We start from the raw sequence: 243,793 nt of genomic DNA, 5'->3' as shown, positions 1-243,793 counted from the left end.
CCCTCCACGTTGCGTGTATGGAGCATTTCATGACAGGGGGTTCTCGTTATTGACTGACTGACTGACTCACTCACGCACTCACTGACTTGACTCACTCACTCACTCAGTGACTGACTGACTCACTCACTCACTCACTCACTCACTGACTTGACTCACTCACTCACTCACACTCACTCACTCACTCACTCACTCACTCACTCACTCACTCACTCACTCACTCACTCACTCACTCACACTCACTCACTCACTCACTCACTCACTCACTCACTCTTTCTCTCTTTCTCCTGGACTAATTGGAGTCGTTCCTAAACCCCACAAACTGGTTTTATTGCTTCCTAGACTTGAGTTTGTAGACTAAGGGATTGGAAACACTGCAGACTCAAAAGTATCAGTTCGGTTCGTCTCGACTTAGCAGACTCACTGGAAATACAGCTGAGTCAAACAGGATGACACGTGCCACTCTCACAATTAGGGGATTTGCAAAATACGAAACCGTCCCTGGGTGGGCTCGAACCACCAACCTTTCGGTTAACAGCCGAACGCGCTAACCGATTGCGCCACAGAGACTTATCTCTGCTGAGTTCGTGCGCTCACCCGGGTGTATCTTGCCTTTTGTGCAAAGGTCTCGAGCTTACCTGCAACACTCATGATGATAGAACATCAATTGAAAATGGAAGGAATGATGAGTTTACTTTTTCAGTCAATTAGTGTAATCTTAAATGTTTCCATTCGTTAAGTCCCCCTCATCTTCCTTCGGGTTGGGGTGCAATGTTCCCTCTAATTTTTTACGTGTCTGAGCAAACACACTAAGGCCGCGAGCACTCCTTTTGACCAACAACATCAGACATGCGCACTGTGGTCAATCAGAGTCATCCATTGAAGTGACACGGCTCATTAAAAGGTTCAGATTACATTCCCATCAGAACATTTTTAACAACAATTTTGTTTTCACAAGCTTACACTGAAAATATCAACAAACAAAAAAATACATTGCTAACCAAACCAAGCCAACTATGAACTACAAATTTGAAATGTCGCTTCCAACTTTGCTTCATTTTTTTTTTTTTTTTAACCCACAATGATATCCCCGTCTGTTTTTCTTGGTGTAAAACTGAATTATTGCTTGCAGAATATCTTACGCAATGCATGTTGAAAGATGAATGATGCTAATGATGATAGTTTTAGGGTTAATGTTATATTGCCTCTTATATGTAAAATACAGAATTAGCTTTTTGGGCAGTATATCGTCTGCGCTTTCATCCTTGATCAGGCTGTGCCAAAGTGGAATTTTAACATTACACACCAATTGTAATTACCCCTTTAAGAGCGGAGGGGGCGGAGTCAAGTAAACCAGGAAGTAGAGTGTGTGGCCCGGTGTGGCCGTGCAGGAGCTCTTTGTGAGAGCCAGTGTGCTGCCTTGATTTAAAATAAAAAAAAAAAATGTCAGACTGCAGTTCACTGCGCTGGATTTTATTTCATCTGCGCTGAGTATGTGCGACAAGTGCGCAAATGCGCAGTTGCGCAGCTGAGAGGGAACATTGGTGGGGCGGTATCCTTGCGGCATGCAGCTGAGCTTTTAAGTTGCCGGCTGATGAATGCGCACTCAGGCCTTCCAGTAATGGGTCTAAAGTGCTCCTTTCATCTGGCCCAGGAGGAGAGCAAGAATGGAAAAGTATGATTATCATTGGTGTGGCGTGTCTTTGCCAGTCGGGCTCTGAGTGTTAAGTGTGAGGCAGAAGCATTACAGTTTTGCCTGATCACTGTTATTATAAAGTTCAGGTCGTATTCATCATCATCACCGTCATCATCAACATCGGCACTAGGGGGTGGCTCATCGCGTGCACAGTGAACCAGTGAGTGATTCATCTGATGAATGTGTGGACAAAAAAAAGTGCTTCTATTAAAAGGTAAAGATATGTTAATGTGGCTCAATATTACAGGCCGCCAGTTTTGAGACCCATGACGAGAACAATAATTGAATGATTGATGTATTTATTTGATGTACTGATTGATTGACTGAATTAAACTTAGCAGGGATAGTCAGAGTTTTTTCCAGTGGGGATGAAGATTGCATCAGTTTGTCAAAAATATTGGGTTCAGAGACCCTGTCTTTGGCCAGGATGTGTTTGTTTGCTGGAGCAGAGGTTAAGGAAGGAGCCATTTATGGCCCACTTACACAGGATGTGATGATCTCACTGGTGGACACGAACACGGAGATAAAAGTGGAGGTAGAGGCAGGCACTTGTCCAGATGCCAAAAATGCTGGAGACTGTTCTGGAGACAGTTTTTTTTTTTTTTTTTTTTTTTTAACCTTTAGCCAAAGCTTAGTAAGAATTTTTGCAATTGATGTGCGAGTAAATTAATCTTGGTCAGGGAGTCTGAAACGTGTCCAGGTGCCATTTTTGGACCGAATGGATGCAAGCCAGCATTTCTTAATGTATACAGTTGCCCCAATTTTACCCGACAACAGTCAAGGGGGATCTTTGACATTCATGTCATTCATTTTGGCTTTATCCTTTGATATATTAATTTATTAATTATTTCTTCTTTTGAGATCGTGGGCTCTATTTTCATTGCAATCCGGTACGATGTAAGACTACTCTGCACAGAAGCAGGTTAGACCTCGTGTTGATAATTTCGTTGAGCACCACACCCAAAGACATCTAAAAAAAAAAAAAAAAGGGTCATATGCGCTGTTGTGGGCATAAGGACAGATGACTTCCATCCTGAATTTTTGTGCGTAACATTGCAGATGTTTTTTAACTATTTAAATCTTTCTTTTCAACGAGTCTTTAAGATTCCTTTACTACCTATGTCTCTATCTATCCATCATTTACGTGACTGACTCGATATGGTGCTAGCGGTGCTGGTCGAGGGCACGCATCCTTCACAGTGAAAAACACACATGCAGGTCACGCCTCGACAACAACGCTGACAAAAAGGCCTCCGAGTCTTCCCAAACATCCTGCTCGGACGCTGCTCCCGTTCCAACCACTGAAGATGGATTCACCGTCGCACTGACAGACAAGAATAGCGAGAAGCAAAAACACCTGCAAAAGGGATAAGCGTCGGCATGACTGTCTTCTCGCCATCTATGATGTTAATCGCGGGAGAAATGCTGGTTTGGTTTCACTTTCATGCACATGTGCAGATAGCACATAGTGAGGACTCACTCGAGTTTATCTGTAAACAAAAGGCCTTTTAAAGTTGTGTTTCCACAACAAAACGAACGAGACATGCTTGCCAAGTTCCACATTCAGGAAAATGTGCAAAGAGGGCAGGAGTTGATTATAATTCAAAAAAGAAAAAGAAAGGATATCGAAATGGTGGCATCTGGACATTGCCGTCCAACGGCAATTTTGGCAGTTACCTAGCCACCGAGCTCCGATATGTTTTGGAGCCTATCGATTATGTTCTTTATTGCGGTCATGTTCCACACGACTGTTAATCTACTATCTGATGTCCTTTATAATGTCTGCATATATTTCAACTGTGTGAGACATTGCTTAGGTTGTTCCAATATTGTTTAAGTCAAGTAAGTGTCAAATAAGGGCCGTTATGACTGAAACTATAAAAATATTTAAATATTTTCATCAATTTTTTTAACTCGTTTTGGTATCAGAAATCAAACATTATGTTTTTTTTTTCAACTATTGTTCCTGTTTGGGAGCATAAAAATGCTTGTAATAACTCAATATTATCATTTATGGTATGTGCCAATTTGAAACTTTGGTACAAATTTTCACGAGAGGGCGGGACAGTGGGTCAGCTGGTAAAGCGTTTTGCTTCACCGTTCTGAGGTCCCGGTCTCGATCCCGGACCCGCCTGTGTGGAGTTTGCATGTTCTCCCTGTGCCTGCGTGGGTTTTCCTCGGCCACTCCGGTTTCCTCCCACATCCCAAAAACATGGAAGATTAATTGGACACTCTATATTGCCCCCAAGTGTGATTGGCAGTGTGACTGTTTTTTCTGTATGTGCCCTGCGATTGGCTGGAAACCAGTTCACGTTGTACCCCGCCTCCTGCTCGTTGACAGCAGGGATAGGCTCCAGCACTCACCGCGACCCTCGTGAGGATAAGCAGCAAAGAAAATGGATGGATGGATTTTCACAAGAATTGTGGCACACTAGGTTTGCCTTTGCGGGCCACATAAAATCATTTGGCGGGCTGGATCCGGCCCCCGGGCCTTGAGTTTGACACCTGTAGCTTAAGCAGTATTTATGCAGTTGGTAGTCTGATTTGTTTTTCAACATTTTCGTTAGCTATGACTCACTCATTTTTTCACTTATAAAATGTTAAAATCTCCCTTCCAGTATCGCCTGCAGAGTTAATCAAGGTGTTATGATAAACGATGACCCATATTTTGCACATTTTGCAGGTCATACAACCCATGAGCAGAGGAATTGGAACACAAGGCTGATAATAACTGGCCTAGTTGGGAACTGGGTGCACCTCTCAAGGTCAGTTGGCCTTCGTGTTTGTTCGCGGTCGCGTGTGTTTGCGCCGTTTTCCACATTGCACTTATCATCGACCTGGTCAGGAAGCAAGCCGTTGACCACTTTAAGTATGTAGTGCGGAGAGAGTGAGAGACAGCATAACTCAGGAAAAAAAAAAAAAGGTTCCAATTTAATTACGTTAAGTGGCTCAGACTCAAAAAGGAGAGCGGGTCTGTTTCAAATTGGGCCTGTTTCAACTCACAAAACGGGTGTGTTGCCCCGCCAAATGTAACGTGAGCTCGCGGGGCAGACTCGCCGAGATGAAGACCTCTTTTACAGACAAAAGGCAGCCGTCGACATTTACAATTTAGATCTCAACGCGCCAGCGTCGCAGCGGGAAAGACAAATGAACACCGACCGTCGGTCGTGAGTCACGTCGCTCAGCTCGTGTCGCTGTCCAGGCTTGTTAAGCCAAATTGGAAGCGTACTGAATGTGTACGTATGACTTTGTTGTGTACCGTGGTACTTTGAAGTTCCAGCACGATGAAGCTTTTTATGAACAAGGAGTGTTTTTTTCCCCCTTGTTTGTTGTATATTATTTTGTGATGGTTCATGCAAAAACTGGGAAAAAAATAAATACAACTAGCCTTTTTTGTTTTCCATCACGCCAAGTTTTATGAGCGTGTGTGGAGACCTCTCCCTGCCCACTCTGAAGCTCAAAAACAAAACCAAAATACATCTTTGAGTTCTTTATTATCGACTTAATCTCATCCTGAAAGGGGAGTGCGTTCACTCCAGATGTGCCCACGACAAAGGACGCAGTTGTGTGGCTGGCGACCAGTTGCTTGGCGTCAAATGAAGGGAAGGAAGGTTGTTTACGGTCTCTTACCGGATGTTTTCATAGGAAGAAGCTGATTGACTACATGACACCCTACCGTGTCCACTCGGTTCACTTGAAATAGTCGTAGGAAATAACGTCTGAAAAGGTAATTTATCCCACAGTCCTTTAATTCATATTATATTTAGCAATACAACCAAATCAAAGTAAAACTACTCACTCACTGTATGGAAGATGCGGGTCATCATAGATTGTATAGAAAAGAATGGTCAAAATATTGAGATACCGTATTTTCCCCACTATAAGGCGCACCTAAGAGCCTTTAATTTTCTCAAAATGGCAGACCGCCTTATAATCAGGTGCGCATTATATATAGATCAACAATGAACCTTTAGCGCAGCCTATTTAGTGGATGTGTAACGTAACCCCAACATCTGCTGTAGCGTCTATGCGGTGCGCCTTGTATATGAAAAAAAGTTTTAAAATGGGCCGTCATTGAAGGTGTGCCTTATAATGCAGTGCGCCTTATAGTGTGGAAAATACGGTTTTGAGTTCTGAGTGCTTATCAAGTTCACTTGCAGGCAGTAAACATAATTTTATAATCTGAGATTTCAAAATTTTCAGGCCCAATAACGACAAGTACAGATACATCTTTTTCCTTTTCAAGTTCTACTCGCTTAAAACTTTCAAGTGACTTTTTCCATACTGAAATGTTCCCATTCGCTATATTTGGATCATTTTAATGGGCTTTACTTAAAAGTATAGTTTACGTATTGCTAAATTTGATCGATATTTAACAGCGAGCGACCGCAGGTAAATTACTGTACATAATGACATGAAGACCGCCAGGGTTTGTGACCCACATTGACAACCATTATGCACTTTGACAAGTCCAAATGAGCACACCGCTCCTTTAATGTGGAACAGGGATGGAGGGTTTTGGACAGGGGGGTTGTTTCGGATACTTCAAGTGTTTGAAATTCGGCACACACCCATGCTTTTCGACCACCACCATGTGGCAGTCTCAAGAGCACTGTGAAAATAAATCCACCCACTTGGACCAGAGGAAAGGAGAAAATGGCCTCCCTCAACGTCAGACAAGCTGGCACTTTTTGCACCCTTATAGTGTACCTCGAAGTTGGAAGGCGCTAATAGTTTTACAATTTGGAGATTTCAGAGAAAACTATGCCTCAATGATAGATTTTTGCACATGATCATACATGCGGTATATCGCACCTCACTGGACCTTATGTTAGTCAATGTCGAAGGATTAGCTCACTCACATCAGCGGTCTTTCTCGGATCAGAGTTTTAGTAGAGCTGAGCTCATTTTTCTCAAGTAACCCAGCCCATAGTGAGTGCTAAAAATACATAAAATGGACCTTGGACTCATTTCGGGGACTTTGATCAGAAGTTGAATTCACAGCATGTAAAACCCAACAGAAATGGACTAATAGAAAGAGTCCTTTTGTCAGGAGCACCTTGGCTTTTAATATTAAAACGTGCAGAGGACACAACAGTTAGCATCTTTCATTCCAATGTAAACATAGGACAGTGGCGCTGTCTCTGATCTGCTGCTGGAAAAGATGTCAGCTAAGTCCTAGCTAACAACTTAAACCATGACGTACGATTAAATGGAGCAAAGATTTGGAATGGAATTGATCATTTTGGAGTATCCCCAAAAGGGGAATGGATACACCCATGCCTCATGTCCATTTGACTTTTTGGGGCTTTTCGTGACACTTATTCTACAAGGCCGTTGCTGGTAAGAGACGAAGTAAAAGTGTGCCAGTTGCATTGTGACAGGCTTTCTATGAAATGGCGGTCTGTCAAAATGCCATGTCCGGTTGGAATGGCCACAACTTGAGGAAAATCTTCTTTTCCTTTCTGCTTATCAGCGTGTCATCTTTTTCCATCTAAGCCTATCTCATGCATCCTCCTCTCAAACACACACAGTCCTCATGTCCTCCCTCACAACATCCATCAACCTTTTCTTTGGTCTTCCTCTCACTCTTTTGCCTTGCGTCTCCATCCTCAGCACCGTTCTACCAACGTACTCACTCTCTCGCCTCTGGACACGCCCAAACCATCGGAGTCTGCTCTCTCGAACCTTGTCTCCAAAACATTCAACTTTGGCTGTCCCGCTAATGAGCTCATTTCTAATCCTATCCAACCTGCTCACTCTGAGCGAGAACTTCAATATCTTCATTTCTGCCACCTCCAGTTCTGCTTCCTGTTGTCTCTTCAGCGCCATTGTCTCTAACCCGTACATCATGGCCGGCCTCACCACTGTTTTATCAACTTTGCCCTTCATCCGAGCGGAGACTCTTCTGTCACATAGAACACCAGACACCTTCCGCCAGCTGTTCCAACCCGCTTGGACCCGTTTCTTCACTTCCTTATCACACTCACCATTCCTCTGGATTGTTGACCCCAAGTATTTGAAGCCGTCCACCCTCGCCATCTCTTCTGCCTGTAGCCTCGCACTTCCCCCTCAACCCCTCTCATTCACGCACATATATTCTGTTTTACTTCGGCTAATCTTCATTCCTCTCCTTTACAGTGCGTGCCTCCATCTTTCTAATTGTTCCTCCACCTGCTCCCTCCTTTCACTGCATATCACTATATCATCTATGAAGGGGATTCCAGTCTAACCTTATCTGTCAGCCTATCCATAAGATGTACCAAGAATTCTTTTAAATCTAATGATGAGTTACAGAGAACAATTTTTTCCGTCTATGAATTTTGTCTTTGTGTGGAACATTTTTGTGTGCCTACACAGTTTATCTGGTCAGAAAATAAAGTAAAACAGTATACAATATCTGAATTATTTTTCAACGTATGACTTCAAACCTTTCGTATTGTCTGCTACTGTCTGCTACTCTGGCAACCCCTTGTCCTGTATCCTTGGTGTGCTGCTACAAAACAGTCGTGGCCGACAAATGGAAATATTAAACCTGTTCCATATTTTCGATTGCAAATCCTTATGTATGTGGTCAACGCTAATATTTGGTCACCTTGTTGCGTGAAACAGAATAATAGCCCATCAGGAAGCTTGAGCTGTTATTGAACAAAATACAATAGAGGAGCTATTGGCGGTGTTGAATGTTTTTATACCGCATCGCATAAGTCATTCACCACAATAAAAATGGCAAGGAAGAAAGTTCTCAGCTGGAATTTAGTTGTCAGATAAAATAACATAGCTTGTAGTTGTTGTTCTCCTCTTTCTTTTTCTCTTTCTCCTGCTACTACTACTCTTTTCTTCTTTTCTTTCACCATACCGCCTCCCACAGGTCAGCTTTGGTACTCCTCACTTTCGTCGGAGAAGACTGGAGATATCGAGTGTGTGATGGGCTGTGTTGGTTATTTGAGGATAGCACACGCTATCAGAGAAGCAAGCCCGCGCTTTAAAAATCATTGAATATGTTAAAAATCGACCTAAATGAACCTCAATTTGTGTAAAAGGGAAATGTAATTTTTATGACCACTTCTTTTTGTCATTAATAATGTCACTTGTGTGTAAACTGATAGGGCCCCATGTCTGTTTTCACCATTTCCCCGTCTCTTGTCTCCCTACGCTGTCAATCTGCCCACTAGGCCAACTCTTCTGGATGGTCGCCATGAGGAGGCCGCTCTAACTGGTTCCACTGACACACACACAGACACGAAACTGAACTCAGCGGACCCTTCTGGCCAGATGATGGAAGGTCGTGAGCAGACTCTCACGGGAGGTCAGTGTAAGCGTTAAACGCTTCATGCAGCCATGACACCAGATCTCAGTCGGTTTATTGTCTTATAAAAAGTCGTGTAATCAGTTGGAATGAAGATGCAAACAGAAGATAGGTGGAGAATGCAGACCGGCTGCCAAGTTTGGACTTTTGGAGGGCAATCAAGTCATTTCTTCTGTTCAAACATGTTTGTTTTTAATATACCCGCACAGGCAAAATTCTCGATAACCTTACGTAAAAGAGAGAAGGAAAAAAAAAATCTACTATGATCACAGAAATGATACTGGTGGCAGGGTTCCCGAGTGGTAAGCACATCTGCCTCACAGTTATGAGGTAGGGGGGTCGAATCTGGGCTTTGACCTTCGTTTGTTGATTTTTGTGTGTTCTGGGTTTTTTCTGGCTTCCTTCCGCATTCCAAAAATCATGCTTGTTAATTTCATTGATGACTTTAAATTGCCATAACTCTGAATCTAATGTAATGAATGGAATGAATAATTGTCTGTATGTGCCCTGCAATTCGCTGGCAACCAGTCCAGGGTGTACCACGCCTCTCACCTGCCTCCTACATGACACATATAGACGAGGAATAGTCACATTCACATTCCCGCCTATGGACAATTTAAAACACAAGGTTCTGTCAAACTCAAAGCCTCTGGGCCAGAGGCACCCCGGCACATACTTTTTGTGGCCATTTTAAGTGTTTCCACTTCATGTTTTTTGATCAATGGACTTGTTATTTTCATTTTGGCAGGAAATCTGGTCACACGTTGTTTGTTGTGACCAAGAGAAAATGATTGGGTATACAAGGGCTAGGAATCAGTTTTCTCTGGCGGGTGTCTGGGCTCCCCCCGAGAAAAAGAGTGAGAAGATCAGTCATCCGGGAGCGACTCATCGTCCAGCCCCTGCTCCTCTGCATCGAGAAGAACTAGATGAGTTTAGTTAGGATGCCTCCCGGAGAGCTCCGTGGTTAGGTTTGCCCCCCAACCCCCCCCGAAAAGCTGGATGGACAAAGTGGCTGGGTAGAGAAAAGTCTTGGTTCTCTGCTTAAGATGCTATCCTCAAGAGCTGATCCTGGATAAGTGGATGAAAATTGATTTTCATACATTTTGGACCCTATTATTTGGTTAAATGCTCACCTCAGAGCACAGAATAATATCACAGGATGCTTTTATGACAAAATAATCTGCCGTTTGTTTTGGGATAGTGAACAATCATGACAAAACAGCCTGATAATCTTTATAAACTTGACTAGACCTTGCAGAACCCTGGATGGCATATCAGTTGCTTTTGCCTTTCATCTTTCATGCAAATTTCTCGGAGAAAGACATCCCGTGGAAGCACAGGGAGAAAATGTAAACTCCCCATAGGAAGGGCGAAGAGAAAATTTGAATTTTTGAACTTCAGAACTGGGTGGCAGAGATGCTAACCAATATGACACCATGCTGTCACCATTTTATTGCTTACTATGTTGAAAATAGTGTTATAAATCAAAGAGTGGTTATGGACTGAGTGCTCACAGGTCACGTGTCACTCATGTCAGAGGAAACCATAAAAACGGTAAAGTGCTTCCGACTGTCCGGTAAGTTCCTCTTTCGTCAGAGCAAGATAGAAAGAGACAACCTGAATAAATCCAGCAGTGAAGCTTTATGAGTTTTTCTCTCCTGTCACAAACAGGCCCCCCTTGTTACTAACTTCTTTCTGGCTGTCTTTTACACTTGCTTTCAAGTACCTTTTGCTGCTTTATCTCCATGTATCTCTTCCTTGTCGTCTCCTCTCATATCTCTTTCGCCCTCTTTCCCCCAAAATAATTTCTGCCAGACTTCCTGGCCAGCTGTTCCTGCAGACTGGGCGTCTCCTCCACGGCACAGCGTAGGTCGCGGAGCGTGCCTGCGGCGACGGGATGCTTCTCAACACCTCTGTCTCCTGTCTTTACTGCAGCCCTCACCCTGGAGTGACCCGGCCGCCTCCGTAAAGCGCCGCCGTGGATTTGGATCCACCCACGTACAGTACGTGCCCGATGTGTGGTGTTAACACGCCTGCGAGACACTTTACACCTCCCAGTCAAGGTGCTCCACTTAAACATAAAAATTATAAAGGCATCATAAACTCAACCAAACATTTTTTGATTTTTTTAGCAGATTATCAAATACATAAGGACATCACATCTGAAGCCAGTTGCCAATACTAACAGGTTTGAAACTCTAATATGAAACTCTAGGTCTGGCTGGAAATCTTAATTTGAAACCCTAAACTTGGCTTTCAAACTCAAATTGTAGCTCGACATTTGAAACCTTAACCAATGTTTAAAACCTGAATTTGAACCCCTAATCCTGGTTTGAGACCATCCATCCATTTTCTTAGCTGCTTATCCTGACAGGGGTCGCGGGGAGTGCTGGAGCCTATCCCAGCTTTCAACGGTACACCCTAAACTGGTTGTCAGGGAATTGCAGGGCACTTAAGAGACAAACAGCCGCACTCACAATCACACCTTGGGGCAATTTGTGTCCAATTAATGCTGCATGTTTTTGGGATGTGGGAGGAAACCGGAGTGCCCGGAGAAAAGCCACGCAAGCACAGGGAGAACATGCAAACTCCACACAGGCGGGCCCGGGATCGAACCCGGGACCTCAGAACTGTGAGGTCAACGGTTTTACCAGCTGAACCACCGTGCCGTGGTTTGAGACCAGAATTTGAAAATCTGAAATGCTTCCCAATATTTGAAAACCCTGCAACGGATAGGTTTCCAACTACGGCATCTTGTGTGTCACCACCACCCTTAGATCAATCAGATAAATTAACGCTCGAAAAAAACTTCACGCTTCACCTATCACCTGTGTTCTTTGACCTCTATGACACACAAGATGGCGTAATTGGAAACGTATCCATTGGCGGGCAACCAGTTCAGGGTGTACCCCGCCCCCTGCTCGATGACAGCTGGGATAGGCTACAGCAACGACCCTTGTGAGGATAAGCGGCTCAGAAAATGGATGAATGGATATATGAAAACCAACATTGGCTTTAAACAAAATTTTAAACCTTACCCCATGCCTTAGTAAAATGTCTTATCCAATAGATTCATGCTCAGGCATTAAAAACAACAAAATCACATCCTTCAAAATCAGTGAGGGTCTCGTGTTGATATAAAACAACAACAACACAAAATCAGCAAACAGTATAAGATTATGAATTGGAAAAACTGGTGTTAAAAACGAACGCGTCTGACCCTGGAACCTCGAATACGGCTTCCATTATGCGTTGAACATCATTTCAAATCGAAGCAACTGTTGGTCTAACGTAGAGCACATAAAATGTCCTATTTTAGAAGTCCAGTGTGAACATTTTATTTCCGAACACGAGGGTAGTATTTTTTTTTTTGTCAGTATTTTCTGGAGTTCTACTTAGTTCGCTGAGTTAAACTCACACGGTGTGTGCCATTTTTCAAAATGATACCCTCTAATAATTCACAATTTCCTTGGTCGCCGTTGCTGGGAAATAATGACCTTCCCTGTTTACTTAGCTGCGTTCCATTTTTTTTTTTTTTTTTTTCCTGCCCAAAATTCCGGGATAATTGTCGAGGCAGGTCAAACGCGACATTCCTACCGGCTTCAGCAAAAGAACCAACAAGAAAATGGCAAAGAGTTATGACTTAGTTATGAGCCGTGTTCAGTGTAAGACATGATAAAAGTAATGAAATACATCGTGGTAACATATTGTGCTCTACCAGTCAGCCTTCAAACCATCCTTACACTAAAAATCTTGAAACCCTTACAACTTTGGTTTAAAATGCCAATCCTTGTTTGAAATCTTAATTAAACTAATTAGAAAGGCCGCGATGTGTCTTGTGTACTGCCCTCCATTAAGAATGAATGAAGATGGCAGTGTTTGCACTCCACTTCCTATGCAACCTCTGCGGACACGTGAGGTCGGGTTGGAACAGCCGCTCGGTGCCGTCACCGCAAGCTAACGAGGTGGTTTTAGCTGCAGCAGCGAGCCCTCAGCTCTACTATGTAATTCAGCATCCGCGTCTTCTCCGGCCAGCTTGCGTCACGAGTGCGTTGGTCCGTATTCGCCATGTCGCCCGCAGCATGTCAAACGGCCGCCGCCGCGAGGTGCGGCGTTCCAAGGGAGCATCAATCAACGGGGCGAGTGCGGTTTGCAAATCGGGGGCTAGAGGAAGCATTTTCGCAAATATGAGTCAGGCTTTTCGTTGTGATAGCGTCAATATATTTTCCTGTGTGTGCAACGAGAAGGCACGGATGAGACTTTGGTTCTCACAGTGATGTTCTTGGCAATACTCCGCTAAGACCAATCTAATGATCCAACATTGTGCCCATGCCATGCTCACAAATGATAGGCTAGCTTTCCAGACTGCCTCGCCAGCACTAGGTACAGCAGCTCTTGGGTGCATCGAGGTCGTATGTGCTACAAAACGATTGGGCAGCAGCTTTCCAATGCAAAGAATATATCCATTTTGTGGAAGAAGACGCTCCAACGTGTGCCGTTAGTTCCATTTCATACCTTTTTGAAAGTGAGACCGACTTCTTGGGAGATACAGAGGGCGACCTGTTGACTACAGGCATCACGTCGCTAACTTTTTTCCACCCCAAAATGTTAAATGCAGATCACTAAAAGTGGTACTATATATTTTTTTAATAATAGCAACAAATTGTACAAACAAATTTTAGCAGTTGCAATAATTTGTACTTGTACTTGTAAAAACAGCAGAAAGTCCTCCCTTGACTTTGCATTTGATTGTATACATTTGACTTCCGACTTTGGGTGAGAGGCAAGGTACGTCCTGGACTTGTCGCCAGTCAATCACAAGGCACATACTACAACAACTCAAACGATCACATTGAAACCATCCATCCATCTTCTTAGCCGCTTATCCTCAGAAGGGGAGTGATGGAGCCTATCCCAGCTGTCAACGAGCAGGATGCTGGGTACACTCTGAACTGGTTCCCAGTCAATCGCAGGCCACATACAGACAGACAACAGACAGACAACAATCGCACTCACAATCACACCTAGGGGCAATTTAGAGTGTCCAATTAATGTTGCATGTTTTTTGGGATGGGGGAGGAAACCGGAGTGCAGGCACGGGGACAACATGAAAACTCCACACAGGCGGATCCGGGATCGAACCCGGGACCTCAGAACTGTGAGGCCAACGCTTTCCAGCTGATCCACCGTGCCACCCCCACATTAAGACTGCTGCGCAATTTAGTCTTGAATGAATCTTCCATGCATGTTTTTGAAACGTGGGAGGAAGCCAGATTATTTAACATTTAAGATGTTGAGGTTCTCGTTTGTAGTGTGCAGGTTGGATAGGATTAGAAATGAACTCATAAGAGGGACAGCCAAAGTTGGAGGTTTTGGAAACAAGGTACGAGACAGCCGATTTCAAGGGTTTGGACATGTTCATAGGCAAGAGAGTGAGTATTTTGGTTGAAGGCTGCTGAGGATGGAGCTGCCGGGCAATAGAGTGAGAGGAAGACCAAAGAAAAGGTTGATGGATGTTGTGAGGGAGGACATGAAGACAGTGGGTGTTAGTTAGGAGGATGCACGAGATGGGATTAGATGGAAAAAGATGACATTCTGCGGCGACCCCTAACGGGACAAGCCGAAAGGAAAAGAAAAATAAGCTGACAGTAATTTCACCATTGAGCCACAAGATGAACATTTTGGCAGAGGATTTCCCATCCTTGCCTTTCCCCTCTTGTCGCCGGCCCATCAGCAGTAAAGAGGAAGAGAGCTTTCATTTGGAAAAAAAGAGCATAAAGTCTTCCCTTGACTTTGCTTTTGTTTTACATGGAAAGTAAACTGCACAGCACATTTTGGATTCCCTCCACTTTGTTTTGATGCTTCCCCAGAGACAGCTAAAATGTAAGAGAATTTCCACCTCGTGAGGCGATGCAGGGGACGGGAGAGGGTGTTGGAGAATTTTATGCACACCGTCCATCATTTCCGCCAGAAGAAGCAAGAATACGTGCACGTGTGTGTGTGTGTAAGGTCTTCTGAAAGTAAGGTATGCATTCACTGCAGTTTATTGTTCTCTGGGATTTAGAAGCCTCCTGACGCACTTTTCCCAGGATCCAGCAGCCCGGATCTGTTTCTGGCCCGCAGGCATACCACTTCTACACTTCCTCAGCAGAAAAAGGTGAAGAGAAGAATGGAGGAATGTGTCTTTTCATCAAGACTGATGCTACATGAATATTTCAAAGCGGCAACATGATTCCCCATAAAAAAAAAGGAAAGACGGGAACGTTGCTTCCAGGCATCACCTGCTTTGCCAAAAAGAAGATCCTGGAAGATGACAGGTGACAGATGTTGATTAAATCCTATCTGGCCATGTCTACAAGATCTCAGTTTACCATGGAAAACCATCAATGCGAGCCCTGGCATGCCTTTGTATTCTGCATGGGGAGAATGGGTGTGGTTGTGGACATACCAGACATTCCAACCCAGGCAATAAAGTCCAATATAAGGTGGTGGTGATGGGGGGTGAAAGATGGGATGTGTTGACTGATACCAGGGGAGCTGGGGTGGGTGGGCTGGGGGCGAGAAAGTGGGACAGTGAAGGTTCAGCCTGGTTCGAGAAGTGCTGACGGCCAAAAAGTTTGAAAGATTAGATGGACTTTGCCCCATTTTGCAGTCAATCCAACACAAAGTAGGTTAAGCTCTAATTCGGACTCAAAAATAGACAATTTTGCCCCGAAAAGTGAAGGGTATTACTCTTGTGGGCAGCAAAACTGATCCAATAAAATGAAGGTTTCCAAGTGTATAGAATAGTTTGGCTAAATTGTTCTTAGTTTTGTGCCAGCACACAGCCGCGGGTATGATATCGCGACGTTTGTTTGAGTTTGGAAGGCTTTCTAACGGGGGCAGGCTCAGCCACTGGCCAAACAAAGCGGCGACAGATCCAGAGCAGATAGCGGGAAAGAAGGCTTAAAAACTTGCAGCAAAATGTTCTTTCATACAACTGAGTGCTGACCGTATATCACACAGACCACCGTCTTCCCATGGTATAGAAATGAAGCCGAAATATACCAAATGTGTGCAGTTTACCACACATTTAGAATGAGTCCAAAGTGATTGGTTTAAAATATAATGTTTTATAAACCACAGAAATGAGAAAGTAATTATGCATTTTTTCCAATGGATAGTATGTATGGATAATAGGTGTTGGCCAGGGGTGCCCAGACTTTTTTACCCCAAGATCTACTTTTCAAGCAGCCAGCCTCTCGCGAATACAGAATTAGCTTTTCGTGCACTGTCTGTGCTTTAATCCGGAATCAGGCTGTGCTAAGGTGGAATTTAAAAATTACACACCATCTCATCCTGCATTTTCTACTTTGGTTTCAGACCAGACCTTTCCCACTCGGAAAAGAGAAAATCTCGTCTAGTTTAACCACTTTTTCTTCGATTATTCACATACTCCGACAGTCATTGTATCTTGAAACAACAGCATTTCTTTTTTAACGTTCTCCATTAATATCGAAAGTAAACATAAGCAGCATGTCTAGCTCGTCTTTGCTCCAAGTTGCCCAGACTGTGTTGCTTACTAAAGCGGCGGTGGTGGACGCTGTCATTATAAAGCACATTGATGGGCTGCGTAAGTACTGTAACATTTGTAATTATGAGCGTACATCTTTAAGAGCGGGGCTGGGGGGGGGGGTGTAAGGTAAACTAGCAAAAAGAGAGTGTGGCGGAGCAGCGGTCGTTGTTAGAGAAAGTTCCGTGTGCTGCCTAAAAGAAACCACCTCTTTTCATTTTTTACAGTAGGTATTTGAATTGTGCCATTGGATGGAACGACCAGTCATCCCTCACTCATTGAATCACATTGCAAAATGCCACAAACTAAAGAGCTATGTTATACTTTCAATTTGCATTGGATTATTTATTTTTTTTTGCACACAACGCAGAATATCTGCGAAGAGACTGCATCAGCGGTGCGCAAGAAGGAACATTGGCTTTTTTTTTTTGGCACACCGTCCCGCGATCGACCAAGACTGCCTTGACCAGTTGATCGCGATCGACGCATTGAGCACCCCCGGTGTTGGGTGTATTAATACCGTGTCTGTGAAATGCCTTTGTCAAATAACTCGATTATCAAGAATTACAGTGCTTTGGACACTATAGCACAATTTTTTTTGGCCCGTTTTAGAGGCCGGCCATGTCTCATGCAAATGAGCCAGCCATAATCCCACCCCACATACTGCTGGGCCAATGTTAAATCTGGCTTGCATTACAATGACGACCATGGGTCTGGATCTCAACGGTAGATTGTACACATTCCAGTCAGTGTTTGGCAAGCTTGTCTTCCACGCTGCCTGTTGCTTTTACATGCGAAGGCAGAGCCCGAAGTGTGACAAAGCTGTGCGCCTTTAAATAGAATAATACTGTAGAACTTTGGACACTATATGGTGTGAATATGGTACATTGACACGTCACCAAACAAATATTGTCGCAGTTGTTTTTTGTGGCGTTAGTGTAGAGTCAAACGGCAGAGGAGCCAAGTGCAGCGAAGCAGGGAGGCAAGGCAGGAATGCAGATGTCTCAAAAAGGTATTTAATTTAAAAAACAATAATTACTTGGATGGGTCAGGAAGGAAACTTTAAATTTACAAAATCCAGAAATCTAATTACAAAATAACAAAGAATCACATGGAAAGAAAATACACACCCATGACAGGACTGAGGAAACATAACATCTGATGACAATGAACCAACACAGACTGAAAGAAAGCAGAGAATCAAAACAACAAGGAGTACCTGGACAAGACCAATGGCTTGTGGTAGCTGATTGGTAGACTCAAGCGACAGGGCTCATGAGAACAGTTGGAAACAAAAACCCAACAAGAAAGACAAGGCTAACATTGACGAGCAACGCAGGGAAAAACATGCCGAACCCTACAAAACTGAAAAAGGAAATCTCATCAAAACAAAGTCAACAAAAACATGGATCATGACAAATACCGCCTGTGAGCAATCAGGTAAGTTCTTTATGAGGAATGACTGACTGTTCATCCAATAAAACTCAGTGCAGTTCGGCTTACCTTCCATTGCGACATGGCCATACACAAAAGTAACATACCACCTCTGATATGGCTCTGATACAAACTCCAAAAGTAGAAAACTGCCAGGTTTTGTAAGCAATCCGTCAATTTTCGGCAGCGCTTATTGTTATAACGCTTGCCGGGTGCTGCCGTCTATTCCAACTGTCTTTGGACAAAATAAGTTATGACCTGGACTGGACGCCAGGAGACGAAGACAGAATCGACCATTCATACTGTCGTACTGTCATTGAACACGTATTGCATGCATGGAGGTCAGGCAGATAAAATACTATCCCAGTATCGGTAGCTACAGTTAAGCCATTCGTACAGTATACAGTATTGTCCATGAACAAACAGTGTACACCTCCAATTTGTTAGACGATTGACTGGTGATTGGCTTATGATGGATGTCAATGACTGTTCAAGGCAACTTCGTAACAATACAGACAACTTGGGCAGTGTTCATTCTTGCAATTAACTCCCTGTGATACATGCATGTATGGATAATAAGTAGGCCTAATCTTAGCTAAAATTTCAAGCTAATAGCAACATTTAATGATGGATAGTACATGTACTGTACATTTTTTTACCTTTAAATGATTCAATTGACTGTGTCTACTAAATGAGGCTACTAACTGAGTACAAATAATGTATTTGGACAGGCCACATCATTGCCAGTAAATCAGACACAAAGCAGCAGATTTTGCGAACGTCTGGTAAAGACTCAGTGAACTTGACTGCACCAGGTGCACATATAAGATTAACAAAAAAATGCATTCTTTTTTTCCCCCTCCAAACAAATGCGCTTTGCAGGTGCCGGGAGTTACATTTTTTGCATTTTATTCAATGGGGCCAGCTGTTTCCGCTTGGTTCCAGCTTTTGGCTAACCGAAGCTAATTAGCTGCCAGCAGTGGCTTTATATGAGAGGCACCACAGGAGTGTCGATCTTCTGATGCATCTCTCAACAGACAGACATATTTCACATCAGTATATTTTGGGGAATATAACTGGGGGTAATATATAATTCAGTGGTTCAACCCGACTAGGGCTGGCACAAAATATGACACGATACCGTAGTATTGATACAACGGTGATGAACATTTTCTACTATATATAGTCGATGACACAACTGGTAAGTCAATTTGTTGACAAAAGAATTTCTACATTGCTGTTGTAAGCAGTGGAAAACATTCCAAGAGGTTTCATCCAAGCGGGATAATAGTTTGCATTGGTTTGAGTTTTTTCTAGGAAGCATCCAGGGGGAAGCGAGGTGTGCCAACTCTGTCAAGGCCTTGAAAGGGGTGTAAAGCTTAAAAAAGCCGAGAAAGGCTGCCTTCAATTCTTTTATTCATCGAGCAACTATGGATTTTTTTTATTCATAGTTATACAGCAAACTTCGGTTTTGCATTTTCCTTGTTCTCCTTCCCAGCTGTCATGCGCTCTGTTGGCTGCGTTTGAGCCTCCACATTTAAGAAGAGATTTCCAAAGCGTAAGTGTAATATTGTACTGTCCTCGGCGACGCTTAAGATGTTTTATGACATCTGGATCGCCTTTAAGAAGAAGAAAAAAAAAAACTGGGCTTTCTGTGTTGCTGCCTAAAAACTAGCTTATAAATTCAAACGCCAAATGGGAGGGACTGATATTGAGGTGGCTTTTACAGTGGCAGCCCCATCATCAGTGGGGCAGGGACCCCACCTCCTCCCAGTTGGTCCCCACCATCCTGTCCCCTCTCCAATGCTGGCGGCTAGCGCTTGACATAGGATGATTGGCTTTTCCTATTGTAGCTGGCTCCTGTGTTGGGCCCCCAACTCCTAGTTGCTCATTGGTCAAGCAGATTCATCTACCCCAAGTTTGTTGTTGTCTCATGACCAGGGATAAGAATTTTCCGCGGAATTCTGAGTTTTTTCCCTCGTTGTGAAATTCGTCAGAGCTGTGATAGCGGAAAACGGCTTTGCGATCTGTTTACGGCATTCCTATCTGTTTGCATTAAATTTGGTGTTTATAATCTCGACAGCATTCCGATTTCCGGCAGCATTTTGGCGGTATTTCGTCGGTATTTTCACGCTGATGTTAACATTTCATAGAGAAGCATTCTGTTTACGTGTGGGCTGCACGTTTGCCCGTATGGCGAAAGTCTTGTAGTGAAAAGATGAAGATCATGCCAGGGAAATTGATAAAAACCACGAGGTAAAAAAACTGTTTCAGATGGGCATGACTTGAAAAAAGTGTAACCGTGCAGATAGGAACAAAAACTGTATTAACATGTCTAACCGAACACATACAAAAAGTGGACGTTCCTGGCAAAGTGCTGTGCACTCTGTGTTCCAATAGGAGCAAAAAACTTTTATATTTCATGATCTCTCTCTCTCTCTCTCTCTCTCTCTCTCTCTCTCTTCCTCTCTCTCTCTCTCTCTCTCTCTCTCTCACAATTAATTAGTTTATATATATATATATATAAACTAATTAATTGTGCACTTATTTCTGAAGTATAACTTGTACGTGCAGTAGTAGCCTATTTGATGTAAATTTCACTGTCTACATTTTTATGTCTGAAGTTTGGAAAAATTATTTTGGTTTGTGTGGATTCATGTTTTAAGTTTTCAAAATATTATGATGGCCCTATATTTACACTGTTAGAAGTAACCAGAGGTCACAATTTAACAGTGTGTTTTATAAAAAAAAATTGTGCCCAAAGGGGGGGGGGGCGCACCCCCCTTTGAACACCCCCCGAAGGCAGACATTTTCAGTGTTTTTCCAAATTGGTCATTCTCATCCCTGCGTGATGTGTTCCATACTGCACGTTTGGGGGAATTTTAAGATCTTTGAAACGATCTTAGAAATTTGTTGGCTTGACATGCAGAGTCCCCACTGTGCTGAAATTGTCTGGTGTCTCGCTGCCATAAGTCTTCTTTCAGACAACATTTGTCTCCATCCATTGTTGCTGTCGGTTAGCGCGTCTCCTGACAATGTGATGTGTTTTTGCAGTTTCCTGCAGTCCCGTTGTTGCTATTTTCTCCCCATTTGTGCTTTTGCTTTCCTTGCGATCATCAGGGACACCCACACTTCTGTTGTTTGACAGACTTCCAGGTAGCCCGTGTCCTTCTCAAAAACTCAGGTCTCTTTCATTCCCCCGGACGGCCCTAATGCGAGCCAGATTGTCAGAGTGCGGTGGTGGGGAGGCGGAGGGGTGGAATATAGATCTCATGATTACCAACAATTGACCAATTCATTTGAGACCTCCTCTGACATGCTATGTGCGCAGCTGCGTTTGAGACTGCGGTTATTGTGTGCGTCTGTGTTTGCATGTGTGTGTTTAGGCTCAATCACTCCCACAATAATAAATCAAACTAAGGCCGGTAGCCTTAGATCACGTCGGGCCCTGGGCTTTTTTTTTGGAGAATGGATTTGCCCTCAACATGAACACTGATTGAGCCACCAAAACGTGGTGTTTGGATTAGAATGAGCTGATACATTACACCGGGCGGATCGCTGGCGCTTAAGTGTGTGTTTATGAGCGACAGTCGTGCTTAAAAAGACATTTTGGTCGTACGGTGCAGTACAGCGCCATTAAGCCTGGCTGAGTTATGGCGAGCTCGTGCGAGCGGTGACTTTTGAAAAACAACAAAGGTAACACGATGAGCACTTTAAGCGGAGGGCCTTTGTAGCTTAAGCCCCGGATAGCGTCGGCCAGGCCACCGTAAAATGTGAAATAGGGAGGACTTTAGCGTCTTGAAATGAATAGCTGGCCTACAAAGGGATTCCGCAAATGCCAGCAGACGCGGAGAAAGCGCCCACGGCCAGGTAGCTCTCCAAAACATCCTCCTTGCTTATCGCACACATGTGCGCAGCTGGCACGCAGCTGCTGCTTGCACCTATGTAGGGTACAAAGAACAAAAGGCTTAAAACTTGCAGTTCTTTAGACTCTGTTGGCCTGATTTACTAAGTTCCTAAATACCAGGTGCTAAATTTGCTGTTCACTCTAACAGATTGGGCACGCTTTTGTTGGGCGTGTTGCTCTTGACTGACTAAATTGCGATCTTTTACTAAGATTCAGCACTGGGCGCTAAACTTTGTGCTTACGCACTCATTATGTGTGCTGTTGGCAAAAGGTGTAAAAGTGGTAGAAACCAAAGTATTTAAAAGGAGGTTTTGCGCTGTTAATGGGTTTACCTCGAAGCATTTGGGAGAGCAACATGTGCAAATTTAGGTTTGCAGTTTTCGTGGAAGGAAAACATTTTACTCAGTTGCAAAAAAATAAGTGGATTATTCCGATAATTTGGGGGAAACCAACAACAGTATAAAATCCATGTTTTGTTTGATTGAACATGTCTCAAGTGGACGCACTGGAATGTCGCGTGACGTCGTGTTGAAAGCTTCTAACTGCTCTTGGAGAACAATTGTCACAATGCGCTGAAATGATACAGAGACATGGAAATGTAGCGTTGAAATGAGTTTGATTGGCACAAGAACTTAGATGATTCAGAAGTCACGAGAATTTTTGTTCTTGGCATTTCAAAAAAGTTTATTATTGTTATTATCAGCCATTCATCCATTTTCTGAGCCGCTTATCCTCACAAGGTTCACTGGAGTGCTGGCGCCTATCCCAGCTGTCATCGGGCAGGAAGGGGGGTACACCCTGAACAGGTTTCCATAGAGACAAACAACAGTCGCACTCACAATCACACCTAGGGGCAATTTGGAGTCTCCAATTAATGCATGTTTTGGGATTTTGGGAGGAAACCGCAGTAAGCGGGCACGGTGGATCAGCTGGTAAAGCGTTGGCCTCGCTGTTCTAAGGTCCCGAGTTCAATCCCGGACCTGCCTGCGTGGAGTTTGCATGTTCTCCCCGTGCCTGCGTGGGCACTCCGGTTTCCTCCCACATCCCAAAAACATGCAACAGTAATTGGACACTCTAAATTGCGCCGAGGTGTGATCGTGAGTGCGGCTGTTTGTCTCTATGTGCCCTGCAATTGGCTGGAAACCAGTTCAGGGTGTATGCCGCCTCCTGCCCGATGACACCTGGGAGAGGCTCCAGCACTCCCCACGATCCTTGTGAGGACAAGCGGCTAAGAAAATTGATGGATTGTTGGATGGATGGATAGTAGTACACTACACACACACACAATAAATTAGGTACATATCCCCATTGCATCATCATGGTCAGCAAGGTAATGGCGACTAAATCCCCCCCCCCCCCCCTTCCGAGTGGAAAAGTATACAAAGTTCAAAGTACAGTTTGGCATTCCTCCGAGCAAAGGTGTACCCACGTAGGTGTTTTTAATGCAGTTTCCATTCACATGATGGCATCTTGGCGCGAGCGCTGCATTAGTATGCACATTAAAAAAAAAAATTGCTCGGTATTTTGGGAAACACGTGCTCTGGCTGTACTTTAGTTTATTAGTCATGTGGAATGCAAGGCTGAGGTGAACGGAGTAAGCATGAGAGTAATTTTGTTGTTTTTTTTTTGCAAAAAATGGGCTTTCAAGCCATTTTAAGTGGCACATTGGGAAAATTCGTCAAATAACGTTTGAAAAGTGAAGTTAGGTGTCATGGCATTCAATGGCGGAACAGAAATATCATTTGATTAATGTAGCATTGAAGATAAACTGAAGCTCAGATTCCTTCCTCCTTTAATGAATCTGTTCCAGGCAGCACAGTGGGTAGCATGTGTACCTCGCAGTAAAAAGGTCCCACGTTTGAGTCTCTGCTTCGAACCTCCCGTATGGAATTTACATGTTTTCTTGTAGGGTTTTTCTCCGCCCACATTACGCCTCTGACTCCAGCTCAGTCCCTTTTGTGGAAAGTTTGGATGTTCTCCCTGTGCTACATTGCTTTTCTCTACTTAGAACTTGTCAGTTGTCAGGCTCCCTTCCTAAATTTCCTGCTCTTTTGCTTCTGCTCAGTTCTTTGTGTGGTGCTAGCATTTTTTTGTCTTTGTTAGCATGACTTTTCTCTTGTTTGCTCTAGCTTGCATTGTAATTCTAAAAACATGCATCTCAGGTTCGTTGAAATTTATAAATTGCCCATAGGTCTGAATGTGAATGTGAATTGTTTATTGAGTAACCAGTCCAGGACCCACCAGGATCTCTTGCCCAAAGTCAGCTGGGTTTACCGTGAATCTAATTCGAATGAAGACAACTATTGAAAATTGATTGATGGATACATCATTGGTCTGTAATACCTAACAGCGCCTAACATCTCGTCCCCCATAACTGAGTGAAGGGATGACTAGGCTTACTCAATTATGAGATGAAAAAGTATTCCATGAAAAAAAAATTCCATTAGAAATAAAACGTGAACTCCCCCCAAGGAAACCAAGCAACTGTTGTCTCACAGTTGGCCGGTTAGCGTGCAATCGCTTGATCCCTCCATAACGCGACGCCGTGCATTGAGAGATGCAGACCACATGGGGAGCTCTGTGTTGTGATTTTTTTTTTCTTTTTTCATAACTGGGAGACGGACATCTAATACATTCCAGACACACTTCCCTGCTACCTATAAGCATCAAACCTCTCCCCTTTCACTGGAACAATAAACCTACTGCCTCCGAGAAAGAACTCATATCAGAACACCTCCTCCGCTCAGTCCATAAACTTCAACCTTACAGTCACCTCCATAACGGCCTGCGAAGGGGCCTTCAACTTACCCCCCCCACCCCCAATCGTGACTCTAAAGGTTGACCTCGTGGTGATTATGTGATACATGACCCCCTGAATGAGCACCTTGTACATCGAGAGGTTTTTCACAGTGTTGCACAGCTGAGATGAGAATCGGGATGCCGTGTTCAATGAAGCGCAGGTGGAAAATGAGAGTTTAGGGAAAGAAAGAAAAGGAAAATGAGTCTTACTTTTCACTCCATTCCCAGACATTCTACAGTTTAGAACATGGGCCTATATGTATGTATACAAAATTGTTGTTGGAAGCTTTGAAAGGGACTCCATAACCCGCAAAGACCTCCCCTATTTTTCAGACTACAAGTCGCAGTTTTTTTTCCTAGTTTGGCCAAGGGTACGACTTTTTCTACAGAGTGACTTTTATGTGAAATTATTACATCCATCCACCCATTTTCCATTTCCATTTTTGTAGAGTGTGGTAAAAAAGTGAAGAAACTGGTCCACGCGGGGTGGAACAGTAGGCGGAATGTGTCTGGTGTTCTATGTGGTAGAAGAGTCTCCGCTAGGATGAAGAGCAAAGGGACCAGGTGGAGGAACAATTAGAAAGATGGAGGCATCCACTGGAGAGGAGAGGAATGAAGATCAGCCGAAGTTAAACAGAATATGTCTGCGTGAATGAGAAAGGTGGAGGGGGAAGAGTGAAGCTACAGGGAGAAGAGATAGCGAGGGTGGAGGACTTCAAATACTTGGGGTCAACAATCCAGAGCAATGGTGAGTGTGGTAAAGAAACTGGTCCAAGCAGGTTTGAGCAGCTTGCAGAAGCTGTCTGGTGTGTTATGTGATGAACGGATGAAGGGCAACGTTTATAAAACAGTGGTGAGGCCGGCCATGATGTACGGATTAGAGACGGTGGAACTGAAGAAGCAACAGGAAGCAGAAATGGAGGTAGCAGAAATGAAGATGTTGAGGTTCTTGCTTGGAGTGAGAAGGATGGATAGGATTAGAAATGAGTTCATTAGAGGAACAGCCAAAGTTGTATGTTCTGGAGACAAGGTTAGAGAGAGCAAACTTAGATGGTTTGGACATGTTCAGAGATGAGAGAGTGAGTATATTGGTAGAAGGGTGGTGAGGATGGAGCTGCCAGGGCGAAAGAGCGAGAGGAAGACCAAAGAAAAGGTTGATGGATGTTGTGAGGGAGGACATGAGGACAGTGGGTGTTAGAGAAGAGGATGCACGAGATAGGCTTAGATGGAATAAGATGGCACGCTGTGGCGACCCCTAACGGGACAAGCCGAGAAAAAAAGAAGATCATCCATTTTACGAGTTGCTTATCAGTTATTTTCACACTGACAACCGTAAGAGGGCAGTCTAAGCCCGTGTATCTGTGGCTGTTACTTCTACACTTCTGAAAATTCAGCATTTCAACATTAGCTGTAACTGATAACAATTGAGAAGGTCTGAACAAAAATGGAATTGAAGAGAAAATCATATTCCGCAGATTAGGGTTAGTAAAAGTAGTGAAATGTGCAACTACACTAAGCGTCTGGATGGCTTCTTTAGAGCACAAAAAGGTCTGCTCATGATGTATCGATAGCATGCGACCGCACATCGCGCCACAGTTCAAAAATAAACCTGTGGGAGCAGTGGATGACAGATGGAGAGCACAGCTTCCGGGTAAATCCGCCGCGCAACTTTCCGGGAAGTCATTGGATGGCTCGACAAAGTACGGGCTTCCGTGACAACTGAAACCATCCTGTCAGGTTTCAGAAAGGCTGGAATATCCTACTTGTAACTTCACCTGACGATGAGTCTGACGTAAGCGATGTGGAAGAGGAAGCGCCGCATCTTCTACCTCCGGAGTTAGCAGAAAAGTGACACAGAGGATGAACATTTCATTGGATTATAGTTACCGGGTATTTGAAGTGACACGGATGGTTTTGGTAAACTTCTTGGTATGTTATTTATGCTATAGTGATTGGAATAACTCTTAATATGTTATGTTAACATACCAGCCACGTTCTCAGTTGTCATGTAAGCATACCGTTCAGCCTGTTGTTGTCTCTATTCTATTTTTATTTCAAAATGTTCATCATTGAAATTTTAAATGAGGTGTGTTTTTGGTGTTAAATTTTACTTATACTCCAGTGTGATTTATATATGTTTTTTCCTTCTTTATCATGCATTTTATGGCTGGGGCGACTTGTACTCCGTAGCGACTTGTAGTCCGAAAAATACCGTAGTTCTTGTTACGAAATTTGGTAAAAATTTACAGGAATATCACATTTAAATAGAACATAAAGAATTAGTTTGTACATATGATTTAGTTTTTTAATGTCCGTTGTTATTGCAAATGCTGTTTCTTCCGTTGTGTGCATCTTGGCAGTAATATTAGTCATTTTCGGGAGGGGATATAAAATATATATCCCTGTAAGTACTGTTGTATTGTCTGTTTACTTATGTTGCTACATTATTTGTGTTCACATACATTTTTTGAAAGGAATGTAACTACTGTGACGACGATGCTTGTTTTTACAGCATTTGGCAGTATTAGTTAGCATCATGCTAGCAGACTTTCAAAAGTTATATACGTGGATTGTGTTTGATACACAATGTGTAATTCATTTGTCATGAGCGAGGCTGGACCACGGCCAAGAGGGGCGTGGCCTGGCCACCGCCCCTCTGGGCGGTGTCACCTTTGACACCTGTCACCAGCCACAGCTGTTTTCCATGTTTACTCTAATTAGACCATGTATTTAAGTTTGGGGTTTTGTAACTGGCGTTGCCAGTTCGTTGCCTTGCGTCAGTGTGTTACGTTCACTGCCAGTTGGATTCTCCACCACTGAGAGTAAGTGTAGCGTTGAGCTATCCTTATCACAGCGATTCTGTGCCCTTTGGTTTATCCCGTCCTGTTAAGCTAGTTAGTTTCCCCCATAGTCTTCGGACCTTGCTGAATGTCTTTTTGGATCCTGCCTAGCATAGCGTTTTTGTGCCTCTGCCTTGTTTTGGACTGCTTTTTGGTATCAACACCCTTCCGAAATAAAACCACGTCTAAAATCATGTCCTCGTCTTGGAGTCCTGCATTTGGGTCCGCCCCCGCACCGTTGGTCCGTGAGACATTTTGCTTTATGTTTAGCTTTACAGGAGACTTAACTGGGAAATGCAAAATTTGCCACTGAGAATTCCTTTTACAACCTCATAAAAAATGTTTTATAGCAATGCATTCCCCTCAGGTATCTACTAGGTTACCGTCACAGTCTCAAGAGTGAAAGCTCCCGAGTAGTTCAAATCTTAATGACTCAAGTTAGCAGCTCTGGTTTCCCTGGGTTTGACCCGCATGGCCGCGTCGGGCATTCACCAGCCCGCATTTGTTCTGACCCCGCAGTAACCCTATATACGTTTCACACAGACATTATTGTGAAGGGGAGCAACACTACACTGCAGAAATGAAATCCCGCTTTATTCCTTTGTGTGGTTTTTGCTCCGATGGCCCCCCGCATACCTTAGAAAAACACCTCCCTAAATCAAACCGAGAGTAAACGCAGCAGTCGTTGCGGAAATCCCTGCGTCGTAACACATCCGTGTCCTTAAGTCTGTGATTGACGGCCTGTGTGACGGGATGTAATTTGACATACCGGAGGTGTCGCTTCGCAATGTATGCTGGTGTGAAAGTTTCATTCAAACCGCTGTGTGCAGTTTCATTCAGGGGGGAAATACTACTAAAAGTACTCGAGTGTTACATTTCTTTCATTACTGCACACATGAATGAATAGTATGACATATGGACGACATGCTGAGCTGAAAAGCCTATATGATACCACAAATACTATAAAAGTATATTACCTAGCATAAAAAGTAAATCCCAAATAAACGTAAATCTTAAACTAATTCACCATATTACGGTACAAGATAATGGTGCATTGCTCTATAAAATTCTAAAGCTGCCTGGGGAGGAACGGAATAAGAACTTCAGATGTGAGCCCAAATAGCAGAGTGTGATTTCAATTCTCCTTTTAGAAAGTATAATGAGTCGAATACATTCATTTCCCAAGCTGCTTATCCTCACTAGTGTCATGAGCAAGGCTGGAACCCGGCCAGGAGGGGCGTGGCCTGGCCACCGCTCCGGGCGGTTTCATCTCAGACACCTGTTAAAGGTCAGAGCTGTGTCACATGCACTGTGATTAGACAATGTATTTAAGTTGAGTATGCGTTCCCGCATCCAAGGTTACTCCGCCACTGCGTCATGATAGCCCAGTCACGCTTTTGGTTATGCTCGTTAGTTGACTCGTAGTTATCGGACATTGTTTCTTGTGTTTTGGATCCCGCCTTCTTGGACCGTGTTGTCATTCACAACTTTTGTTTATAATAAAACCCACTGAGCATCATATCCTCGTCTTGGAGTCCTGCATTTGGATCCGCCCATGCACCGTTGGTTTGTGACAACAAGGGTTGCGCTGGGGCAATTTAGAAGAAACCCACAAAGGCACTTGGAGAACAACCAAATTCCACACAGGCGGCGCCGGGATTTGAACCCCGGTTCTCAGAAATGTGAGGCGAACGGTCTAACCAGTCACACCTCAAGTTTAATTAATTAAAATGGAATAAATGATAAAAATACATTCTTCCTGAGAAGTTTCTAAAACCTTGTCTTACTTTTTATACATAATCCTAGTAAGTTCTTGTGAGACTAAATTGTTGAATTTGTACACAATACTGTACTCCTAAATTCTATCCTGTATTAGTCTCTTGTTGGCCATAGCTAACAAAAACTAAATCTGATTATTTGTTCCATAAATGTACCAGATTTTTTTTGCAAAACGTTGGAGAAAAGGATTTTTTTTTCTTTGTGTATCTTAACAAAATTCCCACTAAATTCTCAAGTAGTTTAGTACAACACCATATATTTGATTGTGGTCTAATTTGTTCAAATGTCACGCAATAAAGCAAACAAATGTTTTGGAGAAGGTTGCCTTGTCATATGAACGGCACTTAGCATTGTTTTTTTTGCCCAAAATACTACTAAATTCTCATGAAAAGTAACCTCTCTAACGTCTAGACCAGATTACAGTATTTTCACCCCAATATCTGCCCGATTACATATTGCGTATGATTTCCCAGCTCGGTAAACGACATGGGAGAACATATTTATGCAGGAACAATGAAACATTGTAGTGAGACGTGATCCACGACCGACGATTTTGTCCTATGACTCCAAAATTCTGTCAAGTATGTTTACATTTTTTTTATCAATATCTTTCTTGTAGTGTGACCTATCAGCGACAATACCAGTGCGTCGCCTCCTGTACTTGTCATTGTTAACGTGATTGGTCGCCATTTTAAACATTTACTCACCAATGTTTTGCGAAGCTTTATAGAGTATTACTCCACAGCATACTGTATGTACAAACCTTGCTAGGCTACACATAGTTTTGTTCCCTGCTTGCCTGCCGTATCGAATTAAAAGTATGTCAACATATCTTCAGCCCATCTTAAATAGTCAACGCAAATTGTCCTCTCCAGAGCATTTTTTTTCCCTTTTTTCTCCAACATTTGTTACGGTGATTCACTTTTTGACAACACCATGTTGTTTCCATAGTAACAGTCGTAGCCAGTTCCAGCTAAATGCGTTTCTTGTTAAAGCCTCCTGAAAGTGTTTCATTTGACAAGATCCAGGCCAGTGATCATAAAAGATGGGATGTGGTGATATCGGAATACTGTACAGGTGTCGTGTTGCCACTGTCTGACCGAGATGCGGCAGTGTAATCATGAAAGACCAAATTTATCTTATAGTCTGATCCGGACACAAGTCCACTCCACATTTGACTGAAAAATTCAATTGTTTCTTCCACTGGTTAAGCAAAATAGCCAATATTTTTACCCCCAAACTAGCCATAATTGTCAAAGAAAATGCCAGATAACATGAACAGCATACCGCCTTTACTTTTTTTACATCGTACTACATTCTCTCCATGAAGACAATCTCATACCTTGTTGAGACCTTCCATCCATCCATCCATTTTTTTAGCCACTTATCCTCACGAGGGTTGCAGGAGTGCTGGAGCCTATCCCAGGTGTCATCAGGCAGGAGGCGGGGTACACTCTGAACTGGTTGCCAGCCAATTGCAGGGCACATCGAGACAAACAGCCGCGCTCAAAATCACACTTAGGGGCAATTTAGAGTGTCCAGTTAATGTTGCATGTTTTTGGGACGTGGGAGGAAATCGGAGTGCCCGGAGAAAACCCACGCAGCCACGGGGAGAACATGCAAACTCCACACAGGCGGGGCCGGGCTTGAAATTTTAACTGACCTAAGCCCAATTTGTTCATTTTCTCCACATGCGTGTCAGGCTGCAAAATAAACAATATTCTTGGGACAGAAGATTGGCTAAAAATAAATAAAAAGTCGCCTCAGAGACCCGTCCTCTTTTTGTGTTCAGAGAATTTACGTCCGAACTTTTTATCAACCTACTAAGGAGGTGGTGCAATGATGATATATGGAACTGGGCTTTGCTAATGTGGTGATTGGGCTAACAGTTGAGGTGGGAGGGGGATTGAAGAATTGCAAACCTCTATGTGTGTATGTGTGTGTAGAAGGAGTAGCCTTTCACCTCTCGGGCTGTGTGCCGCCTTTGTCTATGCAAAGGAGGACATAAATCACAGCCAGTTCTACACCGGAATCAACAGTCAGGCGAGGAAAGGAAGGACAGGAGAATGGCATGTGTGTAAAGGAGCTACTTTATAGAGTTGTTACGAGCGGAGATTTAGGGTACGTTTCCAAAAATGTGAGCATTAAAAAAAAACAATCCATGTTTTTCACTGTGATTTTGAACTCGTGTGGATGAGAAATTTTTAATTTAGCTCCTGTGCAAGATACAAACATTTCAGTCTCTCATTCGAGATGGATCCATTCAACATAATTCCTTGATGCCAATTATTAGTTTCCCATTCACCAGGAGCTTTGGTATTATCTTGTGGCATACAGGGCATTACAGAAAGAGGATAAAACTGTGAAGAAATGAGTTTTTCAGGGAATACCAGAGGATTTGCAGGTTTTGCAGAAAAAGGACAATTTAAGAATATCCATCTGTGACAAGGAGAGGTTCACTGTCCAGCTATGTCATCCTCTAATAATAGTAACCTTACCTTAACCTTAAAATGTAGGAAGTGGCTCTCTGATCTAAATCCATCCATCCATCCATTTTCTTCGCCGCTTATCCTCACGAGAGTCGCCTATCCCAGCTGTCAACGAGCAGGAGGCGGGGGACACCCTGAGCTGGTTGCCAGCCAATCGCAGGGCACATCAAGACAAACAGCCGCGCTCACAATCACATCTACGGGCAATTTAGAGTGTCCAATTAATGTTGCATGTTTTTGATGCATGTGCGAGGAAACCAGAGTGCCTGGAGCAAACCCACGCAGGCACGGGGAGAACGTGCAAACTCTACACAGGCGGGACCGATTGAACCGATCCACCGTGTCGTCTGATTCAAATCACTTCTGTAAAAAGAAAATTTCTTTTGCAATGCCATTTCAGTTTTTCACGAGTGGAGGCAGCAGTTCTGATACCACGCTGGGTCTTTGCAGTGCACGGAGATTTCACTAAGTACAAACAAGTAAGGGTACACAAGTACAGAATGACACAACTCTGACATTTTCAGAATAGTGTGATGTATTTTTCACAATGCCTGGGTATGCACTCCAAACACCCAACTAATTGTAAACAATGAGTTATAAAAAAAGTATTTCCATTGTGTGTTACTTTTATGGTCAAAATGGAGAGCACGTTTGCATGTTTTCTACTTTTTGTGCGACAGACTTCCACACGTACCGTCTAGTTGAGCTAACAGGAAGCTTGCATGCGTACAAAAACAACCTGAAAGTGATTCGAGAAGCAAGTATAAAGTCAGCTAGTTACATCACTTATCAAACTGTCACAATTAGTGTGTGTAATCGCTCCCCTTTTAGCCTCAGCTGTCACTCTCCTGCCAGCGGATTATAAACTCGATGATGCTCATCATCGCTTGCGCAAGGCGGGCGGCCTTACGTGCTCTCAGCGACGAGTCTCGACAGGTGAGGCTCTCCTTGAGGACGAGGCTTGAGATGTTTGTCAACAAGCCATTAATTACGTAAGACGATGGGGCCAAAGCTTTTTTTTGGGTGTGTTCACTAGCGGCGTCCAAAATACGGCGTGGTGCCCATTTGCGGTACGCTGCCTGTTAACGAAAATGAACTATTGACACAGTTTGTCTATTTTGCCTGCATTGCTCTTGTACTGTACTATCAGGTCTCTGCAGCAGGAGCTATGAATAATTGCATCATATAGGAGGACATACAATAAATGTATGTTTGGATATGTGGATGAATGGCGGGAGGTGGTTGATTTCAGCCAAGTAAAGGACTTTGACTTGGATTCTATCTCTGAAAATTGCTGAAAATGTGTAAACTCCATTAGTAACTACTAATACAGACGTTGCTTGTTTTTTTTGAAAAATGCTGTGATTGATTTAATTTTGCGTATCATTCCCCTGCCCATTGCTCGACATTTAACATTAGAGGCGTAATGCAAATGTGCCACCTGGCAAGAACCTTTCCTTTTCCAGATTTCCGTTCTTTGCTGTTCTGCTCCATGGCCATCGCACTGCTACAGTACATACCATCAAGGACAAGTACAGGGAGTCCTCGGTCTACGACTGAGATCTGTTCCAACAGTAGCGACTTAACTTGAATTTTGACTTAAGTCGGATTTCACCGTTAACGTAAATATTTACGATGACCGCTGGTATTGGCTTCGGCATTCCCGTGACTCTTTTGGGGATTAGTGGCTCAGAAATGGATGGGTGTTGGTACTTCATATAGAAAAACTAAAATACATTAAAGTAAAGAATACAAAATGCTTCTTACTATTAGGGAAGGGTGGCTGGGATAGCGAAGAGTGAAGGGATACTGCGCTCAGCTATTGCTAAGGAAGCAAGTGCAGGTAGCCGTGGTTAGCGGTAAATTCCTCCCCGGCATCCTCATCCTTTCTGCTCTTTCAAAGTTAGGAAAATACGCCCTGCCTTTTCCCTTAATGAACACGAGGCTGATATTAACCCTGCCTTGATTCTGATCCTCGATCCATAATGTAGGTAATTTTTCCATCTCGGCAACGATCAAAGAACGTTGCTTAGTTTTTTTTTTTTCTTCACCAAAAAAGTTGCTTCGTGAACAGTGTATTCGTCATAGGGACGAAACCCTTCACGTGTACTGAAATACGGGCTTTGTCCTTAATAATTGCCACGCTCGTCCAGCTGAATCCCAAGTCTTTATGTCCGTCGGTGTTAATCACTTCTTTGATTTTTTTCTTTATGATATTAAAGCGTCATTTCCATGGTCATTGCTTTATTTCGGCTGGACCAGCATTGCTTTAAAAAAAAAAAACAGCTTTCTTCTTTTGGGCCGTAATGTGTAAAAAGGTGTGGGAAAAGGGGCAAATAAACTCCCACCGCACAAACACAGATTAAGTAATATGCGTTGGCTAAGCAGAAACACAAAGGTGCTGGGGCCATCATGGCAGACAAGACTCAGGTGTTGTGAAGTCGAAACGTTTTAGGTCGAGACCGTCTTAACCCGAGAACTCCCTGTATGTAGAAACGGGATCATTACTTGACCAGCCTCTTGGTGCTGGCCTGCTAACTATCTCCACTGGTGAAAAACTGAACCTTTTGCGTAGATGTTTGTTTATTATAATCTTTTTTTACTTGAACCGTTTAGAAAACCAGATGTTCACATGTATGCTATTAAAACAATGACAAATGACTAATCTACATTAGCAAAGTTTAAAAATAGATCAAAATAAAGCACCAGGCAGGTGGGTGCTGGGGTGACTGCAGCACCCGTAATCAGCATGCCAGGGTGCTAATGACAGGGTGCTGCTGTCTGACACACAAACAGCCCCCGTGGCTTGCACGCACGTCTTATCGCCAGCGTTTGCTACTACCTCACACAGGTCAGCACATCCATAAGACACTTAAGAGGAACAGCTGTGCACTTACGTAAGCCTCTCCCATTTGCGACGACAGCCCAAGGTCATACAACACTTGAGGACAAAGAATTCAATGCAATTTTTTTGAAGTCCCGCGCTTCTACGTGTCACTGCATTTGGGATGGTTGGGCAAGTTTTTGCGTTGAAGGACCACACTTGATTTTTAAAATGGACAAATGGGCCAGGTCATTTCTAGATGAGGTTAAAAAATAAATAAACAACAATAATCATTGACGATACACTTACCTACTTTGATGCTGATAGCGTGGATTCAGTCCCTACTCAGCGATGGTGTCGATATGCAACTGACTGGTGACCAATTCAGGGTGTAGTCACCCTTTTGCCCAAAGCCAGCTGGGATAGGCTGCGGCTCTTCCGTGACCCTTTTGAGGATAAGCGGCTTGGATAATGGATGGATGGATATGTACACACACACACACAAGGCAGCACGGTGGAGCAGCTGTAAAGCATTGGCTACACAGTTCTGAGGACCCGGATCCTGTGTGGAGTTTGAATATTCTCACCTGCGTGGGTATTCTCCGGGCACTCCGGTTTCCTCCCACATCCCAAAAAGATGCAACATTAATTGGACACTCTAAATTGCCCCTGAGTGTGACTGTGAGTGCGGCTGTTTGTATCGATGTGCCCTGCGATTGGCTGGCAACTAGTTCAGGGTGTACCCTGCCTTCTGTCTGTTGACAGATGGGATAGGCTGCAGCACTCCTGCGACCCTTGTGAGGATAAGCGGCTAAGAAAATGGCTGGATGGATGTATATATATATATATATATATATACATATACACACACATACAGTATATACTGTATGTATTCCTATGTAGTTATAATGGCCTTCAATTATCCATGAATTTTCACAATTTGTGGTCCGGCGTGGTCTCTATCCCCCACTGTGTTTACCACAAGTACCTCACTTTTTGTCCCTCGTGGAAATGTCAAGACGTGTAATGAGGCAGATCGGGCCTGCAGTCTAGCCAGGATGCCATTAAGAGATACCCGCATCACCCGCATTCTATTTTTAACCCCGCCCCTTCCTGCTCAAACAGCGCCTGCATCATCCAGCGTGTGTGTTTTTCTGTACATCCATTCCTTGGACCTTGTCCGTGAATCTTTTCGTGTGTAAATCACCGATGCATATTTCAACCTTGGCTCCCCCCCAACGCCCTTTCAGAGGCGATTCAAACGTCCCCGAATTTTCAGTTTACAAAGCCGTCAGCCTCTGTGACCCTGCCGACTGCAAAAACTCACTGGGGGCTCCTCAGTAAGCTGCACAGCAAACAGGACCCCTGACTCAGACGCCTCACGCAGGAAATAATGACTCCACCTCAGTAAACACACCAAATAGGTGTGAATCCAAGATGTATGCTACCACGCGCTTCACATGCCTGGTAGTCACAGCAAATTTCCATCAAAAGGCTTGCCATGAGGACCTCCATCCTCTAGGTGGCAGTAATACAGATATTCAGGAGGTTACCAACAAATGCCAACTTTCCAAAGAATAATTCCTTTTTTCTCTGCACCTTTTCCTAAATTTGTAGCACAATGTAATTCTTTCATCCTTTCGTCCAAGTTTTTTTTTTCCCCACAAATTAGTCAATATTGCATAATTATGCAAACCTAGAAAAAAAAAACATTGCCAAAATGTAATTTCCTTGTACGGTAATTGTCGGAATTAACGCACATTACCGCCCGGCCAGGCATGTTGACCAGAGTTCCGCCGCGTCTTATGTAACCTCACATTAAGCCGTCACCAACTCTGCTAGAGAGCAGGCATAAAGAAAGACCCCAAAGAAAACATCTGTCTGCAATGCATTTGTTTTGAATTCTTTTTGTCGATATTAAGCCCAAACAAGGGCAATGGTACATGGCAACTCCGAGGGGGGAAAAAAAAAAGTTGCCAGACAAATGTGTGTGCACTGCTTGGCAACAGGATGTTTTGGGTGGGAAGATGAGAGGATGTGGAAAAGGACAGTTGTGGCTTGGCACAGCAGATCTGCATTGGAGGCTTTTTATTTAGTGAGAGTGAAAGAGACAGAGAGGGATCATTATGGCTCCTGGAATAGCATAATTAGAGAGTAAAGCCTCCCAGTCTCTGAGGATTTTATTTCTTTTTTTAATTTTCTCTTTTTACTCTCACTCTCAGGTATTTGTTCAACATTACTTCTCTCTGTCTTTTTTGTTTTAAACGTTCTAAAATGAGATTAAGAAGGGATTTTTTTTTTAAATATTGGTGTTTTTATACATACGAGTGACCTAGTTTTTGTTCCTTGGCTTTCGTGCAACAAACGGGATGTTTTCCCTTTATATTTTCAAAATCTGTCCATTGTGCAAGTACGGTGCTGTGTGAAAGCACAGTAAATGGTGCACAATCCATATTAGGAGGGTGTTCAACCAATCAATGGATGATTTACAGTGAAGAAAATAAGTATTTGAACACCGTGCTATATTGCAAGTTCTCCCACTTAGAAATCATGGAGAGGTCCTTTAATTTTCATCGTAGGTGCATGTCCAATGTGAGAGAGACAGTCTAAAAAGAAAAATCAGGAAATCACAATGTATGATTTTTTTTAACGATTTATTTGTGTGATACAGCTGCAAATAAGCATTTGAACACCTGTCTAACAGCTAAAATTCTGACCCTCAAAGACCTGACGAATGATGAGTTCCATCCCAAGAACACCATCCCTACTGTGAAGCATGGGGGTGGTAGCATCATGCTTTGGGGGTGTTTTTCTACACATGGGACAGGACGACTGCACCGTATTAAGGAGAGGATGATTGCGGCCAGAGATTTTGGGGAACAACCTCTTTCCCTCAAGTCAGGACATTGAAGATAGGTCGTGGCTGTCGTCTTTCAACAGGAGAATGACCCGAAGCACAAAGCCAGGAAAACCAAGGAGTGGCTCCGTAAGAAGCATATCAAGGTTCTGGCGTGGCCTAGCCAGTCTCCAGACATAAACCCAATAAAAAATCTTTGGCGGGAGCTGAAACTCCGTCTTTCTCAGCGACAGCCCAGAAACCTGTTTGATTTAAAGAAGATCTGTGTGGAGGAGTGGGCCAAAATCCCTTCTGCAGTGTGTGCAAACCTGGTGAACAACTACAGGAAACGTTTGACATCTGTAATTGCAAACAAAGTCTACTGTACCAAATACTAACATTGGTTTCTCAGGTGTTCAAATACTTATTTGCAGCTGTATCACGCAAATAAATCGTTTAAAAATCATTCATTGTGATTTCTGGATTTTTCTTTTTCGATGATCTCTCTCATAGTGCACGATGAACATTTCAGACCCCTCCATGATTTCTAAGTGGGAGAACTTCCAATATAGCAGGGTGTTCAAATACTTATTTTCTTCACTATAGATATCAGCTCCGTTCTTATATAGTGTGGGTGAGGGGACCCTCAAGTTTGTCGTTGGGCACGTTTTTAGCCACACCCAAAAATCAGTTAAATAGAGCCAGAGGTAGGTTAGACCAGTTCCTTAGATGAGTGCAGTCCGGTGGATGTGAGAGTGGCTAGGCTGCCCCACTATGAGAGTTTTTACAGCCCCGCATGAGTGGAACATTGTCATTGCTCTGCCCGCACTAAAGTATCTGATATGTGAGCGGGTCCCCTTATTAAATACAGAATGAGATGGTGATAAATTTTGCCGACTTAATTTTGTCTGCCGAGTTGCGCCTCATCAAATTCATCCAAATCACGTTAGACCAGTGAGTGGTCTGGTCATCTAGCCAAAAGTCATTTGCTGACTTAGTGATGAAGTGCTGCCGCTACAATTGAAACTACAAATCATATTTTGTGGTGAATTTTGCAGATCATACTCACTTCTTTAGATTTGGGGCTCAACGTGTTGCCACGCCTGTCAACACGTCTGGTTGTCATGGTAAGGAAGTGCATACTTGCCATATGGATTTCCATCAGTATATGGGGCAGCTACGCTTTGGTTTAATTTAATGCATGCTAATTTTAAATATGGGTTAAATGCCCTATGTTATTTTGACACAAAAATGTCACTGATGTTTCACTCATATAAAAACATGATGCCATCACATTTTTGAGGGGGTATGTGATATATTTATATATATATATATATATATATTTTTTTTTTTAATTTAGATGGATGTAATCATTGCTTCTTCTTTTTTTTTTTTTTAATTGTAAGACTCTGAATGGTCTTTGATATAATGAAGAGTGATTATTGTGTCCAAACAACATATGTAACAGATCCTTTTGCCGTATTATTTGTGTCTGATTAACAGCCGGAAGCATTTTATCAGCAAGTCAAACAACACTACTTGGAGGGGTCTGGATCGGAATCGCTCCATTAGGCCACGATTAGACGCGGTTGCCAAATCACGAGGGAATCTCAGCGAGGGAATGGTCAAGCGACGGCGCCTTCACAAACTCACATGCACGCAACGTTCAGGAAGGACGAAAGGAAGTACAAATACCATTACTCCACTCCAGAATATTTTTCAGGTACAGCATCTGTACAACATTTTACTTTTACTCCCTACATTTGTAAATGTCGTTTCTGTACTTTCTTTATTGTTGAAAATAGGCGTGTTACATTTTTTTAAACCCCTGGAGGTTATGACAATACTGCATGTGGGGAAAAAAAGAAAAATGTACTATCAGCAATGGCTGAGGTATTGGTTGATTGAGATTTTAAGAAGATGGAAACAAAACATGGACTGTGCCATTGTAATATATATTTGCCAAACATTTTAGTTTTGTATTCAGAGTTTTCACTTTGCGGCACGGTGGGGCAATTGGTTAGAGCATTGGCCTAACATTTCTGAGGACTGTGGTTCAAATTCTGGCCCTGCTTGTGTGGAGCTTGCATGTTCTTCCCGTGCCTGCATGGCTTTTTCCCTGACAGTCCGGTTTCTTCCCACATCCCAAAAACATGCAACATTAATTGGAGACTCTGAATTGCCCATAAGTGTGATTGTGAGTGCGACTGTTATCTGTCTCAACGTGTCCTGCGATTGACTGCCAACCAATTCAGGGTGTACCCTGGCTCTCTGTGACCCTTGTGAGGATAAGTGGCTCAAAAAATGGATGGATAGAGTTTGCACTTTTGTACTTTTACTTTAGTGAAAGAGTTGAATCACTACGCCTATTTTTATTTGTATTTATTAGTATTTCTTAAACCAATATCTGTCCTTCTTAAGTCGAGTGTGAGTAGTTTTGCGGCCTCTTGGAAATCGGAATGAAACTTTTTTGACGTGGCCCCAAAAGGTAAATTCATTCTCTCTGTGGAACTAAAATAAATAAATAAATAAAATAGTTGGGCGATTGTACACAGAGAAAGGTGGAAAGTTAAACATGTTCCGTACTGAGCGTACGTGTTAATAGTCAAAGTACAAATGCTCATTGGTGCACATTTTCACATCTTATATCTGTATCTGACTTTATTGTTTATATTTCTGGCAGCTTTCACTTGGCTTGCCTTACTCCCTTCATTTCTTAAGTAAAATGTATATTTTTACGCCAATACATTTCTCCAAAACCTTTTTATTACTTGTTCCGAGAAATTCAAAAAGGTTTGTTGACGTGTAAGTCCTGAACTACAGAACACATAGCTGGAGAATAGTCCAATCAGTCCAGAGCATGGTATACAATACAAATTGTAGGAATTTAAGATGGAAGTACCTGGTTCTGTCTCTGTAGCTCACACGTCCCCTGCAGCGTAACCAGATGAAGACAGAAACCACTGCAATGGTTAACTCCGTGGTGGTGATAACAAGGATAATGTTACACACGTGGGTGGATTTACGGGAATTTTTTTTTCCGTACATTGGAGAGAAAGATTCTTCATACACCAGATCTTATGCACGTTGTTCATCAGCATGCAATTGGCATACCAAAACTCCTTGTTCAACCACATATTTGAAATGAATTTATATTAATCCATCCATCCATTTTCTACCGCTTCTCTGGGTCGGGTCGCGGGGAAAGTAGCTTCAGGAGCGATACCCAGACTTCCCTTTCCTTAGCCACTTCTTCCAGCTCTTCCGGAGGAATCCCGAGGCATTCCCAAGCCAGCTGAAAGGCATAGTCTCTCCGGCATGTCCTGGGTCGTCCCTGGGGGACGGGAGGCATCCGATGCCCTGGCCACCTCATCTGGCTCCTCTCGATGTGGAGGAGCAGCCACTTGACACTGAGCCCCTCCCGAATGACAGAGCCTCTCTCTAAGGGAGAGCCCGGACACCCCGCAGAGGAAACTCATTCGGCCGTTTGTATCCGGGTTCTTGTTCTTTTGGTCACGACCCACAGCTCGTGCCCATAGGTGAGGTTAAGAACATAGATCGACTGGTAAATTGAGAGCTTCTCCTTTCGACTTAGCTCCCTCTTTACCACAGCGGACCAATACAAAGTCCGCATCACTGCAGACGCTGCACCGATCCGTCTGTCGATCTCCCACTCCATTCTTCCCTCACTCGTAAACAAGAAGATATGAATCCAATGAAGTCAAAATTCCAATTTTCTTTTAGTTATCATGAGATTATTTGTTATCCAGTTTATGTGATAACCAGGCTAAAGTTTGCTTGCTAAGGTCATGAATTAGCTAACCTGCAGATGTTTAACTATGCCAATGAAGTAAAACAATAACAATTCTAAACAGTCACTGTTTGAGAGGGCATTGATGATACTGAAACATTTAAAATTATTTTTGGTACTTAAGTACAGCAAATGTCAGGCTTTTCGTGAAGTATTGATTTTAGTATGCCTGTACTTCACTCAAGTATTGTTTTGCAGTGTACTTTACACAAGTGGTATTAGCGAGCTCACAGCTCGAGCTGCCAGCTTGACTCCATTAGCAGTTGTGGTTGTGCTGATGAAAGACAAGAAGCTGGATGCGTCGCCAGTACAAAGGTCATAGTTTACACAACAATGGAACACCAAATTTGGCCTTCGCTTGACGGATTAGAAGCCTAATCTAAAACATTCAGAGTGCCTGTCGTCCCAAACTCTAAACACCCTCTCCAGGGGGTCCCCCGCTTTTCTTCCCAAGCATAACATCTCAGACTTCAAACGTTCCATCTGTAAACCCAACCTCTGGGTGCAAGCCCCATTTCTGCATGACATGCCTCACCCCTCCCCAATCTGAGGTTGATGGACCCCATGTGAAGGTGCAGCTGTCTGATGACTTAGTGCCGGGTTAATTGTTGGGTGAGAGGCAATTGTTGCCACAGGCCGCCAGGGGATCGGCTGATTACGGGTTCACCTGCTATCAGATTGTAGCATACAGTTCATTAGCTCCTAAATGGGTCACGTGAACAAAGAAGGGTCAGGGGCCAAAGAGAACACATGGTTTGTTCGTCTGGTTTCATAATTAAGTGTCATGTGTCAGTGTATCTTTTGGGGACTTCCTGCTGAGAGGCCGGCTAAATATTGTCTCTCCAAAAGAAGCAGGACGCCTCGAGGGTACAGTTGATTCTCGGTATGGTATCCTGCTTGATTGGGTTTTCTCGGCTGCAACATACAGTATGTTAGGTTAATTGAAGACAGTTTCGGGAGTAAATTTCAGCTCTTTTGCCTCCTTGTTGCTGGTTCTTGGGGGAATGTCCCAGGAACGGTGGGTGTGGACTTCGGTGAAATGCTGTTGTCTGTCTCCATGTCCCCTGGATTGGTTGGGAACCAATTCAGGGTGTACTCGGCCTTCTGCCTGATGACAGCTGGGATTGGCTCTAGCACTCCTGAGTCCGTAGTGTGGATCAGCGGTTCATGAAATGGAAGGATGGATAATAATCATCATCAGCTTTTGCAAGGGACCCAGGATTGGCCAACGTGTCACCACGCGAGTGTCAAACCCTGGGTAAAAGCAGCTACACCACATGGGAATTCATTTTATATAATTATCATGAAGTGAAAAACGTTGGATAGATGATTCACCAATAATTTATTGGTTGTGGAATGAATAATCTTGCCACCAAAAGTCACTAACAAAAGTAAAAGGATTTCAGAAGTCTAGTCAAGTAAAGGTGCACCTTTTCATTGTCGTCGTTATTTGTGCTAAAAACAAAATAAAACAAAACAAACTTTACTGAACTTTAAATGATTTATTTTTTAACTTACACGACAACGTTTAAAATACTCTGACATTATGTAAAAGTGTCTGGATACCAAAGGTTCTACCCTGGTATAATTATTTCCTATGGAGTTCCTTGAATAAATTGTCCTTGAGTTCTGAGGCTCTGTATTTCTGAGAGAAATAATATTTTCAGGACAAACCATGATAAATTTATCATTGTTGACTATTGGGCAGTGAATCATGCCAAAGCGTAACCGCACTGCTCCATCTGTACCATGATTCCCTGTTAAAAACTGTTGATTGTGTGCCCTCGGGGTCAGCCAAATTGACAGGGGACACTCACTTTGCCGCTTCTGAAACATTTCATATTTTTAGTTCTGTTTGGGTTGGCACCGCAGACACACAGCAGAAGTTCATCCAACAATGGTTTCCCTTACCCTTGGTGGCTTTCTCTCCTAAGTCTCGTTCCAGTTTCAAATGGTTCAATTGTTAGTCCGTCTGTGACAGATCATCTAACTGCTGTCAAATGTTGGTCCAACCAGGCCTAACATGCTTGTTGGCCAGGAAAGGGATGTTAGAAACTGTTTGGAAAAGGGTTACTCACTGGGTGAAAGCACAAAGGTTTGTCAGTCAGATCAAATGGAAGAGTCAAGTGTATTACCAAATTGATGAGCTGCCAGTGTCTTGTGTCGAAGTCAATCAGGACGGTCGAGTGAAAACATCCTTTGCATCGTGAAAAGCCTCCTGAGCTGTTCACTTCATTACATCTAGTTAAGATAAATCTGCTGCTATTCCAACATCCATGTGATCAATCATTGCTCGCAAGCCAGATGGGCGCAGTTGTGCCCACTGGAATTTGGAGACAATCCAGCCCCAGAAGCTTCGTGAAATTTGATGGACGTGTTTATCACAAATAGACACAAAAAGAAGTCTGAAAAACATCAGCAGCATTTCTAACTGCTCTAAATTGTTCGAGGACTCACGTAAAATGGTTGGTGTTGACCTACAAAGGCAGGAGTGTTCAAAGAAGACGGGAATGTTCGGAGAAAACTCGTTTTGTGTGACTCGGGAAAAGAACTCTCCCGATGTGAGATGGCGGTAGGAGCATGGAGGCCTGTCAATGACAAGCTGGGATGGATTGAATTTGTGCAATCAGTTGTGGAGCTCAAAATCAAATTGACTTTTATCTTCTGTTTCCTAATATTAACTGCCACCAGCGATCAAACTGCGATCGGGGGAACTTACCCAAACACATTTGAAAACTGAACCTTTCACATCATACGAGCTTTTCTCGAAATGTCTGCCCGTTTCCAAATGTAATTAGATGAACATGTCAGATTTGTGGGTACAGTAAAAACAAATAGACAAATCGCCCACGCTCATCGTGCCAATTAGTCCTAAAAAGGACCGAAAAGAAATCAATGTCAACTCTTATTGCTGTGTTTAATGCATAAAGCTTGGATCCAACCATGGAATTTATAAGTGGGAGACGGAGACGGGGGGAAAATTATCTGCCACAGTCGAATTGGTTCTGGCATAACTTCATCCTGGAACCTTTACTGTTTTATTTCCCATAACATGGCTGCTGGAGGAAGCGCAGTGAAAAAGGTATTCCTCTGAACTATGAAGTAATTGCTCGTATACATCCTACATCCAGACGACACTGGCTGGGCTTCGCCCCAACCTAAAAATACTGCAGCGTGTCGTCTTTTCTTTCATCTTCGCCTCCCTTTTCATGGCGCACGTGAGAGCTTTTCTTGGCCGGCACGATTCCTTAAAGCCTTCTCCTACGAGGTAGCGCTATGCCAAACATGCGCTGATTTACTGCTCGGAACACACGCTATGCCTTTGCTCTTTTGAGCTATAAATGGCAAATTGTTATGTCCAGATCCCACTTGCTATATTAACCTAAATTCTTTCCAAAAGTGGCAGCGTGTACTGACTATAACCACATGGTGAGAGGAGGTAAATGATGGCTTTCTCTGGTGAAGGGCAGCTGCAAGTGGAAGGATGGGTTTGCAGACTGATACGATCTCTAGTTGACCTAGTCTTGTATCCTAGAAGAGCAAGTCACTAACATTCTTTCTCAGATAGATATCATTATCTTTGTGATCTTGTAACCCCCCCAGCCTCCATCCTAGAAAATGTTTCCTTAGGTGGGATAGAAAGTCCAAAAAGGCAGACAGAGATTCAGTGTACGACATGAGTAATCCCATCGGCACACCGGGAACTCTTTCATATGAGAAGATTTTGGAGGGCTTCTCTTTATTGTTGTGGCCCCGAGTTTTTGGTCTGTGTTTGTTTCTTTGCTCACGTGAGCGGCTAACGGGTAGATGTGTTTGTCAGCAGTGTTTGGATGCACTTCAGCAATAAAAGCAACAATAAAGTGGAGTAGCAATATTTGGAGACCAAAATTTTTCTGAGGCTGGCTCAGCTTCACATTGGGTCATGCCTCAAACTGTGCTAGTCAGCCAAGCTACGAATGTTTTTTTTTGGTAATGATGATCCAGATAGAAACAGAACCAGTGCCTACAATCTTGTGGTTAAAAAAATCTGTTGACTAAAGACTTCAGAATTTGTTAATTAATGAACAGACAACCAAGATATTGGTGGATGAAGCTTCTTATTTTGTTTACTTACTGTATGTACCTACCTACCAACCCTACGCTACCCTAGCCTACTCAGAAACAGACTGACTTACCTACCCTAAGTACCACTCAAATGGCCGACAGACCAAATTTATCCATCCATCTTTTTTCTGAGTCGCTTATCCTCACAAGATTTTCGGGAGTCCTGGAGCCTATCTCGGCTATCTTCGGGCAGGAGGCGGAGTACAACCTGAACTGGTGCCAGCCAATCGCAGGGCACATAGAACTAAACGATTATTCACAATCTCATTCACACCTTTGGGCAATCTGGAGACTTCAATTTACCTACCATGCATGTTTTTGAGATGTAGGAGGAAACCGAAGCTTCCGGAGGAAACCCCCACAGGCATAGGGAGAACATGCAAACTCCACACAGGCAGGGCCAGGATATGAACCCCGGACCTCAGAACTGTGTCGCAGACACTGTAACCAGTCATCCACCATTCCGCCCGTTATTGGGCAGAAGAATGTAAATAAGAACATTTTCTGTATGAACTAGTTAGTGAAAGTGCTAATTTTACAACATGGGACACCATTATGTAAATGACTTTTAAAGAGATACACTCAAAACCAAAGAAATGTTCAGTGAGTCTTTTTGTCATCATCACCCTTATGCTCATTTCCAATCAAACCTGCTTTGTTTGATCGCCAGTTAGATGGGATCGAGGCGGATTTGTTTTCTCACCACAACCGAACTGCTTCAGAGTTCATTCTGAACTGGTGAGAAGCTCGGAGCGCTCCAATCCAAAAGCTCATTCTCCTTGAACGCAATAAAGATTAGAAAGAGGGAAATGTTGCATTGGGATCGTAACACTCGCAAGAGGATCCTTCAACTTCCTTCACCTCTAGATTAGCTCTGCTGTGATCGAGCGCCATTCCTCACTGGCCTCTGGAATGCGGCGGATGACGGATCTATTTTCCTACATTGTTTCACCTGCTCTAAATGGAACCACATGCTCCGCAGGACTGAAGTGCCTCTCCTTTGTCTCTAATTAAAAGCACAAGTAGGAAAGCATATCCTACCGCAACCATCATCTTTCTCATAGCCGTCCAGTTTTGAGTGGCAGGCTCCTCACTGTAAACTGGACCTCAATTAGGAACTGCAAGAGTTTGACATAAACAAAGTGACCAAGCGCGATACATTAAGTGCAACGCAGTGAAGCGACGGGATCCAATGTCAAATGACTCTTTCAAGGCTGCAGTCTTAACTTTGAGTGATGGTTATGCATCTACTGAAGAAAAGAGACCTTGACTTCTTGGAATTGACATGCTCTGAAAACATGAATGGTAGTGCACTCTTCTTCGGCTTTGACGTGCAACTGAAAACCATCCGTTCTCTGAAAACACAATGGACTAAATATTGCATCATCGATTTGCCACATTACATAAGTGAGGAATCTATGCGGTTTATCAGCCCCATTGCATGTTAATCACACTTGTCACTTACTACAAATGAGGGATCAGTCAGTTGCATCCAGAGGCAGAGAAAAATGGACACCTCTGCATGGTTTACACAAGGTTCGTCGGTTTTTATCAATGATATCATTGACAAGGGTGAAATGAGGTGTTTCTTTCATGAAAGTAGAAGAGATCCCTGCTCTTTTTCTCAGTGTATGTTTGATCCAGTGGACAACTGTTTCCAGCATTCTACGTAATCCTTTTGGAAGACATTAAAAAGCTGTTTTAATTGGAACTTGACACCAGCTGTAAACTCATCAAGGTAAAGCAGCAGGCGCGTCCAAGCGGCCTCAGTGCTGTGGAATTTTTCTTTTAAAGCCTAATTAGCACCACACTGAACAGGGGTCTCAAACCTATTTTCGTCACGGGCCATGTTGTAGTTGTGGTTGTTCTTAGCTGGGCGGTTCTAATGCCGGTTGTAATGAGCTAGTCCCCAAAAAAAGTCTGTCGTCCAGAGAGAAGGTCCTTGTCCCTAGAGAAGGTCGTAGTCCAAAGTGAAGGATTGAATCCTGATAGGAGATAGTTGTTCTATCTGTCCCCCTATCTCCCAACCAACTGACCTAGCTTACCTAATTGCACTACCAAACTTGCCCACTTACTGGCCACGCTACTTACCTTCCTACTTAACCTAGTACGAAATACACCCTGCTGGATCTCCAAATCTACCCACCTACTGTAGCTTCCCTCCCTACCTACCTACCTACCTACTGACTGATTGGCCAACCGGCATAGCTTAGTGACCGAATGTACCTTCCAACCAATTTACCGTTTAACCTATTTTACCTACTAACTATCACCATCTATCTACAGATTTTTGGCCAGCTGACATAAATAGTTGCTTACCTAGTTAACATAATGTACCTTATTACACAACTCTGCTGAATCACCTACCCTGCCCACCTTCAATACGCTACCTACCTAGCGACCTACAAACCAACCAACCAACGATCTGCTGACTGAGTGACTGGCCGAGTGGCTACGACAAGCTGACCTGCCCACCAACCTATCTTACCTTCCTACCTACCTACCTACCTGTCAACCTGTCAAGCTACTAACTAGTTTGACATTCTGCCAAAAGGATTTTGATAGCCCTGATGTTAGCCAGAATGTAAGCTGGTCTGTGTTTTTTTACGGACTAAATGTTTGGCTAGAGAATGTGGCACTTATACTTCTTATCCCTTACCCAGTGTGTTTTGTGTGGAAATCCAAATGATCAGTCTGTCATATGTGATTTCACCTGGTTATTATTTTTGACAGATAACTAGTTTTGGACAGAAATAAATAAAAACTTCTGACGAGATTTCACAGGTCACATAAAAAGGAAGAGATTTGGCATGCGGGCCTTGAGTGTGACACCGATGTCATTGCTTCTTTGGTGTGTATCCAAACTAGCTGACTCTCACCAGTCTATCACATTGTATCCCTCAAAAGTACTTTGAAAGGCCACGGGGGCAGGAGAAGGACATGCTTCTCACTTTTCATGGACAGGAGTTAAGAAAGAGATGTGTGTCCGCATCCTGATTCAGAACAAAGTCATCTGAGCTAAAGCTTGTGCTGCAGTACCACCTTGAGGTGAGGAGGGTTCATCAGTGAGCTCTCAATTTGGCACAATGCTTACACCCAGCGGCCAAAAATGTAACTGCAGTTTTTATAGAAGTAGACTGTTCCTTGACTGGAAGGCCACATTCATCCAATATGCTTAAAAAGTATGACCATACATAAATACCATGACTTTCATTAAGGCGCCTCACTGACAACAATCTGGAGAGAAAAAAAAGTTCAGTGCAGAAAAAATAGTGTATGAGTGAAATACTGAGATACATGGGCATTTATAATACATAAGGGTGTGTGTATTATATAACAGACTGTGCAACCTCCTCTTCAGCACACACATGCCGCATGCATTTTTGGTGTCCATTGCAAAACAGTGCCATGGAAAAAAATTACCGTTGTTGATGAATAAAGTATCAACCGGTTCATCTATCTATCTATCTGTCTGTCTGTCCGTCCGTCCGTTCGTCCGTCTATCCATCCATCCATCCATCCATCCATACTGAATGCCGCTTAGTAAGATGTCTCAAATAATTTTATATGAATGATCAAGGCCATTTAGAACTTGGCAAACCAACACGAAGATTTTTATAGTTATTCTTTGAATCACTGGAAATCTGGAAAGTGCATAGATTTTAGGGCCAGTGTGATGTGGTCTGGTTTGCTGGTACCATTAAGAACACCAGAAGTGGCAATTCTGGACTAGCAGTCTGACTGATTTTTTTCCAGACCACTTTCCCTCAAATCTTATGAAATATGACAACAATTAGAATTTATGGATAATTAGAAAATTAAGAAAAAAAACAGCAACTTAATCCTGTCTCCAAAAGGATAATTAGTCCCCAATCAGGGAAACACCATCCTGATAAGAGATTAGAGGTGCACAAAGAGCAGCTGGGATGTGGCACTAGAGCAGCTGCACAGATGATGTGATAAAGGATGTGTGCTCCAGCACGTAGCCTTCACGTCAGACACAAAGCATTGCTTGTATTCACCTGAGATAAGATTGCTCACAAGAAATGGACGGGACCAAAACAAAAGATGCGCAACAATGTGTCAATTCTCGAAAGAATACTCAAGAAAAAGGAAATGGCTTTATAAAATACAATAGAACGGGTACATTCTGTGAAACACTCGGTGGGGTATTTTATGGTTAGTGTTTATGAAAAAAAAAAAAATGAAATTTCCGCAGTCAATTTTATCTATAGGGAAGGAAGGTACTTATTGTGTTCCAAGAAAGTAGTAGAGGAGACATTACTCTACCCCAATTTATGGAATCTTGCTCCTGAATGCATCACTTGCATCCAAAAACAATGATAAACTATTTTAAATTACATCTTCAAAGTCACGTGCCTGCTTAAGCACGTGCCATTTTTAGAAAGTAATATCATACAACCCGCCATACCTATTGATGATGAACATTGCACACACAGAGTACGTTCAAAAATAATGTTTTAAGATTTTATGTCAGGAAATTGCTTGGTCCAACATTGTTTTGTCATATCAAAAAGACACAAAATGCAAACACATCACATGTGTGGTAAAGTTACAGCTGCCTGTGATTATGCACATGGCTAGCAGGTGGTTTCGTGCATACGCGCAGCATCAAGAAATTAAACTTTTCTCCAATGAAGCATGAAGAGTGTAACCAAACTAGTAAAGCGATGACAACAAGCAATGTACGATTTTGCCGCAGTTTTCTCTTGCGTCTCCGATGCTTAAATTCACGCCTGATGACGAATCGCCTGGAGCTGGGTTGCAAGAGACCGGTACCGAGGACAAAAAAAAAAACGATAATTCCACACAAGAAACGAGCACACACAAAACAGGATATGACACGGATTGTCTTTGGTGTTTACAAATACGTATCTTTGCTCGTTGAAGACTTAAAAGTCATTCACTGCCATTGACGGCTGTTGAGTTCAAATATCAGTGTTAACATGAAGTCCTGGCAGTGAATGAGTTTTAAAACTCAGTACCATTAAAAAAATCTCTTGCAAATCTTCATTGGTGACTAAATTGTCTACGATGTTTACAAAAACAAGTAGGTTACTTTCTTTTGATACTAGAGTATAGTTAAACATGTACGTTAGCTTTTCTTGAGTGTCTTGAGTCTGCTTCCGGTTCTCGAACTGGATCCAACCTGCTCACTCCGAGCGAGAACCTCAACATCTTCATTTCTGCCACCTCCGGTTCTGCTTCCTGTTGGTTCTTCAGCGCCACCGTCTCTGATCCGTCCATCATGGCCGGCCTCACCGCTGTTTTATAAACTTTGCCCTTCATCCTAGCGGAGACTCTTTTGTCACATAGAACACCAGACACCTTCCCCCAACTGTTCTACCCCGCTTGGACCCGTTTCTTCACTTCCTTACCACACTTCCTATTGCTCTGTATTGTTGACCCCAGGCATTTGAAGTCGTCCACCCTCGCTATCTCTTCACCCTGGAGCTTCACTCTTCCCCCTCCGCCCCTCTCATTCTTGCACATATATTCTGTTTTACTTCGGATAGGATTATAAATGAGTTCATTAGAGGGACAACCAAAGTTGGATGTTTTGGAGACGAGGTTAGGGAGAGCAGACCTCGATGGTTTGGACATGTCCAGAGGCGAGAGAGTGAGTATATTGGTAGAAGGGTGCTGAGGATGGAGCTGCCAGGCATAAGAGCGAGAGGAAGACCAAAGAAAAGGTTGCTGGATGTTGTGAGGGAGAACATGAGGACTGTGGGTGTTAGAGAGGAAGATGCATGAGATAGGCTTAGATGGAAAAAGATGACGCGCTGCGGCGACCCCTAACAGGACAAGCCGAAAGGAAAAGAAGAACAAGACGTACGTTAGCCTCTTTCTCTTACAAAAACACGGAATGAGAACGGAACTGAACCAACCGCCAGTTTTTATGTATGGCACATATTCAGAACTGACTTTTCCTGGTGCTGCTTGTCCCGTGGTAGCTTGTTAAGGAGGCTTGCACAGCCGGCAAGTTTGCCATAATACGGTTCCGGGCAGGCTCATCAGAGACGCTTACCGCTGTGCATTGAAAGAGTTGCCCTTTCATGCTTTGATTGTCACATCCACCGGCCCCTCGTCTAAGAACATAGTTAATTTCCTCCACTGTCAGGATTGTGATTGATGGCACACTGAGACTCCCGCATCCGTCATGACAAACTTTCTCCAGAGACAATTCTTGCTTGATTTTGGGTCTTTATAATGCATCAGCAAGCTCTCATATTCCCATCAAGCGTCGAGGATATTGGTAGATGGCACCGCACTGATACGTTTGAAAAAACCCTTGATCAATAACCACCAAAAACCACAGACAATAGAAAAGTCTTTAATCATAAATAATTGATTCCAGGTCATTGCGAGTGGGTCGACATTGTCGAGGAGTTTGTTGTTCCGTCGCCATCAACAGTGATTGGTGTGCGGCAAGTTGGTTCTCGTGAGAATTTTGTCAGAAATCATACGAAAAGTACTGTGTTGCGCTAGAATATTCATAAAAAGCTCCGTCTTCTTCCCAGAACACATTGCAGAAACATTGCTGGAAAAGGGAAATCGTAAAAATCATGAGAATTTGTGACAAAATGATGACCTACATGCTACACAAGAAACTCTTTGTTTTCAATCATGCATGAAGATCTTCTACACATTTTTATGCGTAACCGTTACCACAAAGTCCTACTTAATTTTGTACAGACAGCCTGTTACACAAATGACCGCACAAATTCACAACTTAAAAAAAAGAAACGTAACCAGACAGTGTGATATAAAAACAATGTTTCTAGGCTATCTCACTATGTAAATGAGTCATAAAAATAACCACAAGGAAAACCTCTGAAGACGTCAGACTGTGACTCGCATTGCGCGTTGTGCTCCCCTGTGTTCAGGCCAGTGGTGGTGACATTCATCATAGACAGCACGAGACATCCTAAAGGGCAAAGCGATGCGCTTGATGGAACTGGGAGAGACAGAAGCCCAAAGCAGGTAACAGACTAGAAAGGCACTCAAGTCGAGCACGGATCGCCAACAATTCGGAGAGTCCCATATTTGTGTTTTGTCTGTTTGACAGTCTCTTACTTAACCTAGTACGGGCAGTGCCATTCCATTGATTTCGATCAAATCTAATGGAGAGAAAAGACAATTCAACTCTCAAAGAGAAGATGAAGTGTTAGGAGCGCTGCATGTAGTTAGCAGGCTAATTCCCGAAATGACAATTTTACGTAAAGGGGAAATCCAATGGTTTGCATGTACAATGTATCCAATCGGTCATGTAATATGTACTCTATCTTGACAATGTGATGTTAAATCCTCTCTCGTTTAATGGTGTTTTGAGAAGATTTTTATCGAAAATTACGAATTTTCAGGGACGCTGCCATTTTCGTGAGTCACATGACCTACGTGGGCGTATGTGACGTGTTACGTGCTCTTCCAAACGTTCGATTACATCAACCGATACTGCTATTTCTTCATCAGATCAGGATAAATCCGAGAAATCAACGCTGGGCATAATGGTGTCCCATGTAATCGAGCGTTTGGAACGGCACGTAACACGTCACATACGGCCACGTAGGTCATGTGACTCACGAAAATGGCAGCGCCCCTGAAAATTCGTAACTTTTGATAAAAATCTTCCCAAAACACTATTAAATGAGAGAGGATTAAACATGACATTGTCAAGCTCGAGTACAAATCACATGATCTATTGGATACATTGTTAATACAAACCACTGGATTTCCCTTCTAAATGGCAGGAAGTGAAAACATTACTCAAGCCAAAAGTGACAACAAAAAGTAAATAGTGAAATGTCTGTACGGGCAAATTGGCTACCTCTACACAGGATCACATAAAACGACAGGACTGTACCATTTTGGATTCTGGGGCAGGACCAAGCGTATAGTTCAGATTCAAACAAAGAGGGGAAAAAAGTTGTTGTTTTTTTAAATCGCAATATTTGTTATACAGTTGCCTCATTACATATAATGGAGGATGCCATGGGAAATGATGCCAGGTCATTATTTCCTTCACATTATCGTTTATCATGTGTCAATGCCGATCCGGGTTTGAGTTTTCGACTCCCTCCACGGGATCGTGACGGGCAGAACAGTTGAAGGCTCTTCCACTAAATCAGGGGTGTCAAACTCATTTTTCTCACGGGGCACATTGTTGTTCCGTTTCCCTCAGAGGGCCATTATGACTGTGAAACAAAAATATTTATTCATCTCATCATATTTACATCATCAATTTATGAACTAGTTTTGGAATCAGAAATAAGGGGTAATGTGTTTTTCAACTATTCACATTTGGTAACACAAAAATGCTTGTCATATCTCAACTTCATCAATATGACAATTTGATCAGAGGAAGAAAAGGTAGGAAAGACAGCCCGGTACCATTTCATATTCAGGAGCAAAGCCAAAATAAAAAAAAAAAAAAATCCCATTTGCGTTGGTTGTTTTACGTTTTTTAGCTTGTACAGCTGTCTGTTCTATTAATATCTACGATTGTGCAATTTGATCATTCACATTATTACAATATCAAACAACCGACAAACCGGCAAGCAAATGATCAAGACAGCACCTCTTGCCCGATTGCCGTTTCCCGTTTGGCGGCGTTAATGAATCAGCAAGCGAGCGGTGAAGGGAACCATTTCAAGTCTGCGTCTGCTAACCGAGTACTTGCTCCCACACTGCGAGCCAGATGATTGCTCGTGTTAGCGCTCATCACTTGACTTATGACCGAGAGGACAAAGGCTGGCCAGTGGCTGATTTTCCAGCAAACTGGTTGGGCTTTGTGTAGTGTCACTTAAATCTCGAGTGTTTAATGTTGGCCTAATTCCACCCTCCTCCTCCTCCTCCTCCTGTTGAGTGCTTGACGGTGCATTCAATTAGAGGTGGGCCGTCGACAGCTTGGCTGACGATAATCTTGACCTTGAAATATAGTTTGGTGTGTATTTCGGAGGCAAAAGAAGGGTGACTTTTATTGTTTTGCAGTGTACGTTCAGGGGCAGCTGGGCCTTTTCTATGCTGACCTACACCGACCACGTAAATTATTACGATATGCTCCTTGAAATTGTATCAATTTATTCCTTAAAAATGTATTCCGTTAACTCCCAAATTGTGTGCCATCAGATTTGTTTAGTTTTTCTTGTCCTATCAGATTTCAGCCTCTGTGTACTGTTATGTCATTCTAACTTGACCCCCCCGGGTCTTGAAAATCAGTACCGATGGCTGATGTAATTTAAATTCGATTAGCATCGGAAGTGTTTCCTTCACCGATCGGATTTAAACTCCAGCTAGCTAGCACGCGTTAGCATCAGCATTTTCCCATCCTCCAATTGGTAAAACATTACTCCAGCGATCTGCAGACATGAATACATTTAATAAGCTGTATCTTTGGTATGATGTAATTTATCAATTGGTTTTAAACTGGGCGGCACGGTGTTCAGCTGGTAAAGCGTTGGCCTCACAGTTCTGAGGACATTGGTTCGATCCCGGCCCCTGCCTGTGTGGAATTTGCATGTTCTCCCAATGCCTGCGTGGGTTTTCTCCGGGCAATCTGGTTTCCTCCCACATCCCAAAAACATGCAACATTAATTGGGCCCTCTAAATTGCCCCTAGGTGTGATTGTGAGTGCGGCTGTTTGTCTCTATGTGCCCTGAAATTGGCTGTCAACCAGTTCAGGGTGTACCCCACCTCCTGCCCGTTGACGGCTGGGATAGGCTCCGGCACTCTCCGCGTCCCTCGTGAGGATAAGCAGCAAAGAAAATGGATGGACAGATTTTAAATTGGCCCTGCGATTGGCTGGCAACCAGTTCAGGGTGTACCCCACTTCCTACCCTTTGACCGCTGGGATAGGATCCAGCTCTCCCGCAATCCTTGTGAGGATAAGCGGCCAAGAAAATGGATGGATGGATGTTTTAAAATGTTTGCCACGGAAATCAATGAATCTTGATTCTTAACTGCCCCAGGTAATGTTTTTGGGCACATTTGCATGCTGTTATGTGTGTTATTGATAACGATAATTGTGATGCAAAATCGGCGGTATTAAAAAGTGGATTAAGTCAGGTAGGTCCCCCTCATTGAAGTCCTTGGGACCAAATCCACAGCCCGCCACTCTTTTCCTCGACAGTTTGCCCAAAAGATGCTGACCACAAAGCACGTTATAGGCCAAGGATTCATATTCCTTAAATGGCCACCATATGATTTCTCTCATGAAGATGAAGATCGGTACTGCTGCCATACATCCTTTTATATGCTTTATATGAAGCTTTTATATGTGTGTATATATATATATATTTTTTTTTTTTACCACTATGTCACTAATGAAAAAAATGAAATATAAAAAGGCCAATGTTTGCAGAATCATATAATTAAAACCTATTTCAAATGTGCTTGAGCCTCACCATTAAAAATTATTTTTTAAATGTTGAGACACATAGGTGAGTGAAGGCTGCTGTTTTTTTGGGGGGTTCTTTGTTACCAATAAGACGACTCTTGATCCCGTGAGGATGACAGCTATCATGAAGTGAAAATGATAAACCGTTGGTGTTTATCGCAGCCACCAGATTGCAGTTTTCTCACGTCCGCGTGACGTGATGAGAACATATTACAAGGTCAGTGCATTTTTTTTTTTGGTGGGGGAGAGGAGATGGGACTATTTATGCAAAGGTAGTAGGAGGTAGAGAGAACCATCACAGGGACATTCAGAAATGTCGTATACAATGGCTTTGATTTGCCTCTTGAGTATTCACTCGTTAGCCACAACATTAGGTACACGAGGTCAAAGAAATGAGATCTTGCTTAGGTACTATGGTGGACGGCACGGTGGATCAGCTAGTAAAGCGTTGACTTCACAGATCTGAGGGCCCGGGTTCGATCCCGACCAAGCCTGTGTGTAGTTTGCATGTTCTCCCTGTGCCTGCGTGGGTTTTCTCTGGGCACTCCGGTTTCCTCCCACATTCCAAAAACGTGCAACATTAATTGGACACTCTAAATTGCCCCAAGGTCTGATAGTGAAGTGCGGCCGTTTGTCTCTATGTGCCCTGCGATTGGCTGGCAACCAGTTCAGGGTTTACCCCGCCTCCTGCCCGTTGACAGCTGGGATCGGCTCCAGCACTCCCTGCGACCCTAGTGAGGATAAGCGGCAAAGAAAATGGATGGATAGCACTGTGGTGCTTGCAATTGCATGCGTGATCTTCGTGATATTTTCCTTACCCCAACAAAACAACCAAAAATGTCTTGCGTATCAGATGTTGGCAGGTACGTCCAAACAGATTCATAAATACGCCTCGTACGTAAATATGCAAATGTAAAACTGCAGATATGCAGGGTGGGGGTCACAGAGTTCCAAATAATTGAATTTATTTGATGACTTTTTGTTGATATTGGTCATTTTTCGCCACTCGTTGGAGAATGCGCAGGTGTACCTAATATTGTGGCCCGTGAGTGTAGCGGGAAAGACCTCCTGATGTTTCTCTGACATTCTCGGTTTCTCCAAAGGCGCACACTGAGTCACTAATGTGGTGATTTGCTATTTGTGGTGTGCTAATAAGGAGAGAGAGAAAAAATTAATTGGCCAGTGACATTTCATAACAGCGACTGCCACGGCAAGATGGCCGTCACGAAAGCCCCCCCCCCCCGGAACTTTGCCGTCCCCAAGGGGGCGTTTGTCCACTTCCATTCGCTTCTCTTTATGTTTGAAGGATAATCAAAGATGGCGTCCACAGAGTCCCACGGTGTCTGGCAGCCCCTCCTGCGATGAGTAGCGTGTTCGGAGACCCGAAAAAATGGCGGCATCTCGTCTCATGCGGCGCGTTAAGAGGGTTGACCCTTCAGTCGGTGAGGTCGCGGCGCATCCGAGGGGTTTCCGTGGGGGTCGCCTCAAGGTGAGTATTCAGGTTGCCTGTCGAGACGAGCAATACAAGTTGTTGGAAGTCTCCCAGCCTTGCATTTCTATGGACAATCTCTCCAAATGAAAAATGATCCATAATTTACCATTCTGCATTGAACTGCAGTTGACTACTTCTTTTTACTCTGGTAGCTGTGATTATGAAATTAATACGTTCCGGAAGTCGTTTTGTAATGTGAATCTTTTGTTAGTAGAGGTACCACTGTATCGCCTAATCACTATAATAACTATATAGGTGTATCTAATCTAATTTACACTACAAGTGTGCTCTTTGTCCTCTATTAAAACAATTCAGCACACTAGTATAATGGCAACATATGAAATGTCTTCAGTTATTGTCATAAGAAATAATGAATTTGAACCATATCGGACACAGGATGAACTGAGTATCTGAGCCAATCCATCCATCCATTATCCAAGCCGCTCATCCTCACAAGGGTCACGGGAGAGCCAGAGCCTATGCCAGCTAGCTTTGGGCGAAAGGGATACTACACCCTGAACTGGTCGCCAGGCAGATATCGACAACATCACTGAGCGGGAATCGACCCCACGCCGCCCACACCAAAGTCAGCCGTGTGTACCACGACACAATCAGTGAGTATCTGAGTCAAATTGTTTTGATTTATTTACTTTTTAGGTTATTGGTCATAGTGCTCTTGCAGGATTTTGAATGACGTGCTTGAAGATGTTGCACATACCTCTTTTGTGTCCACTTCACTGACCGCACTAGTCTGCAAGGACACAGACGATCAATCACTAGACAAATACGGGCACAATATTCGGTTAACTCGATAAACATTTTTAAAAAAGAGGTCGTTGTTGCCGGACAGAAAAACAAATTAGTATATGTAAGAACAAATACGGTGCTCTCAAATAACTTGGTAAAAAAAAAAAAAAAAAACAATGCCGCCACACTTAACAACCAAAAAGGGAGGAAAGCAAATTGATGTTGTGATAAAGTCACGGAAAAACAACATTAGAGTCAAGACTTCGTTGAGACAAACACGCAGAAGATCTGGTGACTTAGCACACGCTCTTAGCTAGCTGTCCTCATGAGGCCTCATTTTTTTTTCATCCATCCATCCATTTTCTTAGCCGCTTATCCTGACGAGGGTCGTGGGAGTGCTAGAGCCTATCCCAGCTGTCAATGGGCAGGAGGCAGGGTACACCCCAAACTGGTGGCCATAGAGACAAACAGACGCACTCACAATCACACCAAGGGGCAATTTAGAGGGTCCAATTAATGTTGCATGTTTTTGGGATGTGGGAGGAAACCGCAGTGCCCGGAGAAAACCCATGCAAACTCCACGCAGGCGGGTCCGGGATCGAACCGGGGACCTCAGAACTGTGAGGCCAAAGCTTTCCAGCTGATCCCCCATGCCACCTTTTGTTTTTCAATTTAATTCATCAATATTGTTATTATTTCTCACATAGGCGGTTACCTTTTCGGGTTGGTTTGGAATGAGTGGCCGCCACCGTGGTCAAGTCTGCCGGGAGACCCACGTACACGCCGCCATAGTTTCTGAGTGGAGAGCAGATGAGTATTTTCATGATTATATAAAGTGTGAACATTATCAAGAGTCCTGTAGCAATGTTTGCATTCATCTAACAATTTTTGCCCTTTAAAACAGGTTGATGAAAATGTGTTTATTTTGCTGTTTTGTAGTCACTGATCTAAATTTAAATAATTGGTGAAAAGATTTATTGCAAACAAACGTACAAATAATAAGCAGAGTTATTACATGAATTCAAATGTTACGTAGACTTTTTACATTTGTTAATTTATTTGATTAAATATGTTGTTCATTAATTGTGGTGAATTATAAATATTAGAATTGGACATTTACAGTATTCTTAAAGTATTTGACATATTTAGCCACGCATTTTATTTTACCTAACTTTTTTTTTTTTTTTTTTTTACTTCCTCCACAAATGACCCGATTCATCTGTCCATTTTAAGAACCAAATGTAGCCCGTTAGCGCCAACGTTTCCCCTCCCGCGGTGTAATCATCTTTAACATACTGCTATGTTCCCACCAAGCAGTACCGTTATAGAGAAAACAGAACCGTAACCGTCCAACCCTACATTCTGGGACACCGCTCTAAACTTAGTAGCATGGGGTTGCCATCATAAAATGTTCACCAGAATCCATCCGTCCATTATCTGAGCCGCTCATCCTCACAAGGGTCATATGAATGCTGGAGGCTATCCGAGCTTTCAACGGGCAGGAGGCAGGGTACACCCTGAACTGGTTGCCAGCCAATTGCAGGGCACATAGAGACAGACAACAGTCGCACTCACAATCACACCTAGGGGCAATTTAAAGTGTCCATATAATCCATGTTTTGGGGATGTGTGAGGAAACCGGAGTCCCTGGAGAAAACCTACGGAGGCACGGGGAGAACATGCAAACTGCACACAGGTGGTGCTGAATTTGAACCCTGTTCCTCAGAACTGTGAGGCCAACGCTCACTAACGTTACATATGCAATGTTTTAAGTAATATCTTAGCATTTATAACGGGTAATGTGAAATGGAGTGTTTTTTAAATATTCTTAACGTATACATGTGCATAATGAATTTAAAATTGAAAATTAGGTAAGTTTTGTGGGTAGCACAATGGACGAATGGTCGGCACATCTGCCTCACAGTTCTAAGAACTAGGGTTCAAGTCCTGGCCTCACTTGTTTGGAGTTTGCATGTTGTCCCCGTGCCTGCGTGGGTTTTCTCTGGGAACTCCAGTTTCCTCCCACACCCCAAAAATAATGCATGATAGATTAATGGAAGACTTTAAATTGTCTATAGGTGCGAATATGAGTGCGAGTGGTTGTTTGCTAATATGTGGTCGTGCTTGTGAGGATAAACTGTACGTAAAAATGAATGAATGCGTCGTCTGTGTATACTCATATTATCTTCTCACCCTCTTCTTCTCTTAGCAACCATTTTTTTTTTTTTACATTAAAAGTTGCGCAATCACCCAATCTTTCAAGTTTAGGGGTTCCGCCGTAAGCGACGACAGCGTACCGGAAGGGTGGACCCAGACTGTCGATTAATCGAGAGAGGAGTATTGAAAACAACATTTTGGTTGAAACGTGGCTCAAATCCCAGTTGTAGAACATTGTAAAATATATGTGAGTTATTACTTCAAGTGATAAAAAGTTTAAATAATGTGAGACGAGACCACGTTTAATTGTGTTAGAAGCAATAAAAAAAAGTACCTTCTTTTCTCATCGTCTGCCAAGGGATCTTCTGTCCTGATTGAGAGAAGACGCACATGTCAGCTTAAAGTACACCCAACCACCCCCGCCCCACCCCTCATCCACACGAGTGCACTTGTGAGATTTGCGCCAGCGTTAGCAACAAATAGCCTTGATCATCGGATTAAGCGGCCTGTTGTGATTGCGGGTGTCTTATTTACCAGCGTATTTATTAATTGATAAATGTCTCCTTCTCTGTCTCTGTGGAATAAAAAAAAAAAAATGGACATGCCCTGCCTAATGTCACTTTTACTGCCGTGTAATGACATCAAATAATTCATTGCGGGGATGTACTATTCTTTTTAATCTCGTATTTCATACAGTGTGTGTGTTTGTGTGTGTGTGTTAGGTGATATTTTGCTGTGCAGCGCGGTCTTAACATGCTGCTGTCAGCTCTCATGAGTGTTGTGCAGCTCTGATGTTTATCAAGGAACACACACACTGCACAACGTAGTACTGTACTGTATATACAAACAAATCAGCAAACACGCACACAGACACAAACATACATATATGTGCGCACAAATTGATTCCGGGAAACACAAAGCCCATCCCCAGGCTTTGATAAACGGCGCCTATTAAAAGCAAAAGGACAGTCCGCCCTCTGTAAGATAGGAGAAAGAATCTGCTTTCATGCTCACATATCCTTAATTTATTTTCACTGGTCATTTTAGCCGCATTTGTGAAGCGAGCATGTGACTGTGCGCGATTGAGGGTCAGGGCGGACGCTTTTCCTTGCGTTACAAAAAAATGATTTAAAGTTGATTATGTGAGAAATATTGTTTTCCAGTGATCAGTCCCATGAGAACGACGTGGTTATCGATGTACTCACACATCCCTGGAGGCTTCGGCTGGCCCTGCAAGTGAAGGAAGAGAGACACTTCATCATTGTTGATTAACTATTGAAGACCTCGTAAACAATTCATTGTTTACTAAAGGACCCTCTAAGGTATTTGACTGGTGTTTGGAGAAAATCGGTGGTTTTAAAAGTGTCAATAGAGTGGTGCCCTGGGGTATGACTGGCAGGATTTTCAACTCTTTCAAGATTTGCAAGAGGTCAATCTGATTATTTTTTTATTTGACTAGTGGGCACAAATTGCAGGAACTCAACTCACTTCACAAAACGCATCAGTTGGAAGGATACTACACGTAACAATCACTTAAAGCAAAGCAAATTTATTTGTATAGCGCAATTCATACACCAGGTAACTCAATGTGCTTTACATGATTAAAGGCATTTGAAAACAAAGATAAAACATTTCAAATGGGATAAAAACAATAAAAATGATAAACAAAATATATATAAAAAAAGACAATTAAAACCGCATACAGTGCGAGTATTGTGATCAAAAAGTGGATATATTCTAAAAAGCATGAGAAAAAAGAAGAACCTGGATTTAAAAACATTGACACTTGGGGCTGACGTCACCTCTGTTGGCAACTTATTCCATTGCTGTGCAGCATAATAGCTAAATGCTGCTTCACCATGTTTGCTTTGGAGTCTGTGCTCCACTATTTGACCCGAGTCGGTCGATCTCATAGCTCGACTGGGTTTGTATTCCGTAACCATTTCTTTCATGTATTCGGGAACTAAATCATTTAGTGATTTATAGTCCAGCAGCAGAACTTTAAAATCTATTCTAAAGCTGACTGGAAGCCAGAAAACAAAAAGAGGCTTTAAGCTGTTTCTTGCCTTTCCCAGTTGAAGTTTACAGTCAAACTAAAGATAAAAGAAAAATATTTTTATGCCGTGCATTTTACACAACCGCATAGCCTTGCTTTCAGATAGCTTAATGCTAACAGTGCAAAACGCTGCAGATGGGCAAACAGATAGTGTGTAGTGTGTTGGAAAACGACACCCCGGTACCTCTCCAAGATGGAAAATTGTCAAGACTGTTTTCGACCACGTGACTACATCCGGGGTACCTGGCCACGTTGGATGGGTTCACTCTACTGACGCGCCGTTCACTCTATGGCTTTTGCATACAGACCGGAGTTACACAAATGTTCGTACGACTGTTAAAAGTGACCCATGATGACTAAAAAGACTTTGGAAAGTTATCGGAGCTCATTAGATGTTGTTTCAAGAAAACGTTACAACAAGGAGTGCGCTTTGATCGACAATATCGACCCGTATGCCTCGGAGAAACACAAATGGAGCACACAAATGTGGGCGTCGCTAACCTATCCAGACATCGTCAACTATCTTCTCTTCTCGACAAGCGCTTATACCGTGGACCAACCAAAGAATTACAAAGGTCTGGAGCCCTACAACCGATTCATTAATGGCTGAGTTCGTCATGCGGCGGTATCCATTGCAAGCAACCTGTGTCTCCACTCTGCTAAGGTTAGTATATCGCACAATGCAATTTAAATATGTACAGCGTTGTGCTAAATTATGTTGCTTATACCAACAAAAGAGGTGTAGATTATTAATTTCGTTTTTGTTACCGAGAGGGGGAGAGAGGTTCGACCGGGACGAGTGGAGCCCATACCTCTTTCTCCACTTCCACAGCTACATTTTTAACTCAACTCACGAAACAGCTAACGGTGCGGTAACTCGTTTTTGCAAACTTATTATAATAAAACGGAAAATACAGATTTTGGAGACGTGCATTGCATTCACACACGAGTATTATGTAGGCCCTTGGCCCGAAAGAATACTTCTCCATCACAGAACTTAGTTATTGCTAAGTAAGTGTGACATTCTAAAAGGTATCCAATGCTTACCAAGAACCAAATGCTCCGCTCAAACTCGCAAGTAAAGGAATGACTTTGCCGCTAGATCGGCTCTGCTGATACGAGACAGCCACAATTGTCGCCGTTTGGTTGCTAACTGCTCCGCTTTCTCGCACTGGTTCTTGATCACAGCTGGCAGTCGAAAGAAAGACGCTTGACAACGCCCACTTTCATTTGAGCAACCGATAACATAGCAGTGCGCCCCCATTCGTGCGCCTTTCTGAAATTATTCCTGCTTAGTTACGGTTTGTTTATGCGAATTCACCAAACCAAAATGACGGCCGCGTTCTAAATCGGACAGTGTGTGACGTCATTCGAAAGCAATCTATAGCAAACATAACTAAGCACGCTCAAATGTGCACGTCCGACTGTGCTGACAGCCTTGCACACTTTCCCTAACTTTAGGAGCTTCTACGGTAATGTGTGGAAATTCGTCCGCCTGGCAGCTGATTCAGTTTGCTTTTGAAAAGGAGGTCATGATACGGTTGTGCCACAAACATGTGCGGCAGCACTGAGCATTTCAATCTGAGACGCCACCTGACGCGATACTGACGGATACTTAAATCAGGTTTGAAGTGTGTTTCAGTGTCTGTGTTGTCTAATGGTTGTGCCTGTGTGCAGCGCTGAAACTGCATAAACGGTGGTTCCATTTCATTAGTTGAACACTCCATTCTTTTATGGATATTGATATGTTAAATGATGAGAACTGGTGTCGTAGCTGGTCATACTTGCTTTTGGTGAGTTGATAATTACGCGCATCAGTGCTTTGCGACTACGGCAGGCAACAGGGTGCTCAAAAATATGTATGCTTGTATCTGGAGGGTAATAATAATTTTGCCTTCTCGTGAACGTTATGTGCCCCTCTTAAGCGTTAGGTACGGCAATGGATCTGCGGGTCTATGCAGGTTATTATAACGATAAAAAGAAAGCACATAATGTAACAGGAAGCGCAACCAGGCGACGATTTAGGAACATTTGGACAGGGCAATTGGTTTCACCGCAGTTCCGCATCAACCTTGCGTTTCAGCACAAAGGCTCCAACTGCGGCACTTTGTTCTGCGCAATGTTGGAGGCCCTTTTAAAAGGAGACAATTTTCTTCAAATTACTTCAAGGATCAAGACCCACAACACGCTTGCCATCCTCTTGAAACAGCAAAAGTTTGGATGTATTGTTTTTTTTTTTGCCACATCACGTTTAAAATATATGAAAAGGTTTTTAAAAACACATTTACCACTAGATAGCAGAGTTTTTTTTTTTTTTAAAAATGAGGTGACATTAACAAATACAGAGCTTGCGAACCTACGTCATAAAATCACGTGACTTTTGTTTACGTCGCCATATTGCCGGTCTAACAAAACGTTCAACGCTAAGTCGGTTGGAGATAACACGTAAATACGTCTGATAGCACGACGCTGAGAGTCTTGTCCGATACCGTCGGACATTTAGAAGGTGAAAATAAACGACGGTATGTGGAAAAATGAGATAAACTCGGCATAGAGGATCCGTATTTAATGTCAAAGTCGATGTTTTCGCCAATAAGAAATTGGACTGTTAATTCACTTCCGCTTGTCTTGGACAACCTGATCTACACATGGATCTGGTGAGTAAGTCGTCGAGATTTACACAGAAAAGTTTGAAAGCATATAAAAGTCTGGACGCATACGAATACTTAGTTGCTGGATCTGTTCTCAATCAGGAATAAATCCCACATAGTGACGGGTTGACGGCTCGTGAACGCGCAAGTGTGTTCGGCCACACGTTAACCTTTGCCGGAATCCATCGATCTTTTCAGCTAGTATTCATTCCAAATACTAATATTTAAATAAATGAACCCTGGTTTTACACAAACTCTCATTCATTAACTATGATTGAAACAAAAAGAGGATGGAGTCCTCTCTACGGATTGTTTGCAAAAGCAATTGCGGCCACACTTAACCTCCGTAAACCTCTGTCAGATTTTTTTTTTAACACGGATTGTTCTCAAATGAGCCAACTTGGCATTATAAATACTTCTTGGGAATTTGAGGTTGAGAAGAATAATTCCTACCTGAAATGAAGCGATCGCTACACAGGCGTGCATGTATTTTTTTTGGGCACCATCCATCACGTTTAATTGCCGAAATCCATTGATATTTTCTGGTCTTTTCAGCTGGTATTCCATAGAATGATCTGAATATCTGTCTTGTTTGTTGTGACAACCTGTTGGCACAACAGGTCTCGAGTATTGTAAATATTCTCAGCCGGTTCAATGTCTCCCACAATACTGAGCAGCTCTGTTTGACCGGCAATATGGCGCCGTGAAAATGGTGACGTCACATGCACGAGTTCTATTGAAGATGTACTTCTCCATCTACCCTGTATGTGGGTCTGATCCCAAGAGATAAACGTTTTGGGTGAGAGTTCATTCATGGCTCAGGCTGCGTTCAACCGCTAGAACCATCCAGTCTATTGAAGTTCAAGATAAAACTGCATAACCTACACTACGGCATACAGCCTACAAGGAAAACACCCCACAAGAACTGTATCTCATATTACTACAAATCCAAAGTGCTTGCGTATGTGGGAAAACAGTGAATTTCCCTTACAGCTGTCAGAAAAAAAAGAAGTCTGCTGACATGACACAGCAGCCCATTCAGAGGCCAAACAAAAGCTCATTCATATCTCAGGAGTCGCATCTTTTGTAAATAAGGCGAAGGATGAGCCAGCGCAGTGCGCGCCGGGGCGGTCGCTGGAGCCCACGGAGAACCGTGGCTTGAAATTGAAAAGATTGACACGCGTGACTCAGCCGCCGCGCTTCCGGAATGACGTACGATTAGATTAGTAGGCTGAAAAACACGAGTGTAAGAATATGGTGGCAAACGTGCTGCTCCAACGACAAGGCATTTGGTCAGGCTCTGATTGTGATGAAAGTGAGTTCAAGGGATTTCCATGTTTGTTTTTGGCAAGTCATAAAACTTTTCTGTCATGTTCCATGAATGTTAATATGACGATAACCCATCTATGGTTCATTTAACAATTGGATAAACTCTCAAAAACATGTTTTTTTTTTTCCAAGAACCCCAACAGCTTAAATTAAAGTAATCGGGGCAAGTCCTGAATATTTTTGTTTTTAAATCAAAGCCCCTGCTGGTTGAACAGTGGACAACTGATTAGCACATCAGCATCACAGTTCTGAGGATCTGCGTTGAAATCTGGGCTCACCCATGTGGAGTTTGCATGTTTTCCCTGTGCCTTGTGTGGGTTTTCTGTGGGTACTCAGGTTTTCTCCCACATCACAAAAACATGTGTGGTAGGTTAATTAAAGACTCTAAATTGCCCGTAGGTGCCAATGCTCATTTGTTTATATCTGCCCTGCGATTGGCTAGCGACCAGTTGAGGGTGTACCCTGCCTCTCACCCTGAGTCAGCTCGGATAGGCTCCAGTACTCTCGCGACCCTTATGAGGATAAGCGATACGGAAGACAAATAACTGACCAACACCCCCTCTGAAAATATTCATATTTGCCTGTATATATAGTTTATTCCAAAAATATACCAAAGCTACGATCCCAAAATAGATTATTGGGCAACATTACCATTACAAATAAATGTTTTACAGATTGTTTGATTAAAAACAAAAATGCACACCAAATATTGCGAAGACTGTCACAGAACTTCTTCGAGCAACAACTACAAACTTAGCTTAGCTCCTCCACAAAATGCAAAGCTTATTTCTCAGTCAAGATGGTCGCACTTTAACAAGCAATGTACTACTTTACTACCAACGGGGTTTTGGTGGAATCTTGTGAAATCCAATGCCGAAAATGCGAGTACGAATGCACCCTAAAATGTGCACTTTGAACCAAAATGGTGGACTTTTTGCGGGTACCAAATTTCATGTTGCAAATTGCCTTCAGGACTTTATTTTATACCATATCTGGTCTGAGAATACGGTGAAGTTTGGAGTACAAGAAAGCCATCAAAATTGCCATCCATCCATTTTCTTTGCCGCTTATTCACACGAGGATCGCGGGGAGTGCTGGAGTCTATTCCAACTGTCAACGGGCAGGAGGTAGGGTACACCCTCAACTGGTCGTTCGAATAGTTGTCATTTGGTTGGCCTTCATGTTCTTTGTTACACTTTATGGAACAGCATCATTTGGTGGAAATGTGGCTTTATTATGATTATTTTTTGCATCTATAACACGTTTATGCCAAGGCGGACGTCTAATTTCGGACAGGATTATACATCAAAAGTATTTGACACACATGCACAAAAGACTGGTGAGTTAGTGGCAGTTCTGGAACTACCTGGAAAGTATTGGCTCCCTTTGGTATTCCACCTCCAGGAAATCAAAAAGTTCGGCCCAAGTTCATCCCAAAGGTGTTTGATGGGCATTTTCTCACAGCAAACTCCTCCAAGCATGTCCATTGTGGACTGTGGAGACCGTGTGGACTTTGCAAAACTGTTCCCGCAAAGTTGGATACAAAATATAGCCGGATATTTTGAGAAGATTAATGGTCCAACTTCTGTAAAATCTAAAGACAGATTTTGAGATTGAATAAAATCGATGCAGCTGATAAAGGCATTTGGGTCTCAAAAACATCAACACACTATTTTTATGAATGAAAGCTGGTTTTGAATTATGTTTCCCGAAAGAACACGGCTAAAGACATCAAATGTGCAGTTTAACTCCATAATTTTGCTCACCACAAGTCAAAGTGGGCACATCCAACATGCAAATGTTTTTTTTTTTCTTTTCGTTCATTCATCAGTGACTGCGAGCCCCACGCACTTCATTTAAATTCTAATCATCTGCCAGCTTTGGTGCAGACACACTGACAACTCTGCCTTATGATCGTGTCTCACATTCCCATAAAAAAAAAAAAAAAAACACTCACCCTCTCCTGAGGTGCTGGCGGCTGACGAATTCCCACAGCCCATTTTTGTTTTTGTTTTTTGCATGGACGCAGCCGTCGTCCAAACGTGAGCGTCAGACGCCCGGCGATGAGGTGGAGGAGGTGAAGAATGAGCAACACATCAGGAGAAGAAGGAGAGGGAAGGTCAGGGAAGCGTCTCCCACGGTTACGCTGAGAGTAAGCCGGGAAGCACAGAGTGAGGGGCTTTTATACGTATGCTGGGGAGGGGAGTGTGTGTGTGGAGGGGGGGGGGTGGCACAGTGGATAAGAGGGAAGAGAGAAAGATGCTTTGCCTCAATGTGATTTGCTCGTCTGTTACACCATGACACTGTTGCCCTGGAAACCAGAAGGGGGGGGCGTGTGCAGAGAAGTAACCAATGGAGATCCTCCGTTTTATGTTCAAATATCTATGCATCTGTACGTACATCGTAGGCGTTGGACACACTTACACGTGACAAATGAGGACAACAGCCTATGAATGTGCCGTGGCAAAAAGTTTTCGGTCTTTACGACGACAGCGATGCTCAAAAAAAGCGTGGTGCGCATATTATTAGTGGTACGTAAAGAACTGCGCAAAAAGTGACAGTAGTTTCAAATGTTGTTGGGTTTTTGTTATCCTGTGCATTTTTTAAGTACATCCATCCATCTTCTTTGCGGCTTATCCTCACAAGGGTCGTGGGAGTGCTGGATTCTAACCCAGCCATCAAAGGGCAAGAGGTGGGGTACACCCTGAACCAGTTGCCAGCCAATCGCAAGGCACGTGGAGACAAACAGCCGCACTTACAATCAGACCTAGGGGCAATTTAGTGTCCAATTAATGTTGCATGTTTTTGCGATGTGGGAGGAAACTGGAGTGCCTGGAGAAAACCCACGCAGGCACAGGGAGAACAGGCAAACTCCACACAGGTGGGTCCAGGATCGAACCCGGGTCCTCAGAACTGTGAGGCCAACGCTTTACCAACTGAGTCACCGTGCCGCCTCTGTTAAGTACAATTCAGTTCAATTCGGTTGTATTTAAATTTGGAGTATGAAGGAGGGTTAGAACTGTTTGATTTCAAATATTTATTCCCGTCAAGCCCGATGGCTTTAGGCCTGTAGACTTACAGGCTTAGGAGTACGTGTGCTTAGGCGAAATCCTTTGCTTTTTTCATTCTTTTTTTTTTTTTTAATAGTAGCCCCCTTTGAAGTGTGTTTGCAGTGTTCACGAGTCTGTTGGGTTAAAAGCAGAGGTCAAATTTCATGACTGTGCATGAACAGTTTGTTATGACAATAAAGACTCTCTTCTTTCTCCAACAGCACAACTAGTTCACAAAACCTTCTAATGTACTGTAATTTCCGTACTTTAAGCCGCACCGTATTATAAGGCGCATAGAATAGATGCTACAGTAGAGGCTTGGGTTACGTTATGAATCCATATAATGGGCTGCGCTAAAGGCTCAATAGTGAGCCATATATAAGCCGCACCTGATTATAAGGCGCACTGTCAGCTTTTGAGAAAGTTAAAGGCTCTTGGGTGGGCCTTATAGTGCGGAAAATACGGTATGTTAGCGCAATCGGCAAAAAAGGTGGCATAAATGATGACTTTTAACCTTTTCTCCCGCCAGAGTTTGAATATGTAACGTGTCAGTTGTAGAAGAGGATGTTGTTCCCGTTTTAAAAGGTAAGTTGATTTTAAAATGTACGGGGTGGAAATTTAGACGACGTGACCATTGAGTGGCTGGCAATTTGACGTTTCTGTTGCTTAGATTAATTGCTCAGACATGCTACATTGATGCTGAAATGGATAACGTGGCACAAAATTGACATTGACGAGTAGAGCAGCCATTATGTGTTGCTAAATTGCCAAAAGACAAATCGTCCCACCCTACACCCCTTTTTTTTTTTTTTATTACATACTTGTGAGAAAACATGTTCCACAAACTCCCTGGTGGAGTTTTGGTTCCCAGCCGATGAGTTTTTGTGTTTTTCATCTGCGACGCTTGAGGCTGGCTTGCATTCCCTCGCCGGTGTGACGGTCTGAGCGCTCCCCTGTGCTGAAAAGTCTCCTTGTGATGAATGCGCATGCGTTACTAACAGAGGGAACTCTGGCTACGTAGCAGACGCTTACTGGGAAATGTCCCGGAACTTAACCCTAACCTAACCTTAAAACAAAAGTTGATAAAAAAGATATACATATTATGTACGTTTGCTGTGTTCGTCTTTCTGAGACGTCCATAGCGAACACGAACACCCGGCGACAAGTTGTCGAATGGCACATGTTGAAGCTTGGATGGGGATGTTTCAGAGTGGCCGTAAGTTTACAAAATATACGCAGATGCGCATTACTCACAAAGAGACTTTGCTGAACCGGGAGCGCTCAGACCGTCACACTGGCAACTGTGTGTGTTCTGTGTAAAAGTGTGTGCGTGTGTGTGTGTGGTGCCTTGACCCATGGGCAAACACAAAGCAACTCCCTACCATCGACAAATTCACCGGCCAATTAGGTATAAACTATTGTCTGTGAGTAAAGCTGTGTAGCATAACCTACATCCAACAAAATTCAACGTAGCTCTACTTACCTTTTGGCTTTAGAGCAAGGGAAACTCAGTGTGGACGAGGTTATTATGTAAATTAGCCTCACTATAATAGGCCAGATGTCCAGAACAACTGGCTAACAGACACATTTTCAGGAATTGGCAAATGGCACCCAAGTATTTGTATACAAACAATGAAAATGTCTTTTTTTTTTCCTTTTTTTTACACAATAAGTCCCCTTTTAAATATGCACCGTTCTTGCTTTTAAAGTGAACAATAATTACAGAAACTAGAGTGCAGGAAAAGACTGGTCTAATTTGGCTGGTCGCGTCAAATATCCAGTCATCTGAAAATATTGGTTTCAATTTGATTTTATTCTTTTTAATGTCTAACACCAGAAGTCAAGATTCTCCAAATTACGTACAATCGGTCTCCTGTGCTTGGATGAATCGGTGCTTTATTTGAAATGAGATTTTTTTTTCCATCGGCAGTAAGCAAATCTTTTTTTATGCCCACGTTGAGACGCGCCAGCAAATACTGTACCTAATCACCAGAGTCATCTGATTCGGAACCGCCAAGTATCCAATTAAAGCACCAGCGCCGAGCCGTCCGCTGGGGCGGAAGGAAGGAACGGCGCTTCAGACCGGGAGGTGTGCGCGCCGCATGCTTGTCCAGACTTGTCTTCTTTTATCAGCATTATATTGAGCCCCAAAACACATCAGAAAATGCAGAGAATGATCCCCCCCCCATTGCACCTGTAACGAAACCTCAGATGCCACAACAGACGCTAAGAATTTCTTTAGTAGCTTCTACTAAAATCTAATGCAGTGGTTCTCAAAACGTTTTACACCAAGTACTTCAAGAAAAAGAGCTCTCCAAGTAACACCATAATGACACAAAACACAGTAGTGCAGTAGACTCAAATGTTCAAAAAATATGTATTTTATACAGGTTGAAGTGATGATTCCAACCAGGCTCTGACTCATTTTTTTTGTCAATTTTGTCCTGTTACTAGACTCCCACATGACAGTTCTAGCCTAAAACTGAACTTTTTTTTGCTTTATTTTGAACCTGTTGGCAGACACCCAATCACTTTGAACGAACAGCTCTTGGCTGTAATTCATCCTCACGGCACTTGAGGCCGCTGTTAATAAACTCGTGTCTAACGATCTTTCTTTTCGGGAGCTAATTAAAAACACATTTGCATGAATTAATTGATAATGTAAATACAAATGTTTTTGTAACTCTTTGTTGTCTTTTGCTCTTCTTTAAGGGTAAAACGACCCTAATTGACCCATCTTATAAATGCGTCTACTTCCGGCTCAGGCGCGTGGAGATTTCTGGGACATTGAGTTCAGCGTGCTCAATAATTCAAGCCCCTCATTATTTGTTTCTTCTCCGCCGCTCACAAGATGCCGGCTGTACACCACAAACTACTCCTGGAGGACGCTTTGCAGGACAGTCCTCAGGTAGGCGAGCGCCGCTTTTATCACCTTTTCGCCGAACATACGCCATAACATTCACGACAATAATCAACGATGCTAGCTAGCTAACTAGCATGGGCTGCTCCTGTTTTGTAGTTTGCCTCCACGATCCGATGACAGCTGCCATTACGCTAACATTATGGCTATATAAAGCACAATTTTTGCCGTTAATATGATGGAAACATCTCTCATAAATGTGAACGTACATTTTGCTTTGAAAATGTAGAGTTTGTCACACAGCTGTCGCTTGTTTTTAGGTTGAGGGCTAATGTACGAACACACGGAATGTAGATGCGTAATAGGTCAACCGCATCAGCATTATTTTGTTCTACATTTTGTTGTTCTAAGTGCTGTGAAATTAGACTTCATTAACTTCGAATGGAAGTGGGAGTCTTTCCATCATTGGTCTCGGCTTCGCGCCATAGACGTCATGACAATTCATGTGCACATTTTGTTTTGGGTCTGAAAAATACTAACCCTGTGGGAACTGGACCCTAGACCTCACATGGTTGATCTAGTATAGTTAGTCACACATAGTTTCTTGGGCCTTGACTGTGCCAAACAAATATGCGGTCATCTGAGGTGACACGCTGTGGTGACCCCTAATGGGACAAGCCGAAAAGAAAAGAACACTACTAAACTGAAACTCCTGCTGAGGGATCTCTTCTCCTCGTAACACTTTGCATGTTGTTATCCATCCATCCATTTTCCTTTTCCGCTTATCCTCACGAGGGTCGCGGGGAGTGCTGCAGCCTGTCCCAGCTGTCAACGGGCAGGAGGCGGGGTACACCCTGAAACGGGTCGCCAGCCAATCGCAGGGCACATATAGACAAACAGCCGCACGCACAATCACACCGAGGGGGAACAAACTCCACACAGGCGGCCAACGCTTTACCTACCGTGAAATCTTTAATCTACCGTGCTGCCACGCATGTTGTTGTCATACAAAAAAAAACTAAAATACCAAACAATAGCCAATATTTGTGGATGATTGACACCCATTATAGCTGCATTTGGGGGGAAAACCAGTATATATTCCTTTTAAAAACAAAAATGCTCGAGTAAACCCCAATAATCATTTTCAAAGTCAGTTTAACCCCCCTACCCACCAAAAAAAAAAGAAAAAAATTAAAACATTTGGGAAAGAAAAATGCGGAAAGGATATGTGAGAGGGCGGCAAGGTGGTTCAGCTGGTAAAGCGTTGGCCTCACAGTTCTGAGGTCCTGGGTTCAATCCCAGACCCGCCTGTGTGTAGTTTGCATGTTCTCCCCCGTGCCTGCGTGGGTTTTCTCCGGGCACTCCGGCTTCCTCCCACATCCCAAAAACATGTCACATTAATTGGACACTCTAAATTGCCCCTAGGTGTGATTGTGAGTGCGGCTGTTTGTGTCTATGTGCCCTGCGATTGGCTGGCAACCAGTTCAGGCTGTACCCCGCCTCCTGCCCGTTGACAGCTGGGATAGGCTACAGCACTCCCCGCGACCCTTGTGAGTATAAGCGATGAAGAAAATGGATGGATGGATGGATGGATATGCGGGAGTCCAGTGTTTCCGAACAAACAACATGAACAAAAAAATGTGTACCTAATAAAATGTCCACTCGTAGTCAACATTGAGAGCTTTTTTTTAATTATTATTTTCATTTTATTTTTTTTAACTCACCCTCGACAGACTCGTTCCTTGCTCAGCGTGTTTGAGGAGGATGCAGCAAACCTCACCGACTATACCAATCAGCTGCTGCAGTCCATGCAGCGTGTGTTCGGGGCTCAGGTACAGATGTTCAGCGTCTTAGTTACAACAGGCACAAATGAGATCCAACGCTACTGCTGTATCTAGAAGCAATGTTCTATGTTTTATCTTTGGCAGGGTAATATTAAAACCAAAACATTGCATTTGTCAAAAATATGAGCATTATTTTCTTTGGAAATAGAGACCTTTTGGATCCCGCTCACGTATTGGATCTCATTCCAGCGTGCAGGCGTACATTATATTGTGGCGGGTAAAACAAAAATCAAGATTTTACTTAATCTCTGTCTTTGTGAACTCCACCAAAAAAGAGCGAGATGGGTTTGGCCACAGAGCAACTCGCACGGCAGCTTCTTGCCTATGAGAAGAAAGTGAGTGCACCAGACTTGACGCGAATCCCACCGTTGAGCATAATCTCAGAAATGTGACTTTTTTTCTTTGTCCCTTTTTAGAATTTTGCCCTCGGCAAAGGCGATGAAGAAGTCGTCTCCACGTTGCAGAACTTTGCCAAAACAGTGGAGGAGGTGAGACCTATGTGTGTGCGCCTGTCGATGTTGCCGTGCTCGTGAACAAGACCCCAAAGTACTTGAACAGGATCTTATCCCTGACCTGGAGAGTGCACGCCACCCTTTTCTGACTGGGGACTACGGTCTCAGATTTAGAGGTGTGGATTCTCATCCCACGTTCTGATGCGAAGCTCTCCAGTGGGAGTTGGAGAGCACTACTTGATGAAGCCAGCAGAACCAAATCATCTGCAAAAAGCAGAGACGCAATCCCGAGGTTACCAAACCGGACCCCCAATATGCCTCGACTGCGCCTAGAAATTCTGTCCATAAAAGTTATAAACAGAATCGGTGACAAAGGGCAGCTCACTGGAAACGAGTCCGACTTACCGTTGGCAGTCCGGACCAAACTCTTGACAGCGGTCGTTCAGGCCAACAGCCCAAATTGTGGGGTTTGGTACTCGATACTCCCGAAGGACCCCCCACAGGACTCCCTGAGGGACATGGTCGAACGCCTTCTCCAAGTCCACAAAACACATGTAGACTGGTTGGACAAGCTCTCATACATCCTTGAGGACCTTGCGGAGGGTGTAGAGCTGGTCAACTGTTCCACGGTCAGGACAAAATCCACATTGCTCCTCCTTTATTTTTATAGATTTAACTTCCTGACGGATCCTCCCCATCACCTTCTGAATAGACCCTACCAGGGAGGCTGAGGAGTGTGATCCCTCTGTAGTTGGAACACAACCTCCGGGGTCCCCCTTCTTAAAAAGGGGGATCAACACCACAGTCTGCCAATCCAGAGGCCGAGGACTTTTTTTTTTTTTTTTTTTTTAAACCACCTCGGTGAGCTCAACCCCAGAGGTAAGAGACCCCGCCTCAGAGAACCCTGACTTTGGTTCTTCATGGGAAGGCGTGTCTGTGGAATTGAGCAGATCTTCCAAGTCTTCTCCCCACCGACTCACAACGTCCTGGGTCGAGGTCAACATTGCCCAATCCTGGTGAACGGTATTGACGGTGCACCGCTTCCCCTTCCTGAGATGGCGGATGGTGGATCAGAATTTCCTCAAAGCTTTCTGAAAGTCTTATTCCATCGCCTCACCAAACTCCGACCATATCCGAGTTTTTGCCTTGGCGACCACCAAAGCTGCATTCCACATGACCAGCCGGTACCGATCCCTCAGGAGTCCGACTGGCCAAAAAGTTCCGATAGTACTCCTTTAGGTTGACTGCATACGTCATCATGGGTGTCCGTCAATGGGTTCAGGGATTGCCACCACAACAGGCACCGACCACCTTATGGCCACAACTCCGGTCTCCCCCCTCAGCAATGGAGGCGCGGAACATGGTCCACTTGGACTCAATGTCCCCCGCAACCCTCGGAACGTGAGCAAAGTAGTTGAGACTCCTTCTGATAGGGGTTTGTGGCAGCTGTTCTCAGCAGACCCTCACAATACGTTTGGGCCTGCCACGTCGGACCAGCATCTTCCCGCACCATCGGAGCCAACTCACCACCGGGTGGTGATCACTTGATAGCTCCACCCCTCTCCTCACCCGACATACGCCAGCAAATCCGACCACACGACCACAAAGTCGATCATCGAACTGCGACCTCAAGTGCCCCGGTGCCGAGTACACGTGTGGACAGCCTACACGCATCATGCTGAGGGTAATTTCCCAGCATGAATTTGCTCCACCACTGCAGCTAATCTGGTGAACTTTAACACTTGATCATATTGTAGATAAGTGGAAAAGATGAATGGCGGCATGAAAATTGTTGTCGCGTTGCATGCAGTGCAGTCGGCTTTTGGAAAGTTGTTGTTGTTATCAGCAAATTTTTCTCAGTGACTGTGAAATGGACTTCCTCAAGCTGTTTGCTCTCAATGGCTCTTGTCGTGTGTGTGCGCGTGTTCATGTCCTTCACATAATTTTCTGCACGTGTTGCGTGTCGCCCAGCTGAACTCGCTGCACTTGGAGCTCGCCAACCAGATGGCAGACACCATGGTCTTCCCCTTGATCCAGTTCAGAGAGAAAGACCTCACTGGTATTTACCCAGACTCCGCCGCCAGCTGCATGAAATGCCTCAAATTTCAATCAAATAGTCCTATTTGTTCATTTTAGCAAGATATTTTTTTACAGACAATTGTGGACCGAATTTCCTCAAACACACTAAAATATTCCATTAAAATTCCTCCTAGAAATTTGGAAGCTGATTTGGAATTTGGAAACTCCTCCTTATGTTCCCCCAATTTCATTTCCTTTTTAAATTACAAGCTGTTCCAGTACTTTTGTTCACGTCATAGTCCAAAACTACCGAAACAGAGCGGACCTGGTGGTAAGCCTCGGTTACACAGAAAGAGTTTAACCCTAACGCGGCGATGCTCGCGCAGCGGTGCTAATGCTAACTTGCCGGTGCTAACGCTAGCGCAGCGGTGCTAACGCTAACTAGAGTGGCGGCTGTGAAAAAAGTAGCAGCTTGTTGGCCGTAAATTACGATACTTTGACCTTTTCATTGCTATATTATTTGGTGTGAAACGCTTCATAGACAAATATCTTGAGACAAAGTTGGAATTCATTTTCGCAAGACATTTTGGACACTTGGGGACGCACTTCAAAATCTTTTGAAAAATTTACATGGACTTCCAATGTTTTCTTCCATTTTTACTTCCACTAGGAGCTTGACATAAACTTGTGATCCGCTCGGAGTACTCTTATTAAATCTTATCCAACCAACATTCAGTTTCACCTCGTATACTATTTCTCTCCAATATGTGGATATAGTGAAGTATTTCTTCTTTTTTTGCAGAGATAAGTACGCTGAAGGAAATATATGGCATCGCCAATGATGGCAAGTTCCCAAATCACATCTAAAAATGAAGATTTTATTCTTAATCTTTCATCGACACGCATTCATGTATCTTTTTCTTCTGCAGAGCACGAGGCGGCCATGGTCAAGTACAGCCGGTTACCCAAAAAGAGGGAGAACGAGAAAGTAGGTTCCCCCCCGCGATTAATCTTTAATGGACCTGCAGTACTCTTATTTCCAAGCCAAATAAATGCAATAAATTCTTCTTGGCGAACAGCTGAAGGCCGACCTGGTGAAAGAAGTCGCGTACACTCGCAGGAAGCAGCACCAGGCCTCGCTGCAGTATTACTGCGCCCTCAATGCCCTGCAGTACCGCAAGAGGGTGGCCATGTTGGAACCCATGCTGTCTTACACACAGGCACAGGTGCAGAGACGTGGATGTCCTCAAACATATTATTTGTGGGTCACAGTTTGGGGAAAAAAAAAAAGTGCAGGATTGACTAGGGGATTTTTAATCGTAACCCTAGTGTGGATAAACGATTTGTGACTGTTCTAAACTTGCTTTGTTGCTGGTTCTGTACTGAAAAAGAGCAAAAAAACCACATGTAGTTCACCATACAACAAAGTTTTTTTGTAAGCCGCTTTGTCCTCATTTAGGGCATTTTCTTCAAGAAAGGCCTTGAGTTGGTGTCGAAGAAGATGGACAACTTTCTCTCCTCTGTGTCCAATATGACACAAAGGTAAAGACTGCCAATCGTTACCCATGTTTGTCCGTTGAGATTGGCTCTGATGTGTTGTGTTGTGTTTAGCATCCAGGCCCAACTGGATGTGGAGGCCGAGGCCATGCGCGTGTCCCAGAAGGAGCTCTTGTCCGTGGACGACTCCGTCTACACGCTTGACAGTGACACTGAGCCCGTCAATCGCACGCTGATCCAAAAAGCTGGCTTCCTCAACATCAGGAAGTAAGAATACTTCAAGCCCCGTCCGCAGGGCTGTATTTAAAACCAAAAAGTGGACCGTAATTTCCGGCCTACAAGCCGCGACTTTTTTCACACGTTCACCCTTCGGCTTAAGCGGTGATACGGCTAATTTTTGGATTTTCTTTTCTAACGGCCCCAAGGGGGCACTCGAGCGTAAAAGGTAAGAGTGAGACCGGTGGAATATTTGTGCAGAGGAAGTGAATTTTTTTTTTTTTTTTTTTTTTTTTTAAACCGTCTAGATTAGCACTGTGCTAGCGTGTTGCTGCTGTGCTACTGCCGTGTCTCATTGATTTTTACCGGTATGTTTTTTCTTTTTTTTTTTTTTTTTTTTTATAGTCCCTGTTAGCACTGCGCTAGCGTGTCTCTGGTGTGTTACTGCTGCGTCTCAATGATTTAGGTATGTTTTTTTTTTTTTTTAAACTGGCCCTATTAGTGCTGTGCTATCGTGTTGCGACTGTGTAGCTGCCGCAGCTTTTTTATTTTTTTTTTTATTTTTACGGTATATTTAAAAAAAAAATGAAATTTGCCAGCCCTTTTTCGTGCTACCGTGTTATTGCTATGTTAAGCTAAGCTAAGCTAAGGTATTAAAACTTTGAAAAACGCTTTCTGTGTACAGTCTTTGTTGATATGTCCTGCTTCAAAGTGCGTTTCATTGTGGGCACTTGCGGCTTATACACAGGTGCGGTAATTCCTTTACAAATGTACTGGGTGAGGCTTATAATCAGGTACGCTCTGGAGACCGGAAATTACGGTATTTTGGTTCGTCGTGTTGCTCAGTACATCCATCCATCCATTTTCTTTGCCACTTATCCTCACGAGGGTCGCGGGGAGTGCCGGAGCCTATCCCAGCCGTCAACGGGCAGGAGGCGGGGTACACCCTGAACTGGTTGCTGGCCTACCGCAGGGCACATCAAGACAAATATTCACACTCACAATCACACCTAGGGGCAATTTAGAGTGTCCAATTAATGTTGCATGTTTTTGGGATATGGGAGGAAACCGGAGTGCCCGGAGAAAAGCAACGCAGGCACAGGGAGAACATGCAAACTCCACGCATGCGGGTCCGGGATCACACCCGGGAACTCAGAACTGTGAGGCCAACGCTTTACCAGCTGTTGCTCAGTACAAATTATCTCCCGTGTCTCCAGCAAAACTGGCCTCGTGACCACAGCGTGGGACCGCCTGTACTTCTTCACCCAGGGGGGGAATCTCATGTGCCAGCCACGGGGGGCCGTGGCGGGGGGCATGGTGCTGGACCTGGACAACAGCTCAGTCATGGCCATCGAGTGCGAGGACAGGCACTACTGTTTCCAAATCACCTCACCTTCTGGGAAGGCGTAAGCGTGTTATTCCTCACATAACAACAACAACTCAGTTTATTCCCCCTACTCATTATTTTTTTTTTTTTCTTCAGGTCAATGATTCTACAAGCAGAGAGCAGGAAGGAATATGAAGAAGTAAGAACCAACCTCCACCAAGGAAGTCTTGTTTGACGCTGCAGGGATAATTTGATGTTTCATCATGGAAGCCTTTTCAGCTCTGCAGTGCTTGGCCTGTCAAATGTCATCTCGTTCAAGTTGTTGGACCGTCACAGTCACATCAAGTCATCGTGAAACTTCATCTCTTGTGTTTCCTCCTCAGTGGATCTGCACCGTGAACAACATTTCCCGGCAGATCTACTTGACTGACAACCCAGAGGTACAGTCCATCGCAGCATTTTATTTTTCAGACGTGTCCGTGGGAATTTTTCATTGATGCTTTCTGCTCTTTCCCCCGCACGCGAAGACTTTGACTTTTTAACTGTTCACCAGGCCGTGGCCATACGACTGAACCAAACCGCCATCCAGGCTGTCACCCCTGTCACCAGCTTCGAGAAGAGGCAGGAAGGCTCACCCGACCCTGACAGGTCTGTTGATATGTATTAGATGTGATCAACACTGTTCCTCATATCCATCCATTTTCTGAGCCGGTTATCCTCACAAGGGTCGCAGGAGCGCTGAAGTTGTTACTCGTGTATCAGGCAAAAACGGTGTCCAGCCATCAAAACACAAAATCAGATCCTGACTATTATAGAACAATGAGCAAGTTGTGATATTGTTTTTTTTTTTTTTTTTTTTTTTTTTTTTTTTTTTGAGCTGATCACCAATCTGTGAGTTTAAAAAAAAAAAAAAGATAACTGATCACCAATCCGATCACAAGATGGAACTGTGTGGCTATTTAAATGAGCTATACATTTACTGTATGTACTCGTGTACTTAATTACTCCCAAAAATGTATTGCCAATAAATGATGTATCTTTATTCATCCATCTATGCTAAGCATAGTGAAACACACAACAAATGAATGGTCTTCTCTTAGATGGTGGGAAGGAAATGCAATAATTAAACCAACATTACAACCTGACAGAACTAATGGGTGCTAACTGACTGTAATCCAGTTAGAGTAAAGCCTCGGTTCTCAAACGTCCCCGTTTTCGAACAAATCTGTTTTCGAACTAAAATTTTTTTTTTTTTTTTTTTTCCCCTCTATTTCTTCTGTTTTCGAATAAAAAAAATCGGTATCCGAACGCCGCTGACAAAACCCGGAAATAACATATTGCGCGCGCCCAGACCAGCTGACCCAGGACGGGGTTTGCTCTGAATTCTCACACCGCTTAAAAAAAACCCGGAAATAACATAATGCGCATGGCGCAAGCAGCTGACCCACCTACGACGCGTTTTGTTATTGTCAATACGAACGCCGCCCGTAGAAAAACCCGGAAATAACATAGCGCGTGCGGAGCCACCAGCGCACTTTTGTTGTTCTATATAACGCAGCCTCTGTACACAGACGTGTCCCGGTAGTGACTGTTGTTTTTCTTCTTATGGAGGACTACCTCGTATTAACCCCCCAATCGTGGCTCCATAGAAGGCAGGTTGCTTGTTTAAAGTTATTCTGCACTTTTGTTAATAAAAAAAGTTTACAAGGCTGGAGGCCAAGTTGCTACAGATACGGCAATGCACTCCCAGCCTAGTGTACTCTACTACTAAAGCATACATTTTAAGCAAAAAATAACTATTTCTTAAATTATTTTATTGTATGAAGTATTTAAGCTATACATTCAGCATTCATGCATTTCTGGTATGCAGTTTATTATCAGGAAAAGCTAAAAAAAAATGCTTTAAAAAGCCCAATTTTTTTTGGCTGGGAACGCATTATTTCTTTTTCCATACATTGTAATGGGAAACATCGATTCGGTTTTCGAACAAATCACTTCTCGAACCGTTTTCTGGAACGGATTGTGGTCGAGAACCGAGTCATCACTGTACTTCATTGTAATTAAATTAGTTCACCCACACTGGAACTTTAGCGCATGATTTGACAGAACGCTGGCATATTTCTCCACATTGTTTTTGTCAACCTCAACTTTCAAAGAGTTCTGAATGTCGTGAACTGTCTGTCTTTGTAATATTCCGCTGTGGACAGCATTGGCGGTATCGTGGTTAACGTAGCTGCCTTCCAAGCAGTTGACCTGGGTTTGATTCCCAGCCAATGCAGTTGGCAGAATTAAACACTATAAATACAAACTTGTAAACGTGGAAGACGCCTCTCTTGACATGTTTGAGTTTTCTGGTCACAAAGAAAGTGCAATGTGACAAAAGCTGCTCAGTAGGCCTGCTTGAGGCCTCTCATTGAGGTCTTGCCCGCGCTATGTGATGTCAAGATGGCTTCACGCTCTTTTGTCGCCACAATTATTTTGTCATCACCTTCACTCCCCCCGCAGAGCCAAGCCAGGAGGCGTCTACTCCACCAGCGCCGCATCTCAGAAGTCAGGCGCCGGTCCGGAGCCGGAGGACCTGATCGCCCCCGGGACGCCCATCCAGTTCGACATCGTGCTGCCGGCCTCTGAATTTCAGGACCAGAACAGAGTGGACGGGAGGAAAGTACCGTACTTGGTTGACTCATTTGCCGCGTGTTGGACTCGTACTGGCTTATTTTGTCATTTCCAGGAGGCCGAGTTCCAACTTAATAGGTCAGTGAAGCGCGGTAATCATCATGTTTTTCCTCCTTCCTCCTTTCCAGGCGCACAAATCCATTTGGAGAAACGGATGACGACTGTTCCCACGAAAGCGAAGGTAAACATTTTCCAGTTTTTTTGTTTTTGTTTAATTGTTGCGTGTGGTTTTTTTTGTACACTTTATGCACACGAGCGTGTTTTTCGGGGGTTGGGGGCGCAGACTCCCTCTTGCAGCAGGTGTTTGCCGTGCGCTTTCTGGGCTCCATGGAGGTGCGTTGCGGCGACAACCAGGAGGTGATCTACGAGGCCATGAGGCAGGTTCTGGCCGCCCGGGCCATCCACAACATCTTCAGGACTACGGAGTCGCACCTGATGGTGACCAGCACCAGCCTGAGGTGACTCCACTCTCGCTTCGATGAAAATTTAGAGTACATGCAGCAAGGTCCAATTCAAGCACTTTCAATATCAATGTGTAATGTTTTCTGTCTCATTTTTAATACACAGCTAAGGATTTCATAACCTGAATTTTTTTTTTTTTTTTTTTTTTTGTGGTGTTACAAATTTGACAAAAACAGTTCACCAAGTGCTTGTGGTATAGTTGTTAACATAGCTGCATTGCAAGCAGTTGACCTGAGCAAGCACGTTTAAGATTTCAAGATTAAACAGGAAAAAGTCATACATATTTCGCTGATATGCAGAGCTACTTCCATTTGTAAAGCTTCCGCTTAGCCTTGTGTTTAAGAGAGCGTTATAAACACTAGCACGGTCTGCAGTTCAGTGAATAATACAGTTATTACGCTATATTATTTGAGCAAATGTACAAATTTTGATCTCAAAATGACATCAATGACTCAAATTTTCTTGTCGCTGGATCATAGACAATCTCATTTGAATATTTGGACACTAGGTGGAGCTAAAATACATTGTGCATGAATTATGAGTCTTATCACAAAAAGTTATAAGATTGTGGTTTCGTAATGGGAAATAAATTTGTCATCAAACTTTAAGAAAATAAAAGGCACCTTTTAATTAACATTTTAAACAAGTCAAAGCAAAGTGGAACATTTCAATGACATAATTGTACAAAAATCAACAATTCAAAAGGCCACAGAAATATTTGTAAAACTTAAACCACCCTATAATGACTAAGTTTATGATTTTCAAGCACGCAATATATAATTTAGAAATAAAAATAAACATTTTAAAGTTCCCCTAAATTGTTTAAAAAATTTAAGTGCATTGTAACAAAGAAAATTACATAAAATAATTTCATAAATGTTCAACACTTTCAAAGTAAAAATAAACATATTAAACAATTTAAAAGACACAAAAGTCCAAGCGAATAATTACATTTCCTAATAATAAACAACTGGGTTTTTTAGAGGGCACAAAAAAAAAAGAAATCCTGGATTATATAAAAAAAAGTATTTTTTAAGGAATTTACTTCACACAAAATTATTTAAAACACACAGAATACTTAGTTATGTACCTTATAATCAAAATTCAAGTACCGTAATTCCTGGCCTACAGAGTGCACCTGGCTACGAGCCTCACCGAATTCATTTGTAAAGGAAATACTAATAATAATAATTTCATACAAAGGTACACCGCAGCTGTGTAAAGTGCCCACATTAAAACATAAAATATTTACAAAGCCTAACCCCAACGCTAGTGCTAACAAGGCCGGTTAAAATAAAACTTACTGGTAAATATCACTCAGACACGCCAGTAACAGTGCTAACAGGGCCGGTAAAAGTCACTTCCTCGCACATATATTCCACCGGTCTCATTCTTACCTTTTCCGCTGGAGTGCCCCCTTGTGGCTGTTATAAAAAATGCACAAATTAGCCGCATCTCCGCATAAGTCGCAGGGTTGAAAGTGTGTGGGGAAAAAAAGTCACGGCTTGTAGGCTGGAAATTACGGTACAACAAAGAAACGATTCTGCATTTTCAAGACAAAAAGTATTTTGAAGACATGAATTAAGATTAAGACATGAAAGACTTTCCAACAGTTTTTGTTTTTGTGTTTTATCAGGCTGATCGACCCTCAGACTCAAGTGACGAGAATAACCGTAAGTCGCGTGGCCACGTAGCGCTTTTTGGGACGTGGCGGCTGACCTCCCGTGAATTGCCTTCCAGTTCCAACTGGGGGAGGTGTGCCAGTTTGCGGCCCACCAGGAGAACAGCAGGCTGATGGGCCTGGTGGTGGAGGGCCGCCACTGGAGCGGCAGCGGAGACGGCGACGGCGACCAAGGGGGCGAGCCCATCTTTAGCGCTTTCGTCTTTGAGAGCAACACCGAGGGAGAGAAGGTGGCCACGGATTTCATTTGGACGGGAACAATTGGAACACGACGTCGCCTACATGTCGTTTTTCTGCCACAGATTTGCTACACCATGAGTTTGGCCAAGGATATTACAGAGGCAAAGAAGGTGAGTACATTGCGCAGAAGAGGAGGAAACGGTAAAGGGAATCAAATGCAGGTCAGGTGCTTGGGAGCCACATATGCAAAAATTCTTTGGTAGCTCCGCCCAATCATACACTTAAGACTGAAATCTCCTGTGAAAATAATAAAATAAAAAGAAAATGAACCGTCGGTCATGCAGAGGTTTACGTAGGTTAACGCGTGGCCGCAAAACGCTTCCATGTACGGGGGCTGAAGCATTATCCCAGGGGTTTTACTTTTTTTAAAAATTAATTGGACTCATTTGAGAATAATGCATATATTTAAAAAAAAAAAAAAAAAACACCTGTCACTGAGAGGTTTAACGTGTGGCCGCAATGAGCCGACTGTCTTCCCCCCCCCAATAATAATGAATCAGAGTTTGTGTCAAACCAGGGCTCATTTATTTAAATATCGGTACTTGAAGTTTGTGTGTGTGTGTGTTTTTTTTTTTTACTGCCCGTTAGCGCAGCACTAGCATGAATGTAGCAGCACTAGCGTTAAACTCTTTGTGTATCATCTTTTTTTGTAAATATCACGTGTTTCAATGCGGACACTTGATGGGTTAGGGTCAGGCTTTTACACAGCTGAGGCGTACGTATGTACCAAATGGTATTTAGCGTTAGCACGTTAGCGTTAACAGCGCCGCGTTACTACCACCACGTTAGCGTTAGTGCGGCTGCGCTAGTGTTAAACTCTGTGTACTAAGGTTTATAACGGGAATTACAGTAATTACCCTTCATAAAAACATTTTTTTTTCTTTTTCTTTTACCGGAATTAAAGCATCCAAAACAATTTTTTTTTTTTGCTGTTTTCATCCTATCAAAAAAATCAACTGAAGGATTGCAAATATGATGGGAATGTAAAGTATTAGCCCTGAATCGATGTAACGGATTTGTGACGCAAAGTCAAAAAGGCAGAGGGAATAAGAGGGGGAAAAAAATAGTCAAATTTTACTTCACAGATAAAAAAAAAGAAAGATTGCGTTGGCCGGGAATCGAACCCGGGTCAACTGCTTGGAAGGCAGCTATGCTCACCACTATACCACCAACGCTGCGCAACAACATCTGCGCTGCACGGTGTGCGGCTGTACTGGAGTTGCCACGTCACGCGAGGCTTTTGTTCCTCTCGCGCAGCCGCAGGAGGGAAAAAAAAAATGCACTCGTGGACGGAATGCCGCAGACAGACCTTCCTTCCCTCCCTCTTGTCGACATTCCTCCCACAAACTTTCAACAGCGTTGGTGGTATAGTGGTGAGCATAGCTGCCTTCCAAGCAGTTGACCCGGGTTCGATTCCCGGCCAACGCAGTTGGATTTTTTTTTTTTTTTTTTTAATTTCACATTGATACATAAATTCTCATCTAACCTTGATTTCCAAACCATAACTTTTGTATTGAAAGCATATTATAAAACCCAAATCACATACTGTTCCATTCCCGACAAATGTAGGTTTTTTTTTTTTGGGGGGGGGGGGTGGAATTTTAGAATAAGGATAATGAGATTCTGACCAAAGTCTGTTTTGAAACCCAAATCCTGATTTTAGAACAGTAAATTGAAGACCGAACTCAGATTCAAAACCTGAACTCTGGTTTGAAACCCAAATAGACCAATTTGAACCCCGTTTTGGTAAACTGGTTTGGAACCGTACCTTCTTACCCTCCTTGGAAACCGACCAACCTTACTTACCTCACGTTGGTATTACTGGTGAGGATAGCTGCACTCGTTTGATGAGTCACCGATGGTGTAGTGGTACACACCCCTGCCTCTGGTGCGGCCAGCGTGGGATCGTTTCCCGCTCAGTGACGGTGTCGATACCTGCCCTGCGACTGACTGGCGACCAGTTTGGGGTGTAGTCTTCCTTTCTCCCGAACCTAACTGGGACAGTCTCCAGCTTTCTTGTGAGGATAAGCATCTTGGGTAATGACACTTCCTATTGAAGCCCTAATTCTGCATTGAAACCGTGATTTGATTCCGTTTCCAGGATCCGGCGGCTCTGGCCCAGCTGATGAAGACCATGCCGCTCACCAACGACGGCAAATTCCTGCTGCTGGACGCCGAGTGCAGCGACACGGCCGACGGGGACGGACTCGAGGACCTGGAGTCTGAGGCCTAATCCCGACAACAACAGACCGGACTCTTCTCTCCCAAGGTGTTTTCCACCGCTGGAACCTCAACACGAGGTGGCGACGTTTTTTTTTTTTTTTTGACATGCATGTCCGTATTTAACCCGAGCGTCCAATCACCCCCGTCGGCTCGGGAGTCGTCGGCTACGGTAAAAGCTGGAACGTTCCGGTCGGGGTCCACTTTGAACTGGAATTTTGCGGCTGTGGTTCTCGAACGCTTTGCGCCAAGTCTTCACCCGAAAGGAGTTGAAAGGTAAATACAACTCAACTGTGCTTACAAAGAAAAGTTTGACGCACATTTAGAACATTTGATTGAGTGACCATTCCCTTACCACTAGAGGGAGCCAGCGTAACACTTTCAGAATCACTGAATCAGCACCTGACTTGCACAAAGGGCATTCAGTGGAGTTTATTTTGAGCAAGTCGCAAATATGGCAGACTTTTGACTTGAGTACATCCAAACTTACTTCCTCAAATAGTCACATCCATTTAAAATTTTAAAAAATGTAACTTTAGTCAGTTAAAGAATTACAAAAAAAAATTATTGGTAATATTGAAGATGCTAATACAATACAGAAGAACATGATAGGTGTTCTGAAAAAAATAGCATTTGTATTACATTTTTTTTTCTTCGTTTGGAAAAAAAATTCTTACCTAATAGTATTTCATTCGGTTAATGGGATAGTTGCCTAAGACTTGTTTGGAAATTATCCAAAAACAAGTAAAAAGAGGATTTGAAAGCATGAAGAAGCTATGAAGTTGCATTGCTCCCAGCAAGTGGACGAAAGTGGCATTGCACGCTTTCGGGATCAGCTGCTGTGCACCCTCTAGTGGTACTATTTGGTATAACACTCCATCGAAACTGATGAATTGCTTCGTTTATGTTCGACTAAAAGGTGGCCAGTCCTTTTACGTAGGTTTACATCTATTTTTACTCATTATTGCTCATGCCTGTACATTTTACTACAGTGGAATATTATTTCTTGGTTACGTGTACATTTTAACTACAGTGGTACTTTTGACTGACGAGTTCCATTCTTCCACCGAGCCGGGAACTCAATTGGCCAGTACGGCGGATACCCGCATAATCGCCGCTACGCCACCACCCGCAAATTAATCAATTTTCCTCTCAATTCTCCTTGAAGCCCGAACTGCAATTTGAAACCCCGGTTTGAAACTCTCGACCTATTTTGAAAGCCCTAAATTTGAAACCTCGTGCGGGTTCTCATATGTTACGTTTGAACGTCGCTCAAGGTGCACGCGTGCCTCTCACGCCGCTTAATTGCTCGTTAATTTTCCCCTGCGATTGTGAATTGCAACCCGGACGCTGACGGCGCCTCGTGACTCCAGAAAAACTTGTTGGTTTAGGTCAAGGTGTCACTGCACTTAAGATTCTTTGCACATGAAGAAATGAAAAATAATTGAAGGCTACAGATTGCACTAATGAACTATTTCAACATTCCACCCTTGCTTTGTGGGACACGACGGCCCTGCGGGAATTGAAATATTTGGATTTTGATGTTTTGTTTTTATTTTTGAGAAGTCGCTTGTACGTCAGCTCCTGTGCGCTGTTGACGAATTGAAAGCAACAACGAACGGCGTCTTAATGCTACGTTCTCCTGGCTCGTGTCATAATGTGATATTAATTGGTCGTCATGAAAAGTAATAAAATGTACAACTTGCACCTCACAATTTGAATAAAGTGACAAAAGGAATTGTAATTAGTATTAAAACTTTGATTAGGAATTAAAGCATGTGATTTTAAGAGATTTAAGATATTGAATTTAACCAATAACCAATGTAAATTTGTTAAAAGTACAGCGATGCCTCGGTTCTCGACCACAATCTCTTCTAGAAAACAGTTCGAAAAGTGAATTGTTTGAAAACCGAATCGATGTTTCCCATGACAATGAATGGAAAAAGAAATCATGCGTTCCAAGCCTAAAAAATTGGCCTTTTTAAAGCATTTTTTAAGCTTTTCCTGATGATAAATTCCACAGTAGAAATTTTTATTTGCAGTTAGAGCATGGGATTTTAACAAATAAATGTAATAAATAATCTTAATTAACATGGGATTAATAATGACAAACAAAGTAAAGTTGACCACAAGAATTATACTTGAATACTACTCCGGTAAATATTGGTCAAAATTCTTAAAAAAATAAAAATCACTTTAAAACGTTTCTTAAATTAACAATATTAATGAGATATAAACCTTTCATGTAAAAAAAAAAAAAAAAAATATATATATATATATATATATAATTTTAATTTGCAGTTAGACCATGGGCTTTTAATGAATTAATGTAATTTATAATTTTAATTAACAGGATTAATAATTACACATTTAAATTGACCACAAACAAGAATTATACATGAATACTACTAATGTAAATATTAGTCAAAATTCTTTAAAAAAATAAAAATTTTAAATAACTTTTGTATTATTAGTATTGTTAATTAACGTGAACTAAACCTTTTATGTAAAACATGGGAGCATGGGATTTTAACTATATATATATATATTTTTTTTTTTTTTATTTGGAGTTGTACATGAAAGGGTTATTTCACGTTACTATTGTTAATTTAAAAAAATATTTGAAAATGATTTAGGTATTCAGGTATTATTCTTGTTTGTGGTCAATTTTAATGTGTTTGTCATTATTAATCCTGTGTTAATTAAGATTATTAAATTTAGTCATTAAAATCCCATGCTATAACTGCAAATTAAAATTAAGTATATATATATATTTTTTAAGTTTTACATGAAAAGTTTATTTCACGTTACTAATAATAACAAAGTTATAACACATTACAATTGACCACAAACAAGAATACCTCAATACTACTAATGTAAATATTAGCCAAAATTCTTTAAAAAAAATAAAAATCATTAATTTTTTAAAAAAAATTAACAATAGTAACATGAAATAAACCTTTCATGTAAAACAAACCTTTTCCATTGGTAATTAAAGGATGTAACCATCATATCTTAACACTCAAAAAGTCTACATTTATTCAAAAATAAAAGACTAATGAAGAAAAAAATACTTTTTCCCCTTCCCCAAAAAATATGGTGATATAAAAGCATTGTTGTCTTAACTTATTTATTTCTACAAATAAACCAGTTTATGCCAACACGATCAGACACGTGAGGACGTCGGCTGAGGGGATCTCCATTGCAATACTTCAAAGTAATGGAATACAAGTAGAGGAGTGTACTGCGTAATACTGACCACGCCCGTTCAAGAGTCTTTGTAGTAGTTGTTGAAGTTAATCCGCAGCAGGAAGTCTTCCAAATGGGGCTGGTAGCCTCGGTTCACCAGCTTGGTCACCACTGAACAAAAACCAAAAACCACAACAAGCATTTTAGTCGCGGCCTCCGACGGAGAGCGAGGCGAGACGCGACTCGGCCGGGATCACCTTTGAAGAGGAAATGCGAGTAGTACTTGAACGTGTTGTACGACTGCTGCATGGCGATGAAGCTGGGGTGCACCGCCTCCCCCTGCTGGCTGGCCCAGGGCAGCGCGATCAGCTGCGCCCGGAACTTCAGGATCAGGCTGAAGATGCTGTGGATGATGTTCATCACCGGAGCCGCCTTCTCCGTCAGCAAGGCCCTGGCGGCCAAACCAAATAAACACAAGAAATTAATTTAAAAAAAAAAAAAAATATATATATATATATATATATATATCACCACGCTCTTCAAAATGCGCAGCAACGGCCATTGAACGCGACGACGCACCTGAAGATGGCCCTGTTGAGGTAGTCGGCGTGCATGCGGTGGGTGGCGTCCAGGTCGCACGCGGCGGCCATCTTGGCGGTGAACTCGCTCCACGACACCTGCAGGATCTGGTTGGCGATGTAGCCTTGGATGACCTTGACGAAGTGCTGCATCTCGTGCCGGTACAGCTGCAGCTGGCGGAATTGCACCGACCGCCCTGCGCCTTTCACCAGCGCTGGCGCACGCGCGGCCCAAATACACGCTGAGCGTTAGCAGAAATAGTGCTTCGAAAAAGTCGACACACCCCTCTGAACAGCTGAACTTCATCGGGATTAATCAGAGGGTTTTCACATGTGTTTGTTTTAAGATTATTAAATCATAAGCATTATCATTTCCTTATAAATGACATGGTTTGACTTGCTGAATAGCATATTTATTTACCGTAATTTACGGCCTATAAACCATGACTTTTTTCACATGCTTTCAACCCTTGTGAAGCTTGTGCAATGATGCGGCTAATTTGTGCATATTTTAACAGCCGTAAGAGGGCACTCGAGTGGAAAAGGTAAGAGTGAGACCAGTGGAATATATGTGCCGAGGAAGTGACTTTTACCTGTATTTTTTTTTTTTTTTATTCGCCCTGTTGCGCTGTGTTAGCGTGTTGCTGCTGTGTCTCAGTGATTTTTACCGGTATATACATATATATATTTATATATTTATATATATTTTTTTAAACCAGCCCTATTAGTGTTGTGCTACCGTGTTGCTGCCGCAAGTGTTTGTTTTCCTTTTCACCGGTATGTTTTCTTTTTTTTGCCGGCCCTGTTAGCGCTGGGGTAGCGTGTTGCAGCCACGTCCCAGGGATTTTTACCAGTATGTTTTTAATTTTTTAACCAAACCTGTTAGCACCACGCTAGCTTTAGCGCCATGCTAGCATGTTTCTGCTGTGTTTCTACTGCGTCTCAGTGATTTAGGTATGTTTTTTTTTTTTTTTTAAACCAGCCCTGTTTGTGCTACCGTCTTGTTGCTATGTTAAGATAAGATAAGGTATTAAAACTTTCTGTGTACCGTCTTTCTTTGTTAATATCTCGTGTTTCAATGTGGCCCCTTGTGCCTTTTACACAAGTGCGGAATATGTATGTACCAAATGGTATTTCCTTTACAAATGTACAGGGTAAGGTTTATAATCCGGTGCGGTCCATTGGACGGAAATTACAGTATTTCATTTTTACCTTATTCTTAAAATAATAAAAGGAAATATGAATGTTCTTGTTAATGTTTTTGTCTGTTTTTTTGAAATGTTAAGATATAACAAATATGCTATTATCAACTATGCTACACTGGTAACAATATGTTGTCTAAAAAAAAGGTAACACAACCAACTCTGCCATACGGTAATATCTCAAAATATTTCAATGATGCGAAAATAAAAGTTTAACGTCTCATTTGAAGTTCTTAAAAGAAAATGTTGACATTTCCTTCAGCCTCTGATGGTGTCTGACATTTCACAGTTATTTTTTTTATGTTGTAAAGGCACAAATCAATGTTAATGACATTTAAAAAAAAAAACACTTGCACTGCATTTGAGCCATTAACACGTCGGCATCCGCGTTCCCTGCAGGAGTTGAGTGATAAGAATCAATACAACCTGAACATGTTTTTTCAATATGGGCTAAAGGACAAAATTTATGTTGAATAGTCTGACCGCCGCGTCAAAGATCAATAGCGTCGGATCGATAACGTGAGCGGCGCCCGCTCGGGAAGGGGAGGAATAAACCAAGTTACTGGTCTCTATGAATACAAAGTTGGAGAGGCGGCATCCCAGAATGCACCGGTGCACTCACCCGTCCGCTTAAGGTGGAACCAGACGTCGCGCAGGCTCCACACCATGTGTTTGAGCTGAAGCTGGAAGGAGAACAGCCGGTTGTACTTGTTCATGCAGCTGTCGGTGATGATGATGTTCAGTGGCCAGTCCACCTGAGGCCGCCGACACGCATGCACAAAAAAAAAAAAAAACATTTGTATCTCAAATCATCCTTTCCCATTGAAATCAATGAATGTGCCATTAATCGGTTTCAGCTTCATGAAAAACTGACGAAGGGAAAAGGACGGGGGTGGACCACTAAGAGTGATAATCAGTAGATAAATGAAAATTAAACAAAAATGAAAAATAAGAAGGAAAAAGACATAAATAAACATCCATCCATCTGTTTTCTGAGCTTCTTGTGCTCATGAGGATCACGAGAGTGCTGGAGCTTATCCCAGCTGTCAACGGGTACACCCTGAACCGGTTGCCAGCCAATCGCAGGGCACATCAAGACAAACAGGCGCAACTCACAATCACACCTAGGGGGAATTTAGTGTCCAATTAATGTTGCATGTTTTTGGGATGTGGGAGAAAAACGGAGTGCCCGGAGAAAACCCACGCAGGTGCAGGGTGAACATCAAAATCCACACAAGTGGGGCTGAGATTTGAACCTGGGTCCTCAGAACTGTGAGGCCAAGGCTCTAAGCAGTTCCGCAAATAATGACAGGTGTCCCATGAAACATTTTTCACCATGTGAACAATTGTTCCTCGTAATATATCAACGTGTTTATTCCGAATGACGATGTTGTTTTTCTTGCACACTGTCCAACGTGGCTCGGCGCGTTGGCGATCAGTCACTCAGTCACCTTGTAACGCAGCTCCAGGCAGTTGAGGGAATCGGGCGCGTGCGGGTGGAAAGTGTCCGGCAGGAAGCGCAGCGCAAAAGTGAAGTTGGCGGCGAGCGGCGTGTCGCCGTGCAGGCTGTACTGCAGCGCCTTGCTGAGGATGGAGTTGAGCACAAGAGGGGTGAGCAGCTCCCCGGGGGTCTGCCCGCTGCCCAGCTGTGAGAAAAATAAATGGGGAAAATAACATATAAGCACTAATAATTAATGGAACAAACAGCATTTATCTCCTTGATGATCACTTTGAAAATGAAGAAAACCGAAAGACGAACTCCTGACTGGTGCAATCTTCAAACGATGTAAGCGAGAGAGGAGAAAGGCGAGCCTCACTGACCTTTTCAAACAGCCGGTCGCTGAGCGACTGCGCAAACTCGCCGTCCTCCATCAGCAGGAAGTGGCGCAGCGCCTCAAAGTGCCGCTCCACCCCCAACTCCACAAAGAAGTAGTCCACCACGGCCTTATTCACCAGCGACACGCTGCGGGGCGAGAACGAGATGCAAAATGAAGTCGATTACCGTAATTTCCGGCCTGCTGAGCGCACCAGATTATAGACCTCACCCAGTACATTTGTAAAGGAAATGCCATTTGGGACATACATACGCAGCAGCTGTGTAAAAGCTGCAAGTGCCCACATTGAAACACGAGATATTTACACAGAAAGAGTTTTCAAAGTTTTAATACCTTAGCTTAACATAGCAACAGCATGGTAGCATGAACAGGGCTGGTTAAAAAAAAAAACATACTGGTTAAAAAAAAAGAAATAAAATAAAATAGCCGCGGCAGCTACACAGTAGCAACACGGTAGCACAGCACTAACAGGGCTGCTTAAAAAAAAAAAAAAAAAAAAACATACCTAAATCCCTGAGACGTGGCAGTAACACAGCAGAAATACGCTAGCGTGGCGCTAACACTAGCACAGCGCTAACAGGGCTGGTAAAAAAAAAAAAAAAAACAGCATACCAGTACAAATCACTGAGATGTGGCAGTAACACAGCAGCAATACGCTAGCACAGTGCTAACACTAGCGCAGCGCTAACAGGGCTGGTAAAAAAAAAAAAAAAAAAAAAAAATACCGGTAAAAGTCCCCTCCTCGGCACATATATTCCACTGGTCTCACTCTTACCTTTTTCGCTCAAGTGCTCCCTTGCGGCCGTTAGAAAAAACTGCACAAATTATCCGCTTATAGGACGGAAATTATGGTACTCACGTCATCGGGAGGAAATACTACAAAAGATTTTAATAACACGCACCCAAAACTCGTTTTTTTATGCCTAACCTAAAAAAAAAACGGGGGGGGGGTGGGAGAGACAAAAAAACAACTGCGTTGGCCGGGAATCGAACCCGGGTCAACTGCTTGGAAGGCAGCTATGCTCACCACTATACCACCAACGCTGTATGACTTCAGACGTGGAAGGTCGAGTAAAGGCCCAGCCGGCTGCACCACACAGCTGGAGGCCATTACAGGGCCGACATGAAACTCCAACTTGGACACGCGTCAAACTAAACTGGGAACACATTTTTCCTTCAGCTTTTTAGCTTATTTTTTTTAGGAGGGGTTAACCGGTCGTAGAAAAGAGGGAAAACTGAAAACTGGAACCACAGAACAGGAAAGTAACATATTGTGACAAATATTTAAATACGATATCATTGACAAAATATATACACAGTAACGCCCATGAAACCTCACTTTTTCTTTTAGTTTTATGATGTATGGTTGGGGGGTTGGGGGGGGGGGGCATTAGCAGTTTCACCACTAAACTGGGGTTGAGGAGGTTCACCTAGACAAAAGTAGTGCTTTGTTGCCATCTTGGTATCAGGTTAAGACGTTAGTGAGTTAAAGAAGTATATTTCAATAAAACCTGTGCTTTGCCTCCATCTATGGACAATTACCGTAATTTCCGGCCTATAAACCGCAACTTTTTTCACACAATTTCAACCCTGCGGCTTATGCTGTGATGCGGCTAATTTGTGCATTTTTTCCTAACGGCAGCGAGGGGGCACTCGAGCAGAAAAGGTAAGACAGACCGGTGGAAAATATGTGCAAAGGAAGTGACTTCTACCTGTCTGACCCTGTTAGCGCTGCACTAGCGTGTTACTGCCGTGTATCAGTGTGACTTTTAACAGTATGTTTTTTTTTTGTTTTTTTTTTTAAAAACGCTCCTATTAGCGTGGCGCTAGCGTTAGCATTAAACTGTCTGTACAGTCTCTTTGTATCCAAAATAAAAAAAAAAAAAAAAAAAAAGAGTTATGGGTGGGTGTTATTAAAATCATGTTTAGTCAAATCTTTTTGTAGTACTTCATCCCGATGACGTGTTAGTACAATAATTTCCAGCCTATCAGCCGCGACTTTTTTCACACGCTTTCAACCCTGCGGCTTATGCAGTGATGCGGATAATATCTGCATTTTTTCCTCACAGCCCCGAGAGGGCACTTGAGCAGAGAAAGTAAGAGTGAGACCGGCGGAATATATGTGCCAAGGAAGTGACTTTTACCGGCCCTGTTAGCGCTGTGCAAGAGTGCTGCTTCTGTGTTACTGTCGTGTCTCAGTGATTTTTACCGGTATATTTTTTTTAACCGGCCCTGTTAGCGCCGCGCTAGCATGTTTCTCCTGTGTTCCTGCCACATCTCAGTGATTTAGGTATGTTTTTTTTTTTTTTTTTTTTTTAAAACCAGCTCTGTCCATGCGCCTGTGTTGGTTAGCAAGCGTCTTTCTTTGTAAATATCTCGTGCTTCAAAGTGGGCACTTGCGGCTTTTACACAGCTGCGGCTTATGTACGTACCAAATGGTATTTCCTTTACAAATGTACTGGGTGAGGTTTATAACCAGGTGTGCTCTGTAGGCCGGGAATTATGGTACAAAACTTTTAAGGGGCAGCAATGACCTGGGCCCTATATGAACAGGAATAATCAATTGGGCTTCACTGCAGTTTTTGCACCGAACATAATTATATTGTGCAGGTAGACGATGTAAAAAGTGCAAGGTCAGGAGGAAAGACATTTAAATAAAAATATGGCCTGCAGCCTGGGCAGATTAAAATCTTGATTAGGAAGGGAGAGTCGGAATTGCAGCTTCTCAGCTGCATCGTATGCAAAAAAAAAAAAAAAAAAAAGAAAGAAAAGCTCAAAAGATGGAAGATAATGACGATCGGCTCGTGCATCGCGCGGTGGCCACGTGATCATCTTCGCTACTCACTGCGTGATGAGCGGGGTGGTGACCGAGTGCTTGATCAGAACCGGCAGGGAGACCATCTCGCTGAGCTGCAAGGACGTGGCGTCGGCGGCGGGGCGCAGGGCCGGCTCGGCGGGGAGGATGCGGGGGCCCCGGGCGACGTGCTTGAGCAGCTGACACTCGGGGGACGACTCTGGAAGGACGTCCGATTCGTTTAGGAACGTCCTACGTCGTAATATAGTATCTAGTCTTGTTGTTTCACGACCCGGTGGTTGAAAACATATTTATCACAACTTAAGCGAGGAAGAAGATTCAATTTCTGGCCTGCACTGGGGACCTCAACAACTCTTAGAAATGCAATTTTAGGCTACAGCCAAACGACTGACCCATGAAGCTGTAGCAGTCTTTGTAGCGCTCCACCTGGTACTGAGCGGACAAGGCCAGGAGATATTCGTGTTCGGACTTCTCTCGGGGGGAGGAGTCAAAGCTGCCGCCGCCCTCCCGCTGCTCCTGCGTCCCAGACTCCACAGCTGTCGACAAGATCATTATACAGCTTGGTCACATTATAATATATTGTCACACCTCTCAAAAAATGTGACGAAAAATAGAATTTTTTTCATTTAGTTTTTTTTCCCATTTGAATACCTTTGGCATCACTGTCAAGATGCACTTTCGCGGCTCCCGACAGAGAAGGCGACGAGTTGCTGCACTCGCCCAACACCACGCACCCCGCTCCCAGCGCGGAGTCCGAGGAGTGCCCGTATTGGCCGCCCGGCAGCGATGACGGAAGCCCGTTGCTCTGAGAGACCGTGCAGCCGCTTCCCAAGCTGGACTCAGAGACCCGGCCGTGCCCGCTTCCGGGCAACGGCGTGGAGCTGGGCACCACGCAGCCTACCTGAAGGGTGCAGTCGGAGGCGTGGCCGTGCTTGCTCCATCGGGGTCTGCCTTCAGACACGTTAGAGACAAACTCGCCCACTTTGATGTTGGCGTCGGACGAGTGCCCGTGGGAGCCGGGCGTGGGCGTCGGAGAGAAGACGTCCGCAACGTGCTCGCCCACTTTGATGTGGGCGTCCGAGGCGTGACCGTGGACGCTGGGCGACGGCAGTGGCGAGAAGACTTCGGAGACGTTCTCCCCGATTTTGATGTGGGCGTCGGAAGCGTGGCCGTGGACGTTTCGGACCGGGTGCGAATGGACGAAGTTGGACACGTTCTCCCCAACTTTGATGTGGGCGTGCGAGGAGTGGCCGTGAATATTCGGGGAAGGCTGAGGGACTTTGACATCGGAGACATTATCGCCAATCTTGATGTGTGAATCTGAAGTATGTGCCATTGGAGACTCTGATAAACGAGCGGTGGACAGATTTAAAAGACCCTCTAAAGAGCAAACCCCGTTACTGTTAGAATCACTGGCAAATTTTTCTCGCGTCCGGGCATCGTCGTCTTCTTTTCCAGCCGGATCTTCCCGTGGTTCCACAACTTTGTCTTGCTCTACAAGAACAGAAGTGTCACCTTGTCCGAGCAGCGTAGCATCCTGAGAAGGGAGCCCATTAACTCGGGATGCATATTGGGGCTCCTCGGGGGTGTACTGTCCAAGGGAAAAGCTGGATTTGGAAACATGGCCAAAGGGGCTGGCCGCGGGGGGGCTGTCGTGGACCAGAGGCACGTTCTCCCCCACGGGGAAGTGGGAAAAGGACGGATGGTTGCGGATCACGACGGGCTGCAGTGGGACTGAGTTACAAGGAGGTTTGAGCGCGGCTGGGGATCGCTGCCCGGTGATTCCTTCCAGAGGACTGAAGGGGGCGCTGAAGTCGTAGTCTATCAGCTGTGCTGTGGGACACGACTCAAGGACATCTGTGCCCGTCTCCGTCAAGGCTGCGTCGCCCTCCTGGATGTTGTCTGGGTGTGGCAACTCCGGGATGAAGTCGCCGGACATGAAGGCGGCTGAGTCAACTGTAAGAGACGGTTCCGATTCTTTAGCTGCCTCTGGTGTCGTTTCCAGAAACTGCTCTGCGGGTCGTTCCTGTGGAGAACAAATGAACGAGATAACAGAAATGTAAATGAGAATCTGCTCTCATTTGCTGCATCTGGATGAATAAAGATTAAACAAATAAATCAATAAAAACTGCAGACTTTTGGGCAAGGGGCTGGGTCCTTGCAGGTACTCGGTAAAAGTAAACAAAAGACCACTGGTGACACCGTCTGTTCCAACAACCCCCCCAATGAAGCCGCATTATGAGGATTATAGACAAGAAAAGTTGCATACCATTGCTAGCAGGTGGTGAGGTGGTGAAGCTGGAGGTCTCTCCTGGCCCAAAGGATACTTCTCCAACACGGCCTGGTCAGAAGTCACATGACATTTGGCTGCAAATGCATCCCAGCGCTGAGCACAGACATGTGATTTGACTGAATGAGAAAAAAAAAAAGACTGAAAAATAGCCACCCTTTCCAACTGTATCGACGATTTCTCGTTCCAGTTCCAGTCTTCGTTCTCGGAACTTATTTTTGACATATCTATTCTTTTCTTTCACTCGAGAGGCGTCTTTCCTCTTGAGCACCGCCATCGTGTTGACTTGAAAATGGCCCCATGAACCGCCTCGTATACAACGAGCGTTTACATTGGTCAGGAAGAACACATTCGACCGATCAGCAGACGTGTCTTTAATCTTCCACCTCGCTTGCAAAAGTCGGACCGGAATATGAACGAGTGTGGATTCTGGCACGGGTTACGACTCGGAATATTGCAGAAAAACAGAGAATATATATACATTTTTTTAATCAATGCAATTTAAAAAGACAGAATTCCGCTTATAAGCAGAAAAATCACGTCTGTGGGCATTTAAAAGGCTCACGCAACACACCTGCAACCGCTGCCGATCTTGGGCGAAAAAGTTGGCTCGAGCCTCGTCCAGTGTCGTCCTCTGCGCCGCCCACAAGGCCCGCCGCTCCTTCCGGGCCGCCTCCTCTGACAAGTGGCTGTACTGGGCGATCAGCTCCTTCCTGCGGTTGGAGTCAAACACACATCACGTCTGTAGGGTTCACGTATACAAAACTCACCTGAAGCAAATGTAAAGGAGCAGATTTGTGGAATACAATGAAGTAAGAGTCTGTCACACACAAGGTGAATACATTCTCAAGGAGCTCATGGGTGGAAATGACGCCCGTCCGGTGATTTGAATCATCACTCGGTTATCGATCAGCTATCAATAAGCAGTCAGACCTGGCTCTCTGTTCCAGCTGCTCCTCCAGAGCTTGAAGTCTCTTCTCCCGGTCCCTCAGCTCTCTTCCAAAGCTGAAGTCGTCGTCGTCCTGCTTTTTCTTGGCCACTCTGCGCCACTGCCGCAGTAAAAGCACATCGGACAGTAAGAGATGAACTGCGCAGCCAATACTGCACATCCTCGGCTGGCTATAGTATGGTTTGGAAGGCTAACCGCGCTTGCGTTTGCACTCCAGGGTGTTTATGTAAACGATGCATTACACCGAGAGCTTCTGGGTTACAGATTTCAAATAAAAAATTAATGTTTTAATGAAATGTCAAGGCTGAAATGTGGCTTATTCAAATTCCCCTCATGAGAACCATTTACACAGACAACAGTAGCTACTACACTCATGGCAAATTGACCTGGTTGCGTTTATTACGGAATCTATCATCTTCTATGTGTGTTTTGGCGGCCATTCTAAATAAAAAAAAAATAAGTATGTTGACCTGATGCATCTAAATTGATAGACAAACTGTGCTGTGTGGAGGATTTGAGGTTGTTAACGGATGATGCAGAGCATCTTCGTTGCGTGCACAGGTTCACTTGAAGTGCATTTTTTCCCCAAAACATCTGTGAACGAGTTTAAAATAATATTCAACGGTTTAAGGATCACAGTTCTCCCACTTAGACATCATGGAGGGGTCTGAAATTTTCATCATAGGTGCATGTCTACTGTAAGAGAGATAATCTAAAAAGAAAAATCCAGAAATGTATAGTGTATATGGGCTACGTACACTAACCTTAACCTTGTGCTGTCTGTGTACATTGCACATTTTTCATGAACACGTATTGCGAAAGTAAAAGAAAATACAATCTGCGTCTAAAGGTTAGACGGTTAAAAGTTTCTAAGAGAAAGGGTTCACATCAGAAACAGAAAGAAGAAAGATATCAAACTTTTCGGTTTTCAATTTTACAAAATGTAAAAAAAAAATAAAAAATGACCCATGACCCTAGTGAGGATAAGCAGAAAGGAAGACGAATGAATGAATGAAAAAGTTGACTGAAACTTTGTCACATTATTATTTTAATTCAAAATTGTGAATGTGAATTCAACCAGATGTCACACTTTAAAAAATCCATCCATCCATGTATCCATCCGATCCATCTATCTTCTTAGCTACTTATCCTCACAAGGGTCACTCACAGGGAGTGCTGTAGCCTATCCCAGCTGTCAACGGGCAGGAGGCGGGGTGCACCTTGGACTGGTTGCCAGGCAATCGCAGGGGACATCGAGACAAACACTCGCACTCACAATCACACCTCGGGACAATTTAGTGTGTCCAATTAATGTTGCATGTTTTAGGGTTGTGGGAGGAAACCGGAGTGCCTGGAGGAAACCCACGCAGGCACAAGGAGAACATGCAAACTCTACACAGGCGGGTCCGGGATTGAACCCGGGACCAATGCTTTACCAGCTGATCCACCGTGCCGCCCGGTTTAAACTCATTACAGGATATTCTAAACATCTTCAGAAAAGACAGTTCACCTCCTGCTCTTGTTCCAGATGCTGCTTGAGCTCCTCAAAGTGCTCCCTCTTTCTTGCCTCCTCCGCCAGACGCTGCGACACCTGGCGCCCTGCAGGAGACGAAGGAAAGCGCCGTGAGCCGCTTAGGCCTCCACGCAGAAAAGGTGCGCTGAATCTCCCGCACGCGCACACATCAAACGACATTGCCATCTGCGTCAAACAATCACAGATACAGTATATGACGTCGCCAAAGAACGTAAAAGGAACGAGGCCAGTCAAGTTGGCCTGGCATCTTCTCAGGTGCTTAAAAGGACGCGAAGAGAGTGTTAAGTGCGCAGTACTGGACGCCTGTTCAAAAACATTCCTCAGTGCAATTAGCATCGCACTTGTACAGCCGTGAATCAACATGGCTGACATCGGTTCCAACATGTATTGGAGCTATTTGGAAAAAGGTAGTCTCAACGGGGGACCACAGACTGTGTAAATCAAATACCACATCACACATGACATGCCGTATGGACGTGTGTTTGAGTAACACTTACCGCGAATGCTCTCCAAGGTTTTGGCTGCCGACGCTCTGACCTGATTGATCAGCTCCTGGCGCGCCTCCTCCGCTCGCTGGGCCTGCGCCGATAAACAGCAATCACCTTTGAACAAGACGTGTGCGCCGGCATCTCGACGCCAGAGTGGCAAACTCAACAACAAAACACGGGAGTTAGATGTGAAGCACTGCAACCTTTAAAGGTCAAGTGTCATGCCGATAAACATTCTAAAATAGTTATTGTAATGAAAAGTACATATAACGTTATTTACTTGAATGTCTATACAAAAAAATAAATATGAGGGGAGAGTGCATCACCCATGCGCAAATTTGTGGAACTCTCATTCGACATTCAAGTGGTGGCCATATTGGTTGCATCTTCTGTCCGTGACATCACACTGGGACATCCGCCATTGAAAACACGCCCTTCTGATACGGAAGCTCTTGTCAAAGAAGAGAACATCTCACAACCGAGTGAAGTGACCGGGGCAATATTACTCTATCGTTTATAGCCATATTTAGATGATATGCGGATCACAGCCAAACCGCCTCCCAGTCCCATCCACCTCCACGGCAATGATAAACAATGCCGCCTGTGAGCGACGACAGAGATGAGATGAGCCACCCCGGCGGTGCCGCGTCCGCTCAACCGGGTTGGCACATTGACAGACTTAGCACCCCTGGACTTACTGATTACGCCCTCCCCCAATTATTATCTTTTTAGTAGCTGTATACACACCTACCTGTCATTTGGAACCCACAAAGCTATCGTCCATTGCACACGTGGAACCCGTTTTCCACGACGAATCGGGTCTTTTGGAAAATTATGAAGAGCGAAACCATCCTCCCGAGTGTCCGAGCAATATCCAGCAATACAAGAAGCCGGCATTTTGGCTAACACGAAGGAACAATGAGCTACCTTCCCGCAGGTAAATCTAATAGAAACATACGAGCCCGCTCAAGTGAGGTACTGCCCTGTACATCACTTCCTGTTTCTTCTCGAAAACAAATCCGTCGAGAGGATTTTCATGGCAGGAGTTACAAAAAGCCATATACGACAACATCATGATGTTTGGTGAAAAAAATGGATGGGTCCATGACAGTGGACATTTAAATATAATTTGGAAAATGACAGACATTTCCGCGTGAAATATGCTTTAAAAGTTAAAAAAAAAAAAGGTCGAGATGAAGGTTTTCCATGTGGGTTCAAATACTGGCTCTGAACCTTATTTATGGAGTGGGTCCAGATTCTTCATCATTTGACTTGTGATTAAAGACTGTTCCATGTATTAAGCGTAACACTATTTGGCACTTCTATAAGAAATATATAAGAATGTTAAAATATCACAATAAAACATTGCTAGTAAAAATGGTTTTAAACCTTGAACAACATCCAGGGTCTGTCGTCGCCATTGGCAATATTTGTGAAGGCTGTTTTGTGTTTTTTTGCGTGGCAGTACCTGCACCTCCCGGCTGACGGCGCTGTGCTTGGCGATTCTCTCCATGCGGCCGCGGTACACGGCGCAGTCCCTCTCGATTGCCTCCACCTCCTGCAGGGAGAAGGTGACGGCGATGCGCGGCACTGGAAGCTCCGACAAGCAGATGTAGTGCTGCGGGGGAAGTGGGAACACACGCTTCACAACAGTTCCTCTTCATGCATTAAAGAGGGATATAATCCTTCACTGTGGGATTTCATTTTAATAACATTTGCTATCATGTTTCAAGGTAAAATGAAACCAAGTGGATGAAACCACTTTCATTTCACTCTGTTAACCGCTCCACGGTTGGAGTTTGCATTGGAGCCCGACATCATACTGAGAGTGAATTTTAAAACAGACCTACAAGTTTTAGTTCTATGACCATGTTTGTCACTAAAACCCCTTGGATCTCAAATCCTCTCTTGCCTGGTGAACGAAATGGAAGATCCCAGTCTTTTCCAGGAGGATAGTGTGCTCTTTTTGTGTGTGTACTTTGACCACCAGGGGGCAGTGGGATGCAGTTTCTCACCAACCACCATCATGAGTTCCTGTCTTAAAATTTTTGGCCACAAGTCAAAGCATAAAATTGGCCAGGTGATGGCTTGCATCTGGGAGATCTCATAAGTTAGGTCACTCCTTGGACAAGGTACCATTGAACTTTGATTTTTTTTTTTCCCCTAAAGCAGTGAGTAGTGAACCTCCCCTTCCTTATTTGCTGAAGAACTCACTTAGTCGCTGTTTTTGTGCTTGGGTCAAAGCCTTGCCACTGCCATGTGGCATCTACAGACAATTACGAAGCATTTCGGGAGGATAAAAGCTAAAAAAAAAAATGCTTTAAAAAGCTTATTTTTTTAGGCTTGGAACGCATTATTTCTTTTTCCATTCATTGTAATGGGAAACATCGATTCGGTTTTCGAACAAATCACTTTTCAAACCGTTTTCTGGAACGGATGGTGGTCGAGAACCATCACTGTACATCTCTTGGACAGGACCTTGTTAAACGGCGCCAGTACCATGATTATGCACATAAGGAGTCTACGTGGAAAAAGTAGCCCAAGACAAAAAGCAGAGCCGTGTGCTGCAATCTGTCACACTCCAGTCTCAACACGTCCAGACGATGCATCATCACAGGGATGTTAGTGTATTGATAAGGACTTGAAAAAGACAGTGAGTGTCACTGTTCTGTCACAATATTGATTTGTCGTCCCTTGTAGTCGGCGGGGTTACCCCCCCCCCCCGGTTTTTTTCCAAATGGATGACAGACGTGAGCTGAAGAAATAACAACGCAACAGGCTTTGAAATAAAACAGCTAGTTTGGGTCAAGGCAGATGATGTTTTCAGATTTATTGCGATTAAAATAAGATGGAAGCTCTAGAGGTCATGCATTTGGCAATTTAATGGAATACTTTAGAGAAAAATACAACTCTCAAGTTCCACTCAGCGAGCCTCTAAAAAGACCGATTACACTTTTAGGTTTTTTCTTTTTTTTTGTGACACTGCCACAAAAACGCTCCAGTGTGAGCCAAGACTGACAATTTAATGAAAACCATAGAACAGGACAGAAGCCAGATATATGTATTCTTAACATATTGTTATATATTAGTTTGAGGTTAATGAATTAAAAGTACTGTACATGGACACAGGCTTTTGCTGTGGTTCAATTATTTTTTTTGCACTAGAAATACAGTTTAAAAAAAATACAACTTCAAGCTTTGCCTGTGCATTTACTGTCATTTTCGTCCTATGAGACGCCATTTTTTTTTTTTCCACACACTTTCAACCCTGCGGTTTATGCGGTGATGCAGCTAATTTGTGCATTTTTTCCTAACGGCCACAAGGGGGCACTTGAGCGGAAAAGGCAAGAGTGAGACCAGTGGAATATATGTGCCGAGGAAGTGACTTTTACCAGCTCGGCCCTGTTAGCGCTGCGCTAGTGTGTTAGTGCCATGTCTCAGTGATTTTTACCGGTATATTTTTTATTTAACTGGCCCTATTAGCATGGCGTTAGGGTTACCGCTGCGCTAGCGTCAGCGCAACGGCATTAGCGTTAAAGCGGGGGTGCTAGGGTTTGCACAGTGGCGCTAGGGTTAGCATGGCGGCACTATTGTTAGGTTTAGCGTGGCGGTGCTAGCATTAAACTCTCTGTGTACCATCTTTCTTTGTAAATATCTCATGTTTGAATGTGAGTTTCAATGTGGGCAATTGCGGCTTTTACACAGCTACCTTGTATTTATGTACTAAATGTTATTTCCTTTACAAATGTACTGGGTGAGGCTTAGAACCAGGTGCGCACTCTAGGCCGGGAATTACGGTAATAAGTATTCGTGACATGGCATCAGTTGGATTTCTTATAGGTGAAAACGCATTTTCAATTGGAGGACAAGCAGGAATAAATAAAATGAGGCGAACCTGCGGGCAGCATATTTTCAAGAGGTTGATCGTCTTCCCGCAGACGTACACGTCATTGGCGATGTGCCTCAGGAAGACGGGCACGCACTCCTCCACATCTTTAGAGATCAAAGTATACCCTTGGACCCAGAAGTGTTTGTCTGGAGGAAAAAAAAAAACAATAATCATCCATAACTGAATTAGGTGGCCAAAAGTCGCGAGTGTCCTATTGATTCTGGCCACTGGCAGTTTAAGTAATTGTCAATGGTGCAAAATGAATATTCGCTTGTGCTCGTCCTCGGTGTGCAAATGTTTTTACTGTTAGAAAGCATTTTTCTGCAGTACCAGAGCACTATTCATATTTAATAATGAGTGTGGATTATTGTTTGTCTATATGTGCCCCGTGATTGGCTGTCAACCAGTCCAGGGTATACCAATGCCTTCCACACAGTCAACTGGGGAAGGCTCAAGTTGACCCTCTACACTACAATTGTAAATTAAATGAGTCACAGTGTCCTTCTTATCACAGAACCCATTAGGAATTCTGACTCGGACGACTCTTATTATTACTTGGACTCAAGTTTGGAAACCGCTTAGCTCAGTTGATCCTGAACACACAAGAGCACGTGAATGCGCCGAGCTCCCGGGGCATTTTACAGCCGCGAGAGTTGAGTCGATTGCTGATTGCTTCGGCCCCCAATCTGACAACCTCCGTGGGAGTGGTGACATTTGGGCGCCCTCCAGACAAGCCGGAGCGAGGAGCGCACGGGGTTCAAGTGCGGAGAGTTGATGAGGTGGAGCCGACGAGCAAATTAACCTCTTAGCCGGACAAAGCAACCACCGTGGCGTGACCTTGAACGGAACGCCGCTTGACAAACTACACCGGGCCGGGCGACAGAGAGTAGCGTGCACGCGGCGAGCCTTATGGATTAGTGTTCAAAGACAATAATTGCACTGAGCTGGAAATGTCACCTTTGTACCTGAACAAAAAAAAAACAAAGACTAATATAATTCCTACACAAGTAGGAAACGCAGCACTTCATATCAGGTAATAACACGGCAAGAAAAAAGCTTCAGTCAAATTAAAATGCTTTGCGGGGAATATTCATTCATCTTCCATCCCGCTTATCCTCACTAGGGTCGCTGCTATCCTCGGGCAAAAGCTGTGGTAAACCTTTAAATGGTTGCCTGCCAATCACAGTGCACATATAAAAAAACATTCACAGTCACATTCACACCTGTGGACAATTTAGAGTCCACGAGTCCATGTGTGTTTTTGGGATGTGGGAGGAAACCGGAGTGCCTGGAGGAAACCCATGCAGGCACGGGGAGAACATGCTAACTAACAACAGCCGGGCCTGGATTTGAACCCTGATGCTCAGACTGTGAGGCAGATGTCCAAACCGGTTGTGCACAGCTTTCCCGTTTTTCTTTACAGTAACGGGTAATATGGTTAAATTAAACAGTGGTGGGCAGCACGGTGGCCCGGCTGATAAAGTGTTGGCCTCACAGTTCTGAGGTCTCAGGTTCAATCCCGGACCCGCCTGTGTGAAGTTTGCACGTGGGTTTCCTCAGGGCACTCCAGTTTCCTCCAAAACATGCATTAATTGGACACTCTAAATTGCCCCTAGGTGTGATTGTGAGTGCGGCTGTTTGTGTCCATGTGCTCTGCAATTGGCTGGCAACCAGTTCAGCGTGTACCCCGCCTCCTGCCTGTTGACAGCTGGAAAAGGCTCCAGCACTCCCCGCGACCCTCGTTAGGATAAGCGGCTCAACAACTATGACAATAAATAATACCTCTGAAGCCAAGGTACTCTTCATTGACCTGGATCATGAACTCGCCGTAAACATCTCGAAACACGCCACTGTAAACCCAGTCGGACACAAACCTGAGAAAGGAGACAAGACACGGTCCAGAACGAGCCTATGACAGTTTTTCGGTGACACCTCGGCGACGTTGGTGTGTGCTGACCTGGTGTAGGGCTCGCAGCTGCTCTTGAGGAGGGACAGCAGCACCGGGTAGTTCTCGTTGCTGCAGTTGTTCTGGGCTTCATTGTAGAGGTAAGAGAGCAGCTTTACGCCCTGAAATCAACGCCGAGGTCATTTGAGCCTTCTAAAAAGCTACACGAGGGCGAACGTCACGCAGCGGGCCGCGGATGAAAAGCAACTTACCACAGGGAAAGCGGCCCGGTCGCCACCCAGAGGCCCGTCCACGCGGCACAGTTCTGACAGATACCTGAGATGAAAGTGGAGCGGCTCATTAACATCGAGGTTCTCTCTCCTTTCGTGTAATTATGAGGGCGCCAGGACAGCGACTACAGTCATCCCCCTAAAAAAAAAGTCCCTCACCTGAGCTGTTGGCCAACTTTGCGGAAGAGGAAGCAGACGGTCAGCAGGCTGAGTCTGGGAGGCGTGCTGAGGACGCACGCTCGGTAGTAATGCAAGTACTTCCTCAGACCCCCCGTGAATGCCTTGGAGACGCAGATACACGTTTTTTTATGACGCTTAATGTTCTCAACCGAGACGTGGGGTCCTCAGTTTCCGACATACTCTTTAGGTTAATTGAGGTTAGAAACAGCATCATAATTAATTAGTCTGCACAAAAAAAAAAACACATATAGGCACACTCTGGTAACACCGTACTTAAAGTGTATAGAATGAGTAATTTCTAACACAAATTAACTTATCTAGACGAAAATATATGTTCAAGTGTTCCATAAAATGCATATCTTGTTCGACGTTTTTACCAAAAATTATAAGTGTTTATGAATTAAAGTCCGCAAATTTTGACCTAGTTTCTCTTACCTACAAAACGACTCCTCTAGTGGGCGGACCTCTGAGGTCACAAAATCTGGGATGGGCTGTTTTGGGACGATGATAAACTGGGAGTCAATTTAGTGCCCAAACAAGGACAGGATACCAGCTTTCAGTATAAAGTTTTGCAGTTATGCTCATGACATCTTGGGAAAATTGTGACAAAAAATGGGGTTTGGACGGGTCTGGGTACTGTCTGGCTATGGCATCAGGTTACCACGTGAAAGTTATGACCAGCCGTAGCTCTCAAATAAACGTGGCAACATTTTAAATGGATTACGTTCATTAAAATCCCTACTTGTGAAAATATACCAACTTAGACTACGTTATCGGCTTCGGTGTGTTTTGGTGCAATAATAAGCATTTTACATGCAAAGTAGTTGTCGCGTATCAAATCACTAAATACACGGCTTTTGCATAATTTCAAAACAAGAGCTTTTCCCGTTAAGGGTTGGCACAGCGTAACATCTCAAATTAACGCTCATATTTCTTTGGCACAGTTTTTACGCCGGATGCCTTTCCCGACGCAACCCTTCTCGGGGAGTAGAGGCCCCAGTGAGATATTTTATCGAGTACTCGAGTAATGGCCACCCCAACTAACCGTCATTTTAGTCTCATTTATGAGGGCTGGACTTCTATCCTCCAGGGATGAGTATGACCAATTTGGAAAAACACTGAAAATGTCTGTCCATGGGGGGGGTTGAGTTTCCTCCTGGATATTTTTTGCTCCTATCGGAACACAGAGTGCACAGCACTTTGCCGGGAATGTCCACTTTTTGTATGCGTTCGGTTAGACATGTTGTTACCGTTTTCGGTCCCATTTGCACGGTTACACTTTTTTCGAGCCATGCCCGTCTGAAACACTTTTTGATTCCAGCATCCTTGTCAATTGCCCTCGCTCGATCTTCATCCTTTTTTTCCCAACACTTTCGCCACCGTAAAACTTTGAACACACCGTCGCTCAGTTCGCGCTATCCGAGTCCCACGCGCCATTACTTGGCTAACTAACAAGTTACACTGCGACTTCTGAGAACCGAGAACACATGCACATGGCAATGGTGAAACTCGATTAACCACTAACACGATTGGATCGTTATACTGTATAACTCTGTTGTCCAATCGAGTAATCTGCTACAAACAAGTTTTAAAGTTTATGTCGCAAAATCAAATATTTACACTACCGAGTAAATTAGAACGGCATATGATAGTCGTGCTTGTGCTAGCACTAAATTGAACTTGCAGCTCGGAGCCCACCACCGAGAGGCAGGCGCACGATAACCCCCGAAATTTTTCGGATTTGCGCTTATCTCGAGAATGGTCATTTTGGTCTGAAAAAGTCGGAAATCCGCCGATTGGCGGAAAATTCTCATCCCTGATCCTCGCAGTGAGATACGAACTCACGACCCCTGTTTTACCAAACCAATGCTCTAACCAGTGAGCTATGGGGATCTTTGTTGCAGATAAATTAAAAATGTTGCCTTCATAACAGATTTAAGATTCATATTCAGCATAAAAAATGTATAATATTAGCAAAAAGGTGCACTGGGGTCCCAACATACACTTTGTTTTTCATTGTATTGTTTTATATTCAAGTGTTTTTTTTCTCCAAAGTTACTGTAAGTACAACTTTATAATGGTGTTAGCATTATAACTTGCACCCAAATTTAGGTTACATTGCTGCCAAATTAGGATTACAGTGCTATTGAATATTAATGCTACTCGTGATAGTGGTACTTGGGAGAGGTAGGTACTTTTTAAATGGTGTTCTGAGGAAAAATGTTCAGAACCGCTGCCCGAAAAGAACACATCTCAAGTATGTTACAACAAGGCGCTGGCGTTGGTTTAAAAACTGCAAAAGAACATCAACCAAAAGGAATCGATCGTAAAAGGAACCACAGCACGTATTAAACGTTGTATTTGCATATTTGAATTGAGGTGACTGAGAATGCATATTTAAAAACATCCCTTTAATTCATGATTACTAATAATGAATGGCACTTAATTGGCATTTTTCAAGACGCTCAAACGCTTCTATTTGTATTAATTTACCATGTCATCCCATATCTAATTAAAAAGCTTGTTTTTCCACAAATACATCTTCAATTAAATCATACTCCAATAATCTTGTTGACAATTACATGAAGTGCCCTGTCTAAGTCAGTCGAGTCTTATGCAAATGCAAGTTAATTTAAACGTCAGAGGCGAAGAAATGCGCTCGGGTGTGAGACACTTTCATTAAAAAATGAAAAAAATAAATGAAAAAAAAACTTGACTTTGCCGTTTTTCCATTTCAGTCTTTAATTCTCCTGCAGCTCATCTAGGGAGCAAATTGGTCAGGTCCAAAAAATAAATGTTGTGCCAGTTACACACAACAATGTCAAGCTAATACTCAATATTCAAAATATCAAGTCACGGCGCTGACCCGGAACTTACCTGGAAGACCAGACCCTTTTTTTCCGGGCTCTGCAGGGAGAAGCGACTGAGCCGCAAGTAGTGCGTCCCGTACTGGGCCAGCTCGCCCAGAAGACGGGAAACGCTTTCCGGGGAAGCTCCTGACACGCACACGCCGGGGCGGACGTCGAACTGTACACTCTTGGGGAGAACAAACCGCAAACAACGCAGAAAGCCTGTTCAGACTAATAACATTTCATAAACTTTCTGTATAAAAGATATCACATTTCATAGAGAGTCACGTCCATTGCGATTTGTGGTTTATTAATATATATGAGAGCTGCTCATTGGTGTTTTGTTGTTCTTCCTATGGATTTTTTTTTTTTATTATTTTTATGAGAAGTTGCTGGCCAGCACAGTTGTGGGAGATACTATATCGTGCAAAATAATTTTTTTGCACAGCACAGCAACCCCACAAGGTTGCGCGAGAGTGTCGAGCTCAGCAGCCGACATGTTGACGTTCTACAAGGAAAAGATGCTGTAAAAAGAAATAACTTATCTTCACGAGGCATATCAACTCTTTATGGCTGAGCAACAAATAAAAAGCTCCCTGGGGATTTCATTTTTCTGGGATAACTTGAATTTTGAATGGAATATTTTTACAAGGGTGTGTTTTAAGATGTCTTAGAGGAACTGAACAGTACACAAACAAGAGCTGAAAATGAGAGGGGGGAAAAGGGGCCAAACAAGATTCTCCAGAATAAATTGCTGACTTGATAAATCTTGGTTCGACACTGTTACGAAAAATGTATTTGGACGTATAAATGTTCATCTACACCACACAGGTGTCAAACTCAAGGCCCGGGGGCCAGATCCAGCCCGCCAGATGATTTTATGTGGCCTGCAAAGGCAAATCATGTGTGTCAACCTCCATGATCCTTGTTCAAATCTGGCCCAAAACTTAAATTCATCATGTCATAAATGATAACATTGACGACACAGGTGTCAAACTTGAGGCCTGGAAGCCAGATCCGGCACGCCAGATGATTTTATGTGGCCCGCAAGGGCAAATCATATGTGTCAACCTACTTGATTCTTGTTCAAATCTGGACCGAAATTTCAAATTGTTATATCATCAATGATAACGTTGAGATATCGCAATCATTTTTGCGTAACCAAACATCAATAATAGTTGAAAAACCTATTATCCTTTATTTCTGATTACCAACCTAGTTCATAAATTTAATGAGTAAATATGATCAACCAATTACAAGTTTTTATGGTTTCAGACATAACGGCCCTCTGAGGCAAACGAGAACTCCAATGTGGCCCGCCACAAAAATTAGTTTGACACCCCTGACCAACACGGTAGGGATTATTCCATTATCACCAACATAATCATTAAGAAATCCAAGTTTTCTAGATCAAAAACAGCACGGAATGCACAAAGCAATCAGGAAAAAAAAATTCTAAGAAAAACAGTATAAGTTGGTACTAGATTACCGACTGTAAATTATCCTGTTACGATGCTGGATCTGCATGGATCATACACTACTGTAATTTTTTTCACACGCTTTCAACCCTGCGGTTTATGCGGTAAGGCGGCGCTAGTGTTAGCGCGGCGCTGGTGTTAGCACACTTAGTTATAAGCCTGAGTACACACAAAGAGTTTAACGCTAGCCCCGCGCTAACACTAGCCCCGTGGTAGTGTTAAACTCTTTCTGTGTACCGACGCTTATAACCAGGTGTGCTCTGTACGCTGGGAATTTTACAGTACTTTATGCTCAACAAAACAGTTTAAAAAAAATGAATGAGTGGGGACTGGTACTGCTTTTTCCATGGCAAATCCTTGAGATGATCAAACAGGGATGCCATACTCCACCCGCATTAGCAAAAAAGCTTTGCAATTTAGCGTTAGCGAGGATGCTCAACACCCTGTTAATTTCCAAAATGGATATTTCAGATTTTTTCGTGTCAGTTAAACTGCTGTCACAGGACTTATTTTTTTTTTTCCCCAAAAAACTTTCTCTGGGCTCCAAACTCTAAATAAGAATAGATTTTCCCACCAAGATACACAAACTTTCCAGATTAGTGAGGACTCAGAAATGCTGAGACTCCCAATAAGTGGATTCATTTGTCGAAAGAAATCCAAGAGGACCTGACACGGTGCCAGATTGTGTAACGGACCAAAATTAAGGATCGTAACCTGTGTAGGGTCACATTGAGATGCGACCAGATGGGAAGCGAGTGGACTGTACCTGGTTGAGAGGGAAGGTGGTGGAGGCCACACCAATCAGCACATTCAGGAGGTCGCCCACGAGTTGCTCCTGAGAGTCGACGGGCAGCGGGATGAGCGGGGAAGGCACACTGGCGCTGACCACCCTCATCTCGCCCTCCCACAGGCGATAGAGCTGGTCGAAGCCCTCTCTGCCGCTCTCGCTCAAGTACAGAGACTCCCTCCTGCCTGGCGGCCTAGTGGCACGCACATTGACGAAAAAAATGAACCCTCTGCTATTTGTTTTTTTTTTTTTTGTTAAAAATTGAAACCCTTTTCTCTGCGTTTAAGGGACATATGTTGAATTTGAACATTATCTTAATTTCCTGCAACTTTTTTCACACGTTTTCAAGCCTGCGGTTTATGCGGTGATGCGGCTAATGTGTCACTGCCGCAAGGGGGCGCTCGAGTGGAAAAGATAAGAGTGAGACCCGTGGAATAAATGTGCCGTGTCTCAGTGATTTTTACCAGTATGTTTTTTTTTTGTTGTTTTTTTTTTTTTTAAACTGGCCCTGTTAAAACGGCGGGGCTAGCATTCAACTCTCTGTGTACAGTCTGGCGCGTCTCAGTGATATTTACCCGTAAGTTTTATTTTAACTGGCTCTGTTAACGTCAGGTTCTCTCTCCTTTCATGTAATTACGAGGGCGCCAGGAAAGGGTTTCAGATTTAAGAGCGACTACAGCGCAGCGCTAACGTTAGTGCTAGTGTTAGCACTAGCGTTACCGTTAAACTCTTTCTGTGTATCGCCTTTCTTTGTAAATATCTCGAGTTTCAATGTGGGCACTTGCGGCTTTTACACAGGTGCGGCCTATGTATGTACCAAATGGTATTTCCTTTACAAATGTACTGTGTGAGGCTTACAACCAGGTGCGCTCTGTAGGGCGGGAATTACGGTAATTTGTTTTTGGAATCTTCTCATCTAGCCGATGTCAGCAATAAAACAAGGATTGAATCAGACTGGATATAAATTTGGACTTTTCTACCCTTCCACACGGAGTCCACTCACAGTTAATTTAACAGTTTTGTAAAGGCTGAATTTGTCGCAAATTCTACAGCCTTCATTCCGTACACTCAATACCAACATGTCCAGTTTAAGGATAGAAGTCCAGCCCTCATCAATGAGACTACAATGCAGGTTAGCAGGGGCGGCCATTACTCGAGTACTCGATAAAATATCTATAGGATAATTCATTCTAAAAAGATTAGATGGTGACAGCCCTAAAATAAAGTGTGTGTGTTTCTCTCTCAAATACACACAACTAATTTGATAATAAAGGGTTAAAATCTCCAAATTCTAATTAATAATTGATGTTTATTTCAGGTTTAAATAATTTGAAGACACTCACGCTTCTTAAGTAGACAAAAGATATTCATTTACAATATTTTTTCTATGCAATACACAATACATAAGCCTCACCAGCCAACGGACTCCCAGCAGCAGCGGACTCCGGGCTCGAACGTGCGCAGAGCCTCCCACACGTCCAACTCCGGACCGGGGCTGGGTTCCGACTGAGAGTCCGGTGTCATGTTGGATGCGGACTGGAAGCCTTCGTCGTCGGACTGATCCAAACATGGCGGAATCTGCACCGAATGAAACAACGCATTTGACTCGGTATTTGATATTGGGGTTCTTGGGTCCAGGCGGTCTACTTCACTGGAGTAATAACTCCACAAAAAGTACTCCTATCTAGGGGAAAAAATCATTTGGATTTGAGAAATTACAGAAACAAGTCATACCCTTATAGGGAACCCGGTCACATCTACGTTGCTGGGAACAGGGGGAAGGTCCAGTCTGATGTCCAGGTCTGAGGTTCGAGTGTGCTGCAAGGCTCCAAACAAAGACAGCCTGGTCTCCTTCTCAAATTTTTCCTCAATGTCCATTTTAGTCCTGAGAGCCAACAAGCCTGTTCGAGGCTGAGCTTCCATCAAGCTCCGAGTTTCGCACAAGCGCTCCAAGGACGCCCATTCCTCGCCGCACACGAGCGCCCAGGCGTGGGCCTCCAGCCTCTGCAGCTCCTCGCTCTGGTAGGGCCAGGGTTCGGGCCTGCGCAGCACGGGCCTCTCGCGCCTCATGTAGTCCCGGCTGAAGGAGGGCGGCGGCGGGGGCGAGGTGCCAGCAAGGTGGACCAGGAGCTCGAGGACGGAATCCACTTCACTCAGGCCGGAGGAGGCCCCGTCTGGAAGCTTTTCTAGCAGCTCCTCCAGCTTTTCGGCCTCCTCCCGGCAGCCCGCCACCCTCAGGTCAAAGCAGATCATCAGGACTCTGTTCCTCGGAGGCGGCCTCGGCGTGGACACCGATGTGGCGGGTGCTTTAGCGCTGTCCTGGAAAAGCTGGGCCAACAGAGCGCCATAGGCTCGCTTCTTCAGAGCTCTACGGAAGCCTTCCCTTGAGACGCCGCCCAGGGCCCGACGCTTCCACGACACCCCGGCCAGGCTGCTGTCACACAGGGCGGTCAGCAGCTCCGGGACGCTGGAGCTCGTGTTGCAACCGGACCTGACGGGACGTTTAGGACTCGTGTACATTGTGGCACCACCTTTCCCAGCCTGGATGAAAGGAAATAGGACGACACTTTATGTAAAACGGTTTGCGATAACTTCTGTAGTGCATTGACACTTTGGTTTATTAAAAAATAAAATACAAAATGAAGGAATCACACGACTTATACAGTACAGAGCCTTTACACAAATTTCATCACTGGACGGTTTCAGAGACGTCCACATGGATTCCAGCCACTCATTTAGGATTTTGGCTGTGTGCTTTGGACCATCGGCCTGCCGAAAGATTAATGGTCACCAAAGTCTGTGGTCAGGACCACTCTGGAGCAGCTTTTCAGCTACATCAAAGGTGTCTTTGTTGCTGTTGTGACTTGCCCGTCAGGGGTCCTCACGATACCCACCCAATTTTTTCTTTCAATTACAATACACTACCAGTCCATCCAGTACGTCTCTCTACACTCCTAAATTCACATTTCCCTCAATCCTGAATACAGTCTTTCAGTCCAGCCAACGAAAAGCACCACAAAATCATGCTTATTCACGATCAACATTCATTGAATGTAATCTTACTTCTCTTTTTCATTTTGGGGTGCGGTGTGTAGACTTATGAAGAAAAAATGAATTTAATACATTTGCAGTAAGGGTGCCTGGAGCATAACTTGCATGCAATGATGTACACCCTGTGATAGCATTAGCTACAGTTAGCTAAACATCACAGCGTTCGGTTAGCAAAATATATGCATGCTGTCTGAAGGAAGAAGACACTTTGAAATGATTTGGTTACCGTCAAAAAGTGTACCGTTATCGGCTCACTCGGCAGGGAGCGTCATCGCTGCTTCTCCACATCGAGACTGCCTCCAGAATTACTAGCGGATGCTAACAGTTGTTGCTGGCATCGCTCGTCAATCCAGCAGCCGCATTCTTGCTGAGTTCACCAGGGTCCCACAACGGGAGCCTTTCTCTTTGTTAGTGCCCAAAGTGTCTTTTATTACTTGGATTTATTGTTGAGTATTAAAACCACATTAAACGCGTGTGCTCGCATGTCTTTGACTACAAGCTAACCTGTCAGCCACCTTCCATCTCGGAGAAGGGAAATAAGAGCCTTCAAGGTGATTGGACACCAAAAATAATTGCTGGCGGTGATTGGTTCCATCTTTCCAAACTCCGCGTTGATTGGTCATCAGGGTCAATCTTACACCCCGCTTTGTAAAAACGTGTTCAGGTGTCGACACAAAAATGGGAGAATTCCAAACTCAGTTGAAACATACTGTAGTATTGTTTAAAACCGAATTATTTGAGCGCGTCCAGATAACTTGTTTTTTTTTAAAGACATCTTTATTCAGATTATTAGTGAATTATTATATAATAGGTTAGCTGTTTAAATGTGCATGTTTAATACCAAAAAGATTTGTACAATTTGTAGTTAAAAAGTTGATTATAATTACTGTATTTATTGAAACAATGTTAAATACATGATATTGAAAAAAAATTCTACCTAAGCCGGCTGCGGGCAATATACATTAAAGGAGGACTTTGTCAAAAAAATAGGAATGGGACCATACATAAAAACTTAGTAGATGAGGGTTTCGTGTTTCTTTTAATGCCAAAATCATCCACAGATTTTACCCAGAAACATTGCTAAATTGGAAACTATTATCGAAATTCTTCTCTCGCTCAGACATTCCATTGACCCCGGCCGGAGAACTGACAGCCAATCAGCTTTTGCCACCTCTACAGCGCTTCCTGTTTTGACCCCAAAATACAAACAAACAAAAGAAAAATAATTATGTGCATTAATTGTCACATTAATAATAAGAATAAGAATAAGAATAAAATTACCCCATGGGAGGTTAAAGAATGACACATTTAGGTGCGTTTTCTTATTGTTGTTACAGTTTGGGGCGCAACACGTTACCATATTGGCCTAGCTAGAAAGAATGGTCTGGAATGCTAAGCACCGGTGACGTCACTGGGATGGGTCAAGGGCATTTCTTCGAGGTCTGGCTGTGAAATCTGGCCCATATCCAGATATTGCGTGGATTTCAAAAACGTTCTTCATCTTCATTTTTTTTTTTCAATTAATGTCCAAAATATATGTAACAATAATATTACTTCGGATTGGAGGGTTTATTGCACATGAACATTTTTGACAACGTTCTCCTTTAAATCCATTTAAAATAATGACTTACATTTTTCCCCCACCAGAAATTATGGTAAAGTATATATTGCACATGATCAAAATATTATTTTCATTTTGGTCGTGTAATATAAAAACTGATTCCATGACTTGAGCAAGCATTTACTATGTATATGTGTATATGTATAATTCATCACAGATCGAGTCGCCCGGCTTTTCCCCGAAGGCATCCCCCAAATGAGAGAAAATTTTCTAATTAGCTTCTGAAGCAGGTGCAGGTGAAAGGCTGGCAGCTGGTAAACAAGCGCCTTGTGCAGAAGGAGAGGCCGGATGTTGAGAGAGAAGCATCAGAGGCAGGAGGCCGTCTGTAATCGTCCTGGTTTGCACCGAAAAACCTTTGAATTTGGACCGGGAGTAATTGGAATTCTGTTTCTGGGTTGCCACTTGAGTTTTTCGTGGGGGGACTTAATCCACCTCTTAATACGTTCGACTGGAATTATGAAAAGGCATCAATACAATGCAAAAATGAAAAATAACAGCATGTGGTCTACATCAACCGGAGCAGTCGAGAATCAATACTGATTTACTAACAAGACAAATACATCGCACTCCCGAGATGCTGATTATTACATGTATTGACGTCGAGATCGCAACCGACGCGTTTGTCTCGTCGCAGTTGGCTGGAACTAATGTTACTCACATCAACCCCTCAAAGGAATTCCTCACTTTTTAAGTGCGGGTTGAAGCATCAGCGAGGATCAACAACCGCTCGCGCTCATTAGACAGTCGGTACGAGCGACTTTGGCCTCCCTCATCTTTCTTTTTCAGCGACTAATTAACGTTTTCGCGAGTCATTCTTCAACCTTCGCCGCGGACGACGGGGATGTTCGGGTGGCTATTTATATTCTCGACTCATTTTATTGAGCTCTCTTTTATTAAAGTGCCTCACGAGCTTTATGAAGACTGACAATATTTGTTGGAGGTAGCTGCGCTCGAAATATGAGAAAAATACAATTGGGAGGAAGATAAACACGTCACATTCAGGCAATTGGCCTTCCAAAATGGAACCTTTGGAAGGAGGGATTCTCAAACGGTGGTGCGCAACCTTTGGGGTGGGTGCGATGTAGGTCTATGGAATAAATGTAACTTTTTTTTTGGGTGGTTGTGTTGGGGGGGTCAGTTCATTTGGGGGGGGGTCTCAACTCGACTCACAGCAAGCCGCAGTTAGGTAGTTAGAGAACAAGTCCTCCAAAAGAAGAGGCTTCAGACTGCTTATTTGACCCTCCCAGTTGACATTTAATGTTAAAGAGAATTATCTATCCATCCATTTTCTGAGCCGCTTATCCACACAAGGGTCACGGGAAAGCTGGAGCCTATCCCAGTTCTCAACGGGCAGGAGGCGGGCTACACTCTGAACTGGTTGCCAGCCAATCGCAGGGCACATCAAGACAAATAGTCGCAGTCACAATCACACCTAGGGTCAATTTAGAGTGTCCAATTAATGTTTCATGTTTCTGGGATGTGGGAGGAAATTGGAGTGCCTGGAGAAAACCCACGCAGGCACGGGGAGAACATGCAAATTTCACACAGGCCGGTCTGGAGTGACGGTTTGAGCGCGTCCCCGGTCTGAAAAGTCTCGTTGTGATTAACGCACATGAGTTACTAACAGGGGAACTCCGGGTACGTAGCAGACGCTTACTGGGAAATTTCCCGGTCTCATAGTTCCCCTTCTTCTACATAGAGGGAGCTAACTTACGTTATAACCTAACCTTAAGACAAAAGTTGTTAAAAAGATATGAAGAGTTTGTTTTCAAAACGAGACATAGGCATTTTTTTCAGATTTACGAAACTCGCGCCAAAATTATCCATTCGGAGCTGGATAATTTTGTACGTTCGCTGTGTTTGTCTTTCTGAGACGTCCATAGCGAACATGAACACCCGGTGACAAGTAGTCGAATGGCACATGTTAAAGCTTGGATGGGGATGTTTCACTGACCGGAAGTTTACAAAATATACACGCATGCGCATTAATGACAAGGAGACTTTTCAGCACCGGGAGCGCTCAGACCATCACACCGGGATTTAACCCGAGACCTTAGAACTGTGAGGCCAATGCTTTGCCGCCCTAAAACAGAATTAACCTTTGCATAGCATTGCCTTGGCAAAGTCCACTTAGCTTCATACTGAAAATCCAAATCAGCAGATGAGCTAACAAATAGCAGCTGGCAACTCTTCCAATTAACTTGGATATTTGACGTCTAAAGCCGTCAATGGCAGTGAACGTGTTTTTGTGGCGTTCCTGTTAAAGATGATTTGAGATACAAATGTTTGTTTGGATTTGCAAACGTGATCACAGAACAATGTTAACACATCTCAAGGAAACACTGTATGTACGACGTAGGGTTTTAGTCTATTCCATAAAGCGACACCCCTTTTAGCAGAATCAAATTATTCTCAAGTTAATTTATTATAACTGCGAGTCCAGGTTGCGAAGACGAGGCGCCGGAATGAGCTGTATAAATACCCGTTAACTTCAAAAAAGAAATTGGCTGTGTAGCAAACACGAGGCGGCAGCCCAAGGTGATTGTAAATCATGCAATATGCATGGGCGGAGAGACGTCCAATTGAAGCCAATCGCGAAAAGCAACGCGGGGCGATATGAAGGGCATATTGGCCTGGAAGTTTATTCGCACGGGAGCGCATGATGAAATCTGCTTGTAAGAGCTCCATCCACAGACGTGCGGCGCACGCGCACACGCCGAGTGGGTGAAATTAAATTAACACGAGCCGATCAGGTAGAAAACTCAAATCAGCTTAGATTGCTTCATTTCTTCTACCATAAGAAATCCTTCAATTTGACAACAACAACCACAAAAAAAAAAGACAACGCAACAGCTTTTTTTTTCCTTTTCTTATTTTCTTCCAGGACTCAATGCATAGGAGTATACAGTCAGAATACAGTATTTCAACATGTTTTACAAAGATTGATACAGTATAGGAAACAAGAAATCATAAAAATAACTGCACAGCAGTAAGAAAGGTCAATTGCCGAGTATAGGTATGTCATTTATCGCACACACTGTGGAAATAGCTAATAAACACCACTGGAACATTGTTTTTTTTTTTTTTTTGCTCTCTACTCAGACGTCTACAGAAGAACACCTGCGCCCCTGCGCCCCGCTTGTTTGAATTCGGTAAGGAATGTTTTACATTTGAATAGGGGAGAAAAAAAAAAATTTGAATTTGGCTTTTTCTTGGCCGACAAAGCTCACACCACAGACACCCGAAAGAAACGCGCACACGTCAACACCGTCAAAGAAATCACGATGAAATGTTTTCAGCGTATTGGCGGTAGGGGTGGGACGCGATATCAATTCCGGCATCAAAACGACGATACCGCTGGTGTCTGATATCCACTGGATATCAGCCGCCATGAGCTGTCAACAATAACAACCTACCAGACGTATGATTGTGGTGTTCTTCCAATACAGCAGTGATTCTCAAAGTGTGTTATGGGAAAAAAAAAAAAAAAATCAGTACAATTGTATTTTATTTCTGAAATCAATAAATTGACATTTAATCCATGAGAAATTTTGACTATATATTTTTGTCTTCATTTTATTCAAACCAAGTCTGATTGTTAAAACTGCATAATGTTACAGTGGGTTACAATAATCCATCCATCCATTTTCTTAGCCGCTTATCATCACAAGGGTTGCAGGGAGTGCATCCCAGCTGTCAATTGGCAGGAGGCGAGGTACACCCTAAACTGGTCGCCAGCCAATCGCAGGGCACATCAAGACAAACCGCCACACTCACAATCACACCTAGGGGCGATTTAGAGTGTCCAATTAATGTTTTTGGAATGTGGGAGGAAACCGGAGTGACCGGAGAAAACCCACGCAGGCACGGGGAGAACATGCAAACTCCACACAGGCTGGTCCGGGATTGAACCCAGGACCTCAGAACTGTGAGGTCAACTCTTTACTAGCTGATCCACCGTTCCACTGAACTACAATAATATTAAATATATTTTTTAGGAGTAAAACCTTTTTGTTGTGGTTTGTTTATTGTGGTGAAGAGGAAGCTAAAGTGAAAGGCGAAGGTCAGAATTTACCAGTCGATCTACGTTCCTACCCTCACCTACGGGCACGAGCTGTGGGTCGTGACCGAAAGAACAAGATCCCGGCCGGATACAATCAGCCGAAATGAGCTTCCTCCGCGGGGTGTCCGGGCTCTCCCTTAGAGAACGGGTGAGAAGCTCGGTCATCCAGGAGGGGCTCAGTGTCAAGCCGCTGCTCCTCCGCATTGAGAGGAGCCAGATGAGGTGACTGGGGCATCTGATCCAGATGCCTCCCGGAGGGCTCCCTGGTGAGGTGTTCCAGGCATGTCCCACCGGAAAGAGACCCCGGGGATTACCCAGGACACGCTGGCCAGACGACGTCTCTCGGCTGGCTTGGGAACGCCTCGGGATCCCTCCGGAAGAGCTGGAAGAAGTGGCCAGGGAGAGGGGAGTCTGGGTATCCCTCCTGAAGCTACTTTCCCCATGACCCGACCCGGAAAAGCGGTAGAAAATGGGTGGATGGATGGAAAAAAAACCTCTTTCATTTTTTATGTGTGCTTCGGCCTAAGACACTACTGCAGGGGTGTCAAACTCATTTTTGTCTTGGGGCACATTGTACTCACGGTTTTCCTTAACCATAAAACCATAACAATCTTTAATTGGCTTATCATATTTACATGATATTAATGAACTAGTTTTGGAATCAGAAATCAAGGGTAATGGGTTTTTCAACTGTTGTTGATGATTGGTAACAAAAATGCTTGCAATATCTCAATCATTTATGATATGACAAATGGAAATTTTGGTCTAGATTTTAACAAAAAAAAAATTACGGTCATTGATGCACATGATTTGAACTACGCGGGCCACATAAATTCATGCGGGGGGCCAGATCTGACCCCAGGGCCTTGAGTTTGACACCTGCGCACTACTGTATTTCAATGTTGGTCAGAAATGAAATGATAAGAAAAAGTTTGAGAACCCCTACAATGGCAATTATTGCTGAATTGTGACGCCATCAGTAAAATATCGCAATTCCCACCCCTAATTGGCACGCAAACACACACATACACACATGTACACAAAAACTTCTGCAGCAAGGCATCCATAGCATTTTAGCGTTTTTGACAGCACACACACAATATCACAAGTCCAAATACATTGCTCTGTCTATAGCACTATCGTCACCGTAGGTTACCGAGAGAATAATTTAGAAACATTATATGTATCATCCTATTCAATAAGGCACATTTTTGGTCAAATAAAGGCTCTGAAAGAAGCATCTGCGTCCACTCGGCCAGTGAGAGGAGTCGACGGAGACGCGGGGCCCTGTCCCCAGGCTGAAGCCATTAGATCGGGTATCAAGGTGGGGGGGTGAGGGGTCCGGCAAGCATGCGGGCGGGCGGGGCCCCGTGTCGTCGGTCCCGATGTCAGGGAGGGCGTAGACGGCGGGGCGGGACAAGTAGGCTTGAGGTCCGTGCACGCACCCACGCAACCCCCGTCCCCTACCCGCCCGCCCTCACAAAGGCAGGAATGAACATTCTGGGGTGGGTGGGGGGGGGGGCTTCGCTACACACGACCACGGTCAGGTTCCAACACAACCCTGGACTATGGCGAAGTACACACACACACACATACACAACTATGGTCAGGCGCACACGTGACCAAGCTGAAGTACGCACACATCTATGATAAGGTACACACACACACACAATGATGATGAGGTACGCACACCACTAATGTCGTGTACGTACATAACCATGTAAGGTATACACACAGCCAACGTCGAGTGCACACACAACGCTCAGGGACACACAACTATGGTAAGGTGCACCGCAACCATGTTTAGGTACACACAAGTGGTAAGATATACACACTTTTGCGAGCGTGTACGTGTACCTCCCGCGCACTCACACAAACACATACACTCGCATACGCAACAGTGGTCACGTGACAATGGTCAGGTAACGACACACAACCGCAGCACTACTCAATGACATCATCACCGAGACTCGCCCCACCCTGGTTTCGCACGCGAATCCGGAAAAAAAGAACAACGAATATATACAAGCCGTTTTTGTTCATTATGTACCGCTCGAGTAACAACCGCATACCTGGCAGATTATTGACAGCAATCAGCAAAAGGGCTATTTCATAGCTTCAAGAGGCAGGATGCTCGGTGAATATTTGGACAACAGATTCACATCAAAAGAATGGCACAGGGGACGTCGTCATATTAATCAAGAAACATATTTACTACTATTCTATTGCTGGACTGCTACCGTAGGCGGAAATGAATCGTGAGCCTAACCCTTTCACCAGAATTTAGTAAGAATATGCGAGTATTGGTGACAATTTCAAGTAAAAAAAAAAAAAAAAAAAAAGCATGTTTCTGGTTATTACATTGTCATAAAAGAGCATTCAGACAATAATTCCACATCTGGGGACCCTTTACAAGGATTTAATTTCAATTGTGACCTGATGTGGTTTGCTGCAATTCCAGGTTTAACCTTATAACTAGTGAATAACTTTTTTTTTTTTTTATACTATTCTACTAAATTCTGGTGATATTGGTAAGCTGATGAGACTTGAAGGTAGTTGATTGCGGGGCTGATGCGGATGAAAATGTCAAGACATAGCAGCAAAAGTTTTGAAAAATATGATGAGAGAGGTTGGGTGTAAAAAAAAAAAGAAAAAAAAAGATCTTGAAATGTTTTTCTGTGCTTTGTTTTCGAAGTGGAATGTACCATGGCACTGAACACTAAAGGGAGGACAGACTCTGCTGTAAGTGGCTTCCACAAAGCACACACGGCTTCAAAAAAAATAAAATAAAAAATAAAAATAATAATAATCGACAATAAAAAATATAGAAACTGTGGAGCCGTCATTCCTATGAGCCTGTACATTGTCCTTGTGTGAGGACCCTTTGGTCTCAGTCAAAGTGGGGGCGCAGGCTTCCTGTCAATGCCTGTGGTCGGCAGGGCGGGGGGGTCATAAGACAGGAAGCGGGCGCCTCTCGGGCCCTCCCGCCCGACTTCAGGCGTCCCGTGTGCGCACGTCCCCGAACGCGCCTACGTTAAAATCACCTGTTCTCCAAAAACGCGATGCACAACACCGGGTGATCCGTTTAAAAAGATTCTTTTTTTTTTTTTTCTTTGTTTCCTTATAAAGCTTGCCCCCTCTTCCCCGGCGATAAAGACAGATTTAAAAAAAATAGATCCTACAATTCTCAAAAGGAAAAAGAAATTGAACATCTGATTATCTTCTGCCACAGGGGCTTACTTCTTTCTCTAAATCTCTCGACGCTTCACGTGACGCGCGCTTGAGGTTTGGCAAGTGAGCTTTAAGGCGTACCTTTTTCTTTTCATTTTTTTTTGGCGGCGTGACGCATCGACTCGCTCTGCTCTCCGTACGCATTTTCAAATGATACGCCGCACGGGAGAACATTATTATTATTGTTGCTATTATTATTATGATATTGCACCCACGGCAATAGTGCGCGCTACGCCAGTCTCTCCGTGATTTATCAAGCGCAAAACAAGAAGGAATAAGCCCCTGTAGTCACTGGCAGGATCCCCCCCCCCCCCCCCCCCCGCTACCCAGCCCGTCTTGGTCTCCACGTTAGAGATCAGTCACTTTGTTTTCCAGGGCGGCCGCGATCTGCTGGAGCCGCAGGGTCAGCTGCTTACTCTGCGCCGCCGGGTCTTCGTCCAAGGATGAAATGATCTGGGAGGAGGAGGAGGAGGAGAGAAGGCGGGTTAGGGAGGTGCGAAATTAAGGCGGAATTAGGAGGACACCGAAGTGAAGAAGGAGTGAACGGCGTGCGAGTGGGTCCACGGCTGGCAATTAGTTGGGCCGATGAAATGTCACAGATGGGCCAATCGAAAATGCCGTGTCCTATCATCACATGAGGTCGCGTAACAAATTTACAATCAAACGAACATATATTTATAATTCCATATGTCCCAGTGAATAAAAAGTGTGGAGAGTCTCCGATGCCAAAATGCACAAGGGCAGTGATTGGATGGGGTCATCATAGCCAACGTCCTCTCAAATATGTCCTCCCCTTGTATTATTATAATATAGCAACAAAAGTCAGGGAAATGTGGATATTAAAATAGCTGCACATTGGCTCCAGTTGCAAGATGGCGGGGTGCTAAATAAGTCGATCACGATCGACTGGTCTTGGTCGATGGCGGGACGACATGCCCCCCCCCCAAAAAAAAAAAATGATGTCAGCCAATGTTCCGTCTAAACTATTGTGCCCTGCTGATTCAGTCTCTTTGCAGATATTCTGTGTTGTGCGCAAAAAAAAATAAAATAAATAATTCAATGCAAATGGAAAGTATAACATACAGCTATTCAATTTGTGGCATTTTGCAATGTGATTCAATGAGTGAGGGATGACTGGTCGTTCCATCCAATGGCACAATTCACATATGTACTGGTTTCTTTCAGGCAGCACACGGAACTTTCTCTAACAACGATCGCTGCTTCGCCACACTCTCTTTTTCGGCACATAGGGTTAACTAACCCTAACCCTAACCTAACACCCCCCCCCTCCACTCTTAAAGACGTACACTCATAATTACAAATGTTACAGTACTTACGCAGCCCATCAATGTGTTTTATAATGACAGCGTCCACCACCGCTGCTTTAGTTAGCAACACAGTCTGGGCAACGTAGAGCCAAGACAAACTAGACATGCTGCTTATGTTTACTTTCGATTTTAACTTTTAAGATGCAATGACTGACGGGGTATATGAATAATCGAAGAGAAAGTGGTTAAATTGGACGAGATTTTCTCTTTTCCGAGTGGGAAAGGTCTAGTCTGAAGCCAAAGTAGAAAGTGCAGGATGAGATGGTGTACAATTTTAAAACTCAACCTTGGCACAGCCTGATCCAGGATGAAAGCACAGACAATACTAGTGCACAAAAAGCTAATTCTGTATTTTAAATATAGGAGGCAACATAACATTAACCTTGAAATGGTTTGGGAGCATCATAAACCCCCCCCTAATCATCGGTAGCTTGCGAGAGGCTGGCTGCTGGAAAAGTTAATCTTGGGGTAAAAAAGTCTGGGCACCCCTGGTTTAGCTTATCTTAGCTTGCTTTTTGCGCTGTGTGTTCAGAGCTAAAATCTGATCTAAAAGTGAGTTACAGTCAACTTCACAACATAAACACACAAGGGCTGCAACTAATGATAGTTTTTATAATTAATTAATCTTTCAATTATTTTTGGGATTCGTTACTGAATGCTCAGTGGATAATTCAATTTCCATTGTTTTATTAAAAAAACAGGACAATATTTAAAATTAACGGTGCATAAACTTGATTATTGCAGAATTGATGATGATTGAGTTTTTGGTTAGGTCTGTAATTTTGAAAAAGTTGCCCCCCACCCCGAAAAAATAAATGATTCAAATAACTGACAAAGTATTTTCCCATCCCGAGGGTCCAATTTCCTTCAAATTTTGCGTTCCGTCATGTGACGGCCCAAGTGCCGCACGTTCCCGACATGGCGCGGGGGGTTTGCGACGCCCCGCTATTTCTTCATTAGCTCTTGTTGATTCTTCCTTTTTTTCCTTGACCTCAAGTGGCAACACACAATGGACACGATAAAGCGTGAGAAGAAAGAAGGCAAAAAAAAAAAAAAATCAATTCCCATGAGCAATTTTCCAACTCACAACTTAGAAAAATAATTCCAATTAAAATTGCATGCAATCACTCTTCAGGCATATCGAGCAAGAGGAGAAGGGGGGGGGTGCGGGGGGAGAAAAGCAATAACAAAAGCGGGCAGTGGTGCGATCACTGGAATGGGCCGCCTTTGGGTCTCTTACCCCGTTGTAGTACTTGCTGGCGTACCGATACAGCTGATGGAGAGCTACTTGTGTGTTCAGCTTGTCCGTGTGTGACTGGCAGAAAAACGACAACAACAAAAATAAAACAACAGCAACAATTAAAAAGCTTTACCCTGAGGAAACACATTTGTTCATTTAAACTTCATTCAAAATGGACGCTGAATACCTCCTTAGAATTCTGATCTGGCCAGATAAACTTTGCTTTAAAAAAAAAAAAAAGATAATCATATAAAAAATATGTGCTAAATGAAATAGAGTATTTTTGAGTTTGTAATAAATGAATAATAATCTACATGAATATGTAAAAATCAGCATATCATGTATATATACAGCAACATTGGGGTTAATGAATCCCTCTGCATTTTCACATTTAAAAAATATGAAAAAGCTATATTGTATTTTAAAAACAAGCATCTTGTTGAAAAATAAAAATAACTCATGGCACGGTGGATCAGTTGGTAAAGTGTTGGCCTCACAGTTCTGAGGACCCGGGTTCGATCCCGGCCCCGCCTGTGTGGAGTTTGCATGTTCTCCCCGTGCCTGCGTGGGTTTTCCTCCGGGCACTCCGTTTTACTCCCACATCCCAAAAAAACGCAACATTAATTGGACACTCTAAATTGCCCCTAGGTCTGATTGCGAGTGCGGTTCTTTGTCTCGTTGCGCCCTGCGATTGGCTGGCGACCAGTTCATGGTGTACCCGCCTCCTGCCCATTGACAGCTGGGATAGGCTACAGCACTGACCCTCCGTGACCCCCGTGAGGATAAGCGGCAAAGAAAATGGATGGACGGATAGAAAGAGCTTGTGAAACAAACCTTGGTTTAAGAAGACACCCGTGCATCTTTCACTAGTATTAGCAGTTTAAGCAAAGGAAAAATGGCAGCTGAGTGTGCGTCTTACCCGTGAGACCTCAGCCAGGTGAGTGTTCATGTCCTGGTCACTGACCGGCACCATCTGTCGGATGCCCTTGTAGTAGCTGGCACACAGATGCGGTACAGTTCACAAAGTTCAGCAGGGAACCGAGAGCACAACGCAAACATTTGCAATGGTAAATTGCTGACGCCGCTTACTCATCCACCATCTTCTTGTAAGTCGAGATCTCCTTTGCATAGAGAAGTTTGTTACTCGGCGAGTCCTGCAGACGGCAAAAAAAAAAGAACATCACTAATTCATACCTGCTCGGTGACCACGCCCACAATTAAAACCACTCGCATCTCAAATGCACTTTCCCAACTGAAATGGATTGAAATAAAAGTCAATTCTCGCCGTCCAGAAAACAATCCCCCAAATTTTTGTTCCCCCACCCCCAAAAAAACGACCTACAGCATTTAGTTAATAAAAAAAAAGAACAGTAATAGAATTAAAATGTTTGTGCATCATAATTTCATGCCTCAACACCCATTGACATCGTGTTGCTCCTTCTGGTCTGCACAACTCGGCCACCGAGGGGCAGTACGGTACTTGTGTAATAAAGACCAGGTTCTCGTCAGGCAGCGGTTTTCAAACTCTTTTGCGCGCACCCCCCTTTTTTGGTGATGGGGTTGAAACAATTTGTGCCGCCCCCCAACATGACAAGAAATTGACATCTTCGGGGAGCAAACTTTTCTTTTTTGCACTGTATGTAATCAATTTTGATATTTTTGCCATTTTTTTCACATTTGCTTTCCCTCGCTCCCCATGAATATCTTTGGTGTTTAAATGTGTGCGTACTGTTTTAAGTGTTTTTGAAGAACCTGAAAACAATTTAAATCCTAATTTAAAAAATATCTATACTTTTTTTTTTTTGCCTATATAGCACATTTTCACTCATGATTAAAGTATTTTTTCTTCACTGACCCGACTGAGCTTGTGCTCGCTCTTTGTGCAGGCGTCCATGAAGGTCTGTGCGATGACGGACAGCGAGGCGTCCACCACTTCCGACACGTGGACGTCGAAGATGAAGTGAGGGTTCTTCAGGATGTTCACCCAGAAGCGCAAAGGCAGACTTGCAGGGGGAGGGGGGGGGGAGGACTTAGGATTTATTTATTTTTTTTTAAAGAGGACATATTCAGCAAAACGGAACTTTTCATGGCTGGTAGTTGTAGTCGCTGCCCACCCATGAAACTAAAAATAAAGGAAATCTCATGTTCTGTACCTATTACTAAGTATCGTAATTTCCGGCCTATAAACCGTGACTTTTTTCACACGCTTTCAACCCTGTGGTTTATGCGGTGATGCGGCTAATTTGGGCATTTTTTCTAACGGCCGCAACAGACGGTAAGAGTGAGACCGGTGAAATATAGGTGCCGAGAGAGTGACTTTTACCGGCTCTGCTAGCGTTAGCGTTGTGCTAGCGTGTTGCTGCTATGTTACTAGCATCTCTCAATGATATTTACTGGTAAGTTTTATTTGAACCGGCCCTGTTCACGTTAGCGCTAGCGTTAAACTCTTTCTTTGTAAATATCTCGTGTTTCAATGTGGGCACTTGCAGCTTTTACACAGCTGCGGCGTATGTATGTCCCAAATGGTATTTCCTTTACAAACTTACTCGGTGAGGCTTGTAACAAGGTGCGCTCTGTAGGCCGGGAATTATGGGATGTTTCTCGCCGGGCTGGGTGAAAATCCAGAGCCACTTTTAAGTGACCGCGGTACTAGACCGTTCAAATTCCCATCATGCAGACCCACTATTGTATAGAAGCACTCATACGTCAAGTCACTTGTATCTCAAAGCAGCATTGTATTTTCCATGCTTCCTTTATCCAAGCCGCTTATCCTCACAAGGGTCACGGGAAAGCTGAAGCCTACCCCAGCTAGCTTCAGGCGAAAGGCAAACTACAGCCTGAACTGGTCGCCAGTCAGTCAAAGGGCAGATATCGAAACCATCGCTGAGCGGGAATCGATCCCACGCTGCCCCCACTAAAGGCAGGCGTGTGCCGGTCCAGTTAATAAAGGCTGTGAGAGGCCAACAGCTTGACTCAGAATTATACATTGCATAATTTCCTCTTGAGTAAGCTCAGTGAAGAAGTGGGAAAGCGCATCTGCATCACAGGTTCAAATCTGGGCTCCGGCCTTCCTGTGGGGAGCTTGCATATTCTTGTCGTGCTTGAGTGGGTTTTCTGTAGGCATTCTGGCTTCCTCTCACATTTCCCAAATATATATTCCACTATCCTGCGATATGCTGGTAACCAGTTCAGGGTGTACCCCGCCTCCTGCCCGTTGACAGCTGGGATAGGCTCCAGCACTCCCCGCGACCCTCGTGAGGATAAGCGGTGAAGAAAATGGATGGATGGATGGATGGATGGATGTTTCCTATCTAGGTAGTTGTCTTCGGATATGAATATATGTGTGAACGACAGTTTGTATATCCAATATGTGCACTGCGATTGGCTGGCGACTAGTCCGGGGTGAGACCCCGCGTCTTGCCCAAAGCCACCTGGGATAGGCTCCAGCACACGAGCGACCTGACTGACGACAACACGGATAGAAGAAATGGATGAATGAATGGGAAAAAAAGGAACTATTTGATAAGACAAGGCATCACGGCACATTCAAAAAGAATCAATAGTATTTCCGTTATGTCGATCCTTAACAATGAATAATTCATAGGACTCCACAATCAAAAAGACAAACACAACTACTCCAAAATGCAAACAAAGGGGATCCGAGCTGAGCAACAGCCAGCGATGCTTGTCGGGCCCTCGCAAAAACTCTGACCTTTAAAAGTCTGACGCAAACTTTTAACACTACAGACGGCGCTACACGCAACGCTCGACTACGCTAACTGATTTCCCTTCTGAACAGAAAAACACCGGCTTCTTTCTTTTCCAAAATAAGGATGTATAAATGGAAAAAACAAACGAAAAAAAAAAACAACAACATTCTCCCTGATCTAAGCACGTGCCCACCCAAGTGAGACATGAAAGGCGCTGAGTGTAAAATAAAATACATAGTGGGCGGGCAAAAAAAAAAAATCCTCAGGAGGGTGGAGACCAAGAGCATAAAAATAACACCGTTGCAACAATCGCACAATTAAATTAGCTTGGGACACAATTACCATGTTTGTTTGTTGTTCTGCCTCGTACGCACATTCATATTTAATACGTGGCCCTGCGTTGATTTGATAAACATGACGGCTGGATGCCGAGTTGCGCGCCGCCGAATAATTAAATCGCACATCGGCTGTCCTTGTGCCGGCGCACTCGCTCTTTCCGTCTCCCTCTCTATCTCGGCCCGGCGTCAATCACACACATCGACATGCAACACGTTGTCTGGGGCGCCGCCGTCTTCGCCGGCGTGACACTAATTTATGCGCTGAAATGTCACACGGGAGCCCCGGGATTGCAAATGCAAAAAAAAAAAAAAAAAACGCACTGAGGCAAATTTGTGCATCTGTATGCATCTCTTTCTTGGATAATCAACTTTTGTTTTCTTGGGAGAGCTCCTCGCTATAACTCGAGACACAGATGTGAATTAGACACCTCAGCGCGTGTGTGTTGCAGTGTTTTGGCATCCGACCCAAATGTTCAAAGTTTGAAGACTTTTGGTTAGGGTCACTTTCCGCACGTGAAAGGGAAGAGCGAAACGAGTGAATACAAAATAAATGTTGTTCAAGGATATAGTCATCATTTTACATGAATAAAAGTGTAATGTAATAAGAACCAATTTGTAATTTTTATGAGGAAAAAGTTGCAATTGTATGAGAATAAAGTGGCAAGAAAAAAAAAAGATGGAAAATAAGAAAAATAAATTCTTATACAAGAAAAAAAAAGTTTAAAAATCCCAGAAATAAAGTGAAATGAAAGTTGCAATATTACGATTAAAAAAAAAAGTCTGAACATTACATGGTAACAAGTTGTAACATTACAGGGGATACAAAATGATTTTTTTCAAGTATAATATAAATAATAATAACAATAGGAATATAAATATAGTTAAATTACAATAATAATGTTGCAATGTCACGATAGCTTGGAAATTTACTTTTAAGAATAAAATCACATCGTTAAAAGGATAATGATTTTATGCAATGAGAAAAAAAATGTGTTGCGGATTTTTCGCCGAAAAAGTTTTGTTACAGGAATAAATGTTAAAACAAAGAAAAGTTGTAGCATCACAACAATGAAAATACTTTTTTCAACGAATGTTGCGATACACGTGAAAGAGAGTCCCAAAGTCGGAATATTACGAGAATAACCGTGAACCTACGAGACCTATGTTGTAATTAAAGAAACAACATAACAATATGGATTATGACATTAGAAGAAAAAAATTATGTTCAGAGGATATGATAAATTATGAAAATGATACCACTGATTGGAATGATTAAAAGTGTGATGATGACCGCAGAACAGAAAATGGGGGAAATGTTGATGCCGAGAACCTCAACTATTTGTGTGGCACTCGGATTGAGCCATGTGGCGAATAACAAAAATCTGCAAGTAATTGACGACCACACAAAAAGTTCATAATTTACCAAGAAATTTCCTAAGATGGCAGCAAAGCTCTTTTTCTATTCATTCAACCAAACGCATGACTAAATTAGGACTCCCCCCCCTCACTCCAAAGTAGGTCCTTTCCACTAGAATGCTACCAGATAGTGCATTTGCAATATTTTTTACATTAGACACAGATTTGGCCCAAGCAGAAAAACTGCAAATGGCAAGTGTTTTAGCTTTATCCCCGTGTGGAGGTAAGTTTGCAAATACTAAACCACAAATATGCAGAGGTTTACAGCTCATAATTTTTAATCAGACCTGTCCACTTCATTCCCATAAATCCCCATGAAAAGTGTCCAGCTTTCACCCGCACAAATCCTCAACCCAGTTTCAAAAGCAAATTGCAAGGCATTTCCCCAGTTTCTACCTGTTGGTCTTCCAAATGTGGATGGTCTCGTCATCTACATTGTTGTGCTTCAGCGCCTGCTCGTCCAGAAAGTCAAAGAAGTATTTGACCGCCGGCGGCACCACCGCCCCGGAGCACAGCACGCTGCGGAAGAAGTCGTCCACAAACTGCTGCAGCGTTCCCTGGAACATACAGCGAAGCGCAATGAGCCAGAGAAGCGCTAGGAATATTAAAATGCAGATGCGATGCGGAACTATTTCAGCGTTTGCTTCGGGTCAACCGCAACAACAAAAATAATCCATCCCCAAGACAATGGAAAATGCCAAAACAGCAACAGGTGGCGTAAAACCTCAAACGCTACAGAAAGTGCGATGAAAGTACTTTGTGGAAAAAAAAGATGGCAGTGGACAGAGCAAAGAGGAGCTATTCCTCCATATAACAAGACAGCTGGACAATGCGCACAAGCATATATTTTTAATACTTTGCGAATAATAAGTAAATATTACTGCGGATTATTGAGTAGTTGAGTGAAACTGTCTGCACGACTGTAATATACTGCCACCTGGTGATCAAGTCATACACGCCAGAAGGTTCCAAAATAATCCATCCATCCATTTTCTTTGCCGCTTATCCTCACAAGGGTCACAGGGATTTCTGGAGCCTATCCCAGCTGTCAACGGGCAAGAGGTGGGGTACACCCCGAACTGGTTGCCAGCCAATCGCAGGCCACATGGAGGCAGACAACAGCCACACTCACAATCACACCTAGGGGAAATTTAGAATGTCCAATTAATGTTGCATGGTTTTGGGATGTGGGAGGAAACCGGAGTGCCTGGAGGAAACCCACACAGGGACGGGGAGAACATGCACACTCCACACAGGCGCGTCCGGGATTGAACCCGGGACCACAGAACTGTGAGGCCAACGCTTTACCAGCTGGGCCACCGTGCCGTCTACAAAATAATCATAAAGCACAAACTATTTTATTTGTTACCCTCCATTTAAGTTTGTTATTATTGATATATGTTTTGATGAAGTGTAACATTAAAGAGTGCTAGTTTCCTTATTTGCAAAACTTTTTGGAACAGATTAATGGCACTTCCATTTGTTTTGATGGGCCAGATATTTTGAGATATGAATGTTTTGCGTTATGATTGTTGTCACAGAATTAATTGAAATTATTGCACCACTTTATTATGGGAGAAAAGTGTTACTGCCAAAGTAGAAGTCAAAAGTTTTTACAAAAACAACATGCTGTAAACAAAAATAATAATAACAATAATAATAATCAGCATGGACAATATATGTTTCCTTGGTACTATACAAATATTCATGTAGTGTGCACAAAATAAACTGTCAAGTTGAATAACGGTCAAGTGTTGAAGAATTGTGCACCTTGACAGAGAGCAGTCGAGTCAGATAAATTTCCGTGATGGCTTTGGTCATGGACTTGTCCTTAATGCTGCCCCGCTTGGACTTGATCTCGTCCAACTCGTCGGCGGGCCTCACCAGGTGGAACACCTTGTCGTCTTCCAACAGAGCGTTCCCTGAAACCACACTTGAACAGTTACGCTACTCGCTAATGCACCCACACCCCGAGAATTGTTAATGTGAATGAATACACCGAGGACATCAAAGACAAACACTCGAGTAAAAATATGCTTTTATGAAATGCACGTACAAAGAAAGTGCATCTCATTTGTAAGTAATCGAAAAAGCACAGCTCGAAATAACACATGAAATAGCATGCCAAATGAGGGCGGGGATGCGGGCGACGGCCTGGGGAAATGTCATCCTTTTCAAAACACTTACGCTCTTCGTGGTTTTCCTGGTTCTGGTCGTAGTTCTGCTGAGTGTGGAGCACTCGCGACAGGACTAAAGTGGCGTTGTCGCTGACCTGCGATGGAAGCAGACGGAAAGAAAACCGTAACTACAACGAAAGCTCCATTTACGAGTGTACGGAATAGATATCGATCGATTATCTCCCGGCTCAATTTTTACATCTATCGGCATTGGTATTTTTTTTGCTATCATTTATTTTTAGTTTCTTTTAAATCTGATGTGCTGCTATCAAGAAATGAATTTAAAAGTGGGTGATTTCGGCTCAGATGCAGCCACGCCTTTCTCTGGAAACATTTCTGTCCCCAAAAGAGCTCGTGCAGGTGACGTCACCATTTTCACGGTGCCATATTGCCGGTCAAAAAGAGCTGATCGACAGTGTGGGGGACATTGAACCGGAGCAGAATATACACAATGCCAGAGACTTGTTGTGCTGTTGGTTGTCAAAACAGACGAGACAGATATTGAAAGAGGTCATTCTATGGAATACCAAATGAAAAGACCTGAAAAGATCGATGGATTTCGGCAATTAAACATGATGGATGGTGCCCGACCAAATACACACGACTGTGTAGCGACCACTTCACTTCCGGTAGGAATTATTCTTCTCAATTTCAAATTCCCAAGAAGTATTTATTAAGCCAAGTTGGCTCATTTGAGAACAATGCGTGTATAAAAAAAAAAAAAAAAAAAAAAGGACAGGGAATTGTCTCCAACGTACATGGAAACATGTTGCGGCCACACGTTAATCTTCGGTAAGCCTCTCCCCAACAGAATTTTGTTGAGTCCAGCGCATATTTAAAAAAAGAAAATAAACCGTCAGTCACACAGAGGTTTACCGAAGTTCAACGTGTGGCCGCAATGCGCTTCTGTGTACGGGGGCTGAAGCCTATTCTAGCAGTTTATTTCCTTTTTTAAATATGCATTGGACTCATTTGAGAACAATGCATATTTAAAAAAAAAAGTTTGCCACGGAGAAGTTTACCTAAGTTTAATGTGAGGCCGCAACACGCTTCCGCGTTCACGAGCCGTCAACCCGTCGTCTTTTTTTTTGTTTTCAATCATAGTTAATGAATGCGAGTTTGTATAAAACCAGACGTCATTTACTTAAATATTGGTATTTGTATTGAAAAAACAAAAAACAGATCCAACAACGAAATATTCATATGCATCCAGACTTTTCTACGCTTTCAAACTCTTCCATGTAAATCTCGACGACTTACTCAGCAGATCCACGTGTAGATCCAGTTGTCCGAGACAAGCGGAAGCTGGTTAATAGTCCAATTTTTTCGGCAATAAATATGGGTCCTCTATGCCAAGCGTCTTTCATTGTTTTTTTTCACCTTCTAAATGTTTAACAGTGTTGGACAAAACTCTGGGTGTCGTGCCATAAGACGTATTTTCACGTCATCTCCAACTGACTTAGCATTGAAGAATGGTTTGTTTGACCGACACCTCTGGCCAGTGACGTGATTTGATGACGTAGGTGCACGAGGTCTATAATGTTCCACCCATGCTGCCATCTAATTGGTTAAGCAACACAGCATGAGTAAGGGGCGGAGCCCACCTGAAGCAGAAGTTTTTCCCGCCGGAGATCCGGGCAGTGATCATCAGAAAAAGTTGTAACGTTGTGAGAATAAAGTCATGATTTGAGGAGAATATTTGTTTTTGTCCTTTCAAATTTTCTAAATGTAAGGTTTTACTCTCATCAGGATCATTAATCGTTGATCAAATGTTTTCTCCTTTGGTCGCTCCTAAAGTTTGCAATGCATGTTGGTTAGGTACAGTGGCTTTTGCAGCAATAACGGCGCACGCAGTCCTATTCATCGTCTTCTTTCGTGGGCCTCAACAAATTTCTGATCAATGCAACCAAGCAGACAACCTTGGCGAGTCTCCACATGAGCACCTTTAGAATCGTTTTTCTTCACAAACAGAGGGATTAGCAGCACACAGGGGCCACAGATTCGGCTTTCAACGGACAATCCCGGCGTTAACGAGAGCGGGACGCCAAAGGAGAATCAAGATTGAAGCGCGCGAAAGGCGACACAGAAAGGGGATATTTGCGGGTGACCTTTGTTTTCAAAGGGTCGATGCGGTCGGAGAAAGGAAGATTTAGAGGGCTCCTGTCACTTCTGCGGTTTGAACTAAACGGTGGTGACAAGGGACTGCCGTGCTCTTGTCATTATTCTGTTGTGTCTCGCGAGCGTGAACACTCAACTGCCACAGACGTTAGTTATACCTGCACGAGCTGGAGTGAGCGTTCTGTCAAAGTATTGAGGAGGAGGGGGGGGGGGGGAAGCAATGTTCCAGGAATTAAAATAATTTCATAGTTAGGTGTCTAGAGGAGTTAAACTCCAAGGATGAAGTGGTAAAGATGTAATATAACCGAAAAAAACTGTATTGTGACAAAAATGAATGGAATATCAAAATGGAAGAAAGCAGCAACAGCCCCAATTACTCATATTAATAATCATATTACGTGAAAGTGAAGTTAGGATCGGAATAGTAATGCAGAATCACTACTGGAAAAGTTATAAAAATAATGAAGTAATATGTGATTATTTGTTTTAATGCTAAAATTTCAAAATTCTGAATTACAAGAAAAAAAGTCAATACGAAAATAAATTCGTAATATGACGGGAAAAATGTAATAATGAGTTTAAAGTCACGCTCAGTGTTGAGTGACGTAGCAAACGGGCGTTACAAGTCCTTTTTCCTGTTTTCCCCACGAAAGACAAATAAATACGGGCGTTACGTACGTTGTAGTGAGCCAACGTGTTGACACGTTTCCATCTGCCGTCTTTCTGGGATGTCAAGTCCAGATCAGACAGAATCTGGCCAGTGGAGCCCGGGCGCCATTCTACAGAAAGAAAAGGAAGAAAAAGAGAAAAAAAGGCATTGATGCTCGGAGTGGAGTTATAAGTTACATTTATTGTTACTTTTACCTAACTTTTTGTATACGTTGTACTTTTCACAGTAGTTTTAATGCAAAATGCTACATTCCTGTATTTTTATTTAGAAGTGTTTATAACGCTTGCATGATCTATTTTGATTTGTCATATACACTTCTTCTCACCAATACAATGTAAGCTCGGGGCGTCTGACTTCATTTTAGTACTTAAGCGGAGCCTGGCAGACACCGGAGCCTCACGCAGCTGGCGCGAAAGACGACATTTTCAATCAATATTTACCTTACAGATAAACTCCAGCTCACCCACGACCCGAGTGAGGGTAAGCACTGTGTGAAATTGATAAGTGGACCGCATTTAAAAAATAACTAACGAAATAAATAAATAAAAGCCATCTGTCTCTCCCTAATAAGTCACCATTTCAGCTGACAATAATTCGGCTTGGACCTTGAGAAGTATACAAGATGCTGTCTCGGTCTGCGTTTGCAAGATGCCAGGAGGTCAACCGCAGCGCGTCAATGCAAATTGCGCTTCCTCCGACCCAATTTGACCCAGCTGGAGTTGTCTGTACCTCGCTGTGCAAGGAGGTTGTGCGCATTCAGAAAGGAAAATTAATCTGCAATGTATCCACCTAAAAAAAATGTTTAATATTAACTGTCAGCAACACTGTACTATTGCTGCAAATAAAAAAAAAAAAAATATATATATATATATATGTATATATATATATATATATGTATATAGTCACACACACACACACGCACACACACACACACACGCACACACACACACACACACAAATAAAACTCAACCTCTCCTGTTTCAGGTCATTCCGGATCACCAAAATTATTTAATTATATTCAATGCATGAATGAATGAGATAGACTTGCTTTAAAAATATATATATATTAGTTTCTTCAAGGTTAAATGCTTACATACATTTCATTAGTATGAAGTAGCATTTCGTTTTTAACTGGATGACTTGGGTCAAACGTTTCGGGTAACCTCCTACAAGCTTCTGACAGTACTCTGACCCATTCCTCTTGACAGAACTGCTATCTGCCATCCTTATGCCACTTTTTTTTCAACATTGTGGCAGTATGCTCAAGGTCATTGTCCACTTGGAAGACCCATTTGCGCTCAAGTTTTAGCTTCCTGGCTGATGTCTTGCAGTGTTGCCTTGACATTTCCATGTAATGTTCTTTCTTCAAGATGCCATCTATTCTATGAAGAGCTCCAGTTCACATGATGCTGTCACCTCCATGTTACACAGTTGGTATGGTGTTCTCGGGTCAACAAGCTTCCCACTTTTTCTAACGGTCATTAGCTATCTAAAGGCAGGAGGGTGGGCTACACCCTGATTCGGTTGCCAGTCAATCGCAGGGCACATAGAAATAAACAAAATTTTGTACTCACAACCACACCTAAAGGCAATTTAGAGTTCCCAATCAACGGATGTCTTTGGGATGTGGGAGGAAACCGGAGTGCCCGCAGAAAACCCACACAGGCACAGGAAGAAAAAAGGGAGGGGCTGGGATTTGAACTCCAGTCCTTAGAACTGTGAGGCCAATGTATTAACTACTCGCACCACCGTGTCGCCAATAATATAAAATTCTCAGAGAAATTAAGTCTCTCATTATTGTGACATTTAACAAAATCAAATAATTTCTGTGATCCTTATTGACCTGAAATAGGAGCTGTTTAGTCTCATTTTACTTTAGACAGTGAGATAAAAAATTGTGTCTTTTTTTGTGTGTATTTCAGTGTATGTAAACTACAGACCCACTGAAGGGACATTGGGGGGAAAAAACTAACTGGTTTCTCATTGTAATGAGTAACTTACTCAAGAGTAATTACATTACGATGAGAGTGTCAGAAAACGGCTACGTATGGGTCGTAGCTTATTTACCTGCTAGCGGTAGCTTCCGGCGTTCAGGTAGTCGTAGCTTATTTACCTGGTAGCGGTGGCTTCCTGAATAAGGAATACGGGTCTTTTATACATGCAATGGACTACTTACTCATTACAATGAGAAACTTACTCATTGCAATGAAAAAAGGGATTATTTTTTTTCAATGTCCCTTTAAGGGCTCCGTAGTAAACTTATGGCTTCAACAGTGTGTGTGTGTGTCTATGCATGCGTGTGTCTATATATCAAAAGTGCTGCGGTGTGCAGACCAGATAGCTGACTTTGTTGGAAAAAAGTCCATGTAATTCCAAAGCTGATTGGCAGCTCGACACTTTTTGAATGGCGATCAGATTTCACTGCCACGGAGACCTGAATTTGGGTGCCATCCCGGCTCTCATTTACAATTAGCGCCACATGAGAGGGTTATCGTACCGATACGCCGTGAAAGGCGACGGATCTGCACTTATCTGAAATGCAGAATGGAATGAGATCGGCTCTGTGCGTGGGAATTGAAAAAAAAAAGAGAGAGAGAGAGAGAGAGAAAACTCTTTGATGTGGCAAAAATGTCTGTGGAGATTTGAGCTTTTGAAGTCGGCTCCCCCAAGGTTTCTGACTTTAGAACTTTGTTTAGAGAATAAAAGATTCTTTTTGCCTGCTACGACAGAAGAACTCATTTCATATATATATATATATATATATATATATATATATATAATTTTGAAAACATTTCAATTGGAAGGAACTCAACTGTTCCAGAATCATGAAAACCGTTAATAATTATAGAATATTTCTTTTAATGGAATCAACGTAATTGCCATACACAAATGTGAAATTGCATTTAAAACTGCAAAATAAGTTAAACCGGGCATTTGTTGGCAAGCTTCTCAGGTTATTCTCCATTTTTCATTCAGGTCCAGGCTATCTACATCAGTACTTCATGTTAACGTCTGCTTTGTAAAACTATTATATTTAATGTAAATGATATATAACGAATGGTATTGTCTCATAGTGCTTTCCCATGTCGCCATACCAAACGTTTTTGGATCAATGTTAACATCAAACACTCTTTCCCATAATTTGGTTTCCTTCAGTCGTGGAATCATAAAACAAACGAAAAAAAATTGTGCCACTTTTTAGTTCCGCTGTATACGGGTGTAAAAAATAAAAATTAGTCATAGTCATAACTTGAAAGGAGATCCATTATTCATTTGTTCCCCCACAATTGAAACAGTTCCCAAGTATGGTGGTAACATTTCTCTGAGATTCTTAAAATGCATTCAAAATAAAGTATTACTGCATTTATTATCCATCCATCTGCTTACTTTGCCGCTTATCCTCACACTGGCAGGGAGTGCTGGAGCCTATCCCAGCTGTCAACGGGCAGCAGGTGGGGTACACCCTGAACTGGTTGCCAGCCAATCGCAGGGCACATCGAGACAAACAGCCGCACTCACAATCACACCTAGGGGAAATTTAGAGTGTCCAATTGTTGCATGTTTTAGGGATGTGGGAGGAAACCGGAGTGCCCACCCGGAGAAAAGCCACGCAGGCACGGGGAGAACACGCAAACTCCACACAGGCGTGTCTGGGATTGAACCCTGGACCTCAGTGTGTGAGGCCAACTGTGAGGGCAACGCTTTACTTTACTAGCTGAGCCACTGTGCCGCTCCATGTAATCATAATTAATCAATATCCACTTATCTCACTAGGATATGTAACAATACAATAACGAGTCAGTATTTAATTATAATTATACAATTATATAATACATATATTTAAAAAATTGAAGAACAAATTTAGTGTCTTTTTGTCGTTTTGTTGGATAGTTTGAGCAGAAGTTTTCCCTTTTCTATAACGCTAAACTCTACGGCAGGGCACATATGACGCAATCAACTATTCACACTAAAATTTACAGCGAAAGACAATTTACAGTCTTCTTCACAAGCATGTTTTTGAAATGTAGAATAAAGCTGGAGGAAAACCCAAGCAAAAAAAACATTGTCGTGCAAAAAAGCAAAAGAAAAGGTAAACAGTACAAGTTTATCCTTTGATGGTTGCTGAATGGAAGTTTTGTGAGCTATACGGGCGTCATTCAAAGACTGGGATGCGTCTGAATAGGAACATTTCTGAGCCAGATTTGTTCCAGTTCTGAAGCCTCAGTGGCATCCACTAGACTGTTCGCTGTTCACTCACCCAGCGTGACGCTTTCCACCTTGGGCCGCATGGAGTAGGGCAGGTTCCTGTACACCTGCTCGATGATCTTCTCCTTCACCTGCGAGATGGTGTCGCAGCTCAGAACCTTGACGGGCGTCACGTCGGGACCCTCGCCGTGCACCAGCACTTGCAGCGTCTGGAGGTGAGACGCGCAAGTCAGAAAGAGAAAAGGACGATACAAACACGGCCTCCCACACATACGCAACAAACAGAATCTGTATCGTGAGCTGGAATATGATTTCAATGAGATATCAGAATTGAAAGTGCATTGGAAAGTAGGCCCCCCAAAATAGATAGACAGACAGACAGAGATAGATAGATAGATAGATAGATAGATAGACAAGATAGAGACAGAGAGAGACAGACAGAGACAGACAGAGACAGACAGAGACAGACAGAGACAGACAGAGACAGACAGAGACAGACAGACAGACAGATAGATAGATAGATAGATAGATAGATAGATAGATAGATAGATAGATAGATAGATAGATAGATTGATAGACAGACAAGATAGAGACAGAGAGAGACAGACAGAGACAGACAGACAGAGATAGATAGATAGCTAGATAGCTAGATAGATAGATAGATAGATAGATAGATAGATAGATAGATAGATAGATAGATAGATAGATAGACAAGATAGAGACAGAGAGAGACAGACAGAGACAGACAGAGACAGACGGACAGAGATAGATAGATAGATAGATAGATAGATAGATAGATAGATAGATAGATAGATAGATAGATAGATAGATAGATAGATAGATAGATAGATAGATAGATAGATAGATAGATAGATAGATAGATAGATAGATAGATAGATAGATAGATAGATAGAGAAAGTTGCCAATGTTATTGTGCAGCGAAAAGATTTTTAAATGTAAATTAGACTGCATGCATGTCTGCTGGTGCCACAACATTTGTGTCACGTCTAAAATTATCCCTAATTTCTAGTTGGTTCCTGTGAATTCCAATTACTTTTCAGGGAAAGTGTCCAACTTGCCAAGTGGGTATCGCGTGACCTCCCACCTACAACCCACGGTTCTGCTGTCAAGATGTGGTCGCCATAGTAACTGGGCCTCTCTCTCACGCACGCGCTCACAGGCGGGTGGCACCTGAGAGAAATCCTGTCACCCCAACACCAGCTAAATGACCGCGGCTCAGCGGTGGGCAACTTGAGTCATTCGGTCAGCAACTAATTGACCACTCGATGCAATCAAAAGGATGGCAAGGGGGGAAGTGGTGGCAGCCAATCCAGTCCCACTTGAGTGTCAGTGTGAAGAGTGGGCCGTGAAATCCAAAGTAACCCTGGAGGCCTGTGAAATCAAGTCCCGGGGTGGGGGGGAGGGGAGGGGGAGGGGGGGGGGGCTTGCCTTACTCTCGACACTGTAATTCAATCACAGGAAGCCATCCATCACCGTGGGGGGAGACGGGCTAATTCGATAATTGTCCTCAACATCACCATTACCCACTGGCCTTTTTTATATTTATATATATATATATATATTTTTTTTTTTTTTTTTTTTTAATTTTGTATGTGTGTGTTTTTCTGCGTGTGCTGACTTTACCAGTATTCACATTAGCCTCTCTGAGACTGCGGGGTGAAAAAGTCCAAACGGATACGGCTCGCAACGCTCGCATGTAGGAACTTGTGGCATTTCCGAGCCGAGCTGTGAACGCATGAACTGGCCTCGGTGTCTTTTTCCACTTGAGTACATGACATCGAAAATGGATGTCATACAACAACAGCCGGTCGCCTCGGGGCAATCTTTTTTTTTTTCCCCCAGCTCAGATACAGCCAGTTACCATGGCGACTGTGAAGCACTACCATGTAATCTTTAAGCAGCCATCACTGTATATTTTTACATGTTACCGGGTCTGCGTTTCAGCGTATGTGGGCGCCATCTCACCAGTACAGAATAGTCCACATCATCCCCAGCAGGCCGGTGTCGTTCAGGGTGTACTTGGCTTTCTTCACTCGGGCGTCCACGGGTCCTTTCTCGATCTGATGCTTAATCGCCCGGAACAGTTTGTACAGGGGCTCGCCTGCCGAGTCCTGACCCAGGAAAGAGTTTTGCAATCAAGCGCATTGTGATTATAATTCAATTAAAAAAATAGAAAGATGGGGAAACTACAAAAAAACACACCGCATTGAATGCATCACTAAGGGCATGACACAGTAACAAAAATCAAGAAAGGTAAACGAGGAGCCTTAAGGCAGCAAGAAATTGATTCGGTGCAGCAAAGTGCAGAATTTGGGTGGAAAAAAAGAGCTCAATGCTCGTGCCGCAGTGAATGCATCTCAATGACTTGTGTTACCTTGAGGAACTGGTAAAGGCAGATGGACATCCAGTTGCACAACATTCTTTCCACCACAGTTTCTGATCTGAAACAAATTATATGACATTTCCTCAATTAACAGGCAGAAGAAACAATTTTGGAATTTGAAACTGAGATATTGGACAGTATTTTTTCCCTCTAACATTTATCTGATAAGAAATCATTTGGAAATGTGATATCTGGGATAAGAAAAACGTGTAATGTGATACAGTATCACTAAAGAGATGAGATTGTTTTAGATTAGAATACATTACATTGATATATATTTTCGATTACAATGGAATAAACACCAATAAAATCCTATTATTGGAATGGAAACTAAAAAGTATGAAAGTAATTTTTGAGTCTTTTAAAAGACATTTTGTAGGCCAGTCCAATCAAATGAAGTACCTGTACTTCTCATTCACTCTGACCCTTCATAATGGATAGTGAAGAAAACAAGTATTTGAACACCCTGCTATATTGTATTATAGTTCTACCACTTAGAAATCATGGAGGGGTCTGAAATGTTCATCGTAGGCGCATGTCCACTGTGAGAGAGATCATCTAAAAAGAAAAATCCAGAAATCACAATGTATAATTTTTTCACGATTTAGTTGTGTAATTCAGCTGCAAATAAGTATTTGAACACCTGAGATAACCAATGTTAATATTTGGTACAGTCGCCTTTGTCTGCAATTACAGAGATCAAACGTTTCCTGTAGTCGTTCACCAGGTTTGCACACACTGCGGGAGGGATTTTGGCCCACTCCTCCACACGGATCTTCTCCAGATCAGACAGATTTTTGGGCTGTCGCTGAGAAACACGGAGTATCAGCTCCCTCCAAAGATTTTCTATTGGGTTTAGGTCTGGAGACTGGCTAGGCCACGCCAGAACCTTGAAACGCTTCTGATTCAGGATAATACATGGAGTGGAGGTGGACTTTTAAAGGCGGACTAACAGGTCTTTGAGGCTGATAGACAGGTGTTCAAATACTTATTTGCAGCTGTATCACACAAATAAATTGTAAAAAAAAAAAAAAATCATACATTGCGATTTCTGGATTTTTCTTTTTAGATACTCTCGCTCTCTCTCTCTCTCTCTCTCTCTCTCTCTCTCTCTCTCTCTCTCTCTCTCTCTCTCACAGTGGACATGCACCTCCGATGAAAATTTCAGACCCCTCCATGATTTCTTAGTGGGAGAACTTCCAATATAGCATTGTGTTTAAATACTTATTTTCTTCACTGTATTTGCGAAACTACTTTTTAAAAATATGCATGACTATTTTTTCCATCATTTTGATAATCATCCCTTAAAATTGTCACCCAATAATGTCAAGGCCTCTTAAAATGTCAGTTCTTTTTTTTGTTTCTTTCTTTGTTTTCCTTGCTGCTGGGTCAATTATCCCAGCGACAGCTCGGAATGCGGTGATGCACATTTTAAAACCGAGTTTCTGCACAATGTTGACAAGGCACATTTCTGCGCAGCCTGTCAGTGTCAACATCGATCAAACGACTCCATACTCAGATGACACTTTGACATACCCGCGTGACAGATAGCCGCGGGTGGAAACCTCCTTCGTCCCTGAGCATCGATAGCGGTTAGCATGCCTAATTAGATGTGTTTAAGGGGGAAGGTGGGGACGGCGGTCTCGCGTTGGCGCAATGACCTAATCAGCATAATGAGCCTCTGCACTGGGGGATAATTAAGACGCGCATTTGTTTAACAGCCAGTGGCTAAGTGGCAAAACACGGCAGAGAGTTCGAGTGATATCGGGACATCTCGATAACAGTGAGGGATGACAAAACGAGAGAAGCTTCTGCTCGAGACGCTTTGACCTTCACATGATCATTTACTCCAGTTTGATGCTTTTTACGCTTTTCCAATAAAATAAAAAGCAGTGTAGACCCTCCCCCAAAAGGACCCTTGCCCTCTTAAAAAAAAGTATTACCCGAGTTAATAGAAATTAACTTCAAGCAAATTATGTACATGGAAACAGTAAAATATTTAAGCTTGCTGACGATGACAAGGTGGGCAATGGGGTGAGCATTTTTGGCTAATGTTGATATTTTACGAGCACACAGAGGACCTTAAATAAGCAAACATGACTTGGTTTGAAAGCTGACTAATAAAATATATTTCACATTTCTGAAAGGTTCATGGGCGGCACGGTAGGTCAGCTGGTAAAGTGTTGGCCTCACAGTTCTGAGATGCTGGGTTCATCCCGGACCCGCCTGTGAGGAGTTTGCATGTTCTTCCCGTGCCTGTGTGGGTTTCCTCCGGGAACTCCGGTTTCCTCCCACATGCCAAAAGCATGCAACATTAATCGGACACTCTAAATTGCCCCTAGGTGTGATTGTGAGTGCGACTGTTTGTCTCTATGTGCCCTGTGATTGGCTGGCAACCAGTTCAGGGTGTATCCTGCCTCCTGCCCGTTGACAGCTGGCATAGGCTCCAGCACTCCCCACGACCCTTGTGAGGATAAGCGGCAAAGAAAATGGATGGATGGATGAAATCTAATAACTTGTTGTGGACAACAAGACCAAGTAAAAACAATTATTTTGTATAATTTACCAACTTATAAGACACATACTAGTCAGCAAAGCAGTATGTGCAACATGTAAAAATCGCACGTATCCAGTGGGGGGGAATTATAAAATGATGGAACCGCATTTTAAGACAATTAAGACATTAATTCTTCCGGCAGCGCATCGTTTTGGTCCTGAAAAATTAGACCGGAACTCACCTTGAACAGTATTTGCATATTAATTAGTGGAAATTAAAAGTATAAATTCATATATGTCTGATTATGACACATGAAAAAATATGTCTAAAATTTGAACAAATTTCCAGTGGATTTACATTATTTATTCCAACTTGCCCAATTGGATATGAACAAATTTCCATTGATTACTACCAAGGCAAGTGCCTCAGGGTTAGGGAATCGAAAATGAGACTTACTTTGTATTTATTATCAAAACTTTACACACACATTTGAAGTTTTACCTTCTCACTTACCGGCGTAGCATGAGTTTGGGGTTTTTGCTGTGCACATATTCCTCCATGAGCTCCAGCAGGAGCGTCCGCATGATGTCCGTGTAGTACTCCAGCTTGCCGTGCAGGGCCACCGTCAGCAGCGAGGCGAAATACACTTTGGCCCGGGCGTTGAAGTCGTGACTGCGCTCCAGGGTGCGGATGAACTGCAAACGACAATAGGCAAAATGGAATAGGCGAAGAAAAAGACTGCGACTGTGTCCATAAGGGTGGAAATTTCTGGTCAACGTCAAGAAAAGTATAGAGCAATATCCGTGTGAAATTAAGCTTCGGCGTTTAGGAAATAATTCCGTTTTTATTACCTTGTTTAAGTAGATATCAACCAACTATTTGTGAACAAAAGACTTTGATTAGGCTCTTTTGTGACTAGTCCAGTAAGTAGTAAGTAAGTAAACTTAAATTAAAAAAAAACAAATAAAAATATATAAATTAAAAAAAAAAAAGAAGACCGCAGTAGCATCATTCCCTAACTACATGCTCGCTAGCGAGCCGCTGCTTGGCTAAGTTACCGTTAATGCTGTTTTAGTTCAGGAGGTTTCAACTTTCCTTTTGTTCCATTGTATTAGCTCAACAGATACTGAACGTTTGTGAACAAAAAACTTTTTTTAAAAAATATTTTGTCATTAGTGTTAATACTTTTGAGTCCATCTGTCTGTATTGTGTGACAAAAAGCACTGAGCAAATATGCAAATAGCTACATTAGCTAGCTGGCCGCCAAAAATTTTAGGTGTTACTGATTTGTAGAGGTTTTTCTTCTACTGCATTTGTTCAGCCATTATTGAGCAACATTTTATAAGCAAAGAAGTTTAATTTGCGTCTTCTTTAACTGCTGTTGTAAATTTATGTCTGTTTTCCAATACGGAGCAGTGAGTAAATGATTCCTGCTCCGTAAGATTCTCACATTAGCCAGCTAGCCTTCGACTTGTCACTTATGTTTTAGGATATGTTTTGACATTTTATATCACATTAGTGGTTGATTTTTACTTGGTGGTAACTCTGTAAATGTTTGAATAATGACCAACGGCAAACCAACGCTAATGAAGGAGGTAAGCAGTTGTGCTCTGCAACCGGCGTAGCTAAAATACAAATGAGAGGCACGGGAAGCTCCCAGAGATTTGCAGTTAACCCGTCCAAGGCTGCCTCAGTGCCAGCACGGTTGGATTATTAGAAGCCTCGCAATCTGCTGCTCCATCGTGTCTTCAGCCGTCTAATATTGGACACGTCAGTATCTCACAGTGGGCGCCAGGGTAAGACAGGCCGAATTAAAAATAGGAGCCAATAAAGGATTCCTCGCTGAGATGTAGGAGTGTGAACAGGCACAGATGTCTAGGTTTAACTAGGCGAGATAAAGAGCTTTATGTAAATCACAAGACGGAAGTATTACTTACATGAGCTGTTTTTTTACCATTCATTATGAATATCCATGGATGCAAAACAAATCAGTTTACCGCCTAGTAGTTTTTCCTGAAGAAAACCTCACTGCTAACATCCCCCACAAGGCAAGATAGACATTAGCATCTTAACGTTAGCATCTTAACATTATATAACAACAAAATCATCGACACGTCATAGTTATTGAGTAGCAGACTAATCAGATGACAAGTCTGTAACATGTTCCATCTTAGCTTGCTAACATTAGCTAAATAGAATAGGCAGGGAATGCAATTTGGTATCAGCCCAAAACCTAAAATAAAATGTCAAAATCAGACGATCTCAGTTCAGGTGTTGTTTGTAACATTGAAATAAACATTTACAAAGGGCAAACGTTTTCAAATCATCTCTTTCCAGAACCTATAATCTCTGGAGTGTTACACAACATTTCATTTTGGATTTGATCCACACTGTGTATTTGGCAGCACTCTCAACTTAAAATGGAAAATCCCATCTAACATGTCCAGGCCCAGATATCTCCGGCAAATGGCAACAGCTGAGGCTTGAAATTTGTTGAGCTCATGTAGGATCTTGTATTATTTGCACAGAGAAGGTTGCTGCCTTACTGACATTATGCACCTTGGACACGGTTTTGCTGTTTAATATAGTTTTGATCGACTTCAAGTATCGCCATCTCATACACGCAATACACAGAGATTAGCGCTGCAGAATGAAATCAATTTTTTTTTTTCCCCAATCGTGATTGCGATTTTTGCCTGCCGCAATTAAATGAGCCCGATTATCTGTGACTTTTTACATGTAAAATGTGGCTACTAGTGCATGTGAAAAGCGCTTCATTTAGAGCAGTGGCCCCAAATAGGGGGGCAAATGCTTGGTTAAGGCACAAGTAAATTTGTGACGTGCGCTTACATTGATGAGGAAGGTCTTCGAGTTGAGGAGGTTGGAGAACTGGTTGAGCGCCTGCGTCACGGTGGCCCGCCGGGCCTCGGGGATGTCCAGTTTGCCTGTGATCATCACGTCGTTGGCACCGTCCTTGGAAGGCAGGAAGAAGACGCGGTCCGTGTAGGTCTTGTAGTCCAGGAAGGGGATCCGACCCTCGCTCAAGTCGTTAGTGTGGTCCTCCATTTCGATCATCAGGTCTGCCACGAGGAAAAAAAAACAGATCACTGGCTGTTCTTTCTATTCGGATAAATGCACTGCAGATGTATATTATTCATTTTATTTTGAAAGTTACAATAATCAATCAACAAAATAAAACTATTGAGCCAATTATGCAAACAGGGAAATACAAGAGAAAACAATAAGTAGAAGATAAGTAAATACTATATAACACGGGTGCCCAGACTTTTTTTTACCCCAAGATCTACTTTTCAAGCAGCCAGCCTCTCGCGAGCTACCGACAGATTGTAGGGGTGTGTGTGTGTGTGTGTGTGTGTGTGTGTGTGTGTGTGGGGTGGAGGGTCACGATCCTTCCAAACCGTTTCAAGGTTAATGTTATGTTCCCTCCTCTATTTAAAATGCAGAATTAGCTTTTTGTGCACTGTATTGTCTGTTCTTTCATCCTGGATCAGGCTGTGCCGAGGTGGAATTTTAAAATGACACACCATCTCATCCTGCACTTTCCACTTTGGCTTCAGACCAGACTTTTCCCACTCGGAAAAGATAAAATATCGTCCAGTTTAACTACTTTTTCTTTGATTATTCACATACTCCGACGGTATTTGCTTCTTAAAACAACAGCATTTCTTTTTTTAACTTTCTCCATTAATATCGAAAGTAAACATAAGCAGCATGCCCACTTCGTCTTTGCGCTACGTTGCCCAGACTGTGTTGCTAACTAAAGCAGCGGCGGTGGATGCTGTCATTATAAAACACATTGATGGGCTGCGTAAGTACTGTGACACTTGTAATTATGAGTGTACGTCTTTAAGACCGGGGTGGGGGGTAAAGTAGGAAAAAGAGAGTGAAAATAACTTGTCGTATCGATATATCTTACAGTACACTTAAGTTTTGAATCTTTGTAGTCCCCCAAGACATTATTCGACAATGTTACTGTTCTGTTATGCTGTTAGGATTGATGGAAAAGCATTGCATCATTGTTGTACCATGAATAACTGCGTGAGTCCCACCAGTACTGTACAAACATCACTCCGGGTGGTGTTGGTACCTGTGAACTCTTTCTTGCAACGGTCTCGCACGCTCTCCTCCAGGTTCTCCAGCTGGTGTTTCACTTTCTCGTACTCCCTCTCGGCCTGTTGACTCTTCTTCCTGCACACACACGCGTGCAATACACACACACGCAGGGTTCAGCGTTGCTCCAACACGATTCAGACAAACACTTCAGATGGCGAGGGATTTTACCTCCTGTTAAAAAGCGCATTTCCTAAATCCAGTTGTTGCACAAAGCGCTGCAGTATCCAAATATTTGCCTTTGTTAACTACGCCGCTCTGACCGAATTTTTTAGTTTTGTAAAATGAGTCTTTTTAGTCGCAGTTAGTATTATTATGATTTACTCGCTTTGCCCGTGTGTCATTTAACCGAAAACATGATTACGACACAAAGAAACGAGCAACTGGAGAGCGTATAATAACGCAGACAGAGCTGGAAAATAATACAAGCATAAGATATTATAATTGGAAAAGCAATAAATAACACGCGGCTGACATTATACCAATAATATGTTATCATCATAAGGTATGTAACTGGATAGGCAATCTGTTTCAATTCTGTACTAACAATCTATACGACAGATTTATAGTGTATACTGTATTATATAAATATACCATATGTACCAGTAACTGATGTAAATTTACTGTACATGATTTTCCCATCACAAAGGTTTACTGTATTTATACATCATGACAAATTGTATATGAGCAACATATAAAATAGTTGAGTGACTATTTTGAGTCATGCAGTTACTGTATTTATAATTACATTATAATGCATAACACTGATAATGCACGACACTAATAATGAATTGAATTATTTGATTCGTGAATATCTTAACAGGAAATGAAAAAACATTGTAGTAAGAGATATTGGTTTAATACTACACTTATCCCCCCCCCATTAATTTGGCCAAAATGTTCTACAGTGAAAATTAGTCACTCTTTTATTCAAAACATCCTGATGCTATAAGTTAGCAGAGCCCTTCAAAATGGTGCAAAAAATGTATACATTTACAGTGAAGAAAATAAGTATTTGAACACCCTGCTATATTGCAAGTTTTCCCTCTTAGAAATCATGGAGGGATCTGAAATTGTCATGGTAGGTGCATGTCCACTGTGAGAGAGATTATCGAAAAAGAAAAATCCAGAAATCACAATGTATGATTTTTTTCACTATTTATTTGTGTGATACAGCTGACACGACAGGACTTGGTCAACGACCTGAAAAGAGCTGGGACCACCGTTTCCAAGATGACTGTTGGTAATAAACTAAGACATCATGGTTTGAAATCATGCATGGCACACAAGGTTCCCCTGCTTAAACCAGCACATGTCAAGGCCCGTCTTAAGTTTGCCCTAACTCTAACCCAATTTTTGCTCATAATTCCACGAACCGTGTTTGGAGGAAGACGAATGAGTTCCATCCCAAGAACACCAGCCCTACTATGAACATCGTGGTGGCAGCATCATGCTTAGGGAGTGTTTTTCTGCACATGGGACAGGACGACTGCACTGTATTAAGGATAGGATGACCGCGGCCATGTATTGGGAGATTGTGGGGAACAATCTCTTTCCCTCAGTCAGAGCATTGAAGATGGGTCGCGGCTGGGTCTTTTAACATGACAATGACCCCGAAGCACACAGCCAGGAAAACCAAGGAGTGGCTCCGTAAGAAACATATCAAGGTTCTGGCGTGGGCTGCCAGTCTTCAGACCAAATCAGCAGGGTGTTCAAATACTTATTTTCTTCACTGTGCTTCAAACTGTTATACTGTGGAGGTGTCCGTTGAGTGTATCCGCAGTATGCTGCCGCGTTCGTCACTTGGACAAGACAGCGCGACTTACCTGTAGCAGTAGACGGAGATGGCAATGATGAGCAGCATGGGTACGATGACGGCGGGGATGATGATGTAAAGCGACAAATCGTTCTTGCTCTCATACTGCACCGAGCCCACCACCCACTCGCCTTTGCCAAACTTGATCTGTGGATAGACCACATAAAAAGAGAGGGTGGAATCTTATCATCAAGCGCTTTTTAGACATTTATACAGGTACAACCGGGGTTAATGCTAAAAGCGGCGAAGGAGGGGAGAATCTACATAATTACGGCGCATTTTATTTATTTTTTTTGCCATACAGCCGCTGGGCCTTCGAGTGTTTTAAAGTGCAGGGAGTTGGTGGCTCAGTATTAAAGGAACAAATCCATGACTCCATTTTGTCTGACACCTAAATAAGGCGAATTTTCTATGTGACACATCCTGCGCTGTCTGCAGTCTAGCCGTGGCGCGCGCCGAAAATGAAACAATAGCTCACTGAGTGGTGAGCTGACAGCGCCTCTCGTCATCAATGGAGCGAGGCTATGAAATAAAGGAAATTATAATGCAACACATTTATAACATTTGTATTCAGTGGAACGTCAGATAAAACTAACTCACACAGCACATCACAATGATTAACTGTATAAATACGCTTCGCTTTCTCTTTTTAAGTTTTTTTTTTCTTGTAAGGAGTGTATAAAGAATAGGATATATGTAAGGTATAAAATTCTTTTCACACTTGCGAATCACTGAAGAAACTTTCGAAACCTTTGCCGCCAAGTTCATAAAGGCTTTATGATGGTGATAGTTCGACCCAAGAAAAGACTGCACTGGTGCCTTGAGATAAAAGTGACTTTTGCGGTTTTTTTTTTCGTCTTTAACCTGTGAGTGCAGATAAGAGCAATGTATGCTAGTGAATTAAACGGTAATATTGAACAAAACTTTTTCAAAAAGGTTCCAAGCTTAATGTAACTCCGAGTCGAAGCTGACTGTTTAACTAAACAAAATTGTATTTAAAATCAGTTGAGCCTCTCGATCTGCTAGCTTAATGCTAATGTTAAATACCATTTGTTGCAATGCAATAACCTTTTCAGCACTGACTGAACATAAACACTGTACTCACAAACATATATTCTTTATTCTCTGTGAAGAATGTTATGTGTGTGTGTATTTTTATTCTCTGTTCTGTTTATTTTCCTATTATGCTTTTAAACTGTTATAACGGGGTTCTTTAAGACAGTTTCTTTTCATACTTTTAAGTCCTTATAATGTGACACGGTTTCCTTTAATGCTCCATTTGACGTGAACTCTTTGTGTCCTTTGTGACACTGAAGTCTGAAATGTTTCAAGGATTACCTATATAAGGACGAGAACGACGGACAACGGGCCTTCTTCTAACAACTTCACCGCAACTTCATCGGACGAACATTTGCTTGTTTGGGAACATTCGTTCAACCTTGGTGACTATTCGCCGTTGTGGCTCAACTGCTCTATTCTTGCATGCCTATTTTGTGTTAGCTATTTTACCGTGTTTGTGTTGTGTTGATGTGTGTGAGATTAAATTGTCAGAAGCGCAATACAACTGCCTTGTCGCATTTTGCTGGTTTGAACAAAGGGGATGTTAGTCTAAATTCACACGTAACAAAAACGACTAATATTAGCGGTGTACTGATTAGCTGAGAGGAGTTGTGATCTCTATCGGCATCTGTCTTATCCTGTGCCAGGTGGCCAAGGTGGGCAGAGAAAGAGCAGCACATTGACCTTTCAATTAATGTGGTATGACACACACACACAAAAAAACACCACTGTTTCTGAGCAGACTGTGTCTGACATTAGAGGCTTCACTGTAACGTTATAGCATAATGTAAAACCGACTGGAATGATGCGTTTCTGACCATTAGGTCCAGCAGCTCAGGCCGAGTGTCGCGGCGATGTCTCCGGGAGCGAGAGCGGGGCTGCGTGGAGGGCGGATCGAGGAACAGCTTGTCGTCCTGGAGCGTGTTGACCAGGCAGGGAACGTCGCCCACAAAGGCTTGCGCCTCCTTGGCTGTCATGGCTTTGGAGAAACCTCGACCCTGCAGGACAGTGGAAGGAGGGGAACAATTAACTGGTAACGGAACCTTTTGTGGATGACAACCTTCCAACCTTTTACAAGGTTGGACAACATCTTTGTGCATGTCGCAAGTACTTACTGCTGGAAAAGCTCAAGTATTCTTATACAACACAAACCCTTTTAATGTGGATGATAAAAAGGACGATTTTAGACTTCCTTACCACTGTAGTTTGAATATTGGGCAGAACTGAAGACAATGACAAAAAATGTTTTTTTTTTTTCGCAGGGGGGGTTGATATATAGAAAACGTGAAATACATCTGGCAACACCTGTAGATGAGGAGGATTAATCGATCTGATGATGTAATAGTTGTAGAAAGAAAAGATGTGAGCGCTATGCTTGGAAGGGTTAAACCCAAATGGGTCATATGCAAGAGGATTACTGGCATATTTTCTGCAAAGTTTCAAAGCACCCCTTTAACTGTATTTCCTCGCAGGTGAGTGGCAGATTGAATTAGATGGTTGAGCTTATTAAGTACAAGGACATTTCTTGCAAATGTCTTACATTAGTCTAATGGCCTCGCCACATTGGATCAGAAAGTTCTCTTTTAGGCTTCATACACAACCGTGTGTGCATATAGAGAGGCCTTAGCGTACACTAATGGATTCTGGAGGATGAAGAACAGATGACTAATTTGCATTATGTATGTTAACACAAAGAAAGGCTTATAAAGAGACATTATGACCCCCACCCACACACCCTGACACCGAGATAGCGCCAGTCAAGAAGCTGCTACTGCCGCAATAATGAGTCAAGAACATATTCGTAGGCAGACTTATTCAGATCATTATAATATCGGGTTAGGCTATGCCCTTTCTAAGTCTTGTTTATTTTGATTTACAGTTAGCAGTTTTACAAAAGCAATAAAAACTTACCGTCAAAGTTACAGTTCTGATTGACACGTTTCTTTACACTAAAAGCTCATTTTCTCAGCATTTTGGTCGAAAATCAATTTTTAGGTGAAACCAAAACTACTGATTAGAAAACAAGGTGGAAACAAACTTTTTCTGGCGAATGAACAGTGTGATGCATGAGTACAATGGTGCATGACGTATGAGTTGATGCTTTCTTTTGGCAAATTTGATACTTATATTGTCGCAGAACAGACTGCTTTGTGGGACTTCAAAAATTAAAAAATGCTGCCGGTGTGTTAAAGTGAATGGAAGTTCCTCAATGCACCTAATATTATACACTTTTTACGTAGATTTCGAATCTGAAATCTGTTGTGAAGGAAACATTTTTCATTTTCCGTTATCGGCAAAAATGATCGCACATTGCTGGGTTCCCTGGAAAAAGACGGAAAGGAAGTGGGAACGGCCGAGTAGGAACATGACGTTAGAACCGGTGACAACAATAGCAAGCATTGGAATACATCGTAAGACCGACAATGAATTTTCCTATATTTCGAGCGATGAACATTATTCTGAAGGGTCCCACGAAGACGGTGAAGAATACGAGCTTTATAAAGGCGTTAAAGGTTATCAATTTGAGCCAGTTAGACAGCATACATGTTCAAATGCAGACGAAATAGATGGCCGTGAAGAAAGTGCCGAGAACGCAGGGAGCAGGATATGCCTCGTGTTGGAAACAAAGACTGGTAAGCATTTGTGAAGTTCTTGTTTGGTTTAGTTCGTCATAAAGGTTTCGATATCCTGAACGTATAAACAAAGTTTTCCGTCTTGTTTTGAAATTATGCAAATGCCGTGTATTGAGTAAATAGGTACATGACCACCCGTTCATTGTACAGCACGATGGATCTATCTGTGCTTCTATGAGAAATTATCTGCAGTATGATGTGTTTACCTGTAGTGACGTCAGAGGTCAGCCACTCAGGTTTTTAAGACACAGGAAACTAGGTCAAAGTTTGTGGAATTGAATTAAAAAACACGCATATTTTTTGGTAAAAACATCGAAAAGGTTATGCATTTTATGGTACAGTTGGCCGTATAGTTTTGTCTAGATAATTTGCGTTAGAAATTAGACATTCCATATACTTGGACTAAATTGCTCACGAGCGTCAATGTGTGTTTGTCCGTGCCCCGTGATTGACCGCAGATAATCTCGCCCAAAGTTAGATGGCATAGGCAGCTGCCCCATGACCCAAATGAAGACAAGCACTCTTGAAAATGGATAGAGGGACAATATTTGGATAAAATTCTTGTGGTTTGTGTGTGCATGCTTCTGAAAAGCTGATCTAAGTGGATATATACAACAAGGAAAAAACACAAAGAATTATTTACATGTAATTCTGTATTTGCCTCTAATCTCCCCTTAAATTATCATATTTGAATGCACAATGTTATTTTTTGACTTGATTTCAATTGTGTTTAATTGTAATCTCTTTGCTTTCAGGGCTCTTGTATTTAAATGAGCAAAACAAACGACACGGGATGTCACCGAAATAAAACCTATCAAATTCCTGCTCTAAAACTCACTTGTCACCCACTTGAATGGATCCTTCAACTCCATTGAATCACGAGGCGGGAAACGACTACATCACATTTCTAATTGCGGCAAACGCTTCATTGGACCTCACAAACAATCAAACTGCCGAGTGAGAATGATAAACATGCGGCTGTTATGTAATCGGAACTGCTACGGGGGAGGAGAAAATGTCTTTTTTTTTCTCCTTTGCTTTCCATTTTACTCTACAGTCACATCAAAACAGTGTCTCAGCAAAACCAAAGTGCTGTCATATTGTCAGCACTTCAACAATAATCCCGTCCGACTCACACCTTCTGAACGGCTTTTTGCGCTAACAGGACGCAATAACTCACGGTAACGATGATGATGCTGGATTCGGTGAAGACCCTCTTGGGCAGCTCGTAGAAGACGGGGTCCGGGTGGTAGTCGAAGTTCCTGAGCTCCTTCTCCCAGTTGTCCAGCTGGATGTACGTCCTGGCTTGCTGACTCAGCGAGTCGTTGACCGGAGGCGAGCGAAAGTGGATGACGGTGTCGTTCTTCTCGTGGGCGACCTGGCACCCGAGCAGCATTAAGTGGACAATAACATCGGTTAGGATGACATAAAAGGCATAAAAAGGATATGAGGCGGTATATTAGGTATCATTAAACAGACGGGCTTCCATTTATACTTTGTGTTTGAAGTGAGGTATGCACATAAACACTGACTGAACGTCACAATTGATACTTAATACATACTGTTCATTTTCCATAAACAGAGTATGTTCTGTGGCAATTTTGATCCACTCTCTGTTCTCGCATATTCTTAAGTGCTCTTATCATGTTTGGTGTACTAGAGATGACCAATAGCTCCACTGAAAGGTGAGTTCTTAGATCGGATAAACTCAGACCTGACCCCACGCCAAAGGATTTACAATGCAGAATATCGGAACACGTTGCACATCCACTATCGGCGGCTTTGATCGTTTTCTGAGTAGCGAAGAATGGCAATAAACAAGTAGACATGTTCCACAGAAAAACGGTGATATTTTTTTTGTCACTGTGTGATGGCACCCGACAATGTGCTTCCTGCAGCAACATAGCGAGTTCAACTAGTCAGTCACAATGGCAGCAAACTTTCACACCACCACCGTCACCGCCTCCATCGCCATCTGTTACGGAGAGGGTGCAATGCGCCCTTCCGGAACACTGACATCTTCTATCCATCCATTGTAAACTACCCTGGACCAAATCATTAGGTACACAGTCTAGGGAGAGCCTATAAAACAAACAAATCGGCCTAGAACAGGTCGATCGCGAGGCAGTCTTAGTCGATCATGGGACGGTGTGTCATAAAATTAAAAAAAAAGAAAATTGTGCACCGCTGATGCAGTCTCTTAGCAGATATTCTGTGTTGCGCGCCAAAAAAAAAAATACAAGGCAAATTGTAAGTATAACATACAGCCTTTCAGTTTGTGGCATTTTGCAATGTGATTCAATGAGTGAGGGATGACTGGTTGTTACATCCAATGGCACAACTTACATACGCACTGTAAAAAATGAAAAGAACAAGCCACTGGTTTCTTTAAGGCAGCACACGGAACTTTCTCTAACAACGACCGCTGCTCCGCCACACTCTTTTCCTAGGCTACCTTGCAGCCCCCCATACCCGCTATTAAAAAGATACACTCATAATTACAAATTTTACAGTACTTATGCAGCCCATCAATGTGTTTATAATTACAGCGTCCACCACCGCTGCTTTAGTTAGCAACACAGTCTGGGCAACGCAGAGCAAAGACGAGCTAGAGATGGTGCTTATGTTTACTTTCAATATTAATGGAGAAAGAAATTCTGTTGTTTTACGATGCAATGACTGTCGTGTCGTATGTGAATAATCCAAGAAAAAGTGGTTAAACTGGACGAGATTTTCTCTTTTCCAAGTGCGAAAGGTCTGGTCAGAAGCCAAAGTAAAAAGTGCAGGATGAGATGGTGTATAATTTGAAAATTCCACCTTGGCACTGCCTGATCCAGGATGAAAGCAAAGACAATATAGTGGACATGAATCTAATACTGTATTTTAAATATAGGAGGCAACATAACATTAACCCCCCCCATCACCCTACCCTCTGTCGTCGGTAGTTCGCGAGAGGCTGGCTGCCAGCAAAGTAGATCTTGGGGTACAAAAGTCTGAGCACCCCTGGCCTATAACATTGATCAGGTTTGACTGAGACTTTCAGAGACTTATTGATTTATTGTATACAACACGCTGATTACTGTAATTGTAGTTTGCAGTGGGCAATAAGGGACACTTATCACACACAAACACAAATAATGAAAAGAGACTTTTATATCACAATGCTAGTCATTAGATTTTGTCAAACGTCCCTGCCGTACCAAGCGATACCTTGAACAGCCTGCAGGCTGTCCAGACCTCAGCCCACCACTCGTTCAATTTGAACATTAATACTGAGATATATATGAGAAAATAAAAGAGTGTACATAAATTATTGAACCACAATGTAGTACCATTAAGAGCTAAAAGTAATAACTAATATATATCTTTATATGTATAAAAAAAAAATGAAGTGTACTTTGGCATGACTTTTTGCCTCTTGTTGCTTATTTTTGTGAGTCTACTCATGATAGATATTATCAAATTTCATGCTCCAAAGGGAAACTGGCTTAAGGGGCTGTTTTATTTAGTACGGGAAAGCTCTCAAAATTGGGATTTATTCGGATGACAAAGAAAAAAAATACTTATCACTTCAAGTGGCTGAGCAACAATGCACTGTGCATGTTTATACCAGCAAAAATATTGAGTGTAAATATTTAGGTAGAGTTCAATGACTTAAAGCACAACAAGCTTAAGAAGGTGACCAGCCGAGGCCTTTGCGATAACACGCATCTCAGCCACTCTTCTCAAGCCGGCCTCGGCAACATAAGAGTTGGCCACGAGCGCTGAGCGATAAAGAGCGACACAGCCACATAATCTCCCGCAAACCTTAATACCGGCATTAAATCGAGCCCTGTAAAGGAAATGATCAACATTTTTCTGCTGCTTAGCACTGGCCGCTAACACCGGCGGACAGCCGAGCAGCTTTTAAGTTCACCCCGGTGGAGTCAATCCTGCTTTCTTAAATTGGAGGGCCGCATTTTATTTTTCTGCTATCTGCAATCTAACAGTTTTTTAGGATTTATGGACTGGGAAGTAAAATGAGGTAATACTGGCTTTAGTAATCTCCCGGGATCTCTGGAGGCTGGCGCGTAGGGGTGGTGGTGGTGGGGGGGGGGGGTGGGGGGGGTTGCATCGGCGTGCTACGTTTGCGAAAGAAGAGCTTGACGAGGTTCGACTGAATCACTGCTTGTCACCTCGTGGGCTGGCGAGATGGATGGACAGGCAGGAACAGATTAAAAAAAAATGCATTCACAAGATGAAATGAAGTGAGGAAAGAAATGATTGCCGGAGAACAGATAGAGACAATGGGGAGGATGGAGCAGATAATTATAGGCAATTGAAAAAGAAATGGAAGGTGCGCACACGCACACACGCGCCAGCACCTCAAATGATGTGGAGTTGTCTCCTCGGACCATCATGACGGCTCTCTGGATGATGTCGAAACCCGAGCCAGTCACCACGATGTTCCTCCCGCCGCTGGAACACAAACGTATCGACAGACACGCGTGGGCAAGCTTCCAAATTACATTGAAGTGATGGGGGAAAAAAAAAAAAAAAAAAAAAAAAATCAACAAACAAGGCTGGATAAATTCATTTTCTGCCGGGAAAAAACAGTCTTGGCTAAGACTAAGATTTGGCTAAGGGACTTCATTCATTCACTCTCTCACAGAGTTAGGAAGGTGTGTTTGGAGGAAGACGAATGATGAGTTCCATCCCAAGAACACCATCCCTACTGAGAAGCATGGGGGTGGTAGCATCATGCTTTGGGGGTGCGTTTCTGCACATGGGACAGGACGACTGCACTGTATTAAGGAGAGGATAACCGCGGCCATGTATTGTGAGATTTTGGGGAACAACCTCTTTCCCTCAGTCAGATTATTGAAGATGTGTCGTGGCTGGGTCTTTCAACGTGACAATGACCCGAAGCACACAGCCAGGAAAACCAAGGAGTGGCTCCGTAAGAAGCATATCAAGGTTCTGGCGTGGCCTAGCCAGTCTCCACACCTAAACCCAATAGAAAATCTTTGGAGCGAGCCGAAACTCCGTGTTTCTCAGTGTTTCTGGAGAAGATCTATGTGGAGGAGTGGGCCAAAATCCCTCCTGTAGTGTGTGCAAACCTGGTGAACAACTACAGGAAACGTTTGACCTCTGTAATTGCAAACAAAGGCGACTGTAACAAATATTAACATTGGTTTTCTCAGGTGTTCAAATACTTATTTGCAGCTGTATCACACAAATAAATCATTAAAAAAAATCATACGTTGTTATTTCTGGATTTTTCTTTTTAGATGATCTCTCTCACAGTGGTTATGCCCCTACAATGAAAATTTCAGAGCCCTCCATGATTTCTACGTGGGAGAACTTGCAATATAGCAGGGTGTTCAAATACTTATTTTCTTCACTGTACGTCAACGTAACCAAAGTACTACTCCCAGTCCTCACAGAGTGAGTGAATTTCCGAGTTGGTGACTGAGTAAAGTAGTTTGAGTTAGTTAGTTAACAAGTCAATCAGTAGTTACAAACTAGCAAGTACACAAAGTATGTGTGATGAACTTAGCGTGGTGTGTAGCACTGACCAGACAAAGCTAGCTTTGGGCTGGTGGTCGAGCACGGTGGGGTTTTCCAAGAACTGGTAGGCACTGGGGATTTGTGTGACGGCAATCCTCCCGTACTTCACTGTGACGGCCAGCGGGTCAGAAGGCACCTTATCGGCCCCGTACTCGCCCGTTCTGCAGGTGATGATTTCTCCAAAGTACTCCCTGCCGACAGCATAAGGGTGGGGGTGGGGTTGGAACTTAGTGGCGACCGCTTGCAAGAGGCGACGGCAGGTCGGCGCACGGCCCACGTGGAAACGCCCTGACAGCTTGTTAAATCTTCCCCGGCTCGTTATTTTTGGCCGTTACCTCCGCCTAAAATGTCACAGCAGACCGGAATTGTTACGATGCTAGGGAGTCGAATGTGACACCAAAGGTAAGGTCGATTAAGAGGGAAAAAAAAAAAGTTAAGATGAAATTCAGTATCATACGCCGCCTTAAAGATAATCATGCTCACTTCAGAGCGGCATTCATTGCGTTGAAGAGGTGGACAACTGAACTGCATAAACTCTATTCCGTTTTGACCAGATAACTTTTTTGGGGACAACATTACAACTTCTTATTCTATCTTATATTAACATCACTCCTGTAAAAAAAATAGTAATAAAATAATTCTTGAACTATATAAGCAGTGTTCTTATCAAATTATGACTTTTGCCTTTAATATGATTTCTTTTTCATGACGTGATTTCCATTTCTTTCTTTTTATAAACTTCTGACATAATTACGTCTCATTTTTAAAAATTGCAACTCTATAATCTTGGAATATTTTAATGTTGTAAAAAAAGGTGGGACTTTTTACATAAAAATTTATACACTCAAACCAGTTTGACATTAGCTTAATATTCAGAAACTGTTCTCCCAGTTCATCTTTTCACCCTCCTATAAAATACGACACATTTCTATTAAATTACATAATTATTTTTGTGTGTTGCTCCTAAATGTGTTAAAGCAGCATCTTTTTAAGGTTTACAATTTCAGTGATATTAATATTAATTTCTATTAGTCCTTCTATGGCGTTTCACATTACCGTAATTTCTGGCCGCAACTTTTTTCACACGGTTTCAACCCTGCGGCTTATGTGGTGGTGCGGCTAATTTGTGCATTTTTTCTAACGGCCTCAAAGGGGCACTCAAGTGAAAAAGGTATGAATGAGACCGGTCTAATGTATGTGCCGAGGAAGTGACTTTTACTGGCCCTGTTAGTGCTGCACTAGCATTAGCGCTGTGCTAGCATGTTGCTGCTGTGTTACTGGTGTGTCTTAGTGATATTTACCAGTAAGTTTTATTTTAACTGACCCTGTTAGCATTAGCGCGGCGCTAGTGTTAGTGCTGGTTTTAGCGCGGCACTAGCGTTAGTGCTTGCGTTAGCCCAGCGCTTGTGCGACGCTAGCGTTAAACTCTTTGTACCGTCTTTCTTTGTAACTATCTCGGGTTTCAATGTGGGTACTTGCAGCTTTTACACAGCCGCGGCGCATGTATATATCAAATGGTATTTCCTTTACAAATGTACTTGGTGAGGCTTGTAACCGGGTGCGCTCTGTAGGCTGGGAATTACAGCATATGTTAGCACTAGATAATAGGTTTGGTTGTGTTATTACAGTATTATTGTTCAGTTGGACATTTTGCTGTTTAAATAGATGTTAACCCTCATTTGCTTTTTTGTGTCAATTTTACAACCATCACAAACTCTTATTTATCACCCTTAAAAGAAAGCTGGAATGTATTAGCTTTTTAAAATAATAGTGCTTGGAGTGTTTAATCTATACTGGTATATACATATATTTAGACATGTATACACATCCAAATTCGTATTGTATATACATACTGTAGGACAAATATTTTCAACAAGGTTTCAAACATTAATGCGTGTGGGACAGAGCCACCATCTGCGCAAATTTTAGTGACCAAGCAAATCGTGCAAGTGACTCGCTACGGCCATGACACCCACAGGGAAAAGCTGAAAGTCACTTCATTAGTGAGGTGTTGACTACATGCTAATTTGACAACTTATTAATAAGTGGAGAAGGGTTGCTAATTGTTTGTGCAAAATAATTATTTCATCTTCTGTTCGGCTTATCCTCACTAGGGTCGTGATGGAGCTTATCGCAGCTATCTTTGGGCGAGAGGCGGGGTGCACCCTGAACTGGTCGCCAGACAATCCCGGGGCAGTGCAGACTAATGCTAACCTCATACCAACTGTTTTTGTATTCAGCTTTTCATAGTAACTACTGAGTAACTACTAAATAAGTACCTACTTCCTGTTCCGATTTTGCACTTACTGTGGGTATGAATGTCCTTAATATACTTAGTTGACATTTATTCTGTCTTTTTTTTTTGTCTCTCTCATCAATCTGCCAGCATACATTTATAATGCAGGGGGAGAACTGCACTTTCATTCTGAAAAGTTCTCATTTGAGTTCGGACGGTGTGATGAGTCAATTGAGCCTTTCAAGATGTCCAAGCGTAAATTAACATGGATTTATAAAGAACGTTGTTTTATCAAATGTACATACGAAGAGTTTGTTTTCAAAACGCGACATAGGCATTTTTTTTTCAGATTTACGTAACTCGCGCCAAAATTATCCAGCGCCGAATGGTAGTTATCGGGGTACTCTGATTTTTGTTGAAAGTGCGACATATCGTTCCATATCAGCCAAGGAAGATCGCGTTTTATTTCAAAATGCGACATATCGAGATCTTATTTAGAGCAAAATGCGACATAATTTCGTTCAATCAGCGTGCGCTGCTGAAGCAAGCAGCATCCAATCAGAATTCGTCTAGAGGGAAGTTCCGGTATCTTCCACATCATCATCCAAAATGGCTGGGCCCACGTTTGAGAGAGATGCTAATGCCGAGTTTGATTTTATGTACGAGACACCGGAGAGAATGAAGCTGGGAAGGAAAAGAAACCCAGCGGAAACGGGGTCAGAAAAGAAGAAGCGCTTGCTATGATAGTAGACCCTATTTTTTCTCTTTGTGAAGTTGACCTATTGTTTCCTTTTTTATCACATTTGGATTTTCTTTTACATGAATTCTATTTTTAATAGAATCTACTGATGTGTGAATCAGTAATGTTTCTTTTCTACTTATGAATTGAAAGAAAATAAAAACTTTTGATCTTTGTAGATTGTTTTTGTTTACACCGAAAAATATCCAGTACAGTCAGTAGCAAACCTTTTCATTGTTTTGCCATGTGATACATTTTACCATGTTTTTTTTATTTGGATCCTTGGCATGCATTTTTGTCGATTTTATCTTTACAGTGTTTCTTGCTTTCAAGCTGAACTAAGTCTTGTATTTTGTTTATCAATGTTTAAAAATATCGAATAAATGAATCAGTGATTGTGCTGGTTTACTTGCAGGCTGTCCCATTGTGAGGGTGCTTTTCCCATTTAATTTTAATTCTTTATGAAATTATTGCAATTTAATACTTCAGTTCTCATCCAAGTACCATTGTATCTGAATGTAATAAACATACTGTTTTGTCTATGATTGTGTAATGCTTGAATAGTAATTTTGTTGTTCAAAATATTTCACCAACGATCATTAATGAATGAATAAATTTTTATAATTCTATGCAATCTTTTTTTTTTGCCATTTTTTATAAGGACAGTTGTCGGCTATGACTTAAGAAAAGTTGACATTAAAAGGAAATCAATACCCTTGGAGTAGACTCAATTTCTGTCTATGAGCATTATGAATACTGATATTATTACTACAGACTTATATCCTATTCTGCAGTGTTCTTTCCCCCGACAGCGACAGCTATAAATAAAATCAAAAGAAAGCAGACTCAATGAGTCAGATTTCAAACAGTGAATTTGTGAGTTTGAAACCGATTTCATTTTGGAGATGTGTGTATGAGATCGACTACCTATTTTTTTTCTGCTGGTATCCCTCGCAACCTTGGTAGACTGGTTTGAAGCAGTTTACTTTCTTAATGATCTCACATCAACTTATAAACAAAATTAATCAACTGAGTGACACAATGCCTGCAGATGTCGGATTGCAGAATCACATACAGATACACAAAATTACAATGATGTAAACTCAGCCTTTCCAAGACCTCATACTGAACAAACAAACAGTTTCTAAATAACTGAAAAACACCTTTTTAAAAGAAATTCCCATTTTTTCATCTCCTTTTTCAACATCTGACATTAGTGAGCTAATTGTGAAAATTGTGACTGGTGACTGACCCTTATTTCTGATACCTAACTCTCTAAATGTGGTGGTCATGGTCTTAAATATTATTTTAAAATGCTTGAAATGTTGAAAGGCAAATAGTTTTCATGATTGCCTATCAAAAGCAACTGATTTTTTAAAAAAAAAATACAGCTGCTCCTGAAGGTTTAAGTCGAAATTTGGATAGGTCTCACTTTGCCAAGAATAGAATGTTTGGATATGTCTCATTTTGGTGAAAAAATGAAATTTGTCATCAAAAAAACTCGGTGAATATTAAAGCTAATATTTTTTTGTAGTATGGTGTTTAGTAACTTTTTAGGATCGCTTTCCATCCCCCAATAGTTAAGTTTGAGTTTATTGTTTTCACTTCAATACCAAGCCCTTTTCTCAAAATGAAAAAAACGGATATGTCTCATTTTGAAAACAAACTCTTCATACAGTTTATGGATCAACTGTGATCCGGAACACATTCATAATATTCTTCAAATTGCTCAAATGTTTGCTTATGACATTTCCGATTGCTCATATGTTTTGAAACAAGATTCTCAACAAGATAATCAATAAATCTAGTCATAATTGTGTGCACTCACTTATTTGTAGCTTATAAGGCCACGTATCTCCTGGTCCGGACCACTTGAGATCAAATTGGGGTGAATGTGAATATAAATATGTACAGTACAAATACCGATGTATATTATTTGTTTATATTTATTATTTGGCCGCTCGCATTTGGAAAATGGAAGATTAGTCGGCCTTTTTATGCTGTGTTAACTTCATTTTGAAGAATGTCAAAGTGGCACAAGCATCCTTTGATTTTTCTCTGCATGGCGCCCGGAGGAAAACGTTTGGACGCCCCTAATGGAGAATATTGATTAAGTGAAAATCCTTACACAGCGCAGGGCACATCTCCGACGGTAACCTGGATGTCATCCTTACTCCCCGTCTCCAGGAAACGTCCTCCGATCGTAATGAGGGTGCCTCCGGCTTTCGGCCCGTGAATGGGCGTCACCGTCTCGGGGATGGGGTCCTGGTGACGTGAGGGAACACGTTGGGCGTGAGAGTCGCCGGATGAAACATGAATACGCGCTTTCGAAACTCAGTCACATGGTCGCGAGCGCGCATGACTCGCAGCCCCCGAGGCAAACACTCGTTCGTGCATGTGAACAAGACCGGCGCTTTTTCATCTCCCGTCCTGCTGTTTGCGCTCATCAGAAGCGTTTCCCACACATAGATCGCACATCTGCCTCAATTTGCTGAGCAAACACTTAAGGGGGGAGGACCCCCCCGTGGGGGAAGCTTTAGCGCCGCTGGAGATATGAAAGACGAGTTCAAAAGCAGCGCCGCCTGTTCGGAGTCAGCAGAGTCTCACTATTCATGCCGGATATGCAGCGAATAATGGAAATCTGCTAATAAGTGATTGGTGTGCTCACAAACGGCGTTTGCAATTGCATGTGATTGCCAGAAGGTGGTAAACGAAACCTCAAACAGACCAAATCGTTCAGTATAAACACAGCGCAAACCACCATGTACAGGATCATGAACCCGTCTTACATCAATGACTGTATTTAGCAACAATACATTTTCACGGGGAACTACAGCTTTTGGCCATCGTAGTTCACCTTTATTGCTGGAAAATTGGAGTCACTCATATTTGAAAATTGTACGGTTGTGGTCAGTCATGCTCGCAGATAAAGTTGCGGGTGTGATTAGGGATGGAATCTAAAGACCTTAAAATAACTTAATGGATTAATATAACATAACTGTAAATTAAAAATATTATAAACAAATACATAACTACAATACAAAACACAAATTTTAAACTCAGAAATGATCATTTCCAATTTCAACTGATATTAGTAGAACATTATATAAAACAGTATTTAAAATTATTCATCAACACGCTGTGGCGACCCCGAAAGGGACAAGCCGAAAGAAACTTACTAACTTACTTACTAATCTGAAGCCATAATTTGGTATCAGGGGAGGACAACTCATGGGTCAAAGTTAGCAGTTAGATTTTTGGGACGAGATTATAAATTAGAAAAGTTATCATATAACTTACCCATAAACGAAAAAGAAGTGTTATTTCCTTGATTGTGGCCTGTTAGGAGACTTTTATCTCAATAAGGCAAAAAATTGCCACTCTACCCATGAATGGGTTAATCTGAAGAAATGTTAAATGCACTGGCCTGTCAAGGAATAAACACGAACGGTCTAGAACAGCAATGTTTTGAAAATGCTGAAAGTTTAGTTCAACATAATCAGCGTTAGTGGCAACAAGGCAGCAATACATTGGAACAAACATTCCTGTCGCCAATCGTAATGTATTAAAATCTAGCGTAATTTACGGTGGTATGTATTGTCACTCCATTGATGAAAGATAGCAGGAGATGATCTATATCTTCTAAAAGTATGTAGAGGGGAAAGGTTTTCACTTCCAGTCATGCTCAGTACGGTTAACTTGCATTTCCTGTTTCCGGGTGAATACTGATTGTGAAGGAACAGGCTTGTTTAGTTAACAACGTTTATGAAACAAACACGTAAATTAATGTCAAGACTACACAAAATAAGTGACGTCTTTCAATATCTATTTTTTCTACTCGTAACAAATTTTACGCGCGTGATTTTTCGTGCTCGACTGTGCCGATTTGCGAGCGCGAAAGGCACGTGGGCGAGGTCGCGGTCGTCAAATGTGAGTGACTAAAATTGTGAGCTTTAGTTGCTTTCAACTGGCCTTCACAGCCACACTTTCCATTAGCGAGAAGCTATCCTATTCTAGGTTTTTTTTTAGACCGGAAGTAAAAAGTAACAGCAATCAACTGCAAGCTTTGGAGCGTCCCTAATTCTTCCCGAGCGAGATGAGGCACACCGGAGATTTACGGTGTTTACCCTGTAGGTGAAGAAAATGGAGGAGGTTCCTTTCTTTCCACCCTTCACCTCCACGTCCACCTTGCCCGATTCGTTCTTCCCAGGGGACAAGGGGCCGATCATGCACACCACACTGGGAAGAAGGGAAAAAAACAACAACAACAAAAAAACATAAGCCCTAGGACACATACTCATTCTGGTAAAGCACATGACAAAAAAATATATAAGAGTAGTGAAGCTTTTTTTTTTTTTAAATTATGACTTCATTCTTCTAATATTTATACTTAAATTTATAAAATTATGCCTATATTGTTTTATGATTTTTTTCTCTCGATTTAATGTAAATGTATTCTACTTTATTTTAGAACTCATAAAATTATTTTTTTTCCCCCAATTGGCCCATATATTTTTTGCTTATTTTTTTTTCTCGATTTAATGTAACTTTATTCTATTTTATTGTAGAACTCATAAAATTAGTTTTTTTCTCCCCAATAGGTACATTTAATCTGGAGGAAAAAATCAAATTTTTTCCCATATATTTTTGGATTATTATTTGTTCTCTCGATTTAATGTAAATTTATTCGATTTTTATTTTAGAATTCATAAAATTTGTTTTTTCCCCAATAGGCACATTTAATCTGGAAAAAAAATGTAATTTTTTTCCCATATATTTTTTGATTATTATTTTTTCTCTCAATTTAATGTAAATTTATTCAATTTTATTTTCGAACTCATAAAAAAAATTCCCCCCCAATAGGTAGATTTAATCTGGAAAAAAAAAATTCTACATTTTTTTCCCATAATGCCACGGTTTTTTTATTTTGACGGCCCATTTGTGTGACGGTCCAACACCCTTGTGACTGCAAAGCATTTTCGGGTTTCTCGCACCTCTCAGACACACGCAACAGCGCATCTGCAGCAGCTTCCAAGAGACCAACACGACGAACGCGTGGCCATCAATCACTGGCCTGTACCGCCAGGAGCGGCGCAAAAGCATATCTGCACGTTTGCAGGCGGGCTGACGGCTCAGCGTCATCAGCGGTCACATTTCAATGATTGATGGGCCCCGCGTGTTTAGAAGTGGACTCCGGTTGGTCGTTTGATTCAGTGAATTAGCATTATACCACACTCTTGTTGCGCCTCACTGCAACCATCATTTTTTTCCGCCGCATTTAACTGACTATTGTAATTACAAAGCCAGGACCTTAACCCCTCTCAGCAAAAGAAAAAAAAAAAATCATCATGAGGCTGCCGAGTGGGTGAGATGAATTTACCTGGTGGAGACCGAGTACTTGTCCTGCTGGTGAAGGCAGGGCTCTCCGACCACCGTGATGTGTTCAATGTCCTCCTTGCGGATTCCCAGGTTGGAGCCGCGGATGGTGATGGCGATGCCGCCCTCCAGGGGGCCGTAGCGAGGGATGATCTGCATGTGGAGGACAGGAAGAATGTGACAAGGAGTTAACCACAGATCACAAATGAATACCGTAATTTCCGGCCGACAAGCCACGACTGTTTGCACACGCTTTCAACACTGCGGTTTATGCGGTGATGCGGCTAATTTGTGCATTTTTTTCTAACGAGGGGGGCACTTGAGCAGAATAGGTAAGAATGAGACTGGTGGAATACATGTGCCGAGCAAGGGACTTTTACCGGTCCTGTTAGCACTGTGCTTGCGTTAGCGCTATGCTGGCGTGTTGCTCCTGGGTTACAGTGACATTTACCAGTAAGTTTTATTTTAACCGGGCCTGTTAGCGTTAGCGCTCGTGTTAGCACCGCGCTAGTATTAAACTCTTTCTATGTACTGTCTTTCTTTGTAAATATTTCGTGTTTCAATGTGGGCACTTGCGTCTTTTACACAGCTGCGGAGTGTGTATGTACCAAATGGTATTTCCTTTACAAATGTACTCGGTGAGGCTTGTAACCAGGTGCGCTGTGTAGGTCGGGAATTACGGTATATCCCCTTGAGTCTCCAAAAACGCCATTCTCTTACAACTTTTTCCAGTCAAAATCCAACTTTAAAACCCTAAAATGTAGCCCATATCCTCCAAATACAGTGTTTGGTGAAATTTTCATGTAATATTAATGCGTCTAAAAAAACTTGTAAAATTAGGTTAAAATTTCAAATATGGTGATTCTCCTACAATTGTAACTTCCACATTTACTCTTTTCTCTTAAAATGCATACATTTTAATCATCCATAAACTTATCAAAGTTATGACTATTTACTGAATAACTGGACTTCATTGAAGAATGAAACTTTACACTTTATATGACTTTCCTTGTATAATACTATAAGTTGTATAATACTTAGTCCCATGAAATGTGGACTTTCTTTTCTTAATGTTACCATTTTATTTTCATTTTGTGATGTTTTTCCTGTAAAAGTATTTTAAAAATGCTTCCTTTTCATCTTAAATCATCTTTCTTCGAATATTACAAACTTGAATTCCAGCAAAGTATTTTGTGCCTCATACGTCGCAAAGTCAGCTTTTGTTTTATTTTTGTTTTAAAAATTGGCTCCCATGAGACTGTGCAGCAAATATGTTTTGGAATTGAACATAACACTTGAAAAACATGAAGTCATTGAGAGATGTTTTTTTTTTTCCTTACACATTAAAAATGCATGAAAAAGTAAACGGAGCTCATCTGTTTGTTTGGCCTTCGGTGAGCCAGCAGATATTAAAACATGGAGATGTTTTCACTACTGAATGAATACAACAATTTCCATGTTAAGTTCTCGCGCAATTTTCCAATTTTCCAGCGTTTTCTCGCTTAACGATAATAAGACTTTCATTCGAGTGCGCCTGCGACGTCCTCGAGGAGAAACAAACTTTTCCTTTCACGCAAGACATTTAATTAACTGTTGCAATCGATTAGGCGATCCTCAAAGTCAACACCTTTTTACACACCCACATTTATGCTTAGGATATTACGGCTTTTGCCTCTTCATTCAAACTTTACATACTGTAATACGCTCTCATTGCAGTACATTCAAAATGGAGAGTACCTTGTTATATGTTGTTAATTACAAAAAGTGTTTAAGTGTATGGTAGAGATAAATGACAATGTGGGACAGATTAATAAATGAGGGACGGGAGATTCATACATCTTAGAAATATGTAAAACAAGCAAAACAATACTTGGCTGCCATATCAGAGACTTCAACTAATGTGGGGTGATACGTGATAAATTGATGGATCACTGTATTTTTATAACTTTTCTCAATGTATTTTTTTTTTATTATAAAAAAGTATTCTTGTACAATTACAACTTTTTTCTTGTAATATTATGGCTTATTCTCCTAACTGACATTATTCTTACAAAATTACATTTACTCTTAATATTTGGACTTTATTCTTTAAAATATGAAAAAAAAAAAACAAAAAAAAAGAATCTACTGTTGAATGGATTTTTATCCTCAGCCTTTTGCAAATTCATTCTGAAAAAAATAATTCAGTTATAATTACAACTTTTTGTACTCATTTTATAATATTTCACTTAAATTCTCTAATCTCTTTAAATTATGCATTTTGTTATTAGAAATTTACAACCTTTTGTTGTAAAAATGACTTTTTCCAATGATATTAGGGATTTTCTGTGTGAACTATGATCTCATTATTAATTATTATTAAAAGAAAGAAAATTGTTAGTAAAATTAGACTTTCCGTGACTTTTTTCCCCCTCATGAAAAAATTTTCAAAGCAAAAAAAATTGATCCCGTGCACATGCGAGCTTTGGGGAGAAAGAAACCTCTTTCATACAAAGTTAATATTTAATACTAAAGTACTGCAATCGAAAATCCAGTCTTCAAAGTCAGCTCCTTCTCACCACTAATCATACAAAATTTCCACTTAGTCTTCATTTTTCTCTAGTTCAAGTCTATTCTAATACAATTTAAAGACATCTTTTTTGTCCTCATAAAATTTTACTTTATATTCATCAAATTACAACCTCATTTCTACATCTAATATTATGGCTTCATTCTCCTCACATTTTGACTTTATGATCATGAAGTTACATTTTTTTTCTCCAAATTACAACTGTTTCCAGGATTAAAACAAAAAACAAAAAAACGTGAAACTTGTCTGCCAATGAGACTTTTTTCGAACGCATTAATCCACTGCACACGCCAAGTCCTCAAGGAGAAACAGACTTCTCCTTTCACACAAGGACAATATTTAATAAATCAACTGTCGCAATCAAAAATCCAATCGTCAAGCCGACGTCTCCTTTCTTCTAATCACGCGCAAACAGACAAAGCGACGACGGACTCACGTCAGTGATCTGGGGGGCGGGACACTCTGCGTCGTGGGGGTCCTCGCCGTCGTGCGCGCACAGCTGCTCGTACACGCAGGCGCCGTGCCTGGCGCACCAAACGCATCTGTACTTGAGGTCGGCGTTCTTACACAGGCTGCAGTCCTCGCGGCCCACCGAGCAGTTGTACAGGGTGACTGCGGCAGAAATGCGTTTTTACTTCTTTACGTCAGCACCGGAGCCTACACTTGAGCACACACGATGTGTGATGTGACACGGGTGCATACGGTATTGAAGAATTTGATATGATCTTAAAGGTCAAGTATCATCCCTATAAACATTCTAAAATAGATATTGTAATGAAAAAATACATAACATTATTCCCTTCAATGTCTATACAGAAAAATAAATACGAGCGGAGAGCGCCTCACACATGTGCAAAATTGCGGATGTCTCATTTGACATTCAAGTGGTAGCCATATTGGATGCATCTCCTGTCTGTGACATCACACTGGGACATTCGCAATTGAAAACAAGCTGTGCCACCTACTATGGGAGACGAACACGCCCCTTCTGACCCGGAAGCTCTTTTCGAAGACGAGAACATCTCACAACCGAGTGACGTGACCGGGGCAATATTCGTTTTGAGCCATATTTAGATGATATGCGGATCATGGCCAAAGCACCCCCCCCCGCCCGATCCACCTCCGTGGCAGCGATGTACAACAGCGCCCGCGGGCGCAAGCGACGATGACGCCGCCCGCGAGCGAAGACGACGGCGCGGCCTTACCGCCTCCCCGTCTGATCCACTTCCACGACGGCGCGGCCAAACCGCCCCCCCGCCCGTCTGATCCACCTCTGCGGCAGTGATGAGCCACCGCATCTATACACACCTGTCATGAGTGTTCGAGCAATATCCAGCTATACAACGACCCGGAATTTCGGCTAACACGAAGGAACGAGCTACCTTCCAGCAGGTAAAACTAGTATAAACGGACGAGACCGCTTGAGTGCGCTACTGCCCTGTACGTCACTTCCTGCTTCTTCTCCAAAACAAATCCCTCGAGAGGGTTTTCATGGCGGGAGTGACAAAAATCCATATATGTCAAAATCATGTTGTGTGGTGAAAAAACGGATGGGTCCACACCGGCTGCTGTTTTTTTTTCATTAATAACGTACTAAAAATGAATGCTTTTCATGACAGTGCCACATTAATGCATGAATATACCGTTGAGCGTGCTGTCCATCTTCTTTCCCAGCTTCTTGTCCTTCACGTACAGAACAACGTTGGTCTCCGGCGACTTGTCGTAGGAAAACTAAGGGGAGATCGTGGCAAGAGACGTGAATTATTAATGCGGTATCCGGTGATTAATGGCACTTAAACCCTTCGGCTGCAGCTGCATGGTGGTCCAACCGCTGTTCCCATGGAGCGAGTGAGGGGGCGGGGGGAAGAAAAAAAAAAACAATCATACAGAGTCTAACATTTTTCTACTGAAGACGAACGCAGCTGGGGGTAAAAAAAAAAAAAAGTTTAAAAAAGCTGCGTGAGCTTCAATGTTCAGTAATAACGTCAGCCAGCAGGATCGACGCATCGAAAAACCAATGTGTGACATTAGCTGTGTAACTATGGAAAACAGAAAACAGATCATTATACAATCCCTCTGTTTTTTTTTAGCTCTCAAGTGGCACAATTAGGATAAGAGTCTTGTGGAAGAGAGAGGGGGGAAAAAAAAAACAAACGGAATCAATCCACCGTGAATCAACTACACTATGCATAGACAATTAAATACGGTTGAAATGTGCGACATTAGACGTGTTCGTCATTAAATAAGCAAAATAATTGCCGGTGGCGGACTAATTTAAAGTTGACACTCATTTAAATGAATGAGCCCAGACCAACTAAACACCATGAAACATTTAAGATATGTATTATTTATTCTTGTTTACCTCAATGTTGTAGATGCCCATTGTTGGGGCTCGTGGAGGTATTCATTTGTATGTACTTATAGACACACACTAAATATATGGAGAGAGAGAGAGAGAGAGAGAGAGGAGAGAGAGAGAGAGAGAGAGAGGAGAGAGAGAGAGACAGACAGACAGACAGACAGACAGATAGATAGATAGATATTTTACAATTTGTTGTAGCTAGCAGTGATAGCGGTGCTATTTAATTGGATTTTACTGTAGGCAAGCTTAAATGCAAGTTGTGTCGATGTCTTTTGTCAATTTTGACAATTCTAAAAAAAATCTGTTACAGTGAAGGACCAAAAAGTGAAGTGTGAAATGGCAAGGGATGACTTTACTTCATTTTTATACATTTAATGTTAGCGATATATATTTTTTTGTATTTGTATTCAAAGGCTTTTACATAGTCTACAGAGTCTCTTTTAAAACGTTTTACGTGTTAACGCATTCGAAGGGTTAAAACAAAAAACAAAACAAAAAAATGAGGAGTTTGACGTAACAGCTCTGGAAAAGCTCTGAAATGTATTTGTCACAATTCATGTGGACTGACATTTAATTGTCTATTTGTTTGGTCACTTGGACCTGCAGTGAACCTCCAGCCTGAGTAAAACTGCATAATACTAGCTGAACCGAAGTAAATTGGACACAAACAAAACTCACGTTAAATCCGCTGAAGATGTAGAAAGGTCCGTCCTCAAAGTTGACCTCCTCCTCCACGTTCTTCATGAGCTCCGTGCCGATGGTAAAAACACGGCCCTGAGTGACACGTACACAGGGGATGACCCACCTGACTCGCTTTGAACGGAGCTTCATGCAGAAAAGGGTTGAAAGGCCCCGTTACCTGGTAGAGGTCCAGATTGATGCCCTCGAAGCTGATCGACTTCTTGTAGCCCACGGGGATCAGCATGGGGTCCGGGTTTTCAAACTGAGGGCACCTCGCTCCCTGAGTCACCACAGCAAACACGTCACGGTCACCATCATTATGGTAATTAGACACTTTCATACGGAACCTCTTTATCTACCCGTCACATAACGTCACTCTCAAATGTAGATGGACTAAGATAAATTATATTCATGAAATTCACAAATCTATTTGAACTGATTAAGTGAAATTGAATTAGCTTTCTGCAGCACATTTGACGACCTCTCACAGCAATAACGCCAATTTTGTGGCAATATATGCGGCTTAACATGACTGTCGGGGCTGACAACAAGGAATCTTTTGCACAAATTAGCGTTAACTTAATAATGCTTGACAAATTATCGCAAACAAAAGAATCATTGCTTTCGTCCTCAAAAGACCAAATGTGACAGTTACCCCAAAAAAAAAAAAAAAAAAAGCTAACTTCACTCACAATGAGGCCAAAATGATAACACAACCAAGTAGAGAAAATAGACAAAACTACTACTCTGGGGAAACAATAAATAACAACTATATTGACAGAAAATGGTCATTCCAATAGCTATTTACACTGCTAGGCATGCTGGGAAGTTGACACTTGAACTTCCAGCAGATCGAGCGTTTGAAAATAATTTTAGCTAGTTGCGTGCCTTATCATTACTGCGGCGTTTTGTTTGTTTCCACGTAGTTTAATAGAAGTTGTGCATGTGTGTTCTACTCAGTTATTGTTTGACTTTACACCGATCTGATCGGCTTGAACGGTATCGGCGCGTAATTAGCATTTTGCACTGTGTCAGATGACTGCAATTAAAAAGTTGTTGGAAATCAGCTTGCAATTAAGCTTGATATAAAATGACGTCACCGACTGATGCCGTGGCGTCAATATTACTTAGCCTTTAGATCTACGTGCAGGTCATTATAAAAATATCTTCAAATAGTCATCGCGGAAGGAAGCGCAATGCCAAATTTCAGGGGCAAGCCGTGAGTATTTTGGATCGTTTGGCCTTGGCGGAGGTCTGCGCTCTACCGCGCGGCCTCCTCGTTTACAACGCAAATGCGGAAAGCGCCGCAGTGTAACGGAGAATCTCATCTGTCGCGACAGATAGGAAGCGTATCAGGAGAACATCTGCTGACTTGTAAATTGACATTGCCTCCATTAAATGTCCTGTAAGATGTCGACAGCTGATAGAGGGATTACTTTCTCCCTTTTTTTTTTTAATTACTTTTTTCTGTTGCCGTTTAAACGGACTAACTTTTTGGGAGACGGGCGGCTTCGGCGAGGCTACGAACCTGTCGGTGCTTGATGATGTGCGGCGCAGACGCGCCGTCGTCCATGTCGCTGCAGGTGTGGTCGTGCATGTTCCACTGGCAGCCCCACGGGCTGGCCACGCACGACATGCACCTGCAAATGCATGAAATACTATCACTAAAACAATACTTATACCCATCTACGAGTAAATATTCTTAAAGGTCAAGTGTCATGCCAATAAACACTCTAAAATACATATTGTAATTAAAAATATTTAACAAAAACATTATTCACTTCAATGTCCACACGAAAAAATAAATATGAATGGAGAGCTCGTCATCCATGCTCAAAGTTGCGGAAGTCTCATTCAACATCCAAGTGGTCGCCATATTGGCTGCATCTACTGCCCGTGATGTCACACTGGGACATTCTCCATTGAAAAGACGCTGTGCCACCTACTATGGGAGACGAACACGCCCCTTCCGACACGGAAGCTCTTTTCGAAGAAGAGAACATCACATAACTGAGTGAAGTGACCGGGCAAATTTTACCCTATCGTTTCGAGCCATATTTAGATGATATGTGGATCACGGCCAAACTACCTCCCCGTCCGATCCACCTCCGCGCGGCGGTGATAAAAACAACGCCGCCCGGGGTGACGCTACGGCCAAACCGCCTACCCGTCAGCAGATGAGGGACGGGTTCGGCGGCGGCTCGTCCGAATCCGTGCTCGGCGTCAACGGGTACATCGACACCCCTGACTTAGGTGCGCAGATCTTTTGTTACATTCTGAGAGGATTACGTCCCCCACCCACACACACTTATTTTTTTAGTAGCTTCATACACACCAACCTGTCATTTGGAACCCACAAAGCTCTTCTCCTTTGCACCCATGGAATCCATTTCTCACGACGAACCGGGTCTTTTTGAAAAGTAGTGTTCGAGCAATACCAAGCAATACAACAATCCAGCATTTTGGGTAACACAAAGGAACAACGAGCTACCTTCAAGAGGTAAAACCAATAGAAACAGACCGCTTGAGTGCACTACTGTCGTGTACGTCACTTCCTGCTTCTTCTCAAAAACAAATCCCTCGAGAGGATTTTCATGGTCGGGGTTACAAAAAGCCATATACGTCAAAATCAGGTTTTGTGGTGACAAAACGGATGGGTCCATACCGGCTGCCGTTTTTTCGTTAATAACATACTAAAAATTATGCATTTCATGACAGTGGCCCTATAATACCATATTCAGCATCTTTAAGAGTATGTTAGCTGGTGCATGACATTTAAGCAAACAAGTCCAAGTACCACAAGTACATGAAGGATTTTAAAATACATATGTATAGTAGGCATATATGTATTTGTAAGTGTTCATTAAAAAAATAGTTTTAGCCTTTGATAGAACATTATTTTTGGAAGTCATTGGAACATCATGCACGGTTTGAACATGAACACTGCCCTTAAATATAGGAAAACTGAAGTCCAATAATGACTCAATTAAAATACAATGCATGTAAGTTTAATTTTAAAAAGTAGTAGTGTAGTTTTTATCCTGTTTATTCATTTATACATTTGAATTTTTACTATTCAACATTTTGAGCATTGTTGCTTTGGTTCCCATTGCTAAAAGTTAAAAATGCTTGCAATATCTTACCATTTATGCTATGACAATTCGAAATGTTGGTACTGATTTGAACAAAAATCATGGCAGTTGAAACACACGATTTGCCTTTGCAGGCCACATCAAATAACGCGGCCGGCCAGATCTGGCCCCCGGGCCACGTGTCGGACACCCGTCTTCTAACCCAACGGACCACTCTGCGGAACTCGTTAACTCGCTCCCTTAAATGTAATCTCACACAATAAAAAGCACACATTTAACATGCAAACTCATCAAAGGGCGTCAAGCGTGAAAATGCGCATCGCCGACAGCAAAATGGATCTGGCCGATGTCACAGAGGCAAAGCTCGTTCATCACGAGCGCCGCACCGTCAAAAGGAAAAATATTGGAAGCAAGGAAAAAAAAAAAAAAATAGAAATTGACATTCCTATTTTGATTAATGAAAAGGAAACGAGCAATTTCCATTCCTCGGTAATAAAAAAAATTGTGGAAAAATGGAGCATGCATTACCATTTTCATTCATCTGTGCATGCACACACACACACACACACACACACACACACGCGCAAACACACACTCACACAGTGACCATGAACGTCATATAGTGTCGGCAGGATGTCTGAGTGACAAGCGGCACTCACGGCGTGTTCTCCGCCTTCCTGACGGTGGCCGCGCAGTTGTAGAACTGATAGTCGCGTGTCGCCAACTCCACCTCCCCGTTGACCAAGATCGTCACCGGCACGGCCACGAAGTCTGCGAGTACACACGAGAACGGAAACCTTTTTTTCAGCAAATACATCGCACGCAATTCCAGGCGGTGAATGCTCAAGCGTTCTAGTGGTAAACAAACCCTTAGAGTCATTGAGAAGACAAGGTCAAAGGGCTGAACCGTGAGTTTAGTCGTTAACTTCATGACTTGAAAAAAAAAAAAAAAATCAGGTGGAAATAGAGATTTTATGACCATGATCATTCTGCGACTGGCTAATCAATGGACCTTTCCAACCTGTCAATCACTCGTATAATAATAGCCAATCAGATAGCCGCATTGTCTTAACACACCCATCTTACCGTATGGTCCCATAAGCAATACTGGTTGTCAGTAGCGTGCGCTTGGAAAAGTCAATGTTACGAAGAAAATGGTCTTCAGATGCGCTTGGGGAACGTGCAATTCTGATGAAAGATATCCTGCTCGGTTACAAGGGGCCCACTTGATTCATCTTCCAAAGCCAAAAACACAGTTGACGAAGTGTCTACGATGGATTAAGGCTCGCAAAAGAGTGCATATACAACTAAATGTGAACAATATCAACAAAAACAGGGCTGTATGTTGGAATGTAAGTGAGGGAGAAGTATCTACTCTGAGTTTGATTGAATTATTATCAGTGCTTTATACATTGCAGGGGAACAACTTTCACTTTTTTAGCGTATCACTGACCTGCTGTATGAAGTATGTCATGTTTTATGCCGAAGACTCAGGTTAGTGATACGGAAATGCGCAATGTCTTGCAAGAGAAATGTTTACAATATTTGCCTATTTGTATCACTTTGGACGTTTAAGACTGAGCACTGGATTCCATTACGAGCCAAGTCAAAATTTTTTCATCTGGTGACTACAGTACTGACTGAGTTCATCACCATTTAAATGGAAAAAAAAATCAAACCTAACTCACTTATAGAGACTATAATGATCGTACTCATGATCTTTCCAAGTAAAAAGTACTCCCCCTGCTTTACATGTGCAGTACGATTCCAGTATTTCATCCTGTTGGATTTCAATATGTAGTTTGTGAGGCGTCAAACTTTTTTTGCATCGATCGCCATTTCGCTGTAACTCTGACATTGCGTCCTGCTCTGTCCATAATCTTAATTCCGTGTACATATCCTTGCGTAAAATAGTTGAGACCTCTCTGTAGAACTCTCTTTGACAAGTCTGACGCATTTGGCAAAAAACATACTGCAATATTATCTGGAATACGCGTTAGAGAATTGACTTCAAACCTGTTCTGTTCAGTCGCCATTTCGGAAACTTGTGAGAAATGGTAAATGTAGCTAATGGGGGCGGAGCTTAAGATTGCTAGTCGGAAAGGTCCATTGCCACACATGTTCTTGTTGTTTGGAAGTATCTCCTGATGCTTAGTAGTTGTAGTAGTAGTATTTGCTGTTAAGATGTAGTAGCAGCAGTAGTAGTATTACTAATACAGTATTTGTTGTAGTAAAATTAGTAGTCCTATTTATTGTGTCGTAGTAGCAGCAATAGTATTTGTTTTTAATAGTAGTGTAGTGGAAGTAGTAGTAGTAGTAGTGTTTAGTAGCAATGCTATTTTTTTGTTGAGCTGTTACAGTAGAATTTGTTCTATAATAGTTGGCCACTTTCCTAAAATGGTTGGAAATAGTTTCCCAGTTGGCTCACAGTGAAACACAAAGAAATGCAGTAATGCAGTAAGTTGGAATGGAATATGCTGAAGTTATGCCATCAAAATCAAAAGTTTTCTTTCAGACTTCCCACCGTCCCCGCGTCAAGTTGCCGCTGCTCCTTTAAACGATCGAAACTCTCTTAATTGTGATCCATTGATAATTGCAGCACTTCTCTCGGTGAAAGAGCACCAGCGCATATTTTCCCGTGTTTTATATTTAATCGAGGTGGGCTCATTTATATTGCAAGACGGTCACTTATTTATGAATGCAACTCCTCCCTCGCGGGATTAAATGATGTTGCAAAAGCTGCTACCTTGGTGACCGGCCGTGTGCGGGATGAGCGAGGGGTGGGGCAGGTCGCACGAGACCTGACCCGAGTCGGACATGACGCCGTCGCTCTGGAACGACTTGAAGGAGCACAGGAGACGGTCCGAGGGGCCGATGGCGGGCAGGGAAGGAATGTTGATCTTCACCTAGGAAAGAGATTTTATTTGGTTTTCTTTTTAACAAAACAGTCTCAGTCAAATGTATATAACTTAACTATATTCACTAAATTATAAATATAAAATATAAAAATACAAAATATCCAGACTTTCAATCCACACAGCTCCAACAGAGCGAAGGAGTTTTACAACATTTCTCAGACAGTTGAGCATTCAACTGAGTTAATAAATCTGCTCTCGAGCTATTTCCAAGACTTTAAAATGGTTATTAATGCATTCCAAAAATAAAAAATGGAGGGACAGACCAATCGTGTTAATTTGTGAGAACATATAAAACAAATTGAACATCTTGGACAATGACTACGTAAATGATCTCATAATTTGGAAATGTTATTGTGAGAATGTGTTAAATAGTTCCGCACAAAGCATGTAAAATATTTTCTTATTTGGCAATTGTGTGAATGTGTGAATTACAGGATTCTGATCAATAGTTCAAAACATTACAACAGTTTCAAGTTGTAATGGGTTTGAAAAGCAAGTTCTCGACTACCGTAATTTCCGGCCTATAAACCACGACTTTTTTCCACACGGTTTCAACCCTGCGCCTTAAGCGGTGATGTAGATAATTTGTGCATTTTTTCTAACCGCCGCAAGGGGGCACTCGAGTGGAAAAGGTAAGAGTGAGACTGGTGGAATATGTGTGCCGGGGAAGTGACTTTTACCTGTATGTTTTTTTTTTTTTTTAACTGGCCCTGTTAGTGCTCTGCTAGCGTTAGCGTCGCGCTACCGTGATGCTGCTATGTTACTGCCACGTCTCAGTGATTTTTTTTTTAACTGGCCCTGTTAGCGCCACGCTAGTGTTAGCGCCACGCTAGCGTGTCTCAGCTGTGTTACTGCCACGTCTCAGTGATTTAGGTATGTTTTTTTAAACCGGCTCTGTTAGTACTGTGCTACCGTGTTGCTACTGTGGAGCTGTGACAACCGTTTTTTTTTTTTTTTTTTTTTTTTTTAACCACCCCTGTTCGTGCTGTTAATCTAAGATAAGGTATTAAAACTTTGAAAACTCTTTGTGTGCCGTCTTTGTAAATATCTCGTCTTTCAATGTGCGTTTCAATGTGGGCACATGTGGTTTTACACAGGTGGAGCTTATGTATGTACCAAAATGGTATTTCCTTTACAAATGTACTGGATGAGGCTTATAAGCAGGTGCGCTCTGTAGGCCGGAAATTACGGTAAATGCTTCCACCAACGCATCCCGCGTGGGCGTCCGCATATTTTGAACCCTGTCTAAAAAGGTTGACGTTTTCCCAACATCCAAAGGCAAATAAAAAGTGGTAGAAGAGGAAAGGAAGCAAGGAGAGAAAAACGGAGTCACTACATCTTCTGAGAGTCAGTTATAATAAATCCGTTTGAGGGGGGGCTTGCGGATTGATCGATACGGGTTCAGAATAAGCCTGAGCCCGGGCTTTTCGGATTCTCAGCGCCAACCGTTCATCACGCCGACTGTGTGAAGAACAAACAGATGGAACAAAGATGGAGCGAGGGAGAGAAAAGAAGGAGGGGAGCTACCTTCTGGCTCTTTTTGCAGGAGAGGTTGGGAGGGTAGAAGGAAACGATCTTGACGCACTGCTGCTGGGGGCTCCACAGCCAGCCATTCTTCTCCTCTGCCCGCCGGCACTCAGACCTCCTGGTGCACCTGCAGACGCGACGTGAGTATTTCCACACACAAAGGCAGACCCCCCCCCCCCCCAAAAAAAAAAAAAACGCGTCAGGACCGCATCTCCTCCGTCAGACGCACTCAAGTGTGAACCCCCCATTTTGAAGCCTTCAAAAATCTTGACAGATTTTCCTCATTGTGCTGGTATAAATAACTATGGGGAGAAAGTCCAACTCTCAGGATAAACATTAATACTCTATCTATCTAGAAAGATAGATATCTAGCTAGCTAGCTAGCTAGCTAGCTTGGCATCTGTGTTGCCAGTTTAAAACGACTAAATTACAACACAGTCTCCCGCATTCCTAATATTGTAAAAACCTTTTTCCCTCTAAAAAAAAAACAAAAAACTTCCTAATACTTAATGTATTTATTTCAGGAAATAAAAATGTTTCTGTAAGACGCAGATGTTTTTATCGCAACTTTTTTTCAGCAGTTGCAACTTTATCATGACAATTATCTGAATTAACTATTATTTCTTTTCACAGAAAATTCCTACTTTTGTCACTTCTCATCTTATCTTAAAGACAGCAAAATGTAGACTTATTTCTTTGAAAATAACAGACTTTCCGGAAAAAAATTACTCCTGTATTGGTCTAATATGCCAACTTTGTATAACGTTTTTCCCAGAAAATGCTTTGCTTTATTCTCCTGGTAATCTGATTTTATTCTCGTGAAGGTACAACATTTCTCAGATGTAAGATGTAGTCTGATTTTTTTTCCTGTAAAATTCAAGGTTCCTACTCCTAGTGTTTGAACTTTAATTTTATAATATCACGAACGTTATGAGACAAATTAATGGTTTTGTTCGGTTGCATACAGTGCCCCACCTACCTACCTACAGTACATATCTAATAGGGGTTGACAACAACTCTTATCATAAAACGGAAAGTAGTATTACTATAAAGTGTTATGAAATGAAGCTTCGCGTTGGTGTGACAGCTCCTGATCCCTACAATAACTCGAGGCAAATATGTGGCAAACATCAGCATTGTGCGCGTGAATAGAAGCCAGCGAGAGTACGTTTCATTACACGCAGCTGACAAACTACTTTAATTTCTGCTGGCCGCGCTGAGCACGAGACGGTATATTAACAAACGTGGGTAAGTAAAAACATCCGGCGTAGAGCACTGAAAACCCTCCCGTGTGTTTGAGAGCTGGAACTTTGCCTGTGCGTGCGTGTATTTGTGTGTTTCTCACCTGCCCTCGAGCACACACCAGCCACAGTACGGGTCCCTCGTATTCACGCAGGAATGGCAGTCCATCTTCTGCAGGCACGTCTCCACGGGCACCTTGGTGATCTGCGGCATGACCACACGTCACATGATCAGTCAGCGGTCACCCCGGGGGGGGGGGGGGGGGGGGTGTACACCTGGCACGCCAGACGAGGCTCGGGAGGCACGAGATGCCGCAAAGAAGCCTCCTTGAATAATCGAGCGGTTACTTTTGTCCCACCCTCGGGGAGTGGAAAATCCATTTGTGCTATTTACAAAGCCGTGGTATCTCCACTGTGGTCCACTCCTGTGGAAATTACGCACTAATCCCATGTAAAACGTTTCCAGTGGATGTACAGTGCAGCGGGGCCTTGATTTCAGAGTTGGATTTTTAAAAAGTCCACTGTAATACTACTAATAATAATGAGTTGCTGGTTTAACACAAACAAGTTTACCGCAATTATGGTGCAGTCGTATTGGTCATTCTTTCACAGAGAATGAAAAAAATATGGCTGTGGGTGTTGTTATATTGTCTGTCTCCATGTGTTGCTGCATCACTTGTGTTTAAATATCATTGATTAAGGTGTTAAAATTACAGCAACACCGATGCTAATTTTGCATACGGCATTTTCCAGTGTGTGTTAGCATCAAGGCGACCATTGTAAATAAACTGGTTTGGTACGCAACCTGGATTTCTCTATCTGTAGTTTAATTTTATGGTTAACATCAAAAGAGTGATAATAAACTGCTTGAAGCATCTTTTCTGAGGAATTATGTGTGTCTTGAAGGTCAGTCGTAAGTCAAGGTTCCATTGTACTGAGCAAAAAAAGTCCAATATATTTTAGGTAACAAGTAATTTAACAAAAAAAATAGAGGGGGTGAGGGGAGAATTAATATGTACTATTAAGACTAAATAAATCAACAAATCACAACCTGATCTGATAACATTTGAGTTTTAACCATCTGACGATATTACTAATGGGCTATACAAAAAGAATGCCATCCATATTTGAAACAACCAATGGCTTTCATCAATTATAAACATTTTTTTAATATAATTTCCTACGTGTTTCAGTTTACCAAAACTTGAAAATAGGGATGTATAAAAATTCATGGAGGCTAGATATTTATAAAAAAATTTTAATAATAATCATACAGTAGGTCCATTAAAAATATTTAGATTTTTTTTTCTGTGTTCAAAAGCAAAAATATTAGAAAGTAATGTTTCTTTAGAATATTTTATAATTATCTTATTTTAAAACATTTAAATTATTTATTTTTGTATTTAGTTTTAATTTAAATCAGGGGTGTCAAAGTCAAATTCACAGAGGGCCTAAATTTTAAATTGAACAAAGCCGCGGGCCAAGGTTGAACAAATGAACCTTTTAATATGGAACAAAACAACTTGTAACACCAGTGGGCCAGCTCTAATATTAATTTGAAATTGCCTCGCGGGCCAAATATAATGACACAGTAGGCCAAATTTGGCCCGCGGGCCAGAGTTTGACACCGGTGATTTAAATATTTAAATTATTTGTTATTTATATGGGGAAAAAATGGCAATACTGGCAAAATGGTGTTTTTTATCCCGCAGTCACAATATTATTTGAAGCTTGAAGAAGGGTTTTAAACATATTTCTGTATCTGCTTTTCATTAAAAATCAACAAAGCAATGAATTTCTTCAAGATGTACTGATACTGTTCGTCTGGTAGAAACACAGATGTCCCGTCTCTCGGTCCACTTAAAACATAAAATATGATTATTCTGCCTGATAACAACGGAGGCAGATGGATTTTTCACGCACACTTTGGCTTTATGGCGCAGCAAAAGTGAAGAAGCAATTTTTTTTTTCCCTCTCCCCCGGTTTTTATAACCACACCAGGGTTAGGTGTCAGCGGCATTAAAACCCCGCCGCTGCCATGAATATAGCGGGGATTTACAAACAATTTATGAGCAGTCGAACACACGTCAAAAAGAGCTATTTTTTAAACATCCTATATAATGTGCAGGTTGGCCTTGAGTGCCATGCAATAACAGCCAAAAGAGGTGCAGTGAATATTGCATATGTTTTTTGTGTTTATGCAGCATGAATGATTTCATGTGGCCTTTGTATTGAAAGAAAAAACGAAAACATCGTGTGTATCTTTTTGAAGAAACATCAAAATGCCAACGTGGCAGCATTTGGGCCGCTCAGTCTTTGCTCTGAAATGATTGTCTCGCTGTGAACCCAATTAACTTAAACCATGGCCGGGAATAACAGGATAAATAGACTCGCTTATTCCGCACGACTCCGAGCAGTACATCTTTATAAAGAAGCAAACATGAACAAATATCATCTCGCCTTCTGCTGACCTCCAAATGATCACCGACCGTCCTGATCTACTCTGAAATTTGAACACTATCAGTTGATAAAAACGCAGGAGTATGGCAAACGTGAATAGAGCTCAAGTTATAAAACTTTAAAGCCACAGGAGGGAGATATTTCCAAGGCCCCCCACCATAATCATTAAACATATTAAAGATAACAACCATGTGTACTCCTTAAAGCTCCATTGTCATGAAATGCATGATTTTTAGTATGTTATTAATGAAAAGCCGGTATGGACCCATCCGATTTTTCACCACACAAGATTTTGACGTATGTGGCTTTTTGTCACTCCCGCCATGAAAATCCTCTCAAGAGATTTGTTTTCGACAAGAAGCAGGAAGTGACGTTAGTAGCAGACGCCCACTTAGGTGGTCTCGTATGTTTCTACTAGTTTTACCTGCTGGAAGGTAGCGCTTTTTCCTTCATGTTAGCCAAAATGCCGGCTCCTTGTATTGCTGGATATTGGTTGAACACTCGAGATAATGGATTAATTCTTCATAATTTTCAAAAAGACCCGGTTCATCGTAAAAAATGGATTGCACGGGTGCAAACGACGAGAGCTTCGTGGGTTCCAAATGACAGGTAGGTGTGTACACAGCTACTAAAAAAAAATAATAGTTGGGGGGAGGACCTAATCGTTTCAGAGCGTAACAAAAGATCCACGCACGTAAGTCAGGGCTGCTAAATGTGTCGATGTACCCGTCAGCGCCGTGGACGGCTTCAGCCGGGCTGGCTCATACGTACTATCTGGGAGTCTGTTGTCAGTTAAAAGTGATCCGCATATCATCTAAATATGGCTTGAAATGAAACGATAGTATAATGTTGCCCCGGTCACTTCACACGATTGTGTCCGTGGCGGACGGCTTCGACAACGCCTCGTCCGCGGCGGACGGGTTCAGCCGGGCTGGATCATACATACTGTCTGGGAGTCTGTTGTTAGTTAGAAGTGATCGGCATATCATCTAAATATTGCCCAAGTCCCTTCACTCGATTGTGAGATGTTCTCTTCTTTGAAAAGAGCTTCCATGTCCCATAGTAGGTGGCCCAACGTGTTTTCAATGGCGAATGTCCCGGTGTGATGTAATCAACAGACATTGCAGGCAATATGGCAACCACTTGAATGTCGAATGAGACTTCCGCAACTTTGCGCGTGGATGACCCGCTCTCTGCTCCTATTTATTTTTTCGTATGGACAATGAAGTGAATAATGTTATATGTATTTTTCATGACAATATCTATTTTAGAATGTTTATAGGCACGACACCTGACCTTTAATGTCCCAGTTTGAATCATCCTGTTAAAAAAGAATTTGCTAAGGCACCTTTTTGTCTGCGGTGATGTAGAGGTGGCTGTAGTCCGCGTCGAAGAATAGATTCTTGTTCACTTTCTCCCCCAAAGTGTCGCCAGGGGCCTTGCCGTACACGTACGGCGTGGATGCCAGGTGCACCTGCCGAAATAAAGTACATGATGTCAAAATGTCCCCCCCAAAAAAATGCCAAGTTAGCCAAAAAAGTGCGAGATATCCACCTTAAAGACTTCTCCCTGGTTGTTGCCCAAGAAGGCGATGGTGTGATCGTTCTCCACGGCGATGGCGACCGCGGTGAGGAGGCCTGGCTTGGACAAGACCGCGTTGGATTTCAGGGCGAATCTGGGCTTGCTGGCCAAAGGCGTCGGCAAGAAATCGCCGCCGCACTTGTACAGTTCTAATGTGTCTTTCTGTATAAGAGAAAAAACACAAAGCCGTGCGCCGCACATTATCATATAGTTTTTTTTTTTAAATACGAAAATAATTAATCTAGACCAGACTGATTCCGCTGGGGGCGCTCACAGCAATTTTGGAGGTGCAGAATTCGGCTGTTTTTGACGAGTACGGAATGTCAACGGCGGGGAAGCCCGAAATCTTCCCAGAGTCACAGTAGCAGGCGGTGATGATGTCCACCAGACGCTCGTTGATGGCGTTGAGCGTATACATGCACAGGGCCGAGTCGGTGTGGTCGTCTTCCGAACTGGCCACCATGAAGAGGACTTTATTCCAGGGCTGGACCTTGCCGTACGTCCCCGCTTCCATCATGACTTGGCTCAGTTCCTTCCCGGGAGAGGCCACGAAGGCCGCCTGCACTTTGCTGTACCGGTTATCCGGACCGCACATGAGCTGGAGCTCCGTGTGGGAATACAAATGGTGGTCGTTCTCGCACAGGCGAGACACAAAGGTCACGTTTTTGTTATCAGTACCGTCCAGAGTCCTGGAAAAGACGAAGTAAACGAAGCCGTCGGCAGCGAAGGCGTGCCGGAAGTCGTGCAGGTACCTGGGCCCGAAGGGCATGGTCTGTATGGTGGAGGCCTCGATGATGCTCTCGAACACAACCCACTCGCGGAAATCCTGAAGAATGCGAGTGGTGATGATTTTGGTGCTGTCCAGGCTGCCGTAGCCTTTGCCCACCAGGAACACGTTGAATTTGTGCTGATCCTTGACGAAGGTGGACATGACGCCCACCACGTTGACGTTGTCCTCGATGCTGGCCACGTATGTCCTCTCTCCCTTATTGTCGCTGTAGTACAGTTCCTGCGCCACGTTGGACAGGTTGAGCAGCGAGCAGATGCCCCGGTAGCGGCTGCCGCACACGATGAGCGAGCCGTTGGACGGGTACACCAGCAGCAGTTTGTTGATGTTGGGCATGAGCTTGGTGTCCTGGCAGGCCGACGCGGGCGGCGTGCACGTCCTGGCGTCCTTGCGGGGACCCGTCTCCGCCTTGGCCTCCTGCCGCAGCGACGGCCCCAGCTGGTAGACGGCATTGACGGCCCCCACGTACACGCGGCCCGTGCGCGGGTCCTGGACTACGTTGTTGATGGGAGTGTCCGAGGTGAACTCGGGGAGACCCTCCTGGGATGCGGACAACGCCGACTGGCAGGCGAGGAAGAGGAGGAGGGAGACCCAGCTTGCCATCTCTGTGTATGACACGATGATGAAAGCGGTAAGAAAAAAAGAAATCGAGAGCCCAGCTGACTTTAAGCGAGAGGCAGGATAACAGGCCTGACCGGTCAAAAGCCCCTCACAAGGGCACAAATAGACAAGCATTGACACAAACATTATGACATGTGGACAATTTCGAGTCTTCGCAATGAATCTAACAGGGATGTTTTGGGTATGTGGGAGAAAGCCAAAGGACCTGGATAAAACCCACACAAGCACGGGAATAAAATGCAAACTCTCCACAGGGAGCATGGAACTGGGATTTTTTGGGGGGGATCGTTATAAATATTTTACAATGTTTTTTTTTTCATTACATTTCAATACATATTTTTAATTGAAAAACTGTTTTATTTTTATTTTCTTCAAAAATATTTAAAACAATTGAAATTGTCACAATACATTTTTAAGTATTGAATGTATGGAAAATATTTTTGGTTTTGCACATTTTTAAAAACAAAATAGTGGACCTGGGTTACCTATTTTTTTGTATTTTTTAAAATTATTTAATGACAAACACAAACGCTATTTGAATTTTTTTATGATTTTCTTCCCTTTTTTTCTCACACTTTTAGAATAGTTGAATCATTATTTTTTTCCTTAAGTACTAGTAATCTCTTTTGATGACTTTTTGAACAAATTACATAATACACATTTTCTATAGTTGATATATTTCTTATTTGATTTTAAAACATTTTATTTTGTTTTTTCAATATTAGCTTACTTTTCAAATATTTTTAAAAATGATGAAAATTGATTGCAATTATTTGAGTTGCAATTTTAGCGTAACATTTTTAAAAAATATTGAAACGTGTGATTCTAACAACTTCCATTTAAACTTGTGTGAGATGATAACGTTAAAAAATAAATTGAGGCATTTGGGATAATGTTTGTTTTTTTTTTCAACAGTGTTTATAGAGGTATTTGTTTTACTTGAGTGCTTCAATATTTATAGTGGTTATCTTCAACGTACACTTGACTGACAGTCAATGTTCTCGGTGACCCCGTTAGACTATAAATAATCCCAACTGTGACCTGTTTTCTGGAGAACTATTTTGTTTAAGGGCAAAAAAAAAAAAAAGTAGTTCATGTAACAGCTGTTCACTGTGACATGCATGGATTACTTCAGTTGAATACCATTTGTCATCGCTTTGAGCAGTTTAAAAAAATAAAAAACTACATCCATGTTGTCAGACACAGAAGCGCCGACAGAACATGTCATCCAACAAAAGTTTGATTTGTGTGTGGAACCTGACCAACAGCGGTGTACATATTTGCCTCCAAAACAGGTGAACTTGCTGTTTATGTAGATTTAGGTTCGCAGGATAAAAGACTGCCTCGAGGCAAAAAAAAAGGTCATGCAGAGCCAAAAGTCTCCAGCACCTGCTCCTGCTCGTATGAGGGAAGACGGCTTTAAATTTACCGACTCGGGTATTTGTTCCGCCGCTGTTCTGTAATCATGTGGTCTGAAGGGATCGTTTGGATTTAAGTTTAAAAAGATGGTTTTCGTGTGCTTTATCGAAAAGTATGATTCTCCCCACCCCCAACCGATTCTAAACTTTCTTTCCATTTGCATTGATATGCAATCTTCTTTTCGTTTTTTTCCACAGTCTTGAGAGTGTTCAACACAACCTGGCGTTGAACACTCCAAAGACTGTGGGAGATGATTGCGGACTTCAGGAGGCAACCTTCACCACAGCCGCCCCTGACGCTGTCCAACTGTCTTGTGTCAACCGTCGCGACCTTCAAGTTCTTGTGAATTACAGTCTCAGTGGACCTGAAGTGGGGGACGGACATCAACTCCATCCTCAAAAAACCCCAGGAAAGGATGTACCTCTTGCGGCTTCTGAGGAAGCGCAGCCTGCCACAAGAGCTGCTGAGACAGTTCTACACAGCGGTCATCCAATCAGTACTGTGTACCTCCATCACAGTCTGGTTTGGGGCCGCCCCAAAAACGGACAATCTCAGACTGCGACGGACAATCAAAACCGCTGAATGGATTGTCGGCACCACGCTACCCACTATCGAGGACTTGCACGCAACGCGAACCAGGTCCAGAGCAGGCAGGATCCTTTCGGACCCTCCACATCCTGTCACCAGCTCTTCCAGCTCCTTCCGTCGGGAAAACGCTACAGATCAATGAAAGTCAAAAGTAGCAGGCATTCGAACAGTTTTCCCCCCTCTGGCAATTAAGTCATTAAATTCTGGATCACCAAACCTACTATTTTTCTGCCTTGTGCCAGGTTAGGATACTCACTCACATCCTGCTAGTCCAATCAGTATTGGTATTAGTAATATATACATTGTGTTACTTTAACTGCTCCCTTTGCACAATTGATATTGTTAACACACTTATCTACCATAATTTCCAGCCAATAAACCGCAAATTTTTTCACACGCTTTCAACCCTGCGGCTTATGTGGTGATGCAGTTAATTTGTGCATTTTTTTCTGAGGGCCGCAAGGGGGCACTCGAGCGGAAGAGGTAAGAGTGAGACCGGTGAAATATATGTGCCGAAGAAGTGACTTTTAACGGTCCGGCCGTGATAGCGCTATGCTAGGGTGTTACTCCCACGTCTCGGTGATTTTTACTAGTATGTTCTTTTAACCGGCCCTGTTAGGATGGCACTAGTGTTAGTGCGGCGGAGTTAGCGTTAGCACTGTGGCGCTCGTGTTAGAGTAGCAGCGCTAGCGCTAGCAGCAGCACTAGCGTTAGTGCGGCGGCGTTAGCATTAAACTCTCTGTGTACCCTGTTTCTTTGTAAATATCTCGTGTTTCAATGTGGGTTTCAATGTGGGCACTTGCGGCTTTTACACGGCTGCAGCGTATGTACTGTCTGTACCAGATGGTATTTCCTTTACAAATGTACTGGGTGAGGCTTATAACCAGGTGCGCTCTGTAGACCGGGAATTACGGTATATAGATTTTAAATCTTGCACGTCTTATAAGGAATAGTTGATAGTTATAAACAGAAATATCTCTTGTTCTTTGTTCTTGTTGCTTGTTCTCATTGTCGTACTAGGCCAGCACCAACTGCCGGAGAAAAATTCCTCATGTGTTTTACACACTTGGCCATTAAAGCTGATTCTGATTCTTAAGTATGTGTGGTCAGGACACGCCTCGCTTCCTCACTGCCTCTCAAAACGCAATAAAGCCCATTTAAAAACCTCTGGATTTGTTCCAAATGCAGCTGCATTAAAAATGATACCCCCGTGAAGCGCAAGGAGTCCTCTTTAAAAAAAAAAAGACTAAAAGAAACAAAACTCAAAAGAAGAGCCAACTGTAAAACGTCTTGTTCGGGTCCAGCAGATGACGGGCAGGTGTCACGGCCTCCGCTGTTTGCGCAGGCGGAGGTGAATACGTACAAATCCAGTTACCACTCCGCACACACACTCGCCGGGCGTCGCATTAAAGCCAACCACGAGTATATTTGAGCGTTTTTATAGTGTAGTTAGAGCACTAACATCTCCAGGGGGGGTCCCTCAACCCTGCATGAATGTGTTCGGATGTTTTAAAACACTTCACCCGCATTCAAATTGAGCGATAAAATCGGTGTCTAGCCAGGGTTGAAATGTGAGCAATTGTTTTGCTTTTATGCTTTAATCTAAAAAAGAAAAAAAAATGTTGAGTTGGCAGTGTGAGAGATGGTGTGGCTAAGCGGAAAAGCCCAAGTAGTACATTAAGGGGACGTTTATGTGACAGCATAATAAAAGCACATCTCCTATACGGGACTTGGTCGACTGAGGGATTATTTAAAATTATTTGTTTATTTTGATTTTGCAGGGTGGTGGCAATCATGAAGATTGATTGCATCAACAATAACAACCATATTTTCTTCGAGCTTTTGGGTTATTTCGTCTAGTTACGGGTCCTCAATGCCATCAGTTTTGCTTCTCTGTTGTGATGAGAACAAAACAAAAAGCCAAGAATCAGCAATTATGATGACAATCCTTTAGTCAGTGGTTCTCAAAACTTTTTTCATTCAAGTACCACCTAAAATACACGTAGGAGGTCTCCAAGTAGCACCGTCGTGAGCAACATTCAGTAGCGAGAAAAAAAACGAGCACTGTAAGGCACTGTAACTTGGAGCACTGTTACAACATTAAAAACTAAACTTAAAAATGGAAAAATAAATTGTACTTCAATCAAGGTTCAACTAAAATCAAGTGCACATAAGATGAATAAAAAAAAATGTATCTGAAAGTTAAATACAATTGAACTGCACTTAAGAAATATATACTGGATTAAAAAAAAGAGAGAAAAAAAATATATATATAATGAATTTAAGCGATTGTACTATGCACAATTTTAACATTTAATTCAGTGATTATTCGCGTGGCTTGAGCATCACTTCTGCCTAAGTCAGATACATAAATGGATGAGCCAAAATTTTCTTCAACTAAATCACAACAAAACTGAGAAAATTGTTTTTGGCAATAGAGAAAAGAGAATTGCTGCTAGTGAACACCTGGACTCTCGATCTTTAAAAACCAAAGACCAAGTCTGAAACCTCGGTGTTCTGATGGATTCTGACCTGACTTTCAACAATCATATCAAATCAATCACAATTTGAACAACATATCTAGAGTGAAGTCTTGTATGTGTCAAGGGACCAGGAAAAGCTCATCCATGCTTTTATCTCAAGTAGACTTGACTATTGTAATGGTCTTCTGATTGGACTCCCCCAAAAATAGAGTATTAAACAGCTTCAGCAGGTCAGATCATATAACTCCAATCCTAAAGTCCTTGCACTGCCTTCCAGTCAGCTTTAGAATAGATTTTAAAGTTCTGCTACTGGTCTACAAATCACTAAATGATTTAGGTACTGAATACATGAAAGAAATGCTTACAGAATACAAACCCAGTAGAGCTCTGAGATCGACTGACTCGGGTCAAATAGTGGAGCGCTGAGTCCGAAGCAAACATGGCGAAGCAGGATTTAGCTATTATGCTGCACACAAATGGAAGAAGTTGCCCATAGAGGGTGAGGTCAGCCCCGAAGTGGGAATCTTTTTAAATTCAGGTTAAAAACTCTTCCTTGTCATGCTTTTTAGAATAAATCCACTTTTTGATCGTATTACTTGCACTGTATGCGGTTTTAAGTGTCTTTTTAAAAATATTTTGTCATTTTTATTGTTTTTATCCCGTTTAAAATGTTTTATTGGTTTCTTTTCAAATGCCTTTAATCATGCAAAGCATTTTGAGTTACCTCGCGTATGAAATGGGCTATACAAATAAATTTGCTTTGCTTTGTTGATGCTAACTGAACTGAAGTGGCATTTTCTTTAGGTTTGACCTCCATTTTTCCCCTTGGACACTACTTTTTAAACTCCAGAATGGGCCCTTTATCTTTCAACATTCACAAAATAATCTTATTTAAAGCACGCCTGCAATTTTGCACCCATATTTGTAGCAGACTCATAAAAACAAACTTTGCAGAAACAAAATCTCAAGGACTGGCGGCGAAGACTGATAACTTCAAGTATTTGATGGCAATTACAGGGAATACAATGAGCAAGTCTGGTTTTAGTTAGCAGCAGAGGAACAAGATGTTCATCAGCAAGCAAAACAAAAAAAGAAACATCGTAGAAAGGCAGGGAATGGGCCCAAAACACTGACTGCATTAAACTCTTCAATAAAGACTCAAGATAAGCAAAGTTTGCTCCTGTGGAGACGCGCTATTCAAAGCCAAAGCTGGATTTTATCAGAGAGATCTTTCTTGGCAATGCCTCTCAAGACTCAGACGTTGGAGCGACAATGCAGACGGCCTTCCCGGAAAGCAACAACAACAAAAAAAAAAGTCGCTTGTTGTGGCGGCAGCAAATTGACATTCCGACACGTGCTCTTTGTTCGGTGTCGTCAAAGTCGGTTCGAGTCGGGTGGCGAGCCGCGTGACATTTCGTTTGTTTGTGGTGTCCATTTGGAAAACACTGAGGCAAAGTCAGGAGATTTGCTGTGGAAATATTTTTGTTATTTCTGTTGTAAACACTGGAGACGGAATGCAGAAACGCGTGATTTTTAGCTCGGGTCAAAGGTCTGTGGGGTATATATATATATATATATATATATACACACACACACACATGTACTGTATATACATTTCTTGTTCAAACTCGGCAAAACAAAAACAGCACAACGGGGTCGCTGGAGCGGATTCCGTCCGACTGGGGAAGGCCGGCAAGTCTAAATATCGGCCGCGTTTGTAAATATGAAGAGCAACTAGAGCGTGACCTCCTCTCTGAACGCGTGGCCATTATTGACTGTGCAGTTAATAGCGAGCGCCGCGTATGCATATTTCCGTCGGGCGGGCCACGAGGACGACCGCACAGACGCCGTGGAGAGTTGGATCGTGACGTCTGTCTGTGGGGGCAATTGAGCGGATTTTAATACAACGTTGTGACAGCGTCGGGGGAGTACAATGTCTGCAGTCGCTCATTTAGGTTAGAGAAAACTCTTCAAACACTCCTATTCACCCACTTTGGGAGCAAAAAAAAAAAAAATGAAGAGAGAATGTGAATTTCCTTCTGTTGCTTCATTGTGGGTCAGTGCGCAGGCAATTCTTGACATATTTCAAAAGGAGTCTGTGTTCTCTCCTCCAATGTCTCCCGATGTCCCTGGCACTTTTCATCCCCCCCCCCCACCTAATCCTGATCACAGGAATTAAAGAGGCTTCAAAGAGGAGAAAAGAGGCAAACGTCTGGCAGGGGGATGAGCGCAGGTGGAATGAAGCCAATCTCTACCCTTATTCTCCCCCGCCCGAAGGAATACACGACAAGCGGCGAGTGCATCCAACACGTGGCTACTCTGGAAGAAATTGAGGCAGCTAAAATTAGCGAGCCGAGCTCCGCGTCAGCCGGCAGCTAATGAAGCCTCCCGCGGTTGGAGACAAATAATGGCGAGACGTGTCATGCGCTAATGAAGACGGGGCCTATCTGCAAATGTGATTCTTTGAATGTGCCAATTGTGGAATTAATAACAGACCAAATGAAGACAAATGAGACATTTTCTTCTCTGCACTTTTGACGCATTTATTTATTTATTTTGAACCTCGGTGAGACAGCAGCGCGGCAGGTATAATGGCGCCTTCCCGCGAGCGCGGCTTAGCTCTGCTGGGTTTGAACTTGAATGCATCGATTGGAATGACGAGAAATAAACAAAGGGAGGACAGCGTGGGTCAGATTAAAGGGACCAATTTTATGCGAGAGGAGAAAGAAAACTGCAGCAAAATGGAGATTGCGGCGCTACGTCCAGGGCTATAGCGTAATTTACATTACCAAGTGTGTTTGTTTTGTCACGTCTAGTCGCTTAACCTCAAATGTTTCTCTCTTTTTCTTAAGGACACAAGTCTGACCTGTGTGTAGACTTGGGGCAGCATTCCAAAACAAAATTTGACTGTGTACTACAAAACTGGAGCAACAGGAGCCAAGGCATGGCAACACGGTACGCTAACGTTACTGAGTGTGTAAATAGAGCTCGTGCACCTACGTCATCAAATCACGTCACTGGCCGGAAGTGTCGGTCAAACAAAGCATTCTTCAATGCTGAGTCGGTTGGAGACGACGCAAAAATACGTCTTATAGCACAACGCCCAGAGTTTTGTCTGATACCGATAAACATTTAGAAGGTGATAATAAACGAAGGTACGTAGAAAAATGAGAGATACTTGGCATAGAAGACCCACATTTTATGCCGAAGTCGATGTTTTCGCCGATAAGAAATTGGACTTTTAACCCGCTTCCGCTTGTCTTGGACAGCTGCATCTACACATAGATCGGGTGAGTACGTCGTCGAGATTTACACGGAAGAGTTTGAAAGCGTAGAAAAGTCTGCATGAATACAAATACTTCGTAGCTGGATCTCTTCTTGATCAAGAATAAATCCCACATAGTGGAATATTTAAATAAATGACCCCTGGTTTTACACAAACTCGCATTCATTAACTATGATTGGGGGGGGGGGGAACGACAGCGAGTCGTCTCCAACAACGGAAGCGTGTTGTGGCCACACGAACTTCAGTAAACCTCTGTGTGACTGTTTATTTTCTTTTTTTAAATACCCATTGGACTAATTTGTCATCTGTCGGTGAGAGTTTTACCGAAGATTAACGTGTGGCCGCAACACGCTTTGTGTACATTGGAGACGACCCCCTGTCGCTATTTATTTATTTATTTTTTTAAACGCACTGTTCTCAAATGGGCCAACTTGGCATTATAAATACTTCTTGGGAATTTGAGATTGAGAAGAATAATTCTTACCTGAAGTGAAGTGATCACTACACAGTTGTGTGTATTTGGTTGGGAACTATCATGTTTAATTGCCGAAATCCATCTTTTCTGGTCTTTTCGGCTTGTAATCCATAGAATGATCTCTTTGAATATCCGTCTCGTCTTTTGTAACAACCAACAGCGCAACAAGTCTCCGGCATTGTGTATATTCTGCTCTGGTTCAATGCCCCCCACACTGTCGAGCAGCTCTTTTAGACCGGCAATATGGCGGTGTGAAAATGGTGATGTCACGTGCATGAGCTCTATTCTATGGTATGGCGGCAAAGTGTTTCAAATGCATCAGTGAATCAAAGCGCTCGCAGAAAATATGAGACCCTGGATTGCAAAATCCACAGCACATTGAAAGAATCTGTCAGAACAAGATACAGTAAACTACAACGGGGAGAATGACCTTCTCCGATATTTACTTCTCCAGCCTAAGGAGACAAATTGAATCTAAGAGGAGAGGAAGGGCAACACTGCAGCAAAGACTAGACTGTGGAGGACCAATCGGCAGAAACTGTAGATCAGGCGCATCAACGGGGTAGGCTGATGTCAGCATGTGTGTTTATTTTACTTTATTTTTCGCGGTTCTTTAAAACATGATTGATGTGATCCTTTAACCTGCAAAGGGAACATAAACAAAGCGCCAAGTCACCACTCAAATTGAAATGAGAATTGTCGGGAGGGCTTGGCGCAGATGAGGAAATTCAGGTGTGTCACTCAGACAGACGCACGCGGTGTGGGGGCTGAAAACTGCCCTCGCTCCCCCCCCCCACCCCCCACGAGCAGAGTGTGCGACCGCCACCCACAAAAAAAAAAAAAGCACCTCTCAGCAGAGGAAACTCAAAGATGATTGAAAAAATGTCAGACGTGCACCCAACATATTTTAGGGCTTTAGCGGATAGAAAGATGTACACCACACACACACACACACACGGTTTGAAGTGCTGACAAGGTAATCCCACTCTGATCGCCACCACACCAGCACACTGTGATCTTGTGACACAGGCCATTAAAAGCACCCATCACGTTTCTCAGAACCACATGGCACTCTCGTGGCTGTCTGGAGCGTCTAACGTGTTGGGGGTGGGGTGGGGGTTGGGGGGGTTCAAGTTAAGACGGGAGGTGGCTTGTAATTTGCACATTAAAAGTTTTACAATTAGGCAAAATAAGTACGGGGTCAGGGGGGATCCAAAGTTCCTCATTTCTGTCAAATGGGAATGATTAACAGCTCTTGCGCTGAAACTTCAAGGACGTCAATCCATCCATTTCCTTAGCCGCTTATCCTCACAAGGGTCGCGGGGAGTTGCCGGAGCCTATCCCAGCTGTCAACGGGCAGGAGGCGGCTTACACCCTGAACTGGTTGCCAGTCAATCGCAGGCCACAAACAGTCGTACTCACAATCACCTTAGAGTGTCCAATTAATGTTGCATGTTTTATATGGGATGTGGGAGGAAACCGGAGTGCCCGGATGAAACCCACACAGGGACGGGGGAGAACATGGAAAGGCGGGGCTGGGATTGAACCCAGGTCCTCAGAACTGTGAGGCCAACGCTTTACCAACTGAGCCATCGTGCCGCCACTTCAAGGACAGTGGCAACAAAATTCCAGTTCTCAAGGATTTTTTTTAAAAATGGTTGTTATTACATGGAACTTTTTAATATCCATTTACACATGCAACAAATACCCTATTGGAACAATGTCTGCTAAAAACTCAGGTTAAACCTAACTACTCCCTGAGAGACTAGGATCTGACAACAGTCAAAATGTATCACTTTAAAATACTTCATTGACACCGATTGTTACTTTCCTATTAACCAGGTCTTTGTCTCCATCTCAGCTCCAACCATCCTTCCATTTTCTTCGCTGTTTATCCTCACGAGGGTCACGGGGAGTGCTGGAGCCTATCCCAGCTGTCAAAGGGCAGGTGGCGGGGTACACCCTGAACTGGTTGCCAGCCAATCGCAGGGCACATTGAGACAAACAGACACACTCACAATCACACCTGGGGGCAATTTAGAGTGTCCAATTAATGTTCCATGTTTTTGGAATGTGGGACGAAACCGGAGTACCCGGAGGAAGCCCACGGAGGCACGGGGAGAACATGCAAACTCCACACAGGTAGGTCCGGGATTGAACCCGGGACCTCAGAACTGTGAGGCCAACGCTTTACCAGCTGATCCACCGTGCCGCCTCCATCTCAGGTCATCTTCAGGAATTTCAGAAATAGCACCAAAAAATGCTAATATGCGAGTTATGCAGCAAAATAGCTCAGGATATATTACAAGCCCCAAGTTCATAAAGAGCCAAACGCGAAAAGATGCCAGGTTCACATTTTAGGACTTGATTCCAATGCAAAACGCACGTTTGAGAGTCAACACTCAACTTCTACAGGACTATAAAACACAAAAAGCGGAGCTTGCAGGTTTTGAGCCCGACACGGAAAGCGAAGCCCCCCCCCACCCCCACCCCCAACATCTGAGAACATAATAGGATATACCGAAACCCCATACTGCGATCTTATTCACATTCAGCACTTTCTTGAGCGGAAAGCTGCTTTTGACACATGCTGGCCTGTGACGCCGATGCGCGCGTATGTCGGTGCGGAAAGAAGATAAAAAAAAAAAAAAAAGTGAACAGCTATTAAATGAGTTGACCCCAGAGGCATCACGACGGGGCGCTGGAAGAGGTGAACAAAGGGTTAAATGAACTCAAACGCATCTTGTCTTTTGCATGTGTGTGTGTGTGTGTCCCCACGAGGGGGTCTGAAAAGGCCTGATAGCGTGTGTAAAAGGCAACATGACAACGCAGCTGGAAATGAGGGGTTGTGCGTAATTCAGCCAACCCCCTGCTCCACTGAGCCCCGCATTTAAAAACGAAACATGAAGTGCAAGGAGACTCTCTTGCTCCCCCCCCCCACCCCCACCCCCACCCACCACCACCCCTACCCACAATACCCTTGGAACGGTCGCTTATCCCACCTTTGGTAAAATTGTTTCCGCAGTTTTGCGGGAAGACGGCGTGTGACGCGCGACAACGGCAAAGCCAATTTCCGCGTGAACAATTACCTCGCTGTCAGGCTTGGCAAGTCTTCCTTTTCGATTTGACGGACAGAGACGCGGCAGTAAGCGGGCCTGCCGTTGTTTGGGGCGGTGGGGGGCATCATGGGTAGACAACTCACCTGTTCTACAATTACCTCAGCGCTCATGGAACATTGTGATTTCCGATGAATGTGATCATTTGAAAATTGTCTATTTTATCAAAATGGTTTCGTAAGTTGATCTCTTTTCTCTGTTGTTAAATCATTGCTGAGTAAATCCTGTATTGTGAGAATTAATCTGCATGACCAGTGTCTTCAAATAGATGAGTATCATTCATTATTGATAACACATATTAAAAGGTAATTTGATTATTTCATTATTTCAGAAGTATGTATCAAACTGCATTCATTTGTCCCAGAGAAGTAGCTTGTACGGTGTACCAGACCAACCTGCAATAGGTGAAAATCTAATACAGAGAGAATATCCATCAATTTTCTTCACCACTTATCCTCACGAGGGTCGCAGGGAGTGCTGGAGCCTATCCCAGCTGTCAACCGGCAGGAAGGCAGGGTACACCCTGAACGGGTTGCCACCCAATCGCAGGGCACATAGAGACAAACAGCCGCACTCACAATCACACCTAGGGGCAATTTAGAGTGTCCAATTAATGTTGCATGTTTTTGGAATGTGGGAGGAAACCGGAGCGCGCAAAGGAAACCCATGCAAGCACGGGGAGAACATGCAAACTCCACACAGGTGGCTCCGGGATTGAAACCCGGGACATCAGAACTGCGAGGCCCACGCTTTACCAGCTGATCCACCGTGCCGCCCAGAGAGACGACGTATTTCTTTACTTAACTAAAACACACTTTAAAAATATTTTTAAATCAGAAATATATTTTAAACTAAAAATATATTTGAACAAAAACTTATTTCAAAGGCAAAATACAGTACCGTAATTCCCGGCCTACAGAGCGCACCTGGTTATCAGCCTCGCCCAGTACATTGGTAAAGGAAATAATAATTACGTACATACATACGCCACAGCTGTGTAAAAGCCGCAAGCGCCCACATTGAAACCCACATTGAAACATGACATATTTACAAAGACGGTACACATAGAGTTTAACACTCGGGCCGCCGCATTAACGCTAACACTAGCGCCTCCGCTGCACTAATGCTAGCGCCACCACGCTAACGCTAATGGTCGCGCCGCCGCAGTAACACTAGCGCCGCACTAACAGAGGCGGTTAAAAAAAACATACCGGTAAAAACCACTGAGACTGAGACAAGGCAGTAACACGCTAGTGCAGCGCTAACAGGGCCGGGTGTGATGGTCTGAGCGCTTCCCCGTGCTGAAAACTCCCCTTGGGATTAATGCACATGTACGTAGAATTTTTCAAATTTTGGGAATTTTTCTACATTCGTGCCAGTAGGGTATGGGTTCGGGTGATATGACATTTACTTTCTCTATCCCCAATGTGCCTTCATGACTGAGCCCGAACAATCTTGTTCAATGCTGGAACTTGTTTTCCGGTTGATAAATAACAAACAATACGTTCGCATTTGTGTCTGTATTCTTTCATTCGCTGTGTTCGGCTTTGTGAGACGTCCATAGCGAAATGCACGCGGAGCGAAAATGAACACGCGGAAGAAGCATGGATGGGGAAGTTCCAGACTGGCACGGATGTAGAAAAAGTAGAAAAATTCCCAAAATTCTACCCGCATGCGCATTAACCTGAAGAAGACCGGTAAAAGTCACTTCCTCGGCATAAATATTCAACCGGTCTCACTCTTACCTTTTTCACTCGAGTGCCCCCTTGCGGCCGTTAGAAAAAATGCACAAATTAGCCGCATCACCGCATAAACCGGACTGGAAATTACGGAATATAGAAAATACTCTTTTGAGTATCGTAGTGTCTGTGCACATCCATGTCTTTAAGGGGCGGGGCCTGGAAGTATGAAAATCGACAAATCCGCGCGAGTGCCCGGACGAGGCTGAGTGAGTCTGCTCATTGTCTTTTACGGTTCCTCCGGTGTTTCAGAAATGGCTGAAATGTGCAACATACCTTCCCGCGTGTTGAGGGCAACGCAGTAAGTGGATCCTCCTTCACATTCAAGCAGTATTTTGTGTTAGCAAACAGTCCCGTTACACATAAACTTACCGGCGAGATAACGAGAGGCAAACCCTGAAGCAAACCCGTCATAAAGTTCTGGCTCCGTCCCCAGTCGTCATGGTAACAAAAAGCTGGAATTGCCAATGGACCAAGAGTATATGGGCCGGGATGAGTGCTTGCTAACTTGCACGACTCAAGAGCACCTACTAAAACGGGCTGATTGCAGCGAGACAAGAAATAAGCATGTCATGTAACATCTTGGTATATTCCTTCCCAATGCTAACTTGGACGTCGTCGCTTTACCAAGCGTGGGAGGGAGGTTTTTTCAGTTTTTTTTTTTTTTTTTTTTCCCTGAGAGTGAGTGTTTGTTGCGCGGACACAGCTGGCACATGGCGGGGAGCCGATTAAACTGGCCGAGAGAGGAGCGCCTCTTCGGAAGCCAAGAGCACCTCTGCTGTGCCCAGACGGCAGCTGATGCGCGCACAAACCGCTAATGGACTGCATTCAATGGCTGATTTGCGTTGGAAGGAACTTCATTATGTTTGGAAACAAAAGCTGGAAGAGGTTGTTCTTAAAAGGGAAATATTATGGAAAAGGGACTTTTTCCATTGGCGGGTGTACAAATAGCTGAGTGCCTGCTCGTCCATTAAATGTGAAATTAAACAAGACGGTACGTCTTTTTGTCATCTGGCTTTTTCCTGAAGCCGCTATGTATGTAACACTGGGGCTAATTTACATAAAGATGCTCCTCACAAAGAGTTTTTGTCTGTGACCTAAAAGCTAAGATGGGCAAAGATTCAGAGCCACTTTCAAGCAACTGTCGCGACCCGGTCACTGGACTTCACTGTCTGAAACACCCCGACATCCCTTTAACAAGTTCTTACCACGCAGCATCATGTCAAACGGTAAGCAGAGCTGCATTTATTTATTTTTTTCGGGGGAGGTGCACTGACACTGAACCGGAAGACTTTTGCTTGCCTCTTCAATTCCATCGCTCATCTCTGGTTGCCAAGGTAACAAAATTCTATTGGCCCAGTAGTTAACTGGCAAAGGTGTCCCAACGTTCACCTGCGACGAGACCGGGTCACGCTGGTGAGCCAGCTAATTTTAGACAAGACGAGAAATAGGACGTGTAAAGTTGCTTTATTTTTTGATGTATTTGCTCGTCAAGAGACTACGAAAAATATGAAAAGAAAAATTGCCAATATATTTCCATTACATAACTTCCATTTATCATTTAACAAGTCTGCTGCTTGCCAAGACCAAACGTGATAGACACTGGCGGCGCGGTTCAAACGGGCTCTGGCTCCTTCAATCAAACAACTAAATCGCTTCACTCCCGTCGAGTTTAAAAGACATCAAAGACGTTTCATCCGGCTCACTCATCCAAAGAAATCCAAGACGACAGCGGTAAAAAAAATTCTGGCTTCAATAATACTCACTTTTGATCAACACTATCAAGAGAGTGGTAATCAACTAACGTTGTTGTGGTGAACAATTGCCCGGCAGCAAACCGTGGAACATCTAAACATTTCTTATCTTTGTAAATAACAACTAGAAATAATCCATTCCATGGTCAAGATACCCCCACCTGAAAACATTTTATTAAGCGTACAGGCAATTTTTTTTTAGGGACCTCTCGGCATTCTCAACTGTCAAAGTCAGCCATAATGAGGTGCACTGGAAGTGTTATCACTTCCTTAAGCGCTCTTAACTATAAAAAAAAAAAAGCGTTAAAATAAGTGAGCCACTGTTAAATGGGAAATGTCATGAGTACAGAGCCTGACTGCGTGGAATTTGGGTCAGCTTGCTTCTTATGAATCGAATAACTTGATAACCCAAAAAGTCTCTGAGGCAAAATTTTTACTGCTGATTCGCACAACACCCCTTGTAGAAATAAGTTGCCAACCAGGAGGAAAGAATGCATAAAAGACTGATAATGTCCAAAGTTTGGGATATTTTTGTACTTGAAAAACGGGATGAAGTCCAATGTGTCTAATGTACAATAGAACTTAGTTTCGTACTACAACAGCACATCTACAATCGCCAATACAAGATGACTTACTGATATTAGCTAGTTTCATTTACCCTCCAACCAGTTGTTAGAACATATTGTAACAACCCCACAAGTGGTCAATTTTGAACAAAAGGTAACAAAATTAGAGTCACAACATTTGTCATCGAACGTGGTCCATAAACACATAGCACAACTGACACCAAGGCAATCAATAGCATGCAGATTGGCTAACGGCTAGCCAGCTCACAGCCAGGCACTAACTTCACCTCACAACGGCCAACTAGACCCCCTAATTCCTTGACTCCCACGTCACTCAGCAGGTCAGGCCCCACCTTTTAAAGTCACACGCACTCAAGGCCACAGCTATTGTAGAGCTCCGTGCACCTATATCACCGAAACCATGTGACTGGCCATATCGCCGGCCAACCAAAGCATTGTTCAATGCTAAGTCCGTTGAGACAAAACAAAAATACGTCTCCCAGAGTTTTGTGCAATACCGTTAAACATTTAGAAGGTGATAATAAACGAAGGTACGTGGAAAAATGAGAGACACTTGGCATAGAGGACCCGTATTTAATGCCTAAGTCGATGTTTACGCCAATAAGAAAGTGGACTGTTAAACCGCTTGTCTTGTAAAACTGGATCTACACATGGATCTGGTGAGTAAGTTGTCAAGATTTACACTGTTTGAAAGGCTAAAAAAGTCTGGACGCATACAAATACTTCGTTGCTAGATCTGTTCTCAATCAAGAATAAATCCCACATAGTGATGGAGCCACTCAGATTTTTTCAATACAAATACCAATATTTAAATAAATGAGCCCTGGTTTTACACAAATTAGCATTCATTAACTATGATTTGAAAAAAAAAAAAAAAGACGACGACGACGGGTTGAGGGCTCGTGAACGCGGAAGCGTGTTGCGGCCTCATGTTAAACTTCGGTAAACCTCTCCATGACAAACCGCTGGGATAGGTTTCAGCCCCTGTGCACGGAAGCATATTGCGGCCACACGTTAAAATACGTAAACCTCTGTATGACCGACGGTTTATTTTCTTTTTTTAAATACGCATTGGACTCATTTGAGAACAATGCGTATTGATCTTTTCTCATCTTTTCAGCTGGTATTCCATAGAAAGACCTCTTTGGATATCGGTCTCGTCTGTCGTAACAACCAACAGCACAACAAGTCTTTGGCTTTGTGAACATTCTGCTCCGGTTCAGTGTCCCCCCCACACTGTCGAGCAGCTCTTTTGGACCCTCAATATGGCGCCGTGGAAATGGTGACGTCACTTGCACGAGCTCTATAGTGTGGGAGATGAAAATGGAGACTCCAAAGTACAAATGGCCAACAATAACACTTGCGCCTCACAAGCACAGTTTTCTTATTACTGCAAAATGAAATCTCATATCAGATTAGGGTGTATGACAGAATAACTGATTCTAAAATGATTCAATAACTGCAGCCATATCTGCTACTATTCTCTTCTTCTTTTGTATCTCCACACAGCCAAAATGTACTCAACTATTGATTAAAAAGTGGAGTTTATTGTGATTGGCTGGCAAGCAGTCCAGGGCGGGCAACCCCACCGCACTTGAGACCCAAATGAGGGCAAGTGCAATATGAAATGAATAAATATATTAAGTGTATGGAAATGCAGTTTTTAAGTAAGCACGGGAGAAGTTGTAGAGGTCCTGGGTGTGCATGATTTGCGACCAAAACAAAGGGGAAACTATTACATATGGAAAATGAAAATATCACGGGTCAAGGCATAAAATGCCATCCTCCAGCAGAAGGCCCTTTTTATTAATAAAAACTCCGGTTCAGGGGAGCAACTTTTGCGAATGAATGCAAATGATAATCACACGGGCAACGTGCTAGTAATAACAATTAGTGTCTAAGCCTCGCAGTCCCGAGGTTCGGGGTTTGAATCTTGGTTCCAAGTACTTGTATGGGTTTATTGATCAAACCATAATGTGCTTGTGGCATCTTTTTGCTCGGGAATTAATCATGGGAAACATGATTAGACTACCCTTGTTCCTTTAATTTATTATTTTAATCTCTGGTACCTCTAAAGGTATATTACCTGGATAATCCAAAGTACACGACACAACTTCAGATCATTCCGAAATACTTTATTATATCCTATTTTACATGCCTTATCTTAATTATCTAGGTGATTTTGGTTATTATCACGAAAACCAAGGAAATGGCTAAGTATCAGCTCTATTTTTGTTCCTCTCATTTGTATAAATAAATCAATCTTGGGTTGTACCAGGCATGAAACATTTACAAGGATCTGAAGAATCACAGGTGGCCTAATATTATTTTCCATGACTATATGTCGATATGAGGGGAAGGACCATTATTTAGACACGTCACAGTGAGGGAGAAATGTAGCGCTTTGCCGCATCGTGTTTTCCATTTATGTTATACAGAAGAGAAACTCGTGATCAAGGGCTTTCTGATTTATTAAGACTGAAAATGCGAACAGGCCACACAACTTGAGAGAGTTCACAGCAGCCTGTGACGCAGCAACCCGGCGTCGCCCTGGCAACCGGACCGAAGCCGCGGCCGCTAAGGCTAAAAGCGCATGATGCGTCGCGGGAGTCAAGCCTCATTGGCGTTGATGCAGGTGAAGCGAAATCATTAAAGCCAATAATGTGTGTAATGGATTTCTTCCCGGTGGCCATTCTGCCCCCGTGATTTCTTAATTGTGGCGCCGGGCGACGCCTTAAACTGAGGGAGGGGGTCGATTAGACAAAATGTCCCGTGACCTGACAGAAGAGGGATCGCAACATTGTGTACGCGTGAGTTCAAATCTGTTCTGGAGCCACTGAGCCAGTGGTAGCCAGCTAGAAGAGGCCCCAGCTCCCCCAAACACCCCCCCCCCCCCCCCAATGCCAATGGCGACAGAAAATGGATGGATAGACGCAATACAGTCATGTGACCTCTCATTTTCAACGTCAAAATGTGTACATAACAGTCACGGGGGGAGAAGATGCAAACTCCACACAGATGGGGCCGGGATTGAACCCAGGTCGTCAGAACTGCGAGGCCAATGCTTTACCAGCTAATCCACCGTGCCGCCAAAACGATACATTAAAGATTAAAATCAATCAAAACTTTTCGGTGAGTGATCTGTGGCTAGTGTCTGATCGTTTTCAAAATACTGTAAATTATTTTTCTTAACCATTGTCTGTGGTATATTAGGGTAACATGTCACACAATTTAAAATATAACAAACTTATATATAAGATTAAAAACCAATATACACACATCTACTATGCATGTATTGATAAATGTATTTTTTTATGATATAAGATCAGATACACGTAATTGTTGTTTTACTAAAATGTTGTTTTACACACACACACACACACACATATAATATATATATATATATATATATATATATATATATATATATATATATATATGTAATGTTATCCAAGCCGCTTATCTTCACAAGGGTTGCGGAAAAGCTGGGGCCTATCCCAGCTAGCTTCGAGCGAAAGGCGGCCCACACCCTGAACTGCTCGCCAGTCAGTCACAGGGCAGATATCGACACCATCACTGAGCGGGAATCGATCCCACACTGCCCGCACCAAAAGGCAGGCGTGTGTACCACTACACCATCAGTGACTTCATATATATATAGATATATATAGATATAGATAGATAGATACAAAAAAAAAACTATTAACCACTCAAATAAGAAAATGTCGATTTTAAATGCCTTAAAAGAATGAAGACATCTCGCATGCTTCCTCCGCAAAGTGGAATTCTCTTGTGTTAGGTTAGTATGATAATTAATAAAGTTTGGTAAGTGGTAAGTTGTGCTCCCACCTAGTTTCGGGACCGGAGAAAAGCGAGAAACCTTTGCAAAAAAAAAAGTCAGGAAAAGAGGGATGACAGCACCACGGGGAGACAGAACAGCAGGAAGGCAATCACACGTGTTATCGACTGAGCCGCAATAGTTCCATTGTGGGAGCTGCCAGGTGCCTGTCACTTGTCAAAATGTGTCGGCGTCACCGATGATGACGGAAAACGCTTGCAGGGGAAGTGTTGGCTGGAGCTCAGCCGTGTTCCAAGCTTAGATTTTTTTTTTTTTTTTTTTTTTTGACGCTATCAGGTAACGCTCCATAAAGATCAGCAGGGTCATATTTAGGCAGCCAAAAATAAGAGCTTGTCAAGTAAAAAGTGCTTTTTTGCGAGAGGGAAGGCGTTCCCTCTGGTCACGCCGGGGAGACGTACGCTTTTTACCGACAAATCGGTGAACAGAAAAGCAAGCAACATCCATTCAAAAACACATTTTTTCTCTTTGCGCTTAAGTAGAACTTCCATCTCCTCTGGTATTTGAAGTATTCTTTTACATCCAAAATTATCCTAGCTTTCAAAAACCTACAAAATATTGTATCGGTAATAAGTACTCTATGACAGGCGAGTTGCTGCCAACGTTACTTTGTACGTCATTTTTATTATTCATGTGCAGCTACGATTTTAAACAGAAACCCAACAGTCTTCATGCCGAGCTACGCATTTCCAATATTGTCATCGCCATCCAAGTTTATGGCTTACAATAGTCCCGACGTGCAAGGTTTATGAATTATAAAAGGTGTGTAATGAGCTAGTTTACGCAGAAGGTCCAATACTTTTTGGATTGTTTCATATTTACAGAATACAAGTGTTTTTTTAAACAAACCATTACATTCATTATGATTTTTCTAATCCATCAGCGTCGGTTAAAGTACGACACCTTCTGACATACCAACAAATTGGTAGATTTTTAAACAATCTGCTTGGGCTGATCAGCATCGACTGATAATTCACATTTTATGCTGATTGGATTTAATGTCATAATCCGACGCATCTGTGTGAAGGGATTCATTTTTTTAATCATTCAAACTTTCAGGTTTGTAAACTGTCTTCTCAGTGGTGCATCAAACGTAAGGGACTTTAATTCAGCCTTCACAGGGAATTTAATATGGTGACCTCTGGTTACTTCTTACAGTGTAAATACAGGGCAATCATCATATTTTGAAAACTTAAAATATGAGTCCAAACAACCACAATCATTTTGCCAGACTTCAGATATAAAAACGTCGACAGTGAAATTTATATCAAAAATACTACTGCACTTACAAGTTATACTTCAGAAATAAGTACACAAGTAAGTTGTTTATATATATATATATATATATATATATATATATATATATATATGTGTGTGTGTGTGTGTGTGTATATATAAAATCATGAAATATAAAAGTGAGCGATAAAATGCGTGATCTACAGGGCCAGTGCTACAGATAGGCGTAATCATATTAACAGTTGTCAATTATATAATATTTGAGAAATTTACGTCCAACTTAACCTTTGTGTTTCCTGGTTTGGAAATGCTCCTGGATATTTTTTGCATAATTGATCATATCGGATCACAGAGTGCACAGCACTTTGCCGGGAAAGAACAATTTTTGTAAGTGTTGGGTTAGACATGTTGATACAGTTTTCGTTCCTATCTGCACGGTTAGACTTTTTTCAAGCCATGCCCATCTGAAACAGTTTTTTACCCCGTGGTTATTATCGTTTTCCCTGGCACGATCTTCAACTTTTCGCTCCGAGACTTTCGCCATACTGGCAAACGTGGAGACCGCTCATGTATGATATCACTTATGCGTACGCATGTCTATAAGTCATAACTATGCTGTCTTTTAAACAGAATGCTTCTCTGTGAAATGTTAACATCAGAGTGAAAATACCGACGGAGTACCGCCAAAATGCTGCTGGAAATCGGAATGTTTTCGTTATTATATAAACACCAAATTTAATGCAAACAGATGGCAATGCCGTTTTCCCCGGTTACAGCTGTGACTAATTTCACGACGAGCGTTGCCGATAGATGCTGGCGGCCGGTCTTGATCACAGACTCGCCCCGCGTCAAGCAATACCCCCAAAATTTTCTCGACGGATTTAAACGTTTCACAAAAGTGACAATTTCAGCTGAAAAAACGCGGAAAATTCTCATTCCTGAAAAAACAATATACTGGATGTAATTTGGGCTGTTTTTTTTTACACAACAAACAAAAACATTCCGGAGCTTTAAAAAACGGCAGTGCCTGCAAAGCCCAGGAAATCACGCATAAACGGGATGGGGGAACGTAGACGAGTCTCAACACAGAAATTTTCCACCTCTGGAGCAAATGCGAGAACTGCAACAGAAGTGGGATCCTACCAACATCTCACCCACTTCTGCCAGACTATTGCGTCAAACGCAAGTGTTGCTGTCACAGCAGAATCGAACATCATCTAGTCATCACCTCCTCTACCTGACTGCAGGATGCCGTCTCACTCTCGGTGTGTGAAAGCGCATGCAGTTGCAGCAATATTTCACCTTGACTGGCTTCTGCGGAATGACTTCCACGACAGTATTTCGGTGTGTTGTGCCCCTTTAAAGCACTCGCGCTGCGACTGTAAACTCATCATCGAACTTTGCTGTTCTCCGTTAAACGATCTCGAAGGTGTCGAGTTCTCTCTACAAGTATCGGCGCTCCGTCTGGCCACTTTTTCAACCGTCCTCATCTATCAATGCGGCTGCAGCCGGAGGCGAAGTGCGCCGCTAAGTTGGGCCAGACTAATGGCTAAACAAATACTGTTATCGGGGCTCTGCGGCCAAATGGCGGGCTGGAGGTGGCCTGCCGCAGCTGGGGTCCTTTCAATGGCTGATTCTCGGCGCGCTGCTGGTAGCCACCTAAGAAAATGAGCTCGCACATTGGATTTAAAGGAAAAAGTAATGGGGGGATACTGTAAGTGCAGCTAAAGAGTAATGTGAACTTTTAATTAAGTGGTGAGAGTCAGATGTTTATCATTACACCACCTTTCTGTTGCTTTCAATAAAAAGACTAACTACCTAAATTACCGTTTAAAAGAGCAACAACAAATCAAAAACTAAAATTCGTGAAGAGTTTAGTTAATTACAGACCTTTGCTGGAGTCATATTCGTGGCTTGTTAGCTCAGGAAGAATAAAGTGCTCCAGTTCAGCATTAAGTTAGCATTTTCAGCTAACCATGGAGACTTTTGGAAATGAAAAATAAAAAAAGGTGAATTAACCCACAATACATTCTTAATTCAATTATTAGTGTCTATCGATCCATCCATTGTCGACTGCTTTTCTGGGTCGGGTCGCCGGGGGAAGTAGCTTCAGCAAAGATACCGAGACTTCCCTTTCCCCAGTCACTTCTTCCAGCTCTTCCGGAGGGATCCTGAGGTGTTCCCAAGCCAGCCGAGAGACATAGTCTCTCCAGCATGTCCTGGGTCGTCCTCGCGGTCTCTTTCCGGTGGGACGTGCTCGGAACACCTCACAAGTTAGACGTTTGGGAAGCATCCGAATCAGATGCCCCAGCCACCTCATCTGGCTCCTCTGAATGCGGAGGAGCAGCCTCTCGACACTGAGCTCCTGCCTGATGACCGAGCTTCTCCCCCTATCTCCAAGGAGACCGGACACACTGCGGAGGAAACTCATTTCGGCCGCTTGTATCCGGGATCTTGTTCTTTCGGTCACGACCCAAAGCTCATGCCCATAAGTGTGGGTAGGAACGAAGATCAACTGGTAAATTGAGAGCTTCGCCTTTCGACTTAGCTCCTCTTTACCACAACGGACCGATACAAAGTCAGCATCACTGCAGACGTTGCACCGATCCGTCTGTCGAGCTCCCGTTCCATTCTTCCCTCACTCGTGAAAAAAACCCCAAGATACTTGAACTCCTCCACTTGGGGAAGGATCTCATCCCCGACCTGGAGAGGCCACGCCACCCTTTTCCGACTGAGGACCATAGTCTCTGATTTGGAGGCGCGAAATTTCCACCCTGGTTCAATTTTCGCTCTCTCGTCTTCTGTGGTTTTACATCTAATCGTATCCCTCCAATTTTGAAGGTAAGCTTGCTAACAGTTTCTTAAGCAAGGGGCTGCCACTGCTGACCTCGTAGCTCTGTCAGACAGTTTTGTTCACATTGCAATATTTACTGTCAGTGCTACTGCTGCGCCAATCTCTTTTAGCTGTATAATGTATTTTCTAGAAGGGCTCTTTCCCAGTTGATTTCAGGTGAGAGGCAGGGTCCACCCTGGACTGGTCGGCAGCAAACTGCATGGTACATACAGTGAAGAAAATAAGTATTTGAAAACCCTGCTATATTGCAACTTCTCCCACTTAGAAATTATGGAGGGGTATGAAATTTTCATCGTAGGTGCATGATTTCAAACCATGACGTCTTAGTGTATTACCAACAGTCACCTTGGAAACGGTTGTCCCAGCTCTTTTCAGGTCGTTGACCAAGTCCTGTCGTGTAGTCCTGGGCTTATTCCTCACCTTTCTAAGGGTCATTGAGACCCCACGAGGTGACATCTTGCATGGGGCTCCACTCCGATTGAGATTGACCGTCACGTTTAGCTTCTTCAATTTTCTAGTGATTGCTCAAACGGTCGACCTTTTTTCACCAAGCTGCTGGGTAATTTCTCCGTAGCCCTTTCCAGCCGTGTGGAGTTGTACAATTTTGTCTGTGATGTCTTTGGACAGCTCTTTGGTCTTGGCCATGTTACAAGTTTGAGTTTTATTGATTGTACGGAGTGGACAGGTATCTTTATGCAGCTAATGACCTCACACAGGTTCTTCTGAGTCAGGATAATACATGGAGTGGAGGTGGACTTTTAAAGGCGGACTAACGGGTCTTTGAGGGTCAGAATTCTAGCTGATGGGTGTTAAAATACTTATTTGCAGCTGTATCACACAAATAAATCGTTAAAAAAAACAATACATTGTGTTTTCTGGATTTTTCTTTTTAGATTATCTCCCTCACAGTGGACATGCACCTACGATGAAAATGTCAGACCCCTCCATGATTTCCAAGTGGGAGAACTTGCAATGTAGCAGGGTGTTCAAATACTTATTTTTGTCACTGTACAGAGATCAATCCCAGTCACATTCAGTTTAGTTAAGTTTAGAGTCCTAAATGAAACTAACATGCATGTTTTGGGAACGTAGAAGAAAGCTGGAGATCCGGAGAATAAACACGGAAGCAAGAGGAGAACATGTAAACTCCACACCAGAAGTCTTGCGCCCGAACGAATTCAAACAGCAGCAGTGTATCCAAAACTTCAAAAATTGTGAACCATCATTGAATTTGGACCGCTGTTAGAGCCTGTTCTGTGCTGCGATTGGGCAGTTTGTGATTTGGCCGTGCGATCAATTTTTTTTTCCCTCACTCCAAACGGCGATGGAGAAGTTAACGAGCCCTCTTCAGCCTCCCCCGATAAGACCGCTGATTACGGCGCGCGTCGAGGCAAGAACATTTTGTGAGTTTGTGATTGTGTGCGGGTCACCTGACCTGAATCGTTCATCTGCGTGTTCACATGTCAGGAATGCACATTTCCCGATAAACACATTTCACGCACCAATCAGCGCTCGCGTGGCGGCAATCCATTCCTCTCGGCCGCCTCGGCGTCGCCGCTCGATCGCACGCCTGATCACATTTCTGGCGCGGTCGTAAACACACAATCAAGTGTGAGCGAGCGAGCGGGCCGGTTAATGAGAGTGGGTGATTAGGCCTGCTGAGAATAGGCCTGACCTTTCCCCGCACGGCAGCTCCTCTGTTGCACATGCGTGGCTTTTATGAGTCAGTGGCTGCGAGGCTCTCCTGGCCCGTGCGGCTTCACATCAAATGTCACCGGCTTAAACGAGTCAACCGGGCGGGCCGGACAAAGGGAAAGGAATATCGGAGGAGGTATGTGCTTTGACAAGGCCACGGACCTTGCGAACAAAAGGCCAGGACAATATCGTGGCTCTATCCCAAAATCCGTCTTTCCCCACCGATCGCTGCCTTCAAAACCTTTATAAACTCGACCGGCATCATTTTAAAGGGGGACGCATTATGTAAATTGACTTTTTAATCACTTTGTATACAGAGTTGGGTCTCCGGAGGGGCCTACCCACCGAACGAGTGAAATGAAACAACTGAGTAGATCTTTTATTATCCGCCTACTTTTGAAAATGAGTGTGTGAGCGCGAGCGGTTCTGCATTTCCAACCCTAATTAACATATCGGCACTGTCGGATGGAATCCTCACATCACAGCGGAAATGAGAGTAAAAAAAAAACAAACAAACAAAAAAAAAAAACATCGCTGCTTGAGTTACCGCGCACTGCATCATTCAAGTTGGTATTACTCCTGATGTTAATTGCTATTACAGCGTGGCCACAGTCTGCACTCGTGCCAATTCCCCTAACCATCCAAAAAGCTTCTAAAACAAACCACGCGGTAAATAAAATGAGCTGACTAAGCGATGTCAGAGTCCCAAATCAAACAATATGTCCTCACCTTTGCAGCTCACCAGTTCCGAAGCATTCCTGCTGTCCACTTTTCACAGAACAGTCTTACTCAAATATCCGTCCATCCATCTACTTTCTTAGGCGCTTATCCTCACGGAAGGAGGCAGGGTACACCTTGAACTGGTTGCCAGCCAAATTGCAGGCCACATGGAGACAAACAGCAGCATTTACAATCACACCGAGGAGCAATTTAGAATGTCCAATTAAAGTTGCATGTTTTTTGGGATGTGGGAGGAAACCGGAGTGCCCGGAGAAAACCCACGCAAACTCCACACAGGCGGTTCCGGGATTGAACCTGGGACCTCAGAACTGTGAGGCCAACGCTTTACCAGCTTATCCATCGTGCTGCATTCTTACTCAAATATCCATCCAACAATTTTCTTCACCGCTTATCCTCACGAGGGTCGCAGGAGTGCTATAGCCAACCCAGCTAGCTCAAGTGGTTGCCAGTCAGGCACAGGGCAAGTATCAATACCATCACTGAGCGGGAATCGATCCCACGCCGCCCGCACCAAAGACAGGCGTATGTACCACTACATCATCAGTGACTCGTTACTCAAACGTATCAAACCAATTTAATTTTTACTTGTTAATATCAATCTTGAGGAGACAAAATGCTACACGGCTTCCGTGAAGTGAGGAAGAGGATTACTTCTCTGACAGTTCACGTGTCGAAAATATTTAATAGACTTTCATTCAAGAGATTTTCAACATTTTCAATCGGTTAAAAAAAACTGACAAGGCGGGGACAGACCAATAGTATCGATAAATGAAAAAAATACAAAATTGACCATATTTGCCCCCACCGTGGCGTTTCTGCGTGAGGTCATGTCGCCGTCTGCCAATTACGCACATTCCAGTCCATGAGATGTAACTGGTACAAATATGCTATTAAAACATCTGGGCAAAAAAGCAAAAAATAAAAATAAATGAAATCTTCGAAGTGTTGATGTTTGTCCATAAGATAAGATAAACAGACTTCCCTACGACAGTTAATTGACCAGGTAATTCATTAAGACAATGATCAATCAATAGCAACAACTTTAAAGTGTTTTTTGTTTCCTTTTTACAAAGCTCTGAAGAGACAAAACTTTTGAGAGGCAATTATATGAATCAATATACAATTACCCGTGTGTCGTGTGCAAATATTACTCACACATTGTCGACGGACAGCCGAGATCTGCTCTTCACCTCTTTGCCTCCGCAGAGCGATTTGTGCAGCTTCGACCTGTCTGATCGTCTTACGCCTCGTTGGACTTAAGAGCGCTTTGGTGACTACAATGTAATCACCGCCAGTAGAAATGAACAGAAAGCAAAGACTCGGCTAATGAGCTGTAATGTTGAAATTGCTTCGTTTCTTCGTCATTACTCTGAAGGGAAATTAATCGCCACTTTTCTACACTTGAAAAAAAAATGTAATATTTTTAAGGCTTGTTAATCCTAGGCGAAATTTTACGGCAGGGGGTTTATTAAATAACATTGCACTTTTTTTTAATCATTATTTTAATGGGTGGGGAACGAATGAATAGCATTCCCATTCATTGCAATTGGCAAGTATGACTTGAGAAAAGAGCATTTTGAGTGACGACTGTGGTCATGTCTGTAGAGGCACCACATTATTTGGAACAATTTCCTTCACATGAGTCCTTCATTCATCCAACTTTTGCCCAAGTGTGATATCTTCTTCATTATTCTTTAAAGGGGACAATTACGAATTTTCAGGGGCGCTGCCATTTTTGCGAGTCACATGACCTACCTGCGCGGATCTGACGTGTTACGTGCCGTTCCAAACGCTCGATTACATGGGACGCCATTTATGCCCAGCGCTGATTTCTGATTTATCCTCAACTGACGAAGAAATAGCAGTATCGGTTGATCGGGAAGACGGAGGAATACTTCCATACAAAGCCGTGAGCGGCTCGGCCGCTCCGTTGATCGGGAAGACGGAGGAATACTTCCGTACACAGCTGTACTGGAGCTCGCAAGCCAGCTTGGGGGTTTCTATCTCCCCCATAACATGTGTCACTCATGCCTTTTTCTTCCGCATTGTGGAGGAAGAGCCGACATCGAAGGATCAAAAAGCGACGTCGCTATGAACGCTTGGCCGCCACAAGCCAGTTTTCCCTGTGGTAACTTTTCTGACACCTCCCGTTTGAAACCCACACGCGCACGTCCTCCGTCCCGCGCCCGCACAAGCTTGGTACCGGGCTGCCGGTGGAGAACTCAATTGTCCCGCAGCCGCCGCGCCGGGTCCTGGTTAATTCCGATTATGAACGAGACTCCGGCATGCTAACTAGTAACGCGGCCCGCGGCGGCATTGCTGTGTATTCCTCCGTCTTCCCGATCAACCAATACTGCTATTTCTTCATCAGATGAGGTTAAATCAGAGAAATCAGCGCTTGGCATAAATGGTGTCCCATGTAATCGAGCCTTTGTTGCGGCACGGTACACGTCACATCCGCGCACGTAGGTCATGTGAATCGCGAAAATGGCAGCGCCCCTGAAAGTTGGTAATTGTCGATAAAAAAATGTTCTCAAAACACCATTTAATGAGAGAGGATTAACATTACATTGTCAAGATACAGTACATATTACATGACCTATTGGATACATTGTTTATCCAAACCACCGGAATTCCCCTTTAAATTCCGGGTCATTTTGCTTTAAAATGACTTTCCAAAAATGCATCACGTTTTCTTCTGCATCTATAAAGGTTTACAAGGATGAGTTTGTAAAAGGGGACGTTTACTGCATATTCAATATTTACAACATCTATGCTAATAGGTAAGCATAAACAAGACTTAGATTTTAGGGCTAAAGAGTGACTCTTGGCACAAAAGAGTTGCACAATTTTTTGTGTTCCTCGCCGTTGTCAAAAGCAGCCCCCATTTGGAATTGACAAGCGAGGCGGGGGCGGCATGTGCTGCATGACGGCGGGGTTAATTAAGTTTGAAATCAGGCTGATGATCGGCAAGGCCGTCACTCAGACTGTCAGATACCCTCCGACGTGAGCGGGTTTCAGTGTCAGTGGGAGGGAACAGATTTGAAAAGCCAACAGTTATGCAGCACAAAGTCAATATGATACAATGATGCATTGGCATCGCTGCGGACGAGATGTCATCTCATAGCTTAAATCAAGACGGAGGAGCTCCATCGACACGCTACTACAGTGATTCCCAAATCTCACGACAAGGCACTTATGCTATAACTGAAAAATCCCACGGCACATCAAACACACACGCTTATGAATGGCAGTGGTATCCGTTCAGAGCATTTTATTACTCTGGCCGGTCACCGTATGTGACTGGCATAGATAGATGAACAAAGTTTATTTTTCGGAAATAAATACTTTTCGGAACAATTAAGTGAAATTGCGCTATTTTCCGCGACACACCTGATGATGACTGTGGTTGGGAGTCACTGTTGTAGTATTTATGTCGAGCGCAAAACGAACGCTGGGAAAACATTGAGTTCAATATTTCGAGGATCTCATGAGCGTGAGGTCACCAGCGCATCGGAAAAATGTCATTTAACGAGGTCAAAGTTTAACACGTTGGTTCCTATTGTACGATGTTCAGTGCCCGAAGAATGTTGAAACATTTAGCATAACATGCTGCGAATCCGACCGATTACAGCAACTTGACGAATGGCCCGACGTCTCGATTTTGATTCCTTTTTGATGAATCACTCAGCTCTCCAGTGATTACCATTTGCAATCAAATGCAGACACACAAAGGTCATTGGGAATTAGCTTCTACTCATTGCATCGGTGGAAAGAAATAAGCTGCTTTAATCAGGTTGCTGATGGCCCGATAAGGGGAAGGTGAGTGGCGGCGGTGACGGTGGCACCGCGTTGGGCGATAGCATCTGTACGCCGTTTCTCAAGGTGCCACCGTTTCAGGCGAGTGCGCAAACATCTGTCACATCAAGACGTCCAACGTGTCGGCAGGGCAGAGCCATCAAAGCGCCGGTTTGACCCGTGAGGTCGGCTGGCGCTGACCCGGTGACAGCGTCACGTTACATGGCGAGATACTGCTCATGGCCGCCAGTGAAACCCAACGGTCCTTGTCTTTATTCTCCTCCTCAGCCTATTACCGATAATTACAGATGCCCCCCACGCCCTCTCTCGGAAGGAGTCACGCCAAAGCCTGTGAGGAATAATCACCCGAACCATCACCAAAAGCCCGCACACCAAGGTCAGACCCTGTGTTCAATTTCACTTTGATTCCAGCCCACCTTACTTTCTCCTCAAGCACTTATCCATGCACTTCTCCATCTTGGTCCACTCACACCGAAAACCAATGAATTTCACTCCCAGGACACACAATAGCTTGACACTTATTCATGTGTAGTCCCGCACAGTTGCTCCCCCCCAATGGAAATTGACAGCCATTTTCTTGTAACTTCTTTCTGAATTGGTCTCCACTCCTTCCTTGCCAGTAATTAGCTTCAAAATACTACAGCTGGAATTCGCACAGCTAGAAATGCAGTCAGAAAAAAACATTCTAAAAAAAAAAATTATGGGGTCAAATGAGGGTATTCTTGAGCTTACTATGTGCCTGTTTTTAAAGAGACTTGCAGGAATACAAACTGCAACAAGGTGGAGACAATACGTTAGCATCCAGAGCTGAGGCATCACAATCGGGTAAGCTAATGTTAGTGCGCATTTCCCGATTGTCATTATGCTTTTCTGGTGGCTGCAAGAAATTTGAACAAGATAATAATTCCCCCAAATGACAGTCAAAATGCTAAGCCTGGTTGGAATGGCTACTTCAAGCTTTGTACAAGAGTTTTGAAGATAGAGTAATGGGTTCTGAAGTACTGAAGAAATTGAGAGGGTTTTTTTTGTTGTTTTTGTTTTAGTTTTATTGTCCTACTGGCAAACATTTGTGATCTTGGCAATAGAAAATTTGCTAAAAAACACAGCAACTTAAAATAAACCAATTGAACTTGATTATTTCTCAAACATACCACCATGACCTTTCCATTTCATCTGCTACTCGGGAAAACCATGCTCTGATTGTCTAAGAAGTTTCAGTTAAAGGTAGCCACAAATGAGATGACACAGCCAGAAATTCCGGAGCGTTCTTCAAGTCAACGCATCAAAAGTACCGCAAGGTTTCAAACACTGTTACTTGCTTTAAATCCTCAGTTTAGACGACAACATGACTGGTGAAAAGCGCGAGTGTGGACAGTAGAATAAGTCATGTACATTAATAATATTTTCCCATGAATTTATTTCTCAAATATTTTGAGGCGTTTAAAGTGTTTAACTCATTGTTTTTTTTAATTTTTTTTTTTTGGGGGGGGTGCTTCTTCTCCCCCCCAGAAAGACTGCGGCTACTTGTCACATTGCTCCAATAAAATAGACTGGAGACTATGGCGCAATTCGGTAAATTAATATTAGCATGCATATTGTTTTTGCCATTTTTGTATTCTGAGAGCAGTGAGAAAACAGAGCACTGCAGAAAAGTGGACATTGTAGAGTATAACTGTTGCATCCAGCGTTAAGGAATAGCAACGGGGTTATATGTCTGTGTTACCATCACTGATCTAAATAAAAAGACTGGATGGCTACCAAAACTGAAGTCGCCATCCGCCATCTTGATACTCCCAAAACAACCATGCCGACGTGTGCAGTGACAGCGATTAAGTTAATCGCCAGTTTTGTGGTTGTGAGAAAACATTCCACAGGTAAGTTAGAAAGATTTAATTTGACACTGTTAAAGTTTGTTTGTAAACGTTTTTTTTTTTTATTTTCTGATGATCTTAATTCACTTGAACAAAGTTTTGTTTACGGTTGTTGTTGTTGTTGACTGTTCACTCTCTGCTTCACTTTTATAGGCCGACGGTTCTACGCGAAAAAGCAATGTAAATATTTTCCCAAACTTCCTCAGTGGATAAGCAAGAAATCACATTTTCTGTGAAATTTTATAATACAGAACTCTCCAAATTGAATTTGATTTTCAAATGCGAGGAAACAAATTTTCTGTCTGAAATAGGACGTCGCAGAGACAACAAATGAACAATGCAGTGAGAATATATTTTCCCATTGCGAGTCCTTATTTCCAAAAATATATCTCATTGACTTAAAATTTCATGTTTTTATGACAAAAAAAAAGCTTAGTTTTTTGCTATGTTTTGAAGCTAGTGCTTCACAGCGTATTTTGGGAAAAGTTAACATGTCACAGAAATCGGGCCCTAGGTAATATGCAAGGTTTCTTGGTAGTTACGGTGTTATATGTCTTTCCTTTGCATTTAGCCTTTTTTGGCTTACCAAGTCGGATTAAAAACCACAAGAGAAAAAATATCAAGCTCACATGACCAGTTTTGATTCTACATGCTTAACTTTGAGGAAAAACCCTGCCATAATCCAACCTGTAAGCCATGTCCTCCACACATTTTAGGAGTACCAAGATGGCGGCCAAGTGACTTCAACCAATCGACATACCGCTCGATGTGTATGTGCTATCCAGTCTTTTTTTTTTTTTTTTTAAGATCAGTGGTTACCATACTAGCAATGTATTTTCATATGTTACACTGACAGTGATACATAGAAACATCTTTGAGACTCAAAGCAACAGGAACAAAAAAAATGCACCAAAACGGAGACTATGATGGATAATCATAGTGTCCAAAGCTAAGACCACATCAACAGGGAAAGCTAACGTTAGCATGTCTGTGTGTGCATCCCTTTGAGTGTGTGACTGCAAATGATGATTCTCTCTCTTTCTCTCTCCTTTTTTTTTTTTTTTTTAAAGTTAAACTCAAGGGCTCTATTTTCAAAAATGGCCCTTGGGTCCTTCCCATCGGCAGATGCTTGGGTGCCCCCTCTGCCAGCCGCCTGGCCCGCCGTGGTCTGGTGAATCCAGCCAATTTCTCCGCTTCCATGGAGACGTGGGAGAGACAGTGACAGAGAAGAGCGGCTTAAAAACCCGGCGGCGTTCGGACACCTTGCCTCGCCACTTCATCACTAACAGGCAGACATTAGTAACCAAAGGTTTTTACTCCCGACTGGATATGTTGGGCGGCAATTTAAAAATGATCTATGCAAATGCAATTTCGCTGTGTGTCATCCAACACAGCCAATTAATGAGCAAGCTTCTCCAGCCCAACTATAAATTAACAAGGCCGGATATAATGGTGAGATTAATGTGTTTCTCTAGGACTGTTCCAATTGCCAGAAGACTGGAAAGGATAACGTGATGTGCTTCATTTCCCAGTTAGAGCAACTTGAGAGGCAGAAGGATAAATGGCATGACCTCTTACCAGTTACACAAACGCTACTGTCTCTCCAAATGCCTTTTAGTTGGCACCTGTAGAAAAGTGATGGAGTGATATATTTAGTCTAAAGGAAACAAATTGCTCCTGTCGAATGTTATGATCAAGATGATGTCAAGACCATGACTATAAGGAGTTGAGAACAAGTCAAGACCAGGACTATGAAGAGCTGAGACCAAGTCAAGATCAAAACCTCGAGGAAATGAGATCTAATCAAGACTAAGACTTAGGTAGGTCAAAACCTAGTTGAGACTAAGGCTTTGAGGAATATAGTTCAAGATGGTGACTTGGGAGTTCAGATCTAAGTCAAGACCAAACTAAGGCAGATCTAGACAAAGTTGAGTACAAAACCTTTAGTATTATGGAACCAATCAAGACCATGTCTACTGCAGATCAATAGCAAGCCCAGACCACAAATTCAATAAAGACCAAAAGACATTGTGATTTTGAGTGGGGGAAAAAAAACAAGATGAAGACCAGGTTGCGGCTTGCAAAATAACAAAAACAGCAGTTCACAAATCTTGAGCGATCTTCAAAGTTGAATTGCGGCGTTGTGGTGATCTGTCATGGATAATGGCCGTGAAGAAAATTGCGCTACTGGGGTTGAGGCCACGGTTGGCATCAAGAGTGCTGATCACAATACCAGAATCCTGTTTTCATCCAACTGCAGTCGGTATATTCACAAACAAGTAATGCGATGCAGAGCCGAAATACTGTTGGATCTGGATATGAAACCAGACGTATTAAAAATATAATTAATTTCAAGAAGAGGGACCCCCCCACACCCCTGCCAGAAGTCTGATCTCTAATACTACAGAACAACTGCAGCCACACTTTCATTTATCATCAGAAAACAAATCGATAATTGGTCGGCGAGGCCTGCGTGCATGGATGGCAAGTCTGGTAATGAGAAATGAGAGTTAAATTCAGAGAGAACATACAAGGGGAGGTAAAGGAGAGAGTGACAATGAGTAATCCGCCAGGGAAGGGAGGGGAAAAAAAAACATAGAACACAAGCTCCCGAATGCAAAACAGGCAAATCACCAATGAGGAGGCCCTTTGTTTGGAACTCCTCCACTGATTGTTCTTGTCACTGAGGGTGTGAACGCTAATCCACCGTGGAAAGGGGAAGCGGGAGGATTTACCCCAAGTATCATTATTACACGGACTTCCCTGATATGGCAAGTAAGTAGGTAGTGAGAACGATCGGTATAACACAGTTGGGAAGACACCGTAGGTGCCGTATGAATCTTTAATATCTGCCTTAATGGCGAGGGAGGGCAGGAGGGGGGCGTGGAGAATATTAAGAGGGAGTCGGGAAAAAGAGCGGAACCTCCGATGTGGCTGGTGAGCCACCTCGTATCACAACACTCCTGATAAGCGGCAGCCCCCCAGGACCAAGCCTAATTCTCCACAGAACTCCATTTCAGAGCGAGAAGCCGCCGGCAGACGTCAGACTCGCCCGAGTTTTCTGAAACCGGTAGACAGGCCTGACGTTCAGATAAAACCCACACACAAAAAAAAAAACAATAGAACCTTCCCAGGTGTTAGGATTCTTAATCTCTTTTGTTAAACAGGCACTTTGCAGAAAATTTGGCCATGGTGCGGTGTTTTAATTACACGCAAAATGAGCCTAATGAGTTATATCTGTTCCACCAGAGGCTCACACGCACCCAATTAGACCCAAATAAAAAAAGGATGGTAGAGTCAGACAAGGGAAGCGTAGCATCCTTTGTTCTCCTGCCCTATCCAGCGAGTAAAAGCAACACGAAAGATGAAGAAGAAACTTCCCAAAGGTGCTGATGTCACGATCAGACATGCGAGCGTGAAACTAATTAAAAGCATTTTCCCGTGTCAGCGCAGGAGGGTGCAGGTGGCTGCCTGCGCTTGTCACTGGCTCCAATCACTCAGTCTCTCAAATGCTGATGATAATCATAGGAGCAGAAAATTGCGCGTCCATAAAGGCTAAGGAACGTGGGTTGGTATTGTTGTGGTCGCATCCACGCTTGTTCACGCTTATTCGCTGATGTTTGGGTATCCAGAGAGACATTTTCATCATACGCAGGGGAGATAAATTCAGATTGTATTAACGTTCAGAACAGTCACTGTCAGAAGAGCACGTCTGTTGCCGTCTATTGCCCAGCCAGTTTTCTCAGGGTTCGTGATCACCGGATTCCACCACCTGTATTTTTGGATACGACTTACCTGTTGAGACGCAAATTACAGCCGGTGCTCCATCTCCCTTAGAAGCCATTTACCTCGCCTTGGTTCTTTTTGACTAACAACTTTAAGCATTCAAACTGCGCGGTAGAGAAGATGTTTTCTTGATCTCTCCGTCTTGGTCAAATTGGAGAAGGGTTTGTTTACTACTGGGCAATCGGAGAGCGCTTCAACCTTTCCCACCCGGAAACGTGCGTGACGAAAAGTGGGAAATTGCTAACGAGGCACCACGCGACGCAGGCAATGACGGTCTTCTGCATCTAGTCAGTCATCTGGCTATGGAGAAGAAAAATGTTTTCGAGAGGAGAAGGAGGGCATATGCAACAATACTGTCTCATCTCGCGCAAAGGAAGAGCAACACGGTGCGGTAACATTTAATTGCAGGTATGTTTTTCTTCATCATTTCAGATTTAATTCGGGGGAAGGGGGGCTACAGGCAATGAGATATTGGGGTATTGTAGCAAAGTGGAGACTGTGGCGTATTATACTGCCAGTGAAAATTGGTAAGACACAGCAAAAGGAGTCTGTTAAGGATATAGTGTGTTTCTATTTTTGTCATAGACCTAGAGAAAGGCTATGACAGAGTACCAAGAGAGGAACTGTGGTACTGCATGCGCATGTCTGGTGTGGCATAGAAATGTGTTAGAATAGTACAGGACGTGTATGAGGGCAGCAGAACAGCGGTGAGGTGTGCCGTTGGTGTGCCAGAAGAATTTAAGGTGGAGGTGGGACTGCATCAGGGATCCGCGCTGAGCCCCTTTCTGTTTACAATAGTAATGGATAGGGTGACAGACGAGGTTAGACTGGAATTCCCTTCGACTATGATGTTCGCAGATGATGTTGTGATCTGCGGTAAAAGCTGGGAGCAGGCGGAGGAACAATTAGAAAGATGGAGGCACGCACTGGAAAGGAGAGGAATGAAGATTAGCCGAAGTAAAACAGAATATGTGGATGAATGTGGGGTGGGGGGGGGGGAGTGAAGCTCCAGGGAGAAGAGATAGTGAGGGTGGATTACTTCAAATACCTGGGGTCAACAATACAGAGCCATGGAGAGTGTGGTAAAGAAGTGAGGAAACGGGTTCAAGCGGGGTGGAACAGTTGGCGGAAGGTGTCTGGTGTTCTATGTGACAAAAGAGTCTCCGCTAGGATGAAGGGCAAAGTTTATAAAACAGTGGTGAGGCCCGCCATGATGTACGGATTAGAGACGGTGGCACCGAAGAAACAACAGGAAGCAGAACTGGAGGTCGGAGAAATGAAGATGTTGAGGTTCTCACTCGGAGTGAGCAGGTTGGATAGGATTAGAAATGAGCTCATTAGAGAGATAGCCAAAGTTGGATGTGTTGGAGACAAGATTCGAGAGCGCAGACTTCGATGGTTTGGACATGTTCAGAGGCGAGAGAGTGAGTATTTTGGTGGTAGGGTGCTGAGGATGGAGCTGCCGGGCAAAAGGGCGAGAGGAAGACCAAAGAAAAGGTTGATGGATGTTGTGAAGGAGGACATGAGGAGAGTGGGTGTTAGAGAAGAAGATGCACAAAATAGGCTTAGATGGGAAAAAGATGACACCCTGTGGCAACCCCTAACGGGACAAGCCGAAAGGAAATGAAGAAGAAGAATTGTATTCAAAAGTAAACACAGGGCAACATGAAAACTGAGCACTGGAACTACGTGGACACAGTTTTTTCCTCAGCGCTAATGCACAGCAACAGCGGAAGATAACCGTAGCACTTGTTTGTTTTTGGTCATTTATAGCCAAACTATAGATCCGAAAATGTTACCCTGTCTTGAATAAAACTGTTCAACCAATGAGAAATTAGAAAATGTACTTCAAAGAACCAAATGCAAAAGTTCTAAAAGTCGATTATTTCCCAAATGATGCACAGCAGGACATTTTTCACAGTATGTCTTCTCTAGCATATTTTGTTCACGATAGTGCTCATGTGATATTGAATCATATATAGTATATCAGTGTGATTTGCACTAATAGAACATTTTTTCACCCTGCTTGTAAATTTGCAGCATTGGATAGAGTTTATAATGGTTACTCCGCAGGCAGCACAACAGCCTAACCAGTGTAAGGGAACATTTGGAAACAAGGCAGCGCTTCAATCTCCACAGGTTCCACCGTTACCCGCCAACGAGCATGCATCTCCACTTTCATTCACCATCTGTTTACACTTTCTCAGAATTAGCCGCGCCGCTAAAATGGAGTTCTGTGGCGCTTCTCTCTGACCTTGATTACAGGGCACGGCTAAAACCCCCGGCGAGAGCGTCTTATATATTTTCGCGGCCCGAGAGTTGCACATGAATCAAGTGGCCGCATATAAAATGCGTAGCTGCCCATATGCTCATAGTGGACGTAATGTTAATGATAAGTGGCATCTGGCGGAGCCGGCCCATTTCCTTGATTAGTTCTGTTCCTACCTCTGCCGGCGGGTTTACGGCACGGCAATCCGCATGGTGAATCGTCCCTGACAAGTCACCGTTTGAGTGGTAGGCGTGGGTGGCGGGGCGGGGTTTGTAAGCGGCCTGATTGTTACCATGACGACGCTTGACAAGAAATAAGAATTCTGGCCTTGGCCGCCACGGCACGCACGACTTGATGGGTGCGTGAGGCCACCACGTGGGAGATATTCCCGGGATTTACAATCACTGTCAGCCTGTGACTCAAGTGGTTTGCGCGCAAATGTGTATTTACGTGCGCGGCTGGGTTGAAGCCCGCCTGGGAAAGTCTTCTGGTCTAAGCTTTTTCAAAATCCTGAAATCCAACCTAGCAGCTTTGTCATGAGTGACAAACTCCGAGATGAAGGTTTAAAAAATACATCCCCTCAACAGCTGTGTTTATGGGCGCATTGAGATGTGCGAGCATTTGGTTATGCTACCCGGTGATCTGGATCCAGTCGGGAGCGCGTCGCTTTTACCGGTGACAATCATCGGCTCGTGCTTAAATGAACTCTTCAGCCTGTAAAGCATGAGTAGTTTAGTCACATAAACACGTTTTTGGGGTAAAAGCAAACAGCAAGCTTATAGACATCAGCATACACTACGGCAAATTACATACCCAAGATATACAACGCTAAATTAAATGCAACGGCAAACTAGACAGACACTTTGCGAGAATGAGCCAGACAGTGAGCGTGGACACATATTGCCCGGAGCTAAAGTTGTTGCTGGCATTGACAAAAAAAAAAAAAAAAGAAGAAGAAGAAGAAGAAGAAGAAGAAGAAAAAAAAACAGTCATTGCACTGAGACATGCCAGATGAGTCTCATCTCCTCATCAACTTGCACGGCGAAGTTTCATTAGCAGACACTTAATAAAGAGACGGGGCACGTTTGCAATCTCTCCGGTGGCGGCAGCGGCGGTGGGTGGATGGTGTCGATAAGGCAGTTAATCTCTATCACAATAAATAACATTGATTACGATGGCTCGATCCCGCGGGGAAAGTTGCCGAAATGAAAGCACGGGAGGAGCGCGGGCGTGACAAGAGCACGGAATCAAATGTGATCGGTTGGGGGTGTTCCCAAAGACGGACGGATAGACGAAAGGCACGTATTGGTAAAGGTCGATTAGGATTGTTCAAACTGTCTGAGATGGGAGAAAAGCTGGCGAGGACCAATGTCTAACAGCAAGGTCCTCGCTTCGATTTCAACTTTTAGGCCTTTTCTGCGTGAAATGTCTGCCTGTCTCTCTCATCCAAAATCCTGGTTCCATTCCAGTGTCATATTGTTCAGAATAAGGTTGCCTGGAGGTCTGAGTGAGCTGACAAAACGTTGCTCTCTTAAGCCAGCAAGCGAGCGAGAGAAAGAGAGAGAGAGAGAGAGAGAGAGAGAGAGGAGAGAGAGAGAGAGAGGAGAGAGAGAGAGAGAAAGAGAAGCAATCAACAATGGGTGCAGCGAAGTCATGCATTTCATTTTGCCTAGACTACTACAAGACACGATTAATTGAAATCCAGATTTTATTACCATGAACATTCTGCGACCGGCTAATCAATGGACGTTTCCAACCTGTCAATCACTCGTACAATCATAGCCAATCAGATAGCCGCATTGTCTTAACCCCTGGCTTGACACGCCCCTCTCACCGTATTGTCCCACAAGCAATGCCGGTTGTCAGTAGCAGGCCCTTGGAAAAGTTCATGTTACGAAGAAAATGGTCCTCAGATGCACCCGGGGAACGTGCAATTCTGAAGAAAGATATCCTGCTAGGTTACTAGAGGCCCGCTTGATTCATTTTCAAAAGCCTAAAACACAGTTGACGAAGTGTCTACAATGGATTCAGGCTCGCGGAAGAGCGCGCATACAACTAAATGTGGGCAACGTCAACAAACACAAGGCTGTATGTTCGAAGGTAAGTGAGGGAGATGTATATTCTCTGAGTTTGATGGAATTATTTTCAGTGCTTTATACATTGCAGGAGAAGAACTTATCACTGACCTGCTGAATGAAGTGTGTCATGTTTTATACCGAAGAGTCGGGTTAGTGATACGTAAATGCGCCATGTCATGCAAGAGAAATGTTTATTTCACTATTTGTATCACATCACACTATTAAGAGCCAAGTCAAATGAATACACCCACTCACTGAGAAAGACTGCAATGATATTATTCATGATCTTTCCAAGTAAAAAGTACTCACCCTGCTTTACATGCGCAGTACGATTCCACTATTTTATCCTGTTGGATTTCAATATGAAGTTTGTGAGGAGCCAACCTTTCGCTGTAACTCTGACATAGCCTCCTGCTCCGTCCAAAATCTTAATTCCGTGTACATATCCTTGCGTGCAATAGTTGAGACCGCTCTGTAGAACTCTGTATCAGTCATTAGCATCTTTCCACAAAATTTGGGAAGGGTTAGGGATACTAACGCTAACCCTTTGAAAGAGGCTGAGGATTCAGAACTGAAGGATGGGTTAAATCTACAACATCTGGCCTAACACGAACTCTTTAATGTCACACACATCCATGGCAACAGCCTGAAGTTCCCAACTTCAGGATAATTCTTAACTCTGCTTAAATCGTGATAAAAGTGTGACCTCGATGCTATTCGTTAGCATTAAGCTCATGGATTTTCTACGATAAAGTAATTCAGCTGTTTTAAACTCACATTTAAATCTTTTAAATTTATGTTCAGTTTGATTGTAAACATCAACCCGGTGTGGCAATCAACAACTTGAATCCTCTTTTTGGGGGAAATTCCTCACTTTCTACCAGATTGCTGCTTCCTGTGAAATGAGGTGAGTCTACATACAGCAACGGTATTTGAAATTGTAGCACAATTTCAAGCAAAAATTAATAAATAAATTGCTAAAAATAAACCGCTGACTCGGCTGTACTTCTTTACACTCAAAAGTCAGGCCACTCCTAAGTCAAAGCGTATTTAACTCTGCGTTTCTTTTGTCGTCGACTGAAATATTTCATACCCAAAACGTTATTCGCAAGCAAATGTTTGAATATTTGAACTTTCCGAAAAACACACCCCTTTCACTTCACTCGGAAATGTACCAAAACATTTCCACCGCTTCTCAACAACTTCATCTTCTATCTTAAAAGCAGTTTCACGCCACCTTATTCTTGTCAGGGTGTCACATTCTCCGGGAGTCAATCACAAACGGCAAACTCTCTTCCTCCTTAAACACGCTGACAGAAACGGAGGCTCGTTTCCTCAGCTGTCGCCGTTAACTACATCAGGTCGAATCCGTAATGACAAGCGCTGTTGAAAAACCATCTGTGCCGGCGCGCACTTTGGGTGAAGAGGCCATTTCTCCACTGGCGCGGTTCACGCCGGGGTCACGGCGGAGACGGATTGTACTCCGGCTAAATCCAATCGCGGCTTGCAACAATAAGTTCTTTCGCGGCGGGGAAGTGGCAGAATTATTCTCGAGCCGTGCCTAAATGGCGGTCTACAGCTGTGCGGCGGCATATGATTAGCAGTGGCCTCTTATTCATTTGATCCTGCGGTGGGATCGCTCACGCGTTTGCGTCAGTCGGATGTGAAGGGGCGACGACCTTGCCGGGGTGCTCGCTACGCCGTCTGTGTTTACAATGCCGCATGCTCGACATCACGAATCGGGGATTGCGCCGCTTGTTGTGAGAGATTACCAGTCTGGCCTTTGGAGTTTTCATCCATTTAATCGTTACATCGGAAAACAAAACACACAAACAAGGGGGCGGAGGGGGGGGGGGGGGAATCATTAGCAGGAAGGCCTCGTAGATACGTTTCAAGGTCACGTGATTGTTTGATGAGATCTAAAGCCTTGGCCATGAATACAAAACTGGTCATTTATGACAAAGACACATGAGCTACACCCGAAACACAATCACACCAAAGCTGGAAGCATGAATCGCCAAAAAGCTTACGTTTTTTTTTTTTTTTTTTTTTAATACATTTAATATCAAAGCCCGTTATCCTATACTGAGCGGCGGTGTGATTTGGTTTGACGTGGCGGAGGGACCAATCCTCTTACTCGCGTCTTTACGAGGTCAGCGGTGGAAATGGACGGAGTTCAGGCAGATGGGGCATGAGGGGATAAGGCGGGGTATGGAGATTAAAAAAAGGGAAAAAAATGGGCAAGGGTGTTAAATCAAGCTGGAATTTGATGCTGAGACAGAAATATGGTTTAGAAAAAAAAATCTAATCAAAACGAGTGACTGGCATTTGGATTTTGGGGTGCGGGTGGGAGCCGATTAGAACTGTCAGGATCCATTAACTGAAGGGTCGGCTTTGTTTGCTAAATTCCGCGACAACTTTCCCCGACATGAAAATGTGATTGTTGCACAAGTTTAGCGGGCGAGAGGCCAGATGCGGACATGACTGATCACTTGCAACATGCAGGTAATACCCTCCTTGATGGATCCGGAGGTCGAAGTCAACTTGAAGACTATTTTGATTAAATTTCAGATAAATGGGACCACTCGGAGTGGACGATATGGGGATCAATATTGTACTGTGATATTTCAGGACATTGGCAGCAGAGTAGACTGCGGTTGGCACGTCTGCAACACACTTCCAAAGTAAAAAAATCTTTGCTAAGGCTTTTTTTTATTTTTTTATAGAGCTTGTGAACATGACGTCACCATTTTCACGGCGCCATATTGCCGGTCAAACAGAGCTGCTCGACGTTGAACCGGAGGAGAATATTTACAATACCCGAGACCTGCTGTGCTGTTGGTTGTTACAACAGACGAGACAGATATTCAAAGAGCTCATTCTATGGAAAACCGGCTGAAAAGACACGAAAATATCGATGGATTTCGGCAATTAAACGTGATGGATGGTGCCCAACCAAAATACACGCACGCCTGTGTAGCGATCACTTCACTTCAGGTAGGAATTACTCTTCTCAATCACAAATTACCGAGAAGTATTTATAATGCCAAATTGGCTCATTTGAGAACAATGCGTTTAAAAAATAAATGTCTGTCGCAGAGGTTTACGGAAGTTAAGTGTGGCCACGATCGCTTCCATGTACGTTCCATGGAGACGACTCAGTCCTCTTTTTTCCCAATCATAGTTAATGAATGAGAGTTTGTGGAAAACCAAGGTTCATTTATTTAAATATTGCTATTTGTATTGAATACTAGCTGAAAAGATCGATGGATTCCGGCAAAGGTTAACGTGTCGCCGAACACACTTCCGCGTTCACGAGCCCTCAAAAACCGACACCATGTGGGACTTATTCCTGATGAGAACAGATCCAGCAACAAACTATTCAGATGCATCCAAACTTTTATACGCTTTCAAAGTTTTCCGTGTAAATCTCAACGACTTACTCACCAGATACACGTGTAGATCCAGTTGTCCAAGACAAGCAGAAGCCAATTAACAGTCCAATTTCTCATCGGGTGAAAACATCGACTTCGGCATTAAATACGGGTCCTCTACGCCTAGTTTATCTATTTTTCCCACGTACCTTCGTTTATTTTCACCTTCTAAATGTCTGACGGGATCGGACAAGACTTGGGGAGTCGTGCTATAAGATATATTTCCGTGTCGTCTCCAACTGACTTAGCATTGAATAATGTTTTGCTAGACGGGCAATATGGCGAGATAAACAAAAGTCATGTGATTTTACGACGTAGGTGCACGAGCTCCATGTACTCAGAGATTTTTTTCATTTGTTCAAATTTGCCAGTGTTGTAAACAACACTCTTCCCTGTGGTGTGTCAAATATTGAGGACACTTATTTTTACGAAACGGGCACTTTAAGAATGTCACTGTAACAATATATCCATCTTTTTTTGTGTGTGTGCGGCCACCTGTTGAAAATTTAATAGTCTGGCCCGTTACTTCTGCAACCACCTGAAACTTCATGTGACCTCTTCTACAAGCCCCCCAGCCACGAGCCCCCTGTAAAAAAAAAAAAAAAAAAAAAAATGACTCGCGGCCAAGTGCTCTCTGAAGTGAAGCTTTGATAAAAAAATGTGCCTTTTTCCACTTGGACGCTCCGATCTGCAGGAAGCAGCCTGCTGCAGAAATTGGTACCGCCGCCCTCGCTCAGTCTCTCCGCATCTTTGAGGGAATGAAAGATGCAGGCAGCGGCGCTGCTGCTAGTCTCCGTCCTCCGGGCTGGGGGGGGTGGGGGGGGGGGGGGGAACAAGCCTGACAACGCGACAAGCAATCCCTCTCCGCAGGGCTGTCCAAAGAAAAGTGTTGATGCTAACAAAATGCATGACAGCCACTCACTTATGTTAACAGGCCGTGCACGCGTAAGAGCAGAATCCATCTCTTCCGGCTCGCTTTTTATTTTTGGGAAGTTTGCAGACTTGGAGTGGGGGTTGGGGGGGTAACAAATGATAGTATTTCCTTACATAAAGGGATGCCTGTGCAGGCTGAGATGGGTTGAAGAAGATGTGGGCTGGAACACTAGTTTGGGAAAATGGGGGGGGGGGGGGGCACAAAAAAAAAAAAAAAAAAAAAGAAGCCCATCAATATCCTGTCACGGCTGCCTGGGCAAATGCTACGGCTGTAGAAATGCTGAGATAACACAAGACAGATAAGTTGACTCCCTCGCTTTCTAATAAAGGCCCACAACAGCAAAGAAAAAGTTGACTTGACCTCAACTCGGCGAAAAACCCATTAAATAATCCCGGTCCGCGGGCGCTGCGCCGCCGGCAGTCGACAACACAACAGCATACGGCGTTGCCTCCTCCAAGTTCAAAACAAACTTTCCGACTGAGATATGAGATTATATTTGGAATCAACCGCTCCAGGGTCGACACTGTCACTGTCACGGCCATAAATCCTTTATAAAGAAAAAAAGCGCAGGCGATGGTTTTGTTAAATCCATCCGTTTTCCATATCACTTTGGCGTCGGGGGAGACGCGGACAAGTCAATCACGGGGCACCTTCTGACTACTCGAGACAAAACTATGGATGATTTCGACTCTTCAGTGACCCCAGCGTGCATGTTTTGGGAATATGCGAGGAAGCCGGAGTACCGGAAAAGCGGTAGGAGAGCATACAAGGGCCGAGAAAAAAAGAGACAAGAAAGCTGTTACATCTTTAAGGAGAAGTTAAAATTCATTCTGTTAAACACACTCAAAATATAAAAAATAAAGTAGAAAATCAAATCATGCACTAATGTACAGACAAAAAAACAGTAAAACATGCTACATTTTCACCACAAGTAGATGGCAGCTAGGCACTCAGCAAGCGGCTAGTATGAGACGCTAACAAAGCACGCAGTGCTCCAACCCACAAATAAATAAATTACAACCAGATGTGGGCGGCACGGTGTGTCAGCTGGAAAAGTGTTTGCCTCACTGTTCTGAGGTCCCGGGTTCGACCCCGGACCCGCCCGTGCAGAGTTTGCATGTTCTCCCCATGCCTACGTGGGTTTCCTCCGGGGACTCTGGTTTCCTCCCACATCCCAAAAGAATGCAACATTAATTGGACACTCAAAATTGCCCCTCGGTGTGATGGTGAGTGTGCCTGTTTGTCTCCATGTGCCCTGCGATTTGCCTGGCAACCAGTTCAGAGTGTACCCCGGCTCCTGCCCGTTGACAGCTGGGATAGGCTCCAGCACGCCCCATGACCCTTGTGAGGATAAGCGGTTATGAAAATGGATAGATACAACCAGATGTGACTTAGATGCATAACACCGATGGCAGGAGATCCAAATCAAAGTTCCATGTTCACAAAAAGCTGCTCGATGACAGCGGCGAGTCCGATCAAGCGAACTGGACTGAAACAGGATAGAAAAAAATTCTTGGACACGGCCACCATCCAAGTAGATCACGGTAACTTCCGATGGATAGTCTTTCGCCTCTCTTTCCGAAATTTGTGACAAAAAAAGAAAAAAACTTGACACTGGGTAAAATAAAGTCAAGAGGCCAAAGATTTATGTACATTTGGGGTGTTTTAACTTGGCGGACCTTGTGAGGATAAGCAGCTTGGAAAATGGACATGGTCATGAAAGCACGGTTGTAAAATACTGAAAATCGTGTATCAAGTACTTACCAGACACCTGATGAGCAACTAATATCCTACTGTGGACTCATTGAAGAAGGCACAGGCAGCAGCACCAAATGGGCGAATCCACGTGTTGGATCTGCAAACGGACAACAACAAACGACCTTAGACTAAAGCGGCCTGCGATACACGGCACATTAAAGCAGCAACGTACACAGTCTCTACTCCAAGCCTTAACCAAGCATGCGTGCGGAGGAAAGATTCACAATCCTGGCTGTCCCCATGCCATCTTTTGAACACGATCACCGGTTCAACAAATGACCTTTGCGTGCCGAATAATGCAAGCACGCGGAGCGCGTTGTGTTTTTGGTGGCGTTTACAGCCTCTTTGTGTGAACCTAACGACAGACAAGGCGCCACAAAGCTCCTGCAATTGACCAAACACAACCATTTAGGGACACACACACTGCAGGTTTTCAGGAGGAAATAACCGACTCTGTTTTGGTCTAAACACGTCTGCACGTCTTTAGAAACTCATCACTAAAGCCTCTTTCGGACCACTAACAGAACTCGCAAAGGTGGGATACTGATGCAACTGGGGCAGGGATAATTAGATGACGTCAAAGACGGCGTCTGGTGTGACGTATGAAACTGGATGACATTCATCCATCCATTTTCTTAGCCGCTTATCCTCACAAGGGTTGCGGGAAGTGCTGGAGCCTACCCCAGCTGTCAACAGGCACGAGGCGGCGTGCACCCTGAACTGGTCGCCAGCCAACTGCAGGGCACATGGAGACAAACAGCCGCACTCACAATCGCACCTCGGGGCAATTTAGAGTGTCCAATTAATGTTGCATGTTTTTGGGATGTGGGAAACCAGAGTGCCCTGAGGTAACCCACGCAGGCAACGGGGAGAACATGCAAACTCCACACAGGCGGGCCCGAGATTGAACCCGGGACCTCAGAAATGTGAGGCCAACGCTTTCAAGCTGATCCATTGTGCCACCCCTCGATGACATGAAAAAGTGAAAATTGCTTTAAAAAAAAAGCGTCAGGTGTTTAAAACTTTCAACCATTACACAATATTGGAGAAAGCAAAGTGGTTTCAGGAGGGGGGGGTAATACATCTTTAAAAACTGTATAAAAACTTATTATTAACCCTTGAAATAAAAAAAAATGAGCTAAAAAGTAAAGCAATGCCCAATTCATTTCAATAAAAATGATGTAGCAGTAATAGTAATGATGCTTTTATTATTTGTTAAATTTACATCGACCAAACTAACATTTTTTTCCTGCTTTTAATTGTTAGTCAAAATGGCCTTACCTTTCCACGCCTTTATTAATTTGAATTTTAGATTTGCTACAGTTTAAATTGTCCAAAGCTTGGTAATTGTTTGAAACTAAATAGTTATTATTAATAGTAGTTGTAGCCATAATGAACAATATTTGAATTGTGCATTCCCACCTGCCATATTAAACTGCAGTTTGCTGCTTCTTTGCATCTGCTAATCAATTTAATTTTAGTGAAACAACAATAAAAGGTGGATCTGATCTCATATACGAAAATGCATTAATTAATACATGCACAGCAGATGTGCGTGTATTGGGTTTTTAATGTTTATATTTTAACCTATAATAAATTTCTGAGTTTGTCATATTTTAAATTGTGCGACATGTTACCAGAGTATATTAAAGACAATGGCGGAAAAAAAAGAATTTACAGTATTTTGAAAATGATCAGACACTAGCCACTGATCACTTACTGAAAAGTTTTGAATGATTAAAATTGTTATATATTGTCTTGGCGGCACGATGGAGTAGCTGGTAACAGAGCATAGTTGACTTCTTCACGCAGTTCCCCCCCCCCAAAAAAAAATGAATAAATTACAACCAGATATGGGCGGCACGGTGGGGTCAGCTGGAAAAGCCACACAGTTCTGAGGTCCCGGGTTTGATCCCGGACTCGCCTGTGTGGAGTTTGCATGTTCTCCCCGTTGCCTGCGTGGGTTTTCTCCGGGCACTCCAGTTTCCTCCCACATCCCAAAAACATGCATGGACAAGCAGCAAAGAAAATGGATGGATGGATGTATTGTTTTCTCATTTCAACACATAAAATAGTTACTTTAAAGATTGCTTGAGCAGTTAAATGGATGTTTTATGGTGTTGACAGTTGCCTGTTGAATCACATTATTTCAAACGGCGTCGTTCCCAAAGGGGTAAACATTTTTCCAGTCACGTTTATTCTGCACCGGTCACTTAAATCTGCGAGAGACCTGAACAGCAACAGCGTAAAACAAACGCAAAAACAGTCATACGCCTTCCGGGTTATATTATTAAATATGCATGATGTGTTATTTATCGGAACACAGTGTAATTCCATATATTTGTCTTCAGTTCCAAAAAGGAGCCGCGGCGCATTTAAGGAGTGAGGAAACACTTTAGCCCCGATATCAATTGACAGGCACATTTTATGATGAACCACACACGTCAGCAGAGCGTGGCACTCTTTCAATTCTGCATTCCAACCAATTACACGTGCAAGAAAAGCGCTACACCACACAAAAGATAGTCGCCGCGCCAATTTCCTTTGCCCCCCCCCCCCGTCTTATCCCCACACGCGCGCTCGCCACCCGGCCTCCCGCCCGAATGACACATTCAAGCCAAAAGTGCCTATTCCGAGGAATCTAAAGTGAGTTTGGGGATGGGGGAGAGGATGGGGGGGGGGGAAACCCGTCGGTTCAACTAAAAGCCAGGCGGCTTCCTTTGATCAAGAGCGAGGGTGGATTAGAGCGGATTCCCCGCAAGTTTCACTTAAATCCCCATCAGGGTCCGCAGTAGAAATACTACCAACACTCGCACGGCCCAGATTAAAAAGATAAAGGATTAAGTGTACATGTGTTTTGCTTTTTCTTTAGATTTCTTTTTGTGACGCAGCCACCCGCAGGTAAGCAACCATTGAACAGGAAATGGATTTGCTTCGGTTTTTATTGCTAGAAAGTATATTTATTGTTATAGGCTACTGTTAACAAAACGCAGTGTTTAAAGGTCGACTGTTATGACATGCATGATTTTTAGTATGTTATTCATGAAAAAAAAGCAGCCGGAATGGACCCATCCGTTTTTTCACCACAAAACATGATTTTAACTAATATGGCTCCTTGAAACTCCCGCCATGAAAATGCTCTCGATGGATTTGTTTCCGAGTAGAAGCAGGAAGTAACGTTAGTGGGAGACACCCATTCAGGCGGCTTCATGTGTTCATACCAGTTGTACCTGTTGGAAGCTAACTCGTTGTTCCTTCGTGTTAGCCAAAATCCCGGCTCGTTGTATTGCTGGATATTGTTCCAACACTCGGGAGGATGGATGTACCCTTCATAAATTTGCAAGAGACCCGGTTTGTCGTGAAAAATGGATTGAACAGGTCCAAAGGACGAGAGCTTCGTGGGTTCCAAACAACAGGTAGGTGTGTATACAGCTACTAAAAAAAATAAATAAATAATAGTTTGAGGTGGACCAGGTAATCCGTCTCTCATAACGTAACAAAAGATCTGTGTACGTATGACAGGGGTGCTTAATGTGTTGATGTGCGCGTTGCACGGCTTCCGCTTCGGGCTCGCCGGCGAAGGATTAACGTCGGCCCCGAAGTGGAGGTGGTTTGGCCCTGTGCAGGAGGAGAAAGGAGCTTCTAACTCCTGAGTACGCTACATACTGTCGGGGAGTCTGTTGTTAGTTAGAAGTGATCGCATATCATCAAAATATGGTTTGAAATGATAGGGTACTACTGCTCGGGTCATTTCACTCGATTGTGAGATGTTTTCTCCGAAAAGATCTTCCGTGTCAGAAGGGGCGTCTGAAAAATCAGAAAATGTCTGTTGTACCTCTGCGAGTGTCCCAGTGTGACGTCATCAACAGAAGTTGCAGGAAATATGGCTCCCAATTGGATGTCGAATGAGACTTCCGCAACTTTGGATGACGCGCTTTCCGCTCATATTTATTTTTTCATATAGACATTGAAGTGAATAATGTTATGTATTTTTCATTACAATATCAATTTTAGAATCTTTATAGGCGTGAGACGTGAGCTTTAAATATGAACTAACAAACACTTTATTTCATAAAAACAGTGTAAGCAAAAAAAACAAGTGACCAAATTTAAATTAGACACACGCCAGAGGATTATCGACAAGGATACCAAATTTGAATGAATAAATAGATCAAATAAATTATACAAAATCAGGCTTCAAAATGGTAAACAGATATTTTTTCCGAATTTCAGATGCTATATGCATGTTGACGAAAGCTCTGAAAAGCCCACCCTGCGGAACTTTCAGCAGCCAATCAAATATGTGTCGACTCCCCTAGCTCCTTTCGCGCGGCCACAGAGAGGCACTCTGTGACGGCCGGGCAGCCTCCGAGCAGCCGCGCAGTTCTAAATTTCCCCTCCCTTCCCTTCATTGAAAGTCAGCGGGCCGTTGGCACGCTTCTGTAGCCACTTCAAGTGCACCGTGGGCGGCGGCCGCAGCAACATGCCCCGCAGTCCTCCCGCTTGATTTTTTTTTTTTTCCCCTGCCCTTCCTTGGCAACTACGAGGTTGAGAACCCGAATGCTGTAGCGCCGGACCGATGCCGCTTATTCAAGCCACCGAGCTTGCATGGCTGCTCCTGTAACGGGTTCACTAGTTTTTGTTGATGATGTAACTTATGATGTTAGCAGCAGAATGAATTTTGAAGTCCACAAAATCATTTTGGCAGTTTAAAGAAAAATACATCCAAACTAGTCGAGAGGTTCAATGACCCCAAAAACACACTGCCAACACAACAAAGGACCTCATCAGGGGGGAAATACGGGAGGTCTTGGAATGGTCAAGTCAATTACTGGACCTTAACCCAATAGAGGATGCATTTTACCTCCTGGAGAGGAGACTGGTGGGAGAAACGCCCAGAAAGAAAGAAAAACTAAAAGAGGCGGCACTATAATCCTGGGATGGCATTTCAATTGAAGAATGCAGCAGTCTGGTGAAGTCAGTGAGTCAACAGGCTTGGTGCAGTTATTGCAAGTAAGAATTATGCCACCAAACATGAAATGTTATTCACGTTAATTTAATACTGTGTTCCAAAACTTTTGCTCACTTGAATAGTGGCTGGCTTCAAACGCAATGTGCTCCGTCCTGAGTCATGTAAAACATCTACATGTTAATACCGTGAAAAATAAAGTTGGAATTTTAAACATTTGTCATGGTGTCATCTGAAACCCAAAGGTCTTCAGTAAACAACGAAAACCAAAGGAATTGACCTTGCCATTCAAATACTTTTGGAGGGGACCGTATGTAGCGGGGGGTGCACCCGTCACACGCTCTCAAAGACGTACACTCATAATTACAAATGTTACAGTACTTACGCAGCCCATCAATGTCTTTTATAATGGCAGCGTGCACCACCGATGCTGTAATTAGCAACACAGTCTGGGCAACGTGGAGCAAAGACGAGCTAGACATGCTGCTTATGTTTACTTTTGATATTAATGGAGAAAGTTAAAAAAAATAGTTTTAAGATGCATTGAATGTCGGAGTATGCAAATAATCGAAGAAAAAGTAGTTAAACTGGACGAGTTTTCTCTTTTCTGAGTGGGAAAGGTCTGGTCTGAAGCCAAAGTAGAAAATGCAGGATGAGATGGCGTGTCATTTTAAGACTCCACCTTCACAAAAGCCTGATACAGGATGAAAGCACAGACAATAAAGTGCACAAAAAGCTAAATTCTGTATTTTCACTACCCCCACCCGTCGTCTGTAGCTCGCGAGGGGTTGGCTGCTTGAAAAGTAGATCTGGGGTAAAAAAGTCTGAGCACCGCTGCTATATAGTGAAGGAGGCCTTACGAATGCTGGGTGTCCAGGTCGTGTCATCTGGCCACAAAAATGGTCCAAAAATCCGGACAACTGAGATGGCGATAAAGACTTTAATGTGATAGCGCAATAATTCAGTGCTAAATACCTCACAGTCTTTCCGTGTTTTCTGCGCGTCAAACATATTCAACATATTTTATGGATTAAAAATTTGATAAAAAAAAGTATATTACCTTCCTGGGACTTTAAAGAATACAAATGTGTTGTACTTTAAAGTTAAATACAACTGAAAAGTACTTGGTAAAACTACTGTACATGAAAGTAAAAAAAGTTTAAAACAGACTGCATGTGTAGCATAGATGTCAACGTTACTGCCAATTGATTCAGTGATTTTTTTTTCCCCCTCATGTACTACCAGAACGAGCCTTTGTAGAACACTGAGAAGCGACGCACCACACAACAACTTATTCCAGCAATAGCAACAAAAACACCAATACGACTCAAAACTTGTATTCATAATGCGCCTTTCAGGGGGCCCAAGGACATTTGGCAACAATCATCTATTCAACCATTTTCCACAGCACTTATCCTCCTCAGGATTATGTGCAGTTGGAGCTGATCATGAAAGGCAGACGACAGACCGGAATGGTCGCCGGCACATCGGCGATCAAACTATATACAATTGCATTCGTTCTGTCCCCGAATGGGAATTGAACCAACGTTATTTGTTAGGAATTCAATCAAACAAACCGCTAAATCAGTTAGTGACTCCAACTTAAGAATATTTCATGTGGAAACGATTGAAATTGTATGTGCATACATGGGTGAACGGTATTACCGCAATTTAAGGTTGTGTCCTTGACTGAGCAAAATATATTTTATCCAAAAGGTGAGACGTTTAACCTTGTTTTACCCCCCCCCCCCCGATCTACATTGATTAATTGTTAAAATTTTTACCTCAGACATCGTGTGCACATTTAGGGTCTAATTAACGGAATTCCCAATTAGCAGGTGCTTACCGTAATTTCCGCCCTACGAGCTGCGGCTTTTTTCACACGCTTTCAACCCTGTGGTTTATGCGGTGATAAGGCGAGATTGTGCATTTTTTTTCTAACGGCCGCAAGGGGGCACTCGAGCGGAAAAGGTAAGCATGAGACTGGTGGAGTATATGTGCCGAGGAAGTGATTTTTACCGGCCCTGTTAGCGCTGAGCTAGTGTTAGCGCTGTGCTAGCGTGTTGCTGCTGTGTTACTGCCGTGTCTCAATGATATTTACCGGTAAGTTTTATTTTAACTGGCCCTGTTAGCGTTAGCGCTAGCGTTAGCGCTACCGTTAAACTCTTTCTGTGTACCGTCTTTCTTTGTAAATATCTCGTGTTTGAATGTGGATATCAATGTGGGCACTTGTGTTTTTTTTACACAGCTGCAGCATATGTATGTAGCAAATGGTATTTCCTTTACAAATGTACTCAGCGAACCAGGTGCGCTCTGTATGCCGGGAATTACAGTAATTGCATGTTCACTCACTACAAACTATTAACAGGAAAAGTACAAAAGTGCTGGACACTGCTGTATTTAAAAGATGATATTCCCCCTAAATGTAGTGATGATGGTTTTCACCATTTAACATATGGGAGAGTACTGCAAGTGCAAAATGAAGTTTGAGGTGATGGAATTGGAAGTGCTAGTGGGGTTTGGGAAAAAAAATCATTACCGAGTTTATAAAAGAAATGTATATTTAGAATAATAATTTTTGGAAGCCGG

The 243,793-nt window shown here is 43.0% G+C and overlaps 3 protein-coding genes, 2 long non-coding RNA genes and 4 other non-coding genes across 42 annotated transcripts; 4 read left to right on the top strand and 5 right to left on the bottom strand.

Moving 5' to 3' along the window:
* Positions 1 to 493: 493 nt before the first annotated feature.
* Positions 494 to 567, bottom strand: trnan-guu (transfer RNA asparagine (anticodon GUU)). Its single transcript has one exon. It is a non-coding gene; the product is annotated as a tRNA-Asn (tRNA).
* Positions 568 to 1,358: 791 nt separating this feature from the next.
* On the top strand, positions 1,359 to 59,675 carry LOC133502355 (uncharacterized). 5 transcript variants are annotated; one of them, XR_009795464.1, is made up of 12 exons: positions 1,359 to 1,672; positions 1,780 to 1,853; positions 4,377 to 4,458; positions 8,869 to 9,002; positions 10,818 to 10,868; positions 10,938 to 11,005; positions 38,521 to 38,589; positions 38,966 to 39,185; positions 52,286 to 52,382; positions 57,101 to 57,283; positions 57,683 to 57,900; positions 58,741 to 59,675. It is a non-coding gene; the product is annotated as an uncharacterized LOC133502355 (long non-coding RNA). The 5 variants fall into 5 exon arrangements; XR_009795465.1 differs by having other exon boundaries at positions 1,780 to 1,907; XR_009795463.1 differs by having other exon boundaries at positions 1,775 to 1,853.
* Positions 59,676 to 59,775: 100 nt separating this feature from the next.
* Positions 59,776 to 90,640, top strand: appl2 (adaptor protein, phosphotyrosine interaction, PH domain and leucine zipper containing 2). Of its 28 annotated transcripts, none has more exons than XR_009795460.1 (25): positions 59,776 to 61,512; positions 68,256 to 68,397; positions 69,806 to 69,861; positions 72,042 to 72,184; positions 73,870 to 73,968; positions 74,256 to 74,315; positions 74,397 to 74,468; positions 76,404 to 76,491; positions 77,254 to 77,295; positions 77,381 to 77,439; positions 77,531 to 77,677; positions 77,911 to 77,993; positions 78,063 to 78,215; positions 79,382 to 79,570; positions 79,648 to 79,690; positions 79,875 to 79,931; positions 80,045 to 80,139; positions 81,997 to 82,153; positions 82,297 to 82,348; positions 82,451 to 82,625; positions 84,266 to 84,302; positions 84,370 to 84,540; positions 84,613 to 84,660; positions 86,652 to 87,046; positions 90,512 to 90,640. XR_009795460.1 is itself a non-coding variant. In XM_061823050.1 (25 exons), the coding sequence occupies exons 5-25, from the start codon at positions 72,128 to 72,130 to the stop codon at positions 86,781 to 86,783; spliced, it is 2,016 nt and encodes a 671-aa protein (XP_061679034.1). In that variant the 5' UTR covers positions 59,776 to 61,512; positions 68,256 to 68,345; positions 69,806 to 69,861; positions 71,270 to 71,365; positions 72,042 to 72,127; the 3' UTR covers positions 86,784 to 88,508. The 28 variants fall into 28 exon arrangements, 26 of the variants coding, with proteins under 26 accessions (XP_061679034.1, XP_061679031.1, XP_061679025.1 ...); XR_009795459.1 differs by lacking the exon at positions 90,512 to 90,640 and adding an exon at positions 89,922 to 90,053; XM_061823050.1 differs by lacking the exon at positions 90,512 to 90,640 and adding an exon at positions 71,270 to 71,365 and having other exon boundaries at positions 68,256 to 68,345; positions 86,652 to 88,508.
* On the bottom strand, positions 85,654 to 85,725 carry trnag-ucc (transfer RNA glycine (anticodon UCC)). Its single transcript has one exon. It is a non-coding gene; the product is annotated as a tRNA-Gly (tRNA).
* Positions 85,907 to 85,978, top strand: trnag-ucc (transfer RNA glycine (anticodon UCC)). Its single transcript has one exon. It is a non-coding gene; the product is annotated as a tRNA-Gly (tRNA).
* Positions 89,999 to 116,586, bottom strand: tubgcp6 (tubulin gamma complex component 6). 3 transcript variants are annotated; one of them, XM_061823035.1, is made up of 25 exons: positions 116,286 to 116,586; positions 114,743 to 115,549; positions 114,423 to 114,586; positions 112,988 to 113,201; positions 110,772 to 110,930; positions 107,874 to 107,995; positions 107,697 to 107,760; positions 107,497 to 107,606; positions 107,322 to 107,413; positions 105,546 to 105,685; positions 103,119 to 103,268; positions 101,660 to 101,741; positions 101,139 to 101,227; positions 99,613 to 99,728; positions 99,254 to 99,392; positions 98,659 to 98,775; positions 97,041 to 98,415; positions 96,782 to 96,925; positions 96,420 to 96,588; positions 93,561 to 93,702; positions 93,191 to 93,385; positions 92,362 to 92,494; positions 90,539 to 90,752; positions 90,217 to 90,410; positions 89,999 to 90,130 (listed from the first exon to the last, which is right to left on the bottom strand). In XM_061823035.1, the coding sequence occupies exons 2-25, from the start codon at positions 115,526 to 115,528 to the stop codon at positions 90,039 to 90,041; spliced, it is 5,202 nt and encodes a 1,733-aa protein (XP_061679019.1). In that variant the 5' UTR covers positions 115,529 to 115,549; positions 116,286 to 116,586; the 3' UTR covers positions 89,999 to 90,038. The 3 variants fall into 3 exon arrangements, with proteins under 3 accessions (XP_061679019.1, XP_061679021.1, XP_061679020.1); XM_061823037.1 differs by having other exon boundaries at positions 98,659 to 98,730; XM_061823036.1 differs by having other exon boundaries at positions 116,301 to 116,586.
* On the bottom strand, positions 94,547 to 94,618 carry trnag-ucc (transfer RNA glycine (anticodon UCC)). The gene has a single exon. It is a non-coding gene; the product is annotated as a tRNA-Gly (tRNA).
* A 3,977-nt stretch (positions 116,587 to 120,563) lies between the features above and the next one.
* Positions 120,564 to 234,104, bottom strand: plxnb2b (plexin b2b). The gene is given in 37 exon segments (XM_061821560.1): positions 120,564 to 125,427; positions 127,543 to 127,617; positions 128,462 to 128,537; positions 128,632 to 128,696; positions 129,398 to 129,545; positions 133,403 to 133,563; positions 134,777 to 134,928; positions 135,194 to 135,278; positions 137,980 to 138,080; positions 142,230 to 142,386; positions 144,164 to 144,192; positions 144,195 to 144,309; positions 144,573 to 144,639; positions 147,592 to 147,773; positions 149,929 to 150,158; positions 151,187 to 151,287; positions 153,036 to 153,172; positions 154,903 to 155,082; positions 157,898 to 158,095; positions 161,082 to 161,175; positions 162,276 to 162,458; positions 167,371 to 167,507; positions 169,370 to 169,481; positions 170,623 to 170,771; positions 173,624 to 173,799; positions 174,831 to 174,918; positions 176,228 to 176,323; positions 176,409 to 176,510; positions 177,759 to 177,870; positions 179,982 to 180,093; positions 182,069 to 182,228; positions 183,768 to 183,894; positions 185,113 to 185,213; positions 188,817 to 188,942; positions 189,023 to 189,211; positions 189,324 to 190,441; positions 234,039 to 234,104. Coding segments are annotated over 37 exon segments (5,601 nt in total). The 5' UTR covers positions 234,094 to 234,104; the 3' UTR covers positions 120,564 to 125,322.
* Positions 154,362 to 156,008, top strand: LOC133501698 (uncharacterized). The gene is made up of 3 exons (XR_009795241.1): positions 154,362 to 154,467; positions 154,732 to 154,783; positions 154,909 to 156,008. It is a non-coding gene; the product is annotated as an uncharacterized LOC133501698 (long non-coding RNA).
* Positions 234,105 to 243,793: the final 9,689 nt, after the last annotated feature.

This window comes from Syngnathoides biaculeatus, chromosome 6 (genome assembly GCF_019802595.1).
Source record: "Syngnathoides biaculeatus isolate LvHL_M chromosome 6, ASM1980259v1, whole genome shotgun sequence".
NCBI classification, from domain to species: Eukaryota; Metazoa; Chordata; class Actinopteri; order Syngnathiformes; family Syngnathidae; genus Syngnathoides; species Syngnathoides biaculeatus.
Note: the sequence above shows the minus strand (reverse complement) of the source record. Positions and strands in the feature narration are given on the sequence as shown.

Bases quoted from the DNA above. Each gene is read 5' to 3' on its own strand.
- appl2 (XM_061823064.1), top strand. From the start codon at position 72,128: ATGCCGGCTGTACACCACAAACTACTCCTGGAGGACGCTTTGCAGGAC. The intron at 74,316-74,396 runs GTGAGTGCACCA...GTCCCTTTTTAG, and splicing joins TTCTTGCCTATGAGAAGAAA to AATTTTGCCCTCGGCAAAGG. The intron at 84,541-84,612 runs GTGGCCACGGAT...TTTCTGCCACAG, and splicing joins GCAACACCGAGGGAGAGAAG to ATTTGCTACACCATGAGTTT.
- tubgcp6 (XM_061823035.1), bottom strand. From the start codon at position 115,528: ATGTACACGAGTCCTAAACGTCCCGTCAGGTCCGGTTGCAACACGAGC. The intron at 110,931-112,987 runs GTACAGTCCACT...GTTCTCCCCAAG, and splicing joins CCACCTTCCCTCTCAACCAG to AGTGTACAGTTCGACGTCCG. The intron at 93,703-96,419 runs GTGAGTAGCGAA...CTCGCCCCGCAG, and splicing joins ACCACCCCGCTCATCACGCA to CGTGTCGCTGGTGAATAAGG.